The sequence below is a fragment of the Hyaena hyaena genome, unplaced genomic scaffold (assembly GCF_003009895.1).
Source record: "Hyaena hyaena isolate Hyena2069 unplaced genomic scaffold, ASM300989v1 scaffold_730, whole genome shotgun sequence".
NCBI lineage: Eukaryota > Metazoa > Chordata > Mammalia > Carnivora > Hyaenidae > Hyaena > Hyaena hyaena.
The window spans coordinates 311,199-599,556 of NW_024081363.1; the positions used below are offsets into that span (position 1 = coordinate 311,199).

The following is a 288,358-nucleotide window of genomic DNA, read 5'->3' on the forward strand; positions in this document are numbered from 1 at the left end:
TTTAATGTAAATCTCTCCCTCAGAGGTGAAACCCTGGAAGGCATTTTGGGGGTGACTTAGGAGTACATAATAGAAACATTCAGAATGGTGGAAGGGAGCCTGCAGGGCACCAGGGTTTGCTCTTTGTTTTGTGGGTAAAAGCCTTAGAAAAGCCCATGTTCAGTTGCTGCTGTACAACATGTCACTAAGTGGAAGATTCTGAGAGATGACTGTGTCTCACATGTTTCTGGAGTGCAGGGAAAGGAGACAGAGTTTCCAGGTTCTCCAGAGGGTACAAAACAGTCCAGACCCTTCCTGGATCTCCTAGAGCCCTGCTTCTCCTGAGCCATGGTTCCTCTGCACAGATCCTTTTCCTAGTCTGAAAAACTCCCTTACCTTTCCCTACCTGGAGAGCTTTTTAAAAATGCCCATGTAGAAATAAGTCAGGCAGAGGACAGCTACCATATGTTTGCACGTATAGGAGGATTAGGAGGAACTTGACAGAGGACCATGGGGGAAAAGAAGGGGAAAAATAGTGGGGGAGAGGGAGGGAGGCAAACCATGAGAGACTCTTGGATGCCGAGAACAAACTGAGGGCTGATGGGGGTGGGGAGGGAGGAGAAGGGGGGAGATGGGCATGGAGAAGGGCATTTGTGGGGATGAGCACTGGGTGGTATATGGAAACCTACTTGACAATAAACTATTTTTTAAAAAATGCCCAAGTTAAGGCTCTACTCTTGGCTACTTAAATCGGAACCTCCTGGGGCTGAGTCCTGGTGCCAGATTTATTTTAGGGTCTGGTCATTCTACTGCATAGCCAGGGTTGAAAGTCGCTACCATAAGTAAGGTCTAGTTATGTGTTTGGATTTAACCTCATTTCCTCAGGAAAGCATTCCCTGCTCAGTCTCAACCTAAGGGAGGTGCCTCTGTTATATATCCTCCAAGCAAGCATCCAGTATTTCGTCCTCTTGGCTTTTAACATTTGGGTCATTATTTTTTTCAAGCTAAGTTTCCCTGTAGACTATCTGGTGTGTGAGAGTAAACAAAACAAGACAAAACATCCCTGCCTTGCCCATCGAGAAGCCGCATTCAGTCATGCACCAATTGGTACACAGCCAGTCAGTAAATACATCTTGGGTGAATGGTCTCTACTCAACCAAGGGTGTGTGACCAAGACTCCAATTCATGAATCTGCTAGGAGAAGTTTTACAGGTGAGCCCTTAAACTAGACCACATACTTATAGACTGTGACTTTAAATGGGCTCAGAGTTTTGACAGTTTCACTGTTTTCATCTTCAAGTTCATTTGTTATCGCCATCATCTGTGTGGTCAACATTATTATTTCTACCTCACAATCGGAAAGTAGTGAAATAACTTGCCCAGGTCCCTGTACCCTTTATCTAGGCACAAACAGCTATGAATAAGGAAAGCCCCCTTCAACAAGGTTCCTGTTTGTGCTGCGCTCTTATTTCTGGCTTGACAGCTGTGACTGCTACACGGGGATTTTCTGGGGTCTCCAGTTCCAGCCACCAGGGCCCAGGGTGCGATTTCCTGCCCTCCGAAGCCTTTCTAGGGTACAGACAACACTGGGCCTTATCCATATAAGGCTGCCATAAATACTGTATTCTCCAAAGTCACTGTGCCTTGCTTGTCCTGGAGAGGCAGCCGTGTGTGTGTGTGTGTGTGTGTGTGTGTGTGTGTGTGTGCGTGCGTGTGTGTGTTTGGAGAGGTGAACTAGAATTGTCTAGGAGAAGCCCAATCTTAGTTAGCTGTGGGCTGGGCGAGAGGACCATCCCTTTACCACCCCCTTCCCAAATCTCAGCTTCCAACATTCACAGGCCTCTGAATCGGAGGAATCGCACTCAGACACTTGGAGCATCTCGGATTCATCCTGCGTGACTTCAAGTGAGCCTCAGAAGAGCTGCGCCTCGAGTGGGCTCTCGACGCCCCGGGGGCCAGTGGCAGTGGCGGCGAACCCTTGCACGCCCGCGCGCCCGCCCCGGCAGCTCCCGGTGCCCGCGGCCCCGCGACGCGCCCTGCCCCAGCCTCCCGGACTCCGGTCTCCGCTGCGCGCCCGGCCCGAGAGGCGCAGAGAGGCGGCGCCGGGGCGGCGCGGGCAGCCGGGACGCGTCTCCTCTGGCGCCGGGGTCGCCGGGGCCTCCGGTGCCTCCGGTGCCGTCGTCTCCAGCGCGCGTTCTTGGTGCAGGTGGCACAGCTTTCCGCGCCGGCCGGGCTCCCCAGATCACGGGAGAGGCTAATCTCGGGTCTAGACCTCCCAGCGGCAGAGAGGGGCTAAACGGCTCCTCCACTTCTTGCCATTCCCCCAGCTCCTCACCCCAAAACGAAAACTCCCAGGCCGGGCAGAACCTGATCACCTCTGCCTCCTCCCAGCTGCGCTAATCCTGCGAGCGAGGGAGGCCCCCGCGCCGAGGCGGTGGCTGGCAAAGGGGAGTGGAAAGGGAGGATGGATGGGGCCGAGGGGTGGGGTGGCGATGAGGGGGATGTAGGAGGGGGTGTCATTTTCTTTTTCTTTCTTTTTTTTTTAAAAAAAGTATTTCTCTCGCGAGAAACCGCTGCGCAGACGATACTTGAAGAGGTAGGGAAAGGAGGGGGCCGCGGGAGCCGCGGCAGAGACTGTGGGTGCCACAGGCGTACAGGCGGCCACCGCTGGGACAGCTGCGGGCGGCGCGGGGCAGCGGCTGCCGCGGGCAGGACCGACGAACAGCCGCCGCCGCCTCGGGAGCCGGAGCCGCCGCTTCTCCAGTGGGTGCCGCCAGGGTCCCGACTGGGGTCGGGCGGCCACCGGGGGCTGGAGCTGCAGCCAGGGAGGCTTTTGCGTTTGCGCCGCGCCGAGGGCAGGGACAGGGACTGGGTGAGGGGCTGTCCCGGAACGTCCGCAGCTGGCGCCGGCCCTCCCCTGCCTGACAGCTTCCTGGCCCGGGGCTCCCGGTGCCGGGCTCCGCGTCAGATGCTCGGGGGGCGGTGGCAGCGCCCGGAGCCGGCCGGGGACGGCGCGGCGGCTTTCCAGCCCCGCGGCTTGGCGGAGAGCACCGTCCGGGAAGCTGGGGCGTCCGAGCGCGCGTCGCGCGCCTTTCGTGCCATTAAAAAAAAAATGAACCCGGCGAGCTGGCCCCGGGGTTTCGAACCGCTCGGGACATGGGTACTTGGAGGCGCGCTTTTCGGGCGGCGTCCGGGAGGCCGAGAGGCGGCGGGGGCCTGGGCTTGTCGGCCAGCTGTGGACCAAACGGTCTTCACTTACCCAAAGTAACTGCGCCACGCTCAGGCGGCGCGCGGGCTGGGCTCGGGAACGGGGACCCCAGGGCTTCAGCATCCCGATGCCCTCAACGTCTCCCCCGCCTCGGCGGTTTGTCTGTTGCAGCTGGCAGGGGCCGCCTGAAGCGGGAGCAGCGCCTGGAGAAGGCGGGAGGAGCCCGGCCCGGGGGACGGGCGGCGGGAGAGCGGGACCCCGGCGGCGCGGCGCGCTTGAGGGCGCAGCGGCGGCCGCGGATCGAGCCCGGGGCGCGGCGAGAGGCTGCGGGAGCCGGCGGCCGCTCGGCATCATGCGGCGAGGAGGGCTGCTGGAGGTCGTCCTGGGATTTACCGTGCTCCTAGCGTCCTACACGAGCCATGGGGCCGACGCCAATTTGGAGGCTGGGAACGTGAAGGAAACCAGAGCCAGCCGGGCCAAGAGAAGAGGCGGCGGAGGACACGACGCGCTTAAAGGGTAATGGAACGGGCCGGCTCCTTTGGCGTGGGTCTCGCCTCCCTCCTGTCCCGCGTATCAAGACCCAGAGGGAACAGACAGGGCCGATTCTTGACACCGGAAAGATCCTTGACGAGATCTCCCGGGGGCACCTTAGAAGTGCAGTGGCCCTCGCCGCGAGGCTAAACCGCTTTGCTGCAACTCTTTAAGGGTTGCTGCTCCAGAGGAGATGTCACGGTGAAAAGGAATCTTGGGCCATTGTCGAGGCCGATTTTTGGAGGCGAGAAGGGTTTTTTGAGGAAGAAGGGGAGGAGCTGCCACTGAGAGGCGAGGAGAAGCCCATTCCTTTCCCTTCAGACCAATTCCGGTTGTGTTTAGGGGAAAGTGCTTGCCTCTTGGGCACCTTTGCAGATGCTCTTTTGGCGAGCGGGCAAGGAAGGGAAGGGATTCTAGTGACAGAAAGAGAAGACACAGTCAGTGGTTGGCTTTCCACGGAGTTATGCTTATTAAAACAACGGGCTGGTTTTTCTGGTTGACACTGCCTTCCTGATGTCTGCACTGGAAGCGGAGCAGGGCAAAGTTCTTGAGAACTTGGGTTCTTTAGGGTTGTAAGGGGCTCTTCATTTCATTGGGAGCAGTCATGCTTATGTGGCGGGTCTTAAACAGGATTTTTTTTTTTTTTTTAAATCGGTGATGTGTGTGATGGACATGCAATTGAGCATTTCACGGGCTTTCTAACAGCAGGAAATATTTAAACGAGGCAGGTTGATTGTATGAGGACTGCCAGTTCCCTGAATTGGAGAAGGGTGGGAATACGTTTCCTGTAAAATTGTTCAGATGGAATGAAAATCTGTCTTTGTGAGATTGTTTAAATTCAATCCCCCAAAGGAGGAGTAGGATGAACTGTAAATGAACCATTTTATCTTCTTGGAGGAGTCTGTTAAGTGAACCCAGAGGGTATGCACACACAGAGATTTTCTACTAAGTTCTTTTGATTCTCATTGTTGGTTCTTTTCGAGTAGCTCTGTAGCTTGATTATATGATCCTGATCGTCAGGTGATGGTGTCCAGTCCGATATGTGGCTGAACATTTCCTTTATTCCTTTCTGTTATGGGCTGTTTTAATTATATATATGTAATAAAATTTGTGTTTGTATGGCCCAAGTGCAGGAAGAAAAAAAGGGAGTAAACTGAATGGACCAGTTTTTTGAGTCTTGGTCTAGACCAGGGACAAGGTGATTGTCAGGGCCAAGCGCTTCGGCTGTGGTAAAATATGCATGATTTTCTGGCCCCAGGAAATAGTTATGATTAATTTAGTTCCATCTTGGCCTTTGTGGAAAATAAATCCAGGATTCCAACAGTGCTGGAAAGGAAATTTGCTTATCATGTTAAGCCTGATTCTGATCAGGCAGCCGACATTCATTGCTGTGCAAGGCCCACGGCGAGTTCTACAGATGGACTAAAAGTCTGATTTTCATACGTTCTCAAAAGGACCTGATTTGGTCTAGTATTTTTCCTTAAAGAAACATATTTCTGCTATTTATATTATCATAATAGTTCAGCTTGATGGCATTGCTGCTATAGCAAGAGAGGAAGTAGGGTTTGATTTTTTGGATAAAAGTCTGCGAGGAGACACATCAGGCCTGGCCAGACATTTGTCTCATCCCTTTGCTAACACCAACCAGCTTGTTTCCTTGGGAGGCACAGACTCAGTGTGAAAACAGAAACAGCTTTACTTTGCTGCTTAGCAGAATGTCCATAGTTTTACTCACACCACCACTTATTTCTCTTGGGTTTTGCATTTTTTATGGTTACAGGGCAACACCTCTCTGTGTTCTTCACAGGATTTGGTCACTAACATGGATGTTACTCTATTGCAAACTACTCGTAAAGCCTTCCTAAAAATGTGTTGTTAATAGAACAGTAATTATGAGTGTGCTTCATTTTGTTATCTATAAGACTTTACATAAAGAATTAAAAAATAATTATAATTAAAATTTGCAGTATAATATATCATATACTAATATAATATAAAGGTTTTCATTTTTAGATTTCTCATGTTATCTATAAGGTTTTATATCTATATATAGGTATATAGATATAGACAAATGGGGAGGTAGAAAACAATAATTTAAAAGGATATACAATTGAAAGTATTTCCCTCTTACCTCTCAGACACCATTTTCATACATTATAGGCATATATATGCATATTCAGATATATATATACATATGTGTATGTATACTGTGTGTCCTATTTAATCCATGCAATATACTGTACATACTGTTCCAAACCTTACTCACTCCTGTATATCTTTAGTGCATCCATCTGTTAATTTTTATGGACCTACCTTGTGCATTCTCTTGGTGCATAGAATCCCATAATGTGGCTGGAACAGTTCCCTAATGGTGGCTTTCTGAATTAGATTAATTTTTTTTTTGCTATTCCCCAGTTCTCCTACATGCCTGTGTGTGTGTACATGTGCAAATTTATATGTGGTGTAAGTTAATAAAAGTAGAACTTCCAGGGACACCTGGGTGGCTCAATCGGTTAAGCGTCGACTTTGGCTCAGGTCATGATCCCATGGTTTGTGGGTTCGAGCCCCACGTCAGACTCTGCGCTAACAGCTCAGAGCTTGGAGCCCGCTTTGGATTCTGTGTCTTCCTCTCTCTCTGCCCCTCCCCCACTCATGCTCTTTTTCTCTCTGTCTCAATAAGAAATAAACATAAAATTTTTTTTTAAAAAAGTAGAACTTCTGGAGAAAATGTTTTCCCATAGATTTTAAACAAGTACCAATTCTGCTTTTAAATCTGAGTAGCATTTAAAAGGTATTCTCTCTGTGTATGGCTCTTACGGTCTCCCATGAATAAGTCTTTTAACCATGCCCTGCTGTATAAATCATCAGGAAAAGCAGTTGTGGGTAACGTTTTTCCAGTTATTGCTTAAAATTTCTATTTTTTGCTAGTTAAAATATCACCAGCTTGAAAACTAACCTCTTTGACTACAGGAAAACCTTTTGACCATTTTGATGGCAATGCACAGTTTCTGAAGCGAAAGTGATTTGTAACCCCAAGTCTGCCTGATGCCCAGTTGGTGGCAGCAACTTTCAGCACCTCACTAATATTTCCTCTGGTTAAAATGTGCTTTAAACTCACCAGTGTCCGCAGGGCACTGGTCTCGTCTCTTCCACCAATACCGCCTTCTTGTCTTTCTCTGATGTGACAGGTGACTATGGAATTTGCCTTGGTTGACTTCTTGAGATATGTATCCCTTTGCTGTCTGCACCCCCGCCTCACCGACTAGGGACATGCCTAGCTTTTCCCTCTCAGGGAGTGTACTTCTAGCTTGTCTTCTTCTCTTCCATCCTGTTGCAGGTGGTTTTTTTTTTCCCCTTCCCACTGGGCAGCAGAAGTTGTTCCACAGTGGAAATTTAAGCATCCTCAAGTTTCTTCCCAGCTTTCGCTGTGTTTTCTTAGACTAAATTGCCAATTTCTGTTTTTACAGGAAATCCTTTTTTTATGGAATGAGTGTGGTCCCCATTCACTCTGCAAAAATTGCATTTTTCTCTATTTTGAAAGGAGAATTTTGGAAGCTTCAAAAATGTTTTCAAATAATACATGTATAGTAGTTTTCCTTTGACTGGGGCACTGCTTAACGTGTGTGAAGTGACTTTATGAAAAATAATAAAATCCTAGCTTTATTGTTCAAATTTCAAGAGTTTTTCAAAAACAAGAGTTTTTCTCAGCTGGGTTCTTAACTTCTGTGATTAGGCAAAAAGTGTGAGAGACAATTCAATTTAAAAAAAACAGCTCGAATAGCAGTAATTAGGAACCGTTTATCCTAATAAATAAATATTTACATATAATATATTATATATTTTAATTATATTACATATAATATTTTATTTATTTTATTATACATAATACTTATATATAACAAATTAATTATGTTAATTTATAGAATTATATGGTATTGTTATTTTATTATATATTATATATAATAAATATTGTTAATATTGCCGTTTTGCTTTAGCTCTCAAACAAGAAAATACTGAAGTTTCCTGTCAAAGGGGGAAAATATCTCTAGAGTGAAACCCTTTTTCCCCCAAACCTCTGATAAGACAGACTGAGAATTTCCATCCTTGTTGCCTGGCTCATAAGTGTATGAGACTGGGTGTATTTCACACAATTTATCCCCTTGTGCGTAATTTTTTGGTCTTTGTTTATTTGTTTACTTTTTCCAGAGGTCTTGTTACCAGGAAAATACACACGGAACAGTTCGTACACAGGGTAGATTATGTGATGGCAAACTGCAAGGGATTAATTACACAGAAGTCTGTTATTCAAACAAAGAACTTTTAACAGGGGACACAGAAAAAGTTCTGTAAACTTTATAAAGTCCACTTACTTTACAAAGAGGACTTTAAGACGTCATCTGAAGTCAGGTAGGCTATATTATGGGGAAACAACTCTTGCAGCGGTATGGCTTGTCCTTGTATTTATTGAAAAGGTTAAGCTAAAACATTGCAATACCGTTAAAAAAATGCATTCTTAGGGCACCTGGGTGGCTCAGTCCGTTAAGCATCTGACTTCGGCTCAGGTCATGATCACACGGTTTGTGGGTTTGAGCCTTGCATTGGGTTCTGTGCTGACAGCTCAGAGCCTGGAGCCTGTTTCAGATTCTCCCTCTCTCTCTGCCCCTCCCTCACTCGTGCTCTGTCTCTCTCTGTCTCAAAAATAAATAAAACAAGAAACATTTTTTAAAAAGATATTCTTAAATAAAAGTTTTTAGCAATTCCAAGTTTTAAATTAGAGATGGACACAAAATACTGATTTACGTGACTCACTTTGTAGCATTTAAGACATAGAGGTTGTTTACAAAAATACGTAAGTTGTTGGTATCATATGTTGATTAAAACATACATCAGCCTACCATGAGATGAGGTCGAGGCTGATGGAAAAGGAAGGACAGACATCCCTCCAAGCTTATTAGGAATTTTAAAGATCACTGAAACACTCCTTTGTTGTCTTGTATAGCTGATGATTAAAAAGATCATATTATTATGCCAGTGACGCTTATCATGCAAAATACTGAACAAATTATTGGGGTATTTACCCATAGTTTGTTTGCTTTTTCCTTCATTAAACTGAACAACTGATTTGTGAAGTTTAACCTTTGTTTTCTATGTGAAGATAAAATTTATTTTTTTGGAAATAGAAATAAACTATATTAACAATTTCTTTGCATCTAGAAACCAACCCCACAAGCAACTTAGAATTTTTTTCCAATGAAATGTTTTAAGAAAGCTGAAATCAGTTAATACATCAGGCTGGAGTTACATGGCAGGCATTGTTAAGCTTCATTTTCCCATTAGATTATTAAGTCATCAAAGGCAGGACTCCTATCATAAGCGTTTGAACACTAACTGATCATTAGATGGGATTTCAAAGAGTTCATTAATTCAGGAAGTCTTGATTGAATGCCAGCCTGAATTCAGCTCTGTGGAATGCAGAGACATTAGCCTGTAGCCTGCAGGAGCTTCATATTTGGTAGGAAAATTCAAACGCATTATGGGAAGAAGCAGGAGACAATGGAAAAGTAGCAGAGGGCATGAGTATAGGATTAAGTAAAAACAAATAACAGCAGGGGTGCCTGGGTGGCTCAGTTGGGTAAGCATCCAACTCTTGATTTTGGGTTAGGTCATGATCTTATGATCCATGAGATTGAGCCTCGCATTGAGCTCTGTGCTGACAGTGTGGATCCTTCCTTGGGATTCTGTCTCTCCCTCTCTCTGCTACTCTTCCCACAAAATAAATAAATAAACTTAACGGTTATAGCAGTAGGAGGGACTTTTAGATGACATTTATGTCCCAGGTGCTGCTCTCAGTGTTTTACATCTGATAACTCATTTGATGTTCACAGCATCTCTATGGGGTGGGTCCTTTTATTAACTTTTATCGCTGTGAGAGCTGAGGCACACAAAGATTAAGTTTTAAGGACAAATTCTTTTTTTTTTAATTTCTTAAGGTTTTATTTATATCTGAGAGAGAGAGAGAGAGAGAGAGAGAGAGAGAGAGAGACAGCAGGGGAGGATCAGAGAGAGAGGGAGACACAGAATTAGAAACAGGCTCCAGGCTCTTAGCTGGCTGTCAGCACAGAGCCTGACACGGGACTCGAACCCACGAACCGTGAGATCATGACTTGAGCCAAAGTTGGACGTTTAACTGACTGAGCCACCCAGGCACCCCAAGGACAGAGTCTTAATATTACTTTTGTTTCTCCATTAACTTTAGTTCTGGTTTTGGTTTTTCATTCCACTGGTCAAAAATGTAGGACTAAGCCTTTGGTAAAATTCCACTTAAAAGTCATAATATTCCTTCATGCTAGTTCACACATCCCACGTATAGTTAATAATGCACTAATATTTGTCAAACAAGAAACTTTACTTATAATTTCTACAAAGACACTAATAAAACACAGAAGGAATTATAGAATGTCAGAGTTGGTGAGTTCTTTGGATGGCACGTGTATTTTAATGTTATGTTATGTTATATATTTTATACCTTGAAACTTTACTAAGAGTGGTAGGTAACCATCACAGGTACTCTCCTGCATTGCCCATGGTTCTGAGTGGGACATGTTCCTTGTGATGTCATTCAGAATCTCTTGTTCTGATGTCCCATGTGAAAAATTTCTTTCAGAATAGAGTTGGAAGAGATGTTTCTCTTTTCAGGGGAAACTGTTATGTGTGTTAAGTTTTTACCAATATGACAAATTTATTTAATTCTTTGTTTCATTTTTTACCATGGTTGCCTTTAAGGTCTGAGCCATTAATATAATGTAATTTTTACATTAAATTGCCATAATAATGGTAAATATTAGCAAGCTCTGACATATCACTCAGTATTGCCCTTTATATATATTAATTCTTTTAATGTATAAATTCTTTATGAGAAATAATATACCTACTTGCCCATTTAATAGATGAGGAGACTGAAGGATACAGAGTTTCAGTAATTCCTCTGGGGACATAAACTAGTAAGAGAGAGAGGCGAGAAATCTGGCTTCATAGTCAGTGGTCTTAACCAGTATATTTTACTGCTTCTAAGTTACAATAAATCTTACACGTGGTAAGTTTATTTCTTTCTCCCATACTCTTGATACCTTCATTTCCCCAGAATCTTCCCTATCATTGCTCTGGGGAAGACTCAACGTCGAATTAAGGCAAATGCAGTCATATGCCAAAGGAAGCATCACTGTGGGAATAGGATTCAGCAGAAGAGACCCCACAGTGAAAGCCCATCAGGGTTGTCATGCAGTGGCCCAAGCTGCCTATTTCTTTTTTTTTTTTTTAATTTTTTTTAATGTGTTTTATTTATTTCCAGGAGAGAGAGAGAGAGAGACAGCGTGAGCAGGGGAGGGTCAGAGAGAGAGGGAGTCACAGACTCTGAAACAGGCTCCAGGCTCTGAGCTGGCAGTCAGCACAGAGCCCGACGCGGGGCTCGAACCCATGAACCGCGAGATCATGACCTAAGCGAAAGTCGGACGCTTAACCGACTAAGCCACCCAGGCGCCCCTGCCTATTTCTGTGCCTATTTCTGTAAATGGGATTTTACTGAAACAAAGCCATGCCCGTATATCATTGGCGTCTGCTTTCCTGCTGCAGCTGCAGTGTGGAGTAGTTACAACAACGCGTGGTGGGCAGAACTAAATTATTTGCACCTTAGCCCTTTACAGAAAAAGTTTGCCAACCTCTGGTCTATGTGATAAATACATGACCATCTACTAGGACTGAGAACTTTTGGAAGGCAGAGTTCTTGTTTGTTTTATTTATCACTAGGGATACTGAGGAACGGGGCATGTATAAGCATTCAGTAGACAGTATCTGAATGACCAATTTTGAGATTGACTGGTAAGGAAAATTGCATAAATTAGAGCATGGAGGAAACATGGGAGAGAAATAAGGAAAAAAGTGAGTGAAAAGCTGTGAAGGGAAATGTGTGAAGGTATTGAGGGACATTGAGTACAGTTGGGCAGGGTTTGCGTGGCACACCTTCAAGGGGAACAGTTCCTAGTGTAGCCTAGGAATGTAGTGCCCCCTGGATTTGTGCAATATATAGCCACCTGTGCTTGTCCATAGATCGTGACGCCGTCAAGAGTGGGAGAGGAACTACTATCTGATTTCTGTGAAAGGTGAGGATGGTGAACTCGTAAGAGAGTCTAAGATGGGAACATGATTGGATCTTTGCCACTCTGACAGATGTGTGAAAGGTGTGTGGCTTAGAGGTAGGGAGGCCAGAGGCAGGGAGATTGGGAGGCTAATAGAGGGGTGAGGGTGAGAGTGGCTGATGGCCTGAGCAGTCAGGGTGGGTGAAGAGAAGGCTCATGTGATGTTCCAGAAGTAACATGAGCAGTACTTGACCACTTGGTTGGTCAAAAGGAGGGGCAAAGGGGAGGACACACCTAGGATGCCCCTGACCTCCAGGCACCTTAAAACGTATTTATTATACATAAAGACATTATAGCACTGTTCATGAGAAACTAAAGAGAAACAACCATTCCTAGTTCCTCTACTATAGGGAAACAAGCTATTTTCCTTTGTGAGTGTTTTGATTTTCTTATTGCTATGTAACAAGTCACCCCAAACTTAGTGGCTTAAAACAAGAACAATTTTATTATTTCTTATGATTCTGTAGGCCAGGAATTTGGACAGGGCACAGTGGGGAATCTTGTCTCCGTTTCCCACAGTGACTGATGGGGCTGGAATGAGCAAGATGACTTCTTCACGTGTATTTCTGGTTTCGTGGACTGGTGCCTGCAGCCCTATTTACTTTGGTGCGGTGAATCTAAATGGATGGACAGATGAGGGGGGAAAAAGGAAGCAAAGAGCCACTTGTCAGGCTCTGCTGGGTGCTTTCCAAATTTTAAAGCTCTCTTAGGCAGCCTCCTGCCTGGACCTGTCCCTGGGGATGGAGCCACTGAGTGTGATATTTTTTTCAAATGGAGCGCCAGGTGCAGTTATCAGTGTCTGTTGGGCCTGGATCTTGAACAATAGCCTCTTGACCTCTGATCACATGCTTCAACCCTATGTGTTGACTACAGAACTGACTTGAGTGTCTGAGGGCTAGCTGGAGGGGCTCAAGTGTATTATCCCTGTTGGCTGGGTTCCTCGGTTCTCTTCCATCTGGTCTCAGATCGTCACCTCTGTGTGGCATCTCCGCATAGACTCTCCAGCCACACAGCCATACTTTTTACAGTGTACCCCAGGATTCCAGGAGCACAAAAGTGGAAGCTACCAGACCTTCTTCAAACTTAGTCTGGATGGGCATGGTCTGGAATTCCAGGCAAGTCACAGGCCTCATCCAGACTCAAGGGCATGAACTAATATACCCTTCCTCTTGACGTGTGCATCAGCATGTGTCTGCAGAGAGGGGAGGAATTTGAGAAGACATCTTTGGAGACTAGCTAAAACAGTAAGGGATTAGGTTTTTGAGAAGGTCATCGGGTGTTTTAATTCTCACTTGGTGCAGTCCCATTGACTTACCTCTTCATTGGAGATACCGCATTGTATTTTGCTACTGTAACTTCGGAATGAAAAATGCTACATGAACAATGTAGCCTCATGATCTGTTAGATTAATGTTAAGGACGCTGTTCTTAGCTTGTCCACACTTCTGCATTTAAAAAATTCACACAGCCCAGGAATAAGATTACAGTCTGTATTCAACTGGCAACTTTTGTTTTTTCAAATATAAGAATTTAAAAACTCCTAAAGTCCCCCCACCACCGCCTTTCCCTTTAGCTTCTAAAACAGGGACAGATTTAATGTGTGATCTTTTTATTGACTTAGGTATTTTGTGTATTTTGCCTTCCTTCTGTATGAGATCTCACTTTCAACTTCTATTAGTAGCTTCCTTTTCATATATCTGTTGGTGTAATTTGCCTCAGAAACATTTTTGGGGGAATCAGAGATTATAGCTGATCAATAAAAATAGATATGCAGTTGCCAATAGTTGGTATTAAAGTGAACTCTGTTATTTCTGTTGTAAATGGAGCAGACATACTGTTAATAGAATTAAGTTAACCTTAAGAGTACCGTAAGTTTGGATTGTGGATCCTCTGCTCTATTATATCAAATCCTAGTTTTAACTTCTTGCGTCTTTACCACTTTCTCAAGTGGCTTTTTTTGTTGAAATTATCGGCTGAGTCTATTTATTCAGCCCTTCCGAGCGGAAGGGAGAGAGGAAAATTCCCTATCTCCACCATTCCCAGCCAAAGATGTATTCCAGACGGCAAGCAGGCTCCGAGTTAGGAGAGCTGCTCCATGAGACAAGTGATTTGGTTCAGTGTTTTGTTGAAGGGTTGTGAATTCTTAGACCATCAGTCATACTTACATTCAAATATAAGTATCCAAACACATCTAAGTCCAAATATAGTACAACCATTTTATGATGTTAGTGTTGGGAGGAAGGATTTATGTGGGCCCTATGGACACATTATGTCTGCTGTTAAGTTCGTGGTTTTGAACTGAAGTATAGGAATATCTCTATTAATCAAGGGAATGTATTCCAGAGACGGGGTTTTGTTTTCTTTTGTTTTTCTGTTTCTTCTCCTTTGCCCCCTTCCCCTTCTTTTTATTTCTTTACCATCAACATTTTCTCCTTCTTCTTTTCTTCATTCTCCCCCTTCTTCCTCCCCTCCATCATCACCATCATCATCATCATCATCATCACCATCTCATCTCATCTCATCTCATCTCATCTCATCTTTCTTTTCTTCTTTTTGCAGGTAACTGCAGAATTTGAGCTATAAGTAAAATAGGGAGGATAGGAATATTCAGTAAGAGTTAAAACATTAAGAAAAATAAATTCTAAGTAAAATGTTAAATTTTTACTCGTCAGTCTTGGGATGTTTGAAAAGAAAAAGCAGAGGTAAGAATTTTATTAGGAGAGGGAAGGAGAAAGATTAAAGGAGGTGGAAGGAGAGGATTGGGAGAAAATTCTAGGGTGGAGAGCTATCCTCCAGGGACCTGGGCTAGACAGAGCAAATGATGAATTCTGACAGATAGGAATGACAGCCCCCTCATTCCAGGTGACCTGTGGCCTTAACTGGCCTCTTCAGGAGACTAAGGGCTTCTGGAGGAGTCAAGGCATTGAAGAGACACTTAGATGTCAGAAAAGATCCCTGCGAAAACATTTAGAGGGATGCAGTGGAAAAGCACGTTAATCCATCATGTATGGTGAATCCATGTATATGGTGCCACGTCAAGTGTGGTACATCCCCATTTCCCATGGATAATGGTTTATTGTTCACCCTTCCTCCTATCAGTTGCTACTGATTTATAAGATTGTGTAATCAGAGTCTAATGGGTTGGTGCCTTTGATGGGTAACTTTTAAAGGCTCTTCTTATATGAAAGGTTTTTTTTTTCTTTTTGAATATGTAATCATGACCCAGATCTTCCTTTATAGTCAGACCATTTATCTTTACAAAATTACTATAAATTAGTGCCATAGTGGGTCCCATTTTAGAAACTTACAGATGCTGAAACCAAGGCCCAGAGAAAGTTCTTTAAAAAGTGCTCACGGTACTTCTTTTCGTCTCTATTTCATAGGTGTGGTAGCTGAGCCACACAGTGGCAAGAGACAATTTAAGTAGAAATGTGCTAGTGGGTAGAAGATTATACTTCTGCATTGTCTTCATTTCTTAGAAAGGGTGACTGGTGCCTCGAAGTCCTCATTTGTGCTTTAAAGAAGCAAACTTCCTGCACTATGTAGGCAAGGACATTTGTCTTGTTCTTGTTTATTTGGCCTGAGGCACTGCCATCAGCTTCTCAGTGGTCAATCCTGATGGGAAGCTGGGCACTAGAAATTTAGCTCTTCAGTGTTATCTTGCAGTCAACAGAAGCCTCCATACTAGGCGTGGTTGAGTAGGATGGGGCTTTCCAAGGCGGGTAGCTGCCAGTGAGAGTAGCAGGGAGGGGGTGGGAGAATGAGAAGGGGGAGCCTTCTGTGGGAGTCTGTAGAGCAGCACCCCCTCCCACCACCAGCACCACACTGCCACTTGTAATTGACAATTAGAATGTCAGATGTCCTGGGACGTGCCATAGCAGCTTTAGGTCTGTAAGCTCTGACTCTTATCTTCTAACAAGCCTGACTCAGTTACCTAAACTACTCATTTATACATTTAGATTCCATGTAAGAAGCATGCCAATGAAGAAAAGCAAATCTGAAATTCTTGTCTTTTCTTCCATATCATCTATCCCAATAATTTTAGAACATCTGCCTAATCCAAGTGACAACTATTTATTGAGCGTTAACTGCGTTTGAATTGGACCTAATGTTTAACTCTCAGAATGAACACCCCATCTCAGGTCTGTTGATATTATTATAGTCTTTCCAATGGTTCCAGGCAGAACTACATCTGGAGTATCTTTCTCTCCTCTTACTGATGGGGTTAATGTCCAAGGTGATGTGGGCAAGTGCTTTGCAAGGAAGGACCTGATGTGCAACATTCAAGTTGAAAAACAGTTTTTAATCTACCATGGACTGCTGCTGCTTCACACCCCAGAGTTTAGGTCACTGACCTCAAGTTTGCAAATTTTATATCCCATTACCACCCTGTGAGCTCTGTGCTCCCCAGGGCCACATAGTTGATGTTTTAGCTGCAATCTGAGAAAGTGTCTGAACATTTCCTGAAGAGTTGGCTAGGAGTGATTTGGCAGTTCAGTCATGAAAACCCGGAGCTAGTGGCTGGGGTATACGTTATAATTACCTCACACTGTTTCCTATTTGAGCCTGGTTGTGGGTAGTTGGGTACAGTGGGATTGCTTGTGAGACTATATTTTAAAGGACCGAGGAGTCATTTTTAATGAACGCTAATAACCATTGGCCATGTTTTGAGGGAAGTGTGGACGTGTGGACATAGACATGCCTGGAGGCAAACCCTGGCTCCACCACCTACTAGGAAGGAACCTCAGACAAGTGGCTTGATCTATTGGACTCTCAATTTCTTCACTTGCAAAACGAGATTATAAAGTTCACCTTTCTGGGTTATTCTAACATTCAAGGAGGTAATACATTTCAATTCCTAGTATGGTGCCTGGTGTGTTTAGCTGTGGGTGATGAGGATGATTATAATGCTGTTGTGGATAAGGATAAAGAAAGGGACAGAGTCATACAAAGAGGCTGGATTTTTATGGCCAAAGCAAAAAGTTAGACAACCATTGGTATCTGGAGACCATAGTCTCAACTTTCTCATTAATTCAGAAACACGGGGAGCAAACTTGAACTTCAAACACTTCAAAAATATAATTTTAATGGAAACTCACTTTGTAGAGATTTGGTTATACCTAAAGACAGTGTGCTGATAAGGTTTTGATTTTTAAATTCCTTTCCCCCCAAATTGTGTTACCTTTATTGGGAAATAAACTTAATCCCTTTTTAATATGGCCCCCTCAACTCCTCCAGAGAAGTTTGTATTTTTTTATTGGTAGCTCTGGCGAACAGGCCTTGTCTCTTTCCCTGCTGGTCGCATCTTTTGGCACCACTCCTGTCACATGCCCATCACTGTGGCCAAAGAAATGGGGCACTTGGGGGACCAGGCCTGAGTCATGTGGAATGGGCTCAAAAAAAGTAAAGGGGTGCTAGGTGGGGAAACAGAGGTCGGCACCCAAACTGAGAAAGCTCCCTTCCCATAGACCCAGAACTCCTTCAACTCACTCTGTCTTTACCGGTCCCTCTGGGCGCTTTGTGAGCAGACCATCTTACGTGATTTGGGGCCAGGCTGACTCAGATTGGACACCTCTGAGAAGAGCCATGGCCTTTGCTCTCCAAGTGAGCATCCCTTCCTTTGGCTTCAGGCACCACAGCAACGTAATGCTCATTCAGTACAAAGGAATCTTGTTTGTTGTTGTTTTTCTTCTGTGTGCAATTTCTCTTGAGAAAGTGAAAATCTTATTTTTTCATTTCCTTTTAATAATTCCCATTTCGATTCTAATGAGAGTTGACCTTTAAGAGATATTAAGCTACTGAGAATCTGGGAATGTGGACAGAAAGCATACATTATCTTAATGCAGGCAGTGCTTTGGTAGAATTCCTATACCCTGCATCCTTCCATACCAACTTATGGTTAACTGATTGGCAATAAGGTTAGGAAGTTGTGGTTGCTTCGCTTTCATTCTACTGGCTGTAGAAATAAGAATGCTTTCAATAAGGAGTGGTTTAAGCAGATAACATTTACTTTTCTGTTTGTCGTTAATAATGTTCAAATTACCTAATATCTCTCATCTCTTTGGGGCAAGTCACTCTGTCACTAATACAAAGTTTATAAGAAAACAAAAATATGAGTATAAACAAACAACCAGATATTTCCTCTGCTCTACTAATTTCCCAGGAGAGAAATAAACCCCGAATAACAAAATACACTTTTCCTTTTAAACTTTTGAAAACCTTTCAGGAATTTTACAAGAACATGCAAGCCATTTTCCTTTCTCTCTTTTTCTTTTACTTTTTTCTTGGTCAGCAGTTCTGACTTTGTATAGAAATTTTTGAACATCTTACAGAATTCTAGACAACAGGGTCTAATTAATTTGCCCTTGGACGGACTCCTCTGCTCATTTGCATTTGGGCCCTTCCTTGGAAATAGGTTGTTAAGTACACATTCTCACATATTGAGGAGTCAGAAAACATACCAGGGTTCCTTGCTAAATGATTTCCTCCTTCTCTTTCATATTTCCCATGACTATACAAATTCTTCCATTTGTGAACCGAGTGCCAAAATGCAGCCCTTTTATGGAAGGACTTGATACAAACCAATCCCTTTTCCCTCAAACTCATCTTTTGTTAACTGATGGGTTTATGTTGGTCGTAAGGAAAGGCAAGGGGTCCTTATGAAAATGGATCATGTCAAAAAGGAGTTGTAATGCCCAAGGAAACCCATCCCCTGGGCTAACATGCTTAGTTACTTGTAAGAGTGTAGTTAAGTCCTTTGTTCTTGGATTCCTTTCCAATGAACATTAACCTTAGTTAGTAGCTGCATACTTGAGATTTAGAAAAACACTTCGGTTAGTTCTTGCCACTTGTTTAAGATGGTAAACAGGCTGGAGTTGTGCTGTTATCATTTCTCATGTTTTTATTTTTTAAGTTTATTTATTTATTTTGAGAGAGACAGAGACAGCACAAGTGGGGAAGAGGCAGAGAGAAAGGAAGAGAGAGAATCCCAAGCAGGCTTTAATCAGGTAGTGCAGAGCCTGGTTCAGGGCTTAAACTTACAAAATAGTGAGATCACAACCTCGGTCGATTCCAAGAGTTGGACACTGTACCACCCAAGCACCCTGGACTGTTATTATTTCTAAATGGGGACCCCCATCCCATTCAAGAATGTTGAGTTGCATACCAGGTAAAAGTGAATCTTCAAGAGGCGCCCAGCTGGCTCAGTTGGTAGAGCACATGACTCTTGATCTTGGGGTCGTGAGTTTGAGCCACATGTCGGGTGTAGAGATTACTTAAAAAAGTGAAACTTAGAAAGGAGGTCTTCAAATGAATGAAAAAGGAAGAACGTGTGTTGCCCTGGTGGCATATAGGAGAAGAAGGCTATCAGAATGAACTAGACCACATGCTGCTGCAAAGTTGTTTTACTTTTTAAGGTGGAGAATTTCAAATATATGCACAACTAAAGAGAATAGTGCCATGAAGCTCCAGGTTTAGCCCTTATCAGTTAATGGTCAACCTTCTTTTATCCACTTCTTTCCCCTGCCACAGATTATTTTGAAGTAAACCTCATGAAAAACCATTTAACTTGTTGTGACCATTTCAATATGTACCTCTAAAAGATACGGACTTTTTAAGAAGCATAAACATAATACCACTATTACATTTAAAATTAGTGGAACACCTGGGTGGCTCAGTCAGTTGAGTGTGTGACTTCGGTTCAGGTCATGATCTCATGGTTCGTGGGTTCAACCCCTTGGTCAGGATCTGTGGTGACAGCTCAGAGCCTGAAGCCTACTTCAAATTCTGTGTCTCCCTTGCTCTCTGCCCGTCTTGACTTAGGCTCTCTCTCTCTCTCTCTTTCTCTCTATCTCTCTCAAAAATAAACATTAAAAAATTTTAAAGGATAAAATTATCATTAATTTTTAAAATACTCTCAACTATCCAGTGAGCATCATTTTCTTCTTAGAGGTTGTTGCTACGATGACGTTTTGTGCTGGTATTTGGCACCCATTCTGCTTAATTATAGCTTGCAACACGAATACTGTCATACCTTCCCCAGAGCTCAAAAAGTGTTGAGAGGACAGTGCTGTTATCCCTTAGGCTGAGAAGCAAATCTTTTGGGTTGGATTTCAGGGAAGAGATATGTTGGCAATTGAAATGTGAGTTCCCACATTCTCCATGTAATGGACAGTGCCTCTGCATTAAGTCATAGAGCCCTGAAACTGGAGAGTGTTTTAGAACATCATCTGGGTCACCTTGGCCTTTGTGCAGCTCATTGTCTTCCTAAGCCAGGCAGTTGCCTGCATGATCTGATGGTTTTCCTTGAATTTACTTTTCAAAAGGCAAGTCACACCCATATTCAATTGCATGCATAAAACACGTTCCATTGGCAGCTATGAGTAGGTTTTTGAATTATCTGCATTCAGAACCTCTACATTGTCTCCCACCCACTCCCCCAAACACTGAATATATTAAGAGCTGACTCATATCTTCAGTAGATGGAATGGGATATGATATTCACCACACAGAGGTACCAGCCTATAGGAGTGAATGTTTCTGAAATGTGTTCCTTTTAGCATTGCTTTCCTTTTCCAATATATTTTATAAGATCTGTCTTAGAATGTTTGTTTTTGTAGACCTAAGAAAACGAAAATACAAAAAATTATGCATCAATTCACTTATATAAAGGCACACATTCTTGTTGGGGTATTTATGGAAACATCGTTCTAATCTCTAATCTAAAAATCTCTAGTACTAATGTTGGAATGTTTTATTAATAAATTCTTTTTGTTTTTAATTAGTGATTTATGACATGTTTCCCTTGTGTGGCCTTTGTACAATTACTTCACTTCTCTGAATTTCAGTTTCCTCGTCTGAAAATGAGCACAGCAATGTATTTTCTTGATAGGACTCAGGAGAAGAGTCACATAATCACTTTGTAAATTATAAAGTTCTCCAAAAATTGCTAATTATTACTTTTATTCTGCAGTGTGTTTTCATATGGACTAAATTCCCAAGGTAGCTAAATTTCCTCAAATTTAAATTAGACTATTCTTTAAAATTTTCCAGATATCTAAATGTTTAGAATTAAAAGTTTATAACTTTGCCTCAGTTACAAAGTTAAAAAAAAGTCATTGAATTTTTTATGCCTAATACTGTGAATTGTTACTTTCAGTGAAATAATCTCAACAACTACATGCTTGTAGCTAACTTCTTCCGACTGTTTAGAAACTCAAATTCTATCAATGATTTATTTTCTATTTTCTTGTTCCTTAGCAACAATGTTGTTTCTGTTCTGATGAAAGGGTTTGGTAGATAAATGTTTTAAAAGACCCATTGGCTCTTGACTCTTAATAAAGTTTAAGGCACAAGGTCTTTGAAACTTTTGTAGCTATAAAATGTTTCTAAGTGGTGCCCCTGAAAGAATTTTACTTTCATACCCGTGAATTCCATTTATGGGTATCTTATATATTCAATTTTTCATTTTGTGTTTTTAAAATTTTTTTAACATTTATTCATTTTCTGAGAGACAGAGATTGACAGTATGAGTGGGGGAAGGACAGAGAGAGAGGGAGACACAGAATCCAAAGCAAGCCCCAGGCTCTGAGCTGTCAGCACAGGGTCTGATGCAGGGCCCAAACTCACAAACAGTGAGATGTGACCTGAGCTGAAGTCGAACGCTTAACCACCTTGGTGCCACCCACCCAGGCACCCCTTATGTTTTTAAAATCAAAAAAGGTAGATGAAATGAAACTGATTTCTTAGTAGTACTTATCTTTTTATTATTTTATTTTATTATTTAATTTCTTATAAACATTTGCCTTTTCAATAAATTAAGTGCTCACTACTCTGACAGAATTGTCTCTCATTTTTTGTCTTGGTCAGAGGCATATTTGAAACCCTAAACCTTCGTTTACCACTTTGGACTCGGGTTTTGTCCTAGGTGCTAGGTTGTAAAGATATATCTGAATTTTCTATCTTTAGGGAACTCCTATTGCAAAAGAGAGGGCAATTATTGGATTCCAAGAGCTCTAAAATGCTTAAGTACCTGGACGATGAGGTTGAGGCCCCCAGATAGACTTCAGAAATGACCTTCCTTGCTTCATCGGGAAGCCAGTCTTTCTGGAAGCAGCTCACTGAACTTTTGGTCTGTGAACCAGTCCAGGGTACTGATTTCATATTATAGTTGCTGGTGGGATGGAACCTTCCCATCTCTAAAGAGATCAGGTACATGAAGGATTAGAATATCCAATTACTCCCCAGTGTCTGTCTGTTTGGGTACAAATGACACACAGTGTCACACTAGTTTCCGGTCCCTACTCCTCAGTTTTGAAATCCCTGCTTTACTGACCTATGGCTGTTGCCCGTTGGCCCCGAGAGTCTTGTGCAGGCGTGGGGGATGGCGCCGGGCCTGGATCAGGACAAACTTTGGTTCCGGCTGCCCACTCGGGACTGTGGAGTGGCCTGAGGTGAAGGTGTTCAGTTCTCACAGCTCACTGGGCAGCTTGCTGTAGCTGCAGGGGCCACGGGTTTGAGTAGCCAAGTTTCCTTCTGGTTGCCTGCCGTGGAATGTGTTTTCCCATAGAAACAACATTTTAAGTTGTGGTCAGGTTCCCAGACCAGCCTACAATAGCCTATTTAGCTGATAGAGACTGCTATTTGACTAGCCTGGGGACCAAACCACCACCTATTAACATTGTTTCTATTGGAAACGCCATTCTGAGTTTTAAATACCAATAGAGAAATGACATTTTGGAGCTCTACCTGTTTGTCCTGTTGGGCCTCTGAACCAGAGAATCGAATCGCCGTGCGCTCCCAGGTCCTGAAGGACCCCATTCTTTCTCCCAAGCTTGACCTCATTGGCTGGTTTTCCCGTCTTTCTGGGGGCTGCCAGCACATTCAGAAGATATTATTATCTCCCTGGACAGAGCTCTTGGTCTGAGAATTTCTCGGAAGTGGTGGGAATCATGGTTTCTTCCATTGGTGGTAAAGGGGAGGGAAGGGAACAGTTGGAACTGAAGGGAGCAGTGAACTCCCTAGACACTACCTGAGTCTGTCTTTCACTCTGTAGGTTCTGGTCCACCCTCTTAGTTTACTTGGTTGTGTTTCAGTCATTTCTATAATTTCATCTCCCCTTTGGAAAAGTACAACATGGCTTTGGCTTGAGTAAATGGAGTAACGGTCAAAAAAAGAGAGTCACAACAATCCTTGAACTCATAGGTAAAAGGTCAAAGGGTTGCCAAGTTCTGGGAAGCAGATTTTTCGAAGCATCTGTGTTTTGATAGTGTCATTGGTCAAACCCTCTCAGGTGCTGGTGAGCTGTAAATTCAAAACGTGCTCATTTCTCTGTTTTGAGACAATCCATCCTCATCGTTATGGAATCAAATAGTAAAGTTCCAGCTTCATAAACAAATACACCTCTCAGCATGTGTAGCTAGGAACACCTTTTATACAACTAGCCAGGGGTTCAGTAATGCCAGCTGGCCAGAAACAGAGCTGCAGAGAGCCGTAGCTTCAGTGCAGACGTGACAGCAGGTTAGTCCGATCATTGCTTTTGGAAGCTTGGGGACCACTTGGGTGGTTGAGAAGTTTGTGTAGACTTCTGTGTTCTTCGTGTGGTTAATCCAGAGGACCAGAAGCAGAAAGTAGGATTGGGACCTGCTGTCCATAGCAGTGCTTCTGGTCTTCATGTATCAAGGTCTAGTTTTCTGTTAACAGTGTACCCTGTGGCTTTAAATTTTTCTTTTTTTTTTCCTTCAAAGAAAATGTGTGTGTGTGTGTGTGTGTGTGCCTGTGTGTGTGCACACACACGTTCCAGTCATCTATAAAAGATTCCAACAGGATTCCTATTGGCTGCCAGTCTAAAATGACCTCTGGATTTGGGGAGCTGTCTTTGCAGCTTTCTCTTTCTTCACCTTTCTTAGATTGTGAGTGTGTGTGTGTGTCCCTGATATGGTGACATAAATTCTTTGACTTTTAAGTTCTTGAACTATTGCCTTTGATTAATATAAAACCCCTGCAACAATGTAGTTTAGGGTTCAGAACATATGGAACTATTGATGTAACAACCTCTCTGTGCTGTGAATTACCCCACCAGGTGGTGGGGAAGTGAGCCCCCAAGCAGCACCTCCAGACATAACTTTCAGGGCCACCCCATGAACTTTGCTTTTTTTTAAAATTTTTATTTATTTTATTTAATTTTTTAAATGTTTTATTTATTTCTAAGAGAGAGAGAGAGAGAGAGAGAGAGAAACAGCATGAGCAGGGGAGGGTCAGAGAGAGAGGGAGACACAGAATCCGAGGACAGTCTCCAGGCTCTGAGCTAGCTGTCAGCACAGAGCCCGATGTGGGACTCGAACCCATGAACCGTGAGATCATGACCTGAGCCAAAGTTGGACTCTTAACCAACTGAGCCACCCAGGTGCCCCAACTCCTGTGAACTTTGTGAGAGTTGTCTTTAGGAATTGGCCACATATGGCTGGCTCCATCTTTGGTCTTGATCAGTTGCAACAACCTGCCACAATGAAATGTACACCAATTTATGAGCAGAAACCCTTTGTTTCGTTTTTGTAGAAAACGTTTTTGTAGAAAACGTTTTGTAGAAAACGTTTTGTAGAAAACGTTTTGTAGACAAAACCCTTTGTTTTGTCTACACTGATTTTTTTTTGAGGGAAATAGGTTGATCCCTGAATTAAAAACATTAATAACTTCAATAAATTAATGATTAGCATATCAGTAAAATAACCAAGGCATGAAACCATTATACATTACTGTTTAGCTAACTATAGCCATTCAAAATATGTATTACATATATATTTTTTTAAATTTTAATGTTTATTTAGTTTTGAGAGACAGAGTACAAGGGGCAGAGACAGAGGGAGACACAGAATCTGAAGCAGGCTCTAGGCTCTGAGCTGTCAGCACAGACACAGGGCTTGAACTCACAAACCACGAGATCATGACCTGAGCCAAAGTCAGACACTTAACCAACTGAGTCACCCAAGTGTCCCGAAATATTTTTCTTTTAAATAGATTAGTTTATAGGAAATAGTTTTCACCATTAGACAGTTTCCATGTTAGTGGCATTCACACCTAACCTATTTATGACACCCAAGACATAGTATTAATCTTTGTTCATTGTACTTTATACCTACTAAGGTATTCAGTCAATGTTATCTTGTGTGCTTCTAAATAGACTCCAGGATTTCTAGGCATTATAGACATTGTTTCTCTGCTTGAAGACATATTAGTTTTGGAACAGAGAGAGTAGGGTAAGGTTTCAGGGAGGCAATCTAGACATATAATAATTTAAAATATATAATTACAAATACACACATATGGTTAAACATGTTGTATGTCATACATGTTATTCTTTGTTTTACCTATTAAGGAATTGGCCAAGTAGTCAAGTTAGCATACTTTTTAAATTTGCTGATTGCTATCAAATTTTTGTAATTAATACGTTATTGAGAAAATAAAAGTAGTGTTCAAAGTGCCAGAAAAAAATATATAATTGTAACATAGCATGTGTAGGTTTTTGAGCGGTATGTCTGAAATTGTGTTGGTAAGTGGAAGGGTGGTTGGGATTAACTGGGGAAGAGAATTACCACTATGGGAAGGCAGTGAAATTATACATTAAAAAGGAAACATGAGGGGCACCTGGGTGGCTCAGTTGGTTAAGCATCTGACTTCGGCTCGGGTCATGATCTCAAAGTGAGTTCAAGCCCCATGTCAGGCTCTGTGCTGACAGCTCAGAGCCTGGAGCCTGTTTTAGATTCTGTGTCTCCCTCTCTCTCTACCCCCTCCCCACCACACACTCTGTCTCTCAAAAATGAATAAACATTTAAAAAAATTTTTAAAAAAAGGAACACGGAAGAGCAAGTATAAAGATGGAAGAAGTGTCTGGATTTAGCATGTAGTCATGGAGGGGGGTATGTGCATGAGTGAGGGCTGAAACGACGAAGGGAAGGGGCGGGGCAGGTGGGTGGGGATGAGAGTGGGCAGGTGAGGCGGACCTGGCAGAGACCTGAAGATGACAGTGAGGTGTTCCACGTCTTAGGGAGGATGAAGTCTATCTCTGGAATGTAGGAGAACAGAGCTAAGCATGGTGAACATGAAAAGATATTTAGCTATATTGTCCTAATGAAATAGAGAGGAAGGAGGGAGCCAGGAAAAAAGAAGGTGTTAATAAGTCTGACAGTGAAACACCAAGATGTAAACCAGGGAGTTATTTGCTACTGGAGTTAGAGAATTGAAGAGGAATTTCAGCAGTGGGCTGAAATAAAACTGGTGATTCCTCTTAGCAAGTGGGAGATATCAAGTTATAGCTCAGAGAGCTTATGCTGTGTGGTGGGGCCAAGCACCCTCTTTCTGGACTCCTAGCTCCCCAGTCTGACCCTGATGTTTGTGTCTTACCTGTTGTGGTGACAGTCTTTGCATGATTGCCTGTCTCCTTCCCAGAGCGAAGACTATGTCTTAGTCACTATGAAAAACTAGAACCGTTTATTTATAATTGCATACCGTCTTATTTTACTTTTTAACAAACTTTTCACTGTAGAACAGTTTGAGATTTACAAAAAACCGGGAGGATAGCACTACATGACGTAGGTTGGAGAGGTTGGCTGGCTTATACCTTCAAAGGAGGGAACCAGAAATGTCCAAGTCCCAGCCAGTGTTGACCCATACAATCCAGAAATGAGTCCCTAGGTCTGAAGAGCCTCCCCCTGTCTGGCAGAACTTGAGGAGGCCATGGAAGTCGTTTTAATTACCAGGGTTTGAAGTGTCATTACTTGAGACGTTGTGACTGGCAGACGGACTGGATTAGTCACATGTAGTATTCAAATCACTGCTAGTAGAAATGACCTCTGCCTTTAGCAAAAAGGGCCAGTCTAAAGGCACCCAAATAAGGGGGAGAGCTTGCAAAGTTTGTTGGAGTAGTAGTGGGTCCCCTTATCAGATAGTGCTCATGGTTTTTCTTTTCTTTTTGATTAAAAAAAATCTGTCATAAAACTAATGAAGTCATGATGTGTGGGTCACAATATATGTAGCTCATTTGTATATTAGAGGTTTTTTCATGAACTATCACATTTTTGGCAGTGAAAATTATTATTTTTAAAAGCTGGAACAGTGGGAAATTAGGATTTTACCTTGAGCCATGTTACATGGACACTTGGGCATCCTTTATTTTGTGGGGGCAGATGCCTTTTGATCCCCTCCACACTTATTTTTAAGAGGAGTAAGTCACCGTATTTTTCTCCCACAATTCAAAACAGCAGGTCACTCATGCATGGAGTAGTGTCAGCCTCATTAACCTTCTTGCCCAAGGATATAAACACTTCACATGTATATGAAATAAGAGCCCACTGAACTTTTTTTTATTTTCCTGATCTTGTCTGAAAGGGAGTTTGAACTTGGGATAGGAAACAGAAAGGCTATCTTGGCTGTAAGAGAGGCCAGATTTACAGAAGTGGATTCTGGCTAAGGAATGTGGACACATTGCAGACATCTTGTACACAGGCCAGTTCCTGCAGTAATGTGGTCAGACATGGTAAAGCCCAGCTGTTTGCTCCATCGAGAGGGGCTTTTGCTAGCCCACACCATCTCTGAGTGCTGTGCCTGAACTGGATCCGAATATTCGGCCTGCTGAGGCTCACTGACCCCCAGAGAGATTGGAGGTGGTTGTTGTAGAGCACTGTATTCAAAGCAACTGATAAAAGTAGTTGTAAATAAAGACTTGGCAAAAACAGTGTAATATACAGGGGGAAGTGACTTTAAATGTATTTTCCCTTTCTCCCTGAACTATTAGAATCTTGGTGAAAACAATTTATGCTTAAATTGGTAGTTTGTTGATGGGCATTTGGTAGGGTTTGTCACACATCCCCTCATGAAGGCTATTGGGTGAAATACCATCTTGCCCCCAAATGCATCTCTGCCTTAACATAGCAATTAAGAGGGCATACTGGCGTTAGGCATCCTGAGTTCAAATCCCCATTCTTTACTTCCGCGAGCTGTGGGACCCTGGCTGGTTTGTGTAACCTTCTTAAGCTGTAGTTTCCTTAATGTTAAAGACAGTAATAACAGAACCTACCTCAAAGGGTTGCCTTGAGGATGAAATAAAGTACTATGTCTTTAGCACGTAGCATATAGGTCTTTTCTCTTTGAATTTTACTTTGAGTTTTCCAAATGCTACCGCTGCTTGCAATAAGCTTTAACTCTTGACTTTTTTTTGGCAGCAGGTGGGTGGGTGTGGTTGAGGAAGTGAGAAGGAAGAGAAAGGTTTGAATACTTCACTTTCATTTACACAAAAAAGTAACTCCATTAAAGATTTATCTTCTTTGTTAATGCTTTTTGTGTGAAACTTTAGAATAAAATCTTTTGTAATGGAAATAATCCAACCCGTCTACTTTAGACTTTACATATCTCAGTGCTTTCCAGCTTAAATAAGACATTCATTATTTCTAGAATTAGAGCTGTTTTTTCTATGTGTGAGTAGAATAAATACCACCCAGCTTGTTTGCATGAGTGCTGTTAGTTTGGAGTTCTCAAGACCAAAGTTAGCCGAGAACTCTTACATCTTTCTAATACTTTGCATTAAGCCGTTTAACCTGGTAGTATTTAATGTGTTAAAGAATGAATGCAATGAGATTAAGACAGTCATTGATAGAGGATATTGGTTGAAACAACTGAAATTGAATAATATATTGTTATAAGACATAAAATTATTAAAAATCAAAAAATATCAGAGCATGCAAACAAAATCACAATTAGTATGTAGAATTTTAAGTAATCCAGTGAAATGAAAATGTGATCACTAATGAAATGGAACTGTGAATGAATGAAACAGTTCATGCAATGAAACAGAAAGTACCCCATTTATGAAATAAGATGCTTATGCTTTTAAAGTAATTACTTCAAATAAAAGAGGATGATCAAAGTATAACAGCATGTAATTTAAAAAATGAGCAGTTATTGGGGCGCCAGCATGGCTATTTGGCTAAGCGTCTGACTTAGTCATGACTAAGCTGGCTAAGCCAGTCATGATCTGGCGGGTTCTTGAGTTTGAGCCCCCTGTGGGGTTCTGTGCTGTGAGTGCAGAACCTGCTTGAGATTCTCTCTCTCCTCTCTCCCTCTCTCTCTGTCCCTTTCCCATTCAAGCTCTCACTTTCTCTCTCTCAAAAATAAGTAAGTAAACATTCTTTTTAAGTGAGCAGTTATGAGTGGGCATTAGGTAAGAATGCAAAAGAATTATCTTCACTTTGCCAGATCCTCACCCCTTGGGACAACCAATTTTAACCATGTATGCTTTTAGTTCTTCTCATGTTTATCTTTAAGACACTACGTATGGTGCTTGTACCTCTGTTTCTAGATGTAAACAGTATCCATTGGCTCCATGCCATGAAAGGTGGGGACATAGCTCACTTAGATATCTATACCTTGTCTATCTCTTTTCCTTCCTATCTATGTTTAAATAATCATGGTATGACTTTCAGTTATTGGTTATTTTAAAACATGATATAATATACGTAAACCTCTGTCTCTTGGATCAACTACTTTATTTCTCTCCATACCTTTCTTCCCAATTTGATAGCTATACCATTACTTTTACAGGTACAGGTTTAAAACATTTAAATTTTGTTTTGCAATCATTGTAAATTGTAACATCTTCCATGTTTTGTCTGTAGGTTGATTGCAAACATTGAAAAGACAATGAGGAATGCTTATATTATGATTTTTCAAACACCTTGGAAAATCTTTTTAATATCTTGCTTTGTAGGACTGAAATTTTTAATATCTTGCTTTGTAGGACTGATTCTGGACTCTTTTCTCTTGGCTTTTTTATCATGTTATATGTGTTATTACTCCACAAATACACTCATTCTTGTCAGACAATATGTCTTGATTTTTGTTTGAAAATATAGTTACTCCAACCACAGGACACCTACAAAGGCTCAGGGGTCCTCTGAAGCTATTCCAGGATTTGGTTTGGCGTTGGACTGGGCCCAGTGCAGTTGTGGTAATGAGGTGTTTGTGGGGAAGGTTTGAGGTGGTTGACTCTGGCTTGGATTATCATTTTCAATCTGGAGAAATTTGTGGAGTTCAGAAGGTTTGATTGTTGCCCTCACCCTAGCCCCCTCTTCTAACTTCTCTTCTCATTCCCTTTTCTAAGATTCTGAGTTGCCCCAGGAAGTTCTGGGTTATCTGAACTGAAGTTTTGGGCACTACTTTGTCACTGAAGGGATACAGGAATGAGAGCCAACGGCTTAGATTTTAATAAACTCTCTCTTCCTTAGCCTCCTATGGTTCCTTTGGTTGAGTAGTTAATTTAGGTCAGAAAATAATTCTATTATGATAATAATGCTGTATTGAGTTCATGTCCATTACTTCATCTGATACACACACACACACACACACACGCACACACACACATACACACACATAAACACATACAATGTGGCCAAGGCAGACATTTCATTATCCCAATGTGTAGAGATATCAACTAAGGTTCAGAGAGGCTCCAGCATCAGGTGCATAGTAAGCCTCTATCCATTGTTTTATGTCTAGTTTGGGAGAAGTTCTAGGCTGTAGGTCACTCTGTCTTTCTTCCTACCTCTCTTTTTGGCCTCAGCATCAGTCAGTCTGAAGTGTGCATTTTGGCCTGCAGTGTTCCAGATCTACTGGGGCTGTGAAAGAGACACAGGATAGGGCAAAGACCTCACCTTTGTTCTCAATTCTGCTTGTGCTTGAAGTAGTGAGTTCAGAGAAGATGCAGGAGGACTCTGTGCTGTTACACATGGTATGCATGTAGAGGGAGAGTGTGTGAATGCACGCCAACCAGAAGTCAGTTTTATTTATTTTTAATTTTTTAAGTTTATTTATTTACTTGGGGAGAGAAGGAGAGAGAGAGTACATGTGGGGAAAGAGGCAGAGGGAAAGTGAGACAGAGAGAGAGAGAGAGAGAGAGAGAGAATCCCAAGCAGGCTCCACACTGTCAGCAGAGTCTAATACGGAGCTTGAACCCACAAATCATGAGATCATGACCTGAGCTGAAATCAAGAATCAGACCCATAACTGACTAAGCCACCCAGGCATCCCCAGAAGTACATTTTAGTTACACAGTTTGTTTTTAAAGGTTTACTCTTATGGGGCTACAGGATTTATACTAGCAAGCCTTGGAATAGCTACTGTTGGTGAAATTGGTTACAAAACATTTGACCTTATTCATCAGCCCCTGAACTTTAGGAGTAGCATCAATGTTTAGGCCCTGAGATGTGACATAGTAAAATGAATGCTTTCTTTCATGACTCTGTGTGTTCAGTCCTCTGTCTTAGTTTCTAGCGTAGAGCTAACTAGATCCTTACCCACTTGCTCCCTTAAGTTGTTAAATATGGATCATCTGGATTCTGAATGGAAGCTTTGCTTCAAGAAACCTGATGAAATGTTTGTAAACAAGAGACCCAAAGTTACATTGACTTTATTTTCCTGTAACTCCTGGTATCAACTATGTTTGCAAACTTTGGCTAAAGAAATATTTACATTTTTTGGCTTTTATTTTTTCCGACTAATGTCAGCATTTGCATTCCTCTAACTCTGGTGAAAGGAGGAATATGGTTACATTTTAGGAGGGAGTTAGGCCATAGAAAAAAATATACACAGCTTCAATAAGTAGAAATTTAAAACTTATATGTGGATTTTATGATGACCTTTCTTAACTAGATTGGTAGGAATTTTATTGTTTAGACTCCTGTAACTCCATACATTTTTTTAATTTTTAAAAAATTTTTATTTATTTTTGAGAGAGGGAGATAGAGTGCAAGCAGCAGAGGGACAGAAAGAGAGAAAGGGAGACACAGAATCTGAAGCAGGCTCCAGGCTCTGAGCTGTCAGCACAGAGCCTGACATAGGGCTCGAACTCACGAAAGGTGACATCATGACCTGAGCCGAAGTTGGATGCTTAACTGACTGAGCTACCCAGGCGCCCCATAACTCCATACATTTTTACATCTGTGCATTGTGATAGAATCTCTCATTTTTATTTTTCTGATGTATGCATATGTGATATTGAGGGATATCCTTATTGGTATCATTATGTTAGAGTCCCAAACTACTAAGCCAGTGTTAGGTCCCATGAGTTTACTTTTTTTTTTTTGTCTACAAAAATTCATCCTGGTTTTGTAACTCAGAGATATTTTTTTTTCCTTTTATGTGGTCACATTTGTTTTAAAGCATGGAGTTCTTCTGATTGGATTTGTTTGTTTGTTTTAGACCTAATGTCTGTGGATCACGTTATAATGCTTACTGTTGCCCTGGATGGAAAACCTTACCTGGTGGAAATCAGTGTATTGTCCGTAAGTAGACAATCTATCATTCTTCATGTTCTTTTCTGTTGTTATGGTTGCATGGTGATTCTTAGTACTTGTTCCTTTGTAATTGCATACCATTAATATGTTTATAGCAGAGCCTTCCAGCTCTAAGATTTTCCTACTTCCTCTGAATCCAGATTGGGAAATACACTAAGTTGGTCAAGCCACTGTTGTCCTTTAATTTAGTGACTTCCTTTGGAATATTTCTGACATACAGGGAGTAGAGCCACAGGGATAATTTGATCAAGGGTACATGTTGCCAGGATTCATAGACTTTGTAATCACTTTGATGGGATTTTGAAAAAAGGATACATTGCTGCTTTCCTTATTGTAATTTCTGACTTGCTTGGCCACCCACAAGCCTACTCAAACCTTGTACAGTCAATTTGGGTGGTCGAGGCCTAAGATTCTAACTTTTAGAGAGGAAAGGAAGTGGCTAGAGCATCAGATGAAGATGAGTAGAAAGACTAGGGAAGAACTCAGATGGTACCAGAGATTCTCCCATTGGCTCTGCTGCCACAGCAAATATCTAGATTTTCATCATATACTACAAATGTTGAGTGATAAACCACATGCCAGAAAAGATGCTATTTAAAGGAGATATAAGTGAAATTGGTTATGGCATCTGTCCTTTATGACCTTTTACTGTCATCATACATATGGAGAAATTTCCAGTTTTCAGAAAACTCTATCAGGACAGTGGGGAAAGTTAGAGCTGAAAGGACATTAAGGAATCATTGAGTCCACTTTCTCTCTTGGCCTAGCGTGGTCTGTGCAGAAGAATAGAATATTTCAATCAGTATTCTCTTGGTGACCTGAAAAGTTCATCTCTATCCCAGTTTTTGATTTTGACCAAAAGCATCTTATTCATTTGGCAGATTGTGCTTCATTTAAAGATCAAAACTGAATCACTAAGAGAGATACATAATGGTATTTCACATTTTCTAAATGAACTTGACAATGTAATCCTTTCCCTTGTGTTCTTTTCTTAAATGTTTACTTATTTTGTGAGAAGAGCTCGTGCACATTTGCAAACATGTGTGAGTCAAGGAGGGGCAGAGAGAGAGAGAGAGAGAGAGAGAGAGAGAGAGAGAGACAGGGAGAGAGAGAGGACAAGAATCCCAAGCAGGCTCCACATTCAGCGTGGAGCCAGACTTAGGGATTGATCTCACAAACTGTGAGATCACAACCTGAGCTGAAATCAAGAGTTGGATGCTTAACTGACTGAGCCACCCAGGTTCCCCTCCCTTGTGTTCTGTAGAATCTGTGAGAAATGATGTCTTCAGGTATTCAAATAAATGTTTATAGGATCCTTTGACAGCTTATTTCTTAATAGTTTTCAGTCTCCATCCTAAGATTTTTTGACGTTTGAATGCATTTTCTCTCAAGTATATTATTTTTAGCATTTGCCGCTTGCAAGGTTATGCAGGAATTTGAGTAGGGGATTATATCTATGAGTATAAAAAGTAGTGACCAAATCTTAGTCTGCTAATAAATAGAAATGATTTGCCATTTGGACTTATTCTTCTGGCCACCAGCAGAGCATTTGGTGCCAACGTATCAGTCCCTCAGTGACATGAAATTGTTACTCTTTCTCTAAAAGATGAACAGCCTCTTGACTGTAGTAGAATCAGGGCTATTGTAGTGGGTTCCCAACTCCTTCTCTCAGATTGTTGATGTAATTGAGAATGGGACTTCAATGTAAAATAAAAACTACTCAGTGGGCAGGATCCAGTGTAGAGAATTAGTCTTAGCAGAACATAGTATTTTTATAGAAATTATTAAGCAATAAGCATTTATAATGAAATAAGCTCCCAAGAATTGCCAAGAATACTGCTGCAACTCTTACATCATTAAATCATAAAGCTAATATAAAGACAAAATGCTTATAGGCATATAAATATGTTTAAATGCAGGACTTTTGTTTGTTTTGTTTTCTCTATACATGATGCCAGGGCTTTTGATAGATTGGGTGCAGTGTGGAATAAAAGAGAGGTTAAGAACCACTGATGTAAATAAGGGAGTTGCAGCATTTTACATCCAGAGCTTCTTTAGTTCCCCAGATTTGTTTTGTAAGTGAATAAACCTGTGGCCTAAGGTCACATGAGTCAAGATGGCAGAATTAACCGGAAGCTGAGAGCCCAGGTTTCCTCATTTGAGGGTTGGGTTCCTATAAAGCACCCTGCTCGTAAGCCATGCACTTACAGACCTCTGGTTTCATTGACAGCCATTTGCCGGCATTCCTGTGGGGATGGATTTTGTTCTAGGCCAAATATGTGCACTTGCCCATCTGGTCAGATATCTCCTTCCTGTGGCTCCAGATCCAGTGAGTATAACATGTTATTATATATAATATTATTTTATGTGGTTATGCCCTATTTTCTCCTAAATTTGCTTTTGGCTTTTCCCTTGCCTGCAATACTTTTTTTTTTTTTTTTCACTAGAACATCTGCCTTCTCTGTTCTGCCCAAAATACTTGGAATGGCTTTCCTCAGTCTGGCCTCCCATTTTCCTTCTTCACTCTTTATAAGGAAATTACCTATGGGACTTAGTTACTATGAATAATATAAAGATTATGTTCCCATGTGTAGGTATCGCCTTATTTATCTTTGTGTCTCCAATGTAAATACCATAAAAGATGCTCAGTGGAATGATTGTTTAATGAACATTTTTGGCTCAAGAAAACTAGGCATTTTTCCTAGTGGTACTGAAATATGAGTTGGATTAAACACTTTTTGAAAAACTGAAGACCCCTACTTTTGCAAGAAGAAAATGTAAGAAGTCATTATGACAGTTTTGGGGGTGATTTTTCCTCAAGCACAAATATATTTTCTGTTTCAGAATTTTACCACTTCATCCTGTGATGCCAAATGATACCTACAGTTTATTTTTCAGAGCCTTTCCTTGCTAGTTCTGTTGTTTTTACTAGACTTTCTTTGTTTTTTAATTTTTTTTCAAGTTTATTTATTCGATTTAAGAGTGAACACAAGCAGGGGAGGTTCAGAGAGAGAGAGAGAGGGAGAGAATCCCAAGCAGCCTCTGCACCATCAGCGCAGAGCCCAGCACTCACTCAAACTCATGAACCGTGAGATCATGACCTAAGCAGAAATCAAGAGTCAGATGCTTAACTGACTGAGCCACCCAGGTGCTCCTTTTTGGTTTTTTATTCTTTACATGTGGTGCCCTCAGCAATGAATTAGAGGAAATGCAGGGATTGGGAAAGAGGTCAGTCATTATTGGTTATTAAAAAGGTTTAAGCTCCTCAACACATTGACCATCATCAAGGCAAAAATCTTGGAGTTTTATTATTGTTGTTGTTGTTGTTGTTAAAATTTTTTAATGTTTCTTTATTTTGAGAGAGACAGAACATGAGTGGGGGAGGCGCAGAGACAGAGAACGAGACACAGAATCTGAAACAGGCTCCAGGCTCTGAGCTATCATCACAGAGCCTGACACGGGGCTTGAACTCATCAACAGTGAGATCATGACCCAAGTTGAAGTTGGCGCTTAACCGACTGAGCCACCCAGGTGCCCCAAAACTTAGGTTTCTTTTCTATTTCCCACTTTTTTCCTGAGGAAACGAATTCCCCTTACAGTGTGTTCTGTTTTTGACCAGGTTTCCAAGAAAAATATTGTGGAATAAGAATATTCTTTTGTCTATTGCAAGTAGAGACTTTAGTGGTCAAGGTCCATTACCTATTAAGACTTCTAATATTTAGCCCTGGCTCTCATGAGCCATTTAACAGGATAGGACAGGTAGTCCTAATAGACCTTCTTGGTGGCCACTCAGGTGTCTTATTAAAGTTTTTCTGGCAGGGAGTATGCCAGGTCTGCCTGAGGGCAAGCTGCAAGTGCTGAAGGGTGAGTGGCCCAGAGGCAATTGTTGGCCAGTGACAGACGGAGAGTGTTGGAAAAGTGTCCCAGATTCCTTGCCTCTCAATTTGCAAAACTATGAAATGTGTTCTCCACTGTCTCTTAGAGTTCCCTAGTGGCTTGAGCCTCAGCCGCCCACAGTGGTAATAGGCTCAATCATGTATTTATTAGCTTCTTTCTACTCCTTGTCTCACTTCCCCACTTTCCTACCAGTGTTTCCTGATGTTACTTACAAAACAGACTACTTGCATTTAAATTGTTGTCTCCTAATCTGGTTTTGGTGGAACACAAACAAAGACAGCCTACTACTAAAGATAGTTGTACATTGGGATAGAAACTTCCCCGTGGGCTGGGAGGTATTTGCTTACTGCATTGAGAATAGCACATTCTTATTTGATCTCAGCTTTGTTTTGAATGTGCAACTTCCAAGCAATAGCCGGTTTGTTCTACAAGTCAAGGGCACCTGAGCTGAAGGAACTACAAATAAGTAGACAAGTCAACTGGTGGCATTTGCAGGAACATGTTGGACATCTTGATCTCTATCAGGCAGCCACCGAGAACTGCCTAAGGGATGGGGAAGGAGTCTAGATATCAAGCTGGAAACAGACCCTCTCACTCAGATGGGCCCTGGAACAGCATACTTCTCTGGCAGGGAGAAAATATAGCTGGATGACAAAAACTAGGTATCCATGTAGAAAGGTCTTCAGTATGAGAGTGTGAGCTGATAATGATTTCTCTGTCAAGTAAAAGTCATGAGATACATGGGATAGGGTGTTGACAAGTTGGTCCTAGTAGATGTCAAGCTAGTCTCAAGGTAGGAGAAGTATAGTGGTAGGTCCTGTGGGCTGGGTTTAGGTGAGAGACTGGAGCCCAAGACTTGTGGGTAGTACTCTTTGAAGAAGTTTGGGTCCATCTATGGTACCTGCACATTCGACAAAATCCCTGAGTAGATTGTGGATGAGAGTAGTTTGAGGAGGAGAGTCTGATTTCCTCAAGATATTTGAAGCTTTAAATCATTGACTTGGACTCTACCTATGCTAATATTGTCTAAACATCTTTAAAATTAAAATTAAACTTGGCAGAATGTTTTAAATGAAGGGTAGCTGGAATACTCCGAATTCATTTCTGATCTTTTGAAGTCCTTTTCTCGGGACCAGCTGTGCTATCCTAGACTTCCGGGCTGCAGTGTGGTTGACAATAAATGCGGAGAGCTCACTTTGCTAACTTTCCTACTACTAGAAGGATAACTTGACAGAGCAAAATATTAGTATTCACTACCTGTGGTTCTACCCAAAAGGAACAAATTTAGATCATTTATTTCACCAATATTTCCTGTGAGAAATTTTATACTTGTTACGTGATAGGGGTTAAGGAGGCCTGGGAAACTTGAGGTGACAGTGAGGCTTTAATTTTCTCATTTGGAAATGAGAAAAAGTGTTCTTTCAGGTTGTTTTCTACTTGAGTGTGCTGGAACGCTGAGAGTAGGAAATGATCTCTTAGTGGCCTGAAGGAGACTGCATTTCCAGAAGGTCTAAACTGCCAGCCAGGAATTCCTTTGGGCACGAGGAAGACCGGACTTCTCTTAATCTATTGGAACTTTTGCCATTGGTCATAGAGCACCAGGGCAAAAGAGGAAGATTGGCTAGCCAGAGTCAGAAAAATGGGTTTCCTGGACTTTAACTACAATTCTATTGGGATTGCTCTTGACTCCATCAGTCCCTGAGGCTGACTTTTATTTTGAGAGAGAGAGAGACCGAGTGTGCAAGCAGGGGAGGGGCAGAGAGAGAAGGAGACAGAGAATTCTAAGCAGGCTCCACATTCAGTGTGGACGCTCCTCATGGGGCTCAATCTCATGAGATATATACATATATATAGGGACACCTGGCTGGCTTAGTTTGTAGCACATGTGACTCTTGATCTTGGGGTTGTGAGTTTGAGCCTTACATGGGGTGTAGAGATTATTTTTTAAAAATCTTAAAAAATAGAAATAATATAAAGAAGATTATTATGTTCTTCAATAACCTATATTATTATAAAAGTTCCCTGAATTTTATATTTAGGAATTTGGAGATCACTTTTATATTCCTCCTGTTTTATTGTTTATGCTTTTTCAAAGGATTTTAAAAACTAAACTTCTTTTTTGAGATATAGATTCATAATCAGTTATAAGAAATAATACGGAGAAATCCTGGGTATCCTTCCGCCAGTCTTCCCTGTGTTAGCATCCTGTGCAACTATAGTATGACATCATGGCCAAGATACTGTCACTGATACGGTCAAGACACAGAAAAGATCTATTGCTGCAAGGATGCCTCATGTTGCCCTTTTCTAGTCCTGTATGGAGCCCAGTTCAAGGCTTGAACTCACAACCCTGAAATCAAGATCTGAGCTGAGATCAAGAGTTGGACACCCAAACGACTGAGCCACCCAAGCTTCCTGGGATACATTTTTTTATGGGGAGTGAGGTTGAAGTCTAGGTCCCTTCTATACCTATATATGTCCAATTGCTCTAGTACCATCTGGTTGTGAAAAGACTATCCTTCACCCATTTAGTTACTTTTGCACTTTTGCCAAAATGTCGTATTTATGTAGGTCTATATCTGGGTCTTTGTTTTATTCTATTTATCCATATATCTATCCCTTCTCCAATACCATACGGTCTTGATTACTGCAGCTATGTGAAAAGTCTTGAAAATGGAGTAGACTAATTTCACTTTACTTTTTTCAAAATAATTTTAGCTATTCTAATTCCTTTGCCTTTCCATATAAATTTTAGGTTAATCTTCTCTATACCTACAAAAAAATCTTTCTAGGATTTTGATAAAAATTATAGTAAGACTGAAATCAATTTAGAGAGTATTGACATCTTTCCTGTGTGGAACCCCTTATACTTGGAAAATTTTTTATCATTTTCAATTTACTTCAGTTGGGGATGCCTGTATTCCCAACACAAATCCGAGCTCTAAGGGTAGAAGAAGGCCAGGGGAACAATTCTAGAGCAGTGTGTTAGCAAGTTTGAGCAGTATGGGCCAACCACATGCTGAAAAGTTTGAGAACACTCTGGATAGGAAGGTGGTGCTATAGCTAATCTAGAAGAAGTGATCCTTGGAAAGCTTTCTCAGCGAAGTGTGGAATTTATATGAACAGGGAGGAGAGGAGTGTGTGGAACTTGCTCTGACTATAGAAATAGTTGAACCCTTTGGTTTCTAGTCTGTTCTCTATGAAAGTGCCTTTATCGCTATCATTTAATCTGTCTTTGAACTTTTCCCAGCTGTGCTAGCACTTGTTTGGTTTTGTTACTGCTCTTGCAGGGACCCTGGCTGCCCCTGTGGACCTTTCCAGGAGTTAGTCTTGCTCTCTCATTTGTCTGTCTGTGTCTGTGTTTTCCTGTGCCTAAATTGAGATCATTTGCCTGTCCTAGAGATGCTTATTTGCAAATTGCTCTCTATATTCTTTCTGCCCCTGTGCCTGCCAAGACCATGGCAGGTCTGTAGCATCATTCCCAACCTAATGCTTCCCAAAGAAAATGGTCACCTTAGTCCTGCATCTCTCTCATTACCACAGCATGCTCATAGTGTTCTCTTCTGGTTGGTTATTTCATGGATTAATTCGTACTGGGCTGTCACCTAAAGGGAGCTGCCTGGTGCCTGGCAGATAGAAGGCATTCAGCAAGTATTTATTGAATGCCCAGCATGATTTACTGAATCTGGAAAAAACATAAAATTTATTCAGGATCCTATATAGCTACAGGTAAATGGCAACAGTTTCTGTTAGTTTTAGGATGTTGAGCCTTAACTGAAACTCTTTGAGGCAGTCTGCTCATTTCCTTTTCTTTTTTTTTTTTTTAGAGTCTATTTATTTATTTTGAGAGACACACAGAGAGAGCAAACACATGAGAGTGAGCATGAGTCAGGAGAGAGAAGGCGAGAGAATCCTAAGCAGGCTCCACACTGTCAGCACAGAGCCCATTGTGGGGCCCAGCCTCATGAACCATGAGACTGTGATCTGACCCAAAACCAAGAGTCAGACCCTTAATCAACTGAGCTACCCAGGCACCCCTTGTCTGTTCAATTTTAATAGGAAGTCCTCAATTGTGTCTTAGGGCTCTCAGAGTTAACTGCCTATGGCACCTTGGACACTGACACTTGAACTCCCTAGTATTTTCAGTTTCTGGTAAAATCTTAACACAGATTGAGTGTAGGAATATATTCTGACTTAAGGTATTTAGAGCATGTAATATTTTAGGACATCCTTATGGATTTATGTGGAAGCCTGGCTTTTTTCTAGAGATCTAAACTTTGGTCTCATAATTGCCAGACATATGGGATGTTTGTTCAAACCAGTGTAAATTTAGAAGATGCATCAATGGCAGGACTCAATAAAAAAATAAAATTAATTTATGTATATATACTCCCTAAATTGTTCCTGCTGTAGTAAAGCTACATATCTAGCTCCTTTATTTCCCCACAGAAATCCTGAATGCTTACTCTCACTTGTAAAGAAATATGCTTTTCCCCTGAAGATCTAAGACTCACAGACATGTTTGTGGCAAAGCATATGGTAAAGATCCAATTATCTTTTGATCAGCTTGCTCCCCCAACCCAAAGATTCATAGTTCCTTGGTTTATGGGGACTGCTGGACTAACTATGCCTTACTATTTCTCAAGTCTGGCCAAAGGGTTTTACTTTTTAAAGGAGATATAATATTTTATGTTGGAAAAGGTTTACCTGAAAGACAGGCTAGAAAAAATGTTAACAGTGGTTCAGGAAGACTTTTATTACATTGCATTTAAATGTAAACTTATCGTTTTTCCTGAAAGAATTCATTCTATTTTTCAGTTTGAATAATGTAAAGTCCCTATTTGAACTACTTTAGCTTTTTATCTCAAAGTAGCTAAATGGCTTTGTTGCTCATGTGGGAATGGAAATTAGCTCTTGGCATGAACCACTTTAATTGAAATCAGTTTGTGGGTTGAGTTCCTATGCTGCTTGACAAGTGACATCATTTCCTGTGCTTTTCCTAATCCTCACTGTTTTTCTAAGATAGGATGAAACTAAGTTTAACTTCAGTTTTTAAAGCAACTATACACCTTTTCCTGACCTACTTAGACTATTATCCAAATTTTCACCAAATCGTTCCTTCTGTATATTTGTAGATAGTTTTTTAATTCAAAAGCATTTTGCCTGAGACATTCTAATAGAATCATAGGAGCCTAAAATAACTGTTTTAATCAGTTTCCTGGATTGCTTGACTTCTATAACAATGCCCCAACACAGGAGTTATTTCTGCCTTTATACATGGAGAAATAAAGATAAAGTATTTTTAATAGCAACCTACCTAGGGCTGTACAATAGCTTAGGACATAATGGACAACTTCTTAGTCTTCGTTTCAGAGGATAGCTTTTAATGTCTTCAGGTGGTATGAGTTAAGTAAATGGAAATTACCTTAGTAAAGTTCTATATCACACCTACGAGTAGGCAAGATGGGACTCAGGCATTTAATGGGTATAATCAATAATCATGAGGTTTCCCACTCTAAAGAAGCTTTTAGACAAATGAGTTTGGGGATAGGAGAAAACAATTTTTAAGTAGATTATGCTTCTCTTTGGAAATGTATATTATAGAACCTAAAGTACTCTGGAGTCAGAGGAAAAAGGGCTCATATCAAGTGGGAGAAGGGGGAGAGAACAGGAATCAGAAAAGATCAAAGAAAAGAAGATATATTTGCAGTGGATCTCAGACATAGATAGGGATTCAGTATTTGGGAAGAGCTGTGTGTGTTGTATATTGGGGATTAAGGGTTAGGAGCAAAGAGACAGGTTAAAGAGGAGATTTTCCCAAGAGGCTAGAACAACGTGCTTGGCATTTTGTATGGGATATAGTAGGCACTGAGAAATATTTTGTTGAGTGAATGAAAGAATGAATGATAAGTAGATCAGGGGCTGAGTCATAGGACACCCTAAGAGTATGCAGAGGATCCCCGAAAGGCCCATGGCTATGCTGAAAAAGGCTTTGAATGCTGAGAGATGGAGGAAGTTGTTAGCACACTAGACCGGGAACTTCTGATGGTGCTTGAGTAAGTGTGTGACATGTTCTTGAGAAGGTGTATCCCTTTCAACTTGACTGCATTAACTCTTTAGTCCTCTATGAGGGCATAGTAAGTATTCAGTTCTGACCTCTTTTCCCCATTGTCATGTGGGGATTTGTGTAGCAGCTTAGGAAAATGGCCCTTTGTCCCAGAAGTCCACAACCACTCTTTGATACAGCAATCAGAATCCTAACCAGGGCTACCAAAGAAGGAGGCATCTTCTCTCTACTCATAGCAGATTTGGCTCTTAAGCTCCAGGAAAACTGAGCATAAGAGCGAGGCTGAGAATCTTGTTTCTACTCTTGCATGGGAGGAGGGATTCTCTTCTCACTATGTCAAATTGTGGAGCCTTTTTCTGTGGGAATTTTCTCCCACAGCTTGGGGGGGAAGGTGGAGTAAGCCAAAGTTCCAATGCCCAATGCTGGCCTCCTTGTATAGGGATGTGTCAACAAGGATTAATGATGGATTCAGTCAAGCTTTTAGGCTTCCCCAAGTAGAGTAGTTACTGTGTGCAGAGAACTAAGGAACAGCCTGGAATTTTGAAAGTGGTGTTAGTGTCCTAAATTACTGTACTGGTCCTTCTGCTCTGAGTCCTGAAGTCATACTTTTGTAGGTGACAATGTGATAAAGAGTGGATTTCAGACCTTGTGGGTCTTACTTAGTTTGAAGTTACAGTTTAAACAAGCAGTTCTTAGCCAAGGCAAGCTGCCTCCATTATCGGACAGCCTTGTTATTAATTGCTGTTGTAGGTATTTTTTTCTTCAAAATTTCTTTTAACAAAATTCCTTGGAATTTGTCACTCAGACCATTTTCCTGGCCACCTACAGTGGAACTCTAAATCTTTAAACAGGAAAATTATTGTCTTTGTAATCATTGTAATCTTGTCCCCTATAGTTACTCAAGGCATTATTTTCTTGTTGAAGGAAACTACAGAAAGGGCACTGAGTGGGAAGTCCTGCTAAATTAGGGAAGTCATTTAGCATTATTAAAGTAAATATCAAAGAAACAATTGCATTGTAACTGATTTTATACACAACAAAAATTACACATTTAGTGTTGTCAAATAGGTTCTTTCTGCACAAATACGTGAATCTTGATAAACCATTTTATTTTCTGTCCAAATTCCTACAATTCAATTCCTGTCAAGTGTTGCAATTTAGGTACCTAAACTTCAAAAAGTAAATCATTCTTTTTTTCTTTCCTTTTCAAGTTCAACACTGTAATATTCGCTGTATGAATGGAGGCAGCTGTAGCGATGATCACTGTCTGTGCCAGAAAGGATACATAGGGACTCACTGTGGACAACGTAAGTAAACCATATTTATAAGTATTCTAGATGTTAAACTATGTAGATAAGTGTGTAGACAGAAATGTAGGCAAAAAATACAGAGATAAGTGCTAATGGACTTTGATTACCTGGAATGTGGTATTTTTACAGATGTCCAGTGAGTCTTACATATGATCAAACCACTTACCTAATGCACTTTGCACTGAAATTCTGATTGGAACCTTGGGAATGCTGGTTTGACTGAATTTCTTCTTGTTTACCTTCAGCACCCTACTTACATCATCCCTTTAATGTATAATCAGAACCCAAGGTGCAGAATTCTTGGTTCCAGATGTATACCTTCTGTTTGCTCATTGAATATTTCCACCTCGATTTTCAAGAAGCACCTTAAAGTATTTCAAACCTCAACCTCCTCTTTCTCCCGAAAACATGCCCTTTCTCTTGATTAATGGTATCTGCATCTCTAGTTTCCCTATGTAGATTCTGCTGCTGTCATAGTTAGCACACGAGGTCCAGTTTGTTGGTTCATTCTTGAAAAGTTTGTTGTGTGTCTATGCTCAGTCAGTCCTTGTACTTTACAGAAGATGAAAATTCCTTTACGAAAGCACATTTTGTATCCCTCTAAGATGAATAGATGTACCCTGCAGAGAATTTGGAAATGCTCAAAAATACAAAATAATAAAAATCTCCATAATCTCACCATTCCAGATATTCCCTTCTAGTCTTTTAATGTACATGAGATCTCATTGTATGCATCATTTTTAAGACTACTTTTTTACTTAATATTTTATGAGAAGTATGTTCTATGTTGTTAACATTTTTTACGTTTTAATGGTTGCAGAATACTCCATTATATAGATGTCTTACTGTTTATTTAATGACTATTTCATGATGGGCATTTGTTCATCCTGTTGGTAGTTTTGCCATTGTATATGTACGTGCTATGATGAATAATGTTATTATAAATCAACATTTATATTATGCCCTTGTGACTGTGCACAGTGTGGTAAGAATAATGATAGAGTTTTGTGTAACGCACAACAGTAGTATGGAGAGAAGAGACACAGGACAGCTTCCCCGTGTGGGAGCCCCTTGTGCTGCGTCTTGAGGGATGGGGTGGAGTTCACTTGTCAGATAATGGGAGATGGGCCTTCTATGCAGCTGGCACAGCATGGGCCAAAGCCCGAGAATGTGCCAGAGCATGAGATGTCAGACACAGGACCTGTTTTGGTCTTGCTGGAGCTTAAGTGCTGATGGAGGCAATGGGAAGGGAGATAAAATGGAAGTCATGGGCCAGGTTTTGAGTGCTTTTGTGCATACCATATCTTCATCCAAAATAGAGCCAGGGGAGAAGAGTGAGATATCAACAACCAAGAACATTTGTCTGTTGAATTATTTACGCTGTGTTTATTATGTGCTAGGCAAAATTTCAAACTCTTCACATGTATTAACTCATTGAATAAAGCAGCAGCGTCCTGAGTTAGAGGCCTCTGTTACCTCTAATAGATGAGGAAACTGGGGCGCAGCAACACCAGTAACTTGTTTAAAGTTATATGGGAAGGGAGTGGCAGAGTTGGGATCCGAACCCTAGCAGTCTGACTTCACAGCCTGTGCATTGAAGGCTATGAAATGCTGGCCTCGTACACACCACTTACAATAGTTTACAATGAGAAAGGTCACTGTGGCCAGTGTAGAGGTGTAAACTGCAGGGGTAAGAAACCAGAAGCTGGGGAAGACTAGCACCAGGCTGTGGCTACAGGGATGGAGTGATGGGGTGGAGTTGAAGGCACTTTCGGTAAGGGAATTAGGAGGAACTGCTGCATCTTCTTGCTCTTTGGTGCTCCTTGAGAGAGTTTAGTCCAAAGTCTAGCACACAGCAGGCTCTCAGTGAACACATGCAGTGTTAGAAAACCTTTCCCAGACCTCACTTACCTAATCTGTGAAATGAGATGGTTGGCATAGGCCAACCCCAGATTTCTGCTTAAAATCTTTTCGTTCTCCCCCAAATGTAATTTTATGATGAGAAATGAACTCTTGCTATAATTTTAGCCATAAGGGGTTATGTCAGTTCATGTCCTCTGATCCTGAGTGGATGCCAGGACAGAATTGGATATACAAGAAGATTTATTGTGGAAAAGGCTTGTAAAGAATAAAGGAGGGAGAGAGCTGGAGTAGGAGGGGAAGGCCTTCGGAACATGATGCAGGTCTGACCCCTGTGCAAGGGGAGTGGAATTGTGTAGAAAATACCTTAGACTATAATGCAGCTCCAAGAAGCCTGGCCCAAGCTGATAGGGAGCCCAAAGCAAAGATTGTCCATCAGAGTTCTATGATGGGCAGAAATGCCTAGTCTCTGGTACCCCACTAAGTTAAGTCATTGGGTGGTAGCAGCCAGGAGATATGTGCACTTTATGTGAAAATGAAGCAGATCTGAAGGTGGGGCAGCTGGAGGCTGTTGGCCAGCTGAACTCCTTACAGTAGGTTTTCTTGGAGGGAGATCTGAGTGACTCAACTTCATGACTGCCCCAAGGATATAGACCTATTGTACAGGAAACATATGAAGGAGGAATTAATTCAAAAGGAGATATTCAGGGAAGCCTCATGGAGGAATGGAATTTGAGCTGGGCTTTGAAGAGTGGGTGGTACTGGCAAATTTGGCTCAGAAGAGCCTACCACCTGTGGTAGATGCCTAGAAAGAGGCCATGCATGAAAGAGGTGCAGGATATTGTACGAGAAGAGTTGTTCGGGGCATGAGCTCTGAGTTCTTATTTTAATGCCTTTTGTGGCAAGTACAATGTCCCTCCCTCCAGCATCACTGGACTTATCCATGGATTCTGTTATAACAGTCATTTGGGTCTTCATTGTGGTGCATAAATATGGTCAGAATTAATGCTTTGTTGTTTGCAGTTAATTGTGTGGTTTAACGTCTACATTTCTGTAATGGTGACAGAGACCAAAGCTGTCTCTCATGGGAATCCTCTGGAAATTAAGTACAAATGATTAGCAAAAGAGCTTGCTACAATGTAGTTCTCATTCAGGAACATCTCTTATAAACCACCATTTTAGAGGCAGGATTGAAAGCATTGCTCAGATACTTTCCAGAATGAAACCGTCAGCATTAACACAGGTACAGACTCCCCTATTCCAGCCAGCGTAGCCTGAGATCCCTGAGGAATATAGACAGAGCTGGAACCACAGAGTAACTGTTTAAAATGAATACCAGGATGAATAGATTTTTAAAAAATCGTTGTCCTTGACTAGCATCTACTTTTAAGTAACAGCTCACGGCTTCTCTCTCCTTGTCTTACAGCTGTCTGTGAAAGTGGCTGTCTCAATGGAGGCAGGTGTGTGGCCCCAAATCGATGTGCCTGCACTTACGGCTTTACTGGACCCCAGTGTGAAAGAGGTATTTTTTTTTTTTCAATGAATTAGTATAAATTTGTTGTGGTGGCTAACGCTGCTATTAATTTAAGCACATATTGGGTTTATACTGCTACTTCATGAATTGTGCTGAGCTTTAAGGGGGTTTCTGAATTGTCACTGGGGAGGTTCCTATGATTACAAGGCAGTGGCTCTAAATCTATGCATGTTATTCAATAATTCTTGCCAGTGGCCTACAGGGCTCACTAGTGAGCATATGCATAAGTACCAGTTGGCGTCAGATAAAAAGAGGAGAATTTTCCATAAAAACTAGCATTGAGCTCATTGTTATCCTAGTAAATTAGAGAAGTGACTCCAAACGAAACATCTGTATGGAAAGGAAAAAATTGAAAATGAAGAAAAATACTTTTAAAGATCTGTGAGAACCTACTGGGGGCTGTAGTGGCAAAAAAGCATAGCATCCAAAATTCACTAGAAATCACTATTGCTGAGGAACTGGACTTTCACATATGTGGTATATCCAATACCCAGAACAGCCCACTGATGCATGTATATCCCTCCTCATTTTTCCATATGGAAACACCAAGGCTCGTGGAGGTCAAGGCTGTGCCTGAGTTCACACACATAATAATATGCTTTAATCTGAATGTGAGTTTTCTATTTAAGTGTAATGCTTACTGCTGCTCCTAATTAAAAGAAGTGTTCTACTTTATTTGCCTACCTATAAATGCAAATTTGATACTGAGATATATTTAGATACATAATATTCCTGAGTAATTTTCCCCAGCTCCCTGAACTTTGGCTGTATTGATCGTCTTGTCTCTACATTCATAGCTATTTTCTCATCGTTTCTAGTCTGGTGGTGAAGGTTTGGGAGGTTTATTTTGTACAACACTGCAAAATATGAAAATACTCCTAAACTTTTTAAACAGCAATCATCACTGTTATCCAAAGTCGTATGTAGATTTTTTTTTTTTTAAATTCTGAGTTGGAAAGTAAAGATTCAGTAGCAGATGTTGAATATACAGTATGTAAGAACAAAGAGCAGAGATCGGTATGTGAGAAATAATTTTCTGTTCCTATTTTTACAAGCTCATCTAAATGTAGTTATTTGCTGATAAAGCAACTATACCTATTTTAGCAAGTAATTCTAGGCCAATTAATATTATTACTGGATAAATTATACTGTATCTTAGTTCAGTACCACCACATGGTATTAATGAGTAATGCATCATGTACTCTTAGCCTTTACATTGCATTTGGCATAATTTTGGAGGCCCCTTTTAAAACTGTTTCTCTTTATAGATTGAAGTATTTTCATTGATGTGGGGATAATATATATCTAACAGTATTCAGAATAATAAAGATACCTCTTTCAATTAGGTAGTATCATTCTGTGGCCTTACTGAAGACGACATGGGGTTTAAATTGTTGAGATTAAAATCGTTAGGGTGTAACATGGACAGTGGTGTGTGAAAATAGTTCTTCAGATGATAATACTGAATTTAATTTGTTCTAGAAAAATCACACATAGGAGGAAGTTACAGGGCGTCTTGCCTCTAAGAGAATGATTAATAATTTTCTGCAAGGAATATTGATACCCATAGTTCAGGCATTGATGATAAAATAGTCTAAAGGGGAAATGATACTTAACCATTCCATAGTCATTTCTTCAAAGACTTCACCTTTTTAAAAATTTTGTTAATTTAATTTAAATTTAAAATTTTTAAAAATACAATTTTTTGTCAAGTTGGCTAACATACAGTGTATACAGTGTGCTCTTGGTTTTGGGGTTGATTCCTGTGATTCATCACTTACATATAAAACCCAGTGCTCATCCTAACTAGTGCCCTCCTCAATGCCCATCACCTATTTTACCTTCTCCCCTGGCCCCCTCCATCAACCCACGAAGAGTCTCTTATGATTTGCTCCCCCGCCCTCTGTATATACATTTTTTCTCCCTTCCTTTCCACCATGGTCTTCCATTAAGTTTTTCAAGTTCCTTATATGAGTGAAAACATATGGTATCTGTCTTTCTCTGACTTACTTTACTTAACATAATAGCCTCCAGTTCCATCCATGTTGCTGCAAATGGCAGGATTTCTTTCTTTCTCATTGCCAGGTAGTGTGTATATACCACATCTTCTTTATCCTTTCATCAGCTGATGGACATTTAGGCTCTTTCCATAATTTGACTATTGTTGAAAGCACTGTTATAAACATTGAGGTACATGTGCCCCTATGCATCAGCACTCCTTTATCCTTTGAATAAATTCCTAGTAGTGCTATTACTGGGTCATAGGATAGTTCTATTTTTAATTTTTTGAGGAACCTCTGCACTGTTTCCCAGAGTGGCTGCACCAGTTTGCATTCCCACCAACAATGCAAGAGGGTTCCCATTTCTCCACAACCTTGCCAGCATCTGTTGTTTCCTGAGTTGTTAATTTTAGCCACTCTGACCTGTGTGAGGTGGCATCTCAATGTGGTTTTGATGTGTATTTACCTGATGAGTGATGTTGAGAATTTTTTCATGTGTCTATTGGCCATCTGGGTATTTTCCTTGGAAAAGTGCAAAGACTTCACCTTTTACCAAAATTAAGAAATGAAGTGAATGCATTGAGTTACTATTCTAATCAAAACTGGTGTATTACTCAGGGATTTCTCCAAGTTTGGGGTGTCTTTCTTTAACTGTCCCCTTTCATGATAAGGCTATCCCGAAATTTGCACTAAGGTGTAAATATATTTTAGCCCAGTAGAATCTTCACAGTGGTGATTACGTAAATAAAATTAATCCTTAAATGGCAGATTTTTTAGGCATGTGCAGTAGTGAGGTTGGGGAGGAAACAGACTCTCTTTAATTGTTACCCTTTGCCTGTTGTACCCACGAATACTGTCCCAGCCTTCAGTGTGAGAAGGGAAACATGAGTGTTATTTCCCTAACCACATGGGAGAGGGGAGTCTTTTTGATTCCAGAATTGTATTTCCACTTAAAGAGTCTTCCCTGTTTTCTGCTCTTATGGATGTCATCTTCTTACCTCTTTAAAGAACTAGGGGCAGTAGATCCTTTTACCCTCAAATGCAGGCTCCTGATTTCAACAATGATTAATAAAAATGTAGGACTGAGTCAGGACAAAGCCATCCTGAAACATACAGAAGTGTTCAGTGTGACTTCTGACGGTGAGTTAGTATGCTGACTAAGTTGTTCACCACCTAGACTGGTTTATTAAGTTGTTCAACTACATTGGCTAGTTGCATTATGCTTTAATTGGGATATGGATTTTTATTTTTAAAAAATAACTTCCAAGAAGTATTTACTAATTTCCTTTCTCCCTTCCGGGAGGCTATGCCAAGTGCTCCTTCTGCACTCTCCCTTAGCACACCCTCCACATGTGTTTTGATGGAACACATTATATGGAAACCGTAGGTTCCAATGCCTCCCTCCCCAAGTAGGCTATACCCTCTTCAGCAGTGTCTGTGGTTTCATCAACTTTTTAATTCCCACACCAAGTTCAATGCCTAATGCATAGTACATGGCCATTAAATGTTGAACTGGACTTATTTTAAAGCAGCAGGAAATCTGGAGATATGATTATCAGGTATGAACAAGTGTCTCCTAGAAATAGTTGATATTTACATACTTGTGGATGGTCCTGGATATTTTGCATTGGTATCATTTTAAGCAGAGTTTACAATGTTGATGACTAACTGAATTTTGCCCCGCCTTTCAGAAGTCTGATCTTTCAGGGCCACAAGGCTGTCACTTTTCAGTTAGCAAGGATGCAGAAAAGAAGGTGTATTTTGACTAAAACCAGCTGGCAATTGGCAAATAAACAATTTCCTATTGTGATATAAAGTACACAGAAAGGACCATGTCAAATGTCAGTTACAAGTACTTCTCAGGATAAGTAGTTTGTCCCTGGCAGATATTGGAGCTTCTATACATCTGTAACTACATCAGAGAGCCAAAACAAGTATGGAATACCCTTTGTGGGTGACACTGGCAGGATCTGGATCACTTTGAGCCAAGAAGTGAATCTTAATAATCCATGAACGTAATTTTTGGATTTGTGATGATGTCTCCATCACAAGCAGTGGAGCCAGGCTTGAATTGCAAATCATAACATTCATTCAACAAATGCAATCAGAACGTGAAGCAAATTTGTCTCACTTGTAGCATTTAGCCAGTAAAATAATGTTTTTTAGTGGGCTGCCTGGGTGGCTCAGTCGGCTAAGCCTCCGACTTCGGCTCAGGACATAATATCGCTGTTCACGAGTTTGAGCCCCGCATCAGGCTCTGTGCTGACAGCTCAGAGCCTGGAGCCTGCTTTGGGTTCTGTGTCTCCCTCTCTCTCTGCCCCTCCACCACTTACGCTCTATGTCTCTCTTTCATAAATAAATATTAAAAAATGTTTTAAAAAATTTCTTAGCTTCATTGCACAGGTGGCAATGATACTGTTGCCTGTCTTTCTGTACTATGAGGAGGAAAAGTAGAGACCTGTGACTTGTTGCCTTGCAAGGTTTACTTTTTAAAAACTGAATGTGGGGGCACCTGGGTGGCTCAGTTGGCTAAGCGTCCAACTTCAGCTCAGGTCGAGTCCTGGGTTCAAGTCCCGCATTGGGCTCTGTGCTGGCAGCTCAGAGCCTGGAACCTGCTTTGGATTCTGTGTCTCCCTCTCTCTCTGCCCCAGCTCCGCTCACACTCTGTCTCTGTCTCTCTCAAAAATAAATAAATAGTTTTAAAAAATAAATAAAACTAAATAAAAACTGAATGTGAATACCTGTCGTTACATTTTCCAGTTTGCTACAGTCTTTACCACTCCTTATTGTTATGCATCATGCTCACTTCATTCATTTAGTTTGCTTCTTTACTCCTAGGAGCACTTAACTTTGCTACCTCCTACTATATTCTACATCAAAGATTGCATCTCATGGTGTTTTCTTTTGTACCCAAAGTTTCTGGATAGCCTCCTGCCCCACTCTCCTTCATTTTTGCCTTCTCTCTGCTTGGGCGTTGAGCACCTTTGTAAAATGTATCTTGCCTACCCTCACTGGTACAGTATGTTAGCATTTCTTGTGAGAATATTGAAATGAGATCAGTGCCTATTTTGGCAGTAACAACACAAGCTAGTTGTGCATTGACCTAGTTACTGCCAACAAGACTATGTGGAATCATATTTTCTCTTGCCATCTTGCACTAGAATGCTGACTACTTAAAGTCTTGTTAAATGCTTTTATATTAAACATAGTGAATCATATGAGTGGCTAAGACTTCTCTAGGTAATGAAAATGAAAGAAGAATGATAGGGACAGAGCTGAACTTGTAGATGGCCACTTGGTAGTGATGAATAGGCTTGGGGAAGAAGAGAACAAAAGGTAGATACCGAGAAAATATGAGGAGAAGCAAGATAACTAGGAGACCACTGAGCCAAAGAAACTAAAAGCAAGTTCAAGAAATAGCTTGACAGTAGTTAGATTCTTCAAAGGGTCAAGAAAGAATGAGAATCACATTGCTACATTGATGTAGCAATGGGTGATGTGTCGTGGATACTTAAGAGTGTGCCAGGCAGTGTGCTGAGCACTTTAGTTAGGCAATTTGCAACAACCTTATTAGGAAAGTCCTAAAACGAATCCCACTTTACAGACGAGTGAGCAGAAGCAGAGAGAGGTCAAAGAGTTTGTCCAAGGTCAGACAGCTTATATGGGATGCAATCAAAAGCTGAAACTAGATAGTCTTTGCACACAACCACTGGGCTATATTTCGGTTTCACAGGAAGAGATCAATAGTAACCACAGAGAATTATCTGAGGAATTACAGGAAGAAATCCAGAACTAGGAGTTTTAGTATAGAAAGTAATAGATTAAAAAAAAAAAAAACACTTCAAGAAATTTGTCTACGTAAGTAGTTTCCCTCCATGGTAGAGCTGAGCTAAGTTGCTTTTAAATTTTAAAAGACAGGGGAAAGGAGTCTTGAGTATTGCTTTCATGTTTCCACTGTAGGGACTTAGGATATTTCTCTGTTTGCTTGATTTTGATATTTTAAACATAACAACCCACTCTTAGAGAAAGGTTGATTCTTGTCTGTTTGTAGTACATGTAAATTGACTCCAAGGAATTGAACCAACTTTCTGAAATGTAGACACACAACATGAATATTGTTGTTTAGTGTAGTTACCATGGAAGGTGTATAGTTTTTCTCTGATATTACACTTCTTCAAACCGTATTTGGAAACTCTCTTTGGAATTATCTTTAATTTTTTTAATGTTAATTTTTGAGAGAGAGAGAGAGAGAAAGTGCAAGTAGAGGAGGGGCAGAGAGAGAGAGAGAGGGAGACACAGAATCCAAAGCAGGCTCCAGGCTCTGAGATCTCAGGACAGAGCCTGACGCGGGCCTTGAACCCATGGACTGTGAGATCATGACCTGAGCTGAAGTCTGCTGCTTAACCAACTGGGCTACCCAGGCGCCCTTGGAATTATCTTTAAAGAGCCAACAATACATTCAAATAAGTGTGTGGACATTTTGCCCCTCTTTCTAGAAGGCATTTGAAGTTTTAGAAACAGCCTAAAATAGGGTCAGTTCTAGTGACTATTGTGGGTAGTCCAACACTTTAGTTGATTGGGATCAGAGGTTGACTTAGATTAAAAATCAGTGAAAAGAATTGTCTTGTGTGATTCCTATGGCTCCTGGAATTGGATGAATGTTTTAACGTTAAACTTTATGTGAGCCAGAGGATGAAGCATAAAGCGTTGGAAATATAAATGCAAATAACAAGACATTTTCTATCATTACTCCACCTGGCGATCTTCATCACATGCTATCTGAATGTGAGCACGGACATGGACTCCTCTCCATTCCGAATCATTTGTTCATTGTTAAAATTCCTATCCAAGTCTAAACTGTGAAGACAATGCTTGGATTTTTGTCAACTCAAGAAAGTCTGCTGGCTATGAGTAGATAAATTATAGGGGAAAGCATTATTGAACTGGTAGCTTTAAGAAGAAAGAACAATGGGGTACAAATGAGGAATAGAACAGAAATGAAAATGTGGCAATAATTCATAGTCCATCAGAGAAGTATGACAATGAAAGGTAATTCCCTCCTTTAGAAAATTTGAGGTTAATGAAGCTGGAAAAGATGCTTAGTTTTTGTTTTTTTTGTTTGGGGTTTTTTGTTGTTGTTTGTTTGCTTTTGCACAGTAATGGAAGAACAGAGCAGAAGACCGGTTGGCTGGTTGTAATTCTGCTTCATTCTCTTATGTGCAGTTGGTATTTTAAAAACTCTGTTTCTCACAACTTATCATCAGTTTCTCTGATGATACAAAAATGATGGTTTTGCACAGAGCTCTTTTTAAATTAAATTAAATTTAAATTATTTCATTGAAAATTAAAAAAAAAAAAAACTATCCTGAACACAATTAAACCTTTATTTTGTAAATCCACGGAAGACTGTCTGTGGTATGGTTAATGAACGGAAAGGACTAACATATAATGACCCAAATAGGTAATAACCAGGTAGATGGTGGATACATGTGCCTTATAAAAAGAAAATAGAAGCATATTAGACAGACTCAAAGGACTGTCAAGAATGCTTCAGAATCAAGAGGCGATTTTCTTGGGCTTTTTCTCCTGGAGTTTTTCTTGAAAGTACTGATGAAATTTAGATCCTTTTTTTTTTTTTTCTTTGAAGCCCCTCTTCTGTCTCCTTGAAAGTATGGGTAACACTGCACTTATGATACTAAGTTTACATTTTAGGTGACTCTCCCTAAAGTCTCTACAATAAATGCCACAGGCTAACTCCAGTTCTCAAAGTGCCTGCGGAAGGCAGAACCCTGTGAACTATGACTTTTTTTTTTCATGTCGCATGTAAAATTTAACTAGAAAATTCATAGTTCACAAAAGTAATATATTTTTGTTGATAGCTCATGAGAACATTATCATAAATTTACTCAAGATACAGGACAAAATTCACAGTTAGGCTTGACATTTGACTTTCTTTTTTCTAAAGGATAACATGCAATAAACTGCTTCCAGTGAAATAGGTTGAGGCACTTGTGAGCCTGGCTTTTGGTATTTAGTCTAAATGGAAAGCAAATACCAGTGTGTAGATAGCAGAGGCAGAATGCCATAAATATTACTATGCATCTAAAGTGGTATTGCAATATTTGGCAGTCGGTAGATCATTGAATAAACTTGATTTTTCTAGAACATTTCCAGGAAATACATCTGTTAACAGAGACATTCAGTTTTTGTGGTTGAGTAACTGTATACATGTAGGGAACATATGCTACATGCCTCTGGATGCTCAGCAGGCCCGTGTGAACAAGGAGGACCTGCTGAGGTGCCATCACAAAACAGTTTTATTTCTGCCTATTACTGTCCTTACCAGCCCACTCTGTGGGCTAGTTTTCCCCCTGCTGGTGGATGAAATTTTCTGATCCCTTTCAGAATTTCTCCCCTGAGGTCCCTTATGTGAGCAACCATGTCTGTATTCTTATTGGTTGCTTACATTTCCTTCCTCATGCTCTGGATGTCTGGTGGCACCTCTAGTCATCTGGGGCCTCTTTGCTGCTCCAGGCAGCCCTCTGAGAAGGGACCTAAGCCCACTCCATACCAGCTTTCTCTTTCAGTAGTCCACAACGGGTGAGAAACACTTGTGCATTTTTTGTCACAATACATTTTCAGAGTGCAAACCAACTTCAGCACGGTAGCCGCCTCTCCCGTGAACCACATCCAAGCATCTGACCAGCTGGTTTCCAAGGATTAGACAGTTCCCAGTCCAAAGTGTCCCTGAAACTGCAGTGGATACATCTCATGCAGTCTGAGTAGTCTCTTTGAAGCCCCTCTTATGACTTGTCATCATAATGTGGTCCTCCGCCAGTTTCCTAGAAAGCTAGTGACAGTTCAGCTCTCTCTCAAGGAACACCCTTCCCATCTCTTACTACCTCAGACATTTTTATATTCCTATTGGGCATGAGGGTTCAAGAGCTCTGTGACCAGAATGTCACCATCTCCTTTGCAAATTCTGTATCACAGTATCACGCTTGACCAAGAACATGGCATCTTGTTGTCTTGGTGCTTCAACCAAAATGCCCATTTTAACATCGTCTACTATTTTCAAAACAAATCATTTAATGCAGCTGTTAAATTTGATATAAAATTTGGTATCAAGGGTTCATGTTCAAAGACCATTTGTTTTCAAATTTATTGTTCTTTAAGCTCTTATGAACTTTTTAAAAAGATGAAACTAGTTTTTATGAGTTAGTAGCCACACTTTGGGTCACCTTTCAGTCTTAGGTACTCAAAACACTATTGTAGCACTGACCAACAGAAATATAATATGACCTGCATATGTAATTTTAACTTTTCTAGTAGCCACATGAAAAAGTCAAAAGAAACAGGTAAAAATAATTTTAATAATACATTTTTTTAACCCAGTATCTTCCAAAGTTTTATTTTAATAGATACTCATTATTAAAAATTATTGAGATATTTTGCATTCTATTTTCCATACTAAGACTTTGGATTCTAATGCATATTATGCCATATCTCAGTTTGGGCCAGCTAGAAACCACATGTGGCTACTGGCTACCACATTAGACAGCACAGCTTTAGAGCTTTGCTTCTAGCATTATACATCAGCACCTCACCCTAAGGTCTCTGTTAAGTATCCAGTTTTCCTTCTTCCTGCTGCTGCTGCTTCAACTGAAAACCGTTTTTAAGTTTATTTATTTATTTTGAGAGAGAGAGAGATAGAGAGAGAGTGTGAGAAAGAGCACATAAGTAGGGAAAGGGTAGAAAGGAGAGAGAGTCCCAAGCAGGCCCTGACCAATTAATGCAGAGCCCAAAGTGGGGCTTGAACTCATGAACTGTGAGTTCATGACCTGAGTTGAGGTCAAGAGTCAGATGCTTAACCGACTGTGCTACCCAAGTGCCTCTTTTTTAAATTTTAAGAAAGCAGCATCTTAGAAAATCAGAGCCTGTATTGGTATTTAAAAATAAACCAATGTAAAAGAACCCAGAATTCGAGGTTTTAGGATAAAGTCTAATTAGGAATTTCTAAGTTGAATTTTGTTCAAATATAAGTGATTAGCAAAATCTCTTGTGGTCATATCAATGAGATATAACAACTATACAAAGGTTTCATGAAGGCTGGGCTAGTCACTATGATGGAATCAGAAAGAAATGTATGGTTCTTGGCATTAGGGACTGAAAATCATTTTTCGAAAAGTTAGAAATGTATATATGAAATGTTAAAATAACTATGCAGAGTTAAGATTTAGCTAGGCAGAGGAGATGTGGGAAAGTACCACAGATGAAGGGAAGAGAGTACAAAGATGCAGAGGCCAGAATTGACCAGGGGAAAATGGAGGACAAAGTTGCCCTTAGGAAGTCCTTGCTATGCTAGCTGTCTTAGTGTTGGAGACTTCTTATGAGAAAAGGGGAGTGGGCATGATGTCAACTTGCCTAACTCCAAAGAAGGGTAGGTCTATTTCAGATCTCTCTGTGGTGACCTTCTGTTCTACCGAACTGTGGCTTCTGCACTGTTTCTGTATGAGGCAGAGTATTGGGACTTCACAAAATTCTTTGCATATATAAATTAGTGGCTGGACTGGTCTATTTCTGAAACTGTTTTAGCTTAATTTTGTGGATAGCAGCCTGGAGACCCTTACCAATTTTATATGCTCAATTGAGAGTCCTCGAGAACACTTGGTGTTTATGTTCCCTAGTAGTTATGGCCTCTAGAGAGTCTGTGCTGTTTTCGTTTTATGAATGTGTATTGGACAAATATATGGGACTTCATGGTCTAGATGATGTGCCAAAGTACTTTTTGTAGAACATTAGTCCCATGGGGATTCCATGAAATGAAGTTTCCATGGTCAATAGCATTTTGGAAACTCTATACCATGTCTTCCTTCTGGAGAGGCGGTGGTTATATTAGCATGTTAGCTCTCGGGAGTCCTTCAAGAAGGTAACTGTTTTTACTCAGCACTTCTAATTCCATGAATGTTAGAATCCCAATCCTCCGCCTTTTTCCTCCATTAACACCTTTAACATCTTTAACATCTTTATCCTGAAGATCTGGAGTCTGAGTATTTTAACAGTTATTTTGAAAGTCACTTGACATCTCTGTGATGATACCTTCATGTTCTACATAGATATTTTAAATCCATATATGATCCTTATCTGGAGATGAATATTTGCTGCATGTCTAAAGGTTCTTGGAGAGAGATGGTTATCATGTAGTAACTTACCTTTTGTGTTCCTATGAGGATCCATTTGGCCATAAATTGAAATACCATTCCTTGGGGTTTGGTTTTCAAATATTTTGAAGTATCACCTAGGCAAAGTGGACTATCCCTGAAATATTTGATAAATAATAGTTCTGAAATATTTGATATGGTTGGCATGTATGCCATCTGTTTTTTAATCAGCACTTTAGGGTTCTACTTACCAGAATTGGAAACGAGAGCCTCTTTTTCTAGATTGACTAAATTCTTTTCTTTCAGGGTCAACTTTAAGGCTTATTCCTCCAGTCTGTTCTTAGCCATGAGGAGAGCCACCTCCCGGCTCCATCAGTTTCCTTGCATCTTCACTGCCTCTCCCTACCCAGACCTCCTCCATGTTTCTATTTGATGGTCAGTGCATGCATTAAACGTTTGGTCTTGGTCTTTCATTTTAAGCCACATTAGCCATTTTAGTATTTTTATCATCTAATGAATTCTTATTTTTCTTGTACTTTCATTACATTTTTAAATTGGGTGACCCAGACTTTGCCTTAGGGTGTGTGTGTGTGTGTGTGTGTACGTGCACGCATGTGTGTGTATTATATATGTGTATGTCTATAATGATGATTTTTAATGATGTTTATTACCAAGTAAGGAATGAGCATGTTCATCTTGTCAAAAACTTTTTTCCATGTACATGTATTAATTCTTGTGTTGAAATATTTATGCCAGCAATAAAAATATCTAGAATCCTATCTCATGGCTTTTAGGAAGCCTTATAAATAAGTTATGATATTTTAAGTTTTCTTAAAAATATTTTCTTCACTAAATGAGACATAAGTGACATTGATTTTAAAATATGAATACACACACACACACACACACACACACAGCTATGAATATGTGAACGTATACACACCCATTTTTTAACTAGTTTTTTTTTTTTTAATTAAATTTGGCCTATCAGATCCCATGATCTGGACATTATCAAATTTGCTAATCCAGTTCTAGTTTTGGTAATTTATATATAGTCTTCCAGCTGGACTATGGTGCTTCCCATAGACCAAAGAACAAAAGCTATGTCTCACTGAGTACCAAATGAAGTGTTGTGAGGAGAGTAGGAATTTATTAAATTATTGTTAATTTACTCAGTTTAGCTGTGGGATCTTGAAGTTGATGAGAAATAGTATTTAAATATTAAATATATTTGTTTAACATAGCATTTTTTAAAAAGGTCATCTGAACAATAGCACCTACAAATGCATCTGTATTTCATGTGGAAATATGAGTACAGATATTGATGGTTGAAATGTGTGGGAAGTGAATTCTGTGGCACACATGAAAGCAAATGTTCTCCAACTTTCCTACCATATTCCCTCAGCAGCAATCCCTTTTCTCTGAACTGTTTCAGAAGAACTTTGTAAGTAAACAATAGATTGGGATATTTATTTCCTCGGGAAATAAAGAATGTTCTAATGGTGCAAATCATAAAACAGGCCCATTTCTATCTCTGTCCCTGGAGAGCCCTCACCCTCTTGCCTGCCCCCCCCAGAGGGGACATTGTTGACCTTCACTGTTGCACGATACTCACCTAGGTGAAATAGAAGACTTACAGGTTTGGGGCCAAATTTTACCCAAACTTAACATGGTTTTATAAATATGCATTAGCTCCTAGGGATCATTTCTTTCCTAAAGTCTTAATGGAAAAGTCTTATATTCTGTTAGGGATTCCAGTGATTTATTCTTGAAATGAAAACTCATGAACTTTAAAAGACAAAGGCAAAGCCATGGCCTTCCAGAAATAAATTTTGATTCATTCTTTGCATAATGATATGTAAGCTTCATTTGCAGAGTGGGGGATATTTTGGAACTTTCTTGTTGTACCATGGGAAAAATAAAAGGCAGAGGCATACGTACATTTTAATGATATAAAACTGGATTTGGATAACAGTGTATAATAGAAGCTTGAATTGCCCTCTTTGAGGAAAACAACCCTTAAACATCATAGAAAATTCTTTCATTTAAAAAAAATAGCATAATTTGGAGTTGGATAGAAAGAACTATTTCTTTTCAGACTTTATTTAGACTTTGTTTCTTTCTACAGTGTTTTTCCACACTGCCAAGCAGAACAAGCTATCACAAACCCAAACAAAAGGCAATGACTCTGAGAAGTCATTACAGCCCTTTACTGAGCCAATGTGAAGTGTGCATAGGGGTCGCATGTTCTCATGGCTCCTCAATTGTTATTCTTTATTTTTTATGAATGAGAGGAAATGGTAGGAAAATTATTTTCAAAGCTAAATTTTATTCCAGGAAATCCTCATTCCAACTTGTCAATATCACATGACAATACTTTAATGATTTTAATTTAAGATGCTTAATGAGGAGATACTGTGTTTTTTCAATTGCCTGATCATTCCTAGAAAACTGGTTAAGAGCTCAGACTCTGAAAAAAATCCTGTTCTATATATATTTATAGGTCTGATTCTGCTTTTTGTTTATTTATTCATTCGTTTTGTTCCACAGTGGAACCATATGGCATTTGTCTTTGTCTGACTTATTTCACTTAGCATATAACCCTGTAGGTCCATGCATGTTGTCTCAAATGTCAAGATCTAATCCCTTTTTATGATTGAGCAATATTCCATTGTATATACATACATACCCCATCTTCTTTATCCATTCATCTACTGATGGACACTTGGGGTTCTTCTGTATATTGGTTATTGTTAATAATGCTTCAGTAAACACAGGGGTGCGTATATCCTTTTGAATTCATGTTTTCATTTTCTTTATGTAAATACCCAGTAGTGGAATTACTGGATCATATGATATTTCTTTCATTTATTTGTTTGTTTGTTTGTTTATTGAGAGAGACAGCGAGCAGGAGAGGAGCAGAGAGAGAGAGTGAGCAAGAGTTAGAGAGAGAGAGAGAGAGAGAGAGGGAGGGAGAATCCTAAGCAGGCTCCCTACTGTCAGTGCAGAGCCCAATGTGGGGCTGGACCTTACAAACTGAGATAATGACCCAAGCCAAAATCAAAATTTGGTGGCTTAACTGAATGAGCCAGCCGGTGTCTCTGGATCATATGGTATTTCTATTTTTAAAATTTTGAGGAGCCTCCACACTGTTTTCCCCTGTGGCTGTACCAATTTACATTCCCACCAACACCGCATGACTGTTCTTTTTTCTACACATCCTCACCAACAACTGTTGGTTTGATTTTAGCCATTCTGATGGGTGTGAGATGCTCTCTCATTGTGGTTTTGATTTGCATTTTCCCTGATGATGAGTGACATTGAGCATCATTGCATGTGTCTGTTGGCTATCTACATGTCTTCTTCGGAAAAATATCTATTCAGGTCATCTGCCCAGTCTTTTTTTTAAATGTTTAGTTATTTATTTTGAAAGAGAGAAAATAAGCAAGGGAGGAGCAGAGAGAGACCCTTTATTGGATATGTCATTTGCAAATATCTCCTCCTATCCAGTACGTTGCCTTTTTGTTTTATTGATGGTTTCTTTCACTGTGAAGAAGCCTTTTGTTTTGTTTTGATGTGGTCCCAGTACTTTATTTTTGCTTTGTTTTCCTTATCTGAGAAGACCTCTCTATAAAAATGTTGCTATGGCCAATGTTGTGGTATTTTAAAATCACACATTTCAAACCTCACTTATTAGAGTTCAGTTTTGTTAAATGTGTCCATAGAAAGATTTGATATTAAGCTTGAAGGAAAGTGTTCAGGAAGAGACATGAGTTTACCTATTGTACATCAGTTATTCCCCAGGCACTGTGCTAATCACTGGAGGTGTGTAATAGAATAGGAAACATACTTACCTCTGCCTTCCAGAGTTACATTCTCATGGGGGAAGTAGAGATTGTAAAAGTGTAAATGCAGAAACACCAAAGTACCGATGTGGAGGAAGGCCATGAAGAAAAATAGGGGTTGTGAGGGCAGAGAACAATGATGCATGTGGGCCAATGGTCAGAGGTGACTCTCTGAAGGGAGAGAAGTTACCAGCCATGTGAGGAATGAGCAGAAGCTTTCTAGGTGGGAGGAAGAACATGAGTAAAGGTCCTAAGATGGCAAGCACCTGTGTATTTGTGGAAATAAAAGAAGGCCTTATCGGACAGAGTTCAGACAGTGAAGAGGAGTGTGGGGAGATGAGGTGGGAACAGTGGTCAAGCGATGTTGTAAGGGAGCATTGTGTACAGTACATCAAGACATGGGCAGCTGTGCTGTGTCACCCACATTGGGGAATAAGAACACTGTAGATTTTTCTATGGCATGTTACAAGCCTGATGGCTAAGGTTGTCTCCGAGAATCTGCCCTAAAGAGCCCCCCAGTACTGACTCAATTAAGGTGGGAGAGTTGTTCTTGTAGGTTTCCAATGCTCTTTAAAACCAGGGGTATCTTGAGTTTTATGTGACTCGTATCGTTTCTCCTCTCACCTTGTGCCTCTGTTAGGACTCTGACCCCTGGCTTTCCCCTAGGAAAGTGATTACACTGGAACTTAGATACTTTCAAAATCTATCAAACAAGTACACCATGAACATGGTTTGTTAAGCCATCAAGCATGTTGAGATTAATTCATGCTTTTCAGTGAACTTCTCCCTGGGGAATGCCTTTGGATGTCATAATAGCAATTCTGGTATCAATAAATCACTTACTGTTTGGACAAGCCATAGCCACCACCTCAGTCATTAGACATATTTGTAATGGTTTATGTGAACAATAACAACAACCACCTAGCAACATACTGTTTGGTCATGTCGTTTTTATGATACCACATGTGGTTTTGCCACATGCCAAACTCTTGCTTTGTCTAAAATATATATTGCAAATTAAACAGCAGTTATTGTTGGAGGCTCACTGCGTACACTACATGAAGTCATGCTGCATGGTGTATGGCTTTACATAAGAGTGACACATTGGTGTTTTTTGCTAGTTTTTTAGTATTTTCCTGCCCCATGAGAGAAGGGACTATGTCTGTCTTGTTTACTGTTTTACTTCCAGTGTTAGGTGCCTAGTAGCTCAGTAAGTCTTTGCTGACTGACTGAATGAATAAATGAATAGTTTTTAGGCACACTTTATTTTTTTAAGTTTATTTATTTTGAGGGAGGGAGAGAGAGAGAGAGAGAGAAAGAAGAAACAAGGGAGGGAGAGAGGGAGCATGAGTTGAGTCAGGGAGGGGCAGTGAGAGGAGAGGGAGAATCCCAAGCAGGCTCTGCACTCAGCACATAGCTTGATGCAAGACTCCATCCCATGACTGCAAGATCATGCCCTGAGCCAAAATCAAGAGTCAGACACCGAACTGACTGAGCTACCCAGGCACCCCAGGCACACTTCATTCCTTGTAACAAAAAAGAAATGAGTGACCTCTGTTTAATGGATAGTTTTCCACTTGACCTTTTAAAACAATCAACAGTGTGAATTATCTGAAGTGTTAATACCTTGGAAAAGCCAAAGTTCTGTGATCCCTTTCACACATGCAGTGTATCTATATGTTATAGACATATACACAGCTTCACTTGGTCCTTGGTACAATCTTGTGAAAATACTTAAGTTTTAAAATCAAGGAAATAGACTGGAAGGACTGTCTGTATCTTCCCTAAGGCAGGTACCTAAGAAAGAGATCTGTTTTCTACCTCGGCCCAGACTGTAGTGCATCCATATTTTCCAACAAATATTTGCCTAGATTTGGAACTTGAATCATCTGTAGGATCATTTAATTCAGCTGTCATTAATTATCTTTATTTTAACTCTACCTTTCTTCTTTTCTCTCCATCCCATTTACTTCTTTGATTCTCAGTTAGCCTGCTGACACTTGACTGTTTCCATTCTCTCTGTCTCAGTCTTTAGATTAAGTGTTGAAATCCTAAATTTTATGTGACTAGGCAAATCTTCATTATTAAATTTGTTGGGGAGAGCTTGTCTTTAATTGTAAACGGATGTTGTATGATGAAATCACTTTTGCCTAGGCTGAAGACAAATAGAGTGATGGATGTGGGAGCTTAGCTGCAATTGAGCTATGAATAGAATAGGAAGAGAACATGGTCCCAGTGGAGCCTGAGAACATTCACAGTAACAGAGAATCTGGTTGTATGAATGAATCGCTCTGCTCTGCTGTAATCTATGTAAAGTGTGAAATTAGACGAGATGTAATGGAGTGTGTGCTCAGGGAAGTGCTGAGAATTGGTTTTCTTTTATGATCAGTTTGTTTTTTTGATACACACATCAGAGGATTTACAGCTTTGTTCTTATAAAAATAACTGGGGGTTTAGAGTAGGAGACTAGTCTCCTGGATAGCATGAGCTCCGTAAGAACAGGGATTTTTTTTCACAATGCCTAGAATAATGGCTGACATAGTAGATGCTCAGTAAATATTTGTTGAACTTGTTGAATGGACTTTTTAACAACAAGACTGGGTTCAGAGTGGATTGAATGATTTGCAGGTGTGTTGTAATGCTGTCTGAGCTAAGCTAATTCAGTGACAGCAAGCTCAAGCTGACTCAGAGTTGGTGTTTGAGTCTTGTCTGCCCCACTGTACCAGTGCATGCCGTTCTAGTCTCTGTTTCCAGGGGGTAGCTTCCTACCCCTCTGACTCACTAGATTTGATTTTGAAATTATAATCAGCTGTAATTTAACTCTATAAGACAGAATAGTAACTTCAGCTAATCTGTGGCTGAAAATGGGGTAAGAATGAAAAGAATTAAAATGGATTGCTTTGGATAGTCTAAAGTGACATGGATTAATATGCTATCAGTTTTCTTCCCCTGAGAAACATTTGGTCACAGGGCGATCTGGCTTTCAGAAGAAATTCAAATTTGGGTGTGTGGCTTTTGGCATAGTCTAGCATCACTGGAATGGTCTAAGTAGATTTTGTTTCTTTTTTCCCATGCCTTGCCTTAGTTGCTCAAAAAGACCCAATCCAATGTCTTGACTGTAAGCTTATCTGTCAGTCATAGGCTGAGAGTTATCTTGCCAAGTCTCATTGAAAAGCCACTTAATGGAGTGCACTTGAGCAGTATATGATACCATGTGAAGCCTCTCAGAAAACTTGAAAAGCTAATGTTATGGGGGAAAAAATGTGGACTTTCAATGGAGAACCTAAGAGAGCAAAAGATTGATTTATTGATTGATAGTTTGGTCTCCAAAGAGCAAAGGTTATATTTCATGTTTCATAGTGCTAGGAAGCTACAGACTTTTAACAGATGCATTTCAGTTGCTCCAAGAGATAGAAATGTCTTGTTTGTTAGATTGTCAGGAACTAATGGTCCAAAAGATTCTGTTTTCTTTTAGCCATGGTGCATTCATAGTGGCTGTGTGTTCTTCTTTGATAATATGACAATATGGGTAGGTATGAGGGTCTGTTGGCCAAAAAACATCTTAAAATAAGATGTTTGATTGAGAAATAACAAGAATGGTGGATACTTCAGGCTTTCTTTTCTAATTTCATTAACTGCAAAAAAAGAAAAAGAGAAAGAAACAGAAATGTCATAATCTATCTCTTTAATTTAAAAACTTATATTTTGTAGCTATTCACTGATTCCTCTTTCTTCTTAAGATTCTATAAAATATTAAACATATTTCAGGAACTTCCTCTTCACTACATAAATATGAAATGTTAACATAAGATTATGCTATAAAGGCAAATATTCTGTCATCCAAAATATTTTAAAGCAATTACAAGACAGCAATTACTGTCCTGAGAAACAAGGAAGAACATATTCTTTTATCCATCACAAATTTATCCTTAGATTCTTATTATTTGGGCTCTTTTCTCCTGTTGTCTTTTAATTCAGTCCATCTTAGAATGACATTCCTCTTAATGTAGAACTGAGTTTAGAATACATAAATTATTTAATGAGCTCCTTTTTAAACTTCAAGAAGTAAATACAAATGATAACTCTTAGTTCTAATGGTCGTTAAGAGATACCTGCACCTTGCTACCCTTAGGGCAGTTTAGATTAATTACATCTAAATGTGCCTGGGTTTAATTAAGTACGGAAGACGTATTCATTGGTTAGGAGCATTTCCTAGGACATGGAGTCTGAAAGGGCCTGATTTATAATTTAATTTTTCTTTCCCTAACAGAAAAGTGCTCTTTTCTTACATGGTTCTCTGGGTAGGACAGAAAGTGCTCTTCTTACATGGTTCTCTGGATTTCTGTGGACTGAGAGAAGACATAGAGTTGAAAAACTCTTTATCTAAATCAGAAGATTGCTGCAGTGTTCTCCTCATTATTCTTCTCATCTTGAGCTGTTCCAGACATCAACAGGTTTCAGAAAGCTAGCTCTAGGCAAGTTGAGACTTCATAGAATATAAAAAATGAAAAAACAAAAACAAAAACACCCCACAACACTGATTCCTTTCCTTTCCCGCCTTTTTGAGAGGGTGGTAGAAATACATGTTCAACTGTATGTAGTTGAAACCACAATATAAAAATAAAAAAAGAAGGGCCATTGTTTCATTTTAAATTTTCCTTTCTCCAAATTTTTAAATTCCAGTTCACTAACATACAGTATAATATTAGTTTCAGGTGTATAATTTAGTAATTCATCATATACATACAATACCCAGTGCTTATTACAACAAGTGCTCTCCATAATGCCCATCACCCATTTAGTCCGTGCCCCGACTCGCATCCCCTCCAGTAACCCTTAGTTTGTTCTCTATGGTTAAGAGTCAGTTTCTTGGTTAGCCTCTCTTTTTCCCCACCTGTGTTCAGTTTGTTTTGTTTCTTAAATTACACATATGAGTGAAATCCTGTGGTATTTGTCTTTCTCTGACTTATTTCACTTAACATAATACTTTTTAGCTCCATTCACATTGTTGCAAGTGGAAAGATTCCATTCTTTTTTATGGCCAAGTAATAGTCCATTGTGTGTGTGCATGTATGTGTGTATGTGTACACATATATATACACACCAGTTCTTTCTTATCCACTCATCAGTCAATGGACATTTGGGCTCTTCTCATAATTTGGCTGTTGTAAATAATGCTGGAATAAACATCGAGGTACATGTGTCCCTTTGAATCAGTATGTTTGTATCCTTTGGGTAAATACTTAGTAGTGCAATTACTGGATTGTAGAGTAGTTTTACATTTAACTTTTTGAGGAACCTCCATACTGTTCTCCAAAGTGGCTGCACCAGTTTGCATTCTGACCAATAGTGCAGGAGGGTTCCTCTTTCTCCGCATCCTTATATTGTTCCCTGTGTTGTTGATTTTAGCCATTTTGACAGGGGTGAGGTAATACCTCATCGTAGTTTTGATTTGTACTTCCCTGATGATGTGATGTGGAGCATCTTATCACATGCCTGTTACCATCTGTATATAAACAAGGGCCATTGTTCTTAAAACTAAGCAACAGACCTAGCAATAATCGTGTAACTTGTTTGCTTCATACATGGAATTAGCCATGCATTCAGTGAATATGGTATTTCTCAGAATTTGTTTTTGCTAGGAACTTATCTATTACAAGCAGGTAAAGAATAACTTCTCACTCTCTGCTATAATTGCTACATTCAGGCATTTATCATGACACCCAAGAAGACTTTCCAGTGCTCTGGGTGAAATCTCTGGTCCTCACATTGCATTTGGGTGGCCTGACTTCCCTTCAAGGCTGTGCTCACCACTTGGGTACATAGTCACTATAAGTGTCTACAAGCCTTAACAAGTTGGAGATTCATTTTTGAAACTGACATTTTTCACTCAAAAATAAATCACAGGATGCACTTTGAAGAGTACAGGTCTAGGAATGGAACATTAACAAAGGATACATCAAACCACAGACACTTTTAGTTGGTCCAATTCACAGTGTTTCCACACAGCCTGAAAAAATAACATTATTACCAGCAAAAGTCTTGTTTTGTCCATAATGTTTAGTCATTATTTCTGTGAACATACTTTTTGAACACGTATTTGGAGGTAGGTACCCTATGCTTCTTACCTTGGAGATTTGGATTTTCTTCCTCATTTTTCTCCTTTAACAAATGAGCTTAACATGAATTTGAACCATTTGCCAACCTTAAAAGGTTTGATTTTTTAAACTATTTTTTTCTCAAATACTTGAATCAGTAGAATCCCTCTTGATTTTCTGCTCCATCCCTGGCCAAAATATGTATTCTAATCTTGAAGTTCTTCTTGTCAACACTGTGTTCTAAAATTGTTTGTTGGTATAAAAAGCCATAATATTTTAGTAATGACTACAAAATAACAGCTTAATTTTTTTAATTGAATTGTTAAGCTGCATAAGTCAGTCTTTTGGTGCCAGATGAAGACTTCTTTTACAACAAAACATATGTCATAAATATACTAGTGTTCTTAAAAATTTTTTTAATGTTTATTTTTGAGAGAGAGACAGAGACAGAGCACGAAATGGGAGGGGCAGAGAGAGAGAGGGAGGGAGACACAGAATCTGAAGCAGGCTCCAGGCTCTGACGTGTCAGCACAGAGCCCGATGTGGGACTTGAACCCACGAACCAGGAGATCATGACCTGAGCTGGTCAGATGCCTAACCAACTGAGCCACCCAGGTGCCCCATAAATATACTAGTCTTAATGACATAGGCCATCTCAGCCCTTGTGAGAAACCCTTATGGTCATGCTGTATTAGCCAGATCACTTCCTAACTTTCACTCATTATTTCATGCATTATGGAGAGTCACCAACACACGAAATATTAAAGTAAAACTGACACTGTTGAGTAATCAAAACTGTTGACTATAGAATCTCCAGGGAAGGAGGGACAATGAGCATTCTTTGGACCACTTAATTCAAGAAAGAACAGGCTTTGTTTATTTAAGAGGCTAGTTCATCTGTTTCCTGGTTGCATTCTAATTGTGAAAATGCCAGAGTGTATTACAATGGATAAAAAGGGGGGAAAATAAAGTATAATTTAAGTGGGCCAGGAAAGAGTGGTGGTAGACGTTTGAATGTTCCCTTGGAATTAATCAGTGCTTTATAAACCTAAAATACTTAATCTCAAGAACTGAGTTTCTGACTCAAGTTACACAGGAGAAAATACTAGTTGGCTTGAGAATGGAAAAACCTTGGTTCATATAAATTTGTACACAGATTCCTTTAGCATGGGAGAATTATAATTAGGGATTCAGAATCTTGAGAACATGATTGTGACCTAGTTATTCCTGTACTGCAAGTGCTCATAGGAGGTACTGGCTAGACCTGAAAATAATGAATTAGGAGATTCCAGCTGGGATATGATGAAAGCATTTTTGGGAATCTCTGTATCTTGGCTGGACCACATGGGTTATAACTTGGAGAGACCTAAACTAGTAGTAGTATATGACAGATTTATAACCCAATTGATGTTGGGCATCAGAAAAAAAGGCTGAGGTTAAAAAAAACAACTTGAAAATTATGAGCTTTAAAAGAATTGCCATTGGAAGGGAGGCTGAAGAAGTAAAGCATGCATTCCTTATGAGAAGGAAAATAAAAATAATAAAGATTGAGGGTGAGGCATTGTACGAGAAGCTTGGTGGTATGTTTTTCATAGTGAACCCTCCTTCTACAACTTCTTAGCCACGTTTGCTTCATAGTTCTCCATGCTACCTCTTCTGCCTAACACATTATATAGCTGTTTGTGATCTAGCTTTTCCACGATGCTATTGAATTTCATGAGGGCAGGGATTACTTTCCGGCACGACTCCCCCAGCTACTTTGTTGTTTCCTCAGCTACCAAAGTGGTGTCTGACATGTAGTAGACTTCCACTAGAAATATAGTAAATGAATGAAAGAATGAATGGTAGGGGCGCCTGGGTGGCTCAGTCAGTTGAGCGTCTGACTTCAGCTCAGGTCATGATCTCATGGCTCCATGGGTTCAAGCCCCACATTGAGCTCTGTGCTGAAAGCTCAGAGCCTGGAGCCTCCTTCTGATTCTGTGTCTCCCTCTCTCTCTGCCCTTCCCCTGCTCATGCTTTGGCTCTCTCTCTCAAAAATAAATGAACATTAAAGAAATTAAAAAAAATTTTTTTTACAAGAATGAATGGTATAAGTGTAAGCCAAAAATGTACTTTAGTCTGTCTTTCCTTCATTCCTTCCTCCTTCCCTCCTTCCAGCAAATACTTGTTAGAATGTGCCAGTGGACAAAGACTGAGGAAACAAGATTTCTGCACTCCTGGAACTTACAGTCTATTGGAACAAATCCAATCATGCAAGTGAGGGTGTAAATGAGTAAACAAGGGAGTCCAGTACACGGTAATAGGGTTATGATAGACATATACACCGAGTATAACATATGTATAAGGGAAAAAAATGCCTATCAACTGAGAATCCAGGAAGATTTTGGGGAGGAGTAGAAAATTTAAGATTTAAAGACTTAGAGTGATTTGTATGAGTTGACAGGAAAAAAAAAAAAAAAAAGTCTTGGCCTAGAAGAATAAAACAGGGAAACTGAAGCTAGCTCATTGTGAATGGAGAGATGATACTAGAGCAAATGGAGTTTGGAGGTAATCAAAATGGGTAGTAATTTAAAAATTATTGTCTTTACAAGATGTTTTGGCATTTTCAGTGAGTCAAATATACTGAGGCTTCATAATACTTCAAATAGGTGAGATCATTCGGTCTGATCATCTTAACCTTTTTGGTCTCCCAGCTTCCAATTTATTCCTTCCCAACTTGCTGTCCTAGGCTAAGAATTAAGCAGAGCTCTAAAGCAGGGCCACCATTTCTCTGCCAGCACATTATTTGGAGTCTGAAGTCTTTCTCTTAGCGTAATAACTGGTTGCAAGGCTGTAAAGTCTGTGTTAGGACAATGGCCCTTTCAGGCTAATTTTGTTATCTGTGATTGTGGGCAGGGGTTATTCTGAGAGAACCCTCTTGCCTTCCATGTTATTTATACAGGCTATTTCCAATTTCTAATCTGCAAGTGTCCTCTTCTGAAACCTGTGTTTATGGTTAGCTCTAGGAATGCCTACCTATTGAGTAAAGTGGTAGTTCTGTGTTAATTGGATCTAATGTAACCTCCAAATTTTAGTAGCTTTAGTCTTAGTATCTTTACATATGATGGGTTTGTCATCCATATTTGTTCATTTGAATTGATATTTAAAATTAAATGGGGCGCCTAGTTTCAGCTGGTCCACCCGAGACCTCCTGAGCGCCAACCCTAGTCCCCCGCGCGGTCCCATTTCCGCTCCAACAAGATGAAAGAGACTATCATGAACCAGGAGAAACTCGCCAAACTGCAAGCACAAGTGCGCATTGGTGGGAAAGGAACTGCTCGCCGAAAGAAGAAGGTGGTTCATAGAACAGCTACAGCAGATGATAAAAAACTTCAGTTCTCCTTAAAGAAGTTAGGGGTAAACAATATTTCTGGTATTGAGGAAGTGAATATGTTCACAAACCAAGGAACAGTGATCCACTTTAACAACCCTAAAGTTCAGGCATCCCTGGCGGCGAACACTTTCACCATTACAGGCCATGCTGAGACAAAGCAGCTGACAGAAATGCTACCCAGTATCTTAAACCAGCTTGGTGCAGACAGTCTGACTAGTTTAAGAAGGCTGGCTGAAGCTCTGCCCAAACAATCTGTGGATGGAAAGGCACCACTTGCTACCGGAGAGGATGATGATGATGAAGTTCCAGATCTTGTGGAGAATTTTGATGAAGCTTCCAAGAATGAAGCAAACTGAATTGAGTCAGCTTCTGAAGAAGATAAAACTTGAAGAAGTTACTGGGAGCTGCTATTTTATATTATGACTGCTTTTTAAAAATTTTGTTCATGGATCTGATAAAATCTAGATCTCTAATATTTTTAAGCCCAAGCCCCTTGGACACTGCAGCTCTTTTCAGTTTTTGCTTATACACAATTCATTCTTTGCAGCTAATTAAGCTGAAGAAGCCTGGGAATAAAGTTTGAAACAAGATTAATAAAGTTCTTTGCCTAGTAAAAAAAATAAATAAATAAATAAAAATAAAATTAAATGGACAAAGCAACAGTGACTTTTATAAAATTAGATGCTATTTTGTGTCTTGAGTTTCCAAATGGGAGCCTCCTAATTGTCCCGATCTGATGTCAAGTGGAAACCATTGCTTACTCTTGACCTTTATCATGTTCTTAATCATGTAAGCATTTTTTGGAGTATTTTCTAGCTCATTACATTTATATTTGTCTTATTTTATAATGATAAGAACGGGAGATGTTTAGGCTATAGATGTATCTTTGCAGGAAGCCTGCACAAAGTAGATGCTTCATCCATATTTGTTGAGTCGGTGAATAAGAGATAATTTTGGAACACACATCTGATCATTAGCAGCTTTCACTGTCTTTAGGAAAAAGTCCAGACTCCTTTGCAAGAGGAACCAGGCCATTTATAATCAGGAACTGGTAGACCTTCTGGCTTTATCTCATGCTGTCACAACTGAAAATTCATGTTGTGCAGTTGCATTCACAGCTCTGTGTCTGGACTCATTCTGTCCTTTATCTCTGACAAATTCTTTACTGATCCACCAGATATGAAAGTTTCCCCAAGCCCTACTGCAAAAGAATGACTTCTTCAATATTTCTAAAACATCTCATATGTACTTCACTTTAGGTACTTTTCTCTCCTCTGGGTGGTACACTCAAGACAGAGTCTCTGTCTTATTTACCCTGTGTCTAAGAGTCTGATATTGTGTTTTGACCATAGCAAGGACTCCATCATTTATTTTGAATGAATAACCAGAGTGATTGTGTGAGGGCCAGAGCTTGAAGTTCACCTAGGTGTTTTAAGTTAAAAAAAATCTTTATAATATTTATTTTTGAGAGAGAGAGAGGGAGGGAGAGAGAGAGAGAGGGAGAGAGAGAGAGAGAATGAATGATGGACTGTGAACAGGGGAGGGGCAGAGAGGGAAGGAGACACAGAATCGGAAGCAGGAAGCAGGCTTTAGGCTCTGAGCTGTCAGCACAGAGCCTGATGGCAGCGCTCGAACTCATGAACTGTGAGATCATGACCTGAGCCGAAGTTGGATGCTTAATGTACTGAGCCACCCAGGCGCCCCAAAAAGTTCACTTAGTTCTGTAGCCCATGTTACACACCATGAGGTCAGGGCCCTGCAATTGAGACAAGGCAGACAGGGTTAGCAGGCTGAAGAGGCCTAACCGATTGCTGGGCCATCTGTAGAGAGGAGTGACCATTGCCAGCTTCTAGAAAGCCATAGATTCTAGCCTGCCTGCTCAGCTGGCCCTCTTCAGGGAAGAGTCCTTGAATGGTGCTGTCCTTGATGCCTTGCTGGCAAAGCCTTTCCTGGGAGATCTGGATCAGTCGGTTCACAGACTTTCTTTAGTTGTTTGCCAGGCATCTGGTTAAAGGAAGTATGCCAGACTTCAAGGGACTGATGAGAATTCGAGATCTCTTTGTTGGGCCACAAGTTGTAATTGAGAGCCATATCTTAGGAGCATAATAGAGATTATTTTCCTTAGAACTATGATTTTACATTTGCTGATGCTTGTTTCATAGTTAACTGTCCAGTCGCTTAGCCTTGTAACAGCTTTCTGTGTTATAATAATAGGTACTGTGCTTTTTATTTCTATTATATACTATGCCACAGTGTTTAATTAATAATTCATTGGATTCTGTTAGCACATGAGGAGTAATAGCGGTGTTTAGTGCAGAAATGTGATTAAGTGTCATTCACTGTGCCGTATGAGATAAATTTGCTTCCTCACACAAGCCTCAGATGTGCAGTTCCAACATATAATTTGTTTTGTGTATTCTGGGCTGTAACTCAGACTATATGGGTATAAATATAAAAGCAAAACTACTAACTTTCAAAAATAATTTGATATAATCCCAAAACATAGATCTCAGAGGAGATTCCTTTCTTAGTTGAAATGCTTTGTTAACTTCTTGTGTTCAGTCAAACTCCTTACCTTGGCACACAAGACCTCTTAGGATCTGGCCCTACCCTCCTTCCCCAGCTCTTTCCCCACTGCTTCTGCCAGCAGGTACCTTCCGTCTGTCTGAGGAACCGTGCCCACTTCCTCCCTTCGTCCTGTTGTTCACACGTACAGGGTTTTCCAAATTGGGTTTTGTCTACAAAACAGAGGGCACTACCAAAGTGCCCTTTGCCTATTGTTTATTTAAAATTTCTTGAAATGTCGAAGAGTATAGGGAATGATATAAGAGCCGTGTGTAAATGTTCCACTTGGGATTAACAAATGGTAGCATTTTATGTATTTTGCCTCTATGGGAAACAAACCATAACATTTCAGACAGGGCTGAGGTCTCCTCTTTTTTTTTTTTTTTTTTTTTTTTTTTTTTTTTTTTTTTTTTTTNTGTAAATGTTCCACTTGGGATTAACAAATGGTAGCATTTTATGTATTTTGCCTCTATGGGAAACAAACCATAACATTTCAGACAGGGCTGAGGTCTTCCTTTTTTTTTTTTTTTTTTTTTTTTTTACCCTTCCTAGTTCTTCAGCCATTCCTCTCTCCAGAGTCATCTGTCATGAATTTGTCATGTATTTTTTCATGTCTACACTTCACTATACAGAAGAGTTCATGGCCATTTGTAAATGTGTAGATTTTGCCGTACACTTTCTCTCCCAGATTTTAAGCTCCACTGGGAGCTCTTTGCTTCTGGTGGGTTGAAGATTCTTTGTTTTGTTTTCTTTTTTTTTAAATTAATTTATTTAAATTTAAGTTAGTTAACAAATGAAATTCACTTGTTGCTTATTTTTTTACAGTTTCCTGAAACTAAATTTCTGGTCTGGAGAGTTTTGTCAAAGTCTTGTAAATTTTAAATTTGATTTTTCACTTTATTGGAAGCTTGATTGACCTTTCCTCTTACAGTCTTCTTGCTCCCACACCACAAATATTAATTATATATAATACATACTTTCTTTTTATAGACATCATATTACCTTTCCATTAACTTGGTAGCTGTAGCAATGAGAATCTTTCACTTACAGTGTTCAGAATTCAAAGTAATACATGTTTATAATGGACAATGTGACAAGGATTTTTTTTAAGTCAGAAAAGTGCAAAGCTGTTAGAAAAACATACTCATAGGCCCCTGGGAATTACTGTTAGCATTTAATATGCTTATTTAAGAAAATTTGGAAAGTGAAGGGAAGTAGGGACAAAAACTACATACCATACTAATATAATGACAGTTGATATTTGCTTGATGTTATTTCCTTCTGACTTTTATTTACATAATCATTTACTTCACAATCAGGACATAAATGCAGTTCATATTATACATTAATTTACACATAAACATTTAAAAAATATATAATCCTGTGTTTCCATTTTGTTGTGCATGTAGGCTCTACCTTTAGTTTTTATTTCTTTTGTTGTATCACTGTGTGTAATATTTTGTGCATAGAGATTTTTCTGTATTTAGAATAGAGCAGAATTATTAAGTATGGCTCTGAAAATCTTAAAGTTCTTAAAACATATTGCTAGCATGGTTACATGTGCTTCTGAGTGTCTGGGTCCTGGCTTCTCATTCTTAGAACTATTTCTTTTTAAAGTAATCAAAAAAGAAACTACATTTTTGCTCATCCCTGTCAACAGCCATCAGCTTTTTATAGAATTAAATTTTTAAATCTTTATCTTATTTACTTTAAATATTTTTTGAGGGGCCCTGGGTGGCTCACTCAGTTGAGCATCCGACGTCAGCTCAGGTCATGATCTCACAGTTCATGAGTTTGAGCCCTCTATCAGGCTCCGTGCTAACAGCTCAAAGCCTGGAGCCTGCTTCAGATTCTGTATCTCCCTCTCTTTCTGCCCCTCCCCTTCTCTCACTCTTGCTCTCTCTCTCTCAAAAAGAAACATAAAAAATTAAAAATTTTTTTAGATATTTCTAGTTTTTACTAGCATACAGATATATTACATGTAGATCTTTTCCTTATGGTTTCATTTATGGCTTTTGAGGTCAAAGAGCCCCTCTACTTTAAAAGATTTGATAAATATTTTGATTTATAGTCTTTGAATGTTTTTGTGGTTTGATTTTTAAATACTTTCGATGCTTTAGTCCAGTTTGGACTTGCTGTAGGCTTAAAACAAATTATACTGAATTACCATTGTTCTGCTTTGCCTAAATTAAACCAGTGATAAATGCAGTGGTAGATAGATAAATTCCAGGATTCGTCTCACATCTTTTTGTACCCAGTCGATTCTTATTAGGTGTGTTCTTTACATCAGATTGATGGGTGTTAATAAAACGTTGGCGAACCTTGGACTTCCCCAACTCACGCTACCCCTCTGTGGCTCAGTGGGGATTTGGCAGCTGTCTGATGGATACGTTGCTCTTATTTTCTGATTGTCCTCCAGCTAGTTCACTCATGCTAGGTTTTTTTGGCCTTTCTTTTGGGCTTGTGACTCTGCGTTCAGCATTACTCAACAAACCCATTTTCCTTAGGCCCTGGGAGGTCTAAAACACAGGGTCATTCATCCGTCTGCAGGATCCTTTCCAATCACCTTTCCTCCAGGATCTGCTCGCCCATCTCCTGCAGACTGGCCAGCAGATGCAGTTCGCCTGGGCTGGCCGGCACACTCTTCCTTCTTACTAGCTGAAAGCCTTTCTTTTCTAGTTCCACGGCTTCAGAATAAACAAGTATTCTGTTTATAGCAACAACATTGTGTGTGTGTGTTTTAAAAGGAATGAGGAGTAAGTGATTCAATAACTGATCAAAAGCTGACTTTAAAATAAGCTAGACTTTGTAAGACAGCTTTTGCAACTCCCCAGGGTAAATGTGGTGAGCTCCTTATCACTCAGTGTTCAACAGAGATGGGAAAACATTTACGAAATGGTGTATAGGAGAGTCAAGCAGTTCATGAGGATAAACTCAATAACCTTATCACCCTAGAGTTCTAAAGTTACGTGAGCAGAGACACCAGGGTGGCTTAGTCCTTTGAGCGTTCGGCTTCAGCTCGGGAGCATAATCTCACAGTCTGTCAGTTCAAGCTCTGCATTGGACTCTGTGCTGACAGCTCAGAGCCTGGAGCCTACTTTGGATTCTGTGTCTCCCTCTCTCTCTGTCCCTCCCCTACTCGCGCTCTGTCTCTCGCTCTCTCAAACATAAATATTAAAAAATTTTAAAAACTTTTTAAAGTTATATGAGCATCCCATGTTCCACCTCCTTTGTTTTTCTCAGAGTTTTCCCTACATTTGTAGTTGCAAAAGCACAAAACAAAAAGCTATATTCTATGGTCAGTTTGGAAAAAATAGATTTTCAGAAATACAGGAAAAATATTTTAAAATGGGTTATCTACCCCAGGTGGTTAAAAATACAAAGTTTATTCACCTAGTAGGTGAAACAAACTGCACATACACAAAAAGAGTAGCAAGCCTGTATGGCTGAGATACAACTAGAACAATCTAACTGTAGATTTGTAAGGTTTAGTATATGGATGTATCAGTTCCTATGTGCTTCTTTTAAAACAATTGATGAACCAATTGGGTTTTTAAAACAAAAAATAAATATAAGAACTGATGGTCCAGTTGGGTTTTTAAAACAGCTTTATGGAGATATTTTAAATACCATAAAATTCACCAATTCTTTTTTTTATTACTTTAAAAAAATTTTTTTTAAATTTATTTCTGAGAGAGAGAGAGAGAGCGAAAGAGAGAGAGAGAGAGAGAGAGACAGAGAGAGACAGACAGACAGACAGCCAGACAGCCAGCATGAGCATGGGAGGGTCAGAGAGAGAAGGAGACACAGAATCTGAAACAGGCTCCAGGCTCTGAGCTAGCTGTCAGCACAGAGCCTGATGCGGGGCTCAAACCCATGAACCATGAGATCATGACCTGAGCCGAAGTTAGGCGCTTAACCAACTGAGCCACCCAGGCACCCCAAAATTCACCCATTCTTAAGTGTATGATTCAGTGCTTTGTAGTAAGTTTGGAGTTCTACAGTCATTGCCACAATTTACATTTTAGGACATTTAGAACATTTCCATCTCCCTCAATAAGATCTTTTGTGCTTATTTACAGGCAGTCCCTTTCCTCCATCCCAACCCCACCCCAGAAACCACTAATCTATTTTATCTCTCTCTAGATTTACTGTTTATGGACCTTTCATATAAATGCAATCTTATGTATATAAGACATGTATCTGGCTTTCTTTACTTTGCATAACATTATAGTACCTGTAGTATGTATTAGTTTGTTCCTTTTTATTGCTGAAAAATATTCCATTGTACAAATACACCACATTTTTGTTCACCCATTTACCAGCTAAAGGACATTTGGATTGTTTCTGGTTTGGGGCTATGATAATAACTGCTCTGAACATTCTTGTACAAGTCTGTGTGTGACTGTATGTATTCATTTCTCTTGGGTAGATACCTAGGTATGGAATTGCTGGATTGGATGCTACATTTATGTTTAACTTTTTAAGGAACTGCCAAATTGTTCTACAAGGTGGTTGTACCATTCTACACTCTCCTCAGCAATGTACCAGAGTTCCAGGTTCTCCATATCCTTACCACTACTTTTTATTGTTTGTTTTTTACATTGTAGCCATTATAGTGGGTGTGAAATGGTGCCTCATTACAGCTTTAATTTATAAGTTCCTTATGGCGAATGATGTTAAGCACCTTTTCATGTGTTTATTTATGTATCTTCTTTGGTGAATTACCTATTCAGATATTTTACCAATTTTAAAGTGGGGTTATTTTTCCTCTCATTATTGAGTTATAATATGAGTTCATTATGGTTTATGATGCCATCTCTTTATCAGATATTGCAAATATTTTCTGTCACTTGTCTTCATTTTCTTGACATTGTACCTTGAAGTATGACAGTTTTTTATTTTGTTGATGTCAATTAATCCATCTTTTTCTTTAATGAATTGTGCTTTTGCAGTTGTAACTAAAAACTCCTTGCATAAACCAAGAACTTAAAATGTTTCTTTTATATTTTCTTCTAGCAGCTGCATTGTGTTAGGTCTTATATTAAAGTTTTGGTCCATTTGAATTAATTTTTGTGAATGGTGTTAAGTAAGTCAATTTTGTGGGAAGTCATGGGGATATCCAATTTTCTTAGTACCATTTGTTGAAAAGCCATCCTTGTTGAGTTTCCTTGGCACTTTCGTTGAAAATCAATCAACCATAATTGCAAGTGTTTATTTCTGGACTTGCTTTTCTGTTCAACTTGTCTATATCTCTATCTTTAGTACCATAGTCTATTGATTACTGTAGCTTTATAGTAAGTTTTATAGTCCTCCAAGTTTATTCTTTTTCCAAATTGTTTTGTCTATTCTAAATCCCATGGGAATTTTTTTCCATTGAACCTACAGATCAATTTGTGGAGAAATGCCATTTTAATGATTATAAGTTTTCCATTCCATGAACATGGAATGTCTCCCCACTCTTCAATTTCTTTTAGAAATCTTTTGTAGTTTTCAGTGTGAAAATTTTGCACTTGTGTTGTTAAACTTATTACTATAAACTTTATTGTTTTTGATATAATTTTGAATGGAATTAAAAAAATATTTTTAGATTGTTCATTGGTAGTATATGTAAATATGATGGCTCTTTAAATGTTGATTTTGTATTCTGTGACCTTGTTGAACCTGTTTATTAGTTATAGTAATTTTTTTGTAGATTCCTTAGGATTTTCTACATACAAGATTATGTTGCTGATGAATAGAGATAATTTTACTTCTTCCTTTTCAAACTGTATGCTTTTAGTTTCTTTCTTTGCATTACTGGCTAGAACACCCAATACAGTGTTCAAGAGAAGTGACAAAAGCAGACATCCTTGCCTTGTTTCTGATCTTGGGAAGAATATGTTCATTATTTCACTGTTATTTATGATGACAGCTATAGGTTGAGGGATTTAACTCATATTGTTTATATTTATATTTTGTTAAGTGTTATCATGAATGGACATAGGACTTTGTCAATTGCTTTTCCTGCATTTGTGGAGATGATCATGGTTTTTATCCTTCACTTTATTATTATGGTATTCATATTAATTGTTTTTCAGATGTTACTTTTAATTTTTTTAATGTTTATTTTGAGAGAGAGAGCTCGCAGGGTTGAGGGCAGAGAGAAAGAGGAAGACATAGAATCTGAAGCAGGCTGTAGACTCTGAGCTGTCAGCACAGACCCAGATGCAGGGCATGAACCTACAAACTGTGAGATCATGACCAGAGCTGAAGTCAGATTCTTAATTCACTGAGCCACCCAGGCGCCCTTGATTTTCAGATGTTTTAAGTCAAACTCGCATTCCTGGGTAAATCCTACTTGGTCATAGTGGATAATCTTTTTTATATATTGTTGGAGGCAGGTTTTAGTATTGTGTTGAGGGATTTTGTGTCTCTGTTCATAAGGGATATCGGTCTGTAGTGTTCTTTCCTTGTGATGTCTTTGTTTGGCTTTGGTTATGAGGGTAATACTGGCTCATAGAATAAGATGACAAGTGAGCCAAGGGATGTTTGTTTTTTAAACTAGTTACAGTCAGGAGGAGGAAAGGATGCTGTAGCGGTGTTTCTTTATAGTGGAATTCCATTTAAATATTATTTTAAATCTGCTAGGAACAAATACTTTGATAAAATGTAATAAAACATATCACTAGAAAAATGATACAAAAATATACAAATACAAGCTTCATTTATAAAATAGATTTAGCTTATATGAAACAACTGTGTCAAATTGATACAACAGTTTCTACAGGCTTTTTACTTTTTCAGAATTGCAATATAATGGACATATCACATTATATTCGTTGCAGGTGTACAACATAATGACTTGATATTCGTGTATATTGCAAAAGTATCACCACAGAAAGGCTAGTAAATATCCTTCACCACATATAGTTACAGTGTTTTGTTCTTATGCTGAGAGTTTAAGATTTACTCTCTAAGTAACTTTCAGAGGCTTATTATTGCTCTTAATTTCTATACTTATTTCATCACAGACTGGATACAGACACTTCTCCCAAATCTGTCAGCACCTTTGAGTAGCACGTATGCAGGCTTCTGCTTCTCAAACTTTCACGTACCCAGAAATCACCTGAGGATTCCACACAAATGCAGATGCTGATTCAGTAGGTCTGGGTCAGGGCCTGAGGTTCTGCATTTCTCTGAGCTCCTAGGTAATGCTGATGATCTTGGTCCCCAGACCATGCTTTGAGTACTACAGCTATGAAGTATACTGCAGAAAGTAAGATAGATGTGATTCTTTTATAACTCTATCATAAATTGTGTTGGGACATACTTTGGTTTTTCAAACACAGTTGGATTGGCGTTCAGTGCTCATGGTACTCTAGATATCGGTTGTTTTTCTTGGCCTCTAACCCCCCAATGCTCATCTATAAATCGAGGGGGATGAACTAGAAGATCTTGGAAGTATCTTCCAGATCTCACAGTCTGTGATTTTAAGCATACATGTCAAGGGAGATTTATGGCTGCATTTGCATTTTCTTTTTGTATAAATCTAATACAATAGGAACCCCAAACCTTATGTTGTTACCACAGTTCTTAACATGATGTTAAAACTAACCATAAAGATGCTTTCCTAAATTTTGAATGATACAAAAAGATTAGTAACAACATTCAAAGATTTTTCCGTGTTGAAGCCTTCAAAAAGTGGGCGGGAGTCTTGTTTAACCGTATAGTTGGAAATCTAATTAAAAAAAATAATGGATTTGCCTAAACTGTGGAGAAACTAGTAAAATAGGTGTTTATATTATGAAATTCAAGTTGACACAAAATAGCTGAAAGGCTTCAATTTCAGCCAAGTTGAAATGATCTCATTTTCCTTTATGTTTCATTCTATTTACTGAGATACTTGAAACATTTTCCCTTGTTGCTTAAAAGTAAATGAAAAGGGTGGTAAATCAGTGGTAGAAATGTGTTGTCAAAACCTCCAGGGGCTGTATCCTCAGTCTTCAGCACATATTAGTGTGATTCTGCTATTCTTACTACAGATGATTACAGCAAACTCTGCAATGAAGGGTGGAGACACTTGGTCAGCGTCCAAAGAAAGTGACTAATAATTGACCTAATGTACAGAGCACATGAATAACATATTCTTTGGGTAAAAAAAATATGGTTTATGGGGTGTACGAGAGTTCACATCCCTCTTTCAGTTCTTCCAAAAGATTTAAGATACTAAGCTGCTTTATTACAGTTTTAATTCCTCAGTCTCAAAAGCACATTATGCATAAATGCCACTCTGCAATTCAAGAACACACTCTCGCCTCCAGATTTTCTTAAAGTAGTTATTTAGAATTCTAAAGAGAAATACTGTTAATTTTGTTACATTTAAGGTTGCAGGGGCCTCACATTGTAAAAACAATTTTATTTTAGTTTTAAATCCCGTTAAGCAATTGTTTCCCTTGGTGAGGAGATTTGAAGTCTCCAACATATATAGGCATTTTTGTTTGCTGAGGAGATGAGAGCAAAGTTAGAATTTTCCTTTTCTTTTTTCATCTAACACGTTGAACATCACTTGAAAAATACACTTACTGTATTTCTGTTATTTTTGGCTTGGCTGCAAGATATTTTATTTGGTGGATTTCCTTTTATTCATTTAGTAATAATGGGGTCAGCTCCACAGACCTTTTTATTTTTAATTAACTAACCCCTGATTGTGTTATGTGCTAAGACACATCCATTAATGTTCAGAAGGACACAGATCAAAACATTTTACAGTACTTCTCTCTGGGGGGTGAGATTATAGTTGAATTTCATTTTCTGCATTCCACTTTTTTGAATATCTTACAAAGGCCATTTTTCTTCATTAAAAGACCACAAATACAAAATTTAACAAAACGTAGGCATTTCTAGCTTTATTTCTTTAGCAAGAGAACTTGTCGTGCGTGTGTTTAACATAGACTGTGTATCTACTAGATGCCAGGCATCTGGTGAGTCTGGGTTGATAGGCTGGTGAGACCATCCATTATCCTGAATGACTTCAGGCATAATGTCATCATCTCACCAAAGTATGGTTGGGGTGGGGGGACCAATAAATGGCACCCTCAGTAAATTATTACCATCTGTAAAGTGCTAATAATTCCATACGTCTCCCCTGAGGCTTTAAAGCTGATTAACTGAGATTGTGTGTGTCAGGTATTTGGTCTAGTAGCTGATTCATAGGAGGCTTTGGTTATGATTATTGCACTTCGGACATTCAGGGTGCTGGGGAACTTGCTCCTTCCAGAGGTGGCCCAGTCTATGCTTGGATGCATCGGGAAAAGAGTGAGACCCTACACCCCAGTGAAATCCATCTCTGAAGCTGCTGTTCCACATGGCATCCCTTTAAATATCACAACTAGCATTTTGGGTTATTACATTAGTTTAAGCCAAGCTGTGGTGGTGATTTTCCTGAGAGGCCGTCTCTGTTTGTATCACGGGGGGAGAGTGAGAAACTGGAGTTCATTTTGTAGTTATGCAACTATAGAGAGTTCTTTTGTAGATATGTGAGGGCCACCTGGGGTTTTGGCCTTTTACTTAACTAAATTAGCTTTGTGTTATTAGTTGAAAATAAGCATTTGAGAAGACAAAGAACTAGAAAAAATAATAGGTGCTGGACATCTAAAGCAGTTCAGATGAAGACACTGAGTCCAGAAACTTCAACTCCATTCTCTCCAAAAATATCTTTTCTCTGACCTCACAACAAAGCACACATAAAACGCAACTGGCTTTGTATCACAGAAATGTTTCTCTGTCCCTGCAGATGATTCTAATAAGTTTGCTTTATTGATCTGGTTGCAAGGGGTGCTGCCCAACAAATAATCTTATACAATAAAAAGCCTCTGGGGATCATTTAATAGTCAGGGTGGTGTTGGTGTCTGCATGATGAAGAGGATTATGGGTGACCGAAGTTCAGCTAATCACAGGGTTATTGTTCTGTAGTTAAGCAGCCACAGCGTCACTCTTGAGCTTTCTGTATGCCTGCCTCCCATACCAAGCATTACAGTCTTCCCCTAAAATTTCCAGACCACCCACTGTAACAATATAGTATATAAAAGGATCCAGATGCTCGGAAAGAACGGGTAAAGTGTAGAGCACGCGTGATACCTTCTAGATTTTGAGCACTGTTTTTTACATAGCTGGCTCGCTAAAGATATCAAACGTCACCTCTAAGTCAGGATTGAAATTATAACAAAAAATGCATTTTACGATTGTACTTGATTCAGGGGTCTCTGTGCATTTCCAACTTTGTACCTATCTTTCAGTATCTCCTAGAGAACACTGGAGATACAAATTGTAGCGTGGGCACACACACTGAGTTCTGAAGACAGATAGGACATGGAGAGTACCATGTAAGAGAGCTATAACCATGAGGAAAATGTATCAGATACATTGGAGTGTACACTTGCAAAATGGGAGAAGAAAACTAAGTACAGATAACTCATTACAGTTTAAGGCCTAATTTCTTGGAAGTTCTGCGAATGCTTTATTCTGTATCTTTTTGGGAAATAAATATGCATTTGGAACTTAGGCAGCTTTGCAGTGGTTCAGGGATGGTCTGTGGCTTTGCAAACCCAGTTTGTTCAAAAACAGGTTTAATCGATGTGGCTCACCCTGCCCCCCAAACATTCTGTTGAGAACAGGTGACTTATAAGAAGGAATCCTCTTCATATGAAACTCATGAATTAATTTATCTCAACTCCTTTATTTTCTCTCACCATTCTGTCTAATGTTGTTTCCCCAGTCCTTCTTTATCACATTACTATATTTAAAAAAATACTTACCTGGAATTTTATCTCTTCCTCTAGAAAAGTAGCTTCAGGAAAGCAGGAACTGGCTCCGTGTTTTCTGCTGTATCTTTAGAACCTAAAAAAGTGCCTGGCATATAGTAAGTAGGTTCTCAACAAGGATTGATGACAAAACTTGGTCCATCAAGGAACTCTAGACAAGACTATATGAAAAAGATCTTCTTGGTTCATTTGCTCATTCTTTTGTTCCTCAAGCATTTATTGAGGACCTGGTATATCTCAAAGACTGTAGTGCTAGTTAACTGGGTAAACCTTGCTCTAAAGGAATTTATGAATAGATAACAAACACATCTATAATGCAGTACAACCTCTTTATTAAAGAAAGCATAAACTAATGAACTAATGGACTTAAATTGTCTCATTAAGAATTTTAGAGTCTTCATGGGGAACCTGGGTGGCTCAGTTGCTTAAGCATCTGACTCCAGTTTAGGTTGTGATCATATAGCTTGTGGGTTCGAGCCCCACATCGGGCTCTGTGCTGACAGCTCAGAGCCTGGAGCCTGCTTTGGATTCTGTGTCTCCCTCACTCTCTGCCCCTCTCCTGCTCATTCTCTCTCTCAAAAATAAATAAAACATTTAAAAAATTAAAAAAAGAATTTCAGAGACTTCAAAATCCTTATGAAAACAATAAATATAATTTCTCCTTCTAACTTAAATGCTATAGTCAGATTATAAGCATAGGGCTTGTATGGACGGCTCTCTGCCTGATTTAGACTAGAGGCCCCCACTTGCAGGGAAGATACTTTCCCCAAACCATGAGCAGAGCTTTTCTGTCTTTTTACAAGCTGGCATACCAGCGTTTGAGTGGTGAGCCACCAGTGGGCCATCACTAAGTGCCATCTCTAAAAATAGCAGAACTTTATCCTTGAAAATGAAAATGCTTTGGTTTTAAAAATATGTCTCTGTTTCTAATGAATCCAAGGCTTGGATTTGTTTAAAGGCACACACATTTCTCTTTGCTGATGGCAAAAAAACAAAACATTCATGCCCAAGCGTGAAGGGCTGTTCCATTCAGAGTCTCCCATTGACCCAATTCCCCATTTGTAATACACAACCTGGCCACCATATGATGAAACATGTTATCTGTGGGGGATGTGTTCCAAGACCCCCAGCAGATGCCTAAAACCACAGAGAGTACCAAACCCTATAAATACTGTTTTCTCTTATACAGACATACCTGTGATAAAGTGTAATTTATAACTTAGGAACAATTAAGAGAGTAACAATAATAACTAAGAATAAAATAGAACAATTATAACAGTATACTGTAATAAATTACATGAATGTCATCTTTCTGTCTTTCAGAATATCTTGCTGTCTTCAACCTTTTCTTGTGATGATGTGGGATGATAAAATGCTTACATGATGGGATGAAGTGAGATGAGAGATGTAGGCTTTGAGATGTAGCATTAGGTTTCTTTTGGCAGAGGATAATCTGCTTCTGGACCACGCTGACACTGGGTAAGAGACACTATGGAAAGTGAAACCACAGATAAGGGAGAATACTACACACAAAGCTTCTCTGAAGTAGATGTATCCCAGTAATCCATGGTTTATTTGTGCCTTACTGTCCGTCAAAGTTGCCTAAGATGTCATAGTATCACAGCATGGACTGCAAGAGAGGAACCTTATGACCATCTGGCTCAATCTGTGCCTTTTGTAGGGGATGCCACGGAGGTCCGGTGAACTGAAGTTACTAACTGGGGAGCTAATGGATAGGAGTCCAGATGTGTTTCCATTCTCCTAATTTCCAGTGTAGTGTTTCTCACGTGTGATCTGCTGATCACTTGCATCCAAATTGCCAGGGGTGCTTAGTAAAAATGTGATTCCTTTTCCCCAAAGGAATCAAAATTGTTGAGGCGTTAGTCCAGGAATTTGCATTTTAATAAACTCCTCAGTTATTCTTATATACACTAAAATTTGGGCTTAAACCATGCAACTTGCTTGCCCAGAGCGACCTGCCTTCACATTTTCCCCTCCTCAGTTGGTTGATTATATCAACCATTTAAATATTAGGTCTGGGGTGCCTGGGTATCTGAGTTGGTTAAGCATCTGACTATAGCTCAGGTCACAGTCTCACAGTTCATGGGTTCCAACCCTACGTTGTGCTCTGCACTGACAGCTCAGAGCCTGGAGCCTGCTTTGGATTCTCTGTGTGTGTCTCTCTCTCTGCCCTTCCCCAGCTTGCACTGTGTCTCTCTCTGTCTCTCAAAAATGAATAAATGTTAAATTAAAAAAATATTAGTTCTGATAGCCTAAGGATATTATTCTAGTTTGTGAGGTGAAGCCCCTAATGTAGAGAGAGATTATTTTTCCATTAATGCAACAGTAAGAATATTTTCACTGGAAGGTTGTTGATTCAGTGGCTCAATTTGAAATTGTCAGTGAAATCTAAAAAGATAAATGTGATGCTTTAAAATTTTGAATTGAATCTGATAAAGCTTCAGTTGCCATTTAATATATTCACATCTGCTTGTGTTTTCACAAAAATGTTTTTGGATGAATGTTGACGGCACTAATAAAGTGGTTATTTAGGGGGAGGGACTGGCAGACGGTGAGTGAAGAGGAAGGAGAAGGTAATATTTACTGCACTTCTTGAGTAGTGAATCCTGTGAATGTATTGACTGTTCTGAATTTTAAAATTATATAAATCGTTAGAGCATTGACATTCCCTGTAGGATCGTAGCAATACAGGTGATTGCTCTGATTTTACCCAGGCTACATGAGCACACGCTCAGGAATCTAGATCTCCCTGTAGCAGGAGGTAATGAACATTCTGAAGGTCAAGGCCAGGAAGGGAAGGACTGCAGATTCAGCTAGTTTTAAGGAAATCACTAATTGGCTTGAAAAGATAAATCACACAGATTGTTCACACATACCCATGATCTCAAAACCCCTCCCCAGTAGACCATTCATCACTGGGAATTCGGATGACCTTGGGAAAATCACTGACCCCTCTTGAGACTTAGTTTTCTAGTCTGTAAAAACAGTGATGAAAACTCATTGCTTTTCAATTTGCCAGCTGTTTCTGAATACATTCTTTTATTTAGCCTTTATGACAACCCTGTGGGGTGCATGGTATGGTCATCTCTATTGTTCAGGTGAGGAAATTATGGCCCAGAGAGGTTAGTTGGTTTAGGAAGGGTCACTTAGGGGTGAGGTGTTTAACTTCCATTGCCAGATTCTTTTCACTGTAACATGAAGTGGCACAGATTGGACAATTTCTAAGGCCTCTTCTAGCATTAAAGTCCTTGAGCATATTAGCTACTCAGGACTCAGTGAACTTTTGTTGAAGTCTTTGAGAGAAATAAACACTGAAGCCATGGGTTCTCAGTTTTAGGAGCTCCCATTTGTGATTAGACTATCAGAGCATGCTCATATGAGGAAGACCAAGGATTACTTACAAATCTAGTACATGCTAATCATAATTATTTCTCATATCACATAACATATACTGTGCATCTAACTACCAAGAGGGTGGGGAAGTCCAGTTCCCAGGGAATAACATTCGAGACTCTCATCTTCTCTGTGAATGATGATGATGATGATAGCAACTGCTCTTTGATCACCTGCTAGGGTAAACATTTGCTATATATTACCTCATTGAATCCTTACCACAACTCTCCGAGAAAAATATTATCCGGCTTCTATAGATAAAGAAACCAAGACTTAGAGGTCAAGTGATTTGAGCGGCCATCTTGTAAATGGCAGAGCCAGGTCACTGGCCAGGATCCTTTACTGGTTTGAGGTATGTGAACTTAACCTTATGACTGTTTAATCTTCATATTTGCAAGTGCATGTAGGATGGTTTCAGATAAGGGTATATTGTAGAGGAAACTTGACTGACCCCTGCCAACACCAAGCTTGATTTCATGAAATAGCAAGTTAAGTCATGTTTCATGTGTCCATTAGTAGAGATAAGTCCATGAATTCTGCACTCTTCCCTCAAAACTCTTTGTATGAGCTCACTTCTTGTGCGTAGTTCTGTTACCTCATTTTGCCTCCTACCTATATGAAGTGGGAATAGCAAACTTACCCTTGCAGATAATAGATGACTGAGAGCAAATGATGAGCATACTAAACCATATGACAGGCTTTGTCTCTATAAAAGAAGGGTTTTGTGGATACAGTACTTTCTGTCTTTCTCTTCAGTATATTTTCTTCATTTTTTTTCTGCTTTTACATATGAAAACTTTCCTCTGTCATTCTCACCTTCCTATATGCCATCATCTCTTTCCGTCTCCTCTCCTTTGCCAGAGTGAATCCATTCTGTACTTGAATGCTGTGGAAATCTCTTGGCAATTCAAAGTCTCAGCATTTACCCAGTCATTCTGGGAAGCAAAGGGAGTTTACATTGTTTCCTTAGTTCAGAGAGACACAGGCAAGGTTCATAGCTTGCCTGGGTTGGCAGACAGTTTTTGAAGACTGTAAAAATTGTGCTTTGCTCTGGACCCTGGCTGCTTACAGAGGTCTGCCTGCCTGTCCTTGGTCTGTGTCCTCGGCAGGCCTTTCACTCAGTCAGACTCCTCTAATGAGAGAGTTCTTGGATTTCAGTCTGGGGGAACCCAGCCTCCACCCACCAGACTTCCTGGAGAGCTCTCTGCCGATGCTGAAAGTGCCTGGGGCCTTGAGGATTGCATCAAGCTCCCTGTTGAAGGGGTCTCAAAATTCCTTAGACATAATTTATTTGTGGCTACAATTTATTACAAAAGGAACCAGCCTATTCCAGCCAATAAATTGTCAAAGGAGCACATACCTAAGATAGAGAAAATGGCTTGCAGTACAGAATCCTTATTCCCTTTTCTAGTGCTCTGTAGTCAGTATTTCCAGTAACTTTAAGTAAAGCTTATTTCTGAGCAGACCCCTGGTTTTTGCTCTTGACATTTGCCAAAACCCTTTGGGTATTTGTTGAACGAGGGCAGGCCTTCTTATTCACCTGTATCCTAATCTGAGGTTTAGATAATCAGCACTTATTCCCAGTGTGAATTCAAAGAGTTCGAAATAGCTTTCTTTATTAAAAAAAAAATCAGACAAGTGGATGTGTATATGCACTACTCCATAGCTCACAGAGTAAGCTTTCACCAGAAAGTCAGAGCCATATAGCACCTATAGCTATTCCCATATTACGTCCAAGATTATCCTGGCTTTATAAAAATTAGCTATCAGAAAACAGACCCAGCTCACAGGCTTTGCTTCTTTGAAAATACATTTGAGGGGCGCCTGGGTGGCTCAGTTGGTTAAGCATCCAACTGGCTCAGGTCATGATCTCGAGGTTTGTGAGTTTGAGCCCTGTATCGGGCTCTGTGCTGACAGCTCAGAGCCAGGAGCCTGCCTCAGATCCTGTCTCTCCCTCTCTCTACTCCTCCCCCGGTCACAATGTCTCTCTTTCTCTCAAAAATAAGTAAACATTAAAAAATCTTTTAAAAAAAGAAAATCTGTTTGATGTCCATTCCTACTTAATCTTGCCTCTGACCCCTCTGCTATTCATATATCTCTGATTTTGCATTACTGTATACTGTAGCCAAATATTTTGTATGGTTTTTTTCTCACCTTTTTGTAAAATTTCCTTAGCTACTTCTATGGTATGGAATTAAGTATTTAATTTCCAAAGCTAGGTGTCCATGAGCCAAAATAGCCTTTATTTTAGCAAAATAACTATGCTTTGCTTGACTGTGCTATAAGATGACTTAGACAATTTATGCTTCTCTTTACCACACATTAGGGAATACCTACTTAGAAAGGGTTTTCTATCCTGGCTTGGAGTAGAGCTAATTATTAAAACCCTCCCCCTTCTGGAATTATCAAGATATTAAAAAACCAAACCTCATGGTTATAATGTTGAAATGATGTTCAAAATGATACTCAAGTATTTATAATTCTTTATATCCTAGACAACATTATTTACAAACTGGGACAAGATATTCTGAAATGGGAAATAGTTGAAGAAAACAAAGGCATATGCATAGAAATATATGAAATGTGTCATAGGATCCAAGCTTGAGCAGTTTGGATAGAGCCAAAAGAATTCCAGTAGGGAGCTGAGAAATGGGGTTGGATGCTAGCTTAGCCTGGCTGAGAGAGCTTGAGGTGCTAATCATTGTTTGTGTGCAGCCTGTCTAAATTTTTCTTTTATAAGAAAATATATCTTGTGGCTCCTGGGTGACTCCGTTGGTTAAGCATCTACCTTCGTCTCAGGTCATGATCTCATGGTTTGTGAGTTCAAGTACCACATCAGGCTATCAGTGTGGAGTCTGCTTCAGATCCTCTGTCTCCCTCTCTCTCTGCCCCTTCCCTGCTTGCACTCTCTCTCTCTCTCTCTCTCCAAAATAAATAAAGTTTAGAAAAAGAAAGATCTATTTGAATGAAGTAAAAAAGCCACTCTAACTTGTGACATAGCCATTAAAAGGGATACCTAGTTATTCACATCTCATTTGCCTTAGAACTGGCAAATTCATGTCCAGGTGGTGGCTTAGTTATATTTTAGGCAGAGTGTTTAAGGTAAGTGTTAAGTTTTATTTTCCAATGAGAACCTTGCAAATGCAAACATATCAAATGATGGTCAATATTATAAGGACCTTCCAGAAATAGCTAAATATGCTCAGAGCAGCCCTGATGGAATGAAGATGCTGTAGAGGAAAACCCAGCTATCTGCTACCTTTCCTGAAACCTTCACCTGATTCTTTTCTCTTCCCTTTCCCAACCTAGACCCATCTTGCCTAGCCTTCTCAATGAATACTTGGCTTGAACTTCGTTCACTCAACTTTGTCGCTGACACACCCGTTGTACTGACGGAATCCTGGCTTGAATGGAGCTTGCTCAGCTGTGCATTAGACAAACCCTTCTGGCTGACCTGGTTTAAACCTGGCTTTCTTGACACCATCTCTGGCATGTTCCAAGGTGAAAAAGGACTCTGCTGCCCTTTCCATTGCTCCCCTGGAGGGGAAACCAATTGCTGCTTGGCACCAGAGTTTATCAGGCCCACATCCAGAGTAGTAACATGATGTAGGGAGAATAGAACGGGGCTGGAAGGCAGGAAACCTGAGTTCTAGTGCTCTGCTTCTCAGTAGCTGTGTGACCTTGGGCAAATAATTTCCCTGGCCTAGCTCGGTTTTTTTCATCTGGAAAGAAAAGTTAGGACCTTTCTGATCCTAAAAGGCAGAAATGCATGTAATACTAACAAGTTCTTGAATGGGTGGAGATTTTGGTTCCACAGGCTAATGAATATTTCCACCTTCCACACTGCTTCTTTGTCCAAAATATTGGTCTTCTCTATTGTAGTTTCATAGTATGCACTCAACCTACCTCTTAGTCTTGGGCTTGGAACCTCAAACCCTTCCTTCCTAAGATGAAAACTATGAGCTTGGGACACCTCCAGCTATTTCACATGTACAAGTTTACTGAAACCTTAACGACCATGTAAGGGGCTGTTGTTATCTCCACTTGACACATGCAGGAATTGAGCCTCGCTGAGGTTCTACAGCGGCACCGTGCTGGCAATGGGAGGGATTGGAATTCAGATCAGACTCGCCTGATTCCACAGCCTGAGCTCACTACCACCACCTGCCATTGACATAAGAAGTACCTGGCATTTTGTGCAAGGGGTCTCAGGGAACCCCTCTTGTTAAAGTCTCAAAGAAAATGATTTCTAACTTCATTTCAGATGCTTAGAATTTATGCTTTGCCAAGCACTTTTCCACTTAATTTTAAATCCGTGGGTATTTCAAGGGGAATTTAACCCATATGTTTCTGTTTCCCTTGTACTTAACTCATCAAAGAGGATTGTTTTGTAAACCTTAGCCTCTTCATATGAGCACTTTTGAGTTCATACTTGGCTGGCATTGGCTGGATTTTGAATCTGCCATGGCTGAAGCTTGATGTTAAATCCATCTTTCCAACCACTATTTCATGGTGGTTTCATCCTGTGAATGGATAGAAATTGAAGGTGAATTATAAAGCCTCTTCCAAAACTGCACCAAGATTCCGCTGATATGAAAAGAGATCCACTAACCTTTGAAGTTTTATTGTTCTCACCTAAAAACCTTACCCCACGAAACTCTTGAACTTTGTGTGAATATGCTCTATGAAGTTAAAAAATTAAATTCATACTTGCTGCATTTCCCCCTGAAATGATGTAGAGCAAAACTGGCTCTGAAAGATAAGGTATTTGAGATGTTTAGTGTATGGCTGCCTTGGAAAAGCCTTTTAGCTTAGAATCTCCTATTTGGGAAATATTTGAGTTATACAGCTAGTGGAAAGTTTCTTTCAGAGACCACCATTAGAAACGTAGAAGGCAAAAGCTTGTTTATTATCATAGCATGTAGATTAGTTGGGTACATTCAGTTCTGATATCCTGCTGAGTTGGAGAATTAATTAACTTCACATGAGCTCATCTAAGGAATGTGTATAATTGTTGGTAGTTGTGCATGACCCAAAGGGAAGCAAGAAAAATTTTTGTACCCGGTTAAAAGGTCAGTTCAACCAACATATATATTGAGTATCTTCTGTCCCTGACATTTGGGGATAGAGAATGAGAAGTCAGAGGCAAACAGGAGACTGTCCCTTCTCCTAGGGAATTTACCATTCAGTAGGCTATGACCTGTATGCTTCTGTCTGTACCACAGGCAGATGGTGAGAGTGTCAAATAGGCAATGTAAAGGCAGTGCAGCATAGGAGATGATGATGTTCATTTTGACTGATGAAGTTGGACAGGCTCCCTCCAAAATGAAGTGTTTAAGTTTGGACTTGAAGGATGAGGCTTTTGAAGGGGGAAAGGCATTCTGGGATGAGATAACCAGACATGTTCTTGGATAATATAGACAATGCCAAATAGTTTTCCCAGATCTCTGCCCTGTGCATAGACGTGGAGTGGGGTGAGCCTGTGGACGTGGATCAGAGCTCTAGAAGCTCAAGCTGGGCTAATGGGGATTGTGCACAGTCCTCAGTAATGAGCAGCTAGGATTAGCTTGACAGTCTTTAACTGGGCACAGATTTTCAGCACTGGGAGCCTTTAGTCTTAGATCAAGGGGAGAACATGGGAAAGTAGGAAGGAAGGGAACAAGACAGTGAAGAAATAATGTGTGAAATTTACATAAAAATTAACAGAAATACCATATACAGTGAAATTAACATAGCACATTAAATTTGGCCTATGTTTGAATAGTGCACAAATGAGGGTCAATTCTTTTAGAGGCAGAAGAAACCAATTGAATGATACATGCTATGTGAAAAGATCTCTTTTATTCACAGTATCATTATTACAGAACTATTAGACCCAAGGTTAAGTACTTTCCATACTTTAGCTCATATCATTCTTACAAACACCCTGTCTATTATTATCCCTATGTATAATTAAGGAAACTTAAGATCAAAGAGTAAATAATTTGCCCATGGCCACATAGGTATATAAGATGCTTCCATCTCAGTTTGGAGATAGTTACAAAGGTAATAAAAGAATATACACTGCTTATCATAAGCACTAGAACAATGTCAATACCTGTTTGGACTTTCCCATCCCAGCTCCTGGAGATGACTATCTCTGTTGTAAATTGTAACACATATATTTTTCAACAACACTGATATTGCTTCTGTTTTTTCATGACTTAGGGTGGATATATTTACAAACATTCCAACACTGCCCTGAGGGTTTATATATAGCTCCAGATTTAGGAGTTCAAGTAGGATCACTGATGCTGATACAAATAGCGCTTGAATCTTGAGGGTTGTGATTTAATCCTGATGTACAGGAAGACAACAAAATGAGACCTAAGAGGAGTGTGAGGGCCTGACCCAAGATTTGAGAAGTCTGAGTTCTAATTCCATCTGCTATTAATTTGCTTTGTCACATTGAGAAGATTACTTCACCTCTCTGTGTGTTAGTTTACCCTTGTATAAATTGTATGATCTCTTTGAGGAAGGCAAAGTAGTAAGGGGAAAGTACAGATTTTAGAATCAAAAACACCAAAATCAGAATTTTCATTCTGCCACTTAGCCTGTTTAAGGCCTTGGGCAAGTTTTTTTTAACTATACTTTGAGCCTCAGTTTCCTCTTCTGTAAAATGGAGGGGAAAGCCTTCCTTAGAACTGCTTGAGAATTAGGTGAGGCAGCATGTGAAGGTAGCCAGCAACAATGCTCTATAAATGTGTGCTTTCTTTCTTTCTTCGATAAGTTTCTTTCCAGTTCTAAAATGAGAGTCCAAAGCTCATCTTATACATAAATGTTTGAAGCACAACCAGCTCATAATTAAGGAATTTCCTGTATTGAAGGGCTAAGCACGTCTCTCAAATCAGATTTGTCATCAGAAGACTTTCCAAGGTCTGGATGAATCTTTTCAAATTAACAACAACATCTGGGGTTGAAAACAAACAAATAAAAACCCAACTCCCCTCACACTCAGAAGAGTTAGGGACAGGGAATGGAAAGAGAAGTGTGATAAAGTTCATTTGCCACCCTTTTTCTTCCCCTTCTTTGAACCAGAACAGATTAGAAGGCTAAGACTTTGTTTTTATTGGTTGTATAGACCATCTGTGTCTGCATAGGGTATCAGCACTGCTACCCTATTTAAAGATTGAATAATTCCTCACATTGATGCAAACACAGTAATTACCTTTCAATGCCCTTCCAGCCTCTCCTTGCCCACAGACCTCCGCAGCATTTACATTGGTCTTTGCTTTCTTTTCAGTACATTCTTATTGACACATAGTTTGAAATTGCCACTGTTTGGCAATAGCTCCAGGATTCCATTAGTTCCAGATGTCCACTGTATTTGTTTATATTTTTATGACTGTTATGGCAACAAATCAAATACATATAATAATTGGGAACCTGGGAGGAAGGGGATACTGGTCTTTATTTTCAGTTAAGGACAGTATATGGGGCCTATCACATTAAACAATAGCTCAACTGGTTAGAAAATAGAATAGGGAAACAAAGGTATTGATGACCTTATTTTTAAAAAATGTAATGTGTTTCACAAATGAGAACTGGCAGTAGTTCCTGGGATGGTGTTGATGCATATGACTGTTTCTATGTTAGTTGATTTGAAAATGTGTATGCGTTAAGAGCAGAGTGTTAAGGCAGGTTAACAGAGGCTGATCATGGCCCAACATTTAGACACCTTATCCAGTTGCCGGGAAGGAAAATTAAGTTGATATTTAGAATATAAGTTCATGAAGGAATAATATCTGGAATTCTCCTTTGAATCTGGGTGAAATTTATTTAGGTACTTGATCTGCTTTGCTCAGTCTTTTTGCTCTCAATCTTTAAAATACATGCTACATAAAAATTTCAGAAATGCAGTATCTTACTCTTGGATCATTCACACACATATATGTCAAATGACAAAATCCACGTACTTGGTGTCAGGAATGAGTTTGGATGAAGTGATAGAAGACCTTCCCACAGTGGCTTAAACAAATAGGGGGTTAATTTTTCTTACATGACAAATGAATTTGGAGGTATCAAAACTGTCATCAAGGACCACTGGCTCTTCATTCTTTCTACTTCACCAGCCTTAGTGCACAGGCTTTTGTCCTCATCATTACAGGTTGGATAATGGACTTTCCAGGCATCACATGTCTTTCTAGAAGGACAAAAGGATAAAGGACAAGGGGGTAATCCAGATGACTGTGTCTCATTTTATCAGAGAATGAAAAACTTTCCTTGACTCACCATCTTGTAGGCCTCTTATCCGCACCTTATTGACAGACCTGGGCACAGGTCTACTACTAACTGGAAGGGAGCTAAGAAGAAGGCGAGTCTGGAGGGGGGGGGGCAGCTGTCCACCTGTGCCCTTCAGCTTGCTCCGAACAAGAATCTTGTTGTTCTTGACTTGATGTTCATGGCAGCCTATTCTTTTGCTCTATTCTGCAAATTCCAACTATTGTTCACGAGAGGAGGCCCAGCAAGAGAGTAGAGCTGATTCAGAACAAATCTTATCAGTCCTGCTGAACAGACTAAAAAGTACATGTCCTGTGGTCTATGGATCAGTGGCATCATCTGTTTTAAAGAATATCGGAATACCTCAGTAATCTGTAACCATGATATTTGTAGGAGGAAGGGGGAAATGGAAAGAACTAGGAATTCTGGTCTATATTTTATATACATGCTTTCATTTACCACTCCTACAACCTGCCTGAGAAGGCAGTGCCAGGAGGCAGAAGAAACTGACTGAAAGGGTAATGGCTCACTGCCACACTGATCATCATAGTTTTAGGATTCACGTCAAATGTGATAGATTCAGGGAATCACAAGTAGTTAATTATGGCTTGGACAAAGGGAATGAATAGTGTGTAAGATTATGGGGTTTAGACCAACTTAGGAGATGTGTAATTTTTCATATTCATTCATTCATAAATACTTGAGTACTTACTATGGATCCACAAATTATTCTAGGCCCTGGGGATACAAAGTTCAATGAGATAAAATATTTATCCTTAAAGCACAGTCTGTTAAAGAACAGTCATATAAATCAGTGATTGCAGTGGAGATTAATTAGTGCCTCAGAGGATGGAAGAGGAGAGTGCTCAGGGAAGACTTCCAGAGGAAGGGCATTCCAAGCAGAGGGACCATAGGCTGAAGAACTACAGTCCACTCAGTGTCACTTGACAGGGGCTGCTCCTAAGGGAGTGGTGAGAGATGAAGCTGGTAGGGACCATTGCACAGAGAGCCTTAGGTTCTAACTCCCGTTAAGTTCATTGCTGTGCAGGTAGAGGAAAAGGGAATCTACAGTTAAGCAGAGATGATTGGGTTATAGAGGAGGGGCAAATTGAGAAGCTGTCAGGGTGGTAAATTTTACAGGGTTTACAGGTATGAATGAGTGTGGGGTGTGAGGGCTTCTGTAACACCCCCTCCCAAGCTTGTGGACTGGGTGATTTGGGCTATGGTGAGGCCCTTTACTAAGGTAAGAAGGGGTAAGTCTGGTGGGAAAACGAGCTTCTATCAGACACATCTTTCCACTCCTATTGCTTTCCTTGGGTGATGAAAATAACCTTCTCTCCTTAACTTGGCTGCTACGTCCTGGCTCAGACCAGCTTAGAGGCCACCGGGTCATCTGAATGATTCATGGCTTGGCCACTTAAAGTCCATCAGACAGGTGGAGTGTCTGTCTCAGGCTGCACAGCAAATTAGTTGCTAAGCTGAGGCTGAAAAGCAGGCCTCTTGACTTTTGCAGCCTACTGCCTTTCAATTCTATGCCTACAGTGTACTCTGCTTAAATAGACGAAGTAAGAGCATCAATAAATACCTGCTGCCATTTGAGCTGAGAAACTCACCTAGAATTTTGTGTGTTACTTTGAATTAGTTACTGACTTCTATCTGGCTGTGATAAGTTTTCTTCAAGTTTATTTGCTCCTATGTGGCCCCTCTTCAGTTACAATTGAGGTTAAGACAGTAATTGCTAAAGTGCTGTTTGTTTGGTCTTGTGTTACTAACTGGGAAGGGTTTTATATTTTCACTTTATTTTTAAGAATGAAAAGTTAACTTTTCTTTGAGAATGAAAATATTAACCTGGATGAGTTACCTAAATAGTGTCACAGTCTTATTAGTTACTTATTAAATGGTGCAGAAGTTTATGCACTTTTTTGAGGCACAAATATTTTTAAGGATCTGATGAAAACTGTCAACACTCTTCCTCCAAAGAGGTACAAATACACATCATGTTAGGGTCAGATCCAGTTGGTTGCAAGTTAACAGAACTAGCTGAAGCAGAAAGGGAGATTTGTTCCCGGGACATCCCAGGAACCCGAGGACAGCAGTGCACCAGGGCTTTATCGAGAGCTGGACCCAGGCTCTCTCAGCCTCTCCCCAAAGCCATGTGGTCTTGTTCTCACTCCTCTCTGCAGACATTGTCCTTCCTCCACACAAATGACCTTCTCTGAGCTTCTTCAGATACATGCTGGCCTAGAACTCTCGATGTAATATCACCTGAGGCTCCTGCCACCTACCTGCAAAGATGAACACCAGTACTTCCCAATGCGAGTGCTAAATTTCTTGAAGAGAACATGTGATTGCCACATTTGGATCAGGCACTTAGAGACTAGGGCCTCTTTGCTGTGTCCAGCTTTGTCAGGCTGGTACACATGGTTTATGTGCAACTTCTGGGCATTTTTGGACCTCCTGGGTCCCAGTTAACTCTGATCATCAAGTTAAGAATTATGAACTAGAGAAATTTGAATCCTGATAACCCAGCAGTACTACCTTTAAGCCATAAAACTACAGCAGGAAATGGGACATACATCTGAGCAAAAGATGCTTGCATAAGCATAAGACCTAAGAACACTTGATCCATGTAGGAATTGTGAATTTTGACTATCAGTAGTTAAATCCCAGGATGGTGAAAATGATGTAGATTGAATTATAACACTCTCCAAGCTCATTGATATTATATTCCTAACTTTTACCCTTAAAGGCTTGGAAATTCAATTTTAATTATTGTTAACATGCTTCGTAAATATCCAAGGGAATACAATATAGACCTGTTCATACATCCAGAGAGCCAAAATCTGGCCCAAGTTGTTTTTTCTTCCACAGTTGGAGAAAATTGTGGTGTTCGGCTTGCCTCTTGGGGCATGTTAAACCACTTTTAATGCTGTCTCTTATTATTTTCTAACCATATGCACTTTCCACACGTATCTAACCAGCTGCCTCAGATGAAATCCAATGTCTGGCCAAGCTGATGTAAATCTTTAGTAAGTGGTAAGAGAGAACAGAGTAACACAGTGCCCCTTCAGTGTTCAGACGGTATGCTATTTAATAGTTGTAGACCTCATAGTCTCAGGAGCAACTTGATATTCTTTTTCCAGTTCTATAGAATGGAAATTTCTGAGCCCTCCTCCCACTGGCTGCATGAGGTACAACTTAGCTAAAACTAGATTACCTATTTGGCTGTATGGCATAGTATTAATATTTAGCTCTTTAGATTATTTATCTGGGACGTCTGGGACATAATTATTACTTTGAAAGAGCCTGATGCATTTTGTGTAATTGCTACTCTATGCTTTAAAGCAGTTGTCACCTACAAGATGTACAGGTGTCCCAGAACATGAAAACCCTTACATTACCAGGGAAGCCGCCAAGAGGCCAGAAGCTACTGTGATTGTCCAGTTAGTACTATGTTCTCAGTCCATGTAGTAGATCTTAAAAATGGATGACCATGAAATAGCAAAAATGTAGTTGTGAGGTTCTAATGCTTTTAGTCTTTGGTTTCTCAGAATATCAGTCTTCTGCCATATTTTGATATCTGAGCAGGCACAGGTTTTCGTCACGGATCTTCTGTTGATTAATGACACCTACATGACAGGGTTTCGGAACCATGGCCTCTCTGATTTCCCCCAGCTTCCATGTATGTCTTCCACACAGTTCACTCACGTGTTCTGAGGAATGCTGGTACACTCTTCCAACTTGTCTTTCTTCAGTTGAGTTCAGTGCCAGACCCGAGCTGGAAAGAGTCTCAGGAATTTTTCATTCATCAGAGGTTTTCTTCCAAAGAAAAATTCTGAGAATAGGAGGGTCACCTTGAGAACTACTTGGTAATATATTAGCATGGTTCAGTGATGCATTTGAGAGAGACAGACAGACAGACAGAGAGGACAAAGAGACAGAAAAAGAAACAGAGGTGGAGGGGATGAGTAACCTATATAATCACGTATCCATAAGCTAATGACTATTTGGTAAAAGGCAATTCTAGAAATAACACTTCTTAACCAATGTATCTGAACTCCTGCACTGTCATCTATCTGTCTCCATGTTACAGAAAGCCCATATTTATATGAGGCATTTCTCAGTTGTGGTTAAATAGCTGAACACTGGTCCTTGCTTTAAGTTTTTCACCAGATCTTTAAGAATTGATACAATCAGCAGAGTGTGGTATGTATCAATTTCCTGTAGAATGAACTTAGGGCTGGCAGTGAGGATGCTAGTGGTCTTGGATTCCCTTGCCCTGTCATTTCATAGAAGCAACAGTGAAGTTCCTCTGGAGGAGATCCCACCCACACGCCAGGATTCCGTCACATATTGTTGGTCTGAGCCATGTGTACTTAATACTCAGGTTTCTGTGAGAACTGGCCAAACGTGTTTGAAGTAAGAATTTCAACCATATCGTTGAAATATAAATATGTGAATGTGATACAATTGTATGCTTGCTCACAAAGAGGAGCGAGGAATAAGAAATTCAGTGAAAAAGCTAAAATGCACAGACCAAGATGTCATTTCATTACACATAGGTTTTATAGCATCAAGATGTACAGATGTTACTGTTTTATGCAGGGCCAGCCCCATCAGTTCCTATCACCTGTCTGATACTCAGTACTTGTGAAATTGTGAAGAACTTTTGTCCTGATTATTGGTAGTTAGAGCATAGTCTTCCCTCAGACTGCCCATTTCCACGAGTGGCTGGCGATGTACCAGCTACCTGAGCCGGAAAACCCAAAGTCCTCCTTGTCTTTTCAGTTTCCCTCACTCTTCACGTGCAAACCATCTTTAAGAGCTGTTGGTTGCGCCTCCCAGGGACACCTGCCCGCTGCTGGCTGCTCTCCACTTCTGCGCTACCACCGTTGTCTAGCCACCACCATCTTCCCTCAGATCCCTCGGAAACCTCCTTACAAGCCTCCCCATTTTCACTCTTGAACCCTCTATGCAGCACTCTTTAAAAATAACACGTCGTGTTTTCAGTGGCTTCCTGTTGAGCTTAGAGCCAAATCCAAACTCTTTACCATGGCCTGGAATGTGCTGTGTAATCCAGTCCCTGCCCAATGTTCCAGCCTCATGGCATGTCCCTTTCCCCTTGCTCTCTGAGCTCTGGTCACAGTGGCCTTCTCTCATTACTAGAGAAACCATGCCCTCTCCCAGCTCAGACCCACTGTTCTGCAGCACTTACTCTCACTTTGCACAGCTGACTTGCCCTCTTCCTTTAGGCCTTGGTATAAATATAACCTTCTCCAAGAAGTCTTCCTTAATAACAGTTGCCACAGTAGGTATTCCCCAGTTATTGTCCATCATGGCAGCATGCTTATTTCATTTGTAGACTAAATCATAAACTCAAATTTAAAATGATTTAAATGTATTCATCTATCTGCTGACTACTTTTCCTGCCAAATTGTAAATTCTCTGTAGTAAGGGACTTATCTCATGCTGCTCACTGATACAGCACAGCAGCTCCATGAATGATTGTTGAATGAAGAAATCCTTGATTATATTTTACGACTGTGAAGTTTACTCGTTGAACCTGATCGCCGAAGTCAGAATGTCTGATTTTAGTTATGCAGTGGTATTTTTTTCATTGTGGTAAAATATACATGACAAAAAATTTATCATTTTAGCCATTTTTAGGGGTATAGCTCAGTGGCATTAAATGCATTCACATTGTATGCAACAGTCACCACCACCCGCCTCCAGAAATTTCTCACCTTCTTGAACTGAAACTCTACCCATTAAACAGTACCTCCCGTCTCCTCCCTTCCCCCAGTCCCTGGAAACCACCCTTCTCCTGTCTGCCTCTATGAATTTTGCCATTCTAGGTATCATATTAGCAGAACTTGCAATAGAGGAATACCAATTAGTTTATTTTTATTTCCCCTTTACTCTCTCTATGTGTAAGTCTCATTTACAATAATAATTCATTCTATTAGCCTCCTCCAGAAAGTTAATTCCCTTTGTATAGAATGTATTTGGAAATTAAGCAATATCACAAGGCACTTTTAAGATATATGTGTTGATCTAAGAATATGTTGGCCCTGGAAAGTTTTATATTTAATATCATTGATCACAGAGCCCTTTACCCTTATGTTGTTAATCTTGCATTTGGCTTGCAGGGAATGTTTTTTACTTGGTGGCTTTGAAGAAAATATAAAAGAACAAATAAATCAAACTGTTATATAATACTATTGTTTTTGTCTTGATGTTCCATAGCTGTTGCTCTGTGGTAGATCTGCACTTTGGTTTAACATGGCACTCATGCAAGCCATCTTAAAAATGCATGAATCAGAGCCAGCTGGTTCTTTAAAGTGCAATTTGCAGACCATGAAAAATGAAGACACTCTATGATTTCAATGTCTTGATTGTACATATATCACCCAACCCAGAATTTGACTTTTATCCAGCCCACCACCCATTTTTTTTTCCTAGTAAAGTGGTTTGGAGATAACTTTGGGGCAAAGTGAAAATGAATAATGACTTGTATGATGTACAGGTGTCATGTATATATGTGTATGACAAATAACGTCGGATAAATGATTATTCAGACATGAGATACTCTATTCCCTGAACAAGATTGCAGTCCATCACAGAACAGAATAAAATGTGTTAGCAATATGGAATGGCTGCTACATGTTATTGGGTTCTATAGAACTATGGCCTGGATTTGTGAACTGCTTAGTCTGCATGTTAGAATGAAATGGTGGGTATCACCTTGTTTCTACAGTTTTGAATTATATTTATATTAAAATTTACAATGGTAATACTTTTATGAGTTAAAAAGTTAAAAGTCAGCAAATTATTAACAGAAATAGTTTTGTGCTTATTCCTGTACCCTATTTCTAGAATTTTTTTAAAAAAGTTAGTTTTAGTCAAGCTGTACAGATACAGTTACTGAAAGATAAACATTTTGCATAATGTAGGTTAGTAAATTTTGCCCAAAGGTCATATTCTTTAAATAATACTGTAGAAACCATATTCATACTCATATCTTGCATGTAGTATTTTACAAAAATGTATGGATTAGAAAATATATTTGAAATTTATTGTGTCATTTAAAAAAAACATAGCTTGGATGAAATGGAAGGGACAATATTGCATAGTAAAAGTAGCCCAAGAAGGAATTCTCACCTCTTCAAAATTTTTATTCTTAAAAATTTCAAACTTACAGTAATGTTGAAATAATAATATAAAGTATACCTTCCACCTACATTAAATATTTATTAACATTTTTCTACTTAAATACATATAATCTCTATGTGTGTATTTGTATATGAGTGTATATATAAATATATGTGTATATTATATATGTATATTATACATATGTATATTATGTATATATTTTGTACTGTGTATATTATATAAATATATAAAGAGAGAGAGAGAGAGAGTCTGTTTTGCCACATCATTTGAAAATTAAGTTGTATACATCACAAGACTTCACCTCTGAACAAGAAGGACATTCTCATAGATAACCACAGTACCATGACCACATCTAAGAGAACAATTCCACAATATTATATAATATGCTGCCCATATAAAATTTCTCCAGTTGTCTCTTTCTGAAACAGAATCCAGTTACGGTTGGGTTATTATGTCTTTTTAATCTAAATAATCCCTCTATCTTTTTTTTTTTTTTTTTTTAACTGAGGGGGTCATTTATTTTTGGGAAAGTTCAGGATAGTTGCCTTTGAAAATCACATATTCTGGATTTTCTGACCGTTTCCTTGTGGTGTTATTTGTCTTGTTCTTCTACCACTGTGTGTCCTCTCAGCTACAAATGAAGTCTGGAAGATTCATTTGATTAAAGTTTGACTATTTTTGGCATAAACTTCATAAATGATGTTTCAAGTTTATATTTAATCAAGTCAGGAGTCACAGAAGTATTTCAGGGTGATCTGTGATAGTGAAATTCTGGAGGAAATTAAAAGGTAACTTTTGGTATTACTGATGCTAAGTTTGATGAATGTGTTTAGAACCTGGATGGAGAATCCCCCTGACATTTAACTCACATAGAACACTGGGCAGGGAAGTTGGAAATGGAAGTTCATGGTAATGGGGAGTGATGTTATGTGTATAAATGTGCTTTGTAAAACTGGGAGGGGAGAGCTTAGAAATGTAAGTTCAGTTGAGTGTTAGGGCAGCGGAGTAATGGGTGATTAGCCTTCTTAAATTTTGATTTGCTCTTTGGTTTAGTGAGCTGTGGTTAGTATAATTCATAAAGAACATGGTAAACTGTCTCATAATCAGTCAACACTATCGAAATGAATACTATGGAATTGGGTTATGTTGAGCTGTGGTAATTCCAGTTCATGGGCTCCCTAACATTTCTAAGGTATAACCTTCAGGTCAGCTAACTTTGAAGACACTTCCAATTAATAATGAAACATAAGTAGTCTTCAATAATGTTAAGAGAGGGAGAGAAGAGGGAGAGGGAGAGAGAGTGAGAGCGAGAGAGAGAGAGAGAGAGAGAAGAGAGAGAGAGTCAGTTTAGAACCCTAGATGGCAAAATCATGTTGGGGAGCTTTTGCAAAATACAGAAAGGACGTGATGGCCCCCTGCCACATCTACTGAATTGGACTCCATTGGGTGGGAGCAGGGGGAGGGAGAAGAGGGGCTGTGGGACAGGGGTGAGGTTCAGACATTAGTATTTTGCAAAACTTCCCTAGGTGATCTGGTTATGTCCCAAAATTAAGAATAATTGGAGTAAGAAGAAATGGCAACAGTTATGAGACTAATTATCATCAATGGAACTTCTTTGCTTTAATTTTCCTCAGACTGAAAGTTCTGTGAACTCCTTTCTGAGGAGGTTGTATTGAAATTCCACACATTAGGGGTCTGATGTGTCTCAGGCCAACCTACCTGGAAGGTAGAAGCATGCTGTGCTGTGACCCTGTCATGGATAAATTGATATCTCATTCTTTTGTTGGTAATTTTTATGAAAAGAAGGATTTAAAATAATTGGAGCCTACTACCCAAAATTATATCCTTGTGCCTCCCCTGCAGTTTGTGGTTTAATGATTGGGCAGGAGTGACAAGAATTCAGTCCACCACAATATTTTTTTCTCTGTGAATGATGCATTTCCTTCAGGGTGAAGCCTGATTACAAATGCAAGTGAAGTAGCACTGCGGGTCACAGCGTTCTGAGCTGCAGAGCTGGGCAGGGGCTGAGGATTCGAGGCCGCAGATACACGTTGGTTAGATCCTAAGTCTTGAGGCTAAATCTATGGGGACTGGGAACAGTCCTGAAGCCTCACCACTCAGAATGGGAACATGTAGATGCAGAATTTCCCATGAGCTAGCCACACTAGAGCAAGCCCATTAAAAACAATTAAAACTGCATTTTAATTTTGGAAAGGCTTGGCCTGTTGCCCTAGTTCATAGAGGTCTTAGAAGAAAGTGATTGTAAGGCAATTTGCAAACAGAAAGTATTTTTAATAGTATATTTTAGTTGCATTAGGAATAATGATTTACATTGAGGGAGTGAGTCAGACATTACCCAAGCATTGAATTAGGCACATTCCCTGTCTAGTGCTGGGACTATCTGGAAAAAAAGAGTATGTAAATTTAGCCTAGTATCACGTAAGTGCTATGGGAATAATTGTAAATAATTGGATTATTAGTAAGGAATTGGGAGTGTGGGCAGATTTTTTTTTCTGTGGTTGAAGTATTGGACAAAAAACAGCATAACTTTGGCAATCTAAATGAAGCACAGGACAAAGAGATCATGCTGCCAAATCAGAATGACATTTGAAAACCACGTTAATAGAGCATTTACCTTCCAAGAGATTTTTAGATCCAATTCTACTTCATCCAGATTATGCCTCTCCCTCTGCACTCAGCAGTTTTTATTGAAAATGTGGACCTACAAATACATTTATGTCCACTTACTAATAGGCAATGTCAAATGGTCTGGTTCTTTGTCCATAGTGATAAGTATTTAGTGTAGAAATATGTTAAGTCTATAGATTCTGTTATACATACTCAAACTATTTCCTAAATATCCAGTGTATTTAATAAAGATAGGTCCCTGTGGCCTCTAGAGATGCCTAATGAAAAGTGTCAGGATTAACAAGTGCCATTTCTATTCAGTGAGTTTCATATGAGATGAGGGTAAGAACTTGACCCTAGAAAAGTGTTAAGGATTATTTTATTTTTATGAAGGTCTTCCAATGAGGAATTCATGTCTGAAGTCATGAGCCAGTGTCAGACAGGACTGAATCAGATTTTCTTCATATTTTGTAGTTTGCCTCATTTTTGCTGGTGTCACTCTGAAATATGTGTTTGCACCTACCCTGATTCTTTGCAATCCTAATATATAAGGTCTTTCCATAGGATATCTTGGCAAAGTGAAGAGCAAAACTCAATCTGAGCGATGTCAAAGAAAGGATTATAAATTCAAATTTATGTTCCATTATGTTTTTTGAAAGGTTGAAATTGATATGCCAGCGTGAATCTGGCATTGTTGATTCAGACATTTGCACTTAGCTCAGTAAATTAAGAGGAGAAAAAGAAACAAACCTAAATTTCTTTCCTTGTTACCTAACATAGAAGGTTTAATCTGTTTTTTAAATAAAAGATTATGGTGCTCTGATCTTGGCTGGTCTCAGAAGCAAAATATGTATATATAACCATAAAAATCTTGATGGCTATTACCTGAGACTAAACATTTCTCATCCTAAGTAGTTCATCAATAATGAACACTATTATACGTAATAATGAAGAATTGGAAGCAATTTAAATGACACACAATAATAAAATTATTGAATAAATTGTGTTATAACTTGATGGAAAAGTGTTAGCAATTAAAATAATATTTTGGAACAGTATTTACATGGGAAAATGCTTTTGGCAACATTAAGTGAAAAAATAGAAGGATTCAAAATTATATACTTAATACAGTTTTGTATATAAAACTGGTTTTTTGCTGTTTTGTGATAAAGAATAAAACATGTGGAATTAGGTAAGGTAATATAACCAATATGTATCAAGGGTTTCTTTAGGAGCAATTACATGAGATTTTTATTTTCTTATTTATGTTTCTACCTTTTCCTAATTGAGATATTATTTATTTTTGAATCATAAAAATATATAATAAAGTATTAAAATAGAAAAGAAATGACATGTTAGTTACATATATATGTTAATATGTATTTATTAAATGCCTATAGGTAACAGTTGGAAGAATTGAGCCAAAAAACGAATGACTGCAGACTTTGGCTTTGTCCATGGGTTTCCTGCATTTAAGGGCACTTTTACTGCAAACCATCATGGTACCATCGTGGTGCTGCCCTTGATAGACAGACTGAAATCCGGGCAGAGATTTTATTCAAAAGCTCAAGCATTTAAGCTTTGTATTCTCATTTGAATTCAACATCTCTGGAAGACGATAGTGGATTTTGAACAGATCTGGCATATTATGAAAATATTAAAACATACCTAGAACTTGACTATCTAAAACTAAGAAATATTCAGCAGGGTAAAAAAAAAACCATAAAAAATTAACAGACAGTAAACTGAGGAATTGTCAGGAGATAGGGCTAGAAAGGGGTGGGACTAGAGCACGAGAGATTTGAGGGGAACGAAGGTAAAAGGTTAGTCTTTTGGAAGGGTGGTGGAAACACTGGTGGTGTGTATGTGCAGTCTACATAATTTTTGGTTCATTTGCATATCCAGTGCTAGTGTTCATTAATACTTTCCTTTAGGTTGAGTTAAACTTCTTTTATTCATCCTCATCATAGCAAACATACTTGTGAAATGTTTGTAATAATATACATAATAAACCTTAATATGTTTTTAATAATACAAATTAGAATTAATACATAGTGGGGTACCTGTGGGTGGCTCAGTTGGTTAAGTGTCTGACTTTGGCTCAGGTCATGATCTCATGGTTCATGACTTTAAGCCCCGTGTTGAGTTCTGTGATGACAGCTCAGAGCCTCGAGTCTGCTTCAGATTCTGTGTCTCCCTCTCTCTTTCTGCCCCTCCCCTGCTCATGTTCTGCCTCTCTCTCTCTCAAAAATAAATAAACATTAAAAATTTTTTTAAGAAAATTAATGCATGACTATTAACACATGACAATCTAAAGTCATCTTGCATTCCATCAGTGATACACATAACACATTTTTGCAAGCACTTGCATAGAGACAGGGAGATGTGGAGATGGGGACCCGATGTTGTGGCCATCCAGTCCATCTCTCAAGTAATACCATAATTTGGGCCTAGTCCTCTTGCTCAACCGGGATGGGTGACTTTTTGTTTTAGGAACTCCTGAGAAGGCTCCTCTTTCTATGTGGACATTAGGGCAGCATGGGCATTAGGGTGGTGCCATTGGCAATAGGTGGCTCATTTTAGCATGATAGAATTGAGAGTGAGGAAGAACATTCAGTGATAGGGAGCAGCTGGGGTCATTACTGCAACAAAGAAAGCAGGAGAGAATGCGGAGACCAGAGGCATGCCTGCGGGTAAGATTCAGCTATTGCCAAATGGAGTCATGGTCCACCCTGTTGACTCTTGCTGGTACTGTAAAGAAGAGTTGCCCTTGGTAAACTGCGGAGCTATGTCTCATGAGCTACTTAGGGAAAGAAAGAAGAAAAGAAAAGTGAAAACCTAACCCAGCAGTTTCATTAGCACCCCCAGTGATTTTCATAAAACTGTAGAATTGATTGGTGAAAGGAACTTACTGGGGTTATTCAGTTATTATTTATTTACTCCATTCCTGGACTCACAGGAAACTATGCATTTCTGAAAGTGACATGAGGAAGCGTGCAATGGTGGGTGGTGGATAGAAGCCCATGGTCTTGCCACAACCCAGCCTCCCTTATCTGCCAAGGCCACTGTGGAACAGAAGGGGATATTATGGTCTCGATTTCTATCACAGGTAGGCTGGGGACAGCCTGGCTTTGGTCCTCTATGCTCACTACATGTTAATCTTTCTTGTTTGTTGCTGCTGAATCCAGATTGACTTTCTCCCTTTAGCGAACAAAACAAAACAAAAATGGAGGCAGATTTTGTATCCGATGAGAGTACTTGGAAAGTCTCCTATGGCCTTAGCTTATCTCTGTTTACTTTAAGATGGACTTTTGCCCAAGGGTTACAATGATTTCAGACCAGTGCCCTTACTCTTTATACTAAATGTCTAATGTCCTTGCATGGGCAAATTTTTTTAAATGCCTACTTGTTTGTTTGCTTGCACATTTTTTTTTTTTTGTATGTGAAATAAGATGGACCCAATCCAAAAGAACTGGGTAACCATTTCTTTTAATCAAGGAACTCCCAGGAAGAAAATGCCATGACTTGCCCCATTGCAAGTTTTGAAATTTTTTTTCTTTCTCCAGCCTAAATAATAAAAGACTCTAAGCTCCGTGAGGGCATGGATTTAGTCTATTTTAATCTCTAAAGCATCTACATCAAGCACAGGGACTGATTCATAGTAGGCACTGATATATTTTCTTGAGTGGATGAATGTGTCATAATATCATGTTGCTATATTTTTTATAGGACATCCCAGTTGTAAAGTGTTTTCCATTAGCTCATTTGATACTTACAAAAATGTCTTCATAGCGCTTAGGTAATGATGTTTTTATCCCTATGATATAGGTGAGGAAAATGGAGGTGTGCAGTAGAATGGCCTGCCCAAGGCTTCCCACAGAGCCAGCGATGTGTGGTTCTATCCGTGAAGACTGTTCTCAGTTAGGAGTCAAGCAAGATGGGGCACAGCTGTTCCTGTGCGTGATGGTTCCTGCCTTCCTGGACCTTCATGGAATTCTCCTTCTTTATTTTCAGATTACAGGACGGGCCCATGTTTTACTGTGGTCAGCAACCAGATGTGCCAGGGACAGCTCAGCGGGATTGTCTGCACAAAAACACTCTGCTGTGCCACCGTGGGCCGAGCCTGGGGCCACCCCTGTGAGATGTGCCCCGCCCAGCCCCACCCCTGCCGTCGAGGCTTCATTCCAAATATCCGTACAGGAGCCTGTCAAGGTAAACCCCTGGCTGATGGGGTTATTAATGAATTCATGTATTTGCTCTGGAGAGCCATTCTCCAGTGAAGTTGGAGAGAATGGAAAAGCGGTGTCAGAGACATAACTTCGCGATTTCGCTGACGGCATGATATCCAACTTAGGCATTAGGAGCGTGGCTCCAGAGAGAGCAGCTGGTCTCCCTGGAGTTCTCCTTGCCAGCAGCTCCCCCTCCGACCCCGGAGGTGTTTCTCTGGGGTGGTGCAATTCTGGTTGCGGCAGTGCTGTGCATTAGAGCAATGCTGTGTGTAAGCACAAAGCAAAATTTGTGAACAAGGTAGTTTGTTTTTCTTAATTTTTTCCCTCCATTTGATATTGTTGGAGTTCCTCTGTCTCCTGGGTTGTCCTTAGTTGACCCCAGGAAAATTGTTCCTCTCTCGATTTTACATGCTACGTTATGCTTTTTTTTTTTTTTTTACAAGTCAGAAATAAATTAAGATTTGTTTCACAGTTTTAAATATCCCCAGATGTCGCCTGCTTGCTTCTTCTCCTGTCTCCCATAGAAGCCCTTACTCTGTTTTTGGCTTTTACTCCTGTTCTTCCAGCTGTACAAATTCTTTTATTGTCTGGATGTCTGGCAGGAAACAGGAGGAAGTGAACGGAGGCAGTTCAGCACTAAACTGATGGGATTGAAAACTCCCAGGCTGTATCTGCTTCCTTTAGACATCTTCAGTGCTTTTTTTTTTTTTTTTTTTTTAATAAGTTGCAAATATTTTCAGAAAATCCAGGGTATGGTTTTCTGAGGCCAATAGATGCCAGTGTGGTTTGGTTCTGCATGTTAAATCTAAGGCTGATGTGCAGTGANAAAAAAAAAACCATAAAAAATTAACAGACAGTAAACTGAGGAATTGTCAGGAGATAGGGCTAGAAAGGGGTGGGACTAGAGCACGAGAGATTTGAGGGGAACGAAGGTAAAAGGTTAGTCTTTTGGAAGGGTGGTGGAAACACTGGTGGTGTGTATGTGCAGTCTACATAATTTTTGGTTCATTTGCATATCCAGTGCTAGTGTTCATTAATACTTTCCTTTAGGTTGAGTTAAACTTCTTTTATTCATCCTCATCATAGCAAACATACTTGTGAAATGTTTGTAATAATATACATAATAAACCTTAATATGTTTTTAATAATACAAATTAGAATTAATACATAGTGGGGTACCTGTGGGTGGCTCAGTTGGTTAAGTGTCTGACTTTGGCTCAGGTCATGATCTCATGGTTCATGACTTTAAGCCCCGTGTTGAGTTCTGTGATGACAGCTCAGAGCCTCGAGTCTGCTTCAGATTCTGTGTCTCCCTCTCTCTTTCTGCCCCTCCCCTGCTCATGTTCTGCCTCTCTCTCTCTCAAAAATAAATAAACATTAAAAATTTTTTTAAGAAAATTAATGCATGACTATTAACACATGACAATCTAAAGTCATCTTGCATTCCATCAGTGATACACATAACACATTTTTGCAAGCACTTGCATAGAGACAGGGAGATGTGGAGATGGGGACCCGATGTTGTGGCCATCCAGTCCATCTCTCAAGTAATACCATAATTTGGGCCTAGTCCTCTTGCTCAACCGGGATGGGTGACTTTTTGTTTTAGGAACTCCTGAGAAGGCTCCTCTTTCTATGTGGACATTAGGGCAGCATGGGCATTAGGGTGGTGCCATTGGCAATAGGTGGCTCATTTTAGCATGATAGAATTGAGAGTGAGGAAGAACATTCAGTGATAGGGAGCAGCTGGGGTCATTACTGCAACAAAGAAAGCAGGAGAGAATGCGGAGACCAGAGGCATGCCTGCGGGTAAGATTCAGCTATTGCCAAATGGAGTCATGGTCCACCCTGTTGACTCTTGCTGGTACTGTAAAGAAGAGTTGCCCTTGGTAAACTGCGGAGCTATGTCTCATGAGCTACTTAGGGAAAGAAAGAAGAAAAGAAAAGTGAAAACCTAACCCAGCAGTTTCATTAGCACCCCCAGTGATTTTCATAAAACTGTAGAATTGATTGGTGAAAGGAACTTACTGGGGTTATTCAGTTATTATTTATTTACTCCATTCCTGGACTCACAGGAAACTATGCATTTCTGAAAGTGACATGAGGAAGCGTGCAATGGTGGGTGGTGGATAGAAGCCCATGGTCTTGCCACAACCCAGCCTCCCTTATCTGCCAAGGCCACTGTGGAACAGAAGGGGATATTATGGTCTCGATTTCTATCACAGGTAGGCTGGGGACAGCCTGGCTTTGGTCCTCTATGCTCACTACATGTTAATCTTTCTTGTTTGTTGCTGCTGAATCCAGATTGACTTTCTCCCTTTAGCGAACAAAACAAAACAAAAATGGAGGCAGATTTTGTATCCGATGAGAGTACTTGGAAAGTCTCCTATGGCCTTAGCTTATCTCTGTTTACTTTAAGATGGACTTTTGCCCAAGGGTTACAATGATTTCAGACCAGTGCCCTTACTCTTTATACTAAATGTCTAATGTCCTTGCATGGGCAAATTTTTTTAAATGCCTACTTGTTTGTTTGCTTGCACATTTTTTTTTTTTTGTATGTGAAATAAGATGGACCCAATCCAAAAGAACTGGGTAACCATTTCTTTTAATCAAGGAACTCCCAGGAAGAAAATGCCATGACTTGCCCCATTGCAAGTTTTGAAATTTTTTTTCTTTCTCCAGCCTAAATAATAAAAGACTCTAAGCTCCGTGAGGGCATGGATTTAGTCTATTTTAATCTCTAAAGCATCTACATCAAGCACAGGGACTGATTCATAGTAGGCACTGATATATTTTCTTGAGTGGATGAATGTGTCATAATATCATGTTGCTATATTTTTTATAGGACATCCCAGTTGTAAAGTGTTTTCCATTAGCTCATTTGATACTTACAAAAATGTCTTCATAGCGCTTAGGTACTGATGTTTTTATCCCTATGATATAGGTGAGGAAAATGGAGGTGTGCAGTAGAATGGCCTGCCCAAGGCTTCCCACAGAGCCAGCGATGTGTGGTTCTATCCGTGAAGACTGTTCTCAGTTAGGAGTCAAGCAAGATGGGGCACAGCTGTTCCTGTGCGTGATGGTTCCTGCCTTCCTGGACCTTCATGGAATTCTCCTTCTTTATTTTCAGATTACAGGACGGGCCCATGTTTTACTGTGGTCAGCAACCAGATGTGCCAGGGACAGCTCAGCGGGATTGTCTGCACAAAAACACTCTGCTGTGCCACCGTGGGCCGAGCCTGGGGCCACCCCTGTGAGATGTGCCCCGCCCAGCCCCACCCCTGCCGTCGAGGCTTCATTCCAAATATCCGTACAGGAGCCTGTCAAGGTAAACCCCTGGCTGATGGGGTTATTAATGAATTCATGTATTTGCTCTGGAGAGCCATTCTCCAGTGAAGTTGGAGAGAATGGAAAAGCGGTGTCAGAGACATAACTTCGCGATTTCGCTGACGGCATGATATCCAACTTAGGCATTAGGAGCGTGGCTCCAGAGAGAGCAGCTGGTCTCCCTGGAGTTCTCCTTGCCAGCAGCTCCCCCTCCGACCCCGGAGGTGTTTCTCTGGGGTGGTGCAATTCTGGTTGCGGCAGTGCTGTGCATTAGAGCAATGCTGTGTGTAAGCACAAAGCAAAATTTGTGAACAAGGTAGTTTGTTTTTCTTAATTTTTTCCCTCCATTTGATATTGTTGGAGTTCCTCTGTCTCCTGGGTTGTCCTTAGTTGACCCCAGGAAAATTGTTCCTCTCTCGATTTTACATGCTACGTTATGCTTTTTTTTTTTTTTTTTACAAGTCAGAAATAAATTAAGATTTGTTTCACAGTTTTAAATATCCCCAGATGTCGCCTGCTTGCTTCTTCTCCTGTCTCCCATAGAAGCCCTTACTCTGTTTTTGGCTTTTACTCCTGTTCTTCCAGCTGTACAAATTCTTTTATTGTCTGGATGTCTGGCAGGAAACAGGAGGAAGTGAACGGAGGCAGTTCAGCACTAAACTGATGGGATTTAAAACTCCCAGGTTTTTTTTGTTTCCTTTAGTTTTTTTTAGTTCTTTTTTTTTTTTTTTTTTTTTTAATAAGTTGCAATATTTTCAGAAAATCCAGGGTATGGTTTTCTGAGGCCAATAGATGCCAGTGTGGTTTGGTTCTGCATGTTAAATCTAAGGCTGATGTGCAGTGAAACAGAATTTGAGCTGAGTCACATAGCTCTGTGGGTCTCCATTAAATTCTGCCTCCACAAATCCCACTGGTGATAAACACCGTTGGTCCTAGCTCCTGACTTCTATGTACAACATACAGCTCCTTTATGTGCCCTTCAACTTGTCCTTCTGAATGTCAGGAGCAGCAAAAAGTCACTTTGGAACAAAGGAATTACAAAGGGGTCTATTGTGTGAATTTGTAAAGAGTAAGTGTAGTTCCCCCTTTCCTGGGTGGAAACTTTCTTTATATTTCTTATCTTCAGAAAGTCCCAGTGAGTTTTGAAGAAATTCTTGGTCTTGGTGTTTTGAAGCCAGCTAATACCTGTGAACTCACTGATATAGACCAGAAAGCCAGATTTGGTGTGCCCAAATATCCTTCCACGCGTCCTTGTCAGAGGTTGAGGCACTGAGGCAATTGGGAGATAGATGATGACGAGGGAGGGAGAAGAGCGGCTACTCTGTGACTTTGCTATGCATTTCCTACAATCTTGACTTGTCCACCATTTTCTTTCTGTCCCTTCCTGACTCTGCTATTCAATAGCCAAGACAAAGAAAGATTTTTATCAGAAATTTTGTGAAACCCGTGAAATCAAAATGGCAGTTATATTGCCACTTTGAGAATGAAATTCTTCATGTTTGGTTGTGGGGTTTTTTTGGAGCAAGTCTGCGACCGGCTTGGGGTTCTGTTCTCCTTGCCAGGGTTTTCAGACATTGGGCCAGGTGTGAGGGGCTGAGGGTAAATGGGTTCATAAAGGAGCTTATTCTGTCTTTAGTCGTGGAAGGTATGGCCAGCAGAGAAGTGCCCTCCAATGTATTTCCTCTTGGCCAAAAATTATGACCAAGTTTTTTATTTTATTTAATTATTATTGAGTTTTGCTTATGTGTACAATCAATTTCAAATAACATTTTAATAACATATTCAGCATATCAAGAGAATGGAAACTTCTGGTCTAAGACAAAATTGAGATCAGCTATAAAATACAATCTAATTATGCTGCACATATAGTGATTCATTTGTGGGCCAAGACATTCCATTTAAAACAGTGGCACTTCTGTAGCAAAATAAATTGCTCCTTTAGTATCCTTTCCCTCATGCCAACTTTTCTGAAGAACATGGGGTAGTAGAGACCTTAAAATTGGTGATCACTCTCCTGCTTCATACAATGAAGGATAAAACAAGACAGTATCCTAGGCTTCCAGATTTCTAAAAGAATGTCCAAAGTGAGAGAAAGGAAAGTTAGACTGCCACTCTGGGGGTCCTTTATTAAACTAGACTTTTGTACGTATTTATACACATATATACATACATATGTAATGAAGAGATAGAAAGAATGTACATATATTTTTTAGTCTTTCTAACTGAACATAATGAGCCTGGAATGATTAATTTTGTTCCTAGAATGTTTGTATTTGGGGCTACATGTGGGACCACAGTTATTAGGTGCCAAGGATATAGCAGTGAACAAAAGGGAGAAAGAACCCACTGTCTGGAACTTGTACCAAAGACAATGCATTTATGAAACAAAGCATAACAAACAAGCATCTATTAGGTCAGCTGGTGATTCATCCTACGGGGAAAAAGTAAGCAAAGTAGGAAGGGTGGTGAGTGACGGGGCTGGCTGTTGCTGTTCGATTGGCCAGAGAAGGAGACCCTGCTGTAGTGAACAGAGACCTGACGGATGGGACAGCATGAACCTTTATGGAGGAAGAATGATGCAGACAAAGGGGCCATATTTAAGGAATGGCAAGGAAGCCAGTGTAGAAGGAGAGGAGTGACAGAGAGGGAGCGGACGTCAGAAGATGAGGTCAGAGAGTAGAGGGGACAGGTAGAATCTTTAAGATACAGGCTCTAGCTTTGAGCTGGGAAGGACATGCTCTGACTTCCCTGTAAAAAGATTCCCTCTGGGGGCTGCTCTGCCAGCAGAGTGAGACGGCACCTCATCTCTGGTCTCTCTCACTTCTCAGTCTGATTTCCTGGGTTAATTTTTACTACACAGTACAATTCTACAGAATGGAAGGTGAACATTTTTCATTTCATCTGCATAAAAACATTCACTGTCTCAGGTAGTCTGTATGATCATAATGTAAACTCTGCCTTAACTGAATCATTCAATATAAGTCTAAGAGACCGTTTTGTGTTTTTTTTTTTATAGAAATGTGTGTTGCTTTTTCATTCTAAGAATTTCTTGAATAACTCTAGTTATTCCTGTCAGCCTTTTTATCATTGCATCCCTGCAACTTGCAGCATTCATAATAAGACCCACAACCATCAGTATAAATATTTTCCTGGACATGAGGGAGGATGGAAGGTGGGAAAATTAAACAGTATTTGTGACCTCTTACAAAACATTATCGACCTACTTATGTTACTCAAATAATTTATTTTACATAAAGCAATTGTGAGAAATAGTTTCTCTCATTCGTATTCCAAATATTGTGATGGACAAATAACTTGTTGACATCAGTAGGGTAATATAGACATAAAAGCTGTCACATTTTCTTCAATGACTTTTATATGAATGTCTCCCTTGCCCTCTTTCTCTCTCTCTGTCTCCTAAAACCTGACAGATGTGGATGAATGCCAGGCCATCCCTGGGCTCTGTCAAGGAGGAAATTGCATTAATACTGTTGGGTCTTTTGAGTGCAAATGCCCCGCAGGACACAAATTTAATGAAGCATCACAAAAATGCGAAGGTAAGAAATACCGTGCTTTGCCACGAAGGGGTGGAGGGGCGCGCAAAACCCAAATCAACGACAAGCTTTATTGCAAATTGTTCCAAAAACCTTCTGTCTTTGTCATTCCTATGAATGTGTAAATATCATATTCTTACCAGGAATAATATGCCTTTGTACTAGTGAACCAGAAAAACCCTGCAGCTTTTTCCACTTTTATAGACCCAAAATAAGAGATCCATCTGAATCAAATTAAATATTAAAACATGAAATATTTTTGAACCAATATTTGGGTTAAAGTGTTCAAGACACATGTTTTTGCATAGTTCTAGAGACATGAATTTAAATTAATCATTACATATCATTGAGAAGGACATATCTTCTGATGTTTTTATTTTTTTCTAGTTAAAATCTATGGGTTTTTTTTTTTGAGAGATTAACTCTTCTGTTTATGCTCTGAGTACAAGTTTAGTATTTTCTTTTGCGCCTATCAAATGGAAGCTTTTTAATGGTAATCACACAGAAAAATAACTGGAGGTAAATTTATACATTTGCATCTAGTTTCTAGATTGAGCTCCTAAAATGTGCATAGAGGAAATATGTTCATATGCACCGCTACTGGTACTTGCCAAAAAGAGGCCTGGCATCCAAGGCCGTAAGAAATGCATTTTCCATGAGAGGGAAACATCTAGGGAATAAGTAGGCGGCATCAAACTCTCTTTTCTTTGAGGAGTGCATGCACCTTGCACATACAATGGCTGACAGTAAAGTAACAAAGTATATCTCTTAATAGACTCAGCAGACAAGACTTCTTCCTTCATTTTTAGCTGTACCTTGTGTGATATAAATTTGCATTTTAGATGCATGCACTTTTGTTGAAAGCAGCTGCTGCCCTGTCTATACTCCTAAACCCCAGCAATGAGGAATAACTCATTCTAAGTCATGTGTCTGGGTTTGGGTCATGAATGTTCTTTGTGGATAGCCACAGTATATCCTATGTGGGAAAGACAGCTTCAGATTTGAAGAGCAGTTCATAAATGACACATAAGAAGTTTAATATCTACTTGCCCTGAAACTGAGTAATCTGAAATCTGGCACTGATAAAATTATCTTTTTGGGTTAGAGTTGTTTTTAAGTTATTAGTCACATAGAATTCATAATAATATGTTCTTGAACATGCTATGAACAGTTGAGGTAGCTGTGAAAAATACTTACATTCTTCCTAAGGAATTAGGACTTCTTAAAAACATTGTAAGTTTCAAAGACTGGTAAAGTTGACTCTCCCAGGCCAGTGTACTTTAAAAGTTAGGTTGTAGATCTAAGTTAGAAGCAAAGGATTTTGATACTGAATGAGGCAAAGAACTTAACTACTTGTACCTTTTCATGCCACAAATTAAGGAACTGGGTATGGTAAGTGCCCTGTTTGAAGTCATTTAGATAGCACTAGCATTTACTTCTTTTGATTTGTACACTGGTACTTGTGGTACCATATTATATTGTCTTCTTTCCTGGACGTAAGCCATAACCTCTAATATTAATATTTAATAATTATATTTCCCAATATTTTGAAGAATTTTAAATACTATAGTATAGATTTGCAGGTATTGTGGTGTATATCTCTATGCCACTAATAAGCTGTCGGGTTTATAACAGCTTGCAAAATCCACATCCACAATGGGCTGTGTCATATTTTCAGGTTTTCCCAGCTTGATACATTCAGCTTAGGTACAGTAAGCTTCAAGATTTAGGGCGCTGTGATCCATATGATTTGTCCAGTCTTCTGGATAAGTTTTGTTTTCTGGAATTTGATAGCTTCCAGCTTGGGACACAGAATTGTTTTCCTGTGTCCCTTACCTTCCACTCAGACCTGTCAGTTAACGTCTATCAGGATCGATCACCTTGTGTGGTTGTGGATGAGACAGAAGATGCACAGACTTAATACTCAGACTGAAAGAAAAATCATTCAAAATTCTTTTGTTAATGCTAAGAAACCTATTATGGTGCTGAAAAATTCAGTCTGAGAATTACTTAATCCTTTTTCACAAATATTTATTTTTCCGGCTACATATTGAAATCAGTAGCAAGATAAAAACAGCATACTTTTGGCTAGACCTTTATTTTTTTTTCTGAGCCATCTACGGTTACATTAAACTCAGATGATGGGTTTTTTTCCCCTCTCTTTTATTTTGTTTTATGTAAAATTGATACTGGAAGAGAATGTCCTGTTTGTACTGTGTGTACTCTGGCCTGGAAGCTGGTTCGGGCATTATTGCCCTGTCTTACTTGGTCGGGTAGGAGAGTAATCAGAATGTCCTCTGAGAATGCTTGGTGAGATGGGTCTCCTCCTTCAGTTGCCTTGCTTTCCTCTAGTTTTCTGCCTCTCTGTGGGAATGGCATAACTCTGGGCATAGGATGATTGATAGCATGGTTAATAGAAGGAATTCCAGAAAATCTGGCCCACACACTGAAGGGATGAAGAGAACATCTGTGTGCCCTGGGAAGATGGTCAGGCCACAGTGGGATTCTGTGCCCTTGTGAAAATCGTTCTGGCACCTTTGCCATTACTTTGAGTGGCTTTTAAAACGCATCTTCCTCTTGACTTGGAAAGGAAGGAACTGGGTACCTGGAAGCCCACAGTAATTTATTTAAGAAACCAATTCAATCAAAAATTGGCTTTAACAAATTTACAAGCTGCTAAGCTTTACTCCCTCAGTGATGGGGAGAGCAGTTTTTTGTATGTGTGAGATCTGCCTTTTGCAGAATTCTCCCTTCTTAAAATATCCCTTTTCCCCTGAAACTAAAAAAGGTCACGTACCAAATTTTATACCATTACGTGCAACTTAGATTCCTTTCAAACGTAAAGGATCAAGTGGAAGTGATCAAATAGCAATTAAATTTTCGTAAATTTAAGAAGGAAGGATTGAGATTTACAGCTGTGATTTGGGGGGCGGGGAGGGAAACAGAGTTCATGCCTACCTTCATTGTTGATTTTTCCAATGACTCTCGAGGTGCACACTGAAAGAACACATGAGCCTTTTCTTTTTGGAAACCAAGTCCATATTTGCATAGGTTACTGTGGGAGGAAATTAAGAAATAAAAAGTGTAATTAAAGGATTAAGTTTTATTTCTGGAAGAAGTCCTTTGGATTCCTAATTAACCACTAATATTTTGGGATTTAGATTACCACCAGCCCAGCCTTTAGCAATTATAATAGCACTGCATGATGCAAAGGACTTTTTAAAAATGTAGCCCCTACATCTGTGCCCTCCCTATTACATGGCCAAAAACCTTAAGACTTCCCCTTTCTGAAATAATGACATAAATATCTGATGGCTACTTGCCACAGGGGGCTCTTTTTCTCTCAGGCACCCAGGAGAATTCCCGGGGCTACTGGGCCCACCGTCAACAGATGGGGCTCCATGCTCTGCAGCTGGTTGTAAACCCTTGACTCCCACTGTTCAGGGTCACCAGCTCCCTACACATTGCTGAACACAGTCTCTGTGGTGCAAGCATAAGAGCACTAGGAATTAGGTAGACCTGGCCCTATACCTGGTAATGTCCCCCCTCCTGTATGTGATCTTGGACAAGTCAGTTACCAGCTCTGCGTTACTTCAGCTTTCAAATGAGGAGGTTGAACAAGATGATTTCTGGGGGTCCCTTCCAATTCTGTAATCCAGACTCAATCTTTGCATTTCTCATTATTTCCCAGTTGTGATCAGATAACAGGTGCCACATGAGTAAGAAAGTACACAAGCTGACATGTATGGTATGACTATAAAATAGTAAGGCTGATATTATTTTCAACATGACTTGAAGAATCAGCTTGTCTACTTTTTAGTCACATTTTTTACACTGGATTTCCTGTGTCTAGCAAAACAAAGTTCATCTCACAGATGAGCCAGGTCAGCAAATCTGGAGAGAGAGGGCCTACCACTGTGGCCCTTCTTGGGCACACAGCAAGAGGCCAGAGAGACCACAGGCACGGCTACTTACCAGCTGCTCTGCCTCAAGGAGCCGAGGAGAAGTGTCCGGAGCACAGAAGCATCTCTTCCTAGTCAAGCCCCACTTCCCACCAGCCCCCCACAAACTCATTTATTTTTATGGCTGACATTTAATACAGACTGACTCACAGAAATATTAAATCCACTGATCTCAAATTCTCTCCTATGTGGGATCCCTGAAATTCTATTAAAAGGGAGGTAAATACAGCATGCTAAGAGGCTGGAAAAAATAATAGATTAGTATGAGTTTCAGAGTGTACGTGATTTTGATTCAGATACTTTACTCTGGCCTTTTACTACTGAGGGGACCACAGCCTGGTCACAAAATCGGAACTCCTGCCGCTGTCACCGTGAAGCAACAGGCTCCAGACGCAAGGTGACTCAGGAAAGTAGAAGGGCCTTAGACACATGAAGAAAAATGGGTTTGTCACTGAGGAGAGGACACTAAAGAGAATTCAGCACCATTTAAGCTCCTTCAAATGGAATAATTTGGCTGAGTCCTGCTTTATCATTATCTGGGTGAAAACTGGGGGGTATGCACTACAGTGTATTTCCTGACTTACTGACCTCTGAGGCCATGTGCCTCCGTGAGATCCCTGACCCTCTCCCTCTTGCCCAGCCCCTGGCAAAGGGAGATTTGGGTTTAGCATCACTTTATAAATGAACCTCCGCTCTTATTTTGAGTGTTACTCATGCTGTTTTCTGAAGGCCTCAGGGAAATGCAAGAGCTATCCCTGGGCACCAGAATTATAGAGATCAGGTCCTATGCCTGTATCTATACTGTGAGGATTAGATGAGTTGACACACAGAAAGCATTTTATCAATGCCTCGCACACAATACATGTCAACTCTCATTATTATTATTGTTGTTGCTACAGAGCACAAGCGGGGGAGGGGCAGAGAGACAGACAGAATCTGAAGCAGGCTCCAGGCTTGGAGCTATCAGCACAGAGCCTGATGTGGGGCTCAAAACCACAAACCGCAAGGTCATGACCTGAGCTGAAGTCAGCTACTTAACCGACTGAGCCACCCAGATGCACCCCCATTCTGTTTCTGATGTGTTTTGTCACTTAAATAACCTCTTTTGGTTCTGATATATGTTAATTGGCCTTAATAAGGATGGTCGCCATCATTTATAACAGGTAGAAAAATATTTCTTTTAATAGACACTAGTTCCTCCCATGATCTTTGACAGGAGTTTAATGACTCAGACATTAATCTTTAGGGACCTTTTGAGGAAGATGTACTTTCTTCTTGATACCTATGTGTTACAGGGATATATCCTCTTCTATTCTTAAATAGGGTTATTGAATTCTCTAGACTGAAGTTGTTCGGGTTTTTAAATTTTTTTTAAGTAGGAGTGTGGTTGGTAAATTCAGGAGGATTGATGGTAAAGAACTGTCTTAAGATGTGCCTTCTGATATTATGCTACTTCTAGAACCTTAGGCTCCATCCTTGGCTGTTTCTTGGCCTGACTTTCACCGAATCCAGTAAAATTTCTATCTGTCGGAATAGAATATACATCTTTACCATTATACAACTTCACAGTGACAATGCTGTTTATGTTAGCATTGACTCTAATATAAGCAGGGAAATACTGTTTGGTTTAGCCTCTAGCCTAGCATAGAAGAATGGGGATTTTGCTTTTAAAAAGGTTAAACTGCATGTAAACAGTGTCACTGCTGCCTTTTTGACTAACAGGGTGAACTTGAGTCAGAAGACACTTGAATCTGGTCCACTTAGAACTCTATTTTGTTTTACAAGTGAAGAGCAGTACTTAAACTAGAGAAGAAATATTCCTTTTTATTTTTTATTTTTTTATTTTTTTATTTAGGGCTTTTTGAGTGCCCACGGTAGTCTGGCCATTGCATTACTCCCAGGGAGCTTGGGTCAAACCACACCTCTCCCTAGGTGAGTGCAGAAAGCCCACTCCTCTTGGAGTCAAGATCATGCAGATACCCTGTGCTCTGAGTTTACTTTTAGCATAAACAGGAAGTTCTCAGTTTCTTTTCTCCCCTCATTGGTGCCATATCTATTGACAGCTGTCAGTGCCTGAATCTGGTTCTTGAAAACCTCCCCTTGAAGGAAATGGTTGGATTTGTCCTAAGGAACTTTTTTTTTTTTTTTTTTTTTACAAATAGTTTATTGTCAAGTTGGTTTCCATATAACACCCAGTGCTCATCCCCACAAGTGCCCTCCTCCGTGCCCATCACCCCCCTTGCCCCCCACACCCATCAGTCCTCAGTTTGTTCTCAGTATTCTTGAATACTGTCCTAAGGAACTTTTACTGCTTCCTTGGAGGAGGAGACCATTGACCTCAGGCCCTGAGAGCTAACCTTACAGGGTTATTCAGGAATTGGAGTGTTTTGCAGAGCTGTCCCCACTGGTGCAGACTCTTATCTGTCTGTCCTCCATGGTTAGTCTCTGGGTTTGGGCTCCTGGGAGGGGTGGAGTCCGGGTTGAGGAGACCCTCCACAGCTCAGGCAGTCCTGGAAGGAGCTGAGAACTGAAGCCTCTCTGCTGATAGCACCCCCAGTACTGGGACAAGTCCTCCCTTGAGAGTGATCTGGGTGGAGCATCCTAGTGCCCCCCACCATTCACTCACTGAACCCGCAGAAAGCCATCATCATGGTAGTTCAGGTGCCCCTGAAAACACCAAGATATCTCTGACTCTTGGTCAGCACTCAGGCCACATGGTCTTCTCTATAGGATTTCAGTAGCTGCTTTGTGGAAAATCCAATTGTAAAGAAATACAGGAACTGATGCAGAATATAGAGTAGTGAATATAAAGGGAAGTTAACTCAGTGCAAAGCATGGAGAGAAAAGGGAAAACAAAATTTTCAACTAAGTAGCATTTGGAATCTTAGCATGCTCTAGCGACTTGGTAAAACAGTACATACTTTTAGATTTTACAGGCAAAGTTTCTTTTATTTTGCTCTAATGTCTTGAGTTTTGTAAGTTCCTTGGCTAAGACTGTGTTGAAAGAAGAAGCACCCACTTATGGGTTAGTAGTCAGTGAACTGACTATTTTTACATGCTGCTTTATTCTGTAAAGATTGCTGTTTCTGGGGACACGGTGTGAGTGGTGTTACATCTGAATCTCCTTTGGTAATGAGCGATTTTACACTGTGTTCTGTGAATACTAACCTCTCCTTTATGTTCCAGATATTGATGAATGCAGCACCATTCCTGGGATCTGTGATGGGGGCGAATGTACAAACACAGTCAGCAGTTACTTTTGCAAATGTCCTCCTGGTTTTTACACTTCTCCCGACGGTACCAGATGCATAGGTAGGTTTAATTATAAACAGCTTGTGTGATTTCTGCAAACCAGCTCCCTAATGAACACCTTTCTAAACATGCTTGTCAAAGGGGACTAATAATTTCTCACTTTCTGTAAAGTGTACATTTACATTTCATTAAACAGTGGTGCACCCTCTTAAAGAAAAGAGGCATCCTACCCTCTTGTATTAGGATTTTTGCCTCCCAGAAAGTGGGATGATCCAGGAGCCCATACAGATATCCTCAGTCTATAAATTAACTTTGCAGTTATGCAAGTGTCAAACCCTCAGTCATTTCCTGGGACCTGTGTTAATTTAGGGCTGAAATTTTGCAATAATCTCTTAATTGGTGTCCCTGCTTCCTGGCTTCTCTACAATCCATCTTGTCAAATTTATCTTCTAAAATAGTGCTCTCATTAAATAATTCTTTTGCTCACAAACCTCGGGTGGTTTTCCATTAGGATTTGGAAATTAGTGGTTTTCAGTCTGTGCTCCATGGATCCTTCAGGAATAGCAAAGGTCTCCAGAGCTGCCTGGGTGGGAGAGGGGACCAGTGAGAGGGAGCAGGCTAAGGGGATGGGATCCCTTCCCCCTACTCGCTGCCCCCTACATGCACACACTCTGCTCTTATCTAGCGGCATGTTAGGCTTCTGCACAAAATAAGGGATTTTGTTATTTTTTTAGAAAAATAGGTTTGATTACTGCCAGATTTATTGATTGTTAAGACTTCCCTCAAAGTCTAGTCGGCTAGAGAAAAGTTCAAGTTCCAGGTGTATAGCCTAATAGTTAAGGACATTCTCTGACCTCCCTCAGCCTTGCTGACTTGTGGGTACAGTCCCTGCTTCTCACCCTCAAACAGGTCATGTGTTTCAATTCCTTCATGCCGTTAATCATACATGTTGTACCACTCAGGATACTCTTCTTCCCAGCTCGAGCCCCCTTTCCTGCTTCTGCTCAGGCTCTCTGTCTTTGAGGATGTCCCAGATCAGCTTACCTGAAAGCAGTTCCTCCCTTACCGGAAGAGATGCTTCTTGTAAATGGTCTTCTAGGGAGATTTTATGTCTGTATGTTTTTACCTCCCTAATTAAGTTGTAAGTTCTCCTTACAGCCTACATAACTGCTATGCTCACATATCCCTGGTGGTTCTTGGCACAATTCCTTGAATGTCATAGGCACTTAGTAAGTACTTGTTGAATATCAAAATAAGTACTTCCTTATTATTAGGAAGCCTATGGCACATGGCCTTGGAGAAAAATGAATGCTATCTCTTGATGTTTGTCTCTGGCCCCTATTTTCAGAGACACTCAGCTTTGCATCCTCACCACAAGCCATGGATCTCAGGCCCAAATGGAGTTGCACTTGAAATTCTGAATTCCTTTTTCCTTAGTCACATAATAAAAGCTGAGGGCGGTCTCTTAAGTTGACATTTGAATAAGCACAACCAGTGAGAGAAGCATATCTGGACTTTTCCTTAGAAATAACAGTGGTGCCCAAATTGTCTGAGTTTCCAAGATCTCTTCACATACATGTACTGGAATTGCAGTAAAAGGATGGCGACTGCAGTCCTTGGAGCTCCTTTTTGTCCCCAAACTGTCCCAATTAGCATGACATCCAGTGGCCAGGCTTAACAGAGACTTAGGTCAGAAGTTCTTTCCAGGCCAGATAATAGGTAGATGTGTTTTTAACCTTCAAAGAGAGCCCCAGGTGATGTTAAAACGATTAAAACACGTTTACATATCAGATGGTTTACATTTTCAAAATACTTTTACCAAATATATCCATACTATTTAGAAAGAAAATGGGATGTGGGGAAGGGACTAAGATTCATGTACCTCTGAGTACCTCTGAGGTGTGAGGTATTTTATGGAAATTATCTGACTTAATGTTCACAACCATACTGTACATGAGAAGAAGCTGATGTTTACAGAGTTCACATAAGTAATTTGGTTCCGTTGCTTAAGCAGCTAAGAAGTGAAGGAGCTGAGATCCCAACTTGGGCCCTGAGCCCCTGGTCCTGACCCTGTCATTGCCCCCTCTGGAATGAACACCAGACACAGTAAACTCTAGGCAGCACACTTTCTCCTTCTTTGGAACTTTATTGTTTGTTGCCATAATTAGGAGCTTGTTACATAAAATGCTCCAACTGACATTTTGGCCTACCCTAATGCTGGTATTTCCTGCCATGCAGGAACCCTCCCTCCTCTCCCCCCAAATATCCCTAGTGAAAAGAAAATACATATAGTCTCCAACTTCTAAACAAATCCAAGGTTGGTTTGTAGGTTGGCTGTTTGGAATTAGTAAATCTAACCAATAGAACACCCCACACGTGGTTCGCCTGTTACCTTCGGCCCCCACAGTCTGAGGCTCTCAGACCTCCCTGTCCCCAGCACTCCCTTTGTCCTGTAAGCTCTTGCAGTATTATTTTATTTTTTTTTTTGTTCTGTGATCTTCCTTTGGTACTTTATAATACCTTGTGTAGGGTGGTCTTTTCATGTTAGTGTGTTCTGTCTCCTCAATTCCCAGGAATCCTGATAATATCCTGTACCTAGTTTGGGCCTCAGAGCTCCTAGCTCCTGGTTGTCTACAACAATGTTAGTGATGATAGGCCTGCAAACACCTATTTAATCAATAATATATGTGTTGTGATAGAATGTGATGTTTAGGTTCTGAAAGGAAAGGCCAAGTGATTCAGAAGAAGATAAAGGAAGAAAGCTTCCTACTCCTTTTCTGCCAGATGTCTTGGCCAGAGCAAATTCAAAACAGAAGAAGGTGTCTATACCTCCTCCTACCCTCCATTTATTTCCTCCAAATCTTAACATTCTTCCCCCTCACTACCATAGGTCTTCAGATCATCCCAGAGCCACTCCTTAGCCTCTAGGCAGAGTGATCTCAGTATACAATGGTTTCCTTCCCACTTCCTGATGACAAGGGAAACTTCAGGCTGGTGTGCCCTGGGGGCAGTTCCTCCAAATGGCTCCTGGTTTCCACATATTTTCCCTTCCTTTACTCATCAGCCAATAGGTTTTTTTCAGAATTAAAAGTTGTATAAATTTGTGTATTTTTAACCAAAGCTCTCCTTGCAAGAAGAGAAATCAGCCAAAGGCTTATTGTATGTGCGGGAACCATTTGCAAATCAGAGATTGCCAGCAACCCAGCTGTGGCTGGTAATTTTTTTAGCCACAGCATTCACCATTTTGATCAAGAGTCTCTAACCTTCTGATATGCCATCTAAGTCAGCCAGCGGGGCAGTAAAATAGTATCATAGTTAATGTGAATAAATAATAGACATTAGCCCATTAAGAGTTTGCGATTGGTAACCGTAGGTCCCAATTTTGCCCCGAAAGATAGCCCACACTGCAAATTATATATACAAGCTGTGGTCAAGTATTTATACTGGATTTTGACCACCAAATTTATATGAAACTGGGATATAAGCCAGTTTTGAACATTTTTTCCAATTCTTAACAGCCTTTGGTTTCCATGCCCAAAACATTTACTAATCCCTGAGTATATAAATTATCAGTGGCTTTAAAGCAATGAAAAATAGAAACTAGGAAGTTTTATTACTCCTTTTTCATAGGGAAGGTGCTATTTGTAGCTTCACAGAGCTTATCTTGTCTGCCCTCCTCTCTCTGGCCATTTACCCTGGACCAGGCTGCAGTGAAACTCGCTCTGCCTCTCTGCTGAGACCATTAGTCTGACCGCAGGTGTAGGAACTGGGGCCACAAGAAAATCTGTAGAAAGCACATTTATATCTGCTAGTGGTTTTTTTTTTAAATGTTTGTTTATTTTTGAGAGAGAAAGAGACACAGAGTACGAGTGGGAGAGGGTCAGAGAGAGAGGGAGATACAGATTCTGAAGCAGGCTCCAGGCTCTGAGTTGTCAGCACAGAGCCCAATGCAGGGCTCGAACTCACAAACTCCAGGATTGGGACCTGAGCCCAAGTTAAACACCTAACCAACTGAGCCACCCAGGTGCCTCCCTGCTAATGGTTTTAAGTATTTTTCAGGAATAATCTTGTATTATTTCAAGCTGATCCCTAATTTTATTTGATGGTTTGTCTAGGTTTTTTTTGTAGCCTTCTTCCTATGATGTTAATAATTTATATGTTTCTAAGTTAGCCTTGTTTTTTATTTTGTTTATTAATTTATTGTAACCTTCAAGGTTTGATGGCTTTGTATTCTTAAGAATGATGTAGATGAAGACAATTCTAGTTATGACCTTCTCTGATCAAACCTGAAGTTTATTATTTAAACTTACAGGAAACATAGTGATGAAATTTTAACTATAAAAAAGTCTTCATTTTATAAAAGAGTTTACCCTTAATTTCTTTAGATATCAAGCATATTTTAAATATTATTTACTTTTTACAACTTCATTATATATGGATATCGCTGTACGGTGATAGGCTTTTGTTAAAGAGTTTCATCCTCAGCGTGCCTGGGTGGCTCAGTTGGTTAAGTGTCCAATTTCAGCTCAGGTCATGATCTCATGGTCCATGAGTTTGGCTCTGCATCGGGCTCTGTGCTGACAGCTCAGAGCCTGAAGCCTGCTTCAGATTCTGTCTCCCTCTCTCTCTGCCCCTCCCCCACTTGCTGCGTGTGCCCTCTCTCTCTCTCTCTCTCTCTCTCAAAAGTAAATAAATGTGAAAAAATTAAAAAGAGAGGTTCATCCTCAATATGTTAGGTAGATCAAGATGTTCTGTATTTGGCTAGCTTCCCCTCTAGTTGACAGTGCTTCCTCACCGTGAAGCGGTTAGCGCTCTACTATGTCATGGGCTCTTCTTTGGTAGCCTAGACTTGTACTTCGATGTGTCAATGTTGTCATGACAGTCAGACATGATGTAACCCAATAAAAGTGGTATAGAGAAATATGTCTTCCCGTGTTGCTTTGAGAAGATACCTTTCTGCCAAAAAAAAAAAAAAAAAAAAAATCATTCAAGAACCATTGCATCTGATAGGACTAAGAACTTGGAATCATGTACATTTTGAACTTATAAATAATCAGTGCCTTATAAAACCTGTTAGGGCCCCAGGACAAAAGGAAATCTTGATTAACAAGCATTGGATCTGACTGCAAAGTGGCTCACTCGTTTAAAAAAATTTTTCACAAGTCTGACTCACAGTTTCAGTCTGAAAAATAAGAAAGATCTTTTAGAAATGTAGACTATAGTGCAGACTTCATGTTGTTTTAAAATAGATTTATATCAATATTTGCCTAAAGTGGCTCGAATTAAGTAGTTTGAAACCAAGGACAACACAGTCTCCCTTCAGTATAGAGACGTGTCTTTATAACTAATTAACTGTCACTGTCAGTGATTTTCTTAGTCTCTCTTTTCCTATGGCACATATGGTTGTAATCATTCGTTCCCACCTTGGGGATGGAATGTGGGACATTGGCCAAGTGCACCAGCTTGCAGGAGCGAAAGGTGTGAGACGAAGAGAGTTCTGACTGAGCATTGTTCCCAAGCAGCGCTCACCACTTCGCTTACAGGGCGCAGGCGTGTCAGTGCATCCTGCCTACCAGAGCCCAAGTGTGAAGCGCAGAGGTGTTGGAGCAGGAGAGGGTTGTTTCGAGATCCATCTCAGTGATGTGTGGGTGGCTGTGTTTCTTTGTTCCCTCAGATGTTCGCCCCGGATACTGTTATACGGCTCTGGCAAATGGGCGCTGTTCTAACCAACTGCCTCAGTCCATAACCAAAATGCAGTGTTGCTGTGACGTTGGCCGATGCTGGTCTCCAGGGGTCACGGTCGCCCCTGAGATGTGTCCCATCAGAGCAACGGGTAAGAGCCCTTCAGTTATCTGCAGAGTATCCCCAGTTCTACCCCCACAAGCCCAGTGACATGCATGATGCAGATCTAGTGGAAATCCAGGTAAGTGAAAAAGATGCCAGTAAAGAAAAAGACGACTCCCAGGGAAATTTCCCCAGATAATGACTTGGGGGGGAAATAGAGGTCCATACAAATAATATTGTTTTCTGGTACTGCTTCTTCCTTAGCTTGCTTATTACCGCTAAGTAGCAGCTTTTTCAGAAGTACTTGTCTTCTCTTATTCTCCTGTATTTCTTTTGGCTCTCAAGTAGTCCTCAAAGCTCACTTGAATAAAACTCACTTCTTTCAGAGTCTTTTGGTGAGTTACTCTGGATACATGTTTCCTCCTTCCCTAACGTTTGACACTTTCCTCTTGCTTGTTGCCAATTCCTGTTGACTTTTTTTTCTTCTTTGTAATACCTCTCTCATCTGTCATATTCCTTCCATTTTCACATAAAGCTCATTTTCTCTCGTCTGGACTATTGCAGTGGCCTCTTAACTTGTCTCTATGAAATCCACAGCTGCCATATACATTTCCCAAAGCATAACTCATCTGTAGTTTGGTTAAAAAAATTATGGCTGGGGAAAATGTAGGAAAAGATGTCCAGAATTTTTTTTCCCAGGATGACTTCAGGTGGTATCTAGTGGTCCAAGTCACTCCATTTCTTGAAAATAAAATTTTACTACTTGGCAGAGAGCATCCAGCGTCCTCAAACCTGACCCCAGTTCATCTTTTAATACTGATTCTTTATGGTGGCTTTATTTTCTAGTTAAATTATGCAATCAAGCTTTCCTTGAAGCCAGTCTGAAGATTTCTAAACTCAAATACTCTTTTTTTCTCTAAAACTTGTCCTCAGTTGAGGTTCTTACTCCCTACTTCCTACCTCTGCTACTTTGCCTGTAAAATGCCCTCTTGGGGCACCTGGGTGGCTCAGTCAGTTAAGCGGCCGACTTCAGCTCAGGTCATGATCTCACAGTTCGTGAGTTCGAGTTCCGCGTCGGGCTCTGTGCTGACAGCTCAGAGCCTGGAGCCTGCTTCAGATTCTGTGTTTCCTTCTCTCTCTCTCTGACCCTTTCCCACTTACACTCTGTTTCTCTCTCCCTCAAAAAAAATAAATAAACATTAAAAACAAATAATAAAATGCCCTCTTGTTTCCTAAGGATCCTAAAATGATTCTCAATATGACTGAATTCATGAGTGTGCCAGGATAACTACAGCTGGAAATGCTGCCTTCTGTCTCCTTGTTCCAGGTTTTTATTCTTGCTGTGGCACAAATCCCATCTACTCTGCTTTTTGGCAACTTGTGTTCATGTATTGCTTTTTTACTAGTTGATAAATCTCATTAGGAGGGCTCATTCATTATCATAGTCTCATATACTTTATGCTTTCTTAACACTTCCATAGTATTTGGCAAAATCTTATTCATAGGAGGCATTCAGGTAGAGTGAACAATTTATTAAGTGACATCTTTCCCACCAGATGTAAGTAAGAACCGGGGTTATAGCTCATTCTCGATCTGATTCCTGAACGGTATGTTTGAATCAGAGCACTTTAGCAGAGCAAATCAAGGTGGGGAAGAATAAACACAGAGTTAATTAGAGTGTTACTCACAGAATGTAAATTACCTATTATCATGGATTCTACACCTGCTCACAGGTGTTACTCTAAAATTTCTCTTTATTGCTGAGAATTATATGTGTAGATTAAAGAAGCAATAAAAATCTTTCAATACATTTTAACATATAGCAAGTCATAATTTTGTCTGATTTGCTTACTGTCTATAGCCTAAAAATATAGCCCACCGTTCTTTGTGCCATAGGGGGACCATTTAGTAAGTTACTATTTAGAAGAAGTACGTGTTGTCCTACTAAGACACATGTCTTGGGTACCAGGAAAATCACTTTTTAAATACATCTGTTAATTTAGGAATCAGCAGCATTGATGCAGATTCCTTTGTGTGCTGAGACCTTGAGAAGAGGGGAGAGGGATGGGCAGGTAGAGGTGCTTGAAAACCAACTTTGGGATACATGAGCAGAAGGTCCTGTTCCCCTGGATGGCCTTGCAGGGAGCTGCTCTCTCATATGTACCACCAAAATGCCCACAATCTAAGGCCCAGGGAAAAGCAGACTGACAGAGAAAAGCTGGTTTGCAAGTGGGTGTTTTTGTCTGCTCAGACGTTCTGGTAGCAGCACTATGGAGCTCTAGGCTCTTAACTTAGGGAGAGTGATGATGTATATATATATACACATAGGAGTGTTTTAGACTGGCCAGCTTTTCTCCCCATTAAAAAAAATCAGTATCATCTTCAGGTTACATGGAGAAAGGAAAGATGGATATCAGTTGAACAAAACTAGCTGCAGTTTGCTGGTCCTGAATGTCAAAGGGGCTCATGGGAAAATTAGGAAGCCAGACCCACTCGGAGGTTAAGATGAATTTTCCTACTGAGGTTAAGATTAATTTCATGGCATGCTTAAAGTCATATACTCATCTAATTAGCAGAGATTCCAATGAGCTATTCAATTTCTTTTATACAGATCCTAAAAGGCTAAAGAAAAAGGCTGAACTGAAGCTTGGAAGCAAACTGAGTCCCTTAATATAATTACTATCCAGTTAAATCCAACACGTAGTTAATTAATACCTTGTATGTGTCTGTGCAGGGGTCGGCTCAGAATGGGAGTTAGTTATGAGTTAGATAGGATTCTTGACTTCAAACACTGTGCACAGTCTTGGTGGTGGAAATTTGGTGGGAAGCCGGTAGCCAGGAAATGATAATGGCACATCCAGGTGATAATTCTGTGCAAAGGATCACTGTGGTTTGTTAGGAGGGATTGTAGCATCCTGGTTCAGGGAAGCATAAGCAATACATAAATCCTTTCCAGTTGCAGTCAAGTGCTACAGAATCTCTCTGGGTTAAACTTAACGATAAACAATAATTAAAAAGCAATAATAGAATTCTCTAAAAACATAAGCTTAACCTGAGTTGGAAACGTCATATGTGATTGAAGATACTTTAGTAATGGAACAAATAACAACATCCCTGGTATGTGGTAGCCAGGTATATTTAGCCACATATAAATTGGCAGATTTTCCCATGATGTTGAAATAGGAATGTTATTTCCATAAGACATAGTCCTGAGAATAAGTCAGATTTAGTCCATAAGGAAAAGAGTAATATTAACCTAATTTCTATTACTGGATAAAACGAGTATAGAAAGTATCAACGAGAGTATCCTTGTGTAGCAGCGATAATAAAATTATTAACATTCTGGCAAGAGGGAGAAAAAAGAAATTAAAAAATCACATGGTTAATGTACATATGGAGGCGAACTGTAACAAGATATGGCTATTTGTAGGAAACATGAAAATGTAATAGTAGTTAAGTAAATACAGCCCTGGAAACCTGGCTAGTGTTTTAAAACACTTTTCTGGAAGCTCAGGAAAAGAAAATGCATCACAAATCTAAAGAGGATTTATTCTGATAAAGAATAATTGTGAGAAAGAAGCAAAAAGTCATGTGAGAAAGAAATCAGCATATATGTGAAGTCAGAGGAAAAGAGTTGATTAACTCAGGTGTACTAGTTCAGGGTATCATTTTGTAGCATTAACACTGGACCCTCCCTCCCCCAGTATCCCTTCTGCCCTGTGGAGTGCTGCTTCTTCAACACTTCATTGTACAAATACGTATTTCTCAGGGCTCTCTCTCTGTACACCCTTCTCTGCGGTTTCCATACCTTCCCTAAGTGAGCTCATCCATCCCCCGGCTTTAAATACTACCTGTCTACTGATAATTGCAAAACTTCTATTCGGCCCCCACTTCTCCTCTAGGCTTCAAACTGTCTTACACAGCTGCTGTGTGACAAATCTACTTGGATGTCTATATCTCAAAATGTGTATGTTCAAATGGAACATGGCCTCTATCCACCAAACCTGCTCCCATTGAAATTTTCTCCATCTAGGTAAATGTCACCAACATCTACCCATTTGCTAAACCAGGAGACTATGTCATTCTTGATTTTCTGCCCCCTCTGCTCTATCATTTCCTCCTTCAGGAAGAACTACCCATTTAAGACTAAAATATGCTTCAAATTTGTCTGCTTCTGCCCAGTTTCATCACTGCCTCCCATGTCCAGCCATTGTTTTCTTGCCCTTGGTCTTCTGTAACAGCCTTGCCTTCCTTTAGCACATTCTCCATGTATCAGCAAGACGGATCTTCTGAAAATGTTCAGTTGATTACATCCCACATTAGTCTGAAGACTTCCAGTGGCTTCCCATTGCACATAAAATAAAATCCAGGCTTTTTAGCATGCTCTTTAGACCTCTGTGGGGTCCATAAATGGGACGGAATGACAAAAGTGGCATTTCATTCTTCCTTAAGGTGAACCGTGACATAGGTAAAGACTCTAAATTTTGGGAGAGGCATGTGGTACACACACTGGGAAGTTTGTTTTCAGTTTTGAATTACTGTTCCTAATAGTGACTGAAGCTCTTAGGATGGGAATGAAGCCAGTGGGCTTTTTCCTTTTTATCCAATTGATCTATGTGGTTTGGTGATTGATTTTATTCAAAGTTGGTTTGAAATGTAAGGGTGACTTCCGCGGGACTATGAGGTACACTGTAGCCCATTCAGCTTTTGTGTTCTGTTGTGTCATGCTTTTCCAGAGGATTTCAACAAGCTGTGCTCCATCCCTTTGGTAATTCCTGAGAGACCAGGATATCCTTCCCCACCCCTTGGTCCCATTCCTCCAGTTCACCCTGTTCCTCCTGGCTATCCTCCTGGACCTCCAGTACCCGTCCCTCGACCACCAGTGGAATATCCATACCCGTCTCGGGAACCACCAAGTAAGGATTCAAAAGTCGTCTGATTATTTTTCTTGTGTTAACCAAGTTAACTTTTTTGTTTAATTTACAGAGTGTTATATATAAATTTTTAATACGCCTATTTCCTAGAGAAAAATAGGCTTCATCATATTCTCCTGAAATATGTCCTTTTGCTGTTGATGGTTTTTTTTAAAATTTTTTTAATGTTTTATTTATTTCTAGGAGAGAGAGAGAGACACAGCGTGAGCAGGGGAGGGTCAGAGAGAGAGGGAGTCACAGACTGAAACAGGCTCCAGGCTCTGAGCCGGCAGTCAGCACAGAGCCCGACGCGGGGCTCGAACCCAAGAACCGCGAGATCACGACCTAAGCGAAAGTCGGACGCTTAACGGACTAAGCCACCCAGGCGCCCCATTGCTGTTGATGCTTTGAGTCATCTGTAGGACAGTTAGTTAGCTCATTGTGGGCGAGATGTAAATCTGATTCATAGAGGGTGAAGTCATAGAGGGGGCATATACAATGAGCTTTGTGTAATGAGTTTTATACAGTTTAAAGCAGTTTTGCAAGTAATTGCCAAGAACGCATTGTCTTTTTCATTTCCCCAAACTGGAGGCTTGAGAGGGAGGCAGAAAAGAGGTAGAGGTAGGGAGAGGCAGGCTACCGTGAGGCCGCAGAACCCGGCCGCACATGATCGCTGTGAACGGGCCTGGGAATATGCTTTATTGGCGCCAGATGATCTTTGCCCAGAGAGTGTTTCCTTCCTTTACATTTTAGTATCTTGCTCATTGTTAATGGGTTAAGCGCTGATGAAAGATGTCCTGGTTATAAGTGATTTCAGTGGGGTTTAATGTTATTCCTTTAGGGGTGCTGCCAGTCAATGTCACTGATTACTGCCAGTTGTTTCGCTATCTCTGTCAAAATGGACGCTGCATTCCAACTCCTGGGAGCTACCGGTGTGAGTGCAACAAGGGATTCCAGCTGGACCTCCGCGGGGAGTGCATTGGTATGTCATACATATGGCTAGGTCTGCACCGAGAGGCTATTGCAATTCTGTCCCATGACTATATGGGTTTCCTGTGGCAGCTGTAACAAATCAACTCCAAGTCAGTGGCTTAAAATATAGTTCTGTAGGTTAGAAGTCCAACACGGGACTAAAATAACTGGGCTAAAATCAAGATGTCAGCAGGGCTGTATTCCTTTTGGAGAGAATCCATTCCTTTGCCTTTTCCAGCTTCTAGAGGCCATCTGTATTCCTTAGATGATGGTCCTCTCCTCTACAAAGCCTGCAGTATAACATCTTCACATCATGAATTCTTTGGTTCTCTCTTCCAATTCCCTCTTCCACTTTTAAGGACCTTTGTGATTACACAGGGTGCATCTGTATAAGCTAGGAGACTCTCCCCATCTCAAGTTCTGCTGATTAGCAACCTTGATTCCTCTTTGCCATGTAGTGTATTCAGAGGTTCTGGGGATTAGGACATGAACATATTTGGGGAGGGGCATTATTCTGCCAACTATAGTGACTTTTAACCATCATCGTAAAATACATTCAAGTCATTGCTGATAGCTTCAACTTCAGCCATCTCATCAAAAGTCTGACCATTAAAATAAAGCATTCACACCATCCCAAAATTATAAAAATGTACACATTTTACTGACTTAAATGGATATAACTCACCAGTTGTCTCTAAAACTGGAAAGTCATTAAAATTGAAAAGAGAAACTTTGAATTGTTGACAAGTCATTTAAGCCAGCAAAAGGAGGAGATGTAACATAAGAATAATTAATTTGATAGGTTGGAAAAGAACACCCAATTGCCATCTAGTTTTTTAAAATAAATCCCTGTCTTAGCTTGGTTATAAAGTCTAATTCTGTCATTGTGAATCAGGCAGAAATAAAGAGTTACTAGTTTCTCACACTGGGTAGTTTCCTGATGACATGAGCGCCCCTTCTGGCAACACACTAGGGGAGAGTCATTCAGTCCGTAAAGTCATCCAGAACTGGTGGAAGAGGGGACATCTAGCCCACCTTCGGGTGAGGGCACACCTGCAGCAAGAAACATGTGACTCTGGGTGAGTGGGTGGGTTATCTTCCAAAAACCTTAGTTTCCTCATCTTTACAACTAAGGGGGTATAAACCAGTTAAATATGCTGATATTAAATATGCTGATAGTCCTAAACAACTGTAAAACTGTGGGAGCCTCCCTGGATTGGGGGGTAGACTCTGTGGTTGGTGAGAATAGCTCTTTAAATGGTAAGTGTTTCATGTTTTGTCCTAATGTTCTCGGTGGAATTCAGCAAGGGATGCTTAGATAAGGTGAGACCCCTTTTTATTGAAAAATAGAGCCATAAGAGATACTCAGAATCCTGCCTAGAAGCCATTTCTGAAATGTTAGTCTGTTTGATTCCCTTAGGCCAGACTCAAGGAAGAGAAAATGTTTATTAGCTTGGAGTGTTGAGTTGCTACGTGTTTGGCATTTTCCTCTGAAAAATGACACAGGAAAATAATACACTTTAACTGCTCAACCAGTTTTCAAGTGGCTCGTGACATGATACATTGTAGTAGAAAGAAAAAAGATCCTTTTCATTATGCTATTTGTTTCTGAAAAGGAAAATGTTTTAACATGTAAAGGAAACCAATAAAATGGTCTTAAAGTTGCAAGCTCTTGCTATCTAATTTCTTACTGAAATATACTGTATTTTGCAGATGTTGATGAATGTGAGAAAAACCCTTGTGCCGGTGGAGAGTGTATTAATAACCAGGGCTCATACACCTGTCAATGCCGGCCTGGCTATCAGAGCACGCTCACCCGGACAGAGTGCCGAGGTATGGTCCTAGCTTGGAACACGCTAAGTAAGGGGACATATATGCTCAGTAAAAGGTTCACTTCAAAGGAATTTAACAGAGTTTGAATAACCCGGCCAGGAGAGGCTAATAGGCTCTTGTTGCTTTTTGCACTCAATTCCAGATCTTGTCACTTGGAAGGAGAGCATCATAAAATCTGGCAGAGATCCAAATCATTTTTAAAAGATGCGTCTGTTCCTGTGCAAATATCTTATTTTCACTACTTTTTTGCCTCATCACTATTGCCTCTTCATTTTTAATCTGAGAGCTAGGGAATGGGGTTGTCCTTTGTTGACCCAGAAACGGAGGAAAGTTTCAGGTGAAGTTGTATGTAACTGATTTCTTAATGGAAAGATCTAAAGTATAAGGACGGAGTCTGCAATTTCTCGCTTCTTATTCATGTGGTCAGCAGCGGCATCGCCTGGGAGCTGATCGGAAATGCAGAATCTCAGGTCCGACCTCAGACCTACTAAATCAGAGTCCGTATTTTAACAAGCTCCCCCAGTGATCCAGGAGCATTTTAAAGTTTGGGAAGTACTGCTGTACGTGTTTGCTCACAAAATTTTCCCTTCAGGTTTATTCGTTTAGTGTGTCATCCTGTATGCCTTTTATTGGATGACTGATACACAGTTTCTGCAACAGAAATAAGTAAGATGTTCTTTCAACCCTCAGAGAACTCAAATATCTATGTCTCTATAAATTTGGCACAGAATGAGGTTATTTCACTGATCCAGTAAAGCCAGATAAAAGCAAGAGAATTCTGTGTTAAAATTAAATACAAGGAAAGGTTAGAAGGTTTGTACCACTTAAAAAAATTGCAGCCATTAATAAGACTTAGTTTTGTCTTTTTTTTTTTTTTTTTTTTTTTAAGTAGAAGCTCTTCATCTGAGTTGAAGACATACAGTTTTTATTTTTATTGGTTTGGTTTCAGGGTCTTTGATTGTGATTCAGGCTTAGACATTTCTTGCCATTTGGTATGTTTTAGTACACTGCCTATAAATGGCGGTTTTGAGTAGAAGAAACCAGAACGCAGTAGGTCTACCTGCTAGTATTCCTATTAATGGCCTACTTCATGAATATAAATAAGGATAGTTTGAATATTTAACTGGGTTTCAAACATTGTCAGTATTACAGCTATTGTTTAAAATAATTAGCATGTACAGTATACTAGGCATTTTGCAATATAGAGAATAAGCTGAAACCAGTGTCTAGAATATGGCACTATTAAATGAGCAAATAGAAGAGATTATTGGGAGCACTCAGCTGGGGCAAGGGCCAGCTGGTATAGATGAGTGGTGGTGTTATCACTCTGAGACTTAATTTATTAGAGACTGAGGATTACCTAAAAGCCTCAAACACGGTCTTCTTCAATCAAGAGCTAGTGCTAAGCTTATCTCAAACATAAGAAGTTGATGACATACTCACATTTTGGGGTAGATGAAAGTTGTCACAAAACAGAAAGACTGTGTACTTAGCTGAGGAGAAGTACATGACAGACTGAAGAGAAGGGGGCAGAAGAGACAGAACTATGTAGAGAACTTTTATTATTTTTTTTTAAATTTTTTTTAAATATTTTATTTATTTCTAGGAGAGAGAGAGAGACAGCGTGAGCAGGGGAGGGTCAGAGAGAGAGGGAGTCACAGACTGAAACAGGCTCCAGGCTCTGAGCTGTCAGTCAGCTCAGAGCCCGATGCGGGGCTCGAACCCACGAACCGCGAGATCATGACCTAAGCGAAAGTCGGACGCTTAACCGACTAAGCCACCCAGGCGCCCCTAGAGAACTTTTAATGGCAAGCTTTCAGTTTGTCTTGTGAGGCAGTGGGGAGCCCGGTGGTGTTCTGAAATTAGTGAGGAGAGAAAACGCTGAACTCTTTATACTGTTTATTTTATCCCTGGGCTTCAAAAGATTATAGAACCCTAAAAAAATTCTGCTCAAGAGTATGTGGCTTTTACTATTTTTTGGAGTGTGGAGCAAGTCAGATTTTTGCGAGGATTAAGAAATAAATGAGAGAGAAAAAGAGCGTAGGTTGTTGGCACAAAGATCAGACAGAAGAAAAGCCCAGACTGCCTCAGCTAGTCCAATGACTCGTGTGGAAACCACGGCTGGATCTGCCCAGAAAGAAAGTGCGTCTGAGGGTCAACCACAAGACAGCGTGCAGACGCAGGGTAGACAGAGTAAGCAGTATGCCATGAATGCACATTCTTGTCGTCCAGAGGATGTTTAGGGTGCTCAGGCGCATGTGGCCTCAACCCTGCACAGATAGTTCAGCCCCGGTCCACTACTACACAGTTCCTGGCCTCTGTCTTCTGGGGAATAAGCCCTGGCAAAGATTGTACGCCGTGGAGACGAGGCAGTGTGTATTCATCCTCCTTGGTGTTCCTCCAGGTATCTAGCCTAGAAACTGAAGGGAACAGATAATCCAGCGTACCGTGTTGTCCAATTTGAGTTAATCATTAATCTTTAAATGAGCGGTCAGATACAGATTATTCAAGTTATTGTCCTTTTTAACACGTCCATATCAAGCTCCATTGTTTTCTTTGGCATAATACAAAACACAACACAAAGAAGGGGAAGTGCCCTCATATTTTATTTGCTAGATAGAATGCTTATAAGGCTATAAAAGAAACTAAGCATATATAAACAAGAAAACTGTACTTGGACCAGGACTGCCATAAGGAAAGTAAACATTTCGGGGTCATGTGATTGCTGGTTTTCAGATGGAATGAAAACTTTTTAATAGGACTTTTGTTCTATTGTTCTGATGTAGCTATGAGATCTGTCTTTTTGAGCATGTGTTGAAAGATGCCGGCCAAAGTTTCATGTAAATGATGATATATACTGGCTCTTTAAATTAGCTAGGAAGATGGTGAAGAAAAATTTTGGGTACAGGACTGAGATTTAAGGGCTCTTATTAGACATTAGAATTAGATAAAATGCTATTATGTTGGCAGTCTTTTTCTGTCACATGTCTTGCAAACAATAATTAGTCATTTTAATATTGGACATCAAAATTTTGTTGAAGAATATCATTTGGTAATCGAAACTTGAGACTAAGATTATGGGTTTGGAGATGGAGGGAGGAAAAAGAAAATAATTTTGAATCCACCAACTGAAGCCGTTTTTTCTGTTTTGACTTTAATCTTAGACATCGATGAATGTTTGCAGAATGGCCGTATCTGTAATAACGGACGTTGCATCAACACAGATGGCAGTTTCCATTGTGTATGTAACGCGGGCTTTCACGTTACACGAGATGGGAAGAACTGTGAAGGTAATACCAGTATGACAGAAATAACGGTGTAATGTTAATCCCCATTTTCCATTGCAATTCCAATATCAGAAGTCTCTAACAAGACCAAGCCAAACATTGGGTGAAAGGTCAAAGCAGCAAATGGATTCACAGATTGTTATGGGATAGGCAAGCATAATTTTCAGCAATATTCATACCTTTAATTACATTTCTGTGAGTCAGATAACATTTCAGATATATAAGGAGAGCTTGTCCTTGAGAGATACCTGGTGATAATGAAACTTCTATCACATAAATCATTACTTCCTCATTTTATACGATCAGAATTTGAACATTGTTTTTTTTTATTAAATAGGACACACCTAACCGCATATATATATATATGTTTTCTAATTGAAGTATAGTTCATATTATGCCATATATTTTTTTTTGTCATTGATAGTCCTTCTGTTTGAAGTGTCTGTCTAGTAATAAAATACTATTGAGAACCTGAAAATGTAAAATTTGTGTGAAACATTGACTGTTGATAACCAGCTATATTGCCTCTTGAATTAATCATCTCGTTTTGAATTGGGCTGTTTCAAACATTTTGTCTTTTTTCCGCTGCCATTTTTTTTTTGAATTGAAACTATGAACATTATTGATGAGTTTCCACTTTGTAGACCTTTAGCAAAAAGTGAGGAATGCTTCTTATTGTCTTTCCCAGCATCTTTGGGAAAGATCCCAAGAATCTATTCATACATTAAAAGAATTTCAAAATTGTTCTTAGAAACATTTTTGGCAGAATATTATCTCAGTGATTCAACTCAAAGACTTAATGCCAGAATTCTTGGTTGGGATAGAATCCTGTTTGAAAAAAAGAAAAAAAAAATCATAAATTACATTGGTCTGACTAAAGCCTGTAAGTGAAAACACAGCGTGTCTAGCAGAGCAAGCACCTCCCCCAGGACAGCTGTAGTATTAAATAAAATAACATGTTGATTAAAGAAATTACCTTATGATCAAAGAATCTTAAAGCCTAACTAACATGGCTATGCTCCATAGTCAAGTCTTGCATTTTAAAAACACATTTTTTCCCTGCCCCTATTTTGAAATTGCTTCAAACTTCAAGCTGTCCTCTGGTTTCTGCTTTATAAAGAATCAGGAGGTGACCAAAATACATTTCAAGTTCCATCATTCTTAGTTTTGCTTTTTGTTTTTACTTTTCAGTATATTAGAGGTAATATCCGTGAAGTAAAGATAGCCATCATATTTTCAATACACTTGTTTGTAAACCGCTGTTTAAAAAAAAAATCCTGGCAGCTTCCATTGAGTCAATTTCATATCTATAAATATATATATATAATTATATGATATAATGTATATGTATGTATATTATGTACTATAATATATAAATATATATACACATATATGAAACTTTGTATATATTACTACATATGAATTTCATATCTATGTACATGTATGTATCTGTATATATATCGTCTATATAGTCTGTAGACATATAGTCTACATCGTATGTCAGAAAATAAATTTAGCCCTCTAGTTTGCATGAATATGTCAAAAATTGAGAACTTAAGAATACATATTTTACATGGCCTTAGGCTACAATAACAATGAAAGAAGTGTGAAAGAAAAGAATTCTGTTGATTCAGGTTGGCTTCCTTTGAAGCTTACTCTTCTGATCATAAGAAAATGCATCCTCTGTATTTTTTCAGATATGGATGAATGTAGCATAAGGAACATGTGCCTTAATGGAATGTGTATCAATGAAGATGGCAGTTTTAAATGTATTTGCAAACCTGGATTTCAGCTGGCATCTGACGGGCGTTATTGCAAAGGTTTGTGCTGTAAATCCTATCCTTCTCCTGCTTTTTTTTTTTCCCTTTCTATATTGCTTAGAGTTACCACTTTTCCTTCTTGATTCTTCCTATTTAAAGTACTCCTAATTCTGATTTAAGAAACCTGAGTGGACATCCTTCTTAAATCTAGCCATCCAGAGAGCTGTGGTTTATCCTCGAGACAGCTGTTCTTACTTTAGAAAGGGTATTTGGGTTCTTCTAAAGGAACCTGAAAGGCTACATAGCAAATGAATGAGAAGCTGAATTAATAGTTGGTCCACCAAAACATATGAGCATCCTTTTAAATAAGCTCAGTTATTCTTCTTCCTTGCAGTTGGGAAATAAATAGTAATTAGGTTTTCTAATGGCTGTCATTTGCCACCTCTTACATCTTCACCTGAACACAATACTGTATACTCTTATTACAGTGATCTCTTCTCTGTAATTTCCTCCAGATTATCTTAAGAAACAGAAAGTTTCTCATGGACAATTTATTTAGGTGTTATCAAGTCACATAACATAAAGGGAAATAGAATTAAGCAGAAGAAATAAAGTAACCAAGACCCATTGTTTAGCTTGGTAGCTCTTGAAATAATCTCATTACTCTAGATATTGAAAGAAAAATGAAGATTTTTATTTGCACTGTTGAAAATTGGGGTTCTACTCACCAAACTACACGCCCGAAAAACAAACAACCCAGTGAAGAAATGGGCAGAAGACATGAACAGACACTTATCCAAAGAGGACATCCAGATGGCCAACAGACACATGAAACAATGCTCAGCATCCCTCCTCATCAGGGAAATACAAATCAAAACCACACTGAGATACCACCTCACACCAGAGTGGCTAAAATGAGCCAATCAGAGAACTCTAGATGCTGGCGAGGATGTGGAGAAACGGGCACCCTCCTACACTGTTGGTGGGAATGTAAACTGGTACAACCCCTCTGGAAAACAGTGTGGAGGTTCTTCAGGAAACTAACAATAGAACTCCCCTAGGACCCAGCAATAGCACTGCTAGGAATATACCCAAGGGATACAGAAATGCTGAGGCATAGGAGCACATGTACCCCAATGTTCATAGCAGCACTCTCCACAATAGCTAAAACATGGAAAGAGCCTAAGTGTCCATCAACAGATGATTGGATCAAGAAGATGTGGTTTATCTATACCATGGAATACTACATGGCAATGAGAAAGAATGAAATCTGGCCATGTGTAGCAACCTGGATGGACCTTGAGGGTGTTCTGCTGAGCGAAATAAGTCAGGCAGAGAAGGACAGATACCATATGTTTGCACGTATAGGAGGATTAGGAGGAACTTGACGGAGGACCAAGGGGGAGAAGAAGGGCGGAAATGGTGGGGGAAAGGGAGAGAAGCAAACCATGAGAGACTCTTGAATGCTGACAAAAACTGAGGACTGATGGATGTGGGGGGGAGGGGGGGATGGGCATGGAGGAGGGCACTTTGGGGATGAGCACTGCGTGTTCTGTGGAAACTAATTTGACAATAAACTATTTGTAAAAAAAAAAAATAAATAAATAAATAAAAAGCACACACGAAAAACAAAAAAAAAAAAAGAAAATTGGGGTTCTAAGAAGAGTCATCAAGATACATTTGTGCCTAGTGTCTCTTGCCTTACGTGGCCAGGGATGAGTGATTATTGCACTTGGGTCCAAGATCTGCATTGAAACTGTACTTCTCAAGAACCTCATATCCAAAACATCCAAGAAATCTGTGAAAATGCTGCACTCAAATCCTTCTGCTCATAGTTTCAGATGGAGAAGTGCTGAGCGTCAAGCTATTCAAGATTGAGAAAGCAGATAGAGTCCTATGATGCCTCTTCTCCAGATTCCCCTGGTAGACAGACAGCTTCAGTAAAGGTGTTATGGAAGAAAGCCTCGTATTAAGTCATTGGCAAGATGTGCATTTTCTCTAAGCTTAAAAGAGCTTCTGTCCCTTGGTTGTTTACCTACATTCTCCATGACCTTCACATCAATGGTTCTTAATATTGTGCAAATCTGTCTTCATAGCAAGAGAAAACATTTGAGTTTTTAAAATTTGAAATGGGATATAGGTTTTTGTGCTTTTGAGCCCTGTTTTGTGAGGAACATATAGTTTGGAAGACAATACCAACATGTGGAAATATTGTACAGTATAAAACAGAATACCACAAAGTGCCAAATTGTACAGATTAAGTGTTGTACAAGTTAAAAAGAAAGGGGAAGGGAATGATTGCGGGAATATTTGGAATTAGGCTTCCAAACAAAATAACAGAAGGAAATGTGAAAGCCCCTTTGTGTGCAGACCTTTTACAGGAACACACACTCCTCTTGCTAATCCACAGAGCACACTAAAATGTATTTTCAGTGCCTATCAGCTGCTAGTGACCCTGGCCACAGTCTCTCAGCATGAAGTGTGGCCAATAGATAACCGATGTAATAATTTCAGAAGGCATTATGACTTCATAGATGAAACTAGGTTTTGCAACTGTTTGCAACCAGTGAAATAGTTGGAATATACAAACTGGAAATAGAAATAAGAATTAAGAAAAAAGAAAGAAATTTCTTGTATGCTGAATTTCTTCTGTTCTGTAGCTTTTCTCCTGACATCATTGGATAAGATTTTCTCTTAGAGCTGAGTACTTAGTTCTGACAGCCCAAAGATGTGACTAGTAAAGCTAGAAGAGACAGTGCTAACTTAATCTCTATAGTTAACTAATCTAATGAACAGCATAGCCTCCCCAATCACTCTCTGAGAGTTGGGGCCTCTCATGTTGAACCACACCCTCTATGTCTGTATTACATCTGTTGTCCTCATTAAAAAGTCTTTGTGTCACTTCTCAGGCTATAGCTGTCACTGTTTTACTGTAGACCTCAACTTGAACAAAAAGGTGACCTGCATAACTGAACCAATTTGAGTTCATGTATTTAAATATAACTGCTGTTTTAAAATACAATCTGTACACGGAATCTTGGACCATCTGAATATATGTTGTGCCAAATAACACAAGCTAAGTAAAATGTAGAGGTGTTTCAGTCTCAATTTGCCTTTTTAAGGTCAGAAAAAGGGAAATAGTTACATACACTAGCTGTATATTATAAAAGAAGTTGTTATAAAATGACTTGCTTCTAAGTGTTACGTGTTTTCCAAAACACAATTTTGGTACCATATCTACTCCCCATATTAAAGGGGAAAAATCTTTGCTATTATTAGTATGTGCCCAATAAAGTCTTTTACCATACCTCCCTAAGTATATACATATGATACTATAAAATATATGTAATACTTAGAAAGATTTTTCTTTGCTGGGTTCCAATTGCTTAGTGCTGTTGTTGGCCAGAAATGGTCATCACAATCTTCTATTATAGATTTGTTTTTTGTTTCTTTTCTGTAGTGTCCCATCAGGGTTTTAGTTCTGTATCTCTTAATGCCATGCTAGTCATCTCAGAGAGCTAAGATGTGAGTGATATTGAAATGGACACAAGTCTGCGTGTTGGATGCCAAAAAGAGAAGCTTCCTCCCCAGGTCAAAGTTGCAGTCCATTACCAAGCCAGATTTCTGACAGTCCTAGAAGAACTACCATGTGAAATGTTCCACAAAGACCTCTGTCTTTTAGCTTCACTTTCCTTCTTCTTCCAATTCCGTTTCTGCCTTTGTGATTCTCATCTTGGATTAAAAAAAAAAAAAAACCTCAGGAGACTATTATTGAAATGGCTTTTCCTGAGTAAAAAAAAAAAAAAAAGAAAAAGAAGCTCACACAGTCTATTTCAATTTTTGTTACTCTTCTCTTGAAGGACAATGAAATGCATCTCACTGAGCTCTTTTATTGTTGGTGCTGCATGTTATTTTCTATCTTCCCATTGTCAAGTGTTGTAAAAGAATTGTAGAAATGTTGTGGTTTCATGTAAATGTCACTCCATTTTTAACAAGTGCTTTTCCCCACCACAGATATTAATGAGTGTGAAACACCTGGGATCTGCATGAATGGACGCTGTGTCAACACTGATGGCTCCTACAGATGTGAATGCTTTCCTGGACTGGCCGTGGGTCTGGATGGACGTGTGTGTGTTGGTAAGATAAAGCCATGACCAGATGGATGGTAGAGATCTACTCTCCAGTAAACCCCACTGATGACAAGTGCACTCTACTGTAACAGATGTGACATAATTAATACTTGTGGGGGAACAAACCAACAATATCAGTTCTCTTCTTGCATAAGCTGGATATTAATTTAGGAGATAGAAAGATGCACTGACATAAATGAAAACTAGAGGAATCTTCACCTCTCCCTCCTCCCTTTTCTTTTCTAATCACGTAGGTGTCCTCAATTTTCCCTAGCCTTCCTTTGTTGACAATGGTCTTTGAAATTGGCCTGTATGTGCTCATTATCTCATAGTGAATATTTTCAGGTAGGGAATTAAATGTCCAAAGGGAAGTACAGAACACAAAGGAGGATATGGATAATCAGGAAATTTATGTAATGTTTTTATGTGGCTTTATAAAAAGTTTGAAATTTGTTGAAAAATAGATATCCAAATTATTTTTAAGAATGGTAGTCAGTAAGCCCTTTGAAATGGGAGAGAATTGGGCATAGCTGGAAACCTCCTCCCTAATGGTGAAGATGACACTACTTAGTAGACCAATGTCCACAGATTTGTATAATGAACCTTATATAGATTAAAGTTATTCTTTTTTGTTTTTGAAAGTACATCTAATTCAAACATTTGGTAATTGCATGTTTATTTTGAGATAGGCCACACTTCTAATAAAGATCTTATTTATCGTAGTGGGAGTCACCGGTCACCCATCATTCACTTAGCCTGTATTAAGCACCTTCTCTGTACAGGTCTAGGGAAGATGAAAATGAATGAGATATAATCTCAGCACTTAACAGTCTCACCGTTGGGTAAATCGTGATAGTCCCTAGAAAACTGAGAGTCTGGCAACTGGTTTCCAATGCTTAGAAGCTGAATGCAGTTTGTGTGGTTTTGTCTCTTTCTGTTGAGACGGAAGACCAGGGGCATTATTTTGTGAGTTAGAACAGGGACGATGGCTAAATAAAGCCAGTTTCAACTTTGACCTGGGGAGTTATTTGAAGTGATAGTGTGATGACAGATGCCTCTTCCTGTTTAGACACACACATGCGGAGCACATGCTACGGTGGATACAAGAGAGGCCAGTGTGTCAAACCCTTGTTTGGCGCCGTTACTAAATCTGAATGCTGCTGCGCCAGCACCGAATATGCGTTTGGGGAACCTTGCCAGCCATGTCCTGCACAGAATTCAGGTATGTGGTGTCATGGGGATGCCCCCATCCTGCCAGCCTTCCACCACCATCTGCAGTCTTTGCGTTTGTGGAAATCACCGGGGGAGACTAGGTTATGTTCTCCAGGTTCGTCACATACCTTCCTGGGGCCTGGGCAGGGCGACTCAGGGTCTGATCACACATTACTCACCCGGTCCTAATGGTCACTGGGAACGGACAGCACATTTGGAACCCCCCTTCCAGCCCCTCCGCCTTAATAATACTCCTGCTCTTTGGAATTCATGCAACTTGCCTTGTTTTCTAAAGTAGTTTCATAATGTTTGCATTTTGCAGGAACTATTATAAAACCAGAATTTTACAGAGTGTAAAAGTAAATAATTTACAGATTACCTGAATATTTCCAACTTTTTTCCAAAAGGCCATGTGTGAATTTTGTTCAAATCCTTCATGTTGACTTAGGTGTGCCTTTCCTAAATGATTTTATTCAACCCCAGGGAAAAAGTATTTTTCTCAATTTGAAGTGACACGGCATAATGAAAAGAAAACTGGTTGGTGAGTCAGAATTCTCCCCAGCCACAGGCAGACAAATTGCTTAATTGGGGGGTATAGTTCTTTGTAGAGTTTTATTTATTTAGGAATTTTTCTCACCTACTTTCAAAAGGACTTAAGAGAGCTTATAATAGTAAACAGAACTATAAAATAGAATAATATGGAAAGGGATCCTTAGTTTTTTCACCTACAAAATGAATTACTCTAGGTCATTCAGAAGATCCTTTCCAGTTGTAAATTATTTCTATTTATAAGGCAAAAAGTAGTTTATTGAAACTAAAGCAATAAACTGTCAACATTTGGATACAATTTTAAGGTATCCTGGCATTTTCTTTTAATGTCCTAAAATAAAGGTAGATCTAATATTGAAAACAAATAGCTTTGATTGGCTGATTTACATCTAAGACCCAGTTAGTTCATTTCTGGCCTATATACAATCAGTTAAAGATTAATTCACAATTTTTAAAACTCTGCCATTTTGAAAGTGATATTTGAAATTAGAGAGTTAGAAGAAATGAAAATGTGAGAAGTTAGAGAATGTTAAATGGAAAACTTTAAAAGAAATGGAGGAGGCCGGTTAAGAAATAAAGCTTTATGCTGGCCAATTACATCACAGAGTACCATTTTATACGTGATTAGCAATTAGTTCAATTCCTGCTTACAGTAATACTTCGATTATATAGCATAAAGTATAATTCTATCCCACAAACATACTTCCATGTAACTTTATAGTCGTATATCATTAATACTACCCTTTTGTATGTTACTTTAGCTTTTCAAGGTACTTTTCTTACATACTTGGAATTTACAAGATAGACGAGTATCGTGAAAACTGGTGCACAAGAGTATAGGTGGTTTGTTCATATCTTCATTAAGTGGAAGAACCAAAACTTAGAATCTAGGACCCTTGGTGGATATAGTTCTCTGTTTTTACATTTTCCTCTGGACCAAGTACATCTCCAAAGAATTCTTAGGATACCTAGGAAAATGAAGTAATCTTATAAAAAGATGACTAAAAGAGACCAGATTTCTTTAAGCAGTAAAGCTTAAGGCAAGATAAATTTGAAGCCCAGTCCCACAAGCTTCTGTTTTTTATTTCAGTGCACTCGCACAGAAGAGGTCTGAGTGTGGAAGTGGTTTCATTCAGTTTGGTTTCTCCACCTCTTTGGTAGATGAAATTGCCAAATCATGAAGGACTTAAATGTAGAGTATCCCTCATTTCAAGAGAGAGGGGGGATTTTTAAGAGGTACTGAAAATATTCAGAAGATTCCTTCTTTAGTCAATTTGGTGAGAAACTCCAACCTCATCACATCTATAGCCCATCTTTGTGCTCTGGAAGGAAGCCAAGTAGGCTCTACATTAAGATATTTCGCACTGGCTGTTGAATATTTACTCCTCACAGGGATCGGTCAGTTAAACCCAGAGAAGTGGAATATTAGGAATTTTCTCATATGTCCCCATACCAGTGCCTCCATGGCACAGTACTGAGTTAGCTCAGCATTTATTAAATGCATGAGCTGTGCTAGGAACTGTGTTGTGCACTTGACATGTTCTCCTAGTAAATCCATAGAACAGCCGTGTGGGTTGGGTATCCTGATCTCCAATTTATAGAAGAGGAAACTTACAGAAGAGGAAACTAAGAGACAGAAAGGGCTTGCTTCCAAGACCTCCAGCAATAAGCATTGTCATCAGGCATTCAAACTGATGCTGACCTGAACTCACTGACTGCAGAAGACAGTCTAAGCACCAGATTCTCCCTGAATGGAAAAGAACAATGAAAAGAATTTTCTTCTGTTTAGGCCAAGCATCAGCTAATTTAGCACTAACTGTAAAACTGGCATGATACTGTTTTTCCTATTTTTGCTACTTACAATTATTTCAAAAGTGCCTTAATTAATTGCTGACATGAGAGACTAATGACAATGCATTTCTTTTTGCTTTCCGTCCCAGGCTTGCAGACACACAATGGCAGCCACTTTCCCAGTGTTCATTATTTTGGTCCCATTTAGCATGATTTAAAAATTAAGGGATTTCACCACTTTTCTCAAATTTACATTTGCAGGAAGGCAATGGCTCTGAAGGATTTAACCTTCATATTTAAAATCTGTGTAATTCATTTGCATCCACTGTCATCAGGAATATAGTTTCCTAGCATGCAGAAGTATAAGACCTATTTGCATCAGCAGCAAGATGCTGTTGGCCTCTGTAAAAAGGCCCATCCCTAATAATCCAGTTCTTGTGCCACTTAAGCACACAGATGATTTGCATTTGACCAGGAGACTCTGTGTTGCCAGAAACTGTGGGCAATGAAGGGGACACTTCAGTTTGTTTTCCTTGGATAAAGTATGATTCCAGTTAGTTCTCTATTTTCGTTGTTCACTCTCATGGTCCTTTGAAAACTATTAGAATTATATGTAAAACATTGCATCAGTTTTAAGTAAAAATCTGATTCCATCATACATTTGGGTACATAATCTGTATACTTCAATTTCTTAGTAAGATCTCAGTTTTAACATTATGCAATACTTTGCCTGTGGATTTATCATATAGAATGAACCTAGTATCCTGATGAATATTAACATTAAAAATACACTTAAATACAAGTGTAGAGACTTTGTTTTTCTTGTGAGTGCAGGCTAGAGAATTTGAAGAGAGAAATGAGAAAATGTTAAGAACTCAATTGTATTAAAAAAATATATTTGCACTAGGAAACAAAATTATTCCCAAGATGGTGGGAGAAAGTTTTATTAACAGTTAAGAAACCACACTTTAACAGGCACATTTCACTCTAAGTGTAAAGTGTTCCCCGGTGGAAAAAATCAAATTATAGGAAAAACACCTTTTCTGAAAGCGCTTTGCACAAGGACTTGCTATAACTTGCCTATATCCTTAAAAGTCATTTTCTACAGTGATGCGGAGCCTTTAAAATGGAAGCATGGTAAACCAGTGACTCCCTTGGGAGATGCCTCCTTTTCCGTTACCACTTTATTTCAGTTCCACTCACTTAGCAGGAAATGATGTATGCAAAGCCAAGTGCAGGATCGACCTGTTCTGCAAATAAGGGAATCATTTACTATCTGTTAATTTATTACAGCGGAATATCAGGCACTCTGCAGCAGTGGTCCAGGAATGACATCAGCAGGCAGTGGTAAGGACTTGTTTGAAATTTACTACCATAAGCATGTGCAGAAGCAGCACTGGACCTTCCTGTGGGTTTCCAGTTGGTCCTTTTACACCAGACTGAGGAAGTCTGACCCCCTCTCTGGCCATCACTGTACCTAAGACACCTAGAAGCCGCCAGTGGCGGAGTAATTTTGGCACAGTGGGTCCTGGAATTGCTGGGTTTGGGTGTTGGGCTGGGTACTAAAGGGTGCTCTCCCAGGGTGGTTGATGAAGAACTGCAGTTGAGATACAATGACTGTGTTGCTCATCCATGAGAAGAGGCAGTCTGGCCCTCCTCTGGCTCTTGCACAGTCAAGTACGGTTCAGGTTATGGGCTCAATTGAATTGTTAGCCATTCATATTTTGTACAATTTATTGACTGTCAAGTGTTCAGTCATTATAACATGTCAGTAGGGAGCCATCTTACATTTTGTAGCAAGCAGTGATTGCATTTAACCGAGTTGGAAGAGAATGAAATATTAAAGTGTGAGAGTCAGAACTAGAGAAATAGAGATACCATAAAAGAACTAGAAGTTAAAAGAGAGAATTGGAACAAAGTGCAAAAATAGGTGACAGGAAAGATGAAGGGCTTATTGTATTAATATAAAACTAAATCATTCGATTCAGGAAAGTTTTGAAAAAAAGTAGACCAAATTGTCAGTTTATCCTCTTGATTAATTTCATCATTATGTGTGGATGAAGGTGGGGAGGAGATATTTGGGGGAAGGAAGAGGAGTAAAGAAATTTACAATGAATAAAGAGTTAGTGGGGAATAAGTAAGTTGTAATAGGGATCTGGAGAAGAAGAAAAATGTCAACCCTGATTTATAAAAGAGCTAGGACCAATATTTGAGACTAGCTATTCGCTGTCATTCTGCATCACGCTTGACTATATAGCTCTTGTTAGTCTGTGGGCACACAGAAGAGGGAGGACCCAGCCTCATCTGAACAGAGCACCAGAGCCTTTTCCAGAACAGGTGGTGTGTGAATGGGCTTTGCACCAATGAATAGGCCTGGCTCCAGACATTCCTGACACAGAGCAAAAGGGCATTGTATGTTCATGGAAGAATGAGAAATTTAAAGTAAATAAACAGAGTTCATATTTTAATTTAATCTTGAAGATATTATTGAACCTACAAAAGCTTGAACCATGAGAATGACACAGCCATCGTGTTTTTAAGCTAAGTCTGGTGGCATTGTAGAAGGTACATTGAAGAGGGATGGGCTGGTGGCAGGGACTTGGTCTGTGTGGTGGATCCACTTTTCCATCTTGATGTTTGAACCAGAAGAAGCCCAAGGATTCTCCCTTGGCCTGATTAAGGATTGGTAATTTTGTAGTTCCAGCTCAAATGCCAAGTTCCTCTCAAGGACTGGTGGAAGGGAGATTTGATTCAGAATACCTTGTAGTGATAAAAAGTGATAAAGCTTTCTCAGCAAAGTGCAACTTTATTTTCACCAGGTCCAAAGGGTTTTACATTTATTGTAATGTTATTTTTTGACATTTCTTTGACCTTTGCTTTAGAATGTTATTGATAATGAACTCTCTTTGGTGGTGCAGATATAAATGAATGTGCATTAGATCCAGATATCTGCCCAAATGGAATTTGTGAAAATCTCCGTGGGACCTACAAATGCATATGCAATTCAGGATATGAAGTGGATTCAACTGGGAAAAACTGTGTTGGTAAGAAGTTTCACCTCTTTTCTAAGACATTTCATGCATCATGCATTCTTTTGTTGCTTGGAGGAAACTGCTTTTGAGTAGCTTTAGGACTGAGCAAAGGGATGATGTTCACTTTGGTTGTCAGCATGGCACATACATGTCTTGATGAACTCAAATTTATATAGCTGAATCCTGATGATTTATAAGTAGCCATGTGTCATGTTCACTCCACAAAAGAGAAGCTTGTTAAATGTAGAAAATACAGATTGTGAGCCGTTCTTATGTATCTTCAAAGGGATCCCTATTTTTATCAAAAGAAGTAACTCTTCTCCCAGCCACTTATTAGATTCAAAGAAAACCCAGCTTATTTTCAGTAATAACTGTTCTTTGTTAAGTGTAGCAAACACTGCTTTTGAGGCTTTAACAAACCTTAATGAAGGTACCAGCCAGTAACTGAACACACACACACACACACACACACACACAAACAACAACCTTTGGTTGGGAAGAAAATGGTCAACATGGGCACCATTATTTTTTCTTCAACTTTCTTCAGTTGCCTAGACTAGTATTTTCTGAAATGTACTGTCCATTCTGTAGAGTAGTGACATAACATTTCAGGTTTCCTGAAGTTGAACTTCTAACACCAGAATATTCATACTCATGGGAATATGCCAGAGTTGCACTATAACCAAAATGTAAGATGGTGCATCCTTTTGATTTGAAAGCAAAACACATTTTACATGAAAAATACTTTCATGGAGTAGGATGAAAATTAATAGGCTTTAATAAGGATAAAAGGAGGGGGTCTCAAATATATTTTAATCTCTAAAAGCCATTTGGGGCTTCGGTGTTAGAACTTACTCTCTCCTGCCCTAAGTGGTATTTTAGTGATAGGGTTTGAAAAGTACTGCTCTCAGGTGGTCAGTTAGTGGAACATGCAGTAATTCTGAGATGCTATAGATTGAAATAATAAATAAAAATGACTCTTTTTTTGTTCTGTTCAACACATAATCAGTCAAGTTTGAACTTGATCATACAGCCATTAGTACTTACCAGGTACTGAACTCAACTATCTCCCAGACAGCCATTAGTTGATCTAAGAAAAGAAAGTGCCTCCTCCTATTTGTCCCTGGTTCCTTACTTTACCATTGCACATCCTCTGCTATTGAGGAACTTGTTGAAATACTTGGACCCCTACTTTAAGAGGTCCCCTACTGAACTCTAGGAGGAATAAATTACATCATATAGAACTGTATTCCCCTGGACAGGGAAAAATGGCCATGTCAATTAAGTATTTTTAAAAAGCTTACTATACTGTGTTGAACTATTAAAAACGACCACCTCAAATATCCATAGTTGTCCCCTGACCTCTTGCCATTGTACACATTCTTTCCAAGGCTCCCCCAGCCTAACTGTATATTTCTGTCTCTTTTTAGGAATTTCTGTACCCCAAAAGTATTCTGGTATTGTTTTTTATTTTCTCATTTATTCTTTTTCCTTTCTTTTTTTCATAATTTTTCCTCCTACAAAATTCTGTGTTTATTTGACACTTGGAGAATCATTAAAACAATATGGACACCCTTATTCTAGACTCTTATGTATGGCTCTATCTATGTACAAAGAAAAGAGAAGGATTCTAGAGATAGAATGGAGAGGAAAGCTAACTCCGGATGTCCTAAAACAAGCCCTCAATTCCTTTGCCCCCTCTGGCTTTCCGGACACCTCTCTATAGGTCACCTATTCTCACACACTCTAGCATTCTCTTTTTCTTCCATGTACTTCTACTGTTCACCATAAATAATTTTTACTTTTGTCTTCTGTTTAACTTCTTAAAGGACGGAACATGACAAGAGTACAGTTTCTCTCATGCGATGTACAGTTCTACAGTTTTGCAGGTTGAAGCAAAGTGTGGTACCTAATAGATGCCTTTGTCATCAGGCCTGCCCGTGATGTCATTATGGCCAAAGTGGAGATAGCACTTATTTTCAAAGAAGCAGAAATCTTACTTAAATATTTTTCACTTGCTGTCCTTCACATGTGGCTTGCACACTAATTAAAAGAAGTAACAGTAAATAAAAGCATCTTCTATACTCCCTTTAAATCACCTTTCATCTGAGTTTCAGGCTAAACAGTACATAAAATGATGAGGATAGGAAGTCGTCAGGGGAGCTACACACTTATCACAAAACCCTCTTCTTTCAACTACAGGTTTCTTTTTCTCTCCCTAACTTTTATTGCTGTCCCAAAATTAACCCATCCCTCTTTGTGGTTACAATGACTTTTGAGAAGTGAATTCTTCCTCTCTCACACGCTTAATTGTAGGGCTTCTTTTCTGGGGTACAGTTGTCATTTGAGTGCACATGATATTTTCAAACTAGATTTACTATTTAATTTTTCTATAAAAGCCTCTCTTCATCAGAAGAGAGAAACCATTATTTATTTGAGCAGGCCCAGAAAGACACAGAGATGTTTTAGCTTCATCCAAAAATCACCCCATTGGAAGCAAAAGGGAGAGTTTATGAGGTCATAGGGATTTTTCCTTCAACAAGTTGTATATACTCTAAAGTTGAACTGATTGTCATCAGGTCAGAAGTATGTTCATATTTCAGATTATGTTTAGAGATATGAAGTTAGGAATAAAAACTCCACCACAGCCATCCCCTCCAGGGACGGGCTGATTTTTATCTTGATCATAAATTCCTCAATATAAGGTTCCAGATTCTTCTGACATCATCAAAGTTTAAGAATTCTAATATTGGCTCTTTGGGGAAGTGTTAGCATTCCCTATTTCATTTTGACAGAATTCTCACCACACTGTTTGCTCATACAATACCATAACTTTATACTTAATTTTTATATAATTTTAGTACTTTATAAATATATTGCTAATTTACTAGTATTTACCACTGTGAACCTGTGATGATTCCTAGTACTGAATTGGTGTATCCTTTATGTTGGGGCTACTAGATTGTCAAATGATTAAGCAGAATTTCTTGATGTATTAAAAAAAAAACTCCTCATGAACATGTAGCCTAGTCTATGGCTGTCTGATGCAGTTTAGTCCAACTGTATATAACAAACTGTTGAAGTTCCACACTTCATAAGTTACCTAAGTAACACATATCAAAAGTTAGATTTTGCATCAGACAGACCTATTATTCTCCTGAAAGTAAGGAGTTTTCCTGAAATCTCTGAATCTCAGTTCTAAATTCCTCATGAGAATTATAAACTATAGATGTCTTCACACTCTATAAACACAACTGGAGACCATTTCAGTTATACTAAAGAAGAAACACCCATCCTAGAACTAACACACATCAAAGAGGGACCATACTTTATAAATGTTTATTTAGTCCCTTAAGTCAATAGGATTAGTCCTTTTAATTCTGGCACAATAAAACAGTTATATAAATATTAATGATTTCCAGCAAAAGCAACAGGTTTCTTCCTGTTAAAGAAAGTGAATTGAACAGTATCTGGTGATTTTAGACTTTGTGGGTGCCTAGTATAATCAGATGAAAACCCTATTTTCCTCAAATTAGGTAAGTTAGGCCAAAACCCATGGTAGAGGAGTTTTGCCTCTTTGCTTAAATCATGTCATATGACCTTAAAAACTTTGCATTCAAAAAGTAGAGAAATTGCATGCAAAGAATGAGCTCCCTCTAAAAGTTCATGTTCACTGGTTTTGCAGATATTAATGAATGTGTACTGAATAGTCTGCTTTGTGACAATGGACAGTGTAGAAATACTCCTGGAAGTTTTGTCTGTACCTGCCCCAAGGGATTTATCTACAAACCTGACCTAAAAACCTGTGAAGGTAAACTGTTTTTATTCTTATAGTATGTACTTTACGGTCTTTTGGTATGCCACTGGAAAACCATGAAAATCAGTTAAGAGTCACATTTATGTATGCATGTATGCATGTATGTACGTATGTGAGCAGGGGAGAAGAGCAGAAGGAGGAAAAGAATCCCAAACAGGCTCTGTGCTGAGCCCAACATGGGGCTTGATCTCACAATCCTGGGATTATGACCTGAGGTGAAATCAAGAGTTGGATGCTTAACCAGCTGAGCCACCTCTATTTTAGGTAGTTATGTCACTGTAATTAAGATTCTGTGGTCCTAAATGACACTTGCATGCACTTTGTAAGCTACTCTGGTACTTACCTGCAGTTGGCATTTTATTTGCCGTCATTTAAGAGATGAAGAAAATATTACTTAGCTAGTAATTCAGAGATCACACTTAAATTTTGCTCCAGATTTCCTGAATGAAAAGATTCAGCCATGTGCCAGATTCTGTGCTATAGAGATATGCTCAGTTATTATTTTTGATATTTCATCTAATCTAGAAAAAATCTATCTAGGCCAGCTTTACTATCTAATAAAGAATATGTGGTAGCAACTGAGGCCAAAGTTTAAATATTCTTTAATGCCCAAGACTAGTTTTTAGCAGTAATGTAGACCTGTTTTTATTTTAGACATCGATGAATGTGAATCAAGTCCTTGCATTAATGGAGTCTGCAAGAACAGCCCGGGCTCTTTTATTTGTGAATGTTCTTCTGAAAGTACTTTGGATCCGACAAAAACCATCTGCATAGGTATTTATTCTGCTGTATCAGTACTGTATTTAATGTTTACTTTTGATGCAAAAGAGCTTATTGCAAAAGAGTTTAAGTATGCATGAATGAAAGTTTAAATTATCATTACCCCTTGTTTCACGATGCCATTCTTGCTGTAATTCCAATGCACATGTTTGAATTTTTGATAAAGACTCTATTAAGTATCTATTAAACATTATCTCCAACCTCCTTCCAGAAACCATCAAGGGCACTTGCTGGCAGACTGTCATCGATGGGCGATGTGAGATCAACATCAATGGAGCCACTTTAAAGTCCCAGTGCTGTTCTTCCCTCGGTGCTGCCTGGGGGAGCCCGTGTACCCTATGCCAAGTCGGTAAGAGAGACGGGCACTGTGGCTTCTGGGCCTATCCCACTGGTCTCTTTGCTTAGAAAGGGGAAACCCGGTACTTTTGCCATTTAAGTTGACATGGGAAATCTAGATTTAATTCCGATGACCTCAATGAAACATTGCTGAATAGGAAACAGAGAAGTGTCCAGGACAGTACTTTGATGTGATTTGGTTATTATTTTCTATCACACACTGCAATGTGGTTACCTGGCGTTGCCTTCCTAGATCAGCCATTCCTAGGCGCGCTCTTGGAACCTCATAATTAGGGGGTCCTGAGCTTTTTACAGGCATAGATTATCTTCCAAAAATGGATTGATATAAAGGAACCACTATTCATGACTTAACCTCTAAATCTGTTGCAAAGCTGACGTTTGAGAGCCTTGCTGATGATTTTACTGATTCAATGTTTGGATATATAAATGTGTGAATTTATATGTGTGAATGCTGCAGGGCAGGACATCTTCAAATTCTAGACTTTGTCTTCCATATTCAATACAATATGATTACAATAATCATATACTGTCACTCCTATTTTAGAGTCATTAGCACGAGAAATCTAGCCAATTTCCTTCTTAGTCATCACCTTAGCATGATCTTCAGGAGAACTCTGGGTCTTTAGAATCAGAGGAACTGAGCTTAATTCAAGGAGACCTTTAATTTTCCTTGATCATTTTTCAATCTCAGAAACACTTTGTTACCTTAGACTCATTCATAGCAATGAAATCTAATTCATGTCCAGGTACTCCTTCTTGTTTTTTATACCATGTCATCCAAAGTCTGGACATTGTTATCTCAAATTTGTTTTTTGTTTGTTTTTTACAGATCCCATATGTGGTAAAGGCTATTCAAGAATTAAAGGAACACAGTGTGAAGGTATTTATGATTATTTATAAACCATAAATTTCTGTGTGCATGAAGAATGCTTATGTTAACTTGGACTGGATAAAGTTGTCATGTGACTTTACAGTGAGCAATATGTGGCAGAGAGAAAAAATAATGAGAATTGCAGAACATAACAGATGTTAATTTCACAAGCATATATATGCTGTTGCCAGTGTTGGATCACTATGGCCACAGGGCAGGGTGACTGAAAATGTTTTAGGCTGACCTAAAAGAGTGACTTTTAGAGTGACTGCACTTTCAAAATACTATCAGGAAGACAAAAATGGAAGTTTTCAGTGAGGATATAAAATTTGCATTTTTTTCTTTGTTTGTTCTGGGTTTTGTTTGTTTATTTGTTTGTTTGTTTCATGGCCATGGATGATTTAGAAGGACATACTCTATTGCCTCGTTTTTGAAAGTTTATGTGGATCCTCTCCAGTTTGCTGTGATTCTTTCTCACGGAGTCCCAGATAGACGTAGGTCAGGGTGACTAACACAACCTGACATGACACAGCAGCTGAAAAATTTTAAAAACAGCAATTAGTCCCATATGTGGAATGAAATGAAGTTTTTTCCCTGCTCAAATAAAGAGGAACACTACAACCCCCACCCAAGGTCTTGCTTTCCAAATGATGACTGAATCCTTTGGCCTTTCTCTGGTCCAGACCCACTGTTAATAACTTATCTGACCTCGGCAGCACATTTTGGTGTACAAGTGGCCAGAACAAAAAACCCAAAAAGGTAAACTTCCCCTCCCCACTTATATCTCTCACAAGGAAAGATTTCAAATAGATTTTTCAACATCACTCACTTGGAAAGTTATTTCTTCTAAATAGGGACTCGGTGTGTGTTTCTTAACTAATGTTCCCCTTTTTTGGCAGTGGCGAGTGCCTTTCTTTGAATTAACTTGATGGTGAATAGTTTTCCAAGTTAAGTACAGAGAATGTACTGCTTTCCATTAAGCAAACTGGGAGAGACTGGTACATTTGAGAGAGACTGAGTGAATGATGAGTGAATGAACCAGGGGCGCCTTTTGACTCTCCCTAACTCAAGCTGGGACAACTAAGGCTTTGACAGAACACTCTTGACTGTTGCTGAGTTAGAACTACTTATGTGCCTTCTGGGAACATCTCAGCAGATGACACTTAAAAAGTCACTCTTTTGACTGAGCCCACATATTTCTCGCTGGGATTTTTTTTCTATGCTCACCTTCAAGCTATGTCTTCTTTGTAAATTTGAAAGACCAGGTTTCCATCTCTACTTATTTCCAGACATCTGACCTCATAAAGCTAGTTATGTGACTCCTGGGAGTCTTACCTGAGATGTGGATAGTACCCAGAGCTGTCACCAAGAACTCACACCAACTCCCAGTCTCTATAACTCAAAAATTCCTGGGGCACCCAGTGGCCTAGTCAGTTGAGCACCCAATCCTTGCTTTCGACTCAGGTCATGATCTCACAGTTTGTGAGTTTGTGAGTTTGTGAGTTTGAGCCCCAGATCAGGCTCTGCGCTGACAGTGTGGAGCCTGCTTGGGATTATCTCTCCCTCCCTCTCTCTGACCCTTCCCTATTCACACTGTCTCTGTTTCTCTCAAAATAAATAAATAAAACTTTTAAAAAAATTACTCCCTAGGACCAACGTAGAAACTCTTATAACTTTGGTAATAGGCGGATTCAGTCTGGTTGCTATTCAAAGATCCCAGAAATTTTACGCGAACTACTTGGAGGCAAACTAATTTTGTGAACTTATTTGGTTCAAAGTGGCCTTTTCTGTTGTGAGAATAATTATGACCCTGTGTATGAAATAAACCAGCATGGTGTTACATAGATATTTTAACTTCATGTTTTTCTTTCTTCATAGATATAAATGAGTGTGAAGTATTCCCAGGAGTATGCAAAAACGGGTTATGTGTTAACTCTAAGGGATCATTTAAATGTCAGTGTCCCAGTGGGATGACTTTGGATGCCACCGGGAGGATCTGCCTAGGTAAATCCTGAGCTCATTACTTTTCAAGGGACCATTTCCTAAAGATTATTAAAAACTCCATTAACAAGAGAAAGCTTGAATATTTGGTTTCAAGTACGGATACACACACCCAATTCAACATTTCCACTAAGATCTATGCTGGTTTCCTTGACAAATGGCTTTCCTCACCCAACCTCTTTGTTTATCATTTGTACAAAGAATAGAGAACATGTTAGTGAAGAGAAACTTTAGTTCTTTATTGATGTGTAACTATTCCTTAAATCATTACCATCATGGTTATTATTTCAAAGCGCTTAAATCTGCCCCCACATACCATGGACTATAGGATACAAGGTGAAAAGCAGTGAGAACACTTTTGCTTGATTGGAAATGGTAACCTATGCCTGCTAGGCATATCCTGCCATTGGCCACATGGACAGGTCCTTGCAGGACACCCTTGTGGGTATGAGTGAAGAGTGCCAGTCCTGAATAGTGAACCTGAAGGAGCCCAGATGTACTGTCACTTCTAATCATGGTGGGATTCCCCATGCCAACTGCTCAAGCCCAAGTGTCAGTGATATGGAAGATGGGACCCTGAGTTCTTAGAAAGTTGCCCTGTGGACTTTTAATGACAGCAGGTTTGAAATTCCATTGTCATGTGTGGCATCTAGCAGACTTATTCTAATGCTACTTCTATGGCTTCTGACTGCCAGGAATATGTCTCTTGGATCACCCGTTTCTGTGATCTCTCAGTCCATGACATTGAAAATGATGCTCAGATACATTGTGTATCTGAAACCATATTCCTCTGAAGATCGTCCTTAGTGAAGGACCGCTATAGATGGTTAAACGAGTGATATGACGTTAAGGGATTCAGATTGTTTTTGAATTAGAACTAACAAATCTCTAAGTATAGAGCTTTATAGCTTGTAATAAAGCAATATGGGACAGAAAAGCTGGAATCCTGTGGCTTGAGTCTTATTGCAACCATGGATGTCAGTTCATCTCATCTGGAGTCAACATTTTTGTTTAGGAGGAATGAGCATTTAATGAGAACCTTCTTCCAGGTTCTTCAGTTGAAAGACGTTTCAGTGTTTAATTCAGAAATCATTTAAAAAGGAGCTGTCCATTTTATTAGAGGCAACCTATATGTAAAGTTGCCCTGAAGACTTCAGAAGCTTTCTAACACTAAAGGAAGTTCAAGCACTTAGGTGAATGGTTAAAGACCACATTGTGCAGGAGAAAGAGAGGGAAGATAATGCCTTCAGTTTTAATTACATTTTACAGTTTCCAGACACACAATCTCATCTGAGCTTCACAGTACCCCCTCAGAGATGGGTGCAGCACCATTTTACAGATCTGGAAAGTCAGGAACAGGGTTAATAATTTGTCTAAGACAAGCAGCTTCCTAGTTGCAGAGCAAGACCAAGCTCCAGGTCTTCTGACATCCACCATGTCACTTCTCCTACTCTTCCTCATAATTCTGCGAATTTGGGATTAGGGCCAGAGGTATCCACATGTGCCCCAAAGAATGTACACATAAGCACATGTGGAAGTGAAAGAAGTACTTGAGAAGAGGCATGGGTGGCTTTTCTTTGTGTTTTTCCCCTTTCATCCCAAGTAGAGAAGTCTTCAGTTTGCAATTTAACATTGCACCTCTCCAAAAACGAGGTATGCTGGAGCTGGCGTAGATGTTCTCCAGTGATAAAGAGTGCAGCTTCTTTGCAGCTAAAGAGGAGACGTCAAGGCATCATGGAGTGCATGCATGCGTAGTAAGCATGTCTGTAAGGGGAGCATTGCGGGATTTTTCAGGGTACTGTTCCTTATGTAGAATTATCAGAAGGTGCCTAAAACTGAAAGGCATGTTTCCAGAAATAGGAGGTGCAAGTAAATATGAGCTGCCAAAGAAAAGGCAGTCTTTATTAGGTGGGACTACCCATCAGAAAGCCTGGGCTCCTTTTGGGGGAAAAAAAGGTCATTCTAGCCAATAAGTACATCACAGATTATGGTGTATATTGTACTTTGCCTGACACAACCCGGTGGCAGCTGAGGGCAGTGACCACAGAGTAGCTCTCGTCAGCCTCCGTGTGTTCCGTCTGGCAGATATCCGTGTGGAAACCTGCTTCCTGAGGTACGAGGATGAGGAGTGCACTCTGCCTATTGCTGGCCGCCACCGCATGGATGCCTGCTGCTGCTCGGTCGGGGCAGCCTGGGGTACCGAGGAATGCGAGGAGTGTCCTGTGAGGAACACACCTGAGTACGAGGAGCTCTGCCCCAGGGGGCCCGGATTCGCCACAAAGGAAATCACAAATGGAAAACCTTTCTTCAAAGGTACAGCGGTTTCAGTGCTTGGTTGTTCCTCTTTTTAGATGGACAGGGTGTTCTGCTACGAGGAGCATTACAGTGAACACCACCAGTGAGACCATCCCTCGATGATCTGAGTGTCCATCGTGCACCTGCTGGGTTAACAGACATCAAACGTTCCCTCTGTGACAGGTTCTCTTTCCCCACCTCCAGGACTTCCCAAGGTCACCTGCCTCTCCCATTAGCCATTTATTAAGTGTTAACGTAGATTACAGTACTATCCTACCTAAGGCAGCTAGAAACAAAAAGAAAATCTTCTTGGGGAATTTTAATTCTATGATTTGACGTTTTATCTGCTGATTTAATCCAGGTCACTGCAGTTCACCTCAGTATATATATAGGGGTGAGTGGCATGAGAAGCCAGTGTCAGGTCCTCTTTGTCTGAAATACAGTGAAAGTCATTCCTGTGCCAAACCCGTTCCAGCGCCTTGTGATATCTCAAACGCTATTTTGGTTTATTATGCTATAATCTAAAATTCATGTAAAAAAGCAAGAAATTACAGATTTAATCTCATTCCAAAATTGATTTAACTTTTTATGCACAATGATGCATAACTTGTTTACTTTAGCACATGGAAAAATCATGACTGCTTTCTCAGAATTCCAGTTTCTCAGAGAGCCTCAGCTTATATTCCTGGTATAGATTTTTATCTTGGTTGCCCACTGTGTCTGGGCCTCGTTATTACACTTCCTGACTAAATCAGCTTATAAAACTGGGGAATGAGTATATAAATATTGCTTAATTATTCTTATATAAAAAGTGTAAACTTTTTTTGTACCAAGTGTTCAGTCCAAGAAGCCCTGGGGATTAAAATTCTATCTGGAGAGACCGTTTCTAGATGGCCTCTTAAATGTCTCTTAAGTAAATTCAAAGGAATTTGAATGATTTACTTCCAAAGACTGTGGCAATCCATTGCCACAGAAGGACTTATTCTGGAGATTTAATCTGCCTTTCATGACATTTTGTAGGAATGAACTTGTATCCCTTGAGCTTTAGATCTTGCTTTAGAAAGATTCCTGAAAGGATGGTCACCTGGGTGGCTTAGTGGGTTAGACATCTGCCATCAACTCAGGTCGTGATCTCACCATTTGTGAGTTCAAGCCCTACATGGGGCTCCGTGCTGACAGCTCAGAGCTTAGAGCCAACTTCAGGTTCTGTGTCTCCTGCTCTCTCTGCCCCTCCCCTGCTTGCACTCTGTCTCTCTCCATTTCTGTGTCTCTCAAAAATAAATAAGCATTTAAAAATTTTTTAAAAAAGACTCCTGAGAGGAGCTCACAGGGTACATGTGCAGTCTCCTAGTGTACAAGAAACTCTTTTAATTATATTAATAACACCTTAATATCAATTGAGAAAACATTTTAAATAGTATACAGTATTTACAAATAGTTTAAATTATAAATGGCATCTTTTTTGCCATTCTTACATTTTAGGTGTACCCAAACAAGCATCAAAGAGAATAGATGAATATCTAATTCCACTATACTCTCAATTGGTTCTGTCAAGCAATATATTCCAGTTACCTTCTATATACTTTTAAGCATGGATGCTAGTGGCTTAGAATATTTATTCATTCATTCAGCAAATACATAAGTGTTTGGTATGTAACAGGCAGTGTGCTGCTCTGTAGAAGTCCAAATAAACACCCTCTTTACTTCCCTAATAATGCTTTCTAAAGTGTAGAAGTTTAAAAGACTAGAAATGTTTACAAAATCATAGTTCTCATGGGTCATCACACATTCTTTAAAATGCATATTGCCAAGGGCCACGTGTGTGGCTCAGTTGGTTGAGCATCCGACTTTGGCTCAGGTCATGATCTCACAATTCATGCATTTGAGCTCCATGTTGGGCTCTCTACTGTCAGCGCAGAGCCTGCTTCAGACCCTCTATTCCTTCCCCGTCCCCAACCCCCCTTCCTTGCTCTCTGCCCCTCCCCTGCTCATTCTCGTTTGCTCTCTCTCTCTCTCAAAAATAAATAAACATTAAAAATAAAATAAAATGCATGTTGCCAAGACCTTAAATCAGGACCCTCCAACCACCTAGGTTTTAAATAGGGCCATTGAGGGGCACCTGGGTGGCTCATTTGATTAATTGTCCAACTTCGGCTCGGGTCATGATCTCACAGTTCATGGGTTCGAGCCCCACAATGGGCTCTGTGCTGACAGCTCAGAGCCTGGAGCCTGCTTCAGATTCTATGTTTCCCCCTCTCTCGGCCCCTCCCCTGCTTGTGCTCTCTCTCTCTCTCTGTCTCTCTCTCTGTCTCTCTCAAAAATAAATATTTAAAAAAATTTTAAATAGGGGCATGGAGAACTCCTTATAGAATGCTCAGTAACTTTCTGCACATTTTATTTTTCTTGAAGATATCAATGAGTGCAAGATGATTCCCAGCCTCTGCACCCACGGCAAGTGCAGAAACACCATTGGCAGTTTTAAGTGCAGGTGTGACAGTGGCTTTGCTCTGGACTCTGAAGAAAGGAACTGCACAGGTCAGTGAAGGGCCCCCGTCCCGGGACACCCTTTAGACCCCTCACCTTGCCACTTACTGCCACAAGAATGAAAGCTGTCCTGATACTCACATGCTGCTGCTTACTGCCTTCATTCAGACATCGACGAATGCCGAATATCCCCGGACCTCTGTGGCCGAGGCCAGTGTGTGAACACCCCAGGGGACTTTGAATGCAAGTGTGATGAGGGCTATGAAAGTGGATTCATGATGATGAAGAACTGCATGGGTAAGTGTGAGACCGTTTGATCCACAAGGAAGAGAGGGATTCCCCGAAGCTCTGATGACTCAGAGCCTCCCTCCGGGAATTCCTCAGCTGCCCCAGTGGACTGGTCTCCTGACCAGTGAGTCCAGAATCAGGGTGGGACAGACGGAGACTGACATGCAGAAAGTCTGAGGGAATTCATGCTGTGGGTTGGCAGGTCGCCTGGGATACCAGTCATGGGTCCAAGAAGTGAGTTTGACACCTGGAAGAGACATCCCAGGGAAGAGAGAACAATTCAAACATTAGCTGTATTAGAGATCACATGACGGGCTTCTGTCCAACATTTCTAGAAAAAGAGATTGATTACACTGGCTGCATTAGATCGGGTTCCCTAGAAAGAAGCCTGCGATGGGGATTTTGTGAGGCAGTACTCTCAGAAAGAAGCTGAAAGGAAGTGAGGGAAGCAACTTAGGTCAGGGGATGAGGTCTCTTAGCCTTAACCTGGTCCTGCAGGGGGCCTTTAGAGTGTGAATGACACCAAAGAATCGTCCCACCGTTAGGCAAGGAGGCCAGATTGTATAGCCCCGTGCCAGCCATGGGCAGCCCCCAATATGGGGGTGGAGTATAATTCTCACCTCGCAGGCATTTCTGGGTGAGGTGGTCAGCGGTTCTCCAGGAAGGGAGCCTGTGAGCCATGAGCATTCGGCACTCTCGCAGCTGGGAGCATTGAGGAGGGCACTGGCCTGGGGTCCCAGGCTAGGACACCATCGCCATCATCAACATGGGCCATTGCCATTTTGCAGATATTGATGAGTGTCAGAGAGATCCACTCCTGTGCCGAGGAGGCGTCTGCCTAAACACAGAGGGAAGCTTCCGCTGCGAATGTCCTCCGGGTCATCAGCTGTCCCCCAATATCTCAGCATGTATAGGTAAGGAAGAAGACTTTCAGACCATTTATTTGTGGTCAGCTGTTCAACCTATGCCTCTGCCACAGTCAGAAGCTTCTGGCTGGACGTTTCCTATTTTTATTTTCTAAACAGACATCAATGAGTGCGAACTGAGTGCGAACCTCTGCCCCAATGGCCGTTGTGTGAACCTCGTAGGGAAGTATCAGTGTGCCTGCAACCCTGGCTATAATCCGACTCCTGACAGGCTGTTCTGTGTCGGTAAGTTCTCCCTTTCGTTTTATTTAGTCTCTTTCTAAAACCCTCAAACAATGTTCTCCGAGTTCCTTTTTCATCACTAGTTACTCTTACTTCATCTTTCTTATTTTCCCGTAAGTAAAATTATTTTGGTCACCACAATCTTTGGATCTCACCTCCCTTGTCTGTTTAAAGAACCATTTAAATTAAAGATATTGGATGTTTTAGCTCTAACAAGTATAATTTGAGCCATGCTGCTTTGAATGGTAGCACGTGCTTTGTTTATGCACACGCATACCCAGGCAAATCAGCAAGTGATTACTAACCACGCGCCATAAAGCCTGAGTTCTGTGACAAAGACAAAAAACATAGGGTACGGTGTCTGCCCTCAGGTGGTTCAGATCAGCTAAAAGATTTCAAAGAATAATTATTGGAAAGAAGACCGTGTTCTGTTCGTATCTTACGCTGAAATGAAGGCCAGGTCTGGCACTCCTTAAAGACTGGGTTTTGTGGACAAGCATTTTGCTTTGTAGAGGGCCCTCTGTGGGTTTAGTGTGAAGAGTGGCACAGAAAGCCCTCTGGGTTTATTGTGCCCAAAGTCAAAGTGAAACTTTTTAAAAGCTGCCAGTTTTTGCCTGGTTTGGGGTGTACATCATGTGGAACTGCCAAGTCTTACATGGTTTCCACCCAAAGCCATAAATCAGCCCAAATTTTTCTGAAACATGGCCCAGGACAACTCAGAATTCCAACTGAGGTTCTTGAAAAGGATTGGAACCTCAGCCGATCTAAATGAATGTCCAGTTTACAATATGTGACCCAGAGAATTTCATCCATGTGTCCATTATCACAACTGGGGCTGTTCTCATAGCCCTAGCACTTACCCTACACGGCATGTGGCACACCATGTACTGTGTTCACCTAACTCCCCGGCTGCAACATAAGCATGATGAAGGTAGGGATAGGATCTGTCTCACTCACTATTAGGTTCTTATCTCTAGCACGTAGTAGGTTTGTCCTTTATATGTGTTGAAGGAATTGAATGACACAGTGACTTCAAGTTGCCTTAGGATGGTTTTGTTTTGTTTTCCTTTGGAAACTTTAAACTCATGCTGTGATCATAAACACAGAGAAAGGTGACGTTCTTTTTATTTTTTATAGACATCGATGAATGCAGCATAATGAATGGTAATTGTGAGACCTTCTGCACAAACTCTGAAGGCAGCTATGAATGTAGCTGTCAGCCGGGTTTCGCACTGATGCCCGACCAGAGGTCATGCACTGGTGAGTAGGACTTAGCTTCCTCTGAAGTACCTCAGTAACGGGTCCACTCCTAGAGTGGTTCAGGGCCCAGACTTTGGAGTCAGACAGTCCTGAGTTCAAAATTTTGTTCTGTTACATATTTTAGCTGTGTGTCCTTGATAAAGATCCTTTGCATCAAATTCCTTATCTAAAAGATGAGGTTCAGATTGCTTATGTGGAGGAGTGTATAGAGTGCTTAGCACAGTTCCTGGCATATGGAGTATAAACTATAGTTTCTTTACTAATCAGAATTTTGAAGAATCTGATCTTTTGGTTTACTTCAGTGCTACTTAGGGTCCAGATTCCCTGGACCAGCAGCATCAGAATCACTTGAGAATGTGTTAGAAATGCAAAATCTTGGGCCTTACCCAGACTTACAGAACCAGAAACTTCTGGGGATAGATCCCAATAATCTGTTTTCACAAGTTCTCAAATACAAATAAGTGCTAAATTAGAGGACTGTTGCTCTAAATTTCACTGTCTGTGGTATCATCCTGGGCTGGAAGAGCTGTGTCGCGAGCTAGGGATGAGAACGGAGGTGGGTAAGACGGGTTTTCATTCTGGTTTTGGTTAACCAGAGGACTTGAGTTTAGGACTGAAAATCATTTTGTCTGATCTAGAAAAATCTGCCTGAAAAGCTGAAATGTAAGGTTGACTCTAATAGTTAAATGTTGAAAATAAATATTTTTACTAAAAATGCATCTAAGTTGATAAGCTTATTTTAAGCAAACTTCACCGTTAAAATAGCAGTAAACCAGACGATAGGTCTGAGGCATTTACATTTGACAATGAGAAAAATAAAATTCATAATCATGGTTGAATGATAAATTTGTATCAGGAATACAATTGCTAATTAAATGATGGATGTCTAAGAGGATGTCTTGATCCTGAACAGTATACTGTAAATCTTGTAAATGGTTTTCTGCTTTTTCACCCAGGATAAATTGATGGGAAACTTAAAGCTTCATTTGGATTTGAGAACTAATTCTCTTATGCAAATAGGCCGAGTTTACTGGACTTTTTCATCCCTTAATAATAGAACTAATATTAACAACGTACTATTGTTGGTTTTATTCTCTGCAGACATTGATGAGTGTGAAGATAACCCCAATATCTGTGATGGTGGTCAGTGTACAAACATACCTGGGGAGTACAGGTGCTTATGTTATGATGGATTCATGGCATCTGAAGACATGAAGACTTGTGTAGGTGAGCAAAGAAAACAGAATTATCCATTTGTCTGGGTATTCACAAGCACTGTTAAATTATATTAGCACTAGTTTAGGTAGTTGATAAATGGATCCTTTGGGGAAAGTAAGGATATTTAGAAGCATATTACTAATATTTCAAAGCCAGCAGTCCAAAGAGCAACTTTCTTGTGACTGTGATATGTTCTTGTCAGATACGTTGTGTGGACTGAGCTAACCATTGGTCAACTCTACACATATATTTATTTTATGTCTGTGCATTATTTCTGTCCCCCTAACCCTTCTGCTGTGACTAGAGTCTAAGACTTTAAAATATTTTTGCTAAAGGCAAGCAAAATTTATTCTGACAAGAATGCAATAAATTCTAGAATTGATTGTATTGATGTATTCCATTGCTATGTCTTCAAATTTGTAACAGTTTTCTCCAGTATCTAATCCCATTCAGTATTTTTTAAATCTCAGACGTTGTAGTTTTCATCTCTAAAAATTTGATTTAGGTTATTTTTCACATTTTCTCTGCCTCTACTTGGTGTGTCCAATCATTCCTCTAGCTTTTTGAGTGTGTGAAATAGAGTTATAATGAATGCTTCGATGTCCATGTCTACCAATTCCATCATCTGTGTCAATTCTGGGTCATTTTGGTAAATTGACTTTCTTCTTCATTATAGGTCATATTTTCCTGCTTCACTAAATGCTTGGTAATTTTTGATTGAATGCCAGACATTATAAATTTTAACTTACTAGGTGTTAGATATTTTTGTATCCCTAGAAATATTCTTGGGCTTTATTCTGGAGCCCACTTAAGTTATTTGGAAACGGATCCTTTCAAAGTTTTGATGTTAAGCTTTTCAGCAGCAGTTACTCAAGGCTTATTTTGCCCCATTACTAAGGCAAGCCCCTTCTGAATTATGAGATCTTCCAATCTGACCAGTAGGAACAGGCACAGTTCCAGGACTTCTGTGAGCCCTGATGATTGTTCCCTCTAATTCTTTTGAGTGGTACTTCCCCTAGCTTTGAGTAGTTTCCTTACATGAATGCACTGATCACTCCTCATCTAAATATATGACAGAGACCCTTTGCAGATTTCCAGAGCTCCTTCTCTCCCTTCTGTCTTTTACTCTTCCCTGTGAACTCTGGCTGCCTTGCCCTTCCAGGATGTCCAGGATTATCCCCTCAACTCTGGGACACTACTTGGCTCCATCCGTCATCCCCTCCCCTATGCCATGGCCTTAAAACTGCCCATACTCTGTAATCTAGGGCATTTATAGAACTCACCTAGCTTATTTTCTTTCTCTCAGGCATCAATATCTTTGTTGTCTCTATGTCCTTTTGCTGGTGTTTCACATGGGAAAGCCAATTCCAACTCTATGACTCCATCTTAGCCAGAAGTGAGAGTCTAGAATTAAAAATTTAAATTCTGTCACATTTATATCTTCAGAAAACCCTTATTGAATATTCATGAAGCCCTGTAAATCAAGTGAATGTCATAGGGAAGCCTGTGTGGCTTAGTCGTTTCGGCTCAGGCCATGATCTCATGGTTTTGTGAGTTCAAGCCCCACATCGGGCTCTGCGCTGGCAGTGCAGAGCCTGCTTGGGATTCTCTCTCTCCCTCTCTCTCTCTGCCCCTCACCCACTCGTGCTGTCTCTGTCTCTCTCAAATAAATAATTTAAAACAACAATGAAGTGAATGTCATAAAAAATAGATAATTTTTAATTTGGAAAAGTAGCATTAAGACTACTAGTGCATCTATACTTTCTTTTAAAGTACAGAAACTAAAATGTTGGCAGTCTCAGGCTGAATTAAAATTTTTATCTTGCAACAGAATATGTCACTTTAAAGAGTTTTCTAGACTGCCACATAAACAGGCTCTATTCGCAGCCTAGAGTCAATCCGTTTATTTGGTTACCAGACCTCCTGCTCATGGCCTACATAAAAGAGCCAGGCTGCCGGGTAGGCTGCAGTATGAATTGAGTGTGGCAGGTGTGAATTGAGCTCTGTAAATATGATCTTTTTTTTGTCTTCTGTCAGGGAAAAAAGTTTTCAATGATATCGAACAATTACATGTATTAATAATATCTGTATTTTACAGATGTCAATGAATGTGACCTAAATCCAAATATCTGCCTCAGTGGAACCTGTGAAAACACCAAAGGCTCATTTATCTGCCACTGTGATATGGGATATTCAGGCAAAAAAGGGAAAACTGGCTGTACAGGTATGGTTTTTCAATTTGAACAAGAAGATATTTGATGGTTAAGAGACTACTGCCATACTTATAGAGTAATACAAGTTTTAAAACCACTAACATTTTAATTGCATTATAAAGCATTTTGTATAACATTTTTCATTAACTTATCCTGCCCTTCTTTGAAATGTGTAATTCTTTAGATCTGATCTACACTGAAGTTTTTTCCTTTACCTGTGAAAAAAGGCGTATTGAATGAATTACCACTATAACACTATAAATATCAAATTGTTAAGAGGTTACAAATATTTTTATATTTTATAGTTAACATGCTAATTACTAAACATTCCTATCCCTTTGTTAAAGCAAGCCTCCCTTGTCAACATTTCATTTAAGGTTTTACAACTGAAATTACTTTTTTAAAGAAACATCCTACAATTCCTGTATTTCATCAATTCCCATCAGTCTTCTAGTTCATTTAATTAGTGTGCTTTTGATATACTAAGCTGCTTTAGCCCAAATAGTTCCTCAGACTTAGCAAATCTTATGAAGTGATAATTAAACCATTTGTAATTTTTGTTTGCCTAGTACCAATAGTCCATAAGAGAATCTTTCTACATTTATAGGAGATCATTTTACTAAACATCAAATAAAAGAAGTCACTCTGTATAGATGATACTGTTTTTTAAGTGTTTAGTTGGTGTTTTCTAATTAGAGGCCATCATAGTAAGTATACGGAATAATATAATAATGTTTTACTCTCGTTACTTATAGTAATATAACATAATTTAAAACATAATGGAGATCATGGTGTGCTTGAATTAGGTAATGGCATAATTTCTTTACAAATAACAGACTTTGATTCCAAAAGCCAGTTTGGCAAGCCCCTGTGAATTGAAACGAACATTAAAATATTTGCACATTGGCAACGTGGTAAATGTCCTTTTCTTAATTATATCAACATTTTCTCAAGAAAGTTTGCAAAGATATTTATTAACATTCCAAACTGTCCAATAATGCTAAGTTTCAAATTTATAGATATACAAGATAATGCCAATAATATTACTATTGGTTCAAAAATGACAGATTCTAGCCAAATTATAAAAAGAAGCATGAAGCTAGAATGCCTTCATGCTCACTGTATTCCTCTTCATACGAAGGATGGCTGTGGGTCCATTCTAATAAATGGCACAGTGTTTAAAATCTCAACTACTGGTCTCTGGGGTATAGATGATTTTTAGCTCAGTATGCCTATGGTTCCTGCTTTGTTGTTAGCTTTCAGGACAAATACAGGACTTGAGGTAAGGGGTGGTCTGGCACTAATGAAGGGGGAGGATGGTAAGATAGTTCCATATTGCATTTTCCCTAACAGAGGCTAATACTATTGTTGGTTCAGTTGAACTCGCCCAAAGAACCGAGAGGCTAGGAGGAAGTTAATCTAATGGGACAATCTGCATTCCCTATAAGAAAAGGCTCTCTAGAATTTCACGTTCCAAATTCCAGCTAAGATACGCACCTTCAGAGGCCGATTATTTTAGGACTTTCACCGTGAAAAAAGCTTAAATTTTTATGCACTATTAATATCAGTTCAGGTAAATGAGATATATAAGCTGTATAAGATGCCCTTGGCACTGTGCTTGGCATACAGTAGCTGCTGAATAAATAGTAGCTATTGTTGTCATTATAAAATGAGACATACAGACACAGTATCTACAAGCTATTTTAATTAAACACATAACACCCAGTTCAGCAAAATTCTGTACTACTGTTTACGAATACATGCTTGAGACCAGTTTAGAGAAGGGGAATCTTACTCTGTATATACAGAAGGCTTGTTTTTCATAACTGAGTCTGCACTGTGGTAATGAGAGCCATGTAGCCCGTCTTAGATGAGATGACACCAGTGACACCAGTTTGACATTAAGAACAGGAGTCTTGTAAAATCTCGTGAACAGAAACCTAGATTTGAAGTCCAAGAAATATTCCATTCTCTCCTAAGGGCCAACATCCCCTTACTATTAAATTGTAGCCCCAAATGACTTTTGGATTTCATAAAGCCCAGCCAGCGCCGTGGAGAGAAGACTGGAGTTTCACAGCCACTTCCGTATCATAGATGCACGGCCCATCATACTGATAGTCTCATGTAAAGTAGTACGACTCTGGATTTTACTGCTAGTCCTTCCGCTGGTGCACGGGCCCGAACAGCTCACCAGGGTGCTCTGTAGTTATGCAAGTGTTCCTCTTGCGTCAGCACCCCTGCAGTGAGGTACGGAATGAGGGGGTGCATTAGGAAGGGAAGAAAAAGAGGTGACACCAGTTATAAATACTGTTATTCAACCAAAGGTATCACGTTTGATTGGAAATGACTTGCACAAACAGGAATTGGCAGCAAGTTTGGTATACTTAAAAACAAGTCTGAAAAAATCCAAGCCAAGATGTATTTTTAATTCCGTGTAACTAGGGCCCTATTAGCCTGCTTTTAGTTTAAAATTAGTGTCACTCCCAACTTAGAATACCATCAGGTTACCTTGGTGACAGTCATGTTAAAGACAAGTGTTTTCAATGTCCTGGGCAACTAATGTAAATAGAGATATGTGTCTTGCCTAATGGGATAAGCAAGCTGCCCCGCAACTAACAGTGAAGAACAAACCTGGGACAGGGTTTTTGACAATATATGTAAATATATTTTTGTACATATATAATACATGTACATACATACAATGTGTACATTCGTAATATGTATAATATATACATGTGCATATGTATTTTATATATACATACATATTTTTTAGATGAGTACCCGGTAAAGGAATTATAAAAATATGTATGCTATTTCATAGGGAAGAACTTTGTTTCATGAGAACTAAAAAAAAATGTCCTCTGGGTTCCATTACAGCTTTGTCTAAATATTTCGGCTCCCTTGTCATTACTGATTGTTTCCATTTTAACAAATAAACATGTTTTTTTTCCTCCCAATCACTTTAGCAGTGTTCAGAATCCACCCACTGACTTACATTCCCAACCCACACAGATGTTAAGTGTTTCTTTTTTCTCCTTAAGCTTTGTTCAAATCATGGGGATCACTGAGGGGAATGTTCAATTTAATGGAGGGAGAATGCACATTTGCTTAACATCTAGAACACAGCTCTTCTGTCCTTAGCTTAAGGGGCTGGATTACAGTTTTCCTGTGGCCCACATGCAAGGCTTCTGCTGTTCATTCCACATCATTGTAATTAGACAATGAACTGGACGAAAAAGAGCTAGGTTGCTGCTAGGTGCCATCCCTGGTGGGTCCCTGCTTTCAAAAACGAACATCTGAGAACCTACCTACCATCCTGTGCTCACTCAGTCAGTTAGTGAGCAAGCATACCACTAAGATCAGAATTGTTTGCCGTTAAAATAGCAGCATATCTGGGTAATTCTATTTCTCAAACTCTCTGCTGCTGTTCACATGAGAAATGTTACTTGTGGGGGCTCAGTCCATGACAGAGAATCATATACGTCAAAACTATCAGGACTTGGTGAGAATTTGTGCCCATTTCCTTCCAGCTTCTTATCACTGCTAATTGTCCTCTGCTGGCTCTCAGCCTGTGAAAACTCCGTGGGTGTTCAGTTAAATAGTCTTGACTCAAATTTGGATCCAAATAGAGAAATCCAAGTAGCCTTCATGTTTGGCCTCTCCATGTATTCGAATGTCCTCTTCCCGATGCCCAGCCAAGGAGATCTCACAGTGTGCCAGCTCCGTTGTGACTGATGGCCAGATGGCGGGAGGGCAGGTGTGTGGGGGTGATACAGCCTCTCCTTGTATGACTGTCAGAGGAGGCCAGAGCAGCCGAGAGCACAAAGTCCTTACTTGAATGTCAGTGGAACACACCCAGATCCTGTGCATGGGGTCTGCTCACACCACACCCTTGCCTGTCAAGACAGCCATGCAAGTAGGACCTTTGAGTCTTTGTGAGGAACTTCGGTGGGGTTAAGGACATTGCAGTGTCAGCCCTAAATTTGCATTTCCTTGCTTTTCTTGGCTTGTGTTATTCTTAATCTTAAAAAAGGAATTTTCTGTCTGGAGCAAACTTGTGGGGGAAAGAGAACATTTGTACAGAAAGAGATGTTCTTGGCAAGCATGTGCTATGTTTCCTTCACATTATTGAAGAGTAGATGTTTGAATACAGCATTTTGTTTGCTTGTTTTCCTTATGACTCAGTTTCCCCTTCTGTTTGCTTTTATAATGAGGTACAGTCTTAGGCACAAGTCTCCCATGGAAATAATTAATACATAATAGTTGCCAGTAGTACGCGTGCACATACATACACATGCGAAGACGTTTTACTCAAGGATGCCTTTACACTTTAGGACCAGCTCTTTCCTTTTTTTCTAAAGTTTATTTACTTATTTTGAGAGATGGTGAGAGCATGCATGTGTGAGCAAGCGAGGGGGAAGGTGAGGGCAGAGAGAGGGAGAGAGAGCATCCAAAGCAGACTCCTTGCTGTCATCACAGAGCCCAACACGGGGCTTGAATTTACAGACCATGAGGTCATGACCTGAGCCAAAGTCAAGAGTCAGACGCTTAACTGACTGAACTACCCAGTGCCCCTGACCAACTCTTTCTAATTCACTTGTTACATGCTAAGAGTAAGTCAGTGAGATAATGACTTAAACAAATATTCACAAAATAAAGAATGGAATATTGGCTCCTGAGTTATCATATCTCCGAGTATCCTAAAGCCTACAATATATGGCTTCTTGCAAATAGAATTTCTTTTCACCTTGAAAACATTGCAATAAAACTGCATGCATTTTCTTGAATTAGAAATTTATGGTAGCATTTGGGGCACCTGGGTGGCTCAGTTGGTTAAGTGTCTGACTCTTGATTTCAGCTCAGGTCATGATCTCATGGTTTTGTGGAATTGAGCCCCTTGTCAAGCTCTGCACTAACAGCACAGAGCCTGCTTAGGATTCTCTGTTTCCTTCTCTCTCTAGCCCTCCCCTGCTTGCACTCTCTCTCTTTTTCTCAAAATAAGTAAATAAATGTTTAAAAGAAAAAGATATTTATATTAGTATATTGTTGATTTTAAAAGGGCCCACCCTTTTTTTTTTTAAAAAAAAAAAAAAGGAGTTTCCCAAAACTCCTTTTAAAAGAAGTGGTAACTTTCTTAATTGCAAGATTAAATATAGAAAGCAAAAAATCCATATGAAAATCAAGATACCTTTGGTAATTAGAAAAGTGGAAAGAAAAAGATTACAGAATTACTAGACTGACACGCTATGATCATCTCTGAAAATTGTACTTAATACAAAAGATGAGTGAAAATTTCTGTAAGTCTGTTAATTCCAAGATTTTGAAAACTCCATAAAGTGGGACTTAGAATAAAGTCCCTGTGTGACTAAAGAAATCAGCTCGATTATGCTGCTGTGGCCCAGGCGAGAGAGTGCCAAGAAGGAGACAGGGAAAATGAGTTCTACCTAGTTCTGGCTCTTCCACCCACTGACCTTGGGAACCTTGAAAGTCCCCATGTTCTTTGGGACCACTGTATCCTCCTCTGAGAAACTGAGAAGTAGGGAAGTCAAATTCTGAGTTCTTTCCACTTGAAAAATTCCTTAATTTTATAACATTTAGAAGCTTCCATACTTAGGCAATCGAAACTTATTGTTTCTACTGAACTCAGAAGAGACTATGACAAATAAGAAGGGAAATGAAGACAGGACTCTGCAAAACTGGTCATTAAGGCCAGTGTTTTTACCTGAGGAAGAAAGAAGTGTTAATGGTCCTGTTTGGGAGCCCAGGAGCCCGTTAGGTCAGGCTTACTTTCTTGAATTCTCGTGCATACTCACCACTATTATCCCTGGGCTGGCCTTCCTCTTCATTTCCTTGGAATTTGCTGTGCTCAATTATTCAGTTGGTTAAAGCTTCCAGTCACAAGTCTAAAGCTGCCTGGTATGTGCCTCCCTTGACCCGCTTTAATAACTCAATAGGTTCATGTGGCTGCCAAGGTTACATTAAAATTCACCCATACAATACATTGTGATTGTTCAAACTTTCTTCCAGTCATATTTTCATTTTATGATTATTAGTGATATCACAAAGTATTTTTGTAGGAAAAATGTCATTATTTTATTTTGGGTTTGCTCTAGAAGTTATGAAGAAGCCAAAGATCTCAGGATCATTTCAGGGCTTCAGAGGGAACATTTGGCAAACTGCATGTTTCCAAACACTTTCAAATAATTTAATTGGGCTTCTTAAGTAAACAAAAGGGTAAACACAAGTTGCTTGCCCAGGTTCTTTTTCATGCCACATTTCAAATGATCACTGAAAATTCTTGTAACATTTCACATGCCAAAACTATCCCTCTTGACCTAAGTTTTGTGTTAGATGTTGGTTTCCTTATAGAGTCATAGAATCCATACTTAGGAGTTCTTGGTCTTAGTTAAGGAAAAAGTTGTTATAAGGTTAAGTACCTGTCTTTCATAACGGTTTCAGTTTGGAGAGTAAAGATGCTGGTGCCAGTTTCAATTCGGACCACCAGTAGGGTGTCTTAAAATTCAACTCAATTCTGACAATATCTACATGGAGATAGTGAAAGACTCCACAGTTTAAGGACTCAGTTACACAAGACTGTCCTCATTTCACATGACAATCACATGTCCAGTTTGTTACCTGTGCTTTCGAACTACTGGCTATTAGTCCTACAAATTAAAGGTTCCCACTTCCCCTCTATCCCATCACAGAACTCAGGAAACCAGCTTACTCACTAGATCACCAGTGTATTATAAAAGGGTATAACTCAGCAACAGCTGGATAGAAGGGATGCATAGAGCTAGGTATGGGTCAGGGGTGTGGAACTTCGAGGCCTTCTCTGAGCAAGCCATTTTCCTTAAATCTCCACATATTCACCAATCTAGAAGTTTTTTGGATTTTATTGGAGGCTTCATTACATAGGTATCTGACCCCATCCTTTTGGGTTTTATTGGAGGCTTCATTACATGGGCATGATTGATCAAATCATTGGTCATTGGTCATTGATTCAACCCTCAACCTCTCTCCCATGGGAGTCAGGGCTGAAACTGGAAGTTCTAACCCTCTAATCACATGGTTGATTCTCCTGGCAACAAACCCCATGCTTAGGTGAAGTCCAAAATGCACCTCATAAATGGTACAAAATACACCTTTGTGCTCTCATCACGAGGTAATTCCAAGAGTTTTAGGAGCTCTGTGCCAGAAATAGGGATAGACACCAAGTATTTATTTATTTATTATAAATCACAGTATCACAGAAAAATAACATTTCACTTTACATTTTTATAACACTTCTGTACTATAGAATCTGTCTTGGCTAAATTTGGAAATGGAATTTTGGAGAATGGAGAACTTTCAAGAATTTGAAGTCTTTTAGTAATGTTAAAAAATGAAATGCAACTAAATAAAATGTAAAGGTCTTATTGGCTTTATTCCATGACTTACACATCCAGCAGCACCCCATCTAACAAATACAAAGGATCTCTAACGAGGTGTACAAAATGGAAGGATTTTTTTGAGTGTAAAGGGATATAGAAACAAGGAAGGAGCAGATGGCTTCAGGCAAGGTCACCTTTCTATGGGGACGGAAGAGTTCTGTCAGGTAGATTACCTCATTAGTGCTAACCAAGTAACTCCAGGTTGACTGGTTAAAGGTTTTATTCCTGGGAGAGGCTGCAGTTAAGTTGGGTCTTAAGTCTTGGTTTGCTCATATAGGGCTTAGCACAAGTGACTCCATTTTAGTCCTGTTGTCTCTTTTTAACAGTAATATGACCTTAATCTGGTACTCCTTTTACAGAAAAATCTGCGTTGGATTGATTTGAATTTTACATGAAATATGCAAGAAGGCTTGGGTCTCCAACGTGCTAGAACTCTAAGAAGCATGAGGGAAGATGGTTCACTCACTGCCTTAAGGAAAATTCTCTACTCATGCTTGAATTAGCAATACCTAAAGTAAAACTTTTATAGAAATAAAGCATAATTAAATAATACAGTAATTCCATTTAAGAATAAAATATATTTAATATATAGCATATGAGTGAAAAAGTTTTCTAGTATGGCAACAACATTGTATTCCTTTGTATGAGATATGAAAACAATGTGCACCATTACTTTGTAATTGATTTAATAAAAATATCGGGAATAGAAACACGTGACCATGAGTGTTGATACCATAGAATGTTGGGCAAACCACTTTTTAAGATCTTCAACTTGAAAGAGCTTCATTTTGTTTTGCAATAACTGGACATATTAGAATAATGAATGCTAATTAGAATTAATAACAGCAAGTAGCATCATATTGTTCTTTCTCTATAAATTGGAATTTAAAGCTATTCAATACATGTAGAGTTATATATGTGGATGCTAAACCAATCTATCTTATACTGGAAAGTGTGAAAGTGAGTCAACTTTTGAAGTTGCTAGTTGCCATTGCTAAGTTATTTAAAAGACCAAAAAGGCATCTGTGCTAAACTTTTTTTTTTAAACCACTGGTTATTTTTCCAGACATCAATGAATGTGAAATTGGAGCACACAACTGTGACAGACATGCCGTATGCACCAACACAGCAGGAAGCTTCAAATGCAGCTGCAGCCCCGGGTGGATTGGAGATGGCATTAAGTGCACTGGTGGGTTGGAAAACAGCAGCAGTTGCTTCTCGTGAGCTGCATGGGTTATAAACATGAAAATATTTATTCTGCAAAAAATTTGTATACTGTTGACTTTGGAGGTCATGCTTTTTGTTCATAATGATGTGACTTTTTTCCAAAAGATCTGGACGAATGCTCCAATGGAACCCACATGTGCAGCCAACATGCAGACTGCAAGAATACCATGGGCTCTTACCGCTGCCTTTGTAAAGAAGGATACACGGGGGATGGCTTCACTTGTACAGGTAGGCTCGTGTGGGGAAACTGCGGAAATGGCAATCAGAGAAGCCAGGCGTTCCACAGCTTTCAGACTGTCAGGTTTTTTTCTGAAGGCTGGGTCAGCTATAGACAACTTCAAATAGAAAAGATTAGTTATTTGAAACTACATCCTTGTGGAATGGAAATTTGGAGCCAGATCTGTTAGGGCCTCAGAAGCTACTAAATATACATACATGTATATAATTATATAGTTGCTGTGGGTATCGTTGTATGCAATGATGTCATTACTTTTTAAAAAAAAATCACACTTCTTTTTATAATCCTTAGCCTTTATATTTTTGTGCCTATTTCTCACTGTGGACTTCTTTCCCATGCCAAACCGGAGTGAGCTTGCTGTAGAAAGCAGTGTAAGAAAAAGGGATGCAGATGTTCTAGAATTCAATAAGATACTGAGATCCATTTCATATGACTTGAAAGCATTAATGTATCCTGAACATTCTGCTCATAGGATAATCATTTAAACATAAAAAGAAACTAAGGCCCAGTCAGTGGTTTACCTGGAATTTTTCCAACTCACTGAAAATTTTTATCATATTTGAAATTGTTTTTGTCTAACTCAGTGAAATTTTATTATCATAAACCTTCCGTTACTTCTTAGAAAATATACAGCATTTCATGTATCAGACATATATGTATGGTCTGTGTGTTTGATCTTTAATGCCTGTGGTTATTAGCAAAACTGAGTTGAGATTAAGTAGACAGGAGCATTTGGCCTCTTCTGTAGTTGCTGTTCTAGGTCTTTTGCTACCCATGTGAGCTGAGTCTGAAACCTAAGAAATAGGCACAAATCACGGCACGTTATTTCCTGTTATGGATGTGTCCTCATGTGGGTGACCCTGCTGGAAAAAGCTTTGATTTGAATGATTCATTTGACTTATGATTCATTTTATATCACTGGAGATCATTTAAGCATTGAGGATTCCTACTCTGAACCCCACATTCATGGACTAGTCAATACTCACATTCAAAGGGGGGAAAAGAATGAGTTTAAACCTATCACATAGAAATTATGACAAAACACAGCTACACTAAGGAAGTTGATAATGATAAAAAGAAAAAAAGTCAGATGTGAGGAACTGGAAAGCTCCTGACTAAGGAAAAGTAACTTGTGTTTCTTTCTGGCTGTAGATCTTGATGAGTGCTCTGAGAATCTGAATTTGTGTGGCAATGGCCAGTGCCTAAACGCACCAGGAGGATACCGCTGTGAATGTGACATGGGCTTTGTGCCCAGTGCTGATGGGAAAGCCTGTGAAGGTAACTGGTGGGGAAGCTGCCCAGGTCCTTTTAAGGCCTGACAAGATTAGGTTATCTAAACAGTCCTGATTTTTTTTTTTAAACTGAGGAGTGTTTTGCCTTCACATCTAAGCAGGTCAGTTCCTTTTGTGGAGGTATTAGGTCTCCAGTTGGACCATTTTCTCTTTATGCAGAGAAAAACTCAACTTTCTGGCCACAAGCTGCACATCCAGCCATGGCCAGATGGTCTACAAGAGTACATCCATTGATCATAGGGGAGAGAGGCTAACCAGGTGTGGGTAACTCAGTGTGACCTGTTTATCCCCAATGCTGGGGGAAAGAGCTCAAAGTGCCGGTGCCCTGATAATGTCCTGTTGAAGGATTCTCTTTAAATATGTTTTTAATCTGTGCCACGGTTTGGTTTCTAGAAATAAAAGCTTTAAAATAATAACAGAGCAGATAATCATCTCCATATGTAGAATAATGTAACTGGGTTTGTCTCACATGGTCTCTAAATATCTAATACATGTGAACACAGAGCAGTGCTTTGCAAATCCATTCAGTAAGGGACCCTTGGGGATAATATTATATGTCATTCTGTCTCTCAGTGCAAGGCTCTGTCTTTCTGAGAAGTGTTGGTCAGACAAGAAGAATCCTGGGAGCTTGTTGGCTAAGGCCAGCTCTCACTAGGAAACACAGGGTTCTTCTCTTTCCCCACACTTGTCAAATCTAAGTACATTATCCCGCACTGAGAAGAATTAGTGTCTACAGTGAACTAAAAAGATTTCGGTAGAAGTAAACAAATGATAACAATTGACAGTAGAAGTTTAAATAAGACCCTGATTAATGTCATAACTAATAATTGTTGCTTGTTAATAGGACATTAACTAAAAATCAGTCTTTAGCTATGACATGTATACTAATTCCCTCATATAGTTCTATGTAAATACTTTCCTTTGTTATGGAACCATTAGGTGTTCTTTATACAGTTTATATTAAATATGTGGAGTTTGATATAAAATTCCTCTGGGGCAAGAAATCAGATTATGCTCTTGACCATGTGCCTAATGCCTTGTTTACTTTTACTCTGAACATCCAAGGAAAACAGGTACTGTGCCACCTCGGTAACATAAACAGGCACAAAGTATTGCTTCTTTTCATGCTATAAGGGAAGGTTGTGTTTGTTTGTTTGTTCTTAATACAAATCATTGCTGGCAGAGTGGTTATGGCTATTTAAAGCCGGTCTCAAGGCTGATAATGTGCCTGTGTGTCAATTACACACACGTAGAATGTTAATGTGAGGCAGGGACCAAGGCCTGGAAGAAGCGTCTGTGGTTTTAGATCTCCGTCAGCAATACCACGCATACAACATAGCACTAGGGATACAGAAGATTATAAAACTGATTACAAAAGTTACCATAAAGCCTCTGTGGTCTGTAAAATTTTATAACCCACATTAAAAAACAATGACTGTATGATTAAGAACAACAAAAGAATTTGGTCTAAGGTAGCCTTTTTGACTCTTGCTTCACAAAACTGACGTGGATCTGTGTGAAAGACCAGAAATTATATACATCTAATGCTTAGCCTACTGCTTGGCATGTAATGAAGGCCGAAAAAACTGAGCTCTCACCTAAGTGGCTTCACTATACTTGGCAAATCATCTAACAGGCTCTAAGAGAAGCATGTAGATTGATGTTAGGTGGTCTGCCTTTTTTAGTTTTTTATTTATTTTGAGAGAGGAGAGAGAGAGAGAGCACATGCTGGTGAGGGAGCAGAGAGGAGGAGAGACAGAATCCCAAGCAGGCTCTGCACCATCAGTGCAGAGCCCAATGCAGCGATTGAAATCACAAACCATGAGATCGTGACCCGAGCTGAGACCAAGAGTCAGACGCTTCACTGAGCCACCCAGGCACCCCGGCAGTCCTCATTTTGTTAATAACATCAGGTACCTAATAACACTGGGCACTTATTTAAGAAAAAAATATTAATTAATTTCTCCCCCTTTGTAACCCTCCTCAAGATATCGATGAGTGCTCCCTTCCGAACATCTGTGTTTTTGGAACTTGCCACAACCTTCCCGGCCTGTTCCGCTGTGAGTGCGAGATAGGCTACGAACTGGACAGAAGTGGTGGGAACTGCACAGGTAAGACATCCATTCCCATCGAACTCTGCTCCCAGGTGTCCTGGGGACCTGGCTGTTGGGCGTCACTGGGACCTCACAAGAATATTCACGGAGTCACAGAATTAATTTCCTGGAACTTGGTACATGTGAGGATGCAGAGGAAAGAGTGGCAGACGATTGAAGGAACAGAGTTTGTAGCCTCACAGTCAAGCTCATGGCTATAGAAGAATGTTCTAGGGGTGCTCTGGCTGAAAGGTCTCCCAGCCATTCCTTTTCTCCTTAGGAACATTTTCAGAAAGTTTCCTTTTGAAGACCATGCCCTGGGGTCATGAGTGTTCTGGTATGGCTCCATTATAACACCCACTCCTTCTCACCATGGCCTGTCCATGGTCACAAAAGAATGTGATACAGAGAAATCAGCCACCAATCTCTAGTGTGTAGATCTTTTTCTTGTAGAGCAGGGGACTCTTAGGGAACATACGAAAAAAAAATTAGAAAACTATAGGCCCTCTGTGGACCATCACTTGGATCCTTTTGGCATTGAGTGAAGACTTTGCAAGACATGTACATTCTCTTTCCTGGGCCACCGGTCTATTCAAGGATATTGAGGAAATATGTTCCATTCTGGATAGGCCCAGGATTTCAGTGAAAAAATGTTTTTTTTCCAGTTACCTACACAAGCTATGATTCAGTGGTTCTCCAGATTATGACCACCGCTACCATGACCACCTCCCTGAAATAAGCCTGGACCAGAGTATTCCTCCCCAGGCATTCTTCTCTTATTTATTTTCTTAAAACTATCATGACACCAAGCCAGGCCTCTAGCACACCCCAGGAAGTTGCCTCTCCCCCGCCCATACCCCTTCCTCAGTGCCCCAGCTTACCGTCAGCATCATTCTGTCTGACCTCATTTCTGTTAGCCTACCCTGTCCCTCCAAGTTCACATGCAGTCTGAGCAAGTGAATTTTCTGCAGTGGAATCTACAGGAATGTTACTGGCTCCATGGCAGGCTGGGAGGGAAACCCAAGGAGAAAGGTATCCTCATTTCCCATTCTCTTCTCTCTGAGTCAGCTTGTCTGTTCTTGAGTATTTCATCAGTGTTCAAAACAGACAAAAGGATTACACAAGGTAGAATTTGCCAAAACCCACGTCCTAAATCTGGAAGTCTGTACATATTTTTGGAATAGAAACTGAAAGGGAAATATTCCATACGGCATCAGTGATGGGAGAGTTTCTCGTAGTATGCTTCAGGAAGCATACTAAGCCTCGTGAGTGTGTCTGCCTTGTACTCAGCTGCACCGAGGCAAGCGTGCCCTGTTGGGGAGGCAGCAGAAGTTGCCTGCTCCTAAGGGTTCCCTGGGACATCTTGCTCTAATTTGATGAAATAACAAGCCACACATATTAAATATATTTTCTTAAAACCTGTGTCTGAATTTTTGGTTGACCGAGGTCACAGTAGTGTTTTCCTTTCAGTTACCTTGACTGGAATATTTTTCCTAGTTCCAAAGTTATATTTTCTCCTGATGACAAATTTGAATGCTAAATGCGTTCCAGGGGAAAAAGACCAAAGACTATGACATATTTCCTTCCTGAGGGGTTTTGTTTCAGAAGTTGAAGACCATATTTCTAGGCGTAATTATAACTAGTAACGTTTAAAATTCTTGTTGGGAGCCTCAGATCCACTGCTACCGTTTTATGGTGATGTCTGCCCCCCATTGGCTGATAATTGTGCCCTTTGCTGTATGGTTTTAGACGTTAATGAATGTCTGGATCCAACCACGTGTATCAGTGGGAACTGTGTCAACACTGCAGGCAGCTATACCTGTGACTGTCCGCCCGACTTTGAGCTGAATCCAACTCGAGTTGGCTGTGTTGGTAAGATTTTAAAACTTTTCAGGGAAGTATACTTTTATTCCTAAAGCAGCATTGAACATCCCATTCTCAAATTTTTAAAAAAGTAATACCATAAAATTTTAAACATTTCCTACATCTGATTTATACTTTCCGTTTTATTTCTGTAGGTGAATTCCCAGTATATGTGTTTGGGCACTTTCCTTAGTTTCTTAGTAAAAGTAAACTGTGGTTTTTAAACAGTTTCTGAAATGGATCTCAATGTTCAGTCCTCACGTAGAGGGAATCTTCTTGACACTCTTTTGTTTGTATATGGTAAATAGATACCCGCTCTGGAAATTGCTATCTGGATGTTCGACCTCGAGGAGACAATGGAGATACAGCCTGTAGCAATGAAATTGGAGTTGGGGTCTCCAAGGCTTCCTGCTGCTGCTCTTTGGGTAAAGCCTGGGGTACTCCTTGTGAGCTGTGCCCTCCCGTGAACACATGTAAGTGTACTTCCTCCTGTTTCTTACTATTATTCCCGCTCAGGCTGGTTCTCCTTTCTAGATCCACAGGACGGAAGCCACGGAAGGAGGGAGCTGCCACCAGTCACTAGTCTTCAGTCAGGGAAAGGAGATCAAACCCCTCAGCCCTATTGAGGGACCCCATTCCCAATTTGGGTGTCAGAAGTGTCTCTAGTTGGCTTGTACTAAAAGGTCAGGGGGGGCAGGCAGGTAACATTTCATTTCTATGTGAGTGGAAAATAGATAGCATCATTTTAAAGAAGACTTTTATAGGCTAGGTTACTTATATAATATTGCTTACCTTCCAGGAATACACTGATGGATGTGTTGGCTAATTTTCAAAAGCTCTAGGATAGGATAGACTCAAGTGGCCCTAGGTAAATAAGAAGCGATTAGTTAAGTAAATATGAAAGGGAAGATTATTTCTATTCTTATGGTATGACTTGAAAGAAAACTTTAGAATGTGATTTTAAGGACAGAAGTAAGTCTCTTAAAAATAGAAAAGGCTTTACATTTTTCTAAGTGGGTCCTATATTAGGATTCAGTCAGATGTAGCTTCTTAGGCAAAGGTTAAAGGTGCTGCTAATAGTGCCTATTGGGGATAGGTACTGATTCCTTCCCTGCTGAAGTCTCATTTATTCACCTTTTCTAAAATTATTTGTTGAGTACCTAGAGCGTGTACTATGAGTGTGCAAAGATGAATTAGACTAAATTCTGCCCTCCAGACGTGTACAGTCTAGCGAAGTATGACATAAAGACTGTGATTCAGTGTAGGTCTCAGTAAGGGAAGAAGGACCAGAAACAGTGCCACAGACAGGAGAAAGAGCACCCCTTGCTCCAATTAGGACTCTATCTCTTGGCACTGATGTAACTTTGGGCAAATTACTTAGCAAGACTTAAGTTTCCTTATTTATGTAATGCCTCATAGAATTAAAAGAAGTCATTCCTGTCAAGCACTCAGCACGGGGATGAATGCTTAGCAGGCACCTCCTTCTTTCTTCTCCTCAGAAAGGGAAGTCAGTTCTGAAATGGCAGAGGTGGTGATGACCTTGTGCATTTGTTCCCTGGACCTTGAAGGCTGGGTGTGACCTGAGAAAGGAGGCTTAAAAAGAGTGGATGATTACAGGAAGAAGAGGAAGGAAAAACTGAAAGAGGAGATAGTTAATTTCATGGACATTGAAAGAAGTAAACTAAGGTGTTTAAGTAGGGGAGTCAGCTCTATTGATTAATAATGATTAGCAAAGCAGAGTGCCTGAGTGGCTCAGCCGGTTAAGTGCCAAACTCTTGGTTTCAGGTCATGATCTCACAGGTTTACTGAAATCCAGCTCTGTGTCAGCCTCCACACTAAGCACGGAGCCTGCTTGGGATTCTCTTTCTTGTTCTCTCTTTCTCTCTGTCTCTCTCAATAGATAGATAGATAGATAGATAGATAGATAGATAGATAGATAGATAGATAAACTTTAAAAATAATAATGATTAGCAAAGCAATAGGTCCACACTACGCCAAACTGGATCAGACCTACAACAGAAATATGTACATGTGTACATTTAGGCATTTACACATAGCATTTCAGAAAGCCAGAGGAGGGATTATCAAATCTAGAAAGACCTGGATGATTATAAAAGCTGATTCTTATTGAAGCTCACCAGGATGACACAACAGATTAGGTTCATTTTTTAAAGTTTACTTATTGAGAGAAAGAGCACATGCACATGTGTGGGCACACATACACGTGGGAGGGGCGGAGAGAAAGAGAGAGAATCCCAAGGAGGCTCCACACTCGGCACTGGGCCCGATATGGGGCTCACCACCATGAGATGGCGACCTGGGCTGAAATCAAGAGTCAGATGCTTAACCGACTGAGCCACCCAGGCACCCCAACTAGGTTCATTCTTATTCACATGTGCCTGTAAGTATCACACTGCTGGTGCATGGCCCTGAAATAAATGTTTTTGAGTGAAATACATGAATGACAGGATTAATAGAGAGAATCAAAGGACGATGACAAAAGTTGATTTGGGAAACCAAGGGAATCACTATTGCCCTCAGTAGAAGTAGAAGGCAAGAAAGATCTCTAGGCATTAAAGACAAAAGTGGGATGGGAACCAAGAAAGAACAGCTTTTCCTAAGGTTCTGTTTGGAAAGGGTTTTGGAGACAAGCTGATTAACTTTATTAAGGGAGGCTGTACTTCCTAGGAAGTGAGACTGAACAGAACATAAAAATGGAGGAGTTTGTTAGAAAATAAAAAGGAGAAGGAAATCTTGACAAAGAAGTAGTGGTGACAATAAGGAATAAACTATGTTCACAGGAACACGAGGCAGGAGAGTAGGTGGAGTGTTTAAAGACTGAGGACAGTGGCCTTACATCTATTTGGCACATCTAGTAAAAGCCATTTGAAAATAACATGTATGCACACAGTTGTTAACTTGCCTAAGACCGGGCGTGAGGGGGGGTGATGCTAAAGATTCCTGAAAATGACTATTTTCAGTTGGATATGTCAATATTTCTCTTGAGGATCCTATTTCTAGAAATTTTAGATACAAAAGAACTCAATTTGATTTTTTTTGTTTCAATAGCTGAGTACAAAATTCTTTGTCCTGGAGGAGAAGGTTTTCGGCCCAACCCTATCACTGTTATATTGGAAGGTAATTCTGTATCCTTGCTCTTAAAGTATGCACATTTTGAGCTTCCTTGGGTTTATTTACAGTGCTGAAGAAATGCTCTTGTTTTTGTTTCGACAGACATCGATGAGTGCCAGGAGCTCCCAGGGCTGTGCCAAGGCGGGAAATGTATCAACACCTTTGGCAGTTTCCAGTGCCGCTGTCCAACCGGTTACTACCTGAATGAAGATACCCGAGTGTGTGACGGTAAATGTCCTTATAGGAGGATAAGTTCATTCAGCTATTGAGAACTGACCATAAAAGCCAGGATACAATCACCAGTAAAACTAAGAATTTAGCAGTATAGTGCAATGGTCTAGACATGAACCTAGCCAGGTAAATGTGCCGCACCTGTGCCAGTTTGCATGAACATTACTGACGTGATATCATTTCCAATACACCCCAGATCTTCCTCTTCTTCTGAGGAACGTGGAGTTTTCTTATTATCTTGGACCATCGTCTCACTTATGCCTGCAGTTTTCTGGGCTCTTTAGAAAAGCCATTTTTATTGGAGTAGCTCAGGCCTCACTCATTTCAATGACTTCTGTATTCTGGGAAGCTCTGAGTTCCTTTTCTTTCTGTTCTTTACCACTTATCTGTACTCATGAACTGAAATGAGCTTCTCTTAAAAAGGCAGCCTCTCTGGTTTTATTATGTAAGTGATAATTTCTTTTCATCCTGTGTTATTGGAAAGATGGAGAATATTGACCACTTCTGGCTTTCAAAGCACTTGGGCCATAGACCAGAGTGGGAGAGATGGTTTTCATCTCTATGTGGGAGTCACATGACTAATTAGGGAAGATACTTCCCTGTATCCTGGAGGAGAAATAATCCTCTGGCTCTCCAAAAGGCTTATTAGGTGATTTCAATAAAGGATGACCTAGTTGAGTATCACAGTATATATGACACAGCTCTAAGACCCCTGGAATCAGCAAAGTTTAGAATCAACTGCTGTGTTTGAAAATGGGGATAGAGGTGTGAAGTACCTACTTCCATTCTACCTTACCAATGCAGATTCATGAAATCAGTTGTTAATGACTTCAGGGTCTATTATATCCTTCCATAGATTTTGTGAACATATGATGTATTAGTGGTCTTTCTGAAGGATTTCTCCACATCTCCATCTCTGCATACCTTCCACGGTGTTATGGACTCATCTAGTAGGAACTCCTATCAGAAGGCAAAACCTTTTTATCTGGCACTTCCTTTCCGGAAAACATACACGTTAGCATAGACAAAAGACATTGATGAATTCAACATCTATTTTCGTTATCCAGATTTCCAAGTGCCCTGTGGATTTTCTCCTTCATTGTCAACATTTATATTGACACCGAGTATCAGTCCATTCCTAAGAGTGAAGCTTTCATATTCACATACCACTTTCTGTCTGGATTACAGATGTGAATGAATGTGAAACTCCTGGAATCTGTGGCCCGGGGACATGTTACAACACTGTCGGCAACTACACCTGTATTTGCCCTCCAGACTACATGCAAGTGAATGGGGGGAATAATTGCATGGGTAAGTTCAAGTTTTCCTTAATCATGCGTGTCTGGTCTTCATCTGCAAAGAGAAAAAGAGCTTGTAAGCCCAGCCCCCGGTCCTTAGTGTTATGTTACTCATCAGACCAAGTACTGCCTGCCACCCTTTCACTGTCTTTGTGAGAGCCTCCTCCCTTGTAAACCATAAGCTTGGCCTTTTTTCTCCACCTTGTGTGGGTGGTTGGGAGTTTGCTTTAAAATGTAATGTTGGAAAATCCCAAACAACGGTTTAATAGTACTTCTTTTGTTTGACTTTGGGTGTATCTTTATACAATTATATTTACAGCACTGACCTACAGTATTAAAACATCATGAGTCGGAAATGAGAAAATTACTGCCAAATAGCAGTGGAGAATTGTTACTAAGAGTCTGGATGGAGAGTTGTGTAAAGTTTATTAATGCTCTGGCTCCATAATGACTTAGTTCTGTGGCCCCAAATCCCAGGGAATACATTTCTCAAAGTCCCCTTTCTTATAGCAGCATATGTGGATAGAAAATCGGGTAAGAGCAGGCTGTTCCTGCTCTCATCCAAGTCAAGTTACAATAAAATCCAAAAGAAACACACTTGAGTGTGTTGAGTATCCCCTTAGACATCCATCGTGCTTTCCCCCATGGCATCACCAACCCCTTTCCTCTAGATATGAGAAGAAGCTTGTGCTACAGAAACTATTATGCCGACAACCAGACCTGTGATGGAGAACTTTTGTTCAATATGACCAAGAAGATGTGCTGTTGTTCCTACAACATTGGCCGAGCATGGAATAAGCCCTGCGAACAGTGTCCCATTCCGAGCACAGGTGAGTTACACCATTACCAAAAACATAGGTTGATATGTTACCCATGGATTGTTGGGGGAAATGAGTCTCAGCCAGGGAAGAGAAAAAAGTCCATCGTTTATCTTCCTAAGCAAAAATTAGCTCACAGAGGCAAATGTTTTAAGTCCACAATTGACTGGTCCATCCAGTTGAAAACTGAGTTACAGAACACATGGTCTAATTTGTATACTAGTTCACTCGCCAGACTTACAAACACAGCATACGGGGTGGGGGGTGGGGGTGGGGGGCAGAAACACTGTTATTGTTATGGCGTTCACCATGTAACTGAAAGACTGGAAACTTTAGGCAAAGCAATATGACAAATAGGTGAGCCATATTCCTATTATTCTTACTTATTTATACCTGGTCTTGTTCCAAAAAGAATTTAAGGCAGCCCACAAAGATTTGAATGTAAAATAAGAAGGCCTAAGGCAAATGGCAAATAAGAGTAAGAAACTTGGAGCTAGGAGCGAGGCTAATATGCAAAAATCCAAGCTGGGAATTTCTACATACTTGCCAAAGATGAGCAATAAGTTTGGCTCCAAACTTTCTAGCAGCTCATATAAAAAGGGAGAGATAACCAAGTTTGTGAGTCTCAGTGACTATAAAGCATACTTAACACTAAAGGAAGTGCAACTCTTAGTGATACTGAGATCTGAGAAAAATGTTTTCTTATGTCCTCATAGAGAAAAATCTATATAATGTTATTGTTTAAAGAAAAAAGTCTAACCCATGTCCTGGGAGTAAATGAAGTGAAATGGTGCATGGTTCTTATATCATATGGTAAATGATGACATCATTTTCTAATGTTCCCACTTAGAGTAAATAAAGTGTGATGCAATTATTGATGATATTATTCTGTAGTACCTACTCCTTTCTCCACAGGGATCTGTAAGATACTAAATCTCTTGTCTGATTACATGTGAAACAGAATATTCTGTTTAGGTAAAATATGCTAGTTCCTCCATTGTTTACTCTAGAAATAATGTATTAATCATCACTTAGAATTACCTAGGAGTTATCCACAGTCTGCAAGATGTCTCTGGACCAGGGGTTGGCCAAGTACAGCCCACGGGCCAAATCCAGCCCACCACCAATTTTTGTGTGGCCCAAAAGCTGAGAATGGTTTTTACATTTTTAAATGCATGGGAAATACCAAAAGAATAATATGTTATGTCCTGAAAAGTATATGAACTTCAAGTTTTCTTGTCTATAAATAAAAGTGTATTAGAACACAGCCACACTAAATTTGTTTCTGTATTTCCTATGGCTGCTTTCATGGGATAGTTGAATAGTTTTAATAGAGCCTGCACAGCCTACAAAACCTAAAATACTTACTCTTTAGCCTGCTAGGAAAGAAATTGCTAACCACTGATCTTGACCAATGGTCTTCACATCTTTTGATCGTACACACCTATCCATTAAAAACCTGGGGGTTACACGTACTTGGTGTGTGGGTTTCCATGTAAAACTATATGCGTATATATCTCTACATATATTTTTCAGTTTGATTGAAAAAATCCACTTATTATTGCATTTGTTATTTTCATGAACTGTTCTTTTAGAAAATATATACAAAATTAATTTTTTAAACTGGATTTTACAAAGAGAGATGAAAGTCTTAGTAGTATCTTTTGTATTTTTTAATTTTTAATACGATTTATTGTCAAGTTGCTTTCCATATAACACCCAGTGCTCAATCCCACAAGTGCCCTCCTCCATGCCCATCACCTATTTTCCCCTCTCTCCTACCCCCATCAACCCTCAGTTTGTTCTCAGTATTTAAGAGTCTCTTATGGTTTGCCTCCCTCCCTCTCCTTAACTAGTTTTTCCCTTCCCCTCCCCCATGGTCCTCTGTTAAGTTTCTCCTGTTCCACATATGAGTGAAAACATATGGTTTCTTTCTGTCTTTCTCTGCCTGACTTATTTCACTTAGCCTAACACCCTCCAGTTCCATCCATGTTGCTACACATGGCCAGATTTCATTCTTTCTCATTGCCACGTAGTATTCCATGGTATAGATAAACCACATCTTCTTGATCCAGTTGTCATTTGTTGTGTGTTCCCCTAGAGACTGTTTTGGAAACTCCTACTAAAGACTTTGAGTTACTTTCAGAAGTATCTGAGTTAAGAATGTGCATATTCTTAATCTAAAATGCAAGATTTCTTATTCATGTTGAAACTTGGCCAAATCTAGTCATGGCTTTTCATTTAGGTATGTAGTCTGTACACATTTTAGAAGTTCCTGGATGACCAGTGTCAGCTGGCATTATAAAAATAGACAGATATTAAGGAAATAAAGCACCAAGAGAAGAATGTGCCACATTTTGATTAAACTACTTCCAGAGACCTTTTATACTTTTTAGTGGGTTTGACCAATAAGGCAATGGCTACCTTGAGCTTAAATTGATACCATGCCGTATCAGTTACAGTCTTGATCTGAAATTACAGAATTTCAGAGTTTATGCAGGATGGCCGATGACATTTAGTTCATCCTTTATTGTCAACTGTGATGAATTCAGACGAGCAAGAGAAAGATAGAAGGTTAGGAACGGGAGAGAGAAAGAACGAGAGAGCTGCGCCAAATGAAATCCAGCTCCAAAAACTGAAGTAATGACATAAGTTGGTTGTTTGAACTGAATTAGTCATTAATAGACCTGATGTCAAAAAATTTGAGTAGTTTGCTATGGTCTCCCCCAATATACTGAGGAAATGACTTTTCTAAGCATTCCTCAGATCCTAGATCCCTTCATGTGAGTGGAAAGAGGCACTCTTGCCAGTCCCTGGGTTCAGAACTGAACAACATCCTTCTAGAAACCCAAATTCCTACAGGCAAGCTCATACAAATGCGTGGGCTGTGATGCGGAGACCTCTGCTTCTTCCTCAGTATTACGTCAACATAAGGTCGCTTTTCATTCAGCATTTGCCTTAAGGACAAGGTTACAACATCTGTGAGGATTCTCAGATTTATTTTTTGTTTTAAATTCCTCAAAATACAGATAAATATTTTGCAAGATGTTTCCAAAGTAATTTCTTTTGGCCCAGTCATTGCTCTTTGCTGACCCTTATTTTCACTCCTCTCACCCCATCTTTGTCTAATGAATTACTGCAGATGAATTTGCTACACTTTGTGGAAGTCAAAGGCCGGGCTTCGTCATTGACATTTACACCGGCTTACCTGTTGGTGAGTTATGATGCCATTGTTGGAGTTTTCTTTGTTTGCCCTTGTGTTTGAAAACAGGAATGCACACCCTTATTTTGCTCAGGTTGTTTTTTTTTTTTTCTTAGAAGGAAAAAATAGTCAAACAATGCCATTTAGTTTTACTGAAACACTGATTCTTCATTTGAAACAAACCACAAACACCCTGTGTCGCTCCACCTAATTGGCAGCAGCATTTGTTGCTCATGATTAAGGGGACTGGAAAGCTTTTCACAAAATTACAATCAAGCTTAGTTAAACCAACCCTAGGCATCAACAAAGAGAGAGATTCTGGGAGTAGGGCCAGCTGACGTTTGATTTGACTATAATTCCCAATCTTTCCTTCTGACTATGACCTGAGTTTAATATGACTTTTCATACCAATCTTTATGTGCACGTTGTACGCATAAATCCTTTTGGGGGGTCAATTTTATCTCCTACAGATTCTCCTCAGGTCATCTGCTTTGGGAATTTTAGAGGTGCAATAATTTAAAAAAAAAAAAAAAGCTTTCCAATCATAGGCCCCATCTGGTAACTGGAGCAGAGACCACTGCGGTGCTCGAGATGCCTGTGCAAGATTCAGAAGTCTTACACAGCGTTCAGCCAACGGAAGCAATGCCTTTGTGGTTTAAAAGCAAATAACATAAAAGTAGATGGAAAGCTATTGCATTCTCAGAGTTTTTCCCCAGTGTGATTTATATGCATCCTCAGATGCCCCTCTTAAGTCCAAGCAATTGTGTCTAGTAGCAAACATCACCATTTGCTTTGTTCTACCTTCTTCCTAATAAGTAAACTGAAATCCACATCAGCCTTTCCAGTGACCTTGTTTAAGAAAACAAGGGTCTGGTCCAGCAATCAGCCTGGCTCCCTTAGTGCCAAATCCATATGGCTCCACAGTCTAGTCAATGTCCAAAGAAACTTCATGGTTTGGAAAGAAAAACTGCTAAATGACATTGGCATGAAACACCTGGCCTTCACTGCTTTGTTTTTCCCCTTCCCCAAACAGATCTTTTCATCTCCCTAGAATCTCTGATCCAAAGATAAGTGGTCTTTAATAATAATGGTTCTCCACGGACGGACCAGGCATGTCCCCCAGCAAGGCCTGCCTTCCGAGGTTGGCAGCAGGCAAAGACTCGAAATAGTACCAGTGTCGTCCACTAGTTGAGCTGGAGACATCTTGTACATCAGCCAGTCCAAATGCACTGCTTTACAGTTGAGGGGACAGACAGACAGGGGAAGGGACTCGGCCGAGGTCACCTTGCTAATTAATAACAGAGCTGGGACCCAAATCCAGTCCTGACTCACAGCTTGCTTTGCCTCGAGCTCTTGAAAGCTGGAAATGTGATAGTTAGCAATATACTTATTGTTACCAAATTCCACCATGACAAAATATTTAGATGACTGAGAAACTTTGTTTTATTTGAGCTTTATACTCTCCTTCTGAAAGGTCTTAAGATTGTTGGCATATAGAACCCATTCGTATGGGGTTAAAACTATAGCAAGTTTATTAATCTTGTCTTAAAATATAAACTTCTCCAAGTTGAAGTTCAAATGAAATCCAGACAGGCAAAGAAAATATAATTTTTAATATATCCTTTTGCTATTTTATGCCTAACAATGGCTAGAAATTTGACCCAGTCTGTTATTGTTAAACTTGATAATACATCACTCGTATTTAAAATAAATGAATGTGAACATGATGTTTCATGTTTTAAATAATAAAAGAATGTAGTCTGAATTATCTTTTTGTTTGCTGAGGGTTCACAGTTGTGATGCTACTTTGCATAGCCTGTTAAGAAAATGAATGGTAAATGTGTGAAAAATCCAAAAACATGATCACCTGCGTTCAAAACAGCAATATACTCGAAGCTGTTTTTTCCACTAAAGACATCAATTTGCCTTCAAACAAAATCAAACTCTTTAGAAAAGGAGCTAAAATAAACCTGTGGTCTGTCAAATTTCTCCTTCAAAGCAGGCTGGCTTCAGAGTATGATTATTCTGAAATCACAGTAGTCTCCATGTACAACTGTGGCCCTTCTTATGACTTAGGCAAACAAAGTCCTTGCAGAGGCTCCTGACTATAATATGTAAACAGAAGTGTCTCAACAGCGAGGGAACAGAAACCTGGGAGGCTGGAAAGACCAAAGCTTTACATCCCCTCCCAGCTTCTGAAGCGCTTTGTGAAATTCCACCAAGCAGTGGTGGAGGGGCCCTCCAGGATAACAAGTAATTCGATTGTGGTTTTGTGAAGATTGTTGACTGTGACGTGCAAAAGCCTGAGGGAGGTAGGACAGCCTGTTAGCAGATTCCTGGTGTCAAATCCTGACTCGGCTTCTTAATAGCTTTGTGGTTTTTGGCAAGTTCCTTCCGCTGGCTTGGCCCCCATTCCATCATCTGCATAGTGACAATTGTTAGAGTACCTGGAGACCATCTCATAGAGGGGCTGCAGTGATTCAGTGAGTAAATCCAGGTTGAATGTTGAGAAATATGCCAGGTATATGGCAAGTGAGACACTACTAACACTTACCTATTATTATCCTAGAAGACACTGAATGGTTGGGAGTTGAGAGCAGGTCAGAAAGAGATTGGATCCCCAGGCTGGTGAGGAGGTGAGACCTGCCCACAAGGCCACCTCACCAGCTGGCCAGCCCTGCTCTAGCAGCCTGTCTTCTGGCTCTGCTGTCACTCCTGCTTGGATCCTGTTTTAATGCTCACCTGTCCCAACTTCCAGATACTGGCTCTTAAATTACCAAATTTTAATTGACGCTTAACATTGATCAGACAGCGTGGTAGGGGTGATAACACAGTGGTATAGCAGCCATCCCCAGCCCCTGGCCTTAAGAAACCACAATCTGTGGCTACAGTGCTTCCCAGTGCTGGCCCCCACAGTCAGCGTGGGCTCAGCTCACAGCCCCAGACCTAACGTACCTCCTTTTCAAAGCCATGTGAAGGAGGAAAGGCGACTTTGAAGAGGAATCTGAAAGATCAGAGCTGGCTATGACCATGGGCTCGTCTGTCCTTCACCAGCTGTCCTTTCCCATTCTAGCCAAACAGCACCACACACTTTGGGTAGAGTGGCCATTTATTTTCAGCGGTCACTTTATTCTACTCATCTGGTACATAGTGCCCAGGGGGTACCAACATGGCTCCTACCTGGTTTTGTTCTGAAACAGAACCACAAAGATCTTAAATCCAGATAGACTCATGAGTGCCTGAAAGCACTTTAGTTATTTCAATTTGATATCAATTGATGTCCCCCTTTCCATCATCTCCACCCCAACACACACATACCCACCCACACACCCATGCACTTTGTCTTTTTTTGTTGTGGACCTTATGTAGAACATCGGGTTAGAAGCTGCTGACTCTCAGTGCCGACTGACCACACACAGAGATCATGTGCCATGCTGTCACTCATGTGTGGCTGCTCTGTTTCCAGACATTGATGAATGCCGGGAGATCCCAGGGGTCTGTGAAAATGGAGTGTGTATCAACATGGTCGGCAGCTTCAGATGTGAATGTCCAGTGGGCTTCTTCTATAATGACAAGTTGTTGGTTTGTGAAGGTAAGTGATGTCACTATATCATGTCCAGGAATGAGCCAACTGATGAGCTACTTACCCACACACACTTGGCCAATTTCACGACGTTGGAATTTCAGCAATCCATCAAGCTCTAGCAATAGTGCAGGGCACCATGTGGAACATCATTTTTGCATGGAAAAATTTCCCTTAGTCCCAGTGGAAAAAGCAGGATGTGCACTCCCAGCCCGGTCCCATACACAATATATTAGATTTCCCAGCTGATACAAGAAAGCCTTGGGTTCCTGGGTGTGTCGCATAGATTACTTTTGTTTCTCATTGCTTAAAAGTGAGCATGAGTGGTGGTGGGCAGTCATCTTTACTTGAATCTCAAAATTAGTGTTCTCTTCCAAACGGAGCCTGTGCTACTCCCAAGTGAAAACAAGGTTAATGCAAATATTCCAAATGCATGAGAGAATTCCAAAAGGCAAGAACAGCAAATTCTATTTTATATGAAGAATGTTGGCATACGTGCAAGTGGTACTTTTTTCATTTTCAAATTACCTCCCCTTACCATGTGCATGTACTGTGATGCCGTACATTCCTCACAGCACTTCATATTTTCCCTACATCTGGGGAAGATGGTGCACTCTTACGTGTTAGTAAAAGGGACATTATTGGTTATTAAATATACCATGTGCCTTAGGATAGCTGGAATAATTGTCTATTTAATACACGAACTTGGGGCCTCTTGCAGAGTTTTTGTTCATGTCACAAAGGGTTATTACCCCTTCGAGCATATATGGAAACACATATGTCAACATTTTAATGTTAAAAAAACCTTTTTGCCCCCTAGACTAGGGACAACTTACAGACGATGAGTAAAGTTATGGTCCTAAGCACATGCTCATTAAATTCTCTTCACCAGACTTTTAGTTACTACAGCCAGGTGGGCACATGTTATTCTGGCTCCTGGGGAGGGGTGGGGAATGGGGTGATAGCGATTCAGAACCTTCCTTAGCAAATAGTCATCTCAGACCCTGGCACTAGCCCACAGCAGATGATCTGATAATCATAACCTTCCTCTTAGCCAGTTGTCCCCCTTTCATACATGGCTAGGATGTCTGCCACCTTCCTGGGGCCTCTCTTGTTTTCTTCCATTCAGAGATCCCCAGCCCATAGGCATGATCACCCATGACAGCCACATCAACCTAGACCTCACTGTCCACGTGAGATTGAAAACCTGTAGCTGTATCAGTGTAAAAACACTTTGCTGTCAGGGTAGTACTCAGTGGACATTGAGATTATAAAGCACTCCAACTTTTGGTTTTCATTTCACAGAGTATCCATTCTCGGGGCGAATGTTTACTCGGAGAGTATCCAGGGTCAGCTGCTTCCTAGCACACTCCTAGCTCTCAGAATCAGAAAATGAACGTTGATTTAATTTATGCCTATGTAACCCTGAAATTGGAATGGATTCCAGAAGTGATTTAGGGAATGCTCATACATCTGTTCTCCCCAAGTATGCATATAATCTGATGCTAGGCATCTGATGCCTCACAGACATGCCTGTCTGTGTCTCAATTTGGTGTCTCCAATGACAGGCTACCTTCTATGTCTCTGTACACTCCTAAGACCACGGCAGACCTGCTGGGGAGAGTTGGTACTGATCTTGGGTCCATTGAAACCCAAGGCAGGCATACATCTGCCCTTGTATCTGTTATCCAGAGAGGCACACCCCACCCTACATGAGGCAGAAACTCCCACTGACCGACGGTAGTCCTCAGGCTTTTCCGCCACACAGTCGTACACCTGTGAGGCACAGGTTGATGTATATGCTGCCCCTTTGTGGGAGCTTCTTGGGCTGAGCCTACTACTTTGTAAAACCCCAGCACTGGTGCTAAGAGCCAGTTCCTGCCTGAGTTCCAGGCTATCCCCTTTACTGGGCTCAACCGGAGTTAGATTGTTTCATAGGAGTAGGGGCAGGGAATGTGTATTTTGCCCCAAGGCATATCCTGGACTGTGGAGAACTTGCACAGTGCCATGAATTTGAACTATATTAGCTACCTGGTTTAAAAAAAAAATAGGCAAACAACCCCCCTGAGTATAGTCAAAGCTCTGAAGCACAGAATATCCATTTATTCTTTTCTTTGATAGTGAGAGTTGGGTTGTTGTCAGTAGTTTTATGTGCAACCTCTCATATTAAGTTTCCTTGATTTGACTACCATGTGGCAGTAATTTAAGCAGGAGCTTCTACAGCCCTGGAGTTGATGGCACTGGCCCGTGAATCAGGAGCACCAGCATCACTTGCGGGCTTATTGGAAATGCAGAATTTGAAGCCATTCTCCAGACATCCTGAATCAGAATCTGCCTTTCACAAGGTCCCAAGTGATTCCAATGAATATGAAGGCGAAGCAACCAATGAACCATAAAACCCTGGGGCTTTGAGCAAATGCAACATTTCCTAGGATATTTAGTTTATACCATGCCAAGCACTGGTCCTAACAGCTGAGTTTTGTGACTTTTCTTTTATACACGAGCATCATTAGAGTCCACATGTGGTCATAAACCAAGTACTTGCGTTTACGAAAAATATCAGTAAAGCAGAAAAACTAGAAAAGAAGTCTTAAAAGTCTTCCACTGTCTGTTCAATGGAACTGATCAAAAAGAAGAAAATAGAAATCTATTTTAAGTGAGGGGCTTCGTCGACTTGACTACGTTCTGTTCTCCTTCTAATTAAATTCTCTTCTGCTTGGAGATATCGACGAATGTCAGAATGGCCCTGTGTGCCAGCGCAATGCCGAGTGCATCAACACCGCGGGCAGCTACCGCTGTGACTGCAAGCCAGGCTACCGCTTCACCTCCACGGGGCAGTGCAATGGTAAGTGCCCCCTGCTCCCGGCTGGGTGGGCCCCTCAATGGGCCATCTCCAGCAGGCTTCAGATTCCTTCAAATTTTGTGAGGTTGGCTTGAAGAATACATGAGTATTCTTACTTAGACTGCTAAGTTCTAATCATGAGCCCAGCAAAAAAGGAAAATTATTGAAATTTCTAAACCTTTGTAGATGTGATGTTTTCAAAATGAGAAATCTGTCCTATGTAGACCTAGATTTCAGATTGGCCTATCTGCTGCCCTGCTCCAGACACCCCTTTCCTCAAATACACACCCACACCCACAGTCCCCTAACCAGTAATCAGGGACAAGCACTTTTTTTTTTTCCTTTCACATGATCCCCCCTTAGGGTGGGAGGTTGTCACCACTACAGCCACATACCCCAATCTATAGTGAACCTCTCCTGAGCGGAGTTAGATTAACCTGCATGAACACAAAGAACTAACAGCCACACTCTTCCTCCTAAACATCTTATGGAACTGAGGGCGGTGAACATTAACAGCCTTTTATTAGCTACAAGTCACCTACAGTAAAATGAGAAACTGTCCCCTAGAGGTTAGATTTTGTTACGGTTTACTTTTGTCAGGGATGTGGTAAAAATAAGAAGGATGAACATGTTAGCTCGTACGGATGGTAAAGTTTTAAATATCTGATGGCATCTTTTAGCCAGTGGCACCAAAATGAAAACACTGCTGTTTCAGCCCAGAAGCAAAATTATACCTCAGAATGATTTTCATGTGAGTTTTTGAGTAATTATAAATCATTGTATATTTAGCATGGAGGTCAGGAAGAATGTGTGGTTTTGCTATCGTTCATTTCCCAAGGAGTTTCCTGGGTATTTTATGCATTTGTGAATGAAACAACACAAGGGAACTCAGTCAAATTTTCCTTGGATTTCCTTGCCTACCAGCGATTAAGTGGTAGGAAGTGCACTGCTCTCTGTAGGGTATTTTGCATTGTTTTATTAGACCTTGGTGGGAAGAGGGTGTAATAGCAGAACAAAAACTCACTTTGAGAATCAAGGCTTGTTTTGTTGGGTTTAAAGGAACATGTGCAAGTGTTTAGCATTTTGTCAACAAAGCAGTTGTTATCCGTGTATTAAAAAACAGGACAGGAAAAATGGGGACGTCTCTGATATGAGTCACAATACCCTAGTGTAACTTGGCATTTATAGCACTTCCCTGCATTTTGCTCTTAATTTATATTTCTTTGAAACTGGGCAAAATACTGCCAATCGAAATAAAGAACTGCTGATAATATAGAGCGTGTCGTTTCACACCATTTCACACTCAGGCAAAAAGTGGGACAAGCTATTTATACATCAAGACAGGATGTCCAACCTTGGGTGGCTGGGGCCTAAGCCCTGCCGTATTTTCTTGTAGAATACTAGCACAAATAAAACTCATTGATGCAGCACTAACCAGTGATAAGTGCTGTGAATGAGTGTCATTTGTAGCCAAGCTCACTTTCCCTCACTCATTGGAATCCTCAGAAGAAGGAATGTACTTGAGTTTTGCAATTATTCAGCCTCTAGGGCTGAGGACTTCACTCAGGAATCATCTTCATTTATATCTTTTAAAATCTTTTAAAATGCCTTAAGATACTATCCTATGCATGGCATTTTTTTCTAACATATGCAAAATACTCCTCTTGTCCTATGTTTCAGATGAAAAGAACTAAAATTTCCTTTCCATCATTAGATTTGTATTTGAATTAGTAAGTACATCATTTCAAACCCCAAATCACAGCTCGCCATATTACCCACATTGTTGAGAAAAGGATTAGATGTCTAAGCCCAGGATGCTAGTCTGACCTCAGGAGCTGTGTAGTTTGAGCAAATGCAGCCCCTTTCTGGAAGTTCTTGCTCAGCTAAAGGCAAGAGACTCATTCTTCCCTACCACCTCCTCATGGTTTCCTGTCTGTTGACTGTGTGGTTTCCCCCCCCTAAAGCCCCATGTAAATCTCCTTTTTCAACCTCAGACATAATCTCCTGGGAGCTCAAATCCTAGTGCTTGTAGAAACCTAGTGTTCTCGTCTCAAGACAAAGTGAACTTCCCAATTAAGTTCTCTAGAATTGTAACTTTCTATTTTACCTTAGAACCTCAAAGTGCTCCATGTTTCATTTTCCTAAAACCATCACGAAATAGGCAATGTGGGAAAGAAAGTTCCCAACCGGAGATCTTCTTCTAAGAAGACCCTTAGGGCACTCCATTTTCTACAGGCCCCAGAGATAAGACAGACCTAGTACCTTGCATACTTGCAGATCCAGTACTACCCGAGGGCACCCAAAATTTGGGCAACTATGGTAAGCTCTGAGTCCCCCTTCCTCAAAACCAGGTCCTTCTACCGAGCCTAGCGATGGAAATCAATTTCTTCTGCCTATCCCAGGGAACAGCTTGCTCATTTCAAATCTGTCTTCTCCAATGGGAATAATAATAACTTAATAGATTAATAAGCATTTCTAGATAGGCTAGCAATACGTCTTAAGCTACTATATCCCAATTTCTCCATTAAGATGATCTGTTCAAGTTCACTTGAGACTTTTAAATTGTATGGTGACTCATCAGCTGTAATGGTCCGTAATTGGAAGGAAGTAGTCCTAACAATGACAGCCTGAGCACAGGAAATAGAAGGGATATCTTCTCTTCTGGCATGAGCACAACTGTTCTGTGCTGCAAAAAGTGTCCATTCCCAGTTATTGTCTTCTCAGTAGGCATGACAGGCCGATGGCAAATTTGCATTATTCAGCTGGAAGCAGGAGTGTTACTGTGCTTTACAGAATCCTTTCTCGGGTTGGCATTCTTGCTGCTTGCACTCCTTTATGACAATAGGACAACCAGGATGATACAGGCCTCTTCAGATGACATGTGCCCTAAACATAGAATCTTGAGAGCCTTAAAAAATTAGGGACATAAGTAGGCATGTAATCATGTCATTTGTAGATTCATATAATAAATTCTGCCCACCCCCCCATCATCAGATTTCAGGAGGGCAACACAGATTCAGTTGATGAGAAATATAATTCAGAGCTTAAAGACTGGCAGAAGAAGCAAGATGATAGGGCTTTCCCTTGAATGAATACAAATGAAAAGAAACACCATTACGATTGTTAAATGCTAAAAGGAGCCATATGTAGACATGAAGACTTGCTTAAGATGGAACAAAAGGTTAGAGGAGTAAGACAAAACAATGAACTGAAACCTAAACAAAGGACAGTGTGGGTTGTCCGTCAAGAAAACCCATCTTAGCAATGCGATTTGTTCGACTTTGATGTATATTTCCAAGGGAACCTATGAAGGGTCCATGACTTGAGGCACCATATCTTGACTAGACAAAATACTTAATTCATTCTACGGTCTGTGATATTGTGTGGGCAAATTATCAAACAGCTTATCTCCCAGCTTGGATTCTTCTTCCCGATTCTGCTTCTAACTTTTCTCATCTTTCAGAACACTTTTTTTTCGTTGCCTCATGTCTTGCTAACATACTCTGAATGTGCCCAGTGAAGGAGCATTAGTTGTAACCAGTTTTGAGGTAAAAATAAATATAATGCCAGTATCTGTTTTACTGGCTTGGTTTAGAGCTAGGATTAATCCCGAGCGGAATACCTAGAAGGAAGTTACTTAATGCAGTTTTGTCTCCTAAGCTCTACATAAGATACTTACAATACTTTTTATATACAGATCGCAATGAGTGCCAAGAAATCCCCAACATATGCAGCCATGGACAGTGTATTGACACAGTTGGAAGTTTTTATTGCCTTTGCCACACTGGTTTTAAAACGAATGCTGATCAAACCATGTGTTTGGGTGAGTACGTGATTATCATTTTTAATTCATATCCTATTGAAAAATTCATTTGCATCTGAAGACATATAAAAACTAATACTAAACCATCAGTATTAGTTTTGCCATTTATAAAATGAAAACACAAACACGCGTGTAGCATGAACATCCTTTGGTATTTAATCTTTGGCAATCTGAACACAATAAACCTCTTCCTTGATATTCAATTGGCTGCCAGGTCAGAAAAACTTTTGACTAAGGGAAAAATGGAGAAAGATATTAAGACAAAAACTACTTTTTATTAATGCTAATAGCCTATTATTGTATTAAGTCTGTGTGGATTTGCCTTATTGGGATATAGTGCAGCTTTTGACGTTTGAATATGAGCATTTTTTGATAAGGGTCCATGGTTTGTACCATATCCTCAGAAGCAAATTTATAGATCCTATAAAGGCAAAAAAGACCCCACATTTTTCTAGGGGAAAAGAGTTCAAGGTTTTAAATCTCCTCCTCCTTGCTTTCAGTGCTGAATCAGGATGCTGATTTAGAATAAATTCCACATATTAATTAATGATTTTCTCTCTTTTCCTCCTTCCTTTTTATACTTTAAAGCAGCATCCATTAAGGATGATTCATGAACATGAATCAGTTTCATAGCTGAAAAAAGAAGAATCAATAGAGTAATGTTTAAAGAGCTGACCTTTTGCTATAATTGGGTTCATTCATTAGGGAACATTCTTACAAAGTCTTGTCTTCTTCAGAGCAGCTAACGAGTTTTAAATTGCAGGAGTAGAATCAGCCCTTCTCATCCCTGGGAAGCTAATCCCTGCATAGCAATGACACCCTGCATCTGATTTATCTGGAACCCTCTACCGAAGGACCTGCCCTCCAGAAGAATTTCACTAGCTTGGCAAAAAATGAGTCAAACCAGCAGCTCTTGATTGCTGGCAGGGTGACTCACCTGGATGTGGTCTTCAACCACAGACACACATATTGGATCAGTTTGGGATCAGCAATAGCTTTCTGATTTAGGATCACAGATAACTTATCTTCATGTCCAAAATTTGAAAGGAAATCCTAACTCCAAACACTGCCTTTTGCTAACCTGAGGTGTTGTCTTCCAGTCCCCAAGTCTCCTCCCCTTTGCCTTCGCCCCCCTCATTCTGCCTCACTCCCGCAAAACCAGCAGTATCAACTTCCTTTTGTTTTAATTCTTTATTTCCTCCTTAATATAATGTACACCTGCTCTATAAGAAAGATGATAGCTGCTGTGGTGCTGTGCTCCAGACATAAAAGACACAAAAAGAGCTTTACAAAATAGTCAAAGAGGAAAGTCATAGACCAATAGAAAGGCAAATAATAATGAAAAAAATGTATCCAAAGGGGTAAAAGTGCCATCACATTGGGATAGTTTAGAAGAGTGAGTTCAGGCGCCAGTGGCGGGAGGGGTCATCAGTCTTTAGGGGTGGACCGAGAAGAAGGAAAAGGTGTCTAAAATATCAGGTGAGTTAGAAAGCTTGTTTATTTTGTTGCTGATTTCAGGGTAATATCAGGTGACTCACTGCTTTTCGGTAAACTGGAGTGAGAATCTTAAAGGCTGAAGTTTGCCAAAGGTGGCAGCAAATCAAGACCCAGATGCGCACAGAATTTTCCATTTCCAAGTGAAAATATTTGAGAAAAGTGGCAAGGATGGAGAATTCTAGAAGTAAATAGAGTAAAATAGTTCTTGTCCAGTTCTCATGTCCTTAGCTTGCCTCCTTTCACAAGCCAACCAAGGAAACGGTTTATTCCCAGGGTTTAGGTCCTGGGCTCCTGCCGATCACTCATGGGGAGTGGCCCCTGCTGGAGCCAGTACCAGCATGAGGAAGTTCTTAGCCCATGCCTGATGCTCCGTGAACCCCACCATGCCCTTTAACCCCAGGTAGCCGCTCGCCTCTCCTCTCATTAACGACCACGTTTCTCTATGGCCTTTGTTTCCACTAGACATAAATGAGTGTGAGCGAGATGCCTGTGGGAACGGAACTTGCCGCAACACAATTGGTTCCTTCAACTGCCGCTGCAACCACGGGTTCATCCTCTCCCACAACAATGACTGCATAGGTGCGTATGCACATCCCTGCCTCGTGCGTTTCCTGTGTGCACATCTTAATTAGCAGCCTCTCCAGGGAGCCATTTGGTTTTCCAAAATATTTGCTCTCTCAGGTAGCAACGACTAGTTAAAGGATTTGTCAAATATAATGTGCTAATTAAACGTCAACTAGAGTAATGACGGCCATGACTTTCATATAAGTGCTTGTTAGCAGCTATAATTTTTATATGTAACCTACTGTGAAATAAATACATTTTTAAATAAATTGATCCCATTTTAAAACACATAAAAGTGATTCTTTGTATAGAAATTCAGGAATAACGTGGACCCATATTTGTATATAGTTTGTATGCATAATTCAGGAATAATGTGGACCCATTTGTCTCCATGTGTCACTATGGTCTGTCTTAAAATAATTCAGTTACTGGTGGCATGGGACGCCTGGCTCGCTCAGTCAGAAGAGCCTGGGAATCTTTGTGGTGGGGCTGTGAGTTCAAGCCTCATGTGGGGTGCAGAGATTATATAAATAAATAAAACTTTTAAAAAAGTCAATTATTGAATCTATAAAATCCTCCTTATAAAACATGCTATGTTATAAGTGAGAGTAATGATCCAAATTTTGTCTTGTTGCTAGAGGCTAATTTTATATACCTCTAATTATGAGAATATTTAATACCCTCAGCTGTATTGTGTATTAGTAATTCAGTTTTAGCTTTTAAAAATGAAACCTAAAGGAAGATCAAGGTGAAACTCATATAAAGTTCTAATATAAGTTGTCAGTCTCTAATTAATAGAATAGCATAGACTTGTTAGGTTTTAATAAGTGAGTAAAGCCAGGTGTATTGTTACAAACTAGATATTTATTGGAATTTTTCACGTTTGGTCGAGCCAGCAAAAGCCTCTGAAATTCCAAATAAGTATTTTTCCCTTTAAAGGTTTTGATCATTGCTGGATTGTAACATTTTCTTTGGAATATATCAAAGGGTATTTTTTTTGGCAGATGTTGATGAATGTGCAACCGGAAATGGGAACCTTTGCAGAAATGGCCAGTGCATCAACACAGTGGGGTCCTTCCAGTGTCAATGCAATGAAGGCTATGAGGTGGCTCCAGATGGAAGGACCTGTGTGGGTGAGTGCTGCCTCAGAATCTCAGAAAGAGATTCCAAAGTATGCTCTCTGAGACGAAAGAATCCTGCAGTCTCTGTCAACATCCTTCCTTCAAAAGGCTGGAGGGGAAAAAATCAGAGTGGAATTACACCAATCCTACCCAAAGACTCTGTGTGTGTGTGTGTGTGTGTGTGTGTGTGTGTGTGTGCGCGCGCGCGTGCGTGATATCTATAACACACTTCTCTGTTATGTTTTAAAATTAAGTTATTGTACTTCCAGAGACTAGTTAAATTGTTAAATTTCACAGAAAGTTAAATTGTTCCATAAACGATTATAATTTGCTTTCTTATATTTATTTTCTTTAAAAGAGCTTTGTAGAAATCTCTTCTATAATCTTTTGGGTGCCCTGAAAAATCTTCATACCCATTAACTTTTCACAAGCTACATTTTTCTGGAAATATTTAATTTGTGATCGGTCACATAAAATACAGTTGTTCTGCACACTTCTGAAAGCTGATAAGGCTTCTTTTTATTGAGTCATTAATTTTTCTCCGTGGTAGTTTTATGTATTTCTTTGATTTGATTCCAGTTTCTTGGAATTTTAATTGCTTGATGGAAATCATGCCAGTGGGAACCTCTTGTTTCTTTCTCCCTTTTCTTTGCAGATATCAATGAATGTCTTCTAGAACCTGGAAAATGTGCGCCAGGCACCTGTCAAAACTTGGATGGGTCCTACAGGTGCATTTGTCCACCTGGGTACAGTCTACAGAATGACAAGTGTGAAGGTAGGCGGGAGAGGGCTATCCGTATTTGGAAGTGAGCAGTCTTGGTTACTGCACTGGCATTCTCCAAGTCCATTTTTGTGATGGTGTGCTGGTGTCTTCATTTTGGGTACTTTATCAGAAACAAATCCAAGATCAGAGGGTGTGACTTATATTCTCACATTCAGATGACGAGGCTGCAACATCTAATTCTCACACTGATATCTGATGACACTGTTTTGCTCTGTGCATATGGGTGGTTATATGACCCTGACTCTTTTCCAGGGTGCCTTTATGCATCTTGTAAAAAACCGTGGATTACAAGTATCAGTAAGTTGCAATGAAAAATAGCTTCAGGGTTCCAGCTAAAATCTTTAAGTGACCATATTCAAGGTTGGATGATTGTAGATGTATAATTTGTCTATGTTGGAAATGTGTTACTACAAATAAGTTCTCAGCAAATTTTATGGTACTGCATTCCTCATTTCATATGTCATTGAGTTAAATGCAGGACATTAATTGCTAGAACTCCATAAATAACTGGGCTGAAAAGATTTTTAAGACATCAGCTAGTTCATGGTCCCAAGTTTAAATAGGTCTGTATCTCATCCATAATGAGTAAGAATTTTCTCCACTTTTAATATCACGGAGAAATTTTATTATATATCCAATTTAAATCATGGTCAAGTGGTAATATTCTAAATGGAAGCAGTTTACCAAAATTAGGCCTAAATGCAAATTATTATAAGTGTTATTTCACTTTTACTAAAGATCAACTACTTCATGATTAATGCAAAACTCCCCAAAGATGAACAGAATGGAAATGTATGGAAAGAAAAATAACTTCCCAAATATTTAATAATGTGCCCATTACACCATCTTTGTCCCTATCCTTATGAAGTCATCACCTACAGGTTAATTTCTACTATAAGAGAAGGAATCCTATTGACAGTGGCAAAAACAACAACCAAAAGAAATACTCGAGCATTTTTACAAAAGGTTGTTTTTCCTTGAAGAAAAGGTTGGATGTGGGAGTAGAGGGAACATGGGAATGGAGTCACTCAGGCGGCAGCAGCTCAGATTCATTGATACACCACAAGCAATGTGATGCAATTAATTATAAAGGCCACATAATAACATGGAGTGATGAAGAGACTGGCTTTGCACTGAATAGGAAGATCATTACTTTGAGCTGCACATTTTGAGAATATCTATTGTGTGGTATTTACACGAGTAGGTCAAAATAATGGAATTAACTTCCCAACTTCCCCTTAGTGGGACCTCATGGGAAAGAACCTGCATCATATGAATACATTCTGATGTAGGTAGAACTCTTCGCATGAATGCAAAAATAAAGAGCCCCATGATATAAAAGATGCATGTCTTGTTGAAAAGAAAAGTATTTCCATAAAAACAGCATGGCTTAAAATCAAGACTTAACTCTATTTTACTACAAATTCCAGCTGAAAGTCAGGGGAAAAGATGGGGAAGTCTGTTGGAAAGAGTGGCCATACTTTTCCATCCGTAGGATGATCATGTAATCCATTGACCAAACCAAGACAGTTTTAAGGAGGGGGCTATTAATAACGAGGCCAGGACAACAGGCATAACTAGCACTCTCCTGGAAAAACCAGGGCATATAGTTACCCAAGCCATTCAGATGCTACTGTAGACCACCTTTAATCAACCCTTCCTAAGGCTAAGGCATATTAATATGCTAAAGTAAATATGTCACAATTATAAGTGTATCAATTTCCTGTTCTCTATATGATGAAAGAAAAACTATAGCCCATACAAGAAAGACATTTCTTGAGAAAAATTAACCTGCAGATGAAAGTTAGGAGCCTCATTTCTGCAGTATCTTTATGTTGCAGAGGATTATTGTCATGAGTGTTAGTATTCTTGTAAAATTCATAGCTTTAGGGCTATAGCATGGGGTATTGGGAAAAGCACTGTGAATGGATGGAGGGAAATAAAATTTTAGTTCAAAGGTCTAGATCTCTCATTAACTCATTGTCAACACAATTAAAGTGGTGACTCGGGAGTTTCTTGCTTCTTTTCTAGTTTAGGGTGGTAGGAAATTACCTTTTCTAATTAGCCAGGCAACTCAGTCTGGGTAAGGGATATTTCTTAATGTATCCCTTAGAAGGCACTTGCAGATTCCATTTTTACAACAAGAATTTTCAAGATTAATTTTTAAAAAAGATATCACAGCCTAGAATTGACTCAGCATGATGATACAGGAAAAGTCATTATTGGAAGAATTGCACTTTGTACTTCTACACTTTGCAGTTGGTATCTGATGGTGTCTCCATTGTGTTGTGGCTTTGACACATGTTAATTCTTTTAGATATTGATGAGTGTGTTGAAGAGCCAGAAATTTGTGCCTTGGGCACATGCAGTAACACTGAAGGCAGCTTCAAGTGTCTGTGTCCAGATGGATTCTCCTTGTCCTCCACTGGAAGAAGGTGCCAAGGTAACTGCCTTTGAAGGCTTTAGACTTTCATTACTCTGTGTTTATTTGTTGTGGTTTCACTTTCTTAAACATGGCAAAGCCTTGATTCTTTGTGAAAGAGAAGATGGAGAGTTTTCATTCACTCAGAGGTCTAATGATTACCATATGTCAGAAGGTTCATTTTTACTTTTAAGGTTGAAAACTCATCCATCAAGTTATGGTTGCTTGTACAACAACTGCCCTGGCACTTGAACCTGTCTCTCCCCCTAAGAACACGGATGCTGATAGGTCAGTCAGTGGAGGATCAGCCATGAGCCACTGAATACTGCAGAGCCTGGGGGACATTCTGCTACCTGGTCTCTGCCTCTGAAGAGGTGACTTGTGTAAATGTGGGCCAGACTTGAGACTTTCAGTCCAAAAAATGCAGATCATTCTTCTGCATGTTGCTCTCCAGTTCTCCCAGAACCATCTGTTAAAGAAGCTGTCTTTTTTCCATTGGATGCTCTTCCCTGTTTTGTCAAAGATTAGCTGGCCATACATTTGTGGGTCCAATTCTGAGTTCTCTATTCTATTCCATTGGTCTATGTGTCTGTTTTTGTGCCAATACCATACTGTCTTGATGATGACAGCTTTGTAGTAGAGGCTAAAGTCTGAGCAAAATAAGTCAGGCAGAGAAGGACAAATACCATACGTTTGCAGATATAGGTGGATTAGGAGGAGGTTAACGGAGGACGATGCGGGAGAAGAAGGGGAAAAATAGTTGGGGAGAGGGATGAAGGCAAACCGTGAGAGACTCTTGAAATGCTGAGAACAGACTGAGGGCTGATGGGGGTGGGGGAGAGAGGAAGGGGGTGATGGGCATGGAGGAGGGCACTTGTTGGGATGAGCACTGGGTGTTATATGTAAACCAACTTGACAATAAACTATTTCAGAAAAAAAAAAACAAAAACAAACAATGCAGATCAGTCCATATGCTTCCAGGATATAATGCCCAACCCTTATATCACACGTTTTCTAAGAACACAGAAAAATAAACTTGAACTGGCCAGGATTCTTGCCGGGGCATTGTCTGTTTTCAGGAGTAATACTTGTGAACCTTGAAAAAAGGAAGCCTGAACTTAAGCATAACACAGTCTATTATATCCCAGAAAACCGTTTAGATTTTAGTAAACAATGCAACGGTGTGTGTCTATCCATTTATACATACTAGTATAATGAATTTTGAACAGAAAGCCCCATATAAACATACTTATTTCTCCCCTCTACCTCAGGGCTTTGTTGTGGTTTGTTGTTTTACAGTTCAGGTTTTCCTTCTTGGTTGTTTTGTTATCTTTTGCTTCCATATTACTAAATAAGAGGCAAGGGAGATCATTTCAGATGCCAGAATTTGAGTTTGGGGTCTCAGCTTAGCCGTCTGCAGCCTAGGCAAGTCATTTGATCTTTGGGATGTTCAGTTTCTTCATTTTAAACAACCATAATAATACCTACCCAACCAATCGTACTAAATATATAACAAGGTTTCATTAGTTTCTGAGTCTTTCATAGACTCTTGATTAACTTTTCACCATTCAACTGGCCCTTTTGTTATCCAATATTTAGAAGTGTGAAGGGAATTTGAGACCTCTCGGGTTGGTTTGATCTCGTAGGTGGCTGTCAGAAGCCCACATGGATTTCAGGCCTGTGGGTGGGGTGATAGTTGATTCAAGCAGATATTCTGTTATGGTACAGACCAGCCAGATAAATTCTGAGTCCTACTCCCTTGTTTTTGCGTGCCTTTGGCTTGGCCCAAGTTTGGAAAGAAAGCAGTGAGAAACCAGGTGTGAATCTGCCGATGTGGCAGGCCAGAGGAAACTCAGAGGCTATTAATTCAATTTGCACTGGCCTGTCACAGAGCAGGCTAACGCTGCAGGAAGAATCAGCCCAGCTGTGAGCAGCCCTGCCACACGCTCAGCTCCAAGAGGCAGAGCCAGAATTGAGGAATGCAAGCAGGGAAAGTGACTTTTGTAGTTCTGATGAAATTTCAAAGGTCATTAGGGGCTCTTTGCAGATGGACTGGTAAACAGGCATCCTAGTGAGTCCTAGTTAAAGTGTGTGGGCGAGCACAGCTCTCTTGCCCAATGCAAGGCACCTTTGATTAATAAACCAAATCTAGAGAACCACCACAAGCAAATGTAACTCTCCCACAGGGCACAGATTTTGCTGAAGTCACGGATTTAAGAGCTGAGTTTTACTTAAAAGATGACAAATTAGGAGTCAGGCGTCCCTTGCCCATGAAATGAGAAAATTCCACAGAATCACAGATAAAGTTTTTGAAGGAACAACTGTGATAAGACTCAGGTGAACAGATCCTGGCATCCGAAGGCCACAGCTATGAAGGAGCCACTCCCACTTAACAAAGTTCACTGTACAGTTTACACTTCATGTGTTTAAGCCTGTGTAAGGGCTAGGATTTGTTCTTTGACTGGAGCTGGGATGGTAAAGTGATACTGGGGAGACAGGGCTGGTTTATGTAACAGGGTTAATGATGAAAGGAAAAGAATTATCTAGGTTTAAAAGAAACATTATAAGGTGGAAGACAACAGAGACAATTAAGTTTTAGTATATTTGTTGAGACATTTTTGTGAGTAGTCACTAAATGGTACCTTAAAACAGTTAGGTCTAAATAATAAACACGAAACATTGTATGTGACAATGAACTTGAAGAATAAAGCAAATCAAAACGTGTCCTTCGAGAAACTGTATTCTATTAAATCTTGAAACTTCTCAGCAAAGCAAAATTTGGATGGCAGGCATGTCACAGGACAAGGAGCGGCCCTTAGTGCTCTTGACCGTCGGAAGGTTCACTGAAAGGTGCTTCTTAGGTCAAGCTATAACTGATGTGGAAGTAGAGTAAAAATTAGCAAGAAAATGTATCTGGAAGACCTGGTTGAAGAAGTTGAACAAGTTCATTGGGGAGGCCAACTGAAGTAGACTTACTAGAGCCTGGCAAATATTATTGATTAATTGATTTTTTTACTTTAATTCATGAAAATTTTTCTGCTATGATCCTTGGCGACTCAATTATCTTACACTGTCTCCTTTGTCACGGCATAAAAGCTGGAAAATTGTCTTAACAGAAATGCATAGGTGGCTATAATAATATGCTACCTGGGGTTGAAAAACAGTGACAGGAGAGAGCATACCTGATCGTCTGATCGTACATAAAGAAAAGGGAATTCCTCAAAATGGATACGAAAACATTTCCTGAAAACCTGCAGATTTTAGCCTCCATGTAACTAGAAGGGAGTCTGCAAGGCTTTGGATGTCAAATTTGAGAGGAAACACTCCAGGCTTTTGGATGCGTTCACTTTTTAGAGCCACCCAACTTGCTCTATAAGAAATGGAAAAGTCAGTTTCCAAAATTATGTGAAGCACTGTTGGAGAATTTTGTAGCAACTAGATCTCATCTTCCAGGTTGGAGTCACCAAAAATTATCAATATTAAAGAAATATATTCTTTGAAAGAAAGATTATTCTCCCTCCTATCTACCCATCTCCCTGCCCTCCTCCTTACCTTCCCTCTCTGTTGAGCTAAACAACCTAATGTATCTTCTCTGTGTGTGTGTGTGTGTGTGTGTGTGTGTGTGTGTATGCACGTGTGTGTACAACCTGCAGAAAGCCCCACATGGATTTTGTAAACAGCAACTATATCAGTAGCTGGTTCAGTGAATGACCATTATTGTAGTATTTTTGCCAGTCCACAAAATTGCCACATCTTTATTTGCTGTATGCTTGGAATCAGGGGTTTTATCTTGGTTTCAGGGCTGAGGGGGCACAGAGTAAACAACATAGTGCAATAGCATAGTAAGTACCGGAACTGGGAGGTCTAACTTAGTATGCTCGCTAAATGTTACCCAAAACACACGTAAGCATATCTATCAATGGAAGGATCTTGTAAATGATTCCACTTCTTCATGTCCCCACCCGGAAGTCACTGATGATGTCAGCTTTGAAATTTGATAGTGTGGGATTTTGTTATTCACATCAGGTTATTTTGAAACATTGGCTAAAATGAGAAATAATAACGTGAAAGACGCATAGATGTACTCATGAGATCTTACTACAAAGCTTACCTATGACTTTAAATATCTGAGCTAAGTTACTGTTATGGTCACTTACGGAGTGTTACTCTTGTAATGAAAAGGGAACAGATTTAACAAGATGGATTGTTTCTCAATCACTACTATACAGTAATGATGTAGTAGGAAAGCATCTAAAAGGTCTCCTGGATTTATGCTGCAGATTTGCGAATGAGCTACTGTTACGCGAAGTTTGAAGGAGGAAAATGTTCATCACCCAAATCCAGAAATCACTCCAAACAGGAATGCTGCTGTGCCCTGAAGGGAGAAGGCTGGGGTGATCCCTGTGAGCTGTGCCCCACCGAACCTGATGGTATGTCTACCGTCTGCATGTCTCTTTGGGCTACTCACAGGACAGACTGGCCATGAAATAAGAAATATCGTGTGTAGCTCTTCAGGAAAATACGACAATTTAATTTAACCGTAAGTCTACCTGAAATATTCATGGAGAGGATTTTAACTCAAGAGCCAGGTACTTGTTTCCTTCTGAAATGTGCTATGAATCAGGGCAAGTGGTAGGCACTGGGAGCCTTGTTCACTTACTCTGGTATCTGGGCTTTTCGCATTTGTTGTTTCCCAATACCTGCAGCAGGTGGCGATCTGGCCATCACACCCTGCTTGGGGAGCACCCTGTAGCTAACTGCAATCGATCTATTAACAAGCGTCCATCTCCTCCACAGAGGCCTTCCGCCAGATCTGTCCCTATGGAAGCGGCATCATCGTGGGGCCTGATGATTCAGCAGTTGGTAAGTGGCCTGCACTGGATTCTCAGCATTTTTTAGTATTCTTAACCCGCCTCTTCCCTGCCCTTTCTCCAGCTGTTCTTTTTTCTTCACATTTGTCTTGGGAAATAAAGCACTACTTATTTGTCTTTAGATACCAATTGTATTACGATATTATATGGTAACAAGATATTGTAGTATTAGGTATTTCATTGGTTAGACAGTGAAATGATTGTAATTTACCTTTGTGTTTAGAAAAAGGTAACTGGGGGGGGGGGTGCCTGGGTGGCTCAGTCGGTTAGGCCCCCAACTCTTGATTTTGGCTTAGGTCATGATCTCATGGTTTATGAGTTTGCCCTCGGCATCGGGCTCTGTGCTGATAGCATGGAGCCTGCTTGGGATTCGCTGTCTTCCTTTCTCTCTGCCCCTTCCCTGCTCTTGCTCTCTCTATCAAAAATAAAATAAATAAATATATATATAAAAAGAAAAAGGTACCTTGTTATTCACTTTTTTTAATCCTTTGCTTAAGATATGGACGAGTGCAAAGAACCAGATGTCTGTAAACATGGGCAGTGCATCAATACAGATGGCTCCTATCGCTGCGAGTGTCCCTTTGGTTACATCCTGGAAGGGAATGAATGTGTAGGTGAGTAGTAAATTGGTTTCTTCCATAGGGATTTTACAAATTAGAAATAAAGCCATGTAGCATTCCCACTAAGAAGAGTAAGTACCAAGATTCGGACAAAAATAAACTTTGTCCATTCATGTGTCATGTAGCATTACTAGCGGAGTAGCCCATGTGTCCGGCACTCTGCTGGGCTATGGCAGTGACCCAAGCCAACATGGTCCTTCCTTATAGTCTGATGGGGAGGACACTGGACACATCTGAAGAGATAGGTGGAAAGGAAAACATTATAACATATTCTTTAAAAAAGATTATTAATGGTCAAAATCATATTTTCTCAATATGTAAAATACAAAATTTATCCAGATTTTATTACATTTAGTAAGGCTTAATGTACTAAAGGCTATGTACAAGTGTAAACTCCTCTTGAAAGTAAATTTACTTTCTTAAAATTTCAGAGAACGGCTCCTATGTCTGACCTTTGAGCTCTAACCCATATCAACTCAAAACTGAATCCAAGTTTGATGTCTAGGTCTATAAAATATCCAGAGCAGTTCCATTTCATCTGAATTAATAATAGCATAAATGCTGAATGTTTGTGTACATTAGAAAGCATTCTTTCCATACAAGGAATCAGGGCACAAGGACTTTCCTCACAGCTGTGGCCATGGCATAAACAAGTTCCTTAGCCTTCCTGGGCCTTTAAATATAATGTTACGCAGATAGACTAACTTATTTCCATTTACCCTGCAGCTCTAAAAATTTATGATATTGTGATTTTTATTAACTTGGAAGAGATGTAATATTCTGGACAGTGAAATGCAATTCCATAGCAGAACAAAAGCAAAGTTGTCGATGTTTTCTCTTTGGAATCTTCAGTTAGTGCTTCTCTGGGCATGACAAATGAGCCCGCTCACCCAGGTCTCTCTACCACACCTTCTTTCTTCACTTTTTGACTCAGAACCCAACACGAAATGTAACCGTGATGGCAGTCCATTACTATTCTGGGTTCTAGATGGCTAAAATAATAATGTTGTTTTTCAAAAAGTTCCCTTTCCCAGAGGAAGACATTCTCCTCAAGAGATAGGTCAGAAAAACAGTCAGTGTTGTAGATAGATGAGTTGGGAAGCATATGTATTTTTTAGACCTCCTTGGTAAGACTTGTTCTCTCTCCACAGTTGTTTAGAGATCTCTCTCCACAGTTGTTTACAGAGATCGTACCCTAAACATATTTCTTTGTAGCTTTTCTTCTGCCTGACGTAAACCATCTGGTTTCAACAGAATCAACAAAAAATCTGTTTGAATCTTGATTTTATCCAGTGTATTAATTTTTCTTAACCTCTGGTCTCCTGCTTTGTGTAAGCTTAGTCTTCTATTTTATATCTGGCAAAAATCCATCATGTTTAAGGCTTCTTGGAGAATGATGTAATGTAGGGCCAAACTGGAGATATATTTCTAGCTTTATATAAGTGAAAACTTTTGACTTGTGAGAGAAGCCTTTTTTTAACCCTTTGAGCATCTATTCCCAGTAGGCTTACCTCTTCATAATACAGGAAGCTGGAAAAGCTCACAGAGAAGAGCACTATGAGGGCTGGAAGCCCAGATACTGTCACTGTTAGTGCCACTGTTACTTAGCAGGTCAAATTTCACAGCTATAAATCTGTGGAGATAAGACATGTGCACTCCTTCCTTGCAAAGACAGAATGAGAATAAAACAAGATGCTACAGATCAAAGGACTCTGATAGAGTGAAATGGATTGTTTGAGTCCAAGCTAATTTTTTTCTTCATTCGTCATATTTTGAATATGCTCTTGGTCACTTGCAGATACTGATGAATGTTCCGTGGGCAATCCCTGTGGAAACGGCACCTGCAAGAATGTGATTGGGGGTTTTGAATGCACCTGCGAGGAGGGATTTGAGCCTGGTCCAATGATGACTTGTGAAGGTAAGCCTCTATGCAGAATAGTTGGTTACATGTTCTGATCATGGAGACAATAGCTGGCTGACTATGGTTCTTGATATTAAATACCACCCAGGGTGTACAAATAAAGAACATCTGGGCCTGATGGGCTGAGCCGTCGTTTCTCCTGAAAAAGGTGGAGGTGGTTCGTGGCACAAATGATGCTGCCTGTCACGCAGAGTTCCTATTGGTGTCTCCCCACCACTAGTATTTGGATATAACGCCTGTCTTGTTTGCTACCTTCTTTCTTATTTTCCATTTTCCCCTTCCTTTTCTTCCTTTATCTCCCATGCTCCCTTTCTTTTTTCTTTTCTCCTCATTGAAACGTCTGTACACTGACATAACCACCAACACTGTGTAGCCGTCTGGGGGCAATCACAGCACATGAGGTTGCCTATATCCTGTAAGCATCTGCCAGTGTGCCTAGTAGGATAGATGCATGGAGAGAATGTAAAGAGAGGGGGTGTCTGGAACAGTGGATCTCAAAGGATGGTCCCTGGACCAGCCACATCAGCATCACCTGGGAACTTGGTAGGAATACAGTTTTTCAGGCCTCCTCCCAAACCTCCTGAATCAGAAACTTGAAGAGTGGAGCCTAGCAGCCTTGCAGTTAATTTCTGGTACACTGTCAAGTCAAGAACCACTGGTCACAGAAGAGAATGAAGGTGAGGTGAAGGTAGATAATAAAAATGGCATGAAAGTGAGCCTTTCTTCAGAGATATGACCTGCCAATACCATTGTCATAGTTGTTGGTGAATCTTTAAAGGCTATGACTAAATATGATCTGGGGTCTCACTGATGTTCTCAGTCAGTATCATTAGACTTCAAAGGAAACATGATAATCAAGATGGTGCACTTTGACCCTGCTTTTGCAAAACACATTCCAGTGGGTCCAAACAATGAAATCTGTAAAAATCACTTTTATCTATTAATAGTAAAGTTATTCCTATTTAAGGCTTTTACAAGCATCAGTGTACACTAAGCATCTCCATAAGTGTAAAATCATTCAGAACACCATTTGCTTGGGCACAGGAATCACTGTTATTTCACAGGAGCCTCTTTTATATGGGGAAGGGGAGGCGGTTAATTAACGATATCAGATGGGTCTGCTTCAGTTCTGACTGCAGCTGACTTGGCAGTTGTTTTGACCAAATGGAGTAAAGCTGGTCCCCATCCTACGTGACTTTAGGGAGTGGCAAGTGGTCAACATAAGCCTTCAAAACCAGCATTTCAGAAAAGCTCCCTATATGTAGGGTGGCCTATAATTTCTTATCCATCTAAATAACACTGGTAATCATGTCGGGACAAAAAGCCTGAACTGGGACTGTGCTAGGAGCACCAAGATACATATTCACTCTGCCCATATACCAACTGTAAAATAACCAACTCCTTTTATGATTCTCTGAAAACCAGAGATTCCTTGGTGCATCCATGTTGATGACAGTGAAACATTTCAACTGTAATAAAAATAGATTTTTTCTGGTTGATGCCCACGATCCATGATTTTCATGCTACCTTCTGCCGCAGATATAAACGAGTGTGCCCAGAATCCTCTGCTCTGTGCTTTCCGGTGTGTAAACACTTACGGATCATATGAATGCAAATGTCCCGCTGGATATGTCCTGAGAGAAGACAGAAGGATGTGCAAAGGTGAGACATCCACATTAAAGGTCATCTAAGCTGGGGGGCTCTAACTCTCTCTATACGGAAAATGTCTCCCCAAAGCCTCTGTTAGTAGAGGAAGGCTTGGAATCAGGGAACTCTCCCGTAGTCCGTGGACAATATGGGGGTCATTATCAGCTCCTTTCTTCCCGAACTATAGCTTTAAGCATCATCAAGCTTAGTTAGGGGCCTCCCTGAAGAGCTTTTTGAGTTCACTATGCATTGCATGCCTCTGACCTGTCAGACTGTCTGTAAGATGCAAAGATACAAACAGAAAAAGACATTTACTCACAATCAAGAAGCTCAACATGAGGTTGAGAGATATAAATAATTGTATTTTGCTGTGGTAAGTGAGAATTGAGAACACGAAGGAGTATGATAATATTAATTAAATACTTCTTTAAAAGTCCCCATCACTAAGGGATGTTGTAGTCCAAGAATGGGGATAGCATATGGAATATACTTTAAAGATTTCCATGAATAATGCTGACTGAACCCTGTAATTACTGGGGCCCTGGGCTAGGCAGGCTCTGCAATATGAAGTTGGATAAGTCATGGGGCTCCTTGAAGAGCACTGATATGCTCCTCCAAGGTCTTCAGTAAGCAGATACTTGTTCTCTCCAGAAGGGTTAAATACAATTTTTTCTTGAAGGTGAAAAGATTTCCTAACTAAGAGCTCTACATTACATGCGTGATAAATCCAAATTTTGCAGCCCAGACCACGTAAAAGAGACAGATAAGTAGAGGGAAATGCAAGAGGACAATAAGCAATGAGGAAGACCCCTCCGCACCAGGAAAAAGGAAATGAAGGAAGAACCATAGAGAATATGATTTTTGTGAATGCTTGCCTTTTCCTCAAAGTATAAAAACCAAAGCTTTCATTATGCCATGACTCTTCTAATATTATACCACACTAATTAACATTATATAAAAATATCATCCAATATATTATGCTGTCATTATAATTATATATAATGGAAGCTTTGGCTTCTTAAAACATATTGTAATTATAATCCTGTTATAGCTATTATTCTATTATGAAAGATTTGTAGAAGACCTTTTTTAGTTGAATTCATCAAAATGAATTACTAGCCATGCTTCCTGTCTTTGAAGAGGTTATCGTTGGGGAATAGTTTCTTCATCAAGTTTAAAGGTGGTTAGAAGACTCCTTCCCAATCTTAGGGGGCCAGCACCCACAGTGAAAAAGGAAACAGGTTAACACTGAAGTAGCATAAATGAAACCTGACTGCTTGAGACCATTTCATGCTTAAAAGGCCAGAAGTTAACGCAGCTTCTTTTATAATTTGTGGTGGTACGTTCTTTCCAGATGAGGATGAATGTGAGGAGGGAAAGCATGACTGTGCTGAGAAGCAAATGGAGTGCAAGAATCTCATCGGCACGTACATCTGCATCTGCGGGCCTGGGTACCAGAGGAGGCCTGATGGAGAGGGCTGTGTAGGTAAGAGAGTCACCGCCAAAGGAGCAATGCAGGAGTCAGAAGTGACCAAAGACAGAAGGGACTTGGGTTCTGAGTCCCTGTGGGCAGTGTGTTCCTATGGCCAGAACCATCTTGCCTCACTTACCTCATGTCAAGATTTTCCTTGGAGATCCCCTTGGCTCTTGATTATCGATGGATTCCATGAACACTGCCTCTGAGCTGGCCTTTGCCAACTTTCTCAGCTCATTTTGCTGCCAGGATTTGGCACCAGGTGTTTCCTCTAATTCTTTCCTTTCCTTTATTTATTTATTTATTTATTTATTTATTTATTTATTTGTTTGTTAGTTTTTGAGGGAGCGTGTTCACGAGCAGGGGAGAGGCCAAAGGAGAGGGGGAGAGAGATCTTAAGCAAGCTCCACACTCAGCTCAGAGACTGACACTGGACTCAATCCCGTGACCCTGGGACCATGACCTGAGCCAGAATGAAGTCAGACACTCAAGTGACTTAGCCACCCAGACTATACTCCTTTACTTTTTATACCTTTTTGTTGTTTTAAGGATCAGTTGTCTTTACCACATTGGAGTGTCTTTCTGTTGACCCAAATTTGCTATTAGCACCCTGGTGTTAAATTACAGATGCCAGGTCCCTCTGAACCAGAAATCTCACTACACCAGTGGGATCTTTGTGCAGAGAATCTGTTCTTGTCTAGAGTGAGGTCCAGGCACTGGTATTATTTAAAGCTTCCTAGGTGATTGCAGTGTGGATCCTGCACTGAAAAATCACAGCTTCAGACCAGGGATTGGCAAACTACAGCTGGAGGGTCAAATACAGCCTGGCAGCCTGGCAGCCTGCCACCTATTTTTGTAAATAAAGTCATATTGCAACATAGCTGTAACCATTCATTTAGATATTGTCTGTGGCTGCTTTCATGTCATAATGGCAAAGCAGAATAGAGTGAAGGCAACGGAGACCACATGGCCTGCAAACCCTAAAATATTTACCCTATATGATACAGTAATGCTAAGTATTATTAAAACTTAGAGAAAAATGTCAGACCTCTGCGTTAGACCACGAATACAGGAGAAAATTATGAGAAAATCATGATTCCCACATATATCCTTTTCAATTTTAATAATCAGTGACACCGGGAGAATAAATCTTATGTTGTCAGTCAAGAAGCTCAAGAACCTCATTGTCCCCTTACCCTGTAAGGTACAGAGTTAAACAATGATTAGCAGACAGACTTTAAAAGCACAGGAAAAGTGTTTGGACTTAAGATCATTCACTAGATCTTCCAGGTTCAGTGGTTCTCAACCTCAGGTGCACATTGGAATCACTTGGAGAACTCAGCTCCCACTCCAGACATTCCGATTTAATTGGTCTGGGGGCGACGTGGGCACTGGGAGTTTTAGCCTGTTTCAACACTACCCCAGATGTCACCTTTGAACTTTCTGCCTTTCATAAAGAGATCCCTGCCTTGGGGGCTCAGAACTATTCTCCATGGGATGCAAATCACATTATGATCTTTCTAAAAATCATCAGATAATTCTAAGAATTCCCAGTTTGTTTTAATGCCTTTTTTTTTTTAACGTGGGAGCCTGGATTATGATTTATTATTCCTCAATAATACTGTTGAAGTATTACAATAAACATAACCTCTATTGAATCAGAAGATGATGTATAGACAACTCTGAGGTCAAAACTGACCCATTACAGACATTATTCTGATGAAGTATTAGAATATTTCTTTAGCGTATTGATCTTAAGTATATTTTTCCCTTCACTTGAAGTCATCCTTCTTAGGAACAGATATAGAAAGTTTTAAATTTTATTAAGAGAAAAATGTATGTGTACATAAAATGCTGCCCTCTACCTTTAAGTACATCAAAATGCCATCAAGTATGTTTTTTAAGGGATGGAAGTGGATACACGCACACACATATATATTTGCTCATATGTGCAAAATCCATTTCTAGAAGGGTATGTGGCACCGGTCGCCTCCCAGCAGGGGTGTTTGCTGGTGCGGAATAGGGAGAAAGGGGTGCTTTTGCTCAATGCTCTGTGTACCTTTGGAGTCGAGAGAAGGGGATCTATTCACAAACTAAATTTCGAAAGGAAGAATCTATCCAAGTACAAAGTGGTCAAGGAGACTGCTCTTGTTTCTGATCTCTCCATCACACCACACAGATGAGAACGAGTGCCAGACCAAGCCGGGAATCTGTGAGAACGGGCGTTGCCTCAACACCCGGGGGAGCTACACTTGCGAGTGCAATGACGGGTTCACGGCCAGCCCTGCTCAGGACGAGTGCCTTGGTGAGCACGGAAAACAGGATGCTTTCGTGACCCCGACCTTCACTCTGTGGTGCTTGTCACCCACATCACTTATTTGGAATAACAGAAACGGTTAACATTTGCGGCAGGTTCATATTTTGGAAATGACTTAATGACTGTGATTGTCCGTGGGGCTTAGCACCACCCTGCAGCTAAATTCTTCCTTTGCTAATTGTATCAATGAATCACTTGTTTGGAATTCCTTTCTCTGCTGCCTTTTTAAGCCCTTGGTGCTCAGGGTCCGATTCCATGTGTTTTTCTGCCCCTGTCTCTGCAGCATGACTCTGCCTCCATATTTCTGAGAGCAGACAGAGTTGTACCCTGGTGCAGGCCAATGCCTTCCTGCCCACTTACTGAATTTCTTGTCTTGTTTCCCTCAGACGTCATCCTTTCTCTCTCACTGCTGTTTCCAGCTTTCCCTTCTCGCTTCTCACCCAGGGTAAAGTGTTATATCCTTTTTGGGTTTTATGTTTGACCAAATTCTTCATACCTTGTTACACTCCTAAAACTCCCTAAAAATCCTCTTTGCGATCTAACATCCCTTCCAGACAACCGGGAAGGGTACTGCTTCACGGAAGTACTCCAGAACATGTGTCAGATCGGCTCGAGCAACAGGAACCCTGTCACCAAGTCTGAGTGCTGCTGTGATGGCGGGAGAGGCTGGGGCCCCCACTGTGAGATTTGCCCTTTCCAGGGTACCGTGGCCTTCAAAAAACTCTGCCCGCATGGCCGAGGATTTATGACGAATGGAGCAGGTACTTCACTTATGGTCCAAAAATACCTGCAAGGAATCTGTTTTCTGAAAAACAGTTGAGAATATGGAATCTACAGGATGGGATTCAGCTGAGTTGCATGGTTTATACAGCAACAAAGACCCTTTAGTGTAGTCTTGCAGACATCCATGGCCAGGCTGCCAGAGCGTCCTTGGCGCTCCTGATTATGTGTGCTCGGGTCCTGCCCCTGCAATACAAGGAGTCCTCAACTTTTAAACAGAGGTTTGCTATAAGTCAGTTGCTGGTTACTCCGAATATAATTTTTTAGATAAACCTTGGAATAAATGATCACTAAATTCCAAGACTAGTCCACCCATATGTATTATACCCATAAAATTGGCTGAAATATACTGCATGAAAGAAGTATAAACAATGCTGATATCCTGGCAATTAAAACACAGTTGCCTCTGGAAAAGCACAAGCTGCTTTCGCTTGGATGGGGAGGCTGTCGATGTGTCTGAGGTAACCCCAAAGACGACTTCCAGGCCTGGGCTTCTCACCAGTAACTGCAATTGCTTTCAGGGTCATGAAATAGAATGGAGAGAGACTCTTTGAGCTCCTTGGGAAGGGACTGCAAGCGAGAGGGGAGGAAGGAGAGTAAGCAGGAGTTGTGTTGACAGTAGAAAGATGTGGCCGAAGGTAGAATAACAGAACTGGATGTGTGGAGGCACACAGCCAGATATTTTAGGCAGGGTGACCAAAAGCAATTTACGATTCTTCTAAGGATGTGAAAATGAGACGGTGAAGATTCACTTCTTGAAACCAGTAGGCACATTGCATTTCAGAGTAAACCTAAAAGAATTTATAAAAAGAACACCTGTTGTAATAAAATGGTTTGGAAATCAAAGGCTAAGAACTTATTTAGCCTTGGCAGCCCACCAGCCACTAAGGAGACAAAACGGTCACAGTGTAGAAGGACAGTGGGTTTCATGCTCAACAGTGCATGATGACCAAGTCTTTCTCCTTGTGGTGGAACTGGGATTAAGGGTCTCTGTTCCCCATCAGGCTGCAAAAACCCAGCCCAGTGACCCACCCCAGAGCCTTAGTGCTTCCCTTACCAAAGAATGTTTGCTCCCATTTCCCTGATATTAGGCAGTTTGATATTTTGGGGGATTAACTTTAAATACAACAAGAAGAATAGAAAGGAACCTTCCTCCTTATTCTGGACAGGCAATATTAGGGGAAAAAATGGAATTTTTTTTCTTTTGTCAAAAGAATCTACTGCTATGATCCATTTATGGATCAAGCTTACTTGATGGCATGAGATAGAGCGAGGAGCTAAATATGTCTGGATGAGATGATTGTTCTATAGACCCAGAGGGGAAAACTGTAAGTTTAGAAAAACAATTATTTTTTTAATTTTTAATGTTTATTTTTTGAGAGAGAGAGAGAGTGTGCACATGCATGCAGGAGTGAGGGAGGGGGAGAGACCGAATCCAAAGTAGGCTCCAGCTAAGAGCATAGAGCCTGACGCAGGGCTCAAACCTGAGCCGAAGGCAGACACTTCCCTGTCTGAGCCACCCAGGTGCCTCCCAATTCTTTTTAAAGCGTTCCCCTAGCCTGATTAGTTACTGTACTCTCATCCGATGCAGTTATTCATTTGCCTTTTGGTATAGTTACCATTACATATGAAATTTATGCTGTCATCCCTTTGGCTTAATTTCTTAGGTCTATAATGTAGTAACACAGTTTATTAGTATTTACAGTGACATCACATCTACATATCAATGTTGTCCATTTTATAACGTCTTTCTTATTTTAACTTCTGACTATTAAATTAACAGATATTGACGAATGCAAGGTTATTCATGATGTTTGCCGAAACGGGGAATGTATCAATGACAGAGGATCATATCATTGCATATGTAAAACTGGCTACACTACAGATATAACTGGAACTTCCTGCATAGGTAAGTGCTGTATTTTTGATGTTCAGATTTATCCTGAGTGGAAATTAGACATTTTGGGAAAAAATATTAAATCCCCAAGCTGAAACTCTAAAAGGCCTATGTAATTTCACAGGAAAATGTAAGACAATGATCAAAGACTACACAGAGTTTACCTTTTCTTTTCTCACAGCTAAAATTCTCTGTTATACCCCATGGGTACTGAACATCATTTTAGGGTGGGTAGTCACACTGTCTCTCTTTGATCATAGACCTGAATGAGTGCAACCAGGCCCCCAAACCCTGCAATTTTATCTGCAAAAACACAGAAGGGAGTTTCCAGTGTTCTTGCCCGAAAGGCTACATTCTGCAGGAGGATGGAAGAAGCTGCAAAGGTAAAGTAGAATCTGCCTGTACCCACCCCCCTGCCTTCTGGGCGCATGCTTGTGTTCCTTGTGCATTTGAGGAATCCATGGACAAGCTGAAAACTCCCCTCCCCACTGGCAGGAGGTGCTTCCCTGGAGTTAGTTCCTCCCTGGGATCTGCCTGCCACCCAACCCTATGCTGGATGGATGGAGGCTGAGACCAGGGAGATTGCTGGGGGCCAGTGGCAGCAGCCGTCCCCACTGCCTGCCCCTTGGGCATCCGTAGGAGTGGCCCTTAAGGGTGTCAGAGACAGCAGGGGCAGATCCCTAATTGATGATTTCCTTTCTGCTTTCTATTTATCGTATTTAAATGGCCAGTCTATCCAACAACTAGAGTCCGAGCTTCCAGCATTGTCCTGCCTCAGATTAATCGGTGCCTAGAAGACACTGTGCCTAACTAAGTAAACACTTTGTCTAGGTTTTTATTCTGCAGAGTAGGGCCATTCCTGCCCTCCAAGAGCTTATCTGAGCCATAAATATCACTAAGAATTAAGAAAGAGCAGAACTTTATGTGGAAATCCCTCCTCAGCTAGAAGTTACCCTTTGGAAAATTCTGTTGGTGTAAATTTACTCCTAGAAACATCTTCCTCAACAATATGAACTTCACATATTAAGTGAATAATAGCACAAGTGAATCAGACTTGAGGATAATTTTTAAAGTGAGGGATTTGGAGAAGGAAAGGTAGACCAGATGGTAAAACAAGAGTAAGAGTGTTCTGCCATAAAACCCTGATGGAGAAAAAGGCAAATAAAGGAAGTTAAATGGTGGGGTGGAATGGAAGTGGAGAGCAAAGAGAATTAGGACCCTCACCCCCTTTCTTGTGTCTGCTGGGAGGGAATTAAGAGCCTCGTAATACAGGATGACACAATGAACAAGGCATGAGGTTTCCCTGTGCAGCACAAATCCTACATAAGCCTATAATTTGGGGAGAGGAAGTTGAGAGACCTACTTAAAAATTCTGACTATCTTCATAAAGAATTGTTTACAGCTTTGTTCTTCTCAAGCATAGAACTTCTCCATCTGTGGATCTCGATGAGCTCTGGGAAGTGTAAGGCTAGAGCTCAAAGCCATAAATTTATCCATGGCAAGAGAGAACCAAATTAAAGAGAAAATGTCTCTCAGTGTGGATACTATCTGTACCAAGCAAAACAAATTTACAGCATTTTTCTAGCCTGTGGGAGCAGAAAATCCTCAAAAATGTCTAGCAATTAAGAGAAAAAAATGGAAATTAAATGTACAGTAGTAACTATGTTTTTTCCCAATGCATAAAAAGCACAAGTAATGTTTTCTTTATGGTTTTAGGAGTGGGAAGAGCAGGGACATGATTTTTGCAGATCCTCTCACAACATAAGTCCCTTTCTCCTACTGTTCTCATGAGGTCTAGATTTCTCCACATACTTGGCACATAGTACTAAAGATCAAAGCAAGTGCTGCAGATATATGTACTATTGAAACTGACAGAAAAGAGCCTCCAAGGATAGTCCCGGGGAGATGTGGGACCAGCACTTCCCCCCCCCCCCCCCCCCCCCATGAGAGCCAGGTAGGCTCCAGATAAGAGGAGAGAAGGAGAGCCAAGATGTTCTTGGAGGTGAGAACAGCAAGTGCTGTACTTAGAAAATAGTGTCAGAAATCACGGAGCTGTCTCCCTCACCTGTGCAGGTGAGCTTCAGCAAAGGTGTGACAGTACTCTAGCAAGGCCCTGTGGGTCATCGAAGGGGGAGGCCACGCCTCAGGCAAGAGATGCCGAGCTGCCGATGTTGCAGAAGCCAGAAAAGCAGCAACAGCAAGTCCCACAGCTATGGAAAGAGCACAGGATTGGCTCCTTTTTGAGGGAAGTCAGCGCTGGGAGAACTATGGGGGCGCAGGGGTCCTTTTAGTTTAGGTTCCCTCCAGATGTTACTCCAGGCAGGAGCTGGCACGTATCTGCAGCTGCAAGCACAGCTCTGTGTGCAGTGACCAAACAAGGCCACAAGAAGGGAGAGGAGAGAGGAAGGGAAGAAGGAAGGAAGGTAGATTGGTTCCTGATTACACAAAGGATTTTTTTTCATTAAAATTCAACTAAAAGCTGGAACATATTTTGTTTTCTTGATGTCTTTAAATAGCAGTGGAGTTGAGAATGAGCCTAGGCATTCCAGCAATGAGGAAAGAAGCCTGGTGAAGGGGAGGATTTTATTGAGATATGGAAAATAATGTTGGATAAATGCTGTAAGCGGTTTTTAAACGTGCTATTAGCTTATCAGAGTGAGTTTTTCTTTGTTTCCTTCTTGATTGCTCAATTTTGTTTAACCAAAGGAGAATCTCTAAAAAAAGAAGTCCGTTTCATTTGATTTGGTTTGGTTGAACACCTCATTTGAGCGGATTCAAAACAGTGAACAGAAAAGACCTAAGCAAACAAATGAATTTCCGGCCTCAACACTTCTTTTTGTAGTTCAACTTGACTAGATCTTTTCATCACTCTGGAAAATTTTGAGAATCCCTAATCTTTTACCTCATTGTGTAATTTATTTTAAAATGTCACAATTTATTTGAAATTCCTTTGTTGATAAATTCCTGCATTCCTCTCACAAAAGGGAATTGGGATTTCCTTGGATCCCCCAAAGAGCTACATTTTTTGGTCTAACTAAATGGAGACCACATTTTATCTTTCAAACCCTTGTTTGCTTGATTTCTCCTAGCCATTTGCTGCATCTCTCTTCTGGCCAGGGTCATTGCAGGCATACCAGTCAGGACTCAGAACTACTTCCCAGGGCAGTTGCTAGGTACCTGTGCCATCAGTTTGACTCCAATACTCATCTTACATATTTTTTTTTAATAGATCTTGATGAGTGTGCAACTAAGCAGCACAACTGCCAGTTCCTGTGTGTTAACACCATTGGCAGCTTCACATGTAAATGTCCTCCTGGATTTACCCAACACCATACCGCCTGCATTGGTAAGTGGGAGAGGAAAAATCCCTGTAGGAAATGTAGCTCTTCCTTTAAGGAGTTGTTTCCTAGTTCCTCTCCTATTGGGAGAAGACAAAAGCTCAAAAAAAATGCGAGCACATGTATTGTGTGTGTGTGCATATGTGTGTATGTGCCTGCACACACGTACGTGAAATTATTGGGCTTATTGGCCTTTTCTGAGTGAATCATCCCTCTCTCTTCCTTTTAAACACCAGAAAGTGAGTTCAGTCCATTTTAATCCCCTCTTTTCTCCCGACTGCTTCTTATAGATAACAATGAATGCACTTCTGACATCAACTTGTGTGGGTCTAAGGGTATTTGCCAGAATACTCCTGGGAGCTTCACCTGTGAATGCCAGCGGGGATTCTCTCTTGATCAGAGTGGCGCCAGCTGTGAAGGTGGGTAGGGGCCTGAGCTTGATGCAGCTGGTAAGTCCGGGTGGGGGTAGTCTGTGTGACTGTCAAAATCTTCATCATCGTCCTCTGTGAAATATCAGAACTGATTACAGGGAGATCACCCAACTGAAGATGGGGAATATTTTGCCTGGTTGGCACAGGTATCATATCTTCGAGATCCTCTTTGGTCTCATGCTTGATCATGTCGATAACCTGTGCCTTTCCTCAATATGTCAAAGCTTTTTCTGCTCAGTTGTTAATGTAATCTAATAGGGCATGAACTAGTCAAGAAAAATAGCTAGGTTCCTGAATTTGATTCATTAATATTCTAGTCATTGGATCCAGAGTCATAAAAGCACTCCCCTAATGTGGATTAAATATATGAAGAATGACTCTTCTGATAATTATGTAATTAAAATTTTAAATGTTTTTAGGATTTTATTTTTGTACTGACATCTTTTGATTTCTAACTCTGGCATGAATAAAAACTACAAATAATTTACACAGCTATCCCATACTCTTGTGCCTTACATTAATTTCATTATTTTTATTTGTAGACTTGACCAGGGATATCTAAATGTCTTTTTCCTTGGACTTATCAAAAGCTCCAGAGCACAGGGCACCTGGGTGGTTCAGTAGGTTGAGTGACTTCAGCTCAGGTCATGATCTCATGGTCTGTGAGTTCAAGCCCTGCGTTGGGCTCTGTGCTGACAGCTCAGAGCCTGGAGCCTGCTTTGGATTCTGTGTCTTCCTCTCTCTCCCAAAAATACACAAACGTGAAAAAAATTAAAAAAAAAAAAAAAAAAAAAGGTCCAGAGCACATATTCTTGAAATTCTGGTGGAAAAACAATTTTTTAGGGGTCAGATTTCTTATTAAAATTGTCTTTCCCACTAGCATGCATATAAATGTTGCTTCAGAGACGAACTCTGAAACAAATGATGATGTGACTTAAAGGTGGCTCTACTTTTTTTTTTTTTTTTTTTTAACATTTGCTTATTTGGAGTGAGAGGGGCGGGGGGAGGGGAGAGTGGGCGAGGAAGAGAACCCCAAGCAGGCTCAGCATTGTCAGCGCAGAGCCCAATGCAGGGCTACATCACGTGAACCATGAGATCATGACCTGAGCCAAAATCAAGAGTCAGATGCCTACCTGACTGGAGCGGCTCTCCTTTCTCTCTCAGATGTGGATGAGTGCGAAGGAAACCATCGCTGTCAGCACGGCTGCCAGAACATCATCGGCGGCTACAGATGCAGCTGCCCCCAGGGCTATCTCCAGCACTACCAGTGGAACCAGTGCGTTGGTGAGGCCTTTTTTCCTTGTTGCTATGATGAACCACTGCTGGCTCCTGGGAGTCAAAATACTGCTTTCTTTCTGAGAACTTTAAACTTGTCATTAAATCAACAAATAGTCACTTAAAATTGCCCTCCCCTGGTTGAAACCAGAGGCAAGTTGTAGTCTTTGCAAAATGGGAAACTAAGACAAAAGATAACGATAAAGGGTACTTGGGGAGCCCTGGAAATGAAATGGCCCTAGAATGCCTTCCCTCTCAGCGTCCCGCTGCTCTTCTGCTGCATGCAGTCAGTGGCGCACGCTGGGGGTGCACGTGAGGGCCAAGACAATCCTACCTCAGACTGGAAAAGATCAGCCAGCCAGAGGCTATTTTGAGTAACTCTTGGCCTGAAGATGCAGAGGTGGTTCCATTCACCTCTACACATCTTTTAGGGCAGAGTGTGAGCAGCAGACACAGGAAGCTTTTTCAGCATCACTGAATTCTTTTGAAAATTAAGGGAGATTCATGGACTCATTAAATTGAAATTATGTCATTTTTGATTTCATGATGTTGTGGGAAAATAATCTTAAGGCATATTAGAGAATCCAAACCCTGTGAGTTTAGAGAGAGCCCAGATCCATCTAGCCCAAGCTCTTGATTTTACTATAAAGACCTGAAAGCTCAAGGAAGAAAAGTAGTCTGTCCTTAACCTGGTTCCTTTGTGACTTGCTTGGAGCTGGAGTCCAAGGCCCTTAACCTCCTGATTTAGGGCTGCCTTTCAAGTGTCATGTTCACTTGTTTTTTTGTTTTGTTTTGTTTTTCATTCACTGAGCCTCTACACAGCACCACTGTCAGCTTGCTGCTCAGGTGACCTGTTCTAGCTGACACACTCTTGGGGACAGAGCCTTCCTTAGCAAGGATGCAGGGATTACTGCTTCCTGGGTGGCTGCTCCACATCTCGATGCTTTGCTTTACTCCAAATGAAGATACATTTGGTGTGTTTTCATTTATCAGAATTGTCTCTCTCTCGTTGGTTTCTTTTCAAGACACAGTTTTACAGAAGTGAGTAGGGTTGGCTAAAAGGACACCGGTGCTGGGAGAGTTTAGACTACACAACTTACTGACCAGCCTTCCTCTCCTCTTCCTCCCTTTAGTCCGGGGATAGTAGAGATGGACAGGTCATGTCTTCATTGCCTGGAGACTCTACTTTGGCTCCATGAAGATCATCTCCTGGCTGGGAGTTCTAGAATAAATAGATTAAGAAGCAGGAAGAGGTTTGGGATTTTTTGAGATCCAAAAGATACTAGCCCAAACTGGGCTCATAATTCTTGAGAATGAGCATTGCCTTGGGCCATAATGGCTTTCCTGGAGCCATGCAGAGCAGAGCAGATCTTCTGAACCACCCCTCTCTGGATCCTCACACATAGGCAGCCAGAATTTCACTCTTAGAAGATGGACGGGTGTGGGGTCTGGGGCCACTGCATCTATCAGACTTCCAGGTGGAGTTGGAATTGAGCCGCGTTGACCTAGAGAAAATTTGTAAAAGAAAGCCCAGCCTACATTCTGGAATTCTCCTATTGGTTCTCCCTTAACACCACAGCTCACACACGCTATGCAAGCCTCATGCTCAAACCTGTGATTTTACAGGACAGAGTGGGGAGGTCTCCGTCTGCTTTTAAGAAGGGTTTTGGAGAATCTAACGCTGTTCCAATAAAATGTCTCTTTTTATAAAAAGGATAAAACTCTCACCAATTTTAAGTACTAACTGACAGTAAAATAAAGATTTTGGAGCACAGAAAAATTGCTCCTGGAGCCATTTGCTCCAGAGTGCACAAGATGAACATGGTCAGAGGAGTGCAAAGCATTTTAAACAATCATGTTTGTATACTGATGAAAAGGGTGAGTACACAAACTATTTTCAAGGGGTAAACACTGACCATTTGCCAATTTATTATCTTCATTCCTCCTCTGCTCAACCCCAGCTCTCTAATACAGATAAGCAAGTTTGATTTAAACTTTATTAGACCCTGAAGGAGTAAAAAAAAAAAAAAGTATAGTAAAATAGAAAAGAAGGTGAAAAGGAAGGAGAGTTGTTCACTGCGACAGATATTTATACTAACACAGATAGATCCTCAAGGCCAGAAAGAACCTTAGAGATTATCTGATGATCTGGCCTCATTCCCAAAATACAGATCCTTGTCCAACCTCCCTGGTTGTCCTAGTTGGGCTCGAATGCCATCTTGAAGGGCATTCAACTTTCTCCCAAGATACCCTAATTTATGTATAGAAAACTTCAATTCTTAAAAATGTTTGTTTCATAGAAAATGAACTGTTCCTGCCTCTACTTCTAACCATTGGTCCTATTTCTGTCCTTTGGAACAATACGGAATAAATCTAAGCTTTAATGAGACTGGTCCTATATATACAGACATGGGCCTTAGAGGTTTTATCAGCATCCCAGCAGGAAACTGATGGCTGAGCCCAACCAAAGGCCCAGGACAAAGGAGAGGAGCCCGTTGATGCTCCGTGCAGCTCAGCCTCCAGGGTCTGAGAGCAGGTGGAAAGTCTGGTGATGGACATGAGGGGCAAGGAGAAGACCTCTAGTCCAGGGATATTCTTTCCACCAGAGTGAACACCCTCATTCATTCTTTCGTGTCCATGGTCTCCACTGGTATCTCTCACGTAGTTCATCTGATTTAAAGTAAGGGGGAAAAAACACAAAGACCATGGCATATTCAATTTTTTCCATTCTAGGAACCTTGGAGCCTGAAAGACCTTGAGTGGATACTTGAGAGTCCTTAGACATAAAGATTCTCAAACAGACCTGTAGCTCCACAAATGGCTTTCTTATTGTGTATCTATTCCTTCCACACTGGTGAAGGAGGAGTGAGGGAGGGGAGAGAGAAGAGAGGGAGGAAGGAAAGAAGGAAATATAAATATTATACATATGCAAGCACCCTGCGCCCACCATTTTTACACACCCGTTTCTCTAACTTAAAAACAGGTGTTTTCTTAGAAACAATTTTGTTCTTTATAAAAGAATCTACCTTAGTAAATAAGGTAAGATCAATTAAAGGGCAAAGGAAGTACCAGTTTAAGTGGTGATGGGTCTCTTGAGAGATACTGTGGTCTAAAGGAAAGCACGTGGCTGCAGCGGTCAGACAGATCTGGGTTTACATCTCGGTCCTGCTGCTGTCAGGGGATCTCAGAGGGCCTTTGTGAACCTCACTTTCTTCATCTGTAAAACAGGGATTATAATACCTTCTGCCCATAATCTTTAGGAAGGTTAAGTAAATGAACGTGAGGTACCTCCTAGTCTGTCATGCAACAGGCATCTGATAAATGTTAGTTTACCTTCCGATGGAATATTTGCTGAGTGAGGTGAAGGCCAATCTCCCTGCGTTCAAATCCACAACAATTAAGAAATGTCTTCCCAGGAAGCTTCCAAGCTGCCCTACAAAGGCAGGCCTACAAAAATCTATTAGCGATTTCAAAAAAGCATAAATTAGAAATAGTGAGATACTCAAGGTTTTCTCCCTCAGGTTGATTTTTCAAGTCAGATTTCTTTTTCCTGCTTTTTGCCGTCAGACTTGGCAGGTCCCTGTGGGTAGCCAGTCCTGCAGCATCTGTCTCTATTGTGGGTTTTTTCCAATTATTGCTCGTGAAGTCTGCACTGAATCTCTTCCAGCCATACTTTGCTTTAGACACGGCCCAGACACTCTGGGCAGGAGGCTGGTTTGGATAAGGGGCGGGGGGGGGCCCGTTCAGAGATGGGAGCAGACATACCAGAAGGCACTATTCATCCCCAGGACAAGCACCTGGGGGCTTTTGCAGATTTTTGAAAAGGAAGTACAAGCGGGGCAGACACTTCCTGCAGGATGTCGGCCCTCGCCAGCCCTGCACATCCTGAAAACGGAGGCCTGGGAACGCAGCCGCCGGGAGGGTGGCCGGTCTCTGCTTCGGAGACTGTGGTCCCGTTCACAGAGAACTGCAGGACTCCTTCCCTCCCACCCCGAACCTTGAACCAAGCCCCGCGTTCTTCACAGGAGCCTCGTGTGGTGCGGAAAGCACTAGTGTTGGCTTCAGATGAGAACTGGAATCTGTCGGTCCTCGGAATGCCATCCCCTAATGCGCTCCACCTGGCGTGTTTGACCTCGGCGACCACGTTTTCCCGCCACATGGCAAGAGGCCTCCTCCGTGTCCACATCCCCCTCTCCTGCCCCTGTCCCCACCCCGGCCACCTCGGCCTGCCCTGCCTTCCTGAGTGCCGGCTGAGGCCCAGTTGGCCAGCGGTCCCCAGTAGAGATGGTGTCACACACGCAGCATCTTCTGGTTTTCCCTGCAGATGAGAACGAGTGCCTCAGCGCACACATTTGTGGAGGAGCCTCCTGTCACAACACCCTGGGCAGCTACAAGTGCATGTGCCCCGCCGGCTTCCAGTACGAACAGTTCAGCGGAGGGTGCCAAGACATCAACGAATGTGGCTCTTCGCAGGCCCCCTGCAGTTACGGCTGCTCCAACACTGAGGGCGGCTACCTGTGTGGCTGTCCGCCTGGCTACTTCCGAATAGGCCAAGGGTAAGCGCTGCTCTTTCTGGCTGTGGCTGCATGCTCTCTTGTTCCTAATGTCATCCAGTATATTTAACTCACAGCGACCCATCCTAGTCAAGAAGACCCAACGTTTTTCCTAATCCTAGTTACTTCCAGATAGCTCTGCAAGGGATTTCGGCTATATGATTTGAAAGGAGACACCGGGATTTCCAGAAATTCATAGACTCTAAAACCAATTGTAAATACCTTGATATATGGCGTCTCATTCTCTTGATCTTCGCATCTTACTGGGAAGCGATTCGCTTCCGTAGAAATGCAGGGGCCGACCCATCACAGAACCAGACTTCCGCTGCCGGTCCGCCCTCCTCCTGGGGCAGGCGGGATTCTGTCTTCACTTCAAATGCCTTCTCATCCAGCTACTGTTAGATAAATCACAAAAATGCCTGGATTTAAAGTATATTTTACATCTCAGCCTTCAGTTTACATTAAGAATTACCAAAAGAGCATGGGGGTGCCTGGGTGGCTCAGTCGGTTGAGGGTCCGACTTCGGCTCAGGTCATGATCTCATGGTTTGTGGGTTCAAGCCCTGCGTTGGGCTCTGTGCTGGCAGCTAGCTCAGAGCCTGGAGCCTGCTTCAGATTCTGTCTCCCTCTCTCTCTCTGACCCTCCCCTGCTCACGCTTTCTCTCTCTCTCTCTCTCTCTCAGAAATAAAAACAACAACAACAACAACAAACGAATTACCAAAAGAGCATGAAATACAAGAGCTAAAATAATTATTGTATTCTCCTGGTAGAATACTTTACCACATTGTATGTGTGACTGTTGGGGAAGGGAAGACATACTTTTGTTTTACCCAGTAATTTATACGTTTAGTGGAAAGTTTTCACAGTGTAGGCCTTTTTCCCTGCTGGATTAATCTAGAGTTGGATGCCCATGTAGTGTTGTCTGTGCTGTTAAGGATCTCAAATTTTAACATTTTCATTATGAACACACAGACCTGAAATACACATCCAAACATGTACAGCCACACATACACATCCCACAAAATCACATATTCCATAACACACCCATGCATGTGTATACCAAATTAATGTAACGTAGTGGCCTTTGATGTCTTGACACACAAACATGAAGCAATTCATTTTGGGTCTGTGTAGATCTGAATGTAAAAGAATGTTTCATGGGAAGCACACGGAATGCCAGCAATAGGACACAAATTCCCAGATGTTTGTGTCTGGCTCTCAGTAGTCTCATTCTTTATAAGCTGAATGCCAGAACCATTTTCCCAGCAAAAATTGTGACACTCCAAACTGGCTTCTGGCCAGTGGGACTTTGTAGTCACACTTCTTGTAAGTGGTGTTCCAGGGATATGAAAATACTGGAAAGGAGTTCTGAGAAAAGAACCAAAGCCTGCAAATTTGGGCTTTTTCTTCCAATAACTTCATCATTAGGTGAACACACACACACACACACACACACACACACACACACACACACAGTGAGCATTCATCATTTCATCCACTTTATTGTCTTTGCACATTTCATGTGTCAAGGTAAAGGAAGAGAAAAGGAAATGTATTGGGCTCTGGCAGGATTGCAAAAAATAGTAGAAACCCATAAATTGCTGCAAAATACAAAAAATTGTCTGCTTACTGGCATTATAGTTTGACTCTCGAGCATCAAGAAAAATGTGTTATAAAAACTAGGCCAATTAATACAGAAAACGTGATAAATATATGGTCTTCATTATGACCCATTAGTGGAAATCTACCCACTTCTAACAGTGTCCGCTTCTCTATGAATCCTTAGAGTGGACCCTGCCCCAAAATAAAGACTCTTAGGATCATTCGGATATTTCAGCACATTTTGAAAGAGGAGCCTGGTAAATACATTCCACGAGGCCTATGAAATAGTAAGCAGAATAACAAAACAAGGTACTTGTGAAACATGCAAGCCTCCCTCCGTAACTTGGCTTTGATAACTGAAAGGCAAAGAAAAACAGCTGAACTAGTTCTCTCTTGGGCATGGGTTTGTTTATCCAGCCTCACATGAGTCAGAGCCAATGGCCCTAGTGGTTTTGAATGACTTGAAACAATTTCCCACAGTTGGGCAAGCTCTGATACACAGATTTTATACATTGTACATCTTTACAGTTTATTTCTAAGTCAACTTCAGTTCTGCCTAGAACTTTCTTTATACCTTCAGTAGCTTCAGCCAAAGTAAGTGGTCAAACAATAGGACAAAGTGCTCAGAAGCTGAAGTGATGAGGGCTGGTGAGTAGGGTAGCGGTGGAAGTGGAGGTGGTGGTGAGGGGGGTCAGTGAAGCAGGAAGACGGCAAGGAACTGAACACAGACATGTCATACCTTTCTGACTTTCTGTTTCGTGAAAGGAAGACATTTTTCTTTACCCTCCCAAGTCACATGGTCTCCCTTGTCCCCCACGCTTCCCCTCTTTCCACTCCATGTCCCCTCCCCCGCAGCATTAAGGACAGAAAAATACCTGGTACAATAGAGGGGGCAGAAATGAAGGGGCAAAATATGCAAAACAGGACCTTGAGAGATAGTAGAAAGGAATCAGTCCACTCCAGGAAGCAGGACTCTGAGCCTAAACACAGAGGTCTTCGGTGTGGCTCTCAGAACCAGCCAGTCACCTAATGGACAAATAACCAATGTCTAAGTGCCACTAGGTGGGGTCCACATTCACCAGAACTCTTGCACCACCTCCCTCGTCTCCCCGTTCTAATGAAAAAGGGCTGTGCTTCCCTTCATCCACAGGCACTGTGTTTCTGGAATCGGCATGGGCCGAGGGGGCCCGGAGCCACCTGCCAGCGGTGAAATGGACGACAATTCTCTCTCCCCGGAGGCTTGTTATGAGTGTAAGATCAACGGCTACCCCAAACGGGGCAGGAAGCGGAGAAGTGCAAACGGAACCGATGCCTCCAACATTGAGGTAGGTCAGAAGGTGGTTTCTCCTCGTGTCTCCTGTTGCAGAAGGGCCTTCCAGATGCCTGTGGTTTCCTCCAAGGATGTTCCAAAGTGTGAAAAGGCTCCCTGGGGAGAAAATCCAGACATTCCCTGAGCTCTAGGCTGCATTTTACAAGAGTCTGTGGGACTCTCTGGAGTTTCTTGCTGCTTTTAGGGAGTGGCCATTCGAAGGTTTTCACATACTTGCTCATTTCCTCTGTCTCGCCAAAAAGAAAGTCAAACACCCACCCAAAGTCTGCTGAAAAGCCAGGTCTGAGATCCAGGACAGCAAGTGGGCAGAATCGTGAAGTGACATAGTGCTCTCTCCACGGGGACGCCAAGTTCGGAAAGCTAGAGTCTCCTCTACTGAAAAGAGCCATGTGGAGTGTGAGGGAACTTGGATTCTAGACAAAAACAACATGGAGCTCAAGCAGCCCGGTTTTCTTTGCCTACGGCTGCTGCAGCCTTTCAGTCAACTCAGAAATGCACAGATACTCACCCAGACCTCTGGCTCCAGGCCCGGAGAATCCAGCACATGTGGTCCCAGAGAGGCAAGCAAGAAGCCAGGTGAAAAGCATTGAATATTAGCAGATCATCAGAGTCAGGAAGTAGGTTCCTAGGCGTGTCCTTCAGAGGGGATGGTTGTGCGTCAGTGAACAAAATTGAAACAGACTGGTTCGTTCTTAGCATCGGTGCTCCAACTCATCCGCTGTGGTCTGGGAAAGGAGATAAGTGTAAAGAAAGAAAATAGTCTGTTGAAACAGTGGTTTTCGAACTCCAGCGTGCATCTGAATCATCTGGAAGACTTGTTAACGTGGGCTTCGGGGAGACACCCCTACGATTTCTGACTCCGTACATCACCAGGGCCCCCGAGACTTTGCGTTTCTCACAGACGCCCGGGTGATGGTGATGCCGCTGGTCCAGGGAGCACACGTTGAGACCCCTGCATTAGGAGACCACCAACTACAAGTCATTTCAGCTTGACTTTCATCTTGACATCAGTTTAATGTGTTTTAATATCATAAATATGTGCCCGTTTAACACATTTGTGATTTAAACAAAGTGTTTTATGAAAAATGCCTTTTTCACATGGCATATACAACATGAGAAGGCTGTAGTAGTGGGAGATCTGAGTCACTTTTTCCTCAAGATGAGAATAAGTGGCATATTTACAGTTAATTTAACACATTGTCATGTGTCTTTCCAGGACCAGCCTGAGATAGAAACCAACGTGAGTCTTGCAAGTTGGGACATTGAGAAGACGGCCATGTTCGCTTTCAATATTTCTCACATCAGCAATAAGGTCCGAATCCTAGAACTCCTGCCAGCCCTGACGACTCTGACAAATCACAACAAATACTTGATTGAATCTGGAAATGAAAATGGCTTCTTTAAAATCAACCAAAAGGAAGGGATCAGCTACCTCCACTTCACCAAGAAGAAGCCAGTGGCTGGAACCTATTCATTACAAATCAGTAGTACTCCACTTTATAAAAAGAAAGAACTTAATCAGCTAGAAGATAAATATGACAAAGACTACCTCAGTGGTGAACTGGGTGATAATCTGAAGATGAAAATTCAGATTTTGCTTCATTAATTCACCATACAGAGACCAAATAATTAAAAAAAATGATAGATAGGTAGAACTGAATTTTTCCCCCAATCAGAATCTTCATATCATAGGTACATACTTTCACCAAGTAAATTTCTACAAATAAGCACTATTCTTGTATTACAAAAGCGAGGTACAGGTGACTACCCTAGTTCAAAACAACCACTTTCTCAGGCTTCTCATGTTTGTAGCTGAGCTACCTTGTCATATGTGTTGATTCTTGAAAACTGGGACACGTATTTTATTGGGGGTCAGCCATTCCTGCTGACATGCCATCCTTCTAGCCGATGTACAGGAATGTGCTTTCAATCGATGAACTGTTCTGTATTTTTTCAAATTTTTAAACTCTGCTTCAACAAATACAAGTACTAGGTTGGCCAATTATAATATCTATTTGGTGCTAGTAAATTCTCCAACTAGATTTATAAATGCACTGTAATATTTACACAACTTAGAAACCAAATTACAAATATTCAGTTCAAATACTTCATTAATTTCAATCAACCAAAGTTAGTTCAGTAGCTTATCTCAGTTATGAGTATAATACATTACATGTAAATTAAGTGTGTGTATACTGTAATCGTGCTATTTTTTATCATTGAAACATTTATAAACTAGAATAATAATGCCCTTAATGTGAGGGTTTGTAATGGTGCTTATTAAGACCAAAGACTTGTTAAATGTATACACCAAGTGGTAAGGAAATTTCTGTGACTGGCCCGCGCGTGCATGGAGGTCTGGGAGGACCAAGAAACAGCCTCAGCAGCCAGAGGATCACCAGTGCATCCGTCATCACACCTGTGCAATATGCCAAGATTACCCTCGGCCATTCCTGTCAACAAGGGGTCCATGTCATAAATGTCACAATAAAACAGTCTCTTTTTTTAGTGTACCCTTGGCTTTGTGTTCTTGCGTGGATGTGGGATTTGACGGGGCATTCTGGAGGCTAAATAAAGTTTCCTGAATTGAAATTTCCCAGGGTGTGGTAGTGACACCTTCAAAAGGTGCCAAACATATAACCACTAGCAGAAGAATTAACATATTTGAGTTAGTTCCTTGTTTTATTCACTAAAGACAGCAGAGTTCTTTCTCGCCCGTACGAAATGTAGACTATAGCATCATTTCTCAAACATGACCTAATTAATCCTGTGACTTTCAAACCACTACATTGAAGTATTTTAGGATATCAAGTTCAGTCACTGTCTTAGAGCACATGTGTTTCATTACAAAAGATTTATCCTGCCCTCTCCCCTCAAATATACAGTGTTGGCAAGCCTTAGCTGCTCCATGCTTTCCCCCCAAACATCTGTCGTTAGTCATCACTAGTCTAATTACAAAAGGATAATCCCAAATTGATTCCAACTGAATGCTATTTAGCTCTTGTTGTTTGACTGTCTTAATTTGAAAATGCTTTAAGTGCGATATTGAATATTTAACAGTGAAGCTCGCTGAATTGATATGAAATAATTCTTAAAATCCCCAAGGACAGTAAAGTAAAGGGTGGTAAAAATAAAGGTGAAATAAAATTGCTACATGAAGGAGGCAGAAACCATACGGTGCGTAGGAAATTCCTCTCAAAATCTTCAAACTGCTGCACTAAAAAGGTGGAGTAGATGTGTTCCTTCTCACTCCAGAAGAAAAAACTAAGGTTAGGTGCCAAGAAGTTCGGTTTAACATGCACCTTCCTAATTCCTGAACTACCCACTGAGGGAAGGATTTCCTTGCAGTGGGGTGAGCTGTCACTCTTCAGCAGCATAATGGCGGTCAGAGGACAAGGGTGCCCTCTTCTACCTAACAGGCCATAAACGTCTCGAAATATTTTTTGTATCTCTTATTTTGCCATCCAAAAAAATCTTGCTCATAATAGGTGCTAAATTGAAATGAATCAAGTGACTATTTTGGAAGCAATTTGTACCGTGGTTAGGAAGTTAAAATATGACTCTAAATTTCCTTCTCACTCGATGCCTGTGGGTCTATGATGGAAGTGTACTAACATTGTGAGAGAAGAATATATAGCATGCGGTAAACTACAGTTTGCATACAGAAAATGTCTCTGATAATTTAACCAGAACTGCATTATATTCAATAATGGATTTTCTTTACAACAAACAACAGAAGAATATAGAGTTGGCACATGGTACATCACTTTGATATTTTTAATAGTCTCAGTCTGGATTGTATTTATTTCAGAGCCAACAATTTTCAACAGCATATTTTCCATGTTTCTGTCTGTAACAAAACATTTTCCTCATTGTTCCATTGTAAATAATCTTCTTGTTGGAACCTTTTTAATCCTGAGATTGAAACCTGTACCTTTTAATTGCCTGTGACCTTTCAATTTTACTTTCAGTGGTTGACAAACTTGGTTTTGTAAATCTCTCAGAAGCCTGAAAACGTCTTGTCTCTAACCCCCAGCCCATTTCATTTGCCAATAATTATTTTGTAAGTAGGGTTGAAATGAACTCAGCTGGCCTTATGAAATGTTTAAACTTGCACAAACAACTACATTTTTGTTCAACAAATAGCACTTTACTCAGCCAAAATTGCTTTGGACATTGCCATTACAAATACTGTTCAACTTCAGAAATCATGTTTGTAAATTAGATGAGCCAAAATAAAGGACAATTAGGTTGATACGATACTAGTATACTTAAAATTTATATACCTATAAATTGTTAGAGATTTTTAGATCACAGTTTTGACCATGAAATGTACATTACTCTGATTTTAACTGTAGTTCTTAGAGATATATATGAAATGTCATTATGTATGGTTTGAGGACCTTTTTAATAAATTTATTTACTTTGCGAGAGACAAAACATGAGTCAGGGAGGGGCAGAGAGAGGGAGGGGGAGACAGAATGCCAAGCAGGCTCCGCACTTTCAGCACGGAACCCAATGTGGGGCTCGAACTCATGAACCACGAGATCATGACCTGAGCCAAGGTTAGATGCTTAACCAACTGAGCCACCCAGGGACCCACGGGCCTTGTTTTTAAATGCTAGAAGATCACTGCTGTAAGAAGAATTAGTTTTTGACATACTGAAACTGAAGACAAAGTTATTTCCTCCTTGCCAATTTTAAGTAACACATTGTGGGGGGGGGGGGGGGAAGCAGCAGCAAACCAACTTTTCAAACCCAATGTGAGCCTAACATCCAACATTATGCACTGTGAGGAATTGATTTTCAGTACTCTGAGTTTAGGGTTAGACAGAAACAAAAAGGCTGTGAATTTGATTTTGCAAATTTCCATGCATATCTATGACTGGGCTCACAGGACTGAAGTCTCAATGAAAGGTTCTGACATTCTCACAAATGTCTGTATAAACACGAGGGTCTTGTACATTTGACATTCGACATACATCTGACACGACCTGGCAATATCACAAAATCTGTTATTTCAGCTAACTGCTAATGAATCCAAAATGGTTTTTCTGGCACACACAGCCATAAACCTCTTTTTAGGACATGGGCTGTTTTGCATCCTTGAGCCAAGCCTGAATCATGACCTGTACAAACTGATGTCAACCTCATTTTTTACTATTTGACGGTGGAAGGTGCATCCTTTTTTTCTTTTTTTAGTTTTTGTTTTTTTTTTTTAATTTATTTCTGAGAGAGAAAGAGAGAGAAAGCGTGAGCAGGGGAGGGTCAGAGAGAGAGGGAGACACAGAATCCCAAACGGGCTCCAGGCTCTGAGCTGGCTGTCAGCACAGAGCCCAACGCGGGGCTCAAACCCACGAACCGCGAGATCATGACCTGAGCCGAAGTCGGACACTTAACCGACTGAGCCACCCAGGTGCCCCGGAAGGTGCATCCTTTTTAAATGAATGAAGTCATAGCAGGTAAGTGGGTCTGCTTTACTGTACCTCAACTCTCTGCTCTCTGTCCATTCTTATTTTCTTCCACATAAAGTAATACCCAGTGTTACTTTTAATCCCCCTGACTCTTCCCATTTCATAAATAAATACAGCATTACCCTCCCTGTGCCCCTTTTTCCACTTGTCAGTTGGTTGTAGCGTCATGTAGAAGGCATCATGCTCGCTATTTCTAGAAGCTTTAGCTCTGGTGGGAAGTGAAGCAGCATACAGACAGAGGGGCTTAGGAGAAAGCCGCAGCTCCATTCAGCAGTTGCTGGGGACCTTCTGTAGCCCACCTGGGGTGTTCCTTACAGCTGTGCCCGGAATTGCAGAAATCAGAAGAGGTCTGTTTCCTTTTTAAGGTAAAATTCTCTCTGGGGGGAAATTAAATGAAACCTAAATGATTACACTTTTTCTTCTCCTGGAAGTGGAGACATTTAAAACATCCTGGCGGTGAGGGCACACCTGGGGACACAGTCGGTTAAGCCTCCAACTAACTCTTGATTTCGGCTCAGGTCACGATGTCACGGTTCATGAGTTCCAGCCCCGCATGGGGCTCTGTGCTGACAGCGCGGAGCCTACTTGGGATTCTTTCTCTTGGGATTCTCCTCCTTAAAACGGATAAATAACCATTTTAAAAAAGAAGAAAACGTTCTGGTGATAATCACATATCCCATCGATCAATCTCAGCCATTGACAGAGGTTGCAGGCCTGTGTGGCTGTGTCTGCATGGAGACCTCTGTTCTGGGTGTCCCCAGTGGCTCTGCTAGGGAGAAGGCCAGAGCTCTCAGGAAAGATTAATGGGACCCTGATAGATCAGAATTTCAAAAGCAGGAAAGGCTGGATATTTTTGTCACAACATGAAATCAGTATGATGTGCTATTTATCCTTCCTTGTCTTTGGTCACACCGAGATTATCCCCCTTCAGTGTCTTCGCTGCACGTTTCTAGGCCAGTCTTGTGATTCAACTCCAGTGATTCTGTTTAGGCAGAATGAGGCCTGCTTGCTACACATTTGTAGATTGACCATAGAAGGCTCTCCCGTGGGACATTCACAGTAAGCACTGAGCCCAGGACTCCGTCTGCCCCAGAACCAGCTCCCCATCCTGCCCATCCAGTCCATATCCACACCTGCCTCACTCCCACTGGGGGGCTTCGGGGAAGCCAGGGGCACTATTCTTGCAGGCTGAGCTCTCAGTCTCAAGTTCTTCTCCCAGGGCCTATGATCCTTGGTTCAGAGTTTTGACTTTTCTTTGGTTTATGAAGAATGTTCACTGAGAGCTCAGTTCAGACCCAAGGTCCTGAGGAGTGCCTGATCCAGAGTTTTGACACTACAGGAAATCCGAGGTCAGAAAGCTGTGTTCAAGTCTTAGTTCCTTTTCTAGGTTATCTGGCCAGGGCAACTCCGTGATGTCTCTGAGCCTCGTTTTCATTGTCTGTATCTATCTACCTACCTACCTACCTACCTACCTACCTAATACCACTAGTTTAAGCATTTGTGGGGACACATGGGTGGCTCAGAAGGTTGAACATCCGACTTCAGCTCAGGTCATGATCTCACAGTTTGGTCTGAGAGTTCGAGCCCCGAATGGAGCTCATTGCTGTCAGGGCAGAGCCCACTTTGGCTCCTCCGTTTCCCTCTCTGGCCCTCCCCGGCTCATGTTTGCTCTCTCTCAAAAATAAACAAATATTAAAAATAATAATAAAATAAAAAGCACTTGTGAACAATGTCCCTCCGAGTCTTGCCTCAATCCTGGGTAAGTATCCTTGTGCACAAGTTCAAGTATCTTACCAAAAGCCTCTCACCTTACAGAGGTGGAACTGAGACTAAAATCCCCAGACCTTCTGACAACATAGCATGGGCTTAACTTGCTGTGCACGCCAGATGAAGAATAAATCAAATATAACATATGAAATCACAATAGCAATCCACAAAACTGAAAAGCTACACACTACATTTGTGATTCAAGATCCAGGCTCTCCTCCTGTGCAACACATGGCACAGCCCTCCCCCTCACCTCCGTCCACCCTCATAAATACTCACCATGACCTTGTAACCCACTGCTGCCTCCCCTATGTCATAGGAGACCTCTGATGGAAAAGATTCTGTTTTGTTTGCTCCATTTCCCAGATAGATGTCTGGTATACAGTAGACACTAGATATGTGTTGAATGGATCAATGACTGAGATTGGAGGAAGTAAAAATACAGGTGAAAATGGGAAAAACCTATGCAAAAGAGCAATCCATTTCCTTTCCTTCCTCCTCTCCTGCTCCTTTTTCTTTGTTTTTCTCAACATAGATCTTTTGAACACTTGCCTCTTGTGTGAAACACTACCGACAAAGGATGAAGGGAAGAGGGTCCCTAGCCTACTGAAACTTTGAAATAAGGGGCGACAGGGCAGCTCTCTCCCCATTGTATCTATGGTGAGGGCATGGTTAGACTTTGCAGGTGCCTGAAGGAAGTTGCAGGTGGAAGGGTCCTCACTCCCCACAGAGAGCAGGCAGGAGGCAAGGTAAAAAGTTTGCTAGTAAGTTCGCCTTTGACACCTGCAAGGCCCCAGGTCTGGATCTTTATGAATCACCAAAATTAGAAGCACCATTATTGCATATCTCCCCCAACATAATTCTGAAAAGCAGTGATTTTCAGTAGGGGGTTTATGGTTAGAGTTAGATTCCCAAGTTTAAATGAACTTTACCCTGAAACCTAACACATAAAAGCAGGCAGAGCTGTTTGGGTTAAAGCAGATTTAAACAGATGACATCTCTCCACTCATTCCCTTTTATACAATTCTTTTTTTTTTTTAATGTTTTATTTATTTCTAGGAGAGAGAGAGACAGACAGCGTGAGCAGGGGAGGGTCAGAGAGAGAGGGAGTGACAGACTCTGAAACAGGCTCCAGGCTCCAAGCTGGCAGTCAGCACAGAGCCCGACGCGGGGCTCAAACCCACGAACCGCAAGATCATGACCTAAGCGAAAGTCGGACGCTTAACCGACTAAGCCACCCAGGCGCCCCCCTTCTATACAATTCTTATGGCAAATGTAACTGAAAGGTCAGTAAGAGTCTGACTGGTTCTACAAATGTAAGACAAATATCATTTATAAACTTATTTTAAATGTTGACAAAAACTCTAAGCCTGTTAAATAAATAAATATAGATAGATACATAGATGATAGATAGGGCATTATAGACACTGTGTCAGGTAAGGAGGCTATACACATTTTCATAGTATTTCTAGGTGGTAGAAACTGATGAGATAGTCACCACCCATTTTTTTCCTCCCAGGCCCACAAAAACACTGTATCTCCTAACTTCCTCTGTAGTTAGTTTGGTACTGTGTGATAGAGTCTAACCATTGGCTGTTGGGAGAAGTGATATATCCCATCTCCAAGTCTAGCAAAAAAAAAAAAAAAAAAAAAAAAAAAAAAAATATATATATATATATATATATATATATATATATATATGCAATCATCCATACAAGAAAGAAACTTGACTGCACTAAAGCCATTGATATTCTGGGATTATTCGTTACAGTAGCAACCACTAATTACCCTACTACAAATATATATGTATAAACATATAGGCATATATGTATAATTATTTATATTATGTATTATATATTATGTTATATTACATTATTAGTCAGGGTAATTGATAGATGTATTTATTGATATTATGATAATTTTTTAAATTAATTTTTTTCATGTTTATTTTTGAGAGAGACAGAGCAGGGGAAGGGCAGAGAGAGAGGGACACACAGAATCTGAAGCAGGCTCCAGGCTCTGAGTTATCAGCATAGGGCCTGACGCAGGGCTGGAATTCATGAACCATGAGATCATGACCTGACCTGAAGTCAGATGCTTAACCAACTGAGCCATCAGGTGACCCTATTATGGCAATTTTTTATACACACATGCACCCACATACCAATGGCTCTCAACCTCAGTTGCAACATTAGAATGACTCAGGGAGCTTTTTTAAAAAATCTCAGTGTCCAGGCTACACTCCAGATCCATCAATTCAGAATCTGAGTTGGGGCCCATACAGTATCAGTTTTAAAAGCTCTCCAGGTGATTCCAAATGGCAACTGAGGTAGAGAACCTCTGTTCTAAATCTTCAAGCCCATTGTAAAATTCAGGCAACTTGGGAAAATCTACCAGGTAATTCAGATAATGCATCCCATCCACTGCTGACACTGTTAGTCTACGGGACGTTGTATTATCATGTAAGAGCATTAACCATGGCATCTTCCGACACTGAAAACTACATCTTTTCACTGGAGTCTGGGATGCAGCACCAGTAGGGAACAATCAAGCAGCAATGCAGTGTGTATGTCGCAAGGTAGTTGCTTAGACTCACTAACCAGCCATTTGATGGTCACTCGCACTAGCCTTGGGACAAGACTGCAGTTCTTGCCTCTACGCTGGGCAGTTCCCAGAGAGTCAACACCTCCAATGTGAAGTCTCTTCATAACATAATGTTGACATAATGCCCTAAAAATATTGCAATCAGAAATATGGCCCAGTGAACTCAAGTGTCCTCATACTGCTCTTTACATTATAAAACTGGAAAATAGGAATTAGTTCTTTTGAAGGAGACAGTTCTCTGGAGTGGAAATAGAAACTGTCTTTTCCAACAGCGGTCAGCTTCTGCTAAGAGCGTGCAAGTTATTTGGTGGGATACAGGGTCAGGTCACCACCCAAACCACCGACTGTCTCCAGGCTCACATCACTACTCAGCCTTGAAATGCGGAAATGAAGGCATGGGGCTGTTTGCCCGGAATGGGTGATGCATTCTGTCACCTAAATTTAAACCTTTACTGGGGCGCCTGGGTGGCTTAGTCGGTTAAGCATCCGACTTCTGCTCAAGTTATGATCTCACGGTTCACGGGATTAAGCCCCACATCAGGCTCTGTGCTGATAGCTCAGAGCCTGCAGCCTGCTTTGGATTCTGTGTCTCCCTCACTCTCTCTGTCCCTCCCCGACTGTGCACTCACTCACACTCACTCTCTCTCTCTCAAAAATAAATTAAAATAAATAAATAAACTTTAAACTTTTACTATGCTTCCCACAGCTTTTTGGTTCAGAAAACCACAAAAGAAAAACCAAAGACAAAACAAGAATTACAGAAAAGGAAAATATTGTGTTGCCAATATAAGAGGCAGAAAAAGAAACTTCAAAATATATTTCAAGTAGGAGTGCTGAATTATATTGTCATGTACTTCATGTGTGAGGGAAGATCAATTTCTTAGATGATGAGAAAAATGTGAAATAAGGCATCATTTCAAATAAGTTTAAATGTTATGGTACATTCAGTGCACGTAATAAATTCCCTGTGTCGACTATGAAGAAAGAAACCCATTTTAACTAACAAAAGCAATCAATTTCTTCCAATCTCTGCTAACTAAAAGTTAAATAATATTTAAACAATATCTACTTGAAGAAACCAAATCAGTCAGCCTGGAGCAGGCAGATGTCAGTCCTGGATCCTCCTAGAGCAGCAGCGCGACTCAGACTGGAAGGGACACACAACAATGGCGGATCTTGGTAAAAGGCACGCTATGAGTTTGGAGGTGTGGGATGGGGCCGTGACACCCATACTTCTCCCAGACAACTTCATTTCCAAAAGCAGGTGAACAGCTCACGGTTTGTAGTTTGCAATTTGAATTGTTTCAATATTATTTATCGTGGTTCCTGAGAGTACTTGGTTCATGCAAGAAGAGTGCCTCACTCACCTGGCCTTGTCCCAGCCCCTGGTGCTGCCTGCAGACCACGCTTCCCCGTCGTGACGTCCTGCGCAGTGACGTCCTGTAGTGACTGCGTCACCGTTTACCATTCCTGGTCTGTGACAGATCCACGCTTCACATTCAAGTCCATCGCGATGCCTCCCCTCTACACTGCCTCCACTCTACACTACCAATTCTCCATCTCACACAGAATGTCTTTCGAAGAGATGCTTGAATGTGGAATTTGCGTCTGAAATTTTCCCTCTCCCTAAATGAAATTCCTGTATCAGGGAAATAGTTTCTAAATTGCTTTGCTATACTTTCAGATTTTACATTTCCTGACGGTGTGTGTGTGTGTGTGTGTGTGTGTGTGTGTGTGTATGCATGCACGTGTGTATATGTACCTCCTTTTAAAATGAAGGTCTTCCATTTTAAATTTTTTCTTGAATGAGACACATGAAACAAGTTCGCCTCCTACTGACTGGACATTATTCTCTATCTGCTATTGTCAGAATACACCGGTGTTACTTACTTTCCTTTTCTTGGAAACTTTTGTCAGAAGAGGTTAGGAAAACATTCAGATGTAAAAAGCATGTCAAACACTGTCAGATTTAAAAGGGGCTTCAACTGCCTTTTTAAAAGTGGAGGATAGAGTCTGATTTACTTTTTTAAGACATGCTAAGCACAGTTAGCTCAAATTGACTTCAGATAATCCATCATTCCTTCATTGCTCTTATTCTTTAAATATGTGTCCTCCTCTTAAAAACACATTGACACAATTCCCAAAGTCTCAACATACCAATATGATGAGATGGTTGACCCTCATCAACTTGATACTTTATGCCAGGCAGAAGTGCTTAGCAACATCTTCCAATTGAGGGATTTCATCATGCAACTCGTGTCTATTGCTCGTTTATAAAAATATGAAACAAGGTCACCTCCAGCATGGTTTCTTCACTATCTGTTTCCAAAGAGCTTAATAACTGGCCCCCTCCCTTCCTTGTCTGGCCTCCACTCCATTGGTCACAAACCACAAAAGCACTTTTATCCAAGTAGATACACCCATCTGCTCACATACTAAGCAACAAGTATACACAAAAATACACTTTAAAGGGTGGATCCATGGGAAGCTGAGGAAACTGGACGTGTGGGGGAGGGTCATACACAGGAGAGAATAAAAGAGGTGGGTGATGGGGTGGGTGATGGGTGACCTATGGAGGAGATCATCAAGGATGTAGCACAGGAAATTAGTTTTGCTTATGTTTTAACCTAAGATGGTTTTGCCTCTTAGTGAATATTTATTGAGATTTTCTATGTGCTTTGCGCCGTGCTAGGATTTTATAGTGAATATAGACAGGGTCTACAACATTGAGCTCAAAGGATTTACAACCTACTGACACAATTAACACAAATGAAGCCACTGCATGGGAGAGCTTACACACATACACACACACACACACGCACACACACACAGAAATACAGAAAATATTTGATTTCTATGATATCCTAAGCATTTCAGAAACATCTCAATTATGCCTCACAACCATCCTGCAAAGTTAAGTACTATTGATTCCTTTTGATTGATGAAGATCTGAGCCCTGGGAAGCATAAATGATCTTCCCAACATCACGTGGCTAACAAGTGGCAGAAATGGAATTTGGTCCTAAATTTATATAACTCTGTTTTGGTCAAGGAAAACTTCAGTAGTTTAACCTAATAAAAGTTTCTGTCTTACCCCAAATTGGCAAATGTTCTTGGTTGTCTGCGCTTTCCTGGGAGATTAACCTCCAGGTAGTGACTCAGGAATCCAGGCCCCTTTCATCCTGAAGCTCTGCTATTTCCAGTATCTGGCATCCAAACGTATCAGTGGAGGGCAAGAGTGAGTGAATGGTGGCACATGAGATATTATAACAGTCTCCACCCAAAAGCAATATAAACCACTTTTTATCTCGCTGACCATAACTGGTTCCATAGCCCCAGTAAGATGTGAAGGAGTTGGGAAATGGACTTTGCTGGATAGTCGTGTCCCAGAGACAACCTGACCTAATGGAAGGAAAGCAGGTATCTTTGGCAGCCAGCTAGCAATTGCTGCTTACAAACTCCAAAGCCACTAAATGTCATGCTTCTGAACCAAACAAAGAAGAGCTAAATTATGTGGTGCTAAGTTACAGTTCCTGAAAGAAGTTCAAAGAAGTGGGAGATCATAAGGTTGGAGCAGAAAGAAGGGAATCTGAGTAGGGTGTTGAAAAGTGGGTATGAGGAAGACATTTCTGGCTGAGAAGAACCGGAGTGAACATGCAAAGTTGGGAAGATAACGATGTGTTCACAGGCATGTTACAAGACATATTTATCAGATGCATCACATACAGGGACATGCATCACAGGCTGAGCTACCAGAGCTTAGTAAGTGCTGTTCAGACAATACAGACTGTAACCTTCCCAGGGACTTCTCAAAATGTAAACTCACAGAGGCCAGGGGCCGTGTTGTGCATGCTGCATTTTCCTCTTCAGTGCCCAGAGCATAGCAATTGCTCAGAAAGGATAAATTGTGGATGCTCTATGAACAAAGGTGGGCTTTCAAAAAAATGTGCTCAGAGGTAGATAATCTAAGGTCTTCCATTTCCTTTGTCTACTACTGGGCTTTTCATTGCCTAAGAGGACTTATAAATTCCTTGAGTCTTGTAACATTCATCTTTCCCACAAAGGAAGTCCTAAAATTTGGTAAAAACAGTGGAAGTGGTGAAAGATCATTTCCATCAAAGGCATTGGAGAACGCTTCCTGGAGATGCTGTGGTCACACGGGGCCTTTACATCAAGAGGAAATCCTGAGTGGGGGCCCTGAGCTGGGCAAGAATGGGGAGGGCAGCAGTACTAGCTAGAAGGCACAGTGCAGATGGGGAGTAGGGTCATGAGATCGTGGTCATGGAGGGGCTAGACTGCCTGCCTAAGGGGTTTCGAATGCAGTGGGTTGCCTTGGGAATATTAGGAATGTTCATCAGGTTGTGTACAGAAATGCCCGAGAAGCTGGGAGACTGATGAAGTAGAACAAATCCAGGAGACCCTGACTTTCATTTTAGTCTTCATTCCTGATCATGTGACCTGTGCCTATTTATCTCATTTGGCATTTAGGCATGAAGGAAGGAGTTATTTGTGCCTCAATCATTCATTCATGCCTCAAAGCATGAAATCCTGCACAAGTCCAAGCAGGAGATCTCAGCAAGGTGATGGTTTGAGAAATGGGAAGGAGGGAGTGGATTCAAGACCACACATAAGGGGAGATATTCTCTTTCCTGCTCTGCTGCTCTGTTAGGGAATTAGGGAAAGTCACTGGTCTCATCTTTTCACCTGTACCTGATCCTGTGTGTGTGAATTTCAAAGAGACATGATTACAGAAGAGCTTACGGAAGGCTAAGAGTAAAGGGGCTTGTATAAGACCTGGTTGACAGACAACAAAGGTAAAGCAAGTGTGACCAGGAGAAGTGTGACCTCCGAGTCTCTGGAATGGGTGACACCTCAGGCGATGGGTGCCTTAGTGGCTGTGGAATCAAGGACCCATGGGAAACTGGAAGAAATTGTAAGTGATATTAGCAGCCAGAATGTGATTTTGCTCCAGAGGCTGGAAAAGAATAGTAACATAGAAGTAAAACTCTCTTAAGCTTGTATAAGACCACTAGAGCAGTAGGAGGGGGTCCAGTGCGGCAGGAAGCAGCAGCAGTTTGGGTGGTGGATCTGAGCACACAGGTAAGCCTTTCTATGCTTCAGTTCTCACTTTTATAAGGAAGGAGACATGGTGGTGCCTAAAACCTGTCCTGGGTGACTTCCTGAGTTCCCTTGCTCCCCTGTCATCTTCCTCTGAACCCACCCTCGGTGCTCCCAGCTCTCAGAGTCTATGAGAATTAATGCTTGGGATGGCCTGGCTCAAGTCACTCTCCATTCTTCTGGCCTCTGTACAGATACAGAAAGGTTCCTGTCAAGAATGTGGACCCCAGGAGTGCCTTGGTGGCTCAGCTGGTTAAGTGTCTGACTCTTGGTTTTGGCTCGGGTCAAGATCTCAATGTTCATGAGTTCGAGCCCCATGTCAGGTTCTGTGCTGACAGCATGGATCCCTACATGGGATTCTGTCTCCCTCTCTCTCTGCCCCTCCCCTGCTCTCTATCTCTCTCTCTTTCTCTCAAAAATAAATAAATAAACATAAAAGAAAAAGAATGTGGAGCCCAAGACTAGCAAATCACACTGGCGAATGTGGCATCTCCACCCCAGTGTGACTCAGGTGATGTGAATCACCTTTTGAGGGACTTGACAGAGGATCCTGTGCTGCAAGGCTTGAATCCCAGGCTGAAGTCTTATACATTTGGAAAGTACTTTCCAACTTGCAAAGTGCTGTCATGTGGGTATGTTCTCTCTGAGACTGAGGATGATAAACAACCTGATGAGTCCAGGATCTGGCTGCTGTGTGTTCCAAGGGAAGGGAGGCCTTCCTGACCACATGAGGTGCCCCACACCCTCTTCCCTCCCTTTCTCACAGCCTTCCAACCCCCAGAGAGTGTTGGAGGAGATGAGCTAGTGCTGGAGGCTCCCAAACCTAGGCGAGCTCCGGCCACCCCCTCTGCCTCCCAACCACAGCCAGCTAAGAAAGAGGAAGGATGCTCTGGGGTCAGATCTGTGACTGGACCCAGAAAATCTCCGGAGAGGGGCCGAGCAAATTGGGTCAGACTTCTGTGCCGGGATAGGAGATTCCTTGGAGTGACCGGGTATGTGTCAGCGACTAAGACCGGGTATGTGTCAGCGACTAAATGATTCCCTTGTCTTCCCCCAGCTCCTCAGCCTCCGCCCTCCCCTTCGGGAGCTCCAGCTGCCAAGGAGTGCAACTCTGCCCTCTGGCTGCCGCTGCGGCACGTGTGCTTACTTGTAATGAGTGTTGTTTATGGAGCCCTTACAATGTGCCCGGCAGTGTGCTAACCGCTTTACAGATGTAACCGACTCACCAGCTTGGAACAGAAAATGAGGTCACCTTCTCTCAAATGTGAGCCTTAAATGCCTTTACATCCGTGCTATGTTTGTGTAAAAGCTACAAGACCCCAGGAAGTCTTCCCTCCCAAGCGTCGTTGCACACCAGTACTGCCTTAAAGCATTAAACCCAAAACCTTGCCTAGTCTGCCAAGGAACCTCCTTCTTTCTGGCTGTGTTTGCCACCGCCAGCAGTCACTGTTAAGATTCCACAAAGTCTCCGCCAGAGACAGCTGCTCAGAGAAGTTGATGATCTGGCATCTGAGCTGACCCCTGCCCACTCCAGGAGTCTGACCCCTTCAAGCAAGCATTTCCAGAAACGGGAACAAGTCCAAAGGCACTGTGGATGTCAGAACATGCACCGGCCCTGTTCCACCGGCCTCTGTCCATGTCACCTCAACGCAGGACCCTCAGACATCAAACACCAAGAGCAAGGGCACAGCTCTGCTCTCCCTACGCAGTGCTCAGAGTTCACACACGAAGTTATTTTTCCTGACTCGGCTACCCAGTGTATCTCCTTATTGAGCTATGGATTTCATTCCTGACATGGTGAAGAAGGGACCGCCTCTGCATATGTAACATCCCTCCCATTTCCTGTCTCAATATGATTGGCATGTTTTTCAGGGAATCATCCACCTTATTATTTGTGGATTATCTTTTTAATCTTTCACACCCTTTTGCATTATTAGCTCGTTTTACAAATGAGGAAAGGGAGGCTAATGTTAAGGGAATTGCTCAAGGTCACACAGCTGAAAACTGGCAGAACTGGGATTTGAACACACACCCCAATTAAGAGACAGAACTGTTCCACCTCCCTAAAATGTTCTTGGTTGGTACACCCATCTAAGTCAAAGTCAAGGAAAGAGGTTCCTTAAGTAGGCAAATGTGTTTCTTTGTGGAGCTCACGGACCTAGGGAAAATCGTGTGGAGGCAGCCAAGCTGAAAGCCCTTATCTGAACTCCACTGGAGGAGACAAACGCTCGGGTAGTTTGTGAGTAGCCAGGACATGGCGTGCCACATGTGGGGTGTGGCAGTTTAGCACACGTGTTGGCGTTGGACTGTGGCCTGGACTGGCACTCCTACTAGGCCAACAGCCTGGGTTAAGAAGACCCAGGAGAGTAAATATGAGAGAATCTAAAGGCATGTGTGCCAGCTCTGAGCTTCTGTCCATTCCTAGGCTGGTTTTTGGCCTCAAGCTCAGCACCAGCCTCCCTGGCCATTATCACCTCTGCACTGGGTCTGAGGCTCTTTGGACAGAAGCCCATGAGAAGAAGGGCTTTATCAGGTCTCACTTCAAAGCCATTTGGATATATGAACTTGACTTTTCCAGTACCATCACCGATCACCCTCTTCTATCCCAATAAAGGCCTACCACGGCGAAACACAATCTGCTCCAAACAAGAAGTTCAGATGGAAAATATTTGAACAGAAGTTAGATTTGAGTCCCAGGCAAATGCCAAGTAGCTGATGGAGAAATCAGAAGGCGGGAGTCTATGGGTACAGAGAAGAGAAGGAGCAGGTGGCTCTGAGAGAGACCCATATTCTGGGGGCAAGGGTAAAGGAATGTTAACAGGAAGTTAAGTGGTAAACCACCAAGCCAAAGCACATACAGAATCCAAAGCTGCCCATATGGCTTAGCCATAAGGAATGTGGCCAAGAAAGACCACAGCAGGGAGGAGAAGAGAAGTGGAAGATTCACAGCACCTTGTTCAGCAGCCAATCATGGCGAAGGTGAGCCAGCGAGGCATCCTAGCTCTACCTCCTGGGTAACTCAGATGGGATGTTTCTGCCCCTTAGACCCGGGTGTAAGAGGCTGGAATCCTATCCCCAGCCCCTGCCCTTACCTAGACTTTTCTATGAATTCCTGAGGGCTTATATTACAGCTGCCTCCCCTGCCACTCAAGCTTCTACTTTCCAGTATGCTGTGTCTGCTGTGCACCATAGTGACCCGGAGAGCCAACACAAAGACCCACCCCCAATTTCTACACATTGCTGCCCTGCCCCCTTCCAAACAGACTTTAAAGGATTTGGTTTTGAGGGGAGATGGAGGAGAGGATTCATCATGATGATGTAAAGCAATTGTTATAGACGTCGGTGTTTTATTCTTATTACATCTGCTTGCTTTGGCTTTTTCATGGAGGGGACACTTTGCTACTACAGGTCCCTCAATATATGGTATCTCTTTCATGACAGTGTGTGGATGGATTTTTTTAAATATAAGCATCAGATAATAACTATAAATATGGCTAACATTTATTGAGAATGTACCATGTATTAGGCATTATTATGTATATATATATATATATATATATAACCAAATTTATGTTTTATAATATACATATCACCAAATACATATATTGCCAAATAATTATTTCCTTATTAAAAACATCAAGGTTTTATCAATATTCTCTCATTTATGATACTTCTTTCTTCTTTTAATGAGTAGTTATTTTAAGAAATTCTAACCCACGGGGTCCTGGATGGGTCAGTTAAGCATCAGACTCTTAATTTCGCTCAGGTTATGATCTCACGGTTCATGAGTTCGAGCCCCAGCTCAGGTTCTGCACTGACAGTGTGGAGCCTGCTTGGGATTCTTTCTCCCTCTCTCCGCCCCTCCCCTGCTTATGCGCTCCTGTCTCTCTCCTCCCTCGCCTCCTTCTCTCTGTCTCAAAAGTAAAGAAACTTAAAGAAAAAAAAGAAATTCTAACCCATGCTTTCATACCCAGGCTTTTTCATTTGGGTGATAGAAAAAATTAAAAATCTCAGTTAAAAATTCCAACTGACCCTCAGTCTACATTCTATCTCCCTATGATCAGACCTTACTGCCATTTTCAATTGTCCTTGAGGCCATTTGTCATCATTGTAACTGTTGCAATTAGTTATCCATGCACTTACTTGTTTAATGTCCATCTGCCCTACTAGGTGCTTGATGAGGACAGAAACCACATCTACTTGGCTGACCTCTGTCCTCAGAACCAACACAAAGCCTGCCTGGGGTGAAGATGAACTTGTATCTAGTCTGTCTGTCCCACCCATCTTGAAAATGAGTCCATCCCTTCCAGAAAGCAGTCTCACAAAATAGAGACACCACTGGATATCTAAGCAGAGAGGCCTCATGACCAAATTGGGAGGGATGGGGGTGAGGATAGGATCCCTACACAGTGATTTAGAATAGTCTCTGAGGTCCTTTCCACTCCCCAAATCCTGGGATTTGTCACGTGGCCAGAGCTAGGACTCAAGGCAGAAAGAGTGGAACCCCGTATCTGAACAGAAAGGATTTAGATGACTGAAGAGTTCTTAGAAGATATTTTCTTTCTTACCGGAAAAAAAGGTTTTTTTAAAAAGGTAATTTTTTTGAAATTCATTCTCTGGTTGCACAGATAAATGAGATTCAAGGGAGTAACAAAAAAAATAGAACCTAAGCTTAAGTGCAAAAAAAAAAGTATTACCAAAATTTGCAAAGTTTAAATAAAAGATGCATTTTTTAGTAGTTAGTCTCAAAAGACTAGGCCACTAATTGTCCATGGCGCATGCCTCTTTACATTCCGAACTGAGAAACACTAAAAGAGCTGTGAATTTCCCCCTCTTTTTGGAGTCAGGAATAAGTAAGATTTCTTGTTAGAATATAAAACAGTGAAACATAGTTCACATATGTTACATAAAATTATTTTTTTTAAAAGACTTCTCTGGAAAGAGACAGAAGTGTGTACAATGGAAAGTTGAAAATTCTCCAATTTCAAGATGAATCAGCAAATAACTTCTCCATGACAGCGACCTGGGAACCCTGCTGAACAGACAGACCTACTTTTAATGGGAAATCAGCTCTATTTCCTGGCTTGCAGGAAAAATTATCATTTGAAGACCTTTTCTAGGTGATATGTCTATGTCGCTGCCTGTTGAAATTTATTAGGAACAGAACATGAGACCCCAGGACAATATTTACCCACAGGAAAGGATTTGTGTCCAATGGAATGTGATTGCATCAGGCCTCCTCATCCCACCCAACCTTTCAGTCCTGGATTTCCCACAGGGTGCAAGATGTTTGGTGTGGCTGCCTGCTGTTAATTAGAAATGTTCTTTTTTAATTTTATTTTTAAGTAGTCTCTACACTCAACCTGGGTCTCAAACTTGCAATGTCGAGATCAAGAGTCACACACTCTACCGACTAAGTCAGCCGGGCACCATATTTCTAGGAAAATCAACACCTGGCTTCATGCTTACACATCACCAACCACCCCACCTCCAAAATATTAATTTCCCTTGCTCCAAAGGAAAATGCTTTTGCCAAGCATTCCTATTCCTTAGCAACTTGTTCATTCAAAGAAGGGAGTTGGGGAAGGCAAAGAGGAAATAAAAGGAGAGAAGACGTGGTAAGTTCTCTCCTTCTTGCTCTCCAGGGAAAAGGATGTGCTACACAGAACTGTCTCAGACTCCTGAGATGCATATAGGGTCATCCAAATGATTTTGGTATTTCCTGGTGCTTTCTTTGGGGCCCTCTTATTTCTGATATGACACTGCCCAATATGTAAATTACCTGTGTGTTTTTACCTGATGGAATGGATGCTCTCTAGTAGCAGCGGAATTGGGCATAGAGCATGAGAATCTAAGGGTTTGAGATCCTGAGGCAATGGCACCAATCTTTGTTTAGTAATGTCCTTATCTTCCTCCTAACCCTAAGTCCATGTAGTTGTCACGAATTTTTACTCAGCTCAAAATTAATTTTTCTACAAAAGTGACATAAATGATGGGCAATACCTCATTGTCTGCAGTGAAAACAGGACCACATGGAGTTGAAAAGATACCTTCGTCTTCCTCCCACAAGCCCAGAGCTAAACAGCCCAGACATACTTTTACATGCATTAGTCGCCTTTCATCTGTCTGTCCAGCAATGCTCTCTCTTTCTGGGAAGAGCAATGAGATCTCTCCCCAGAGAGAGGTCTCTGGGGAACTGCCTCTAACCAGGTAGATCTCATTGGGGCAGAAAGGCTGGATCCACCTGGGAGTCTGCTAAGGTGCTGATACCCTGAGAAGTTGTCATATTTCTCTAGCAAGATTTCCAGTGAAGCTTAACTCAAATATCCTTTTAGCAAATATACTGCCAACAGTGCTTATGCCTGCGTAGATGCAGAAAGTCACCCTGGGATGGATTATCCTTGATGTTTCCCTGTAGCAGCTGAATCGTCTCAGTTAAGCAGACTTGGCTGCTCTCCAGGGAAAAGGGTGTGTTACACAGAACTGTCTCAAAACTATTGAGATGCATGTAGGATTCGGCAGGCTTAAAGCCTCTCCTATGGACTGCGATGGTCCTAACAGACATTCACTGAGACATCAGGGGTCCCAAGGCAGAACCCCTTGTGAAGGGAGTCTGGATCAGTAAACAGAGCTACTATTTTGTGGGAAAAACTAATTCCAGAAGTATAGCTGGGGTCACAATCTTACTGGCTCATCCAGACAAGCCACCTTGGTGTGGATGCTGTGTTTGTGAAGCAATAGCTGATCCTTTACATAGAGCCAAAGAGAGCCTAAACCTTGAACCCCAAGGGTGAGCTGTATCCAGAGCCAGGGCAGGACTCACGAGCATCCCATCCCCACAGTGGACTCCTGCTAACATGGCCAGATGGAGAAGGTTGTCAAACAATTAACTGGAAACAAATAAAAATGTAGGGGGCAGGTATCTATCTAAATCAGAAAAATGAGTTGTACTACTGACATTTTCCATCCTCACCTCTATACCTAAATAGTCACTCAAAAGTTCTTTTTTTAAAAAAATTCACTTTTCTGTCAATGGTGCACGAATTGGAAAAGAGAGGGTGACTTTGCATGAATGGTTTATAAGTCAGGAGGCACTTGCTGCAGACCACTGAATGCACATGACGAGACAGTGTTTATACTTTCCCCACTCCCCATCACATGATCAAATATTTCACTATGTGTGTCTATTACTTCAGGGTTAAGGCCGAGTCAGCTTCATTTCGGTTTCAATGGAGACATATTTTATAAATGAAAACTTGAAACCTAAAAGGACAAACCTCCTGAAATCAAAACTCAACAAGGTCGTGATACTTTGTGGCACTGGTGTTCTAGCAGAGTGCTTAATGAGCTGGAATCCTCCAACTAAACTGTCTTGGTTCAAATCCCAGCTTGACCACTTATTGGCTGGGTGACTTTGGAAAGGTTACTTAAGCTTTCTGTGCCTCTCTTCATATAGAGACACTAATAGTACCTATTACACAGGCTGGTAGCAAAGATTAAGTGGGTGAATATACAGTTTGCAGAACTGTGCCTGACATACAGCAAGCACTCAGTAAAGGTTGTCAATATTACTACCAAACATAGTTGCCTACGCAAGATGAATAACCCATTGAAACTGTGGCATCCGTGGTGCAGATCCAACAAAGAACAGAGGCCAACCAGTCATCCATCACCAACCCAAAAGGTGCCTTCAGTTTCTGATCCCAGTAATTGAGGACATATGTTACTCTGCAGACAGTCCTGATGGGAAATGGTTGATGGCTCTTCTCTGAAGCTCGGGAAATGAGAAGGAAGAGGAGATGGGAAAGGGAAGGAGGCTGAACATTTTCATTTTCTTATGTGAACAACTCTATCTGACAAAGGGTAAGAAGGAAATGGCAATAGAATATAAAACTGCTTTGTGGAAGGTTCACATTTTCTTGTACTTTTAACTCCACTGTGGCTGATTAGTTCATGGGAAAAAATGACAAAAAGGAATAAAAACCTGACTATGAATCCAGTATCAACAATTTGCAGCCATAGTAACCTAGAAAGTGCAACTCATGAATTGAAACAAGAAGAAAAAAGTGTGTGTGTGTGTGTGTGTGTGTGTGTGTGTGTGTGTGTGTGTGTTCGTTCTCAGGAAGATGTCAGGAAATGGATACTGAGTGGAGAATGTAGTTAACCCCTGGTGGCTCCCAGCAGGGCAGTTCTGGATAGTCCACATGCACACCCTGTCTAGCATGTGCATCAAGGTTGTCAAAGAAGTCCTAATCTCTATTTGATAGAGTTTTCCAACTCAGCTATAAAGATTCACTCAAGGATAAAAATGACATAAAAATCTCCAACAAGAATTTCTTGATTTTATTTTTGGTTTAAATCAAATTTGGTTTGCATTAGTTCAGCCCAGCTTCATTGCAGAAAGACAATAGGGTGTGTGGCTTCTCCTATGTTTCCATAGCTAGCTCTGGAATGACTTGGAACTGCCTTATGAATACAATTCTGGACAAAATATAGCAGCCCAGAGCTCAGAACCACACCCCATCTTCTTTACCTTTGGAATATAAATCATTAGTTTCTTATTTGTGTCACCAGGTATCAGCAATATATGGTCCAGGACCCTGGAAGGAAGCCCAAGCAAGTGCCAGTGGGTTTGGGAAGTCCTGGGGTCATCACCCAGATGGGAGTGATGGGCTATTTAAGAACCATCTAATTATCAGATTTGGGGCTGGCAGCATCCTTAAGGGTTATCTAGTCCAATGAGCCATATGATGCTTGAATTTTCCTTTTCCTTCAACCTTTCTGCCAAAGAGGAGGTTCATCCTATGCTCAGACCCCACCTTTGGGAAGGAACTCCCCTCATCATGGGGCAATCCATGTAGTTTTGACTACAAAAGACTCTTAAATTGAGCAGAAATATTCCTCCCTATAAATTACCATTCACAGCCCATTAAAGTAAATCAAATATTAATATATGAGAGGATAGAGTGCTAATTCTCCTCAGAAGACTTATCCGGTGTAAACATAAAGAGCTGTTGATCATTCTACATTTGGCTCTTCTCCTCTCACACCCCCAGAGGACCTCTTAAAGTAGAGTCCCTTGAATGAGTACAACATTCAATGAACATTCTGTCCCAGAGAAGGGAAGTAACCTCATTATTAGCTCTATTATTCTGAGATTTTACTACTATCAATGTAGCCTTATATTTACATAGTTCTAACAGCTTAATGGTATTTTGAACTCATAATGAATTTACTTCCCACTAAAATTTGTGTGATAGACAAATTAATGATACTTCTGGTCTCCCTGGTCAATTCTGCTCAATTCCCCAGACACTTGAGAGGAGTACATGTCTCCACCCCTTGAAGTTAGCTGACTATGTGACCATCTCTGGTCAATGAAAAAAAAGCAGAGGTCTCATATGTCAATTCAAAGTTGAGACATTTAAGTACTCATTCTCAACTTTCCAGCCCACTTTTTCCCATCATAGCAATTGTCAACGCACAATTGTGTTGATTAGGAAGTGTCATGGACTGAATCAAGCTGGAATGCTCAGCCAACACACGGAGGACAGATGCCCTGGCACATTGCCTGGACATGCAGCATACTTTGACTAAAAAATAAACTTTTGTTGCGTTATGCACATGATTTGGGGTTTATTTGTTATTGCAATATAAACTAAACTTTCCTGACTCAATGTAGAAGTTATTTTTCATAAGTAAAATCAGATTTTCTACCTCACACATATCTCCACACTACCTTTTCATATTTTAATAATTGCTTTTGAGGTCTGATTAAGGAACTTATATTTGCTTTTTCTCATGAAAATTAGTTTTAATTCTCTTAGTCCAATGGCGAGTCCTATTCCAATTTTTAAAATGTTGGGGCGCCGGGGTGGCTCAGTTGGTGAAGCGTCCGACTTTGGCTCAGGTCATGATCTCATGGTTCGTGGGTTCGAACCCTGCGTCGGGCTCTGTGCCGACAGCTAGCTCAGAGCCTGGAGCCTGTTTCAGATTCTGCAGCTCCCTTTCTCTCTGACCCTCCCCTGCTCATGCTGTCTCTCTCTCTCTCTCTTTCTCTCTCTCTCTCTCTCAGGAATAAATAAAACATTTAAGAAAATTTTTTTTAATGTTGATTCCATCAGACAAAAGGTATTCACTCTTCCTACAACCTCCTTTACAGTTGAAACTGTTAAGAATATATTTAAGACTGGACAGAGGACATTTCTGATGACATGCTTTTCTTAGTTCTCCACCCTCTATTCTCACAATGATGTTCAAGCCTAATGAAGTCAGTTCTGGGCTTTCTTAACTCAGTATAGAGGTTTAAAAAAAAAGTCACTGGGGTCCAGTAACTGCTGGAGATCTTGTTTTTAGCTTGATGAAATCTCAGTTCTCATAATAAAAACAAGACATAACTACAGGGAAAATATATATGATTGCTTCACTTTTTTCAGCTATAAAATCATCCCATTTGGATTCTCACTATTCTCAAGGAGTAGACAACATAGAATTGTGGAAAATTCAGGCTGCAATCGGGTTGCTTACGTTGAGAGACAGTTCCAGCAACATCATTGTGGCCAACAATGCTGGTGGTGCACCCAAAGGCCATCTTCCAATTCCTTTCATGCTAATCAAGCCCTGACTTTGATCAAGAGTGCCTTTGATCAAGAGTACATAGACATTAGGAACTACAGGCCACTTCCCCCTACACCAGTTATGGGGATTATATTTCCCTTTGCCAGTCACTGCTTTGAGAATGGTCATGTGACACAATTCTGGCTACTGAGATGAAGGTAACATCTACAGAGAAATCTCTGGGAAATGTTCTCTCACTCTTAAAAAGAGGCACAGTGAAGGAGGGTTCTCTCTTCCAGCCTTCAATATGGATGTGTGAGAATATGACAGAGATGCCTCCACCATCTCTCACCACTGGAGGATAAGCTGAAGACTAAAAACTAGCGCAGTTAACCTGGCAGGTCAAAGATGGAAAGAACTAGGTACTTTATTACATAGCTGGCTGCTGAATTAACTGGTCTAGGAACTGCCTCACCACTAGACTTCTTATGGGAGATAATAAAACTCTTTATACTTAAGCCATGTTGAGTTGGATAGGTCTTTTGTTACTTGCCATCAAAAGAATCCTGACTGATATTATCATTAAGAAGTAATTCATTATAAACATCCTTATGCTGTTTTATAAAAAGTAGAGTCAATATAATAGAAGGAGGAAGGAGGAGGAGCCAGAGGAGGAGGAAGTGAAGGGGGAGGGGTAGCAATAGCAGCAGCAGCAGCAGCAGCAGCAGCAGCAGCAATAACAGCCTGGGTAGTAGTAGCAGTAAGGATAATACTGTCTTACAATTATGAGAACCTACTTTGTGTGAGGCATGATGAGACGCATTTAGGGAGCTTACTCTAAAATTCAAGACCATACTTGTACTCTTCCAATCTAAGACTATATTTCACCCATCCCGGGCCACCACATCATTCTGTTCTCTTCTATACCTGGACCCTGACATTCAGAGAAACCAAGACATTGGGTCACCAATAGTGCAACTAGCCACTCGTCTCAGTCCACTCACAGAGCAGGTACAAGGGTGCCCTTTCTACATTCCACTGGGGCTGTTGTTGCGTTACTGCTACACCAGTACCTGCTACTTAAGGTGCCGATGGAAGAAGAGGAGATACCACGGCAATACAGTGCTTCATGGTCCCAGGTGCTCACTGAGCTATTAGTCGGGAAGAGTCTCAGAGCAGGGCAACAAGGGACTCGGTCAGCGGATATGCCACTCTAAAACGGTCACTCCTGCCATGACAGCTTTTAGGGAGGCTATGGAAATGGAAAAGACACAAGAGTGAATTTGTTGAAAAGAACACAGGGGCGCCTGGGTGGCTTAGTCGGTTAAGCGTCCGACTTTCGCTTAGGTCATGATCTCGCGGTTCGTGGGTTCGGGCCCCGCGTCGGGCTCTGTGCTGACTGCCAGCTCAGAGCCTGGAGCCTGTTTCAGTCTGTGACTCCCTCTCTCTCGGACCCTCCCCTGCTCACGCTGTCTCTCTCTCTCCTAGAAATAAATAAAACATTAAAAAAAATTTAAAAAAAAAAAAAAAGAAAAAGAAAAGAACACAGTGGTTGAAAAGGTGAATTCAGAAGTTAGACAACGACAGCATCAGGTTTCACTATCAGCCCTGCCGCTTGCTGGCTCTGTCAGAAGGCTCGCATTTCCTCCCTAACGTATGCTTGGTGTCCTCATCTATAAAATAAATGTGCCTGACACCTAGTAAAGGTTCAATAAATTATGGTTATTATTATTCAATAGCCTGCCCACAAAACAAATGGACTAACATGCTGCCTTGGGCATGTTAAAAAAAAAAAATCTTCACTAGTTTACCTTTGTCTAAACACAAAGCAAAAGTAAAGGCTAAATTCCGATGATTGCGTCTAGCTATGCCTGAAGATAGATGAACTCTGAGTATACACTTCTTTGAGGGAATTTGAATTGGGTTTCTGTCACTTACAGCCAAGATACCTAACCAATGCAGCATCAGTTAGAATCAAGCTCAGGTCTTTCCTCTACAAGCTTTCTCAGCACTTCAATACACGACACAAGACAATTCATAATCTTTTCTAATTTCTGTATTGCATATTTCAATAATTTCTCATATTTCACTTGGTTTTGCTACTTAACCATTTTAGGTGCATGTCTTGTTTTCCCAGCATGTTTTTACATTTCTCAAGACAAAAGCAATGCGCTCCACTTATTTTCTGCTACAAAACCAGACACAGTTCTAGGCAGATACCAGATCCATTAAAAAAAAAGCACAATCAGCAAGGTGGTTTTCACTGGATCCTAAGTCAGGTTCCCTGATGAATTTAGGTATTTGTGAGCATGTCTACTAACCTGGCATGATGAATCTTCCAGGAAAGAACCATCGTAAAAGAGAACAGAGTCAGGCACACAAGCTCTGTCCAGCAAAAATGCTTCAGTCAACATAGAGACAAAGGAACGCTAGGCATTAAGCACTGGTAATATGCTGAGATCAGGCAGTGCTGTAAGGGGGCCACTTTAGGACACTGTGGACTTGGGCACAGTGCAGCCTTGGACCAGTGATGGGGAGTGGTCACATTAAAGGTGCTATAGACTAAATGTACCCCTTCCAATCCATATGTTGAAATCTAATCCCCAGTATGATGTTATGTAAAGGAGGTGGGGCGTTGGGTGAGGCCTCTCCTCACGAATGAGATTAGTGCCCTTATCAAGGAGACCTCAGAGAGCTTTCTTGTCCCACTGGCCATATAAGAACACAGCGAGAAGATGGCCATCCAGAGAGCAGGAAGCCGGCCCTCACCAAACACTGAATCTGCCGGTGCCTTGATCTTGGACTCCCCAGCCTCCAGAGCTTTGCAAAACAAGCGTTTGTTGTTTGTAGACCACCCCGTCTCTGGCATTCTGGTCTAGCAGCCAAAGGGCTGAAGACACAAGGTCAGCTTCAACACCGGTGGTGGCAGAGAACAGGATGAACAGCAGTGCTCATAACATGAGGCACAGCGAGCGTGGCGGTGGAGTGGAGGCTTATCAGCCCTGTGGGGATGGGACACAGCTGGGAGAGAAGCCCTGGTATCCGGTCAGTGATAAAAATCTGGTCTCTCAGTGGGAGCCTTCAAGATATTCTCTGAGGTTTCCCAGAAATGCTGGGGAGACTTTGCTGGAGTCTGAACAGTGTACAAGACACCGTGTCCTGTGGTACCCTACAGCGCCATTCTCTAGGGAAACATGAATTTCCCTACTTGCAAATTAAACTATCAAGGGCAAGACTCCAGTGCCATGGCCAGACCACATTTGGCTGTGGAGGAGGTGAAACAGACCTGCCCTCCTCTGGCTCCTCTGGCATGTCCTGCTCTCTGGTCAGCCTCTCACCCTGGCTGCTTTCCCTCTGAGTGGCCCTGGGTCGGCAGAAGTCCCACCACACTGGGATTCAACCTTCCCAGCTTCCCCTGCCCCTAGAAGGCACCGTAGTTATACAATACTTTCTGGCCCCAATTCTACTTAATTTTTAGAAAACTGGATTCCTGTTTGTATCTCTACAGTTTTTCTTAGATTTTTTTCCAGCAGTCTCTTAATTATCTTGCATTTCATTTCTCCTCTCCTCTAAGAATGGGTTTAACTCTCAAGGTCTGAAGTCATTTGATATAAAATGCAGTCTATGGAGTTCTAAGTTCTTTGGCCAACAAGCATCCATCAACAGGAGGTGACCCAGAAGTTGGTGATGGCACCAAAAGACAGAAGATTGGTTTGCTCAACCCCATATGTTTCATTCTGTGGTTTGTGAAGTACTGAACTAAGTGCAGAACCAATTCCCTTAGAGGAAGTGATGGGTTTGTGCAAGCAATGTTAACACTTTAGAGCTACTAGGGTATACATACTATTGACTAACTCTTTGTTTCAGAGCTTGGGAAAGTGCCTGCCCTCCAACTTCCTAAGGCTGTGCTGACGCCCACAGTCCCCCTCACTTCTTCAGTTAAGTGGGCTAGGTGGCCATCAGGACGTGTGCTGTGGATATACCCAATGCAGAAATGTTACGCACTGTCGTTGCAAATGAACTGCAGTAGCCCAAGGGGGTTTCCAGGCTCTCTGATGCTCCTTGATAGTTACTGGGCACCTGAACTGAGGCCAGCACTCCCTGGCTAGTGTGAGACTCTCAACTTATGCGCTTCCAAGTTGGTCCCTTAGAGTGAGAAGAGGGAAGCCATCACCACGTCCTATATTCTCTTCTAGGCAGACAGAGCTGCAGGGTACTATGGCGTAGGAAAACGCGGGTAAACAGGTTGCAAACTGCTGTTTACAGTTTTCTTTTCGCATTTCAGCAAGGAGGCCATCTGTGAGAACCGAATATCCTCAGTGTCAACACCCTCCAAGAAAAAATGCAGGCATGTGGGCATTTGGGACAATGCTTCCCAGTAACTCTGGTCCAATTTTAGCCGCAATGGACTCCGTGAATAAATGTCTTTTCCAAGGGTAACAAAAGCAAAAATAAACAACGGGGACTCCATCAAACTAAAACACTTTTGCACAGTGAAGGAAACCACCAGCAAAACAAAAAGGCAATTGACTGAATGGGAGAAGAAATTTGCAAATGGTCAAACCCATAAGGCATTAATAACCACAATATATAAGGAATCCACACAACTCAATATCCAAAAAAAAAAAAAAAAAAAAGCCAAACAATCCAATTTAATATGAGTAGAGACCTGAATAGGCATTTCTCCACAGAAGACATACAGATGATCATTAAACATATGAAAAGATAGTCAACATCACTCGTCATCAGGGAAATGCAAATCAAAACCACAATGAGGGGAGGGGCCAAGACGGTGGAACACCATAGAAGGGTTTTTTTGTTTTTGGTTTTGTTTTGTTTTTTTTTGCGTCTCATGTCTATGAAATACAGCCAGATCAACACTAAACCATCCTGCACACCTAGAAAACTGATTTGAGGATTAACACAACCACCTGCACAACCTGAACCACAAACTCAGCAGGTACCCAGCGAGGAGAGGCGAACTGGGGGAGAGAGAAGCGTGGAGGGCAGGGAGCTGTTTTTGCTCGCGGAGAGAGGACGGAGACGAGGGGAGAGTACGGGAAAAGCATTTCCCCCAAAAGCAGCTGGAGGGAAAGGGGAAAAGTGGAAACAGCCGCAAGGACTGAACTGGCAAAGGCGCACAGGCAAAGGCCCCAGCGGACCCCAGAGAACAACCACATTCGCGGGTGCTGAAACAAGGACGTTAAGGGTGAAGCCTGCTGCCGGGTGTGTGTTGTGACTTACCATCATCCTGAAGTGCTGTTACATCGCGAGAACTTTTCCTGGGGTGCCATTTCCTGGGGTGCCGGAGACTGGCACCCAGCCGCAGTCTCTGGGCATCCGCAGGGTCCCGCGAACCTTCCTCCGTGAGGCCCTCCCCCAGAAGGTCAAAGCGAGTCAAATATGCAGTCGCTCAGAAGTGAGGGCTTGGAGGGGCGCCTGGGTGGCTAAGTCGGTTAAGCGTCCGACTTCCGCTTAGGTCATGATCTCGCGGTTCGTGGGTTCGAGCCCCGCGTCGGGGTCTGTGCTGACTGCCAGCTCAGAGCCTGGAGCCTGTTTCAGTCTGTGACTCCCTCTCTCTCGGACCCTCCCCTGCTCGCGCTGTCTCTCTCTCTCTCTCCTAGAAATACATAAAACATTAAAAAAAAAAAAAAAAAAGAAGTGAGGGCTTGGGAAACACAGCTGCATCTGAGATAAAACTCAGGAAGGAGATGCCACCTGGCAACCTGACGGCGTGGTGACTGACCGGCAGTGTAAAACCAAGGAGTGGATGGAACCTGGAGACAAGGACGCACGAGATTGCTGGTCCGGACAACAGATTTCCGATATTACCGATAGGTAGTTGAGTGACGCCATTTTCACCACGCCTCCCCGTGCGCATAAATACCTACAAGTGCCCCAACCCACCCCAGTAAGCTAAGCAGCGCCATCTGGTGGAGAACCGAGTCGTTACACTAGGCCCGCCCAACTCGGCCAACCTCCCTCTTCAGGAACATCACAAGCGTCTCCACCTGCTTAGTCTACAGACTTAGTTTACACCTGCTTAGTTTACAGTGCCTCATAGTTTGACTTCTAGGGGAAAACGATGTAATTTCAATCGTATATCAGTCTGTTCACTGATCCATCTGTTAAATTTTTTTCTTTTCCTTTTTCTTTTTCTTGAATACAGAGAGAGAAAATAAATTATTTTTATTTTCAATTTTTAGTAAAAATATTTTTCTTGAATTTTTTCCTACTATATTTTTTACTTTTTTGTAAATATTTCCAATTCTATTTTACTTCCATCATTTCATTTTATTCTACATCATTGTATTCATTTTTTCAAATTTTTAAATGTTTTCCTTTTTTTTTGTCCCTTTTACCTCGAATCTATCAAGCTCCTTTCAACAACCAGACCAAAACCCACCTAGGATCTAACATAAGTTATTTGATTTGAGTGTGTGTGTTGTTTTTCATTTTTTAATTTTCATTTTTTTAACTTATTAATTATTTTTCTTCCTTCCAAATGAAGAAATGAAGGAATTAACCCCCCAAAAAGGGTAGGAAGCACAGAGGACTCCCATTAGATTCAATAAAAACCGGCCACCAGCAAGGCATATCATAGTCAAGTTTGGAAAACACTCAGGCAAGGAAAAAATCATGAGAGCAGCAAGGGGAAAAATGTTCTTAACCTACAAGGAAAGACAAATCAGGTTTGCAGCAGACCTATCCGCAGAAACTTGCCAGGCCAGAAAGGAGTGGCAGGATATATTCAGTGTGCTGAATCTGAAAAATATGCAGCCAAGAATTCTTTATCCAGCAAGACTATCATTCAAAATAGAAGGAGAGATAAAAAGTTTCCCATACAAACAAAAATTAAAGGAGTTCATGACCACTAAACCAGCCCTGCAAGAAATTTTAAGGGGGACTCTCCTTGGGGAGAACAGATGGGAAAAAATTTTTTAAAAGACCAAAAGCAGCAAAGACTAGAAAGGACCAGAGAACACCACCAGAAACTTCAATTCTATAAGCAACATAGTGGCAATAAATTCATATCTTTCAGTACCCACTCTAAACATCAGTAGATTAAATGCTCCATCAGAAGACATCGGGTAACAGAATGGATAAAAAGACAAGATCCATTTATATGCTGTTTCCAAGAAACCAAATTTAGACCTAACGTCACCCTCAGATTGAAAGTAAGGGGATGGAGAACCATCTATCATGGTAATGGTTGACAAAAGAAAGTCAGAATGGCCATTCTTATACCAGACAATCTAGACTTAAGGGCATTATATCACAATTAAGGTATCTATCCACAAAAGAAGACCTAACAATTGTAAACATTTATGCTCCAAATGTGAAAGCACCTAAATATATAATCAATTAATCACAAACATAAAGAAACTCATTGATAATAATACCATAATAGTAGGGGACTTCAACACCTCACCTACAGCAATGGACAGATCATCTAAACAGAAAATCAATGAGGAAACAATGGCTTTGAATAACACACTGAGCCAGATGGACTTAACAGATATATTCAGAACATTTCATCCTAAAGTAGTGGAATACACATTCTTCTCCAGTGCACATGGAACGTTCTCCAGAATAGATCACATACTCAGACACAAATCAGCCCTCAACAAGTACAAAAAGTTCGAGATCATACTGTGCATGTTCTCAAACCACAACACTATGAAACTTGAAATCAACCACAAGAAAAAATTTGGAAAGATAACAAATATTTGGAAACTAAAGAACATCCTACTAAAGAAAGAATGGGCTAACCAAGAAGTTAAAGAGGAAATTAAAAAGTACATGGAAGCCAATGAAAATGACAACACCACAGCCCCAAACCTCTGGGATGCAGCAAAGGCGGTCACAAGAGGAAAGTATATAGCAATCCAGGCCTACCTAAGAAGGAAGAAAGGTCTCAGATACACCACCTAACCTTACACCTTAAAGAGCTGGAAAAAGAACAGCAAATAAAACCCAAAAGCAGCAGAAGACAGGAATAATAAAGATTAGAGCAGAAGTCAATTCTATTGATACCAAAAAACAAAAAACAAATCAATGAGACCAGAAGATGGTTCTTTGAAAGAATTAACAAAATTGATAAACCCCTAGCCAGTTTGATCAAAAAGAAAAAGGAAAGGACCCAAATAAATAAAATCAAGAATGAAAGAGAAGAGATCACAACCAACACTGTAGAAATAAAAAAAATTAATAAGAGAATATTATGAACAATTATATGCCAATAAAATGGGGCAATCTGGAAGAAATGGACAAATTCCTAGAAATATATAAACTACAAAAACTGAAACAGAAGAATTAGAAAATTTGAACAGACCCATAACCAGTAAAGAAATTGAATTAGTAATCAAAAGTCTCCCAAAAAAACAGGAGTCTAGCCTCAGATGGCTCTTCAGGAGAATTCTACCAAATGTTTAAAGAAGAGTTAACATCTATTCTCTTGAAGCTGTTCCAAAAAGTAGAAATGGAAGGAAAACTTCCCAATTCTTTTTATGAAGCCAGTATTACTTTAATTCCAAAACCAGACAAAGACCCCACTAAAAAGGAGAACTATAGACAAATTTCCCTGATGAACATGGATGCAAAAATCCTCAAGATATTAGCAAACTGGATCCAACAATACATTAAAAATAGTATTCACCACAACCAAATGGAATTTATACCTAGGATGCAGGGCTGGTTCAATATCCACAAAACAATCAATGTAATCCATCACATCAATAAAAGAAAGGACAAGAACCATATGATCCTCTCAATCGATGCAGAGAAAGCATTTGACAAAATACAGCATCCTTTCTTGATAAAAACCCTCAAGAAAGTAGGGATAGAAGTATTATACCTCGAAATCATAAAAGCCATATATTAAAGACCCAATGCTAGTATCACCCTCAATGGGGAAGAAACTGAGAGCTTTCCCCCTAAGGTCAGTCACAAGACAGGAATGTCCACTCTTATAACCGTTATTCAACATAGTATTGGAAGTCTTAGCTTCAGCAATCAGACAACACAAGGAAATAAAAGACATCCAAATCGACCAGGAGGAGGTCAAACTTTCACTCTTCACAAATGACATGATACTGTATATGGAAAACCCAAAAGATTCCACCAAAAGAATGCTAGAACTGATCCATGAATTTAGCAAAGTTGCAGGATAAAAAATTCAATGCACAGAAATCATTTGCATCCCTATACACCAATAATGAAGCAACAGAAAGAGAAATCAAGGAATTGATCCCATTTACAATTGCACCAAAAACAAAAAAAAACAAAGAAAAAAAACTAAACAAAAAGATGAAAAATCTATACACTGAAAACTATAGAAAGCTTATGAAAGAAATTGAAGAAGACACAAAAAACGGAAAAACATTCCATGCTCCTGGATAGGAAGAACAAATGTTGTTAAAATGTCAGTACTACCCAAAGCAATCTACATATTCAATACAATCCGTATCAAAATAACACCAGAATTCTTCACAGAGCTAGAACAAACAATCCTAAAATTGTCATGGAACCAGCAAAGACCCTAAGTAGCCAAAAATGTTGAAAAAGAACACCAAAGCTGGAGGCATCACAAACCCGGACTTCAAGCTGTATTACAAAGCTATAATCATCAAGACAGTATGGTGTTGTCACAAAAACAGACACTCAGATCAATAGAATCAAATAGAGAATACAGAAATGGACCCACAAATGTATGGCCAACTGATCTTTGACACAGCAGGAAAGACTATCCAATGGAATAAAGACAGTCTCTTCAGCAAGTAGTGCTGGGAAAACTGGACAACAACATGCAGAAAAATGAACCTGGACCAATTTCTTACCTCATACACAAAAATAAACTCAAAATGGATGAAAGACCTAAATGTAAGACAGGAAGCCATCAAAACCCTTGAGTAGAAAGCAGGCAAAAACATCTTTGACCTTGGCCACAGCAACTTCTTACTCAACACATCTCCAGAGGCAAGGGAAACAAAAGCAAAAATGACCTATTGGGACCTCATTAAAATAAAAAGCTTCTGCACAGCAAAGGCAACAATCAGCAAAACTAAAAGGCAACTGACAGAATGGGAAAAGATATTTGCATATGACATATCAGATAAAGGGTTAGTATCCAAAAATCTATAAAGAACTTATCAAACTCAACACCTCCAAAACAAATAATCCAGTGAAGAAATGGGCAAAAGACACTTCTCCAAAGAAGAATGGACACTTCTCCAAAGAAGATATCCAGATGGCCAACAGACACATGAAAAAATGCTCAACATCACTCATCATCAGGGAAATACAAATCAAAACCCATTGAGACACCACCTCACACCTGTCAGAATGGCTAATATTAACAATTCAGGCAACAACAGACGGTGGCAATTATCTGCAGAAAGAGGATCTCTTTTGCACTGCTGGTGGGGATGCAAACTGGTGCAGCCACTCTAGAAAACAGTGTGGAGTTTCCTCAAAAAATTAAAAATAGAACTACCCTATGACCCAGCAATAGCACTACTAGGTATGATGCTGCTTCAAAGAAGCACATGCACCCGAATGTTTATAGCAATACTATCAACAATAGCCAAAGTATGGAAAGAGCCCAAATGTCCATTGATGGATGAATGGATAATGAAGATGTGGTGTAGATATATACTATGGAGTATTACCATTGTATTACCAGCAATCAAAAACAATGAAATCTTGCCATTTGCAACTATGTGGATGGCAATAGAGGGTATTATGCTAAGTGAAATTAGTCAGTCAGAGAAAGACAAATATCATATGACTTCACTCATATGAAGACTTTAAGCAGATGAACATAAGGGAAGGGAAGCAAAAATAGTATAAAAACAGGGAGGGGGACAAAACATAAGAGACTCTTAAACATGGAGAACAAACAGAGGGTTGCTGGAGGGGTTGTGGGAGTGGAGTGGGCTAAATGGGTAAGGGACATTAAAGAATCTACACCTGAAATCATTGTTGCACTATATGCCAACTAACTTGGATGGCAATTTTAAAAAAATCAATCAATAAAAAATAAAATAAAATAAAAACCACAATGAGTTTTCACCTGATACTTGTTAGAATGGCTAGAATAAAAAAGACAAGAAATAACAAGTGTTGGAGAGGATACAGAGAAAAGGGAACCCTCGTGCATGTTAGTGGGAATGCAAAATGGCACCACTATGGAAAACATTATGGAGTTTTCTCAAGAAATTAAAAATAGAACTACCATATGATCTGGCAATTCCACTTTTGAGTGTTTATCCTCAGAAAATGAAAATGGTAATTCAAAAAGATAAATGCACCTCCATGCTCATTGTGGCTTTATATACAAGACCAAGATACAGAAGCAGCCCAAGCATCCATCAATAGATACGTGGATAAAAAGATGTGGTGTGATACACAAAAATAAACTCAAAGTGGATAAAGGACCTGAACGTGAGACAGGAAACCATCAAAACCCTAGAGGAGAAAGCAGGAAACAACCTCCCTGACCTCTACCGCAGCTATTTCTTACTTGACACATCCCCAAAAGCAAGGAAATCAAGAGCAAAAATAAACTATTGGGACCTCATCAAGATTAAAAGTTTCTGCATGGCAAAGGAAACAATCCATAAAACTAATAGGCAATGGATGGAATGGGAAAAGATAGTTGCAAATGACATATCACATAAAGGGTTAATATCCAAAATCTATAAGGAACTCACCAAACTCCACACCCGAAAATTTAAAAAAAAAAAACAATACAGTGAAGAAATGGGCAGAAGATATGAACAGACACTTCTCCAAAGAGGACATCCAGATGGCCAACAGACACATGAAAAGATGCTCAGCATCCCTCCTCATCAGTGATATACAAATCAAAACCACAGTGAGATACCACCTCACGCCGGTCAGAGTGGCTAAAATGAGCAAATCAGAGGACTCTAGATGTTGGAGAGGATGTGGAGAAATGGGCACCCTCCTCTACTGTTGGTGGGAATGTAAACTGGTGCAGCCCCTCTGGAAAACAGAGATTCAAAAAATTAACAATAGAACTCCCCTATGACCCAGCAATAGCACTGCTAGGAATTTACCCAAGGGATATAGGAGTGTTGATGCATAGGAGCACATGTACCCCTATGTTCATAGCAGCACTCTCAACAATAGCCAACACATGGAAAGAGTCTAAGTGTCCATCAGCAGACGAATGGATCAAGAAGATGTGGTTTATCTATACCATGGAATACTGCATAGCAATGAGAAAGAATGAAATCTGGCCACGTGTAGCAACATGGATGGACCTTGAGGGTGTTATGCTGAGGGAAATAAGTCAGGCAGAGAAGGCCAGCTACCATATGTTTGCACATATAGGAGGATTAGGAGGAACTTAACGGAGGATCGTGTGGGAGAAGAGGGGGGAAATAGTGAGGGAGAGGGAGAGAGGCAAACCTCGAGACACTCTTGAATGCTGAGAACAAACTGAGGACTGATTGGTGTGGGGTGGAGGGGGGGTGATGGGCATGGAGGAGGGCACTTGTGGGGATGAACACTGGGTGTTGTATGGAAACCAACTTAACAAAAACTATTTAAAAAAAGAAACTAAAAAAAATAAAAATTCTTGAAAAAAAGATGTGGTGTGTATATATATACATACACATACATATATACACACATACACATACACACACACAATGGAATACCACTCTGCTGTAAAACAAATCTTGCCATTTGCAGCAACATGGATGGACCTAGAGAGTATTATGCTAAGTGAAATAAGTTGAACAGAGAAAGACAAATACAGTATGATTTCACTTTTATGTAGTATCTAAAAAAAACAAAACAAGTGAACAAACAAATAAACAAAAAGCCAGAAACAGGTGTATAGATACAGAGAGCCATCCAGTGGTTGCTCAATGGGAGGGAAGGTTGGGAGATGGGGGAAGTGGGCAAGGGGATTAAAAGGTATAAACTGCCCAGGTATAAAATGAATAAGACAGGGATATAAAGTACAGAATCAGGAATATAGCTAATAATAGGTAACAACTTTGTATGGTGACAGATGGTAGCTAGATTTATTATGGTGATCACTTCATAATGTCTATAAATGTTGAATCACCTGAAACTAATACACTACTGTATGCCAAGTACACTTCAATTTACAAAACATACATAAGGGGCGCCTGGGTGGCTTAGTCGGTTAAGCGTCCGACTTTCGCTTAGGTCATGATCTCACGGTTCGTGGGTTTGAGCCCCGCGTCGGGCTCTGTGCTGACTGCCAGCTCAGAGCCTGGAGCCTGTTTCAGTCTGTGACTCCCTCTCTCTCGGACCCTCCCCTGCTCACGCTGTCTCTCTGTCTCCTAGAAATAAATTTTAAAAAAATTTTTTTAAAAACATACATAAATACCAAAATAAATAAACATACTTTTCTAGTTGGTCATAAAATCCCAGCTTGGAAACAGTCAGGTTTGTTTTCTAAGAAATGGCATTCTAGTGCCAGAAGTTATCACCTCAGTCATTTTATTCTGAGGGAAATAGGAGTAAGAAAAAGAAAAATGAACATGTATCATGTGGTAAATGTGAATGAAAAAATTAATCCCTGGTGGCAGCTAAGTACTCTGTCTCAAAAAGGGACACAATTTAATTTTTATTTCAGGTTTAATTAAAATCAGAATGAGCATGTTTTTTTTTTAATAGAGATGAATTTTAAAGTGGTTCTTTTTTTAAAAAAAATTAATGTTTATTTGTTTTTTCGATGCAGAATATGAGTGGGGAAGGGGCAGAGAAAGAGGGAGACACAGAATCTGAAGCAGGCTCCCAGCTCTGAGCTGTCAGCACAGAGCCTGATATGGGGCTCAAACTCATAAACTGCGAGATCATGACCCGAGTGAAGTCAGACGCTTAACCAACTGAGCCACCCAGTCACCTCTAAAGTGATTCTCTCTTGATGCCCTCCCCACCCTACCTCTACATGATGTCCCAGAGGGAATCACACCTCCGTGCGTAATCCTGGGCCCTAAGCATAGATATTTGTTTCTCCATCTACCAGCTTTAAATGGTACCAATTTATGCTTAAAATGACAGTTTAGTTTTTTTTTACATTGCCCTTCACCTTTTCTCCCTCTTAACCTCCTGATCTTTTATATTACTACTTTCAAGTCTTCCCCTGGTTACCTTTGTGTCTGTAAATAACACATTTACATCACTATTTCATCCTCCATCAACCTTGGTCCACACCTCAATTCTTTTTTGTGTGGAATAAACTACAGCTATAGACACAGTCTTTGCATTACCAAAGCTGGTAACATTTACATATGCTCTAGTGCTAAGCATGTGTGTGCTCTGTCTCCTGACTAGTATAAAAGGTAAACATGAATACACAGAATTTCTATTGTTGAGTGAGTAAATATGACTTAACTGCTGAACCAAACAGAGTACTAGGATTGCATTTTCTTCCCAAAAGATCTTTGGAGCTGTGTAGGGGGAAATATTTTTAGCATCAAGGTCAAAAGGATTCTCTTTTCTTGTACATTATCAGTTGCCTAAAATCACCTCTTAATTATTTTCATCATGTTTGGGCAAAACTATCTTATCTCAATTTTTGTTTTTCCTGGAATTTCAAATGGCTGTTGCCTCATTTCTTATGGACAAAAGAATAACGTGCCCTTAAGATTTCCTAAGCTTTTTCATCCCTCAGTCATGCTGTTGATTAAGCTTGGCTGCCTCTTCAAGCAGTGTGTAGTCTGGTTTCATGACTGACATCTGAGACTTCCCTTTCACTGCACTCTTGGGTTGGAGCCTCTGTTTCCCGAACCCCATGTTTACTCTTTCTTGGTTTTCTCTCTTATTTTTTTTCTAACATACTTCCTTAAATAACTTCAAGGAAGGATGCCCTTGTCTGGAAAGATCTTTATTTTGACCTCACACTTACTGGGTCATTGGTCTGGATTCAAGATTCAAACTCCTCAGCCTCAAAATAACTTTCATAGGTAGAGTTAGGAGTACACTTTCACAAACATGCTTCCCCAAAGTTTCACCAGAAATGAAAAAGGGCGACTTCAAAAACGACCTCTTTGTGACTCTGACTTCTGCCTCGACCCTCCATGGAGGCAGATTGTTCAAAGATCACAGATAATTGCCTCATCCAAGAAGCTCATTTCCAACTGGGGCCAACGGTGGACCATCCATGAAACTGCTCCACTGACTGGTAACGCACAAGGACTTCCCAACATGCAGGGGTTGCAAGCACTCGGGAATTGAGCATTGTGACTGGGACGGGAAGGAAGAGGAAAAGCCAGAGGACAAACACCAAGTGGGGACCAGAAGATGAGCAGTGGCGCTAGGAATGTGAGAGGGGAGAGGGAGGAGGTGAAGGGAAGGAGACAGGAAATATGTGGAAAGAATGTTTTCTTTCCCTATTCTTTCCCTTCTCCGTATCCTCCAGACATTTAATAATTTTATTACTCCTTTTGGTTCATCTATTGGTTACCTTTGTAACATTAAGTAACACATTTATATCACTCTTCAGAAAGGATTATATCTATATTAAAAAATGAAAAGCAGGGGGTTGATTGGGCTATTATTTTTATATCATTTTACTGAAATATTACTGATATATAAAAAGCTGGACATATTTAATGTGCACAGCGCAACACATTACATGACAAGTATACACTCCTGAGACCAAGAGCACCATCAAGGCCATGTGCTGATTTTCAGAGCGCACGTGTGTAAGCCTGCCTGCGGACGGGGTGGGGGCAGCAAAGGGAACTGAGGTCTTAAAGCACTCATTTTCTTCTTCACGCTCCATGGGGAGGCCATGGACAGAGAGGTTTATGAGCCTGGATGACAAACATGCCAGATACCAGCACCTTCTACCCAACCAGACCTGGGAGCACAAGACGCCGCCGTGCAAGATCCAAAGGAAACTGCTGCCATATTAGCACCACCAGGGGTCTAGCCTTGCAAGCACCAGGAAATGGCACTTGGGGAAGCACCTACGGAGGGATTCTCACAGGGGCCAGGGCCTTCACAAAATAATGCATTTGGTAGCAAATACCTTCAAGGGCCTGGAATGGATGACCATCAGAACTAGGTGTAAGCAGGGGCGCCTGGGTGGTGGTTAAGCATCTGACTTCTGCTCAGGTCATGATCTCACGATTCATGGGTTCAAGCCCCATGTCAGGCTCTGTGCTGACAGCTCAGAACCTGGACCCTGCTTCAGCTTCTGTTTCCCTCTCTCTCTCTCTCTCTCTCCCTGCCCCTCCCCAACTTGCACTGTGTGTGTGTCTCTCTCAAAAATAAACAAACATTTAAAAAAAGAACTAGGTGTTATATGGAAACCAACTTGACAATAAACTATTAAAAAAAAAAAAAAGAACTAGGTGTAATCACAGTTTTTACTTTCAGATGCCCAGAAATACCTGGGAGAGGCAGAAGGTCCCGCTTCACACACATGGACCCTTGAAATATGAATCATGACTGTTAGCTCAGCTTTGAACCCGCAGCTTGGGAGACTTATGGATCTATGAGATCAGGTGAAGTAAACTATAGAGCTTGTGAGGCAGAGAGACATCATCCAGTAAAACACTTTGCAGATTTACGTGCTCATCGCATCCCCCTGTCCCTTCCAGTAAAAGAAAAAGAATATTGGACCTACAGCCATGTGATACTGAAGGAAGTGCATCAGTGGACAAGAGAGAAAGAGTAGTTTGAAGGTAGATCGCGATGAGAAACGTCAACCCCTTGAGAAGATTTGCTCCGGGGGTTTGTCTGAGAGACGCTTTCTTCTGAATTCAAGTCTCAGGTTCATGATATTTAAAAAGGGCAAACTGGCTAGAGGAAGAAACATAAAAGATGACAATTGGGGTGAATAAGGAAGGGCGGAACTCAGGAAGGGAACAAATGGAAGGAGACCAGATTAGGGCAAGGCGAAGAGAGAGGGAGGTGCAAAGAGAAAAGTTCTGCTGGGCGAGGAGGGAGGTGCCAAACGGGCTGATCAAGGCTGCACCTAGAGCCTGGGGAAGGGGAGACAGTCACAGGAGTGTAGACAGCAGGGGGCCAACCAGTGAAGGGACTTAACAATCCATCTGAGCAGAGGCCAGGAGAGGAAGGATGGCCCGAGTCCAGAGAAGCTCGCAGTCGTGACTCTGGAAAACTCTCTGCACAGCCCCTGGACTGTGCAACTGCTTCAAATCACCAAGGAGGTTAGCCAATTAAGAAGTCAGCAAAAAATATTAACGGTCGAGCCAGGTGTTGTTGCCGACTGTATCCAATCCGTGTTATAATGGTCACTTTTCAATGCCCCACCCCGCCACCCCTGGAGTCCATCACGACAGTGACAATTCTGTCTGTTAAGTCGTTCTGTTTTCCTTCCCCTATACGGGCCTGTGGTTTCCTTTCCTTAACAACAGCCTCTGAGGAACTGGGGCCTCCCTGTGCCTCAGCTGATGGGCATTTGCTCGCGGTGACTTCAGCATGGGCAGAGTGTACCCAGATACTAGCATCTCTGCCTCTGAAGGAAGACTTAAAAGGAAGGCGAGACACTGTAGAGTGATGCTCCAAAAAGTAGATGTGTGGATGGGTTTCCAGCCAAGATAAGTCTTCAAAGGCAACACAGCTCGAGGGACAGGCAACCTCTTTCTGTCCCTCAATTTCAGTTTCCTTAGTCACAGAATGATGGTGGGGCAAGGGTAGGGGAGTAGGGGTAGAACTAGATCAGAAATGGCTCCTAACTTTCTTCCCACTTCTGGGAAACAGTGTCCTATACTGCTGCAGGGAAAGGCATTCTGAGGCTGCCTCGCAGCGACACGGGACAGTGGGATTGATGCCTGCCTCGGATTATTGTCCTAACGGGTGTCGCTTTTTGCCACTGCCCATCCTCATCATCCTTCTCTCCTAAGAGCTTCTGCTTAAATTCATTGAAGCCAGTCAAGGGCTCTGTGTCAACTTTCAGACTGATGACCCAGAAGAGATGCTAAAATTTGTCTTGCTCTGTCGGCAGCCTCACATACGTGCTTGGTCAAACATGCTACCCTGGCGTCTAGAAATTCTGTTTCCCCAGTGCTGCCGAGACACCTGAGGTTGGTGACCATTCTCTGCTCTGCAGCACTGTACCAGAGAGATGACCATCTTCCTTCCTTTCTTTTTTTTTTTTTTTCCAATGCTTTCTTTATTTATTTGGGAGAGGGAGGGAAAAGAGAGAAGAGAGGGAGAATCCCTAGCAGACTCTCTGTTGTCAGCATGGAGCCAGATACAGGGCTCAAACCCACGAACTGTGAGACCTGAGCCCATCCCAAGAATCTGACCCTTAAATGGCTGAGCCACCCAGGTGCCCCAGATGTCCATCTTTCCTGAATTTCCTTCTGGCATATGCTAAGATCTGTGACTGTAGTTTGTAGGTCAATTCTGCATCTCTTGCACTAGAGGATGCTGGGGGAAAAAAGGTCATTTCTTCCTAAATTTGTACCCTATGTATGTATCTCCAGAACTATTAAGGTTTTAGCAATGATGATTACAGTCCAACCAAACTTCTTTGGTGAGACATCTGTTGTCTTCAGTACCGTATGTGTATGTATTAGTAGTAGCGTAAAAAGCATATAGAAGGCATAGTTTGCCCAAATCTTTCATACAACTAGCTTTCATTTTCATCCTTACAACAGGAAAAGGAGGTATTAGTATCTTTACCAAGCAGGCAGAACTCAAGTCCTGGTTGTTCAAATGATCCTGACACACAGCTGAGAGCAGCACAACTGCAAACGGAATCTAGATCCTTTGACAAGAGGCCCACAGAATTGACAAGAGCAGGAAGTTGGGGGGGAAGGAAAACTTGGAGAAGAAATTGAGTGAGGGGATGGGCAGCCAGCTTTACAATAGGTCACCTCCATCCCTTGCTCTGAATAGGATCCAGGAAGCTTGGGTTCATAGGCAGGTCATGGGAATAATGTTATAATTACTGAGTGAAACAGCTGTTGAAATGAGCCGCAAACATTTTGGCTCCCTCTTCCCTTTAAGAATCCTGTATGCTAGTGGTTCCCAGTCCACATCTTGAGGAGCCTTTCAGTTTGTGAAGGTTCCCAAGGGCTAACATGACAGCATGGTGGACACATCTCCACAGGGCCATGTTCATCTGCTTTAGATATCGGATGTCTGCATAGGATTTAATTTGAAGAAAGAACATTCTGCTACTTAGGAAAAATTTTTGAAAATCATCATTATACAGGACTATTTAACCTCTTGCCCATTGAGTGCTTCAGGACATCTGGATAATTTTCGGCCAAGGAATTTGCCGTTAAAAGAGGTAAACCATGACCTGAACTGACACAGAGGGAGCTAGGAGCTGGGGTCATGATCAGGCTTAAGACATAGGATGTAGACACCAGAGAGACGTGGTCATCTAGGGTCAAAGGAGGTGGACCACCAAGGCTTGGGGGGGGGGGGACTCAGAACCAAGCAGGACCACATCAGGGAATGTGTGGGGTGCAGAAAGAAACTGAGAAGTAGACATCAAGGATTGAAACTCCAGGTTTTTCTCACATGTACACCAGAGTTCTAGTAGTTTCTGATGATCCAGATTGGGCTTCACTTCCAGGAGCCTCAATGTACCAAGTTCAACTGGAAACACCACCAGCCACATTAAAGAGCATTGGGCTTATCTTCTGTTTCTACCCGTTGCTCTCATAAATATGTGAAATCAGCATTCAACTCTGTTTTCCAGTGAGGCTTCCTGAACTATAGGAATTCTACTGGTGAGCCTGGCTCATTTCAGGTCAGGATCTGGGGACTACATAAGGAGTTAGGAACAAGAATGGACACAGGTTCAAACTGGATCTGAAGATGACTTAATTTAATCACAAGCCATCATCATCACTATCGTGAACCTGTTATAGAAAATCAGCCTTTTATTTTTATTTTTCCACTGGAAAAAAAAATCAGAGATCTTATCAGAAGTCACTCTGGGGATTCTGAAATAAAGACATTTCGGAAGCATGAAAACATGAACATGTAGCAAGACCAGCAATGCAACTGAATACTATCCTTTCCTTGACCTTAGTATCATAGAAACAGCAGCTGATATGCAATATTACCTTGGAGAGGAGGGTAGGACCTTGGGAAGCTGAATCCTGGATATCCAAGGGGTTGAAGATTGAGGTGGGGCACTGGTCTGCCCAGAAGTTATGTACATTAATTCCTGAGCACTGCAACCACTCGGCCTGAGCCATCCCCCCTGGTAATTACACCTCCCCACAGCAGCGCTCCGAACTCAATGTTACGTTAGGCAATTGTGGCGAGCCTGTAACCTGATAGCAGCACATTATGTAGTTATGTGGGAACTCTGGTTTCTGGAACAGATTGAGGTTCCCAAGCTCTGGTCTTGTGCTGTTTGGGCGTGTCTTTCACGAAACACTCCTTATGTAGAAAACAGACTAAAACACCAACACAGTCTTTAGGATGTTTTTCAATAGCAGCATGAAACTGACCCGTTTCTTCCAAAGGATTCTTGCCAAAAAGGAGAAAAGTTACTAAAAACAATAAATAACCCTCTTCTCTGACATCTGTCACCTAGCTTGCTTAAATACTGTGCTTTTGAGTTAGTAACTTCTTTTAAATAACATGTAGTGAAATAATTCTTCATCATGGATGATAGAGGTACTTTAAATTCTTGTTTCCTAAAGAACTCACTGAAACTCATAGGAAGGCCTAAATGTAATGTTTCAGATTTAATAAATGAAAATGGGTGGGAAAAGTACTGAGGATTGAAGTCCCAGTTTTCGTGGTGCCCATGCCTAGCCAACCACCCTTGAGAGATGCTGGCTTCAAGAAAAGAGGAACGAATGGAGAAGCAGCAGATTAGAGCTCCCGCTCTATCCTTCAACCCTAGGGACTTGTCATTAGGCACTTATAGAAGAAAACTGAGGAACTGGAAGTCACATTCAGAGGCAGCAACCTTGTCAGTCTGGATTTTGCAAGCTGTGCTCCCATGTTTTCAGCTTGAAGATTCAGAGGATTTATGGGGATTTGGCTCCTTACAGGTTACTCCTAAAGCCGCGCTGGGTGAATCGGAGAACATGGATTTACCATAGACCAGGCAGAATTGGGAGCAAGGAGAAAGGAGATTGGACAGATAAAGGAGAGGGTCACTGGCCGACCTGGAAAGGGAGGGCAAAGACTCAGAAAAGCATGTGAGGTTTTACGTATCTCTCCTGGGCATACACAGGATGATTTTAGGCCTGATGTGACACACGAGATACACAATCTGAGAAAAGAGAATTTTGGACAATATATCTAATGCCTGTGTCAACAATTTGGCTTGATCATAAGAATGAGTAAGTACCAGGTCCCCAGCCTAGCAGGCAAGACCCTTCTTGGCCCATTGCCCTCGGAAGCTCCCTTGTCAAGCATGGCTGTGCCAATGTGCGGGATGTGTGCAGGTGACACACCTGAAGGCCTGTTCCTCATCAAACTCTAGGGGCAGGTATGCTGGTTTCGTTCCACACCTGCCCCTTGGTCACTCCCTCTTAAAAGGGCTAGGGAACAGCCTGTGATGCCATATCTTAAGGAGCTTCCTGAGGGGAGATTTCTAAAGTCTGGGATGATGTTGCTTCACACTTATGGGCCAAGAGCTTTCCCATAAAAGAATATTTCCAAAGGAAGGAGAGTGATGACTCAGATATGCAAATCCTCACTAAAGGAAATTTCCAAGAATACTTCAGATCATAGACTTTTATGTTTTTCTGACCTAGAAGTTGTTTTTTTTTTTAATTTCTCATTTCAAATCAGCATCTTAATATTTATGTTTTTATCAAATCCAGTGCAATACTAGAGCCCCACTCTTTGCTAAGAGACTTCAACTGGAGCAGACCCAGGAAGCCACAGAAGTACCTAGTGGAGTCACATGCCCTCTCAATGGGCAGTGGGACCAGTATGGGCTCTGATGAAGGACAGCACAACCATAGGCAAGCCAGTGATCTCGGGTCAGGTGAGAAAAGAAGAACGGTCCAAGTAGACCCTCTTCCTAAAATTCTGGGGATTGGGCACCTGAGATACTGACTTAGCTGTGAGAAGTTCAGGCAGATGGGGTGCTGGGATGGCCATCTTGGGACATGCACTAAATGAGAACAGAACGGACGTGGAGAAAGGGAGGGGAAAGGGAAAGAGGAGAGAATACCCCCTAAAAAGTGTGGTTCATGTTCTTGGCGACATTCCAAGTTCCAAGAGTTCTTGTGGTGCCTCATTTCATGTTTTTGAATTTCTGTGACTCTTTGTTTCCTAACCCTCACAACTCCCTACCTCCACTCCCAGAAACTCCCCTTCCAGACTATCACCTCCCCGACGATGGGCAGGCTTGTCTGGCTCTCTGTCCTTCCAACCATGAACAGGAATGCCTGAAGAAAACACCTCTCAAACTCCACCTGGAATTCCTCTAAAGCCACCAAACCAAAAGAAAGAAAACCTAAGTGAAAAAGGAATAATGACAAACTAGATGTAAGAGATCTGATCAATGTGTAATAAGTGTTGTTAAATTTAAACTTTGAAGTTACAGTTTCAACTACAAAGTGTTGATACTGAAGAAAAAAAAGAAAGAAAGAAGGCAATCAGGGAGCAGAATAAGAAAAGGCTGAAAAATGTTTTTTAAGAAAGCATAAACAGAAGAAAAAAAATGACAGAGAACTCAGACCTCTTTCCACAAGGAGAAACACCAAAAGGAGAGACCTACTGTGTGCTCCTTGCTTTACACACATTATCTTGTTGGATTCTCACAAGCAGCCCTATTTTTACAGG

The 288,358-nt window shown here is 40.6% G+C and overlaps 2 protein-coding genes across 2 annotated transcripts; both read left to right on the forward strand.

The window, feature by feature from the left end:
* The first annotated feature begins 2,443 nt into the window (after positions 1 to 2,443).
* Positions 2,444 to 242,585, forward strand: FBN1 (fibrillin 1). Its single transcript, XM_039218035.1, is given in 69 exon segments — positions 2,444 to 2,482; positions 2,532 to 2,636; positions 2,638 to 2,693; positions 2,695 to 2,742; positions 3,359 to 3,703; positions 32,154 to 32,236; positions 34,479 to 34,577; positions 43,424 to 43,519; positions 46,809 to 46,904; positions 110,249 to 110,446; positions 117,222 to 117,347; positions 124,493 to 124,618; positions 130,233 to 130,391; positions 135,079 to 135,258; positions 136,097 to 136,237; positions 137,941 to 138,060; positions 141,225 to 141,350; positions 143,045 to 143,167; positions 147,122 to 147,244; positions 148,307 to 148,459; positions 152,083 to 152,136; positions 153,708 to 153,833; positions 157,507 to 157,632; positions 158,293 to 158,412; positions 158,630 to 158,767; positions 159,605 to 159,655; positions 161,525 to 161,650; positions 163,733 to 163,960; positions 166,352 to 166,477; positions 166,595 to 166,723; positions 167,503 to 167,628; positions 167,740 to 167,865; positions 169,000 to 169,122; positions 170,224 to 170,349; positions 172,439 to 172,564; positions 181,053 to 181,175; positions 181,319 to 181,441; positions 182,604 to 182,729; positions 184,732 to 184,854; positions 186,586 to 186,708; positions 187,008 to 187,172; positions 189,769 to 189,837; positions 189,934 to 190,059; positions 191,251 to 191,373; positions 192,032 to 192,190; positions 195,321 to 195,392; positions 198,847 to 198,972; positions 201,686 to 201,808; positions 205,503 to 205,628; positions 207,588 to 207,704; positions 208,694 to 208,822; positions 209,466 to 209,585; positions 211,912 to 212,037; positions 216,297 to 216,446; positions 216,814 to 216,879; positions 217,385 to 217,501; positions 219,306 to 219,425; positions 220,968 to 221,090; positions 222,430 to 222,561; positions 224,729 to 224,854; positions 225,421 to 225,627; positions 227,430 to 227,555; positions 227,804 to 227,926; positions 230,773 to 230,889; positions 231,172 to 231,300; positions 232,477 to 232,596; positions 236,912 to 237,143; positions 239,893 to 240,067; positions 241,289 to 242,585. Coding segments are annotated over 69 exon segments (9,045 nt in total). The 3' UTR covers positions 241,679 to 242,585.
* On the forward strand, positions 71,183 to 71,992 carry LOC120220848 (transcription factor BTF3). The gene has a single exon (XM_039218036.1). The coding sequence runs from the start codon at positions 71,261 to 71,263 to the stop codon at positions 71,747 to 71,749; it is 489 nt and encodes a 162-aa protein (XP_039073967.1). The 5' UTR covers positions 71,183 to 71,260; the 3' UTR covers positions 71,750 to 71,992.
* Positions 242,586 to 288,358: the final 45,773 nt, after the last annotated feature.

What these genes read in the sequence shown, in the direction of transcription:
- LOC120220848 (XM_039218036.1), top strand. Translation starts at nt 71,261, where the DNA reads ATGAAAGAGACTATCATGAACCAGGAGAAACTCGCCAAACTGCAAGCA.